This window comes from Dipodomys spectabilis, unplaced genomic scaffold, assembly GCF_019054845.1.
Source record: "Dipodomys spectabilis isolate Male_0828 unplaced genomic scaffold, ASM1905484v1 ptg000046l, whole genome shotgun sequence".
Classification (NCBI taxonomy): domain Eukaryota; kingdom Metazoa; phylum Chordata; class Mammalia; order Rodentia; family Heteromyidae; genus Dipodomys; species Dipodomys spectabilis.
In genome coordinates, this window is record NW_024870723.1 from 6,691,171 (window position 1) to 6,948,807 (window position 257,637).

At 51.0% G+C, this 257,637-nt stretch overlaps 1 protein-coding gene across 11 annotated transcripts; it reads left to right on the plus strand.

Annotated features, from left to right (window-relative positions):
• The first annotated feature begins 62,009 nt into the window (after nucleotides 1-62,009).
• On the plus strand, nucleotides 62,010-240,270 carry LOC122107048 (DAB2 interacting protein). Of its 11 annotated transcripts, none has more exons than XM_042678625.1 (17): nucleotides 62,010-62,162; nucleotides 148,850-148,953; nucleotides 167,448-167,596; nucleotides 215,741-215,894; nucleotides 217,518-217,616; nucleotides 218,456-219,010; nucleotides 221,414-221,558; nucleotides 221,645-221,789; nucleotides 224,216-224,452; nucleotides 225,967-226,168; nucleotides 228,052-228,230; nucleotides 230,004-230,892; nucleotides 231,557-231,709; nucleotides 233,095-233,288; nucleotides 236,525-236,612; nucleotides 237,301-237,371; nucleotides 238,419-240,270. In XM_042678625.1, the coding sequence occupies exons 1-17, from the start codon at nucleotides 62,129-62,131 to the stop codon at nucleotides 238,426-238,428; spliced, it is 3,408 nt and encodes a 1,135-aa protein (XP_042534559.1). In that variant the 5' UTR covers nucleotides 62,010-62,128; the 3' UTR covers nucleotides 238,429-240,270. The 11 variants fall into 11 exon arrangements, with proteins under 11 accessions (XP_042534559.1, XP_042534557.1, XP_042534565.1 ...); XM_042678622.1 differs by lacking the exon at nucleotides 62,010-62,162 and adding an exon at nucleotides 125,757-125,973; XM_042678623.1 differs by having other exon boundaries at nucleotides 62,011-62,162; nucleotides 237,301-240,270.
• Nucleotides 240,271-257,637: the final 17,367 nt, after the last annotated feature.

Genomic DNA, 257,637 nt, shown 5'->3' on the forward strand with positions numbered 1-257,637 from the left:
TAAGTCCTTCCTTAGTGTCACACACTCTTACTAGCTTAGTCAAATGTGTGTGTGTGTGTGTGTGTGTGTGTGTGTGTGTGTGTGTGTGTGTGTGTGTGTGTGTGCTGATATTGAGGCTTGAACCTAGGACCTGGGCACTGTCCCTTAGCTTATTTGTTCAAAGCTGGTGCTCTATCACTTGAACCACAGCTCCAGTTCTGTCTCTTTTTTTGCTAGTTCATTGGGCTTTTTCTTGTTTAAGCTAACTTCAAACTGAGATCGTCAGATCTCAGCCTCCTGAGTAGCTAGGATTACAGAAGTGAGCCACCGCTACCTGACTTGCCTTTTCTGCTTGTTTGCTTGCTTGCTTGCTTGCTTGCTCATAGCTGGCTTGCTACCACTATATAATCATAGTCACCATCACTACCACCATCATCACCACCACCACCATCATCTCAGTCAGCACACCTCCTCTAGATCTTCCTATTCTTTGTTTTTTTGGTTGGTTGTGGGGCTTGAACTCTGGGCCTGGGGGCTGTCCCTGAGCTTTTCAGCTCAAGGCTAGTGCTCTACCACTTGAGCCACAACACCACTTCCAGTTTTTCTGAATGGTTTATTGGAGATAAGATCTCAGAGGCTTTCCTGCCCAGGTTGGCCTTGAACTATGATCCTCAGATCTCAACCTCCTGAGTAGGTAGGATTACAGGCGTGAGCCACCAGCACCCGGCTTCTTCTATTCTTTTTTTTTTTTTTTTGTCGGTCGTGGGGCTTGAACTCTGGGCCTGGGCGCTGTCCCTCAGCTCTTCAGCTCAAGGCGAGCGCTCTACCACTTGAGCTACAGCGCTACTTCCGGTTTTCTGGTGGTTTATTGGAGATAGGAGTCTCACGGTCTTTCTTGCCCGAGCTGGCTTTGAACCGCGATCCTCCGATCTCAGCCTCCTGAGTAGCTAGGATTACAGGCGTGAGCCACCAGCGCCCGGCAGCTTCTTCTATTCTTATAGGATAATTTTTTTTTTTTAAAGAGGAGGGGGAAGGGAAAGAGAAAAAAATGAGGGAAGGGATAATAAGTTAGACAAGAAATGTAATCTTATATAACTGTAACCGCTCTGTACATCATCTGGACAATTAAAAAAATTTAAAGGTAGAACAATGGAATTCTATGCCTCCATCAGAAAGAATGACATTGCCTCATTTGTTAGGAAATGGAAAGACTTGGAAAAAATTAAATTAAGTGAAGTAAGCCAGACCCAAAGAAACACAGGTCCCATGGTTTCCCTTATTTGCAACAACTAGTATATGTCTGAGACAAGCAGAAACGGTCAGATAAGTTGATGTTAGGTGAAATGAACCCTGAAATAAGGACTTAAATGGTTTTTATATTTTCTTATAAATATGTTTCTAACATATTTATAAGATATTTCTTTGCTTTGTATGCCCCTCCCCCACGGTATAACCCCTGCTTTCACTTTATTTGATATTGGTATAATTTGTGGAGGGGAAGGGAAAAAAACAAATAGTTTAAATAAGGATACAGGTGAACCCATTGCAACAATGAGATGTACGAGACATTACGTTGAAAATGAACTTTACAACTTTGGCGCGGGTGGGGGGCAAGGGATGGGAAGGGGAAACAAAGGAGGAGGCAACAATGCTTGATAAGAGATGTACTCATTACCTTGCCCATGTAATTGTAACCCCTCTGTATGGTATTTTCACACACACACACACATACACAGAGTAGAGACAGGAGCTTGCTGCTCTGATGTTCCAGTTTTTACATCCTATTTCTAATTTCCAAGTCTGGTCCTTTTAATATTCAGGATTTTTCGTTTCCCTGTCTCTTCATATATCCTACCTCATTGCCATCATTACCATCCTCATCATCTAGCCCCATTAAATTGTCAGTGGATGTGACTGATGTGAACATTCCCTAGAACAGGAGAGTGAACCTGGATATATGCCTTTCCTCCAGCATGTTTCTACCTCTTCCCTTAGCCTCCACCCTTTCTTCCTGAGATGAAAGGACTGAGGCTGATCATTGTGACAAGGAGCAAATCCCATGGCCAGAGGCTAGACCCTTTCCTGGGTACAGATGATACCTTCTGGCTCCAGCGGATTGATTGATTGATTAATTGATTGATTGATTGATTTCTTTCTTTCTTTCTTTTTCTCTCTCTCTCTCCCCCCCCCCCTTTTCCCAGGAACTCATTAGTGCCTGCTTCTGCCTTCCGTCAGAGGCAGCCAAATGATCTGAACAAAAGGAAAAAGGTTGAAATAAAGTAAACCAAGAAAGAAATCCAGGCCCACCAGAGTTCCATGTTGAATTTATTATAATAAATATAGCATAACATGGTAGCCACCCATCTCCTGAGACAGATCAGAGACAGACAGGAAAAAAAAGGGGAAAAAAGAGGAGGAGAGAGAAAGGAAGGAGAAAAATGGGGCAGTTAGAATAGAGAGGCAAGAAGAAGAGAGGAGGTTGTAGAAAGAGTCCTCTAAGGGAAAATCTCTGTGTGTATCTCTGTCTGTCTCTCTCTCTCTCTCTTTTTCTCTCATTGTCTGTCTGACTGTCTCTCCATTGCTTTGAGCATGCAAGGAAAGTGCTAAACCACTGTGCTACATTACCTGCATCCAAGACCCTCTAGAACAATGTTTCTCCATCACCTCTGATTCCTAAGAAATCACATTGGGTGTGTACCTGTCCCAGGAGGGCAGTCATCCTGCTTGCTGTCTATGTGTGAGTACATGTGACTGTTCATGTGCACTCAGGTCTGCCCCTGTGTGTATGCGTGTGGCTGCTTGGTGTGTCTCAGTGGGTTGGTGTGTCCGTGTGCTTTCACAGTGCCTCACATATATTAGGTAGTTAATGTTTAGTAACAGAATGGAAGTACACAGGCATGTACTACTGACTTGAGAGGATCTGCATAAGCACACATATGACGGTGTGTATTCCCCTATGTTCACCTGGATGTATCTGCTTGTGCCTTGTGGAAGTGAGGTTGGGCATGGACAGCTGTGTTATGTGTTGTGTATTTTAGGTGTCCTCAGCTATAGTTGGGATGGCAGCATGTTTGGGGATGTGCAGTTGCGTGGCTGAATGTGTGGGAATGGATGTTTTATGCAGTTGCAGGCTTGTCTGTAAACACAGCTAGCTCTGAGCTATCTTTCAGGGTTGTAACTGTAAGGTGTTTCCACACACATGTACTCTGAGGCCTTGTGAGAACCTGTGTGTGCAGAGCACCCACTGGCCCTGGGTTTTACTTCCCTGCCCCAAGTCAGGAAGGGCCTGTGGTTTGTATGATCCATCAGTTCCCCTTTCCTCCAGGGAGCTGCCCCTGGCAGCCTCATAGCTATTATTGCTGGCTTAATCATCTCCAATACCCTTGTGGGAACCAGAGGGACCCTGTCCAAAGAACCACCTGGAGCTTCTCCCAGGACCTTACACTATGCTGAGGCTCTGGAGTAAAGCCCATGGCTGTCACTCTAAGGAGGGAGGCCCAATTCTGTATCCTCTTGCCTCCACCCCAGCCAGGTGAGCAGTAGTACCTGCAGGAGGAATAGCTTGGGAGGGAGATTGTGAGGCAAACATCTGGATTCAGGTCCTGCTTCTTCAATGAACAAATGGGACCCCAGACATTCAAGTGGGTCCCTCTTGATTCCAGTTGAGCTGGAACCAAGTCCTTGAACATGTGCAGTAGGTGGAGGAGGCCCCGTTAAAGGTGACATCACAGACAGAGAAATACCAGGATCCAGACGGAATGGAAAATCAAGTTGAGGCTGCAGAATGGGCTAGATGTAAGACAAACGTGAAAACCAAGATCTCAAGCCAGTCTCATGCTGGTAAAGTTTAAAGCATGGTACAAGAAAGAGACAGCCAATCAATTGATTGTGTAACCAAATACATAAATTCCTCTCCTGACCCTGTCTGCATGCATGCATGCATGCATGTATGTCTCTTTGCTGGCTAACTGCCTGCTGTGTCTTTCTTATACTTGCATCCTAATAAACCTTCGTTTCTCCTATTCTTATGTGTTGGTAAGTTCTTTTACCAGCCTGAGACCACAAGCTCTAAATATCCATGACACGGTATTAGATGCTGAGGAAAGAGGGGACTTAGGTTTGTATCCAGTTGCCAGTGTCGGTGAGCTTGAGCATTGCTTTCTAAGGTCTCAGTTATTCTGCTCTTTTATCTTTTGTTGCTTCAAGGTTTTCTGTGCAGCCCAGTCTGGCCTTGAGTTCTCCTCCTCCTCCTTCTTTTTTTTGGTGCTGGTCCTGGGGCTTGAACTCAGAGGCTGGGCACTGTCCCTGAACTTTTGTGCTCCAGCCTAGAGCTTTTGTGCTCAACCACTTGAGCCACAGCTCCACTTCCAGCTTTTTTGGTGCTTACATGAAGATAAAGAGTTTCTCTGACTTCCCTACTCAAGCTGGCTTTGAAGCACAATCTTCAGATCTCAGCCTCCTGAGCAGCTAGGATTATAGGTGTGAGTCATCAATGCCCAGCTCTTGGCCTAGAATTCTCGACTCTTTTGCCTACCCTCCAAGTACAAGGATTACAGGCATGCACTCCAGCAATCTTCACCCTAAGGGGAAATGTTCTAACCAGACTGGAAGTTGCTTTGCCTGGAAGGACATATCTGCCTCCGGGGAACCCAGCAAAAGTCGATTGTCTTGGACTTTAGAAAGTTAGCCCTGTTTTCCCAAGATCAAAGAACTCAATTCATACTTTAGGACCCAATGGGGTCAGATTGGGTAGATACCAGCCACCACCAGACACTTCCCCAACTTTCTCTACACCAACCTTTACCCCTCTAACCACTGATCTGGAAAACAGGACAAGCCCCTAACAAGTTACTTTCACCCCCCACCAGCTCTCAAGTCCTGCCTCCAGGGCCCCAAGCCTTTGACTCCAGGAAGCACTTTCTAGCTTTGTCTCCATTTTTGACTCACAGAACTCCGGGAGCTGGAGTAGAAGTATCAGTTATGGCTCCATTTGATGCCAAGAAAATGAAAAGCTCCTCTCCACCTCTCTTTTTATTTTTTTCTTTGCCAGTCCTGAGGCTTGAACTTAGGGCCTGGGAACGGTCCCTGAGCTTCATTTGATCAGGGCTAGCACTCTACCACTTGAGCCACAGTACCACTTCCTGCTTTTTCTGTTTATGTGGTACTGAGGAATCAAACCCAGGGCTTTATGCATGCTAGGCAAGCACTCTACCACTAGGCCACATTCCCAGCCCTCTCCACCTCTTTTGATATTCTTTTCCCCGCCACCTTCCCCCCCCCCCCCCCCAGGATTCCCATGCTGGCCCAGGCAGGACCCTTGGCCAGCTCCACCCACCCATGACTCAAGAGTGCAGTCATTGAAAGATCCCTGGAGGTCACTGCTGCCTCCACAAACTGCGTCAATCCATAGGATCTCTTCCACAGCCGGAAGGTGAAGGCATGACCCAGGGCCCAGGGGACAAAGGCATAGCCCCCTATGGTCAGGAGAACCAATCTGAGAAGCCAGGTGTTCCCTGCTGTCCCAGGCCCTCCTCTACCTTCACATATGTGTCCACACATCAGACTCTGGTGAGTGGAAACAGACCAGCAGTGCGGCCTGCTCTGGGGTTTGGGGTTTCTCTGAGCAGAAGGAGGGGGAAGAGGATGCAGCTGCTGAGGCTAAGGGGGGAAGGAGGCTCTTTAGAGGCAAATAGGCCTGTGGAGAGATGGCCAGGCAAACCCCTGCTTCAGCAACACCTACCCTGCCTCCTCTCCACAACCCCCCACTTCCTGCCCTGGGCCCCTGAGCTCCCAGCATGCCTTGCAAGCAAACCTGCTGGACAATGAGATTTTGACTGATGATTCAGGCATGCTAACATAGTGAACTATAAGGTCTATTTCAAACACTTTGTGGACCCAAACACACACACACACAGACACCAGAGGTATTTGCATTTAAACAGACCGTACCATAAACACACTTGTGCACATATATATACTTTCTGTCTCTCTGACTCTCTTAGGATTTAGTTTGTATGATGCAAGCTTCTAGGCCAAAGATAGTAACCCATGTCTGCAGTGAGACTGGGGATCTATCTTGTGACAAGGTAGATTAATTGCACCCCAAAAGTGTCACATCATAATTCCCAGAAACTGTGAACATATCATGTTACATGCCAAAGAAGAACTGAAGTAATAGATGAAATTAAGATTGCAAAGTAGCTAACTTTAAGCCTCACACTAATGACTCATGCCTTTAATCCTAGCTACTCAGTAGTCTGAGATCTGAGGAACCTGGATTATAGTTTGAAGACAGCCCAGGCAGAAAGTCCTTATATAAAAATGATCCCAGAGAGCTGTCTCACTGGCTGTCCACCCTGTGAAACTACAAGAAGATGGCAGCAACCCAAAGAAGGATTCTCACAGAACCAACCCCATGGTACTCTGATCTTGGAATTCCAGCCTCCAGAACATGGAGGAATAATTTCTGCCATTTATAAGCATCTGCATTCTGTAGCACCTATTGTAGCATCCCAAATGGACCAAGATGCTGGGGCAAGCTCAAAACAAGAACCATTAGAAGCCAGACATAGATAATCCTAGCTCCTTAAGAGACTGAGATCTGAGGATTGTGGTTCAAAGCCAGCCTGTCTCACAGAAAAATCTGTGAGACTCATCTCCAATTAGTCAGCACAAAGCTGCCAAATGGAGCTGTGGCTCAACTGGTAGACCTTGAGAAGGAAGCAGGGATGGGAGGGAGGTAAAGCAAGGCCTCAGCCATAGGCTCTAAGGATGGAAGGAGACTGCAAGTCAGGGATGCCTGTGGGGAAAAAAAAAGTGAGGAGCTGTTTTCTCCCTTAAAGCCTCTGGAAGGAGCACACTCATACCAACATCCCAACATCTCAGAATGAGAAGAGAGAAAGCAGGTGTGTTTTGCATGACAGGTTTGGTGATTATTAAAGCCACAACAGGAAGCAAATATATAGGTGTAGTGGTCTAGGAACCACTGGGGGCCCCAGCTAGAAGATGAGCCTCTGGTTATGAGGACACCCCCAGGGGCCTATACCCCAAGGTATAGACACTTCCTGGGATTGCATCAGGCCTTCTATAGGGGCTGTCCACACCACTGATGCTGAAGATGCTAATTGCTGTGTAGCCCTAAAGTCTCCAGAGACACAGGACCAGCCAAGTCAGGACCCTGGCTTCTGAGTTTGTTATGGGCTGGAGAAGCAGTGGCTATGAGGACAAGTCGAGAATCTAAAGCCATCACAGCTCAGAATAATGAGGCCCTTATGGTGGAACATGAGCTGGTGACACTGGCTGCACAGGAAACCTTCCTGTTTTATCATGAGCCACATGGCCTGCTCCCAGGACGGGATGACCTGATCCCTGCGGCTATGTGAACCAAACAACTGCTTCCTTCCTGAGGCCCTTCTAGCCCTCTGTGGAAAACGGGTGCCTCCCTCTTGCAATTCTCCTTCATCTGCCAGGAAGCCCTTAAGACACAGGCAGCAGGTGAGCAAACTCACCTGTCTCTGAGCACCTACTACATGCTGGCCTTGACCAGAGTTGCTATGTGATACTTTCCAACGAGTCCTCAGAACACCCTAAAACCATTTAATGCAAGAAGCCAGACACAGGGGACAGATATTTTACAATTCCCCTCCTAGGAGGTGCCCAGAATAGCATACATAGACAGGAAGTAGTATGGTAGTTGTAGGGGGAGGGAAAGAGAATATAAGAAATTATTGAGGGATTTTGTTTGTTTTTATTAGTGGGGCTTGAACCTAGGGCCTGGGCATTGTCCCTGAGATCTTTCACTCAAGGTTAGAGCTCTACCACTTTGAGTCACTTCCGGTTTTCTGGTGATTAATTGGAGATGATAGTCTCTCGGACTTTCCTGCCCGGGCTGACTTTGAACTTCAATCCTCAGATCTCAGCCCCCTGAGTAGCTAGAATTACAGGCGTGAGCCACCAGGGCTTGGTGAAATTAATGTTGAATAGGTGCCAAGTTTCTTCTTGGGATGACAGAAAGTTCTGAAGATGAATGGTAGCGACCGTTTTGTGACAATGTGAATGTAGTCAATGCTGTTGAATTAGACACTGAAAACCAGCAAAAATGGAAAAGTATGTTAGGTATATTTTATTATAGGAAAACAAAACTATTTTTTCTCTATTCCTGTACTGGAGCTTTAACTCGGCCTGGGTGCTGACCCTTAGCTTTCCTCTTGAGGCTAGCACTCTACCATTTGAGCCATAGCTCCACTTCAGGCTTTTTGGCAATTAATTGGAGTTGAGTCTCGTGGGCTTTTTCTGCCCAAGCTGACTTCAAACCACATTTTCAAATCTCAGGCAGCTTAGTAGCTAGGATTATAAGTGTGACCCACTGGCACCCAGCAACAGAACAGATTCTAAGTATCTGAAAATCAGAAGTGTGCCAGCCCCTTTTACAGATGGGAAAACTGAGGCTCAGAGAAAGGAATCAATGTGACCAGTATCGTAGAGCAAAGAGTAGTAGAGTTAACATTTGAACTCAGGGTTGATTCTAAATCCAGGATCCTTTTCTCTCTGTCTTCCCTTCAGACACAGTGGAGGAAGTGACAAAGAAACGACAGGCAGGTGTCAGGAGAGCCCTTCTAAAAAGCTGTGAAATAGGCTTAGATGTCACAAACAGAGTCAGCGATGAACTGGTCATCTCACCCTCTACCCCCACAACTTGGCTGCTTCCCTCAGTTTCCCTTGACAGTCTGTGCTTTCCATGATGCCGTTGGAAGTAGCTGGCCTAGGAGACCAGCAGTCCAGGGAGAAGAAGCTGTAGACACTCATCTGCTCTCTGTTTATGGCAACGGTCACTAGAGAGATCTCTGGCATCCTGCTACCCAGAATGAGGAAGCACAAGAGAGGTCAATGACCACCCAAGGTTACCCAACAGACCTGCCACAGTTTGCAGAATTAGTGCCCTTGGGACCTACTTCTGCCTGGGCAGTCACCCTCTAGCCAGAAAGGATGTCCCAGAGTCAGAGGATGGCACAGAAAGAAGCCAAGCCAAGAGACCCTGGAGGAGAGACAAGTTCTGTCCCCATCTCAGAATGGTCCAGAAAAGAAGCCTAATGACCACAAATGAGGCCAGAAACAGAAGTCAGGGAGGATTCCGCCATTCTCTGAGTGTGTCAAGAGTCAGTAAAAGAAAGAACAAAGCAGTTCTATGAATAATCCGATGCTGTGTAACAAATTACTTCATAGCCAAATGGCTTGAAGCCACAAACATTCATGAGGTCAGAAAGCTGTTACAGCCTAGTGGGGACCTCTGCTCAAGGTCTTGGGAGGAGACTGGAACTGATTAGTTGGTGTCTCACTTGGTCTCACCTGGTTCCATATTTTAGGGCCTCCTCTTAGAACAGCTCTCAGTGAGGCCACTGGCAAGTGACAAGGTTTGAGGGTTGGGAGGTGGGGGTCTTTGTAACAGAATCTCAGAAGTAGCATTCGTCACTCTGCCCATATCCCATTCATTAGGAGCAAGTCGTTGGTTTCAATTCACTCTGAGGAAGAGAGATGATGTGAGAGGATAGGTAGTATAGGGGATAGTTGTAGGCCATCTTTCACAGCCATGCAATAGTTACTCCTGAAAGTCCTTCTGGATGGAGCTGGAACAGAGCTAGTGTTGACAGCAGCCTCTTAGTTCACTGGATGCTTGGAAGGGCACTGAAAGACCTAAGTAGAAAAATCTTTGTCACTGAATGAAGTCAGGAGGCATTACAACCCAATACCTTACACTCACCACCTCCTTTTGGTCCTGGAACATGATCAAGACAGTCAAAGCCACTGTTCATGCCCTGCACCCTGTTGCCTAGCTGCTTCCTGTAACCTGAGCATATTCTTGATTGGCATGGTTTTCTAAGGTTATTGTGCTACATACAGCAGTGAGAATCCCTGAACCCTGTTATTTGTTTCTGCTTAGTGCTGACACTTGTATACAAATAGTATGGTGTTGTAAATCCCCCCTGACCTATCTTTTCCCTTGGACATTGTGTTACTGAAGTTCTACTCTGTTCTTCCTTCTGATTTCAGTTCCTTTGTGTTCACTGTTGTATAGAAGTCATTTGTGTGAATCAGAACTGGGCTCATAAACCTTCAAAGTAGTCACTTGTTTTGTCTTTCTCTTCTTGGTAACAATTGACAAATACCTCTGGGGTTTTTCCTTTCTTGGGGAAGGGCAATGAGTTCACCATCTTTTGTTTGGTGTTAAACTTGTGTTTATATCCAGAATAACTTCTGTTTGTTTGTTTTCAGTCCCTGAAACTCCTGGTCTGCTGTCTTAACAATCATACAAGTTAGTCATTCTCATTTCCTCTAGCTGTCTTGCAGGGCCAGGTGCTCACAATTTCCTGGAAGGGGCTGGCTTCTAGAAAATTCTTCCTTTGAGTTGGTGGAGATAGTTTTCCTCTGGCTGTCTCCATAGGTCTGGACTTGTTCCTCCTGTGCTGAGGAATATGTCTGCAGCATGATGGCACTGGAGAAGAAAGCACTAGATCCTTTCTGTGCACCCAGCCCAGCCTCCTTGCCTCTACCCAGACCCTCATTAGGACACATTTGCAGTTCTCCAATGCAAGTGTCATGTTCCCACCAGTTCTGTCATCCTGAGGCATAACCAGCTGCCCCCATAGCAGGTCACTCTAGTGCTCCAAACTCAGCTCCACGAAAGCTTACACCCATTCACATGGGGACTCTGGTTCTTGTGAGAGTGACTGGTGAGCCATTCTTGGCTCATGTTCATGTGTCAGACACAATCAGGGCTTTCACAGAGAGGAAGTGACCAAGGTAAATGCTAACATTACTGCCAACCGAGCAGATGTATCATCTGATACACCATAATCAGTGGCCCTCTGAGGTTCTGCCATCTAGATTCTGTAAGGTCCGCTCCTGGATGGTGAGCAGACTCCACCCTCCTCGCAGCAAAGTCTCCACCCAGTACCTGCGTTACCTAGGCAACTGAGACACCTGGAAGAGGTCACATCTGCATCCGCTGAGGTCACATCTGAATTTGATGTGGCCACACCTTTCCCCGCCCATACCCTACATAAGGCCTAGCCCAGGCCCAGACTCTCTCTTTCTCTCTCTGTTCGTTTCTAGCTCTTGCTCTTGCTCTTCTTTTCTAGCTCTCTCTGCTCTCTCTCTGCTCTAGCTCTTTCCTCTCTCTTTCCCAGCCACGTGGAGTGCCAACCTTGCCTGGTCCCAGCAGGTCTACTGAATAAACCTACCCCTTACCTGAATACCACGTGAGTGCTACTGTTCTTACCCCTCTCTCTGCTCTTTTCTAGCTCTTTCCTCTCTTTCTCAGCTCTCTCTCTTTCCCAGGCCTTTCTCAGCCACGTGGAGTGCCAACCTTGCCTGATCCCAGCAGGTCTACTGAATAAACCTACCCCTTGCCTGAATACCACGTGCGTGCTGGTGCTGTTCTTACTCAGATACCTCTTTTTAAAAACCTAACAGATTCAGTCTGTGATACTGTCACCAGCACTCACAGACATCATGGTACTGGCCACAGCAGAAGCTACCTCTTCTTGGAGAATGCTGCTGTCTATCTCCTGAGCTCCAGAGCCAGACAAACCCCAACCAGTTAAGTCTAGGGAGATAGTTCCCACAGTTCCAACCAGGGCTCCAACAGCAGCCACCAGTCCTCTGGGCCTCCTGCAGCCAGTGGCTGGATCTGTTCTACCAAGCACAATTCTTGTCCCTCTAGAAGACAGACAACTGGTCTACCTTACTGGGCTATTTACAACTATATATATCAGAACTGTGATTGCAGACATGGGTCTCCCTCCAGCTAGCTCCTATTCCCAGGTGAATCTACAGGCACAGACAGCACTAACTGGACTTGTGACAAAGATGCTTGAATCCCAATTAGATTCACCAGGACCTCAGGATTCAGGGACAATGACTTCTTGGTTCATGGCTTCTGTTAATTCTCAAATCCACCTGTACCTATGCAATTGAAGAAAAGAAAAAGTGTTTTTGGAACCTCTGCCTGTTTCCTATCAGCCCTCAAAAGTTTTTATCCTCACCTGATGAAGGGGGTGGAATTTCCCCCTCAACGTGGGGAGTGCCTCTGTGTACTCAGCCTTGAGCGTGGACGTCCAGAAAAGTGATCATCTATCTAGCTGAGGAAATTCACTGTTCTGTGGCTGGGACCATTGTCAGCCTTGGTTTCTTTGTATAAGAGTCATAACTCCTATGCTCCTATGAGTCTCCTGGGGATAAAAATCCATACCTCAACTTTTTTTATATCTCTCCTGGAACCCAGTACAATGTACAGCTCATACCGAATGCATAGGAATCAAGACTATTGGAGAGAATGCAATATCTGGGACCTGACCACATCACTGCCCTACAACCAGAATTAACAACCATCAACAGCTCCCCCTTAACTACAGGATACATTGCAAGCCCCTTAGTGATTTATGAAGCCCAGCCCTAGCCTCATTCTCAATCCTCATTCCTATCCTGCTCTACCCTATCCCCATTGCTCCAGTTCACAGTTACATGGGATGCAGTATATAAGCCAGCTTCATCTGAAAAAGCAGAGCCATGATGAAGAATGGAGAATGCTCCTGGGATCAGACCTTACACAGCTGCATGCTCTGTTGTGTGTCACAACCTGCGGTGACTGGAGACAGGACAATAGCAGACACCAGACCATGGAATTGAGGTTTGTGGCGCCAGAGGCCTGAAGTCTTCCAATAGCTTCAGATGCCCCTGGTCCATTTTACAAGGTATTTATTAAGTATGATACAGAGGCATACGTCCTTGAAGTCACAAGCACCAATCATGTCGTATAATCTTACTCAAGTGATAAATAACTTCTTTATCTTAAGAAACAAGTGTAAGCCCTAAATGACTTATAGTTAGCTTAGAGTTTTATCTATCCCCAAGTTCCCAGAAAGTTTGGTGTAGATTTAGCCTACACCTAGGGTAGAAATCTGAATTCCCATCAAGCCAGGACTGATCGACGATTTCAGGAAACTCTCAGCGTTCTGAGAGTTCATGGTGGGAGGAGGCATTCCATTCTCCCAATCCTTTCTGGTCTCACCGCTTGGCTTTTGGGAGCTCTCAGAGTGGTGCACAGCTGTAGCTTCTGCATCTAGTCTTCCACCTGAAGCCATCAGGGTGGGAGAGCAAGGGCAAGCTGGAATCCACGAGAACTAGCTAGAACCTCACATGAGTCTCCCATTGTATCCAAGCCTGCAATTCCCATCCCAATTGCTCTTCAGAAGAAACTAAAGTTGTTGTCCAAGAGATTGATTGGCTCAGGCAATAAAGAAATTGAAGTAGCCAGTGAGGATGAAACAGATGCAGATGCTACACTATCCCCACACGTAACCCGTTAGATCATGACATGTGCAAACGGCCATGCAATTGCCTGTCTTAACTTCAGAATATAGATAGCTTGTGTTCGCTTCCCTTTTCTGAATCTCATGAAGATCTTTTTTTTTGGCCAATCCCACCCCAAAGGAAATTCCAGAAAACATAATTGCAGCTCAGCTAAATTTGACCAGACACATGCTTCCTCAGCCTGCTTCCTTTGCCTAGAATATTCTTCTCCATTCACCTCCTGCTCATCCAACAAGGCACCACCCACTAGCTCCTCACCCCTCTAGTCTCTCCTGTCCTGCCTGTGTTCCCAACATAGTCTGTCCTTATAGATATCTAACTAGTATCTGTCTCTCATTTTCAGATGTGGGGATTGAGGCTGAGTCTTCCTTCTGTCCTGAAGGGACTGAACATCTCAGACTTCACACTAACCCTTGGAGGCTCAGTGTTTTTAGTTTCCTCATTTTATGGCTTAAGAATCTAAGGAGGGAAGATAATTTACCTAATGCTGTTCAGCTTTTGTGTCCAGAGGCAGATTTCTAAACTCAGAATTTGAATTCAGGGCCTCACAATTTCTAGACTTCTGCTAACCTTAAGCCATGTCCCTAGTCCTTTTGTTTTGTAGTTTATCTTTCAGATAGGGTCTCGTGGTTTTGACCACACCATTCTTGGAACTAGGTCTTCCTAGCTTCACCTCCTAAGAAGCTTGGATTTTAGGCTTGTACCACCACACTCAGCTCCTATCCAGTAATTCTTTTTTTTTTTTTTTCTAGTCCTGGGGCTTGAACACAGGATCTGTGCACTCTCCCTGAGATTTTTTACTCAAGGCTAATATTCTACCCATTGAGCCATAATAATACTTCTAGCTTTTTCTGTTTATGTGGTACTGAGGAATCAAACCCAGGGCTTCATGCATGCTAGAAAAGCATTCTACCACTAAGCCACATTCCCAGCCCTTATCCAACAATTCTTAAGATAGAGAAAATGCTAAAAACAAACAAACAAAAAACATGGTGAAAGAAGATGAAACATCCTGGCTTACCTAGGACTGAGAATGTTCCTGGGAAAGGGAGCTTCCATTTTAAAATGGGGACAGTAACAGGCATCTTGGAACAAGTTGGACACCCCAAGAGAAAGGGCTCTGAAAGTTGACAGGTAGAAAGTTCTTGCAAGCGAGTAGAGCCTGGGGCCAAAGTGATCCTGAAGCATTCAACTTGTACCTGAGAGGAGTTGTATAATGGGCTTTGTTTTCTCATTTTCTTTTCTGTGAATGAGGCACCTTGCTCTGTTATTTAGAAAACAATTTTGAGCAATCACAGCTCCAGTTACTGGAGACTCTGCGGAAGGAAGATAGGGAGGAGAAAAGGCAGGGACTACAGGCTCCCTTCCTTCAAAGTCCACAAGGAGCCTGGGGACCAAGAGTCAAAGCCGAGACCCACAGATCCTACAGGGGAGAAGGGTCTTCTCCTAGCCCTGCCCCACACAGCAGGACCTTATTGTGAAAGCTTGGACAGGATCAATGGAAGTAGAATTCCAGCTTGGCCTGGTCAGTCCTAGAAAGGGACTTGTCCAAGGTCCCAAATGACAAAATGATGCTTTTTGTCTTCTCTAAGCAGATTCACAAGCCAAGTGATGATAAAAACCAGGCTCTGAACAGACAGAAGGCTGGCTGGGCAGAGGAGAGTGGCAGGCACACTGCCAACTTCGAGTAAACCTCCCTCTGTCTCTGATGTACACCATGCCCTAAAACGTTACCTTTGGGCAAAAATAAATGTGAAACTTTGGAAGCCAGCCAATCACACCTCGGAAGTCTCATGCCCTTCCCCCACTGCCAGGCCTCGTGTTTGACAGCTGTTTTATAGCCACAGTTCACTCATTCCTTCTCCCAGGGTCAGGTTTCTCCTGTGTAAAGTGCAGTATCAATGCCTTCCCCTGAGGCACCCCCAATGTGAACAAAGGAACAGATAAAGTCGGCTTAACAGTAGACACTTCCTATTTCAGCAGCTGGCAACTGCCTTATAAGATCAGAGCTTTAATAGGCTTCTTGGTGAGAACCCCCTTCCCAGGGGTGGATGGATGTGGTCTGGTGGACAAGCAGAAGGAAGGCTCTACTAGGGACCAGAGTCTAGGAAGAGAGTAGGAGATGAGGCAGGGGAGGCAAAAGAAGGGGCAGGCAGGAAAGCAAGAGGGAGCAAGAGAGAGGGAGGAAGGGGGAGGGAAGGGAGAGAAGGAGAGGCAGAGGGAGGAAACCTAGACTCTTCTAGAAGCTGTAGGTCAGGGAGGGAGGGGAGGGGAAAGAGGGAGAAGAGGGATGAGGAGGGATGGGGAGGGGAGGGGAGGAGCACTAAGGAGAAAAGAAAACCAGACTCCCCTAAAAGCTGTAGTTTAACTGAAGGAAAGTTCTAGAAAAAAAAAAAGTCTTCCCCAGTTGTTTGTGACAGTGCCTCTGTTCCTTATTTACTCACAAATCACCATTTATTGAGTGACATCTGCTATTTTGTACAAGGAAGGGCGGGGAGGGAAGGGAATGAGAACTGTTTCCTATTTTGAGACTGGGGACTGTTTTCTATTTGAGCAGGGCAGTATGAACCAGAGACCACTCATAAGAAGGAAAAGCCCAGGAACTTGAGAAAGCTTATTTTGGCACAGCACTTGGCATATGTGGCAATCCAATCTCTCTCTCTTCCTGGGCCCCTAGCCTGTTCCACACCCCAAAATGGCCCTTGCAGGGTGATGCAGCCAAGTGACAGGGTTGGTGCCAGCAGGACCTGCATGGACATGATGCGTGCCACTCTGGGGCCCAGAAGCCTCCCAGCAGCCCCTCCCTGCACCTGGTATAGCCTTGAGAGCCAAGTGCTGATGGCAGCAGATCTACTACCACCACCCCTCCCCATCACCCTGGAATCCCTGCACCAGAGGAAAACAAGGCTCTCACGTTAAAGAAGCATAGCTATACAAACAATAAACTTAGGGAGGGCTTGAACTTGAAATCGGGGCGGGGGGGGAGCATGGACCCCATCAGCAGATCTGCGGGGCCAGGAGTGCCATCTGACGTTGGGGTCACACCTGTGAAGCTTTGTGTGGGCATTCAGCAAGCAATAGTCATCCTGATTATGATGTTCAGTACAGAAGAGCCTGCTGGCCTCTAAAAGGGATTCACAAACTCTTTACACCCCAACTCTCTTGGGATGGTGAGGACCGGACTTGCTGGGGGCGTTGTCATCAGGGTGAGGAGCCAGCCTTGCAGACCTCACCGTGAATGTGATTTTCTTGCCATTGGGAAAGAAGCTGCCATCGCTGAGCTGGGCTGGGCTGGGCTGGGTTGGGCTGAGCTGACTCAGGAAGGAACAAAAGGCATCACCAGTCTCAGGGAGGCCAGGACATTTGCCCTACCAAGAATAGAATACAAGCGCTTTGTATTCCTAAGTTCCTGTTCTTCCTGAAATAACCCTAAAGCCCACATCAGAAAAAGTGGCACCACATGGACACATCTACCAAAGAGGAAAATGTCCTCTCATTGGGGGCTCCTGGGGCTGGGGAATGGCCATGGGGTAGGACATAAGAAGCTTAGAAGCCCTCCCCCATTGATACCTTTTGGGCTATGGGCGTTGTAAGGTCCTGGGACACTCGTAACTGAGTTTGGCACAGCGAGGAGGAAAATGCCAGCAGAGTCTCCCTCCTAGGAAGGGTCACAGTGACCTGAACCAGAAACTGGGCATCATGGATCAGCTACAGCGGAGAATGATCACCTACGTAAGCAGGATCACACAGCAGAAAGCAGTAATGGCAACTGGGGTGAGAAGCCTGTACCCCTCAGAGCCTCCTGCTCCCAAACTCCCTTAAAGGACTTGCTGCTACCGGTACACATATAGCTTGAAGGCTAGAGCTGGGATAGGATTGGTTGTCCGAAATGCAAGAGTCCCTGTATGTCCCAGAGCTTCCTGATGGATGCTTCAGTGATCAGGAGCCAGCCATGTCTGCTAACCGGGCACTCAAGCCTCATTGCCAGTACACTTCCACAAGCCTTTCCAAGAGCCCACCAGACCCAGATGAATGGAAATCCTCCATGAAGCCTCAGTCCCGCCCCCGCCAAGCCCCTGCCCTGCCTGTGAAGCTACCTTGTCAGAAGGGGGAGAGAAGGATGAGCCCCAGCAGCACGTGTTTGCAAAGCCTCAGAATGATTTGTTCAGAGAGTTAGTGGGACAAGGGAGATTAAAAAAAAGAGAGAGAGGAGCTCATTGCCCAAAGTACTAGAAACTCAGGTGCCCATCAATTCTACCTATCTTTTTATTTTTATTTTTTTAAGTTATTTTGATCGGTTGTGGGCCTGCACTCTGGGCCTGGGCGCTGTCCCTCAGCTCTTCAGCTCAAGGCTAGCGCTCTCCCAATTGAGCCACAGTGCCACTTCCAGCTTTTTCTGCTTATGTGGTGCTGAGGAATTGAACCCAGGGCCTCATGCATGCCAGGCAAGCACTCTACCACTGAGCTACCTTCCCAGCCCCCAATTCTACCGATCTTGTAGACAAGCTCACATGGAAGAGGAGAAACAGCAAAGGGAGGATGTGAGCAGGCCCACCAGAGTCTGCACAGAGCAACTTGGAGTGGAAAGTTGCACCTGTGGGTTTATGGTCTCCAAACTTTCAGAAGTCACAGCTTACACTAGAGATCTCAGCTCTCAGGTCTTCTCATTATTAGAAGATCATGGAGGCTGGGGACTATTAGTCAGGGTTTACATCATTTACTAGCACCACTTTAACAAATCACTTTAGATGTCACACCTAGATTTCCTCATCTGGGCAGGATTGGGAGCAATTGAAAGTAATAAAACCTGAAATCAACTTGTCATAATCTTCCTCTCTAGCTTAATTGAGTAGGTGTTGGCTTTGTGTTGATCCTTTTCCTGCATAAGCTTCCTCAGTCCTCACTGGAGTACCTGGCAGAAGGTTTGCTCAGCATTTAAGTGACGGAACCCTTCCCGAACGGCCAACAGACAGATCCCAGTATCCAGATAAGGGGCCCCCATTCCTGTGCTTCCCATCAGAAGCAGGCTGCCCTGGGCAGTCTAGGTAAATACAGTCTAGGTAGAAATGCACAGACCCAAAGTGTTGTTCTAGGACAGGTTTCCAGATGGGGACAGAGTTTGACCTGAAATTTTCCAAGGAAAAGCAAATTGTTGGGGCTGGAAGGTGGCTTAATGGTAGAGTGCTTGCCTTGCATGCATGCAGCCCTGGGCTTGATTCTTCAGCACCACATAAGCCAGAAGTGGTGCTGTGGCTCAAGTGGTAGAGCACTAGCCTTGAGCCAAAGAGCTGAGGGACAGCACCCAGGCGCAGTGTTCAGGCCCCATAACTGACAAAAAAAGAAAGAAAAAAAAAAAGAAAAGCAAACTGTCATCAGGAAGGAATGGGCTGAAAGGGAGATGGGAAGGCCTGGCCAAGCAGCAGCTGTAGACCTAGCAAGATGGGGAAGTGGAGACAGGAGAAGCAGGTGGAGAGCTGAGCATCAGGTGAGCCAGGTGGGTGTCACTAACATTTCTAGGGCAGACGTCTGAGAGGAGCTTCATAGCTGGAGCTATTTGCTGACAAAAAGGAGCCTCCCCATTGCTTAACAACTCAGTCTATGCAAGTCCATGGGGGCAAGGAGCAGGAGGGCTCTCTGCTGCCACCTAAGTGTCAGCTTACATCATGGGAGATGTAGGCATGAATGGAAGCCGGGGGGTACCATTTCTCATCCATCTCTTTTTGGTTTGGTTTGGTTTGGTTTTGTGCTGGTACTACAGCTTGCATTCAGGGCCTTCAGCTCTTGCTAGGCTTCTTTGCTCAAGATTGGCAGACTATCACTTGAGCCCCATCCCCATTTCTGGCTTTTTGGTGGTTAATTGGAGATGAGAGTCTTCCGGACTTTTCTACCTGGGCTGACTTTTAATCACAATCCCTAGTAAGCCTCCTGAGTAGTTAGGATACCTGGTATCTCTCTCTATTCTCTCTCTCTCTCTCTCTCTCTCTCTCTCTCTCTCTCTCTCTCTCTCTCTCTCTCTCTCTCTCTCTCCCTCTCCCTCTCCCTCGCCCTCTCCCTCTCAGCAGTTTATACCTTGCTGTATTATCACACAACCTCCTTTCTCCTCCAAGTGGGGAAGACTGATGGTGTTGGAGGCAAGGGTTATGGAAGAAACTCAGCCTTCCTATAGGCATCTATCTTAGGCTACAGACTACTGGGGTGAGAGGCCCTGGCCTTTTCTTCCCTACATCTGTGCTCTGGGTTGCTGCAGGGAGACAATTCTTCAAAGGTACTCCAAGTCTTGCAAGCAGAGCCATTGACTGCCCTGTGAACATTTTTTTCCAGGACACTTGTATAGCAAACATCCTTGGAAAGTAAACTAGTCTCTCTCTTTCTCTCTCTTTCTCTCTCTCTCTCTCTCACACATACACACACACACACACACACACACACACACACACACACACACACACAAAGGATAGGCATTGTGATGCACATCTTCAATCCCAGCACCTGGGATTGGCTGAGATGGGAGAGTCATTTGAGTTCAGGAGTCCAATAAGCAGCCTAGCAGGATTCCATTTTTTAAAAAATAAAATAAATGGAACCAGGCATCAGTGACTCACACCTATAATAATAGCTATTCAGGAGGCTAAGATCTGAGGATCATGGTTAGAAGCCAATCTGAGAGCCTCTTATCTCCAATTAAGCAGCAAAAAGTGAGGAGTCGAGGTGTGGCTCAAGTGGTAGAGTACTAGCCTTGAGCAAAAAGCTAAGGGAATTAGCCCTGCATTCAAGCCCCAATATAATCATCATCATAATAATAATAATCTCAAAGCTGAAAGTTCATTTCCTATAATACAACCCACTACTTGTACAGTCATATGCCTGGACCAATAAATGTCACCCCTGTGCAGTTGTATTTTCTGTTAAAATACAAGATTCCCAGTTAAATTTGAATTTCAGATAAACAATAAAAATGGTTTAGCATATGGATATATTATGCAATATTCACTGTTACCGAGAGACTCAAATTCAACTAGGGACCCTATATTTTTGTTTTATTAATCTGGCAATCCATATCTCTCTGGGATCTGAGGATAAGAAGAACCTGAGCAAAGATGCTAATAATAATAAAGCCCTTTATCTCTGACCCAGGAGGCTTGTGTCTTCTGCCAGCATCTTCATTTCTAAGTAGGATAAAACTTCATACCTATTGCAATTTTTTATGAGTATACCCAGCCTAAGCTTGGAACTTGGCATAGACCTGGCAGCCACTGATATCTGTGGGATGAATGGTTGTCAATCTGTAGGAACTTCTGCCAAGAACACAGGATTCCTGGGGGAATTTGAATGTGCTACTGGTGGTTAGCACTTTTCCATCTCCCTACCACCTCCCTGTTACCATGGTTACTGTAACTGCATGGGGTTCCAGAGCTTCTATCCAAAGCCTTTTTGGGGGCATTATTTCATTCAGTGTTCTGATGACTTGCTGAACTACAGATGATTATTCTTACTTTAAGAATTAAAACTGAAGTTCAGGGTTAAGAATTGCTTCACACAAGGATATCCAGCCAGTTAAGTGTCCCAGCAGGGAGCCACTTAACCACAGGGTACTTACTGAGATTGGTAGTGTGCCTAGAGATGGGTAAGCACCTCATATCCTTCATCTAGTAAAAGTCTTAAAACTTCTTTATGATATGGGCACAATCAGTCCCAGAGGGATATAACACACCCCGTCACAAAGCTCTTGAATGTAGCAGAATCAGAAGGAGAATTCGCTTACTTTTGCTGTCAGAGACTGAACAAAAATGGTAAGAGATGAGGAAGGGTCCAATAGAAGCAGTATTCTGGTCAGCCTTTATAACTATTCCTCAGCCAATAGACTGGAAAACAAGGGAATGTGCAAGTCCCCAAAGCCATCACAACAGACCCTAAACTGACCAAATAGGCCCAAGGTCGACCAGATGTCCTGCCCCAGAGCTGGAGATTGCAGCTTGGGTGAGGTTACATGGGTAGTTTGGCCCTATAGATTAGATTGGCTCAGCAATCCTGAGTCCTAGGACTTCAGCACAAACTATAGTTCATTCCAGGCCCACTGGATGTTGGCTGAGCTGCCCCAGGGTCCCAACAATCTCAGGAATGGAACATTGGCTTCCATCAGGAGGAACAGAAGGAGAATCACGATGTTTTTCTATATATCCTTGGAGAAAGTTGACTATATTGGGAAAATACTCTTTTATGCCAGAGTTTCCCAAAGTAAGTTCCCTGAAATGTTCATTACAAAAGGGGAGAAGAAATTTTAGAGTCTAATAAGTTTGAGAAGTTCAGTTGCTCATCTTTGCCTTAGATTTAGCCTTCCATATATTAAAAATTCTGACAAGTCCTGTAGCAAAGTGACCTGTTGAACTTTATTTAATCTGAAACTTCTGTGTGTCTGTGTATGTCTGTGCACATGCACCAGTACTGAGAATTGAACTCAGGACCTTACTTTCTAGCTTAGCTTTTGCTCTGTAACTTGAGCCATACCTCCATTTCTGGCTTTTTGCTGGTTAGTTAGAGATAACAGTCTCATGGACTTTTCTCCCCTCAACTGGCTTTGAACCCTGATCCTCAGATCTTACCCTCCTAACTATCTAGGATTATAGGCATGAGCCCCCAGCTCCACGCTAACTTGGAATTTCTTTCTTTTTTTTTTTTTTTTTGCCAGTCCTAGGGCCTGAATTCAGGGCCTGGGCACTGTCCCTGAGTTTCTTTTGCTCAAGACTAACACTCTACCACTTTAGCCACACACTTCCACCTTAACCTGGAAGTTCTTGAAGGTATCTGACCAATAGCCTTCTCTCAATGATTTTATTTTGTTTCATACAACATTCTAGAAAATGATGGAATTACAGGAATTTAGAGGCATACTGTTTCTTGACTTTCTCTTTTCCTTCTTTGCAGCAGATTGAAGCTTGATTTGGAGCTCAGGATACTCACTTTTAGAGGCCACCACTAACAGGGACCTGGTAGAACCCCAATTCTAGTATTCTGTGAACTCCGTAAGAATGATGCTGTCCAGGTCACCCTGAGCAATGATCTTCACCCAAAACAGCTGTTCTGTTCCAGGAAAGCCTGCTGCCTCTCGGCCCTTTTGCCTATTTCCCAGTTGAAAGTTACTAATGGTAGGCAACAGAAAAAGTGATATTTCTTTATCACTTGTCTTAAAAGTGGGAGGAAAGGGAGCTGAGGCAAGCCCGGCCTCACCCCCATGAAAAAGGACAAAGAGCATCATCTTTCTTCTAGAACTATCCTGAAGAAACTAAGGAAGCTGACCAAGTTTGACATGCAGGGGGCCAGGCTGGCTGTGATGTTCAGACCTATCCTCTTACCAGTTCTCTGGGGTGTGTGTCAGCCTGAGGAGGGGTTTCTAGGCTGGAAACTCTCTCAGAAAATAACACATTCCAAAGAAAGATAGTCTTGGATCATATGGTTCCTAAAAAACCCAAGGGTGACATTAGTTTAAGGCATAGCAAAAAAAAAAATGCATGGGATGTTAGCAAATGTAAGCTAAATCAAGTCTGTGCTCATGTAAGTTTAGGCAGCTCTGCATCCTGCAGGTCTCTGTGGAGAATCACAGGACTGAGCGAAGGAAACACATCCTGAGGGATAGAGGCTTTGACTTGTTCAAGCAAAGAACAGCTATTTATATCCATCAGGCATGGGAAATGCTAGCCATGAGAGACTTTCCAACAACCCCCTAAGAACCAGGCTTGCAGAAATGGCACATGGGGCAGGGAAAATGATGGGCAAAGAATGTAACTATGAGGACTCAGGAGTCAGACAATCTTGAGTCCAAGTCTTTTTTATTTCTTTTTGTGTCAGTCCTGGGGCTTGACCTCAAGGCCTGGGTGCTGTTCCTGAGCTTTTTCACTCAAGGCTGGCACACTACCATTTGAGCCACACCTCCACTTCGGGCTGTTTGCTGATTAATTGGAGATAAAAGTCTCCTAGATTTTCATACCTAGGTTGGCTTCAAACCATGATCCCTAGGTCTCAGCTTCCTGAGCAGATGGGATTACAGGTGTGAGCTACCAGTCCCCAGCTGAGTTGTCACCATGATTTAGAAGAAGGACAAGTTACTAAATCTCCCTGACTTCAAATCTACCATCTGTAAAAGAAGAATGACAACAGTTCCCACCATGTGGTTTTGGTAAGGACTAAAATGAGATAATGCACTTGGAAAACATTCAGTAACCCAGCCAGCTCTCTGTGTCTGTGAGCTCTGCATCCATGGTTTCTATATCCATGGATTCAGCCAACCTTGGGTCATAAATATGAGGGGGGAAAATTACATTGTAGCTGGCCTGTGCTGTGTAGTTACTCGAAGATGGTTGCATCTGTACTGGGCCTATATAGACCTTTTCTCATCATTTTTTCCCAAAGTCATACAGTTAACAAGTATTTAAAGCTGGGCTCAGGTGGCAGACAAGACCAAAGAGACTATTATCTCCAATCGACTAGCAAAAAGCCAGGAGTGGAGGCATGTCTCAAGAGGAAAAACTCCAACCTGGAGCAAAAAAAGCTAAGCAAGAAGGCGAGGCTGAGTTCAAGCCTCAATATTGGCCCAGGAAACCAAAACTAAAGAACTATTTGCTTAGCATGCACACTATTAGCTATTATAAAAGCCAATTGAAAGTATATGGGAGGATGACTAAGTTATATGCAAATATGCATTTTATGCAAGGGATCTGAACACCCACCAAAGACCCCGAATCAATCCCCCTGGGATACCAAGGGATGACTATAGTTGAACTTGTTGATGCTCTTGTTTTTTTTTAATTATTATTATTTTAAGGTTGATTTTGGAGAAGGCTTATAGCTAAGAAAAGGAGGAATGGTGAAGAAGCAGGAGAGTACAGGTCAAGCACCCTACTCTTGGGGTTGAGGACTGTTTCCCTGCTATGATGCTGCAACACTGATGTCCTGATAGATGAAGAACCATTTCCCACACCCCACTGCGACTCAGTCTCAAGGTGAGAATTTATTCATTCATCCACCCCCATTTCCTGAGCACCCACTCCGTGATGTGGAAGCAAGTTGCACAACCCGAGAAACATATCCAGCCTGCAGCAGATAGCTCATTCCCAGAACTGACCTCACAGAAACTCTTACAAGAAAGGTTTCACTATGACTGCATTCCTTAAAGGGGCACAAGAAAATGCACCTGAGCAGAAGTAACACAGGAAGGATAAACCAGAACCAAAGTAGATCTGTTATCTACTGTTAGGTGAGAGGGAGGCTGAAGAAGAGGCTGGAGAAGTAAAGGAGAAGAGATAGAAGGGGTGGCATTTATACTTTTGGGATTTCGGGGGGGAGGAGGTGTTTGTTTTGCTGGTTCTGGGGCTTGAACTCAGGACCTTACCTTCTTGCTTGGCTTTTTCACTTAAGGCTTGTACTCTACCACCTGAGCCATACTTCTACTTCTGGAGTTTTGCTGGCTAATTGGTGATTACGAGTTTCTCAGATTTGTCTGCCTGGGCTGGCTTCAAACCATGATCCTCAAAGCTCAGCCTCCTGAGTAGCTAGGATTATAGATGTGAGCCACCACTGCCCAGCTTTCTGAGTATGCTTTTTGTACAGCTCTAATTCTTTAAGCATGATAGCTTTCATGTATCCCTAGAATGGGAGAATGAATTAATGAGTAAATGAATGAAACAAGTCAGACATTCTGCCAATCAATGGGCTAAGTTATAGAAGAGACCCAAAACGAGATTAGCTGAATGAACCTAATAGTATTACAAATGAACATCACCACACTAAAGATATCCAGAAAGAAAATAACAACTTTAAACAAAGTTCTTTTGACTGCGTATTGCTTTATTTTTTAGTTCTTGGTTTATCCTTATTGTATCAACACCTTTTTCTTTTCTTTTTTTTTTTGCTGCTGGGATTATAGTAACTTTCTTCCTCTCCTTCTAGACAGTAAGTGCTACAAAAGCAGGAATCCGTCATTACAAATAGCAGCCACCAAAAGTGTTTCTCTATCAGGATGACCTAGCCATTAACTGCAAATTTAGTGCAGCTAATGAACCTCATTTTTGTTTCTAGCCTGAGGGTTCAGGCATGACAAGTGATAGGCACGTCTATTAGGAAAGAAAAGAGATTTTTATGTGGCCTGATGCTTCCAGAAGACAGACAATAGTCAGTTCCTCTTCAGCTATATTTGAATACAGACATGAGCATTAGGTTTGAATAGAGAAAGAATTAGGGGCAGGAAGCAAAGATACGTAGGATTTAGGAGTCCCGAGTCACAGGTGTGGTCTGACTGATCTCAGTTCTGGCTCTGCTTCTGGAGAAATTATCATTGTCATCACTGTGGGGAGCAATCTGGTTTTCCAACTCCAGGGTGCAACCTGATCATCACTGATAATTATTTTCATTTGGGGATGATCGTCCTGTAAGGCCTTGCTGTTTCTTAGGCATGTTTTAGTACTCTGTCATAAAGATGTTATCTTGACTTGCCTGGAACACAAGGTGACTGTGAAATGATTGTGGAGAGAACGGCTTTAGAACAATCAGACACAAAACGGCAGCACAGACGCCAGACTTTTCTCCTGATGTTCATTAATTGATGGCAGCAAAAACAGTGTAAGTGATATACACTTCCAATAGGCAAAAAGTGCAATATGGCCAGGATGAGATCTTCAGCATGGCTTTTAGGGGCTGGGTAGTAGACATTGCCTGTGAGTTTGATCCACAAGGCTGGCATCGCCTATGAATGGGGGGAGACTTTCTTTCTTCATTTCTTTGTTTTTTGCTGTTGTTGAGGTACTTGGCTTTTTAGCTCATGGCTGGTGCTCTATTACTTGAGCTATACCTCTAGTCCCAGGGTTTTTTTGCTGGTTAATTGGAGAAGAGTCTCTCAGATTTGTCTATCCAGTCTGACTCTGAACGTCAATTCTCAGATCTCAGCTTCCTGAGTAGTTAGGATTATAGGCATTAGGGGAATCGTTTCTGTCAAAGTTGTTGCTTGATATAAACACCATTCTTTTAAGGGTAGCTGCCATCTTACAAGAGACTATTTTAGACAATCCACATACTGTTATTTTTTTTAACCAGATGCCAGTGGCTCATGCTTATAATCCAGGAGATTGAGATCTAAATATTGCAGTTCAAAACCAACCCTAGAAGGAAAGTCTATGAAACTCGTATCTCCAGTTAACTATTAAGCAGCAAGTGGAGCTGTGGCTCAAGTGGTAGATTGCTAGCCTACGAGAGAAAAAAGTTAAGGGACAGGGTCCAGGCCCTGGGTTCAAAGCCACACACGCATGCATGCATGCACGCATGCATGCTTACATGTACACACAGCATTGTTTTTGTAGGAACCGAAGGCATGGCTCAAGTGTAGAGTGTCAGCTGAATAAGAATTGTTTTTTGACAAGTTCCTGCTTTGGCCAGGTGGCTTGGCCACAGTAGTACTTTAATTAAGATATCTTGTTACCAGTTCCTGTTACATTTTAATTAAGCAACATCTTGTCAAACTAGTCAAGCAAGCAAGATGGTGAACAAAAAGCAATACTGCTAGGAATAAAGTCTGAACAGACTTCTTGCCCAGACCACTTGCTTGTTTGTCTTCATTTTAGTAGCATGCCCTCTTGCAGAAGTGAAATCTTGCCTTGCTGAGTTCCTTTCAAGTTGATGTCCTTATTCCTGGCTCATTTTTTAGGACATTTGCTCTACCACTTGAGCTACATCCCCAACACTATTTTTTTCTTTAGTTATGTTCAAAAATTGGGTCTCATTATATCCAGGCTATCCTGGACCCCAATCCTATTTACACTCCCCTAGAGCTACAATGAGAGCTACATGCAAAGGCGCCCAGCTTTTAACTGATTGAGAGAGTCTCGTGAGTTTTTATACCTAGACTGGCCTGGATCTGCATTCTTCCCTATCTCTAACTCCACGTAGCTAGAATAGAAACCAGAGTGTTTGATCCCAGGCCCCAATCCTAGGAGCCTCACACATCAAGCCTAGCCACTCACCCCTATATGCCGAAGAAAGAGACATGAAGAAGATAGAGCGATATATTACATGGCCGCCACAGGAAGAGAGCACTTCTGTGTATCTCTCAGCCATCTTCCGGTGTCTCTAGGGGCACAGATGTTTGTCCTAGGTTGAATGAAAAGAATTGGGAGTCGAGAGTGAGAAAGATATGTGCTGTGATTAAACATTCCCCGTTGCGGTTGTGGCCTGGATGGCCGTCATTTCAGTCTTGTCTCTGGAGGGGCTCTACAGAAGTTGTTATCACTTCAGTTGTTTTCACTTTTGCCTTGGTTATTGGTGTCTGGTGAGTGATCCGTCCTGAGTTTCTGGCTGCTCTCTTCCTTTGGAGCAGTTTCATCTTTTGCCTCAAGATGGTAAGGCCTTGCCTGCCTGACGGCCAGTTTACCTTGTGTCATAAGAAGCTTATGGGTAAATTCTACTTGCTTGCTTTCTTTCTTTTTTTTTTTTTTTTTGGTCTGTGGGGCCTGGACTCTGGGTCTGGGCGCTGTCCCTCAGCAATTCAGCTCAAGGCTAGCGCTCTACCACTTGAGCCACAGCGCCACTCCCAGCTTTTTCTGCTTATGTGGTGCTGAGGAATCGAATCCAGGGCCTCATGCATGCAAGGCAAGCGCTCTACCACTGAGCCACCTTCGCCTAAAGTGATTTGCAAAATCACGTTAGGGAGAATGGCTCAGATCTCAGGATACAGCTGCAAAGTTATGGGGTGGGAGGTCTGGATGCCTAGTTTTTATCCAGCTTATAGTTAACTCATGGGCCCAGCAGAGCAGTTTTTAACTTACCTGTTAAGGATTACAGGTGTAATTCATTACACTCAGCTCCTTCTTCTCCTCTTCCTCTTTCTCCTCCTCCTTCCTATTATTATTATTATTACCATTGTGTGTGTGTGTGTGTGTGTGTGTGTGTGTGCTAATACTGGGCTTGATAGGGCTGGGAAGATGGCTCAGTGGTAAAGCACTTGCCTTGCATGCCTGAGGCCCTGGGTTCAATTCCTCAGCACCACATAAGCAAAAAGAAAAAAAAGCCAGAAGTGGCACTGTGGCTCAAGTGGTAGAGCGCTAGCCTTGAGCTGAAGAGCTGAGGGACAGCGCCCAGGCCCAGAGTTCAGGCCCCACGACCAGACCCAAAAATAAAAAAGTAATAATAATACTGGGCTTGAATTTGGTGCCAAGGGCACTCTCCCTTAGCTTTTTTGTTCAAGAATTGTGTTCTACCACTTGAACCATGGCTTCACTTCCAGCTTTTTGTTGGTTGATTGGAGTGTCACAGACTTTTCTGCGGAGGCTGGTTTCAAACTTTGATCTTCAGATCTCACCCTCCCGAGTAGCTAAGATTACAGGTGTGAGCCATTGGTGCCTGGCTTAGGTTTGTTGTTTTTTGTTTTTCATTTCTGTTTTTGTCCTGCTTGGTGTCTCTGTGGACCTGTGGTTTTGGTGTCAGCCATGAATTTTGTGGACATTCTCTGCCATTATTTCTTTTTCCTCACTTTTTTCACCTTGGCTACTCTCATAATAGAGATAACACATAATACTCACATAATATATCTTTTGCAAATTGCCCTACAGGTTTTCTACATTCTGTTCTTTTTTTCCCCCCGTCAGTCACGTGGGGCCTGAACTGTGGGCTTGGACACTGTCCCTCAGCTCTTCAGCTCAAGGCTAGTGCTCTACCACTTGAGCCACAGCACTACTTCTGGCTTTTTCTGCTTATGTAGAGCTGAGGAATCGAACGCAGAGCCTCATGCATTCAAGGCAAGTACACTACTACTGAGCCACCTTCCCAGCCTTCTATATTCTGTTCTTAAAAAAACAAAACAAAACAGACAATGTTCCTTTTTCCCTTTGCATTTCAATTTGGGATTTATTTTATTTTTTGTCAGTCATGAGGCTTGAACTCTGGGCCTGGCGCTGTTCCTGAGCTCTTCAGCTAGTGCTCTGCCACTTGAGCCACAGCATCACTTTGGTTTTCTGGTGGTTAATTGGAGATAAAGAGCCTCAAGGATGTTCCTGCCTGGGCTGGTTTTGAACCAGGCTGGCTGAACTCAGCCTCCTAAATAACTAAGATTACAGGTAAGAGCCACCGGTGCCCACCTGGGATTTTTTTAATAGACTCATTGATTTTATCTTCAGCCATGTCTAGTCTACTAGCAAGCCCTTCAAAGACATTCTTCATTTCTATTATGATGCTTTTTATTCCCAGCATGTCTTTTTTATTTGGTTCTAGAGTTCTCGTCTCTGCATAATCCATAGGTTCTTACATGTTCTCTACTATTTCAAACCCTAAATACTGCTAAAGAAAGAAAACATTTATCCAATCACTTTTTTAAGATGATGAGGTCATGAAACAGTAACATCACCTTTATAATAACAATAAAAAAATTTAAACATGGTAAGGTAAGGGCTGGTATTACAGCTTATAGTAGAGTACTTGCCTTGCATGTTATACAAGGTCCTGGGTTTGATTCCTAATACCATACACACACACACACACACACACACACACACACACACACACACACTATGATAAGGTGAGCCAAGCACTAGTAGCTCATGACTGTAATCCTAACTATCAGGAGGCTAAGATCTGAAGCTTGTGGTTCAAAGCCGGCCTAGGCAGGAAAGTTTTTAAGATTCTTTTCTCCAATTAACCACCAAAAAACTGGAAATACAGCGTTGGCTCAGAGGGATAGAGCACTAGCCTTGAGCAAAAATCTGCTCAGAGATAGCACCTCAGCCCTGAGTTGAAGGCCCTCCCCCAACCAAAGAAAAGTTAAGGTATATTTTGGTCAAGGGTTACCATGGACATACATGTGGGAAAATAGTGTAATAGGGTATTACAGTGGGAGAGAGATTAAACTCCAACAAGAACAAGGGAAAATTTATACCATGTAACAAAAGGGCAGAAGAAGCCAGTGAGTAGAAAATTGAGCAGAACCCTCAAAAACAAGGGTTTATAGGTCAAGGTTGCTTGATGGGGTGATGGTTGGAGGCAAGCCAGGGTGAGAAGCTATTGACGATGGGCAGATCCCAGGGGTAAGGAATTGCCATTCAGCATGGTTTTCTTGCCTAAATTGGAATCTATAAAATCAGAAGGGGATACCCACGGCCATACGTGAGCAACCAAATGGACGGAGGACTCTGATTAAAATTTTGGCCCAAGGAGAGACTCTGTCCATATATTCATCTTCTTAGGTCAGATCAGCTCTAGTTCCTAGGCTTGCTTTCTCTCTTCACATTGTATTCTATCACAACTTCTCATAGGTCAGATCAGCTTCTTATTAGGTCAGATCAGCTCTAGTTCCTAGGCTTGCTTTCTCTCTTCACATTGTATTCTATCACGACTTCTCATAGGTCAGATCAGCTTCTTATTAGGTCAGATCAGCTCTAGTTCCTAGGCTTGCTTTCTCTCTTCACATTGTATTCTATCACAACTTCTCATAGGTCAGATCAGCTTCTTATTAGGTCAGATCAGCTCTAGTTCCTAGGCTTGCTTTCTCTCTTCACATTGTATTCTATCACGACTTCTCATACATTTTGTATGGTTTTGTTAAAAGTCATCTGTGACATATCTGATACTAGGAATGGCATCCAGCAACTAGTGTGAGGTGTTTGTGTTTATTTGGGTGGGACACTGGCTGCCTTTACTACTTTTTGTAGTTTTAAACATCAAACAAACTCCTACCGTGCCTATGGTGGTTGGGCTTTGTTTTCTTTCTTTCTTTTTGGTCAGTTGTAGGGCTTGAACTCTGGGCCTGGGTGTTGTCCCTGAGCTCTTCAGCTCAAGGCAAGCTTGAGCCACAGAGCCACGTCTGGTTTTCTAGTGGTTAATTGGAGATAAGAGTTTCACCGACTTTCCTGTCCTGGCTGGCTTTGAACCACAATTGCAGATCTCAGCCTCCTGAGTAGCTAGGATTACAGGTGTGAGATACCACCAGCACCCAGCTTATTTTCTTTTTTTGTTTTTTTGATTTTTTTTTTTTTTGGCTTTTTTTCCCCCTGTTCCTTTTGGTTTTCCCAAGACTTCTAAAATAAAGTCTTTGTTTTGCAGTTTTCTAAGTTACAGTCTATCTGTTGATGTGGTGGTCAAGATTTAGGGAGAGATAACTTTCTATTATCTTATGACTCAATCCTATTTATTTATTTATAACTTTTTGTGTGCCAGTCATGGGGCTCATACTCAGGGCCTGAGCACTGTCTTTGAATTTTGTGATCAAGGCCCTAGTGAGCTCTTCCCCTTGAGACACAGCTCTACTTCCCATTTTTTGGTGTTTGAGATGAGTCTCACAGACGTTCTTGCTCGGTCTGGATTTGAGCCTCAATTCTCAGATCTCAGCCTCTTGAGTAGCTAGTATTACAGGAGTGAGCTACTGGTGCCTGGCTGATTATTTGCTTTTAATATGTTAATTGTAAAAGTTAGCAGGTTTTATTGTAACATCTTCATACATATGTAGACTATCCTTTGACCAATTTTTTTTCATTAGACTGGAGTCCCTGAGCTGTGACCTTTAGAAGCATTTCTTAGCTTTTTTTAATTGTCCCCTCTTTCCTCAGAGGAGACAGGAAGGCTAAAAGAGGTAGGGTTGTCTGGTGACCCTTTCCCCAGATCAGATAAGACTCTAGCAAAGTAGCTTTCCCCCAGAGCAGACCTTTGTTAAGGATGAGATTTTCCAGGGTTTCAGATGGCCATTTACTCTGCCCTCCAGGACCACAAGGGTATAGCATTTTTCACCACTTCTGTAGGGAGGTAGGCTTACTCTTAGAGATAAAATCCACCAAATTATGGGGGCTGCATACAGTTCTAATTCTCAACCTGTAAGAAGTGCTTACACTATTTCAGATGGAAGAATGACTCCTTACCTGGGCCCATACATTCACTAGGAGCAGGAGAAAAGCTAGGTACCCAGACCCCTTCACTTTGCTTCTGTGTCCTGAGAGCTGAGCCATTCTCTTCTCTGGTCCTTTTGCAAATCACCTTAAGCTCTAGAAAGCAGAACTTGCTGATATGAGTCTTGTGACCCAAGGCAGGATACTCCTTAGACAGGCAATGACTCCTTCTTATCATCTTGAAGCAAAAGGTGAAATGACGCCAAAGAAAGAGAAAGCCATAGCTCAGGACAGAACATTCACCAGACCACAGTGAGCAGGCACTAGTGACTGGCCTGTCCCCATGAAGTGATAATGAGGCCATGCCTGTGACTGGGGGTCTATTCAGTCATTATGCATATTAATATCTCCTTCCTCACCAATTTTTTTTTGTCTTTAATACTTAAACTTACTGTATCCCTGCATCCCTCCCAGGTCTTTGTCTATGAAACCTAAACCTCAGATTTCTACCCTTGATGATAGCTCAAGATAGATGACATTAATAAATCTCCTTGTCTGTCCTTTATCGTGTGTGTGTGCACGCGCGCACGCGGGCTACTAGTAGAGCTAGAATTCAGGTCCTCTCACTCATACCCAGCTTTTCTGTTCATGGACGGTGCTGTACCCCCTAAGCCACACCTCTTGTTCTGGCTTTTTCTGCTGATCAACTGGAGATAAGAGTCTCAAGGATTTTTTTTTTTTTTTTTTGGCCTAGGGTTGGCTTCAAACTGTGGTCCTCAGATTTCAGCCTCCTAATTAGCTAGGATTACAGGCATGAACACCAGTACTAGGTAGCCATAGCTCTTTATTTGGCGTATATGGGTAAGTGGCCGGATTTGCTATGTGAAGCTCATGGAATTTGGGCCTGGGTCTCACACTCCAGTTTCATAATACCATTTACGTACTATAATAAGGATTCCTTGCATATATGTTGTATTAAGCATTATAAGTAATCTAGAGAGGGTTTACAGTACACAGGAAGACAAACATAGACAGTCTGCAAATTCTCTACCATTTTATACAAAGCTATAGCTAGGGTCAGAAGATTTTAGCCTCTGCATAGAGGCGAGGCCTGGACCACTCCCCAGAGATTGTGGGATGACAGTCTATGTACAGATAAGTTTTGGGGCTTTTATTTGGCTTTTATTTGTAAATTCTGCCCTTGAGATACCTGTAACTTTTCAGGGATTTTTTGTTGTTGTTGTTATTGTTGTTGTGCCAGAACTGGGGCTTGAACTTGAGTCTTCTATGCACTTGTCTGGCTTTTTCACTCATGGCTGATGCCCTGCCACATGAGCCATACTTCTACTTCTGGCTTTTTACTGGTTAATTGGAGATAAGTGTCTTATGAAAGGGCTGGGAAGGTGGTTCAGTGGTAGAGTGCTTGCCTCACATGCATAAAGCCCTGGGTTCAATTCCTCAGCACCACATAAGCAGAAAAAGCCAGAAGTGGTGCTATGGCTCAGGTGGTAGAGCGTTAGCCTTGAGCTGAAGAGCTGAGGGACAGTGCCCAAGACCAGAGTTCAGGCCCCATGACCGACAGGGAGGGGGGGGGGAAGGGGGGAGGGGGGAGAGTCTCATGAATTTTCCAACCTTGGAACTTCAATCCTGAGTAGCTAGGATTACAGGACACTGCTGCCTAGCAAAGTATCTATAGTTTAAAGGGCAAAATAAAGAATTAGATAATGTTGGGGCCAATAGATAAATGTTATCAATGGAGAGAAGACTAACAGGGATTACAAGAGGAGCCACAAGTGTTGGCCATGGGGTCTTTAGGGAGCTCAGGCAGAGAAGAAGGGAGGAAGGAGACAACTTTGGGAAGCAGGAGGACCCCAGCTTTTCCAACTCCAATCCCAAACATCCCCCCTCTTTGTTTCCTTCCTTTTCAGTCATTCTCCCCCTTGATTGACAGCTCTGTGTCTACCTGGACAGTGAATGTGAAGACTATTTTCCCCACACAGGTGCTGTGTGCAGCCGGAGGCTTCACTGGTTACATCTGGGAGAGGAACCCCACGGGAGAGCTCTGGTGCTGGGGGACCTGCTACCACCAGCTTTGGAAGGGTACGTGAAGGTCACAGTGAACCACCAGTGACTTTGTGTCCCTTGGTAAGTGAAAGGGATTCACCTTTGACAGCACACTCTGTGTGCTGAAGCTCAAAGGGAAGGATGCTTATTTGCCTGGTACAGGGCAGGGCTGGGGTTCAAGCCCATGCCCTAATTTTAGGTCCCAGCTCCGTCTCATCAATGCTCAGGTTGACCCAGCATGACAAAGCGATGTTCTCCATGGCCTCAGCTGTCGGTGCCTATCTCCAGATGTACAAACAGATGCTGTGGGAGATTTGGCAGCAGGCCTACTGGGAAGTTGGCTGGGAGCCTCCATTGTCTCAGCATTCTGTAATCTGGTCCTGGGTAGGGGGCTGGGGTGGAGGCTGCTTTTCATGGGAACTCAGGCGAGAGGGGAGTGTGAACCCTCAGACTGGGACCTAGGCCAGGAAAGTAAGAAGACAGCTGGGGCTTGGCCAAGACACTGGGCCTTTGGGAGCACCCAGCTGCATGGGGCCCTGCAGGCTGGGCCCCATGCAGGACTGGGGAGTGAGAGAACAGAGTTAACTGGTAATGCGTGATCTGTGGGAGACAGAAAGACAAGGTTAAAAAAAAAAAAGCCATGACAAATCTGGAGGGTGAAACGCTGCCCACCAGCCATACTGGGGAGTCTCTGGTCACCCAGGAAAGGCATGGATCCACCACAAAAAAAGCAGAGGGGCTTCTGGAAGGAAATAATCCAGAAATGGGTCAGGGCAAGGAGGGGGACTCGCCTTGGAAGTTGAGAAGAGAGAAGCTAAGAAGGGCATGTGGATGAGGACATGTCTGGCCCACTGCGGGGAGATTCAAGCAATTCAGTGTCTGCCCCACTTTTCCAATATGAAATCCAGCATAACAAGAAATGAAGTTGGGGATATGGGAAGTATCCAGACCCCTGAGGATCCTGATTTCAGACACTGCTCATGCTTCCAAAAAAATCATTGTTTATTGAAATTCAAACATAACGGGACATCCTGCACTTTTATTTGCTAAATCTGGCAAGTAAATAACTCCAGCCTTGGGGGCAATTGAGATTCAGCTGTACCAAAGGCCATTAGGTGGAGCACAGGGACAGAGGACAGTAGTTCTGGACCAAAGGCAAGTGTTAGCTGGAAGACTGAAGCTAGAGTAGGAACGATGAATGGATGGACATGTGGGAATTTATCAGCAGAAGTCAAATCAGTGGACCTTGGCCATTAATTGAGTATGGAAATGAATAAAGTAAGGCAGTCAAGGATGACATCCTAATTTCTGGGCAGCTAGATATATGGTAGTGACCTTTTCTGAGCTAGAGAATGAAGGAGAAAGGCAGGTGTAGAGGAGGGAGAAGCAGAGGCCAGCTTTTGGCATGATAGAGCCCAGTAATTAAACCCCAGCCAAGGAGAGATGTAGGAGACAGCTGGAGATGTGGGCCTGGAATACAGGCTCCAGGCCAGCACTGGAGGGTGACATTTAGAATGGATCAGCCTTCTGAGCAAAATGGAAACCATGGAAATGGATGGGCTCTGCATGAAGAACATGCATTGCGAGAAAGGCAGGGACTAAGAATGCACTCCTGAGAAGTAAGTATAGCCTTGTGAAAGTGGACAAATAGAAACTAGCAAATCCAACCCACAGGCAGAAACCAGAGGTGCAGGAGAAATATGTGGAAGGACTTGTATGACAGGCTCCCCCTGGAAGATAAAATAGGAGGCTGGGAAGGAAAGTGAGTTTGACAGTGTCAAGGCTACCAAGACATGAATAAATACAAAGACGTTGGGTGACAGTTGTTCATACCAATGATCTTAGCTACTTAGGAGGCTGACATCTGAGAATCACAGTTCAAAGCTAGACCAGCTGGGGCAGACAAATCCCAGAGACTCTTACTTCCAATTAACTGAATAACCTTGAGTGAAAGAGCTAAGGAACAGTGCCCCAGTACTAGCACAAGCAAACAAGCAAACAAGGCAGGAAGGCAAGAAGGCAGGAAGGCAGGCAGGAAGGCAGGAAGGCAGGAAGGCAGGAAGGAAGGAAGGAAGGAAGGAAGGAAGGAAGGAAGGAAGGAAGGAAGGAAGGAAGGAAGGAAGGGGAGAGAGAAAGAAGGAAGGAAGGAAATAAAGAGGAAGGAAAAGAAAGGAAAGGAGTACAAAAATAAGGCTATGTATGGTTGTACATGTCTTTAATCTCTGCTACTTGGGAGAAGTCGGTAAGAGGATCACCTTCCCAGACCCCTCACTAAACTGGAAGAAAGAAAAAAAGGAGATAGAAACCAACCCATAATTAACAGCTCAGAAGCTAGGAGAGAACACATCATTTGAAAAAGGTTTCAACAAACCCTGGGCGATGGGATGCTAACACAGAAATCAAGCTAGAGAGAAGAAATGGATACCAAGATATCCTGAAATTTTTCTTAGAGGGCCAGGTGCTGGAGGAGGGACCAGGTGTGGTTAGAAGTGACTCTGGACCTTCTCCAGCTCCTGTGATGCCAGCTGACTACACACACAGACCTAAGAACATTGAGTTCTGAAACCTCAGGCTGCACTGACAGAGACAAGAACTGTCCACAAGGTTGAAGTAGTAAGCATCTTAAATGACAGGATTTCTGGCCCTCTTTCCCTGTCTTGCTTCCAGAATGCACACAACCAGAAGTACAACTTCTAAACCATCCCCACACAAGAGGTTGGAGAACTAAGTCCCAAAGACTGGGCCTCACAGCTACTGTTGCTTTTGGCTGCTGCTGCGGATGATGATGATGATGATGATGATGATGATTCTGCTCACCTTTTCAATCTCCCTTCTCTGGAGCTCAAACATTAGCATCCTGCTTCCAGCCACCTTTAAATGGTTCACATTCAGCCATGTTGTAAGGAAGCTCAATTAGCTATGAGGAAACAGCCCATCTCAGATTCCAGACACTAACCAGGAATGCCTCCTCACTCTCCCACCCTCAGCCCCAAACATGGAAATGAGTGGTTGAGATGATTCCATGAATTTTCCTCAGTCTCTGCATCTTCCTCCGAGGAAAGGATGAGAAAAGCATCAGCAGAGACAAGAAGAGAAAAGTATCAGTAGAGATGAGGATTAGAAAGAATAAGAGCTGCTCAAGCAAATACTGCATGATGGCACTTATTTGAAGCTGCTCAACTCTCAGAAACAAAGAAGAGAAGAGATTGCCAGAGGCAGAGGGCAAGGAAGGGGGAGGCCAGAGGAAACAGGTGAGGAGACAGAGGATGATGGGTCAGAGCCAGCTCAGCTTCAGAGAAGAGGTGGATTCTGATTACATCTGTGAAGAGATGGGGTGATGGATGATTTTGTGGGTTGTGAGTGTGGGGTGGGGGTATGGGACATCTCTCAACACAAGAAGCATATGCAGTGGGAAGAAAGCACAGAGAGCTGCCCAGGGAAGGGTCTCCAGTAACAGAGTGCTCCTTCTAAGTTCTAGGGAAGAAGAAACCAGGGATGGAGATGAGCTGTGACAAAGGTTCCCTGGAAGAGATGATCTGGACTGAGAAGTGAACCTGAGGTTGGCTGAGGAAGAGCGGAAAGAAGGGAGGGAAGTACGGAGGGAGGAAGGGAGGGAAGGAGGGAGAGAGAGGGTCCAGAGCTGCAGCAAAGGTAGGAAGGGGATATGGTAGCAGAAACTAAGGACCCTGCCATTGGCCAGGGTCAGCTCGGAAAGTGATCGTGCCTGAATCTGGCAGCCTCTGTGACCAATGGCTTGAACCCACCCTAATTTAAGCCAAGGGGACTCACAAAATGGAGAGATCTGGTCTCAGACATAAATGGATTATGACCACAAAACAATGACACCAGGGTTGCTGGCGCTGCCTACTGCACCTAGTTGGCTCCATCCTCTCTCTCCCTGGGCAGACCCTCAGCAGCCCTCACAAGCACTGAGTATGGTGGAAAGGTTAGTGCTCTTCCCCCATGCCTTAAGCCAGAATCCTGGGATGGAGACTTATTGGGCCTGATGAGTCTGACTTGGCTCACATGCCCGTTCTTGAATGGATCACTATGGCTAGAATGATGAAAGCTCTGCTTGGTTTAACCTGATCTAGTGCTCCATCCTGATGGTGGGAGATGCAGTTTGTTACTTCAGAGACACATGGACTAGAGCAGGAGCAGGGTACCCTTGCCCCAAGAAGAGTCATAAAAGCAACAAATGTCTGTAACTGTCACCAGGTCCTGATCTGGGATCTCTGGTTCTGGTGTTTAACATATGTTTGTGGGATGGATGGATTGATTGATGATAGGTGGATGGTCAGGTGGTTGGGGTAGATAGGTGGTGGATGGATGGATACATTTATGGATAGATGGATGGATAGACGGATGGATGGACAGGTGAATAGGTGGGTGGATAGATGGATAGATGGGTAAACAGATGAATAAGTGTGTGGATGAATGGTGGCTGCATGAATGAGTGGACAGATGGACAGACAGATGAATAGGTGGATGGATGGAGAGATGATGGATGGACATCAAATGGATGGACATTTGTAGCTCCTGGGAGAATAAAATTCTTTCCTGCTGTCTGTCCTCCTGTATTTACTCTAACACTAAATTAGCACAGAATCAGAGCTTTGGCCCAGCACCCAGCACCGAGCCTGGTATAGACGAACGCTCTGAGAACATCTAAACGGACAAATCAACTCATCTAAAGGCAGAGCTCCAAGTTGGCCCCTTGCCCCTGAGCCTGTTTGCCCATCTGTGCCTCGGAGTTGCAGATGTGATACAACCTGCTGTGGATGTGCGTGCGGCGTGGACACACCTCCAGTCCCAGCAGAAGCAGCCTCCAGCACTGACCTCCACCTACACAGCAAAACCCAGGGCTGGGATGGAAGTAGTTAACGGCCCTGGTAAATTAAGAGGACTTCAGCTGCACCCTTCCCTCTTGACTGCTTGCCAGATCCAGAATCTAATTTTGCAAAGGCCACAGGATTCATCCATCTAGCCGAGGCTCCTTTTCATGCAGAGGGAAGTGGGGGAGTTAGCAGTGGCTCCGGGGATATAAAAGGCTGGAAGATATTCAACTCCCAGATGGAAAACTACTGAAAGATGTGTCTTGGCCTCACCTAAAGAAGGGCATTGGCTGGGCACTGTAATACCTGTAATCCTAGCTAACTTAGGTGGCTGAGATCTGAGAATCGTGGTTCAAAGCCAGCCTGGCAGGAAGGTCTGTGAGATTCTTATCTCCAACTAACCACCAGAAAACCAGAGTGTTGCTGTGTCGCAAAGTGGTAGAGTGCTAAACTTGAATGAAAAAGCTCAGGGAGAACATTCAGGCCTTGAATTCAACCCCCATGACCAACAAAAACCAGGGAGGGGAGATTGTTGGATGTGGTGGAGCAGTACATGTCTGTAATCCTGGCATGGGGAGACATAGTAGAAGGATCGTGTCCAGGCCATCCCCAGGCAAAAAATAAAGTATCGGGGCTGGGAAGGTGGCTCAGTGGTAGAGCGCTTGCCTTGCATGCCTGAGGCCCTGGGTTCAATTCCTCAGCACCACATAAGCAAAAAGAAAAAAGCCGGAAGTGGCGCTGTGGCTCAAGTGGTAGAGCGCTAGCCTTGAGCTGAAGAGCTGAGGGACAGTGCCCAGGCCCAGAGTTCAGGTCCCACGACTGGACCAAAAATAAATAAATAAATAAAGTACCTTTTGGAAAAATAAAGCAACAGGGGCTAAAAGTACTGTTCCAGTGGTAGAGTACCTGCCTAGAAAGCCAAGATCCTAAATTCAGCCCCTAGTACTAAACAAGAAGAAAAGATGGAGGAGGTAGAAGAGGAATAGAAGGAGGAAGAGGAAGAGGAGAAGGAAGAAGAGGAGGAGGAAGAAGGGGGAGAGGAAAGGAAGAAAATGAGAAGAAGAAGAGGAGAAAGAAAAGGAAGAGGAAAAGGAAGAAGAGGAGGAGGAAGAGAAGGAAGAAGATGGGGGAGAGGAGGGCATAGCTTCATGGAGGGCAGATAAGAATGGAAGGGACTCTTGGGGGTGGTAAGCCCCCTCTGTGCACACCCCTAGGAAGACTGTCATATAAAGGGTTGGTCCAAGAGCCACACCCAGCGGCTCTACCAGACCAACTCACTTGCCTTCCTCTGCCACAACTGTAGTGACGGATGGCCCTGACCCCAGATGCAGCCCCGTGCCAGACCTAACACCTTATTCATGTTCATTCATGGCCTCCTTGCCACTATTCCCAAGCACATATCACTTTTCTCATGATGCAGACGAGGAAACTGGGACTTGGAGAGATTAAGTAGTTTGCCCACAGTAAGAAAGGCAGTAAGCAGCGGTGTCCAGTTGTGCTGACGCTGACGCAGTCTGTCATTCTTTTTTTTTTTTTGTCAGTCATGGGACCTGAACTCTGGGCCTGGTGCTGTCCCTCAGCTCTTCAGCTCAAGGCTAGCGCTCTACCACTTGAGCCGCAGTGCCACTTCCGGCTTTTTCTGCTTATGTGGTGCTGAGGAATCAAACCCAGGGACTCTACCACTGAGCCACCTTCTCAGCCCATGCTGATGCAGCCTGATGTCTGCATGACACTAAAGTCGAGGCTTTTAACCGGAGCAGCAGACTCAGGGATTCAGGTTCTATCTGCTGTTCTTGCCACTGAGGCTCACTGTGGGGTCAGTGCAGCCCCTGGCAGGGAGCCCTCCCAACTGGCTTCCTTTCTGGGAAGAAGAGCCAGAAGGACAAGAGGAAGCAGGCCCTGCTTCAGCTATTCCTACCATCTCTTCCCAGGCCCTAACTTTCATCATTTGCAGAAGCAGCAGCAATGAGGAATGAGTGGCCTGTCCAGTACAGGTTCATCCCTGATCTCTGTCCTCAGAGACAGGCTCAGCACACCAAGGGAGAGAAGCCATGGATCTTGGAAGAGGCATTGCCACCCACCCAAGGTAGGAGGGTCCCAACGTGGGCCAATATGTTAGACACTGAGCACATTAGATCTAATCTCCCACTCATGTCTGACTTACCAAGTTCACTTGTGAATGAGCACCAGAGGCCTGAGGTCAGCTCCAGCCAGCAGGTGGCGCTGTTTCTCACTTTCCACCCCTGCCCCTCTCCACAGTTCCCAGGTCTTTCTGCAGGGCCGTTCCCACTCCATCACTGAAGTCTTCGTGGCCGTGGTACATTTGGGAGCTGCTCTAGTGCCACCATATGGCCATTTCTAGAAGAACAAAGGCCCAAGTCATGGTCTCAGCATGCCTGACCCAGGCCAGAGAGTCCAGCAACTCAGTTGTAGGTTGTTTGGCTGGTTGGTTTACTCACTGCCCCCTGGCAGAAGGGTTTCCCCAGGATGTATAATGTACTCCTGAGAGAGAGTAAGGAAAAAGAGAGGGGTGCGCACGACGGGCCTGCAAAGGAGCCAGGACTAATGTTAAAATACAATGGGGGAGATGAAACCATAGATCAGAAATATTTCAAAGAGGACTTTTCCCATCGACCCAATGAACAGAGGAATAAGCAGAGCACCCGCCAGCAGTGCAAGATGATAACTCTTCTTTGTTCTCACCGCCTCTGTTCTACAGGCTCACCTTCAACTGTGATTCTGCACACGAGGACGGACTGTTTTCCATTGCTATGATGAACTACTGTGGCTGGTGATTTTATGAAGCAAAGAATGCTATTTGGACTACTGGTTCTGGAACTGCAAAGTTGAGATTCTTTTACTGACAGACTCTCAAGGCAGTACCACATGGAGAGAGATGAGAGGCACAGATATATGTCCCTAAATGTTCAGGTCTCCCTCCCTCCTCCTATAAAGTCCCCAGTCTTGCATTTCCTTTTGTTATGGAGTCTCCACCTTGATGACCTTATCTAACTGCAATCAGCTCCCAAAGACCCCACTATATATATATATACATATATATACACACACATATATATTTGTAATTATTAAAGTGTTGTATAGAAAGGTTACCATTTCATAAGTCAGGTAATGAATGTCTCTTTTTGGACAACATTATCCCTTCCTCCACTTTCCCCCAGTTTCTCCCCACATCCCTACCCACCAGTTACATACGTCATTTTCCACACTGTAGGTCCCACTTCTAACCATCACAGTTAGATTGAGTTTCCACCCTCTTCGTACCTCACGATGAAGACTGATTTGCAGCACACCAACACCCTCAAACGACATCCAGATCACAGCATGCAGTAAACAAGGTGAGTTCGTGTGAAGAAAATAAAGTTCAAATGCACATCTGAAAAGACAGCATTCTTTCCAAGTAACAAAGGGTACAGAACATTTGGAAGGAGTAACACGCTACAGGACTTTCTGTTGAGTTGGTAACTGTTGGAATTTGTGACCCAAAGTTCTTTTGATGCGAGGGGCTGGCTCTCCTTCTCATTATACCTTGCCCATGGAGGCCACACATGGCTCTGGACTTCCTAGCAGGTGGCACACAAAAATACATAAGCCATAGCCACGGACATAATCCTCTGGCTATGAATGAGGACAGGCCAACTGCTCCATGGAAGCCGGGCTTTGATACCACTCCCAGGATGAGCAGAGGTTGGCAGGGGGACAAATCCAACATGGGGGAAGATGGATGAGGCTCTCAGTACAAGCTCCTGTGAAAACTTTATGGACATCTTGTTGACCCAAAGACAGATCTCCTGATGGGGTTCAGATCCTACAGACTACCCACTCTCTGCTGGCCTGGCTGTGCTGTGGAGAGGTTGAGTCTACGGTGGAGGTTGGCGCCTCACGGTGGGGTTTGATTTACATTGCAGAGGATGGTGAAAGAAGGGCGCTGTGCATCCTGTGGATGCCTGGTACCTCCCCAGGTCCTCCCCTCCCTTCAACGCCTGCTCTTCTAAGCTCTGACTTGCTGGGAATGGCAGTCTCACTCAGCTGATGCCAGGGCTCCTCCCTGCAAGATGACACTGGGAGCCTGCCCGGACACACAGTGGACCATTTCTCCTGAGGGGCCTCAGCCCTCCAGCACGGACTCCCTGTCTCAGGTCTTGGCTTCCTTCCCGAGGATACTCCCTCTGCTCTGGGCTGGCTGAACTGGTTAGATGAGGAGAGCCCTGCTCATACCACTCCCAAAGAAGGGCATGGTGAAATCCCAGGGAGACGCCTAGACGTTCAGACTCTCTAGACAGCCAAGGTTCTCCAACGAGCACTCCTTGCTATGAAAATGGAAAAAGAAAAAGAAAAAGAAATCCCCAAGTTCGTTTCAGCAAGAAGAAGGAAGATGAGAAGGTCTTGGCTCCGTGCTGGCTTCAGAAACATCTGGATCTAGAGACACAAACACTGCCACAAGTACCCAATCTTGCATGCCATCTGCTTCCCTCATCTGTTTCCTCTTGCTTGCTCAGCCCTCAGGCAGAGCCCTATGAGGGAACCAGACGCAGGCCAGCACCCCTGGCTCAATCCCAAACTCTCCCCTGTACCAGGAAAGAAGAGCAGCTCCCATCCATTCCCCACGAAGGTTCCCCACCAAGCTCGACTCCCATTGGGCCAGCTTAGGTCACATGATTAGTTCTCAGCACCAATCACGGTGGTCAAGAAAAAAAAATTACACTGATTGGCTAGGGCTGGATTTCAATGCCATTCTAGACAACCCAGTCATCTAAACTGAGGTTTCCACCAGTCTTTAAGGAAACTAGTGTGTGGCTGGTAAAGAAAGTGCCAGGCAGAGAGAGGCACGTCCCCTCTAACCAGGAAGAGTCATATGCTGGCCTCACAGGGAGCTCTGGCTGGAGATGGGGGGCCCTATGCCCCGCGATATTATCTCTTGCCTTTCTTTGGTAATGCTTCAACTTTCTTCTCCTAGTTCCTGTCCCCTCACAGCCTTGGTCGGCAGCTGTGGATCATCCCAGATCAAGTATCCTGGGCTCATGGAGCTGGTCCATGTGGGTTTGAATATGGACCCTAAGTTTATTAGCTAAGAGATGCTCAACACTTCACTTTCTGAATCACACACTGTTCTCCCAGAAAGCAGGGCCAGTCAGTGGCAGGGCCTTGCCTCCTGGGTGGCGTAGGCTGCCAGTGGCACGAGATAAGGCATTGAGAATGCTCAGCACAAGTCACTGTGGAAAACAGCTTGGCAGCTCCTCAGAAAGTCAAACACAGAATTATCACAGGAGCCAGCCATTCCACTACAGGTGCTTTCTCAAAACAACTGGCTGGAATTCTCTAGATATCCGTCCACCTGTGTTCACAGACAAAAGGTGGGAAAGGCTGGAGTACCCTTCACAGATAAGCAAGCAAACACAATGTCCTCCGCGCTGCTGGGCCTGCCACCCCAAGGACGGCTCTATGAATATTTTAAGCTGGAAGGACTTGAGAACTAGCAGGAAGGACTTTCATACCTTCCACGAAGCAGGTCACACAACCCTCATGTGCCAGAAGCTGGTGGCTCACACCTGTAATCTCAGCTACTCAGGAGGCTGAGCTCTGAGGATCATGGTTCAAAATCAACTTGGGCAGAAGAGTCCATGAGCCTTTTCTCTCTGTGATTAGCCAGCAAAAAGCCAAAAGTAGAGATGTGGCTCAAGTGGTAGAGTGCCAGCTTTGAGTGGGAAAAGCTAAGGAACAGTACCCAGGCTCTGAGTTCAAGCATCAGTACGGGCATGTGCACACACACACACATTTACACACACACATTTGCACACACAAAAACTACCCTCATATGAGAGACATTCTCCCTGTTCCTGGAGGAATTGAGCCTTGTTATCTTGAAAAACAAAGGGACATTGAGAAGAACCTAAATAGATTCTCTGGCCCTGTTCATGACACTTGGCTCTTCCCCCTCTCTGTCCCTTCCTTCCACTTACAGTAAGCCTGGCACAAAACCACTCAGGAGGGACTGCCCCTTCCGGCTTTTATTCCTTATAAAGGCTCCCATGCCACATAGAATTGAATGAAGTAAGGGTTCATGTCTTCTGGGGTTTGGGGGCAGGGGGGTGGGGGGAGGGAGTATGTCCAGATTGAGAGCTTAGAAGGTTAAAACAAAATGTACTTGAATATATTTTTCTTTCCCTGCAACATACACATTGAAATATTATTCAGATGCAGGCTTATTAAGTGTGGATGAGCCTTGAGAATAAGCCAGACACAAACAGACAACTAATACGTAATTCCTTTTCTGTGAAGTACCAAGAGTAGTTGCATTTTTAAGAAGATAGAAAGGATAAGTAAAAACCATCGTGTTTGTGTGTGCACATGGGCATGCGTCTATGAGTGCTGGCACTGGGGCTTGAACTCCGGGTCTCTCGTTCTCATTTGACTTTTTTTAAAATCAAGGCTGCGCTGTACCACTTGATCCATACATCTATTTCTAGATTTATTTTTCCTGGTTAATTAGAGATAAGAGTCTCACAGACGTTTCTGTGAGATCTTTAGATCTCAGCCTCCTGAATAGCCAAGATTATAGGCATGAGCCACCAACCCCCACCCAAGTAAATATAATCTTAGAAAATGCTTAGCACAAAGCTGGGCGGGCAGAGCCCATGGCTTCATACAGCTGCTGGGATCAGCGGTCAAAGCTAGGCTGGGACAATGGACCACTCAGCTGTACCTGCCTCTGGGCATTTCTGCAGCTTTGCCTCAGCCCTCCACCACCAAGAGCCTTCTGCAGAGTGGGAGGGTGGAGGCTGTGGAGGTTTCCACAGGGGGCTGGGCTGAGGCTAGGGATGTGAGTGCCATTATCCCTCTCCATCTCTCAGGAGAAATGGAGACTCAGAGGTGGTCACCGATCTGGGAGAATCAATGAGAACCCAAGCCAGCATGCTCCAAGGCAAGGCTAAGAACCCCACCACCCTGACCCCCCGCTTTGCTTATCCTGTGCTGCTCTTCTCCCTCCCCCACTTTCATGCTCCCCAATGTCCTCCACCCTCTGCCCCATTCCTTAATGTTAAACCGGCAGACCCTGTCTCTCTTCCTTGGCCAGACTCAGGCCAGGGCGCCTCCTCCTGCTCCCACCAGGGGGCGCGCAAGACCCTTGCAAAGACGTCGGGAGGCTGGGCGAGGAGGGTGTAGAAACAGAGACCCGGCCACATGAACTCCAATTTATGGAAACAAGAGGTTCTCATTAGACCCTGTGTGTAGTTTGATTTTTTTTACTTCTTTTTTTTTTCGTTCTTCGTTTCTTAGTCTTTGGTACCACGTGTTTTGCATAATAGACAATGCAATCGGAGGAAGGGACAGGGTATCACAGAAACAGGAGGACAACGGATGGACCAAGCAACATGGATACTCACTTGATACTATGTTGGCTGTGAACCTTACAACTTGGGGGTGGGAGGGGGATAGGGAGGGGGAGGTGGGAGATAATGAGGGATGGGGCAGCAATGATTAAAAACAAATGTACTCATTGCCTTACTAATGTAACTGTAACCCCCTGCTCATCACCGTTTCAATAAAATATATCTTAAATTAAAAAGAATATGGTCTGGGGGTGGGGGGCCAGTGGTCGTGGAGGAACGGGAGCCTGAGCCTGGGAGGAAGCCACTTGGTCTGGTATCTCGGTCCTACCTTGCAAAGGCCCCTCCCCTGGGAAGGCCTCGGTTTCCTTATCTATGAAATTGGGAGCAGAGCCTCTCCCCGGAATCTTCTGGAGCTGCCCCAAGTCTCCTGCCAGCTCTGAGGTGCTGGCTCTGGGATTTTCCCGAGGGATCTGCCAGCCCTGACAGAATTGGGATTTCTAGGCCTGGGCGCTGTCCCTCAGCTTTTCAGCTCAAGGCGAGTGCTCTACCACTTGAGCCACAGCACCACTTCTGGTTTTCTGGTGGTTCATTGGAGATAAGAGTCTCACAGGCTTTTCTGCCCAGGCCGGCTTTGAACCGCGATCCTCAGATCTCAGCCTTCTGAGTAGCTAGGATGACAGACGTGAGCCACTGGTGCCAGGCTAGAATTGGGATTTCTGAGTGGAGTAAAGCAAGCTAGAGAATTCCCCAGACCTGCAGACATAAGTAGTGACCCCCTCATTCCTTCTTTCATGGACAGGAGAGCCAGGAAAGCCCCCTCAAAAAAGAGACTTCCCCACCCAGCCCTGAGGGCAAGGTGAGCTGGGGGTGGAGTGCATGGCTGCCCTTCCCCCCCCTTCCCCCCCCCCAGAAGAGGTGAGGGAGCTAGGCCAGGGAGGGAGCACAATTTTGCAGTGAGAGGGGCCATCAATACATACCACCCCCGCGAGAGCAGAGGTGGACAGGAGGCAGGAACCCCAAACCTGTGCTTTCCCCTCCTTTGCCACTCACTGCCCATCACAACCTTGGAAGGCCGACCTGGCTATGGAAGCACCTGAAGCTTAGATGGACATTTGCACAGGCCCCACGGAATGCCACGCCCCACTGAATGTGGCCACATCCGGCCACTTGGGGTGGGAGGGGCCCTGGGCTAAGCTAGGCCCCAGGCAGACTTCCAGTCCTCCATCTTTTTCCTGGACTTAGCTGAACCAGGTTGCTACCTGGAGACACGGGAGGCACACCCCATTTTCCTCCCAGGAACCACTGCAGGACTAAGGAAAAAGTCTCTCTTTGCAGGAGACCCTTCCTCGCTTCAGTCTGGGGGTAGCAATGGGCTCCCTCGGTCCCCGGCCCACCGGGGAGATGGGCTGGAGAAGAACGCGGGGCAGGGAGCCTGCTGTGTGGCTTGAGTTCCACTGAGCATTTTCAGTGCTTCCTTCCCTTTCTTGTGTCCTTCCCCCCAGCAGTAGGAGGGAAGGGGTGGCCATCTCCAGTTGGCATGGCAGGGCTGTGTTCTCATTTCCTAGCCTTTATTTATTTATTTAGTCTGTCATGGGGCTTGAACTCAGGGCCAAGCATTGGCCCTAAGCTTTATCACCCAAGGCTAACTCTCTACCACTTTGAGCCACAGCTCCGTTTTTGGTTTGCTGGTGGTTAATTGGAGATAAAGAGTCACACAGACTTTCCTGCCCAGGCTGGCTTTGAACCTCAGTAGCAGTACACACACACACACACACACACACACACACACACACACACACACACACACACGTCTAAAGGGAACACAGCAGGGCTACATGGTCATTGTTCTGGGCGCCCTCCAAGATTGTCTCTTTCCTGGTTCCTGGCACGTGTGCCCTTGTGCCGTGCCTACCCCCGTGTGGGACACTAGACCAGATCTGAGAAGGCCCGGAGGGCCTCCCCACGCACTGTCTCTGGGAAGGCGGGCTGGCTCTCCTGCCAGCCTCCTACACAAACTGGAGCTCTCGTGAATGTCTGCCGGCTGTTCTATCCATTACTAAAAACAGCCCTGTGGGGTGCGGGAGCTTGTTTGGAAGCAAATCCTCCACTCAGATGACCACGGCCTGGCAGACACTGGATGGCAAACACATGGCTGATGAGATCTCAGGCCAGAATCCCTCAACGAAGACGCTCCCACATTCCCGATCCCCAGAAAGAGAATGGGCCTTTAGTTGCTGTTATTGTTTTTGGTTGTTTGAAACCAGAATGCTGGGAGTCATTTGTTAGGAAATCTAGTGACACAAGGATTATGGAAACACACAAGGAAAAAGAAAGATATTTTAAAATAAATAATACGCTGGGCACTGTTGGCTCAAGCTTGTCATCCTAGCTACTCAGGAGGTTGAGATCTGAGGATCATGGTTCAAAGCCAGCCCAGGCAGGAAAGTCCCTAAGACTCTTAAATCCAATTAACCATCAGAAAACCAGAAGTGGTGCTGTGGCTCAAGTGGTAGAGCACTCGCCTTGAGCTGAAGAGCTGAGGGGACAGCGCCCAGGCCCAGAGTTCAAGCCCCACAACCGACAATAAATAAATAAATAAGTGAGTCAGTAACCAGGGCATGGTGGTTCATGGATGCAAAACTAGCCACGATGGATAGTTTAAATAAGAGGATCATGGTTCAGGCTAGCTAGGCTTAAAAGCAATATTGTATCTCAAAAATAATCAGAGCAGGAGTGCTAAAAGTGTGGCTTAAGTGATGGAATATCCACTAGGCAAGTATAAATCCCTGAGTTCAAACCCCAGTAGTGAAAAAAGAAAAAAATGGGTATGAGGAATGTGGCACCTGCCTGTCTTCTCAGCAGAGGTAATAGGAGGAGGATCTTGAGCCTGAGGCCAGGCTGGGGTACAGAGCAAAGTCCCCAACTCAAAAACAAGCAAATCACAACAAAACTAAGAATAATAATTAACAATAATAACCGGGACTACTTAGGGAAACGGCTGTTTCCGGGGGCAGAACAATGCAAGAGGAGCCCCGAACCTGTTGTGTTGTGCTAGGTGTTGCGGAAGTATACAAAGGAGGCAGATCAAAAGGAGTTGGAGGAATCTGGAGACACTTGAACAACAAAACTATGCTTCCCTAATATGGATAATCCCCTGCAGGGGGCGGGGAAAGGCAAATACTGTAACAAAATACAAACCAGAAGCCAGAATGTAGCATACTTCTGTGGTGCCTCTACAGACAGATGAACTTCTGTTAACTCTTTAGTCTGCTTGTCCTAAAGGTTACAGAAAGGATTGTGTACTCGCTCCAGGCATGGTCAGTATCCTACACCTGTAATCCTAGCTCCTCTGAAGGTGGAGATCGGGGACTATGGTTCTAAGCTAGCCTGAGCAGAAGAGTTTGTGAGACTTCATTTAACTGATAAAGCCGGGTATGGTGATGTGTACCTGTCATCCCAGCAACAGCAGAAGGTATAAATCGGAGGACTGCAATCCAGGGTAGCCCAGTGATAAGGCGTGACCTTAATTCAAAAATAGCTAGAGCAAGCCTGGCGCTGGTGGCTCACGCCTGTAATCCTAGCTACTCAGGAGGCTGAGATCTGAGGATCGCGGTTCAAAGCCAGCCCGGGCAGGAGAGACCGTGAGACTCCTATCTCCAATAAACCACCAGAAAACTGGAAGTGGCGCTGTAGCTCAAGTGGTAGAGCGCTTGCCTTGAGCTGAAGAGCTGAGGGACAGAGCCCAGGCCCAGAGTTCAAGCCCCACGACCGACCAAAAAAAAAAAAAAAATAGCTAGAGCAGTAGTGCTTAAGCCTGTAAGGTTATTTAGGAGGCATAGTTCAGGGGATTGTGGCACAAGGTCAGTCCCTGGGCAGAAAAGTTTATGAGACCCCATCTCAACTCATGGCTGAACACAGTGGCACATACCCTTCCATCCCAAGCTGCAGGGGAAGCACAGTGACCGGGTACGGTGGCATATGCCTGTCATCCCAGTGACTGACAAAAGCACAATAGGAGGATCGTAGTCTAGGCCAGTCCTGGCATCAAGAAAGACCCTATATAATAAATAACCAACATAGCCAGGCTCTTCCCATGATTCACACCTGTAAAAGCAGCTACTCAGGGGCTGAGCTCTGAGAACAGAAGTCTGAGGGTCTGAAAGACTCTCAGCTCCAATGCACTAGCAAAGAAAAAAAAATGGAAGTGGAGCTTGTATGCTTGGCTTCAATCTCTTATTGTACTATTTGCTTTGTATTTCTCCTATTGGGTCTCTTTTTTTTTCTCCTTTCTTGCCTTGTCCCACCCACCTGCAATTGTCCACACAGCAGAAAATGACCCTCAGAAATGAAGATGAAATGAAGACATTGTCCACAAAGAAAAACTGAACAACGCATGCACCAGCAGCACAGGCCTGGGGAACAGACTAGCAGGGGGTGATTTTTTTTTCAGGCAGGATAAAATGAATCCCAGATGGAAACCTGGAAATGCAGAGGCAAGGAAGGCCAGTGCGGAGAAAATATTTACCTAATCTAAACAAATATCGCCTGTGCCAAACAATAATAATAATGTCTCACGGAGTTTGAAATAGAGAAAGGACTCAAATGCCAGATGGTACCAGATGACAACGCAGATAAGTCAGGAGGGGGTAAATGGACTTCTCTTCTTCTTGTTGTTGTTTTCATTTATTGTTTATTAAGTAGTTGTACAAAGGAGTTTCAAAACTCCACGAGTCAGGTTCTGAGTACAGTGCCCCTTGATCGGTGTCCACCCCTTCCATTGTTCCCCCTCTACCCCATTTTCCCCATCTCATCTCTACTCTCAAGTAGGTTTTTGTTTGTGTTTGTTCGTTTGTTTTTGTGTCAGTTGTGGGGCTTGAATTCGGCCTGGGCGCTGTCCCCGAGCTCTTCATCTCAAGGCTAGCGCTCTACCACTTGAGCTACAGCGCCACTTCTGGCTCAAACAAGGAACTTTCCTGCTCCTCTATTTCCCACCTCCACTTTGAACTTGGGTTCTCAGGTCTGTCTCCTGAGTTAGCTAGGAATACAGGCATAAGCCACCAGCATGGGGTGTAAATGGAGTTTTAAGTGGCTTAAGATGCTTGTATTTTTGCTAGAATGATGAACAGATTCATTCACATCAGGTTTTAATAAGTCCAGGATGCACATTAGCCTATTCAAGATAACCACTAGGAGAAGGGAAACTAGCAAATTAGCAAGAGGGTGGTGTGGATTAATAAATATGCCAAATTAATCCCAAAGAAGGCAAGAAAGGGGGCGGGGGGATAAATCTGACCTCTTTCAGCTTTGATGATCATTGCTTGAATTGTGAAGTCTGCCTTACATATAGCAAATGTCCTTCGGTCTCTAATCCACAGATAATAAAAAAATAAACCTAAAAATCAAAGCCAACTGCAGGGCATTAGGCACACATAGTGTATGTGTGTGCGTGCACGTACACACACACACACACACACACACACACACACACACACACACACACTCGAGCCCTTTCTGTAGAAAAAAAAAAAAAGAATCTGAAGCCTATTTGCCAAAATTCTGTCAATGTCTGTCCTGCCTGGTGGGGGTAGCGAGGAAGATAAGGGAGTGGGAATCCTAGAGAAAACTGCCAATTTCTGCCTTGCGTACAGTCTATGAAATTTGAGCATTTTTCCATTAAATATGCATGACTTAATAATTGCACTTCGCCAGCAAGCCAAAAATCGATTTCCGTGTCGAACAATAAGTGAAAAACGACACCGCGAAGATCTGGGATGGGGTCGTCCTTGCCGTGCCCCGCTGTGGCCGCACGGGGGCGCTGCGGGGCAGCCCGGCCGCGGGGGGCGGGGGAGGGAAGCTAGGTGCGTCCTCAGGCAAAGATTGATTTCCGCGGCGCCCGGCTTGCATCCTTTCCAGGTGGCACCAAGTCAATCGTTCCCTGGTGTGTGTGTTGGGGGGGGGGGGGGGGAGAAGCCTCCGAGCCTACCCACGCGGTGGCGCTGCTGGCGGGGTCCGGGTGCGTCCCTGGAGGGTGCTTCTGTGGCTTGCTCCAGCCATCTCGCAAGGTCTGGAGTTCCCCGGCGGGTCCCCGTGGTCCCCTTGAGCTGTCAGGAGGCGGGTCGGCGGAGCATCTCGCCCGGCCGGAGCGGGACCGGGGGCCTGGCCTGGGCGAGGTGAGCCTTGGGCCCTCGGCTAACTCGGATTCCTCCTTCCGATCCTAGAGTTTGAATCCCGCTTCGGTGCGGAGCCTCTCCGTAGCTCCGAAGGCGCCCCCGGGCGTCCCGCTCCCAGCGCCACCCCGCCACCGGGTTGGGCGTTTGGCAGGGCTGGCACGGAAGCCGGGGCCTGCGTGCCGGGGCCCGGGCACCGCGCAGGTGCGGCACAGTCGCTGGGCCCGGCAGACCCCCTGCAGGGAGGGGGCCTTTGCTTTCGGGGAGCACGAGAGGATGAAAAGGCACTGCTGCGGGTGGGGTGCGGGCGGGAGAGCTGGGACCAAGGGCGCCCGCCAGGAGGCAGCCCGGGACCTGCCTGGCCCTGCCACAGGGACAGATCCTCTGGCATGGCTGCTGACTGCCGGGGACCTCCGTACACCGTAGTAGGAGCCGCAGGTCAGCTCACCCACAGTGCTCAGCCTCTTCCCTACACACATGGTCGCCTTCGGGCCCTCAGTGTCCAGCCCATGTGCCCAACTAATTGGGGACATCCCCCAACCAGTGCCCTCCCCACATCTGTCGTCTCCACTAGCGGCTACTTCATGTCCATCTCATGATAACCCTGCAACCAGTTTACAGTCTAACCCAGGCCACGCCCACCACAGCCTGCTGCCCCTCTAATCCAGGCCCCGCCCACCACAGCCTGCTGCCCCTCTAATCCAGGCCCCACCCACCACAGCCTGCTGCCCCTCTAATCCAGGCCCCACCCACCACAGCCTGCTGCCTGTCTAACCCAGGCCACGCCCACCACAGCCTGCTGCCTGTCTAATCCAGGCCCCACCCACCACAGCCTGCTGCCTGTCTAATCCAGGCCCCGCCCACCACAGCCTGCTGCCCGTCTAACCCAGGCCACGCCCACCACAGCCTGCTGCCCCTCTAATCCAGGCCACGCCCACCACAGCCTGCTGCCAGTCTAATCCAGGCCCCGCCCACCACAGCCTGCTGCCGGTCTAATCCAGGCCCCGCCCACCACAGCCTGCTGCCTGTCTAATCCAGGCCCCGCCCACCACAGCCTGCTGCCCCTCTAATCCAGGCCCCGCCCACCACAGCCTGCTGCCCCTCTAATCCAGGCCCCGCCCACCACAGCCTGCTGCCCGTCTAACCCAGGCTACTTCCACCACTTCTTTTGCTGACCTCCATGGTCTTGCAGCCCTCCATGTTTCCCTGCCCTTCCTTGGGACTCCCAGGGCCCCACTGGGCGCTTGCCTCTGTCCCTGCCATTGTTTTGATTTGTCTTCTCATTGCAAACCCAGGGGTCAGGGTGAGACCAGTCCTGACCCTGCACACCTCCTGGAAGGACTTCCTCCGGGTTGGTGTCCCCTGAGCTCCTCGAGCCCTTGCCCAGCTGTCTTGGCCAGTCTTCCCGCTTCCCATGCTTCCCGCTCCAATGCCCTTGCACCAGCCCGGCCTCAATCCCCCATCCCTGCCTCAGAATACCCACCCCCATCCCTCTGTCCTTCAGCGCTGGCCTCACCCCAGGGGCGGGCTGGAAGCCTAAGTTCCTGCCCCCAGCATCAACCTGTCCTCCCCTCCCCCTTTCAGGCCCCGCTCCAGCCTCTTTCTACTTCTGCCAGCTGTGCGCCTCCAACCTGCCCTCTCCAACCTGGCACCCAACCTGCACCACCCCCCAGCCCACTCCTCTTCTCTACACCTCCTCCCTGCATCTCCTGTGGGGTCCTCCTTCCTATCCCCAGCACCAGCCCTAGCCCCCTGCAGTCTATTCCCCATCTAGAAGCCAATCTGTGAGTCCTGGGCCTCAGCTACCCCAGACTTTCCAACTGTCTGCCTCCCCACAAGAGTACAGCTAAGCTATGCCCTTCCCGCCCCACTCCCCCAGGACCCTCTGGTGGGGCTGACTTGCTCGTCCCCTCTGTATGGATGACCTCAGGGCCTTTGCACTGGCTGTTCCCTCTGCCTCTGATTCTCCCCCTCACCCCACAGCCTCCCAATTCCTTCAGCCACATAGTTTCTTCCTCCCTGCTCTCAGAGCTCTGCTCACCGTGGCCTCCCCTGAGTCAGCTCAGCGAATCCCCACCACGCCTCCTTTCCCTTGCTAGCTCATTGATCACCGGTGACACACGGCAATTTGTTTATGTGTTCACGATCTGTCTCCTGGGCTAGGATGCCAGGGAGGGCTGGGATCGTCCTTTCTCTGCTGTAGCCTAGGTGGCTGGAGGAGCATCTGGCCTGTAGTAGCCACTCAGCAAACAATGGCCCGATAAAGGGGCGTGAAGCTGCCTACTGCTATGGCCCCGGGCTGGAGCCACAATGGGAGATCAATAAATATCTATTAGGTGCATGGCTGGATAAACAGACCCAGACAGGGTCTATCCCCAAGGGCAGGGTGGGCTGCACCTGCAGGAAGAAGTAGATCTGTTCTCAGGGAGATGCCAGAGTCCCCCCCCCACCTCCACCCTCCAGGACAGCTGGGACTTCTCCAGGCTCTGGAAATTTCTCGATGCTTCTTCCTAGCAGCATGAGAAAGCTTGCTCTGCCATCGATCCAGAGTCTTGTTCTCACGACCTCTGACACAAGGAATCTGCTTCTCCCAGAACAGAGATGGATGGGGGGGAGGGGAGAGGTGGTCACGTGATCAGGGCCAAAGTAGGGGTGCCAGACCAAGGAGGAGCAGGCTGGGCTGGGCTGTGGGGTATGGGGAGAACCACAGAGCTTCTGCACCTCTGTGTGCACTGGGAGGGGTCAGGACTCGGCGCCCCTCATCTTGGTCACCCTGGAATGCGGACTCAAATTTGGACAGGCTCCACTGAGCTGGGCATGGTGGTCCATGCCTATAATCCTAATTAATCAGGAGGCTGAGATCTGAGGATATTGGTTCAAAGCCAGCCCAGGCAGGAAAGTCCACGTGACTCTTATCTCCAATTAATCAATAAAAATCTGGAAGTGGAGGCGTGGCTCAAGTCATAGAGCACCAGCCTTGAGCAAAAAAGCCCAGCAAGAGCAATGACCTGAATTCAAGCACTAGTACCAGCACAAAAAAAAGAAAAAGAAAAGGGCTCCATGGATTCCTCTATACACTTTTTTGACTTAACAATACACTCATAGGCCTCTCTAAGTTCTGTGTCTAGCCACCCATATTTCTTTTCTTTTGTTGGCCATAGGGCTTGAACTCTGGGCCTGGGCACTGTCGCTGAACAATTCAGCTCAAGGCTAGCACTCTACCACTTGAGCTGTAGTGCCACTTCCGGATTTTTCTGTTTATGTGGTGTTGAGGAATCGAACCCAGGGCCTCGTGTGTGTGAGGCAAGCACTCTACCACGGAGCCACCTTCCCAGCCCACCACCCATATTTCTTCTTGGCAGCACTGGGATTTTGAACTAAGAGCTGCCCTCCCACTTAAGCCACGCCCCTTGCCCTTTTTGCTTTAGTTATTTTTTTTCAGATAGGGTCTCCTGCTTTTATTTTCCCTGAGCCAGCCTGGACCATGATCACCTATCTCTACCTCCTGAGTAACTAGGATTACAAAGGATACCCTTCTATGCCTGGTTCTTTGAGAGAGGGATCTTGCTCACTTTTTTCCTGCCAGGGCTGACCTTGAACTTCAAACCTCCTATCTTCCACCTCCTGTGTATCTGGGATTACAGGCATGAACCACCAGCACCTGGCCGGACTCACATTTTTAAAGAGCGCTTGATCTCAGCACACATTTTTCTAGTTGCTTCATTGTAGGCAGTGGTTTGATGAGAGGCTGGTGGGAAGAGGGGCGGGTAGATAGCTCTAGAACCAATTCAGCAGGAAATCAGTTGCCAGCCTCTGACTGTATCACCTAGAAAGCTTTGCCAGGACCCTGGGGTCCCTTTCCTGCCTGGCCTCAGTTGGGCTTCAAGCACCCCATCTCACAGGAAGTAGGGATCGGCAAACCCCACCACCACCTGTTTTCATGCAGCCTGTGGGGTAAGAATTGTTTGTTTGTTCGTTTTTTATAATTTCAAATGGTTGGGGGCAGGGGGAATCAAAAGACAATACTATTTCAGAAAACAGTAGGAAAGGCTGATCAGGGTCTCAGCACAACCAGGGGTTTTTGTTGTTGTTTGTTTTTAAATTTTTTTTGTTTGTCATGGGGCTTGAACTCAGGGCCCTGTGCACTGTCTCTGAGCTCTTTTACTCAAGGCTAACACTCTGCTTGAGCCACTGCGCCACTTTTGGGTTTCTGGTGGTCAATTGGCGATGAAGAGTCTCTCAGAATTTCCTGTCCGGGCTGGCTTCGAACGGCAATCCTCCAATCTCAGCCTCCTGGGCAGCTAGGATTACAGACGTGAACCACTGGAGCCCAGCTAAAACCATGTTTTACTGGAACCCAGCCACACTTGTTCGTTTATGTGAGCCACAGACTCAGACAGCCTAAAATAGTTACTGTCTGGAAGCTTCCAGAAAGTTTCCAACCCTGATCTGTAGCACGATTGACCCAGCACACGGGGCAGCTCTGTGGTCCAGCTGCCTGGGCCACCATCCCACATGCCACAGGTACCCTCCGTCAGCTGATCATCCCCCTCACCTCTCTCACTTCCCTCCCTCCCTCCCTCCCTCCTTCCTTCCACCAGGGCTTAAACTCAGAGCCTCATGCTCACTCAGCTCTGTTGCTCCTGGCTGGCACTCTTCCACTTGAGCCATGCCTCCGGCCAGGCTTTTTGCCAGTTCATTGGAGATGGAATCCCTCACAGACTTCTCTACCTAGGCTGACCTCCAACTGCAGCTCTCCAGGTTTCTGCCTCTAGAGCAGATAGGATTACAGGCAAGCGCTGGCACGGGCTTCAAAGCTTTTCTTGTTTCTGCTGAGCTGAGCCTTCTGCCCTCACCCTCCCCTTCCACCCTGTACTTACCGGCTCTGTTCGGGGTCTGCCTCCCTCTGCTTGGCCCAGCCTAGAGCTAGGCAGAGGCAGAGCACTTAGGAGCTGGCCAGCTGGCTGTGTCCTGCCTGGCGGGAAGTCCAGGAGCAAGCTGACCATCAGGAAAAAGCCGGCTCCTGTCCCCTCCACCATCCTAGCGGCTGTCTCCTCCGCTCAGCCAGATGTGGGGCTGGCTGCTTGGCTTCCCTTCTGCATGGGGAAGGACAGCGCCCCCTGGAGGCCAGGCTGGGTGACTGGTGCTGTGCTCTCTGCGGGTCTGAGGCCGCAGCTGGCGCTGTCTCTTGATGTCCTCATTGTCTACTTCACCAAAGCAGCCCCAGGAGAGCTCCCCCTGCTTCAACTTTCCAGCTGCTCTCAGCTCTGCCAGCAGTCTGATAGCCCAGGCCCAAAGCCTCCGGGCCAAACTCTACTTACCTCTTCTTCTCTGTCTCACCATTCAGCAGCACCTAGGACCAAATCTGTGTGTTCCTCCCCACCACCACCACCACCACATACACACCCCTTCCACGACCACTTCCTGGCACAGGTCTTTGCATCCTTCACTTCTAAAGGCCGCCGCAGTGTTCCACCTGGCCTTCCCCCTCTCAGGCCACTTTCTACACAGCCGCCACAGAGCTACTTGAGTCACTTTCCTGCTCCCACCTTGGGTCCCCCACTCCCTCTGGTTGGCTCACGAGGCCCTCTGTGATGTGGCCTCTGAAACCTCTTGGTCCTCTTTGTCTTCTCTTGGTCCGTTCTTCTGCCCATCCACCCATCTAGCCATACTGGCCCTCCGGCTGACTCTCCTGCCCACCGGGCTCATTCCTACACAGCCTGTCCAGGCTCAGTCTACTCCTGGATGCTCAGCCCCTGGTCTTGGCCCAGAAGTCTCCACTTTCTGGTCGCGTCACTGCTCAAAAGCAAATTTGTAATCCAGGCGCGGGTGGCTCACACCTGTAATCCTAGCTACTCAGGAGGCTGAGATCTGAGGATCACGATTCAAAACCAGCCCAGGCAGGAAAGTCTGTGAGACTCTTACTCCGGTTAACCACCAGAAAACCAGAAGTAGTGCTGTGGCTCCAGTGGTAGAGCATTAGCCTTCAGCCAAAAAGCTCAGGGACAGTGCCCAGGCCCTGAGTTCAAGCCCCACAACTGACCACACACACACACACACACACACACACACACAATAAAACTAAATTGGACCCTGATATAAGGCTCTGAATGCCCCCCCCCCCTTTCCCACTGACAGCCTATGAGATCTTAGATGACAGGAATATTAGCCACTCCAGGTCCTAGAAGGGGCAGACGGAAAATCAGCACTGGAGAGTTGTTTCTGGGAGGTGTGGAAGAGTCAGGTGGGGCGTGCCTCCCTTTGTGCCAGGCTGGGAAGGTAGAAACGCAGCAACTACCTAGACCTCAGGATCTGTAGCAGAGCTACAGACAGTACTGGACAGATGTGCGCATGATCTTCCCGGAAGCCACGTTGGCCTTCATGAACAGCTAGTGGTAACCTAGTGGGGACGGTCGTGCGGCCACTGTGAGGCCACCCTGCGGCTACATCAGGAGCCTGGCGACCATGTAGATGTGGGCGAACCCAGGAGGGGAGGGAAGCGCGCTGCTGGAATAGCTAAATATAGCTCATTCATAAAATGAGGGCCCAGTGTGGGAAGGCTGCCAGCTTAACCCGACTCCCTTCCCAGTAGACACCCCCCCACACACACACACACAGGCCACACCCCTGCCTCTGGGTACCACCCTGTCTCCCTGTCTCCCTCCTAACCCTTCTTTCCTGCTCTGGGGTGGGGGGACTGGAGTGAGGGGTGCACCCTGAGAGGCTAAAATCAAGTCTCTTCTTTTGAGCCTCAGCTTGGTCCAATGTAAACCGAGCCTGGGGTCGCTCCCATTCTCCTTACCAGGCTGAAGCAAACTAGGGTTTCTGTCTGAATGACTCTGATGTCCAAGGTCAGTGGCTCACGCCTGTAATCCTAGCTACTCAGGAGATCTCAGGATCACAGTTCAAAGCCAGCCAGGAGAGGAAAGGCCAGGAGAGCCTTAGCTCTAGTGAACCACCAAAAACCCAGAATTAGGGCTGTGACTCAGGTGGTAGAGCGCCAGCCTTGAGTGGTAAAGCTCAAGGACAGCATCCGGGCCCCGAGGTCAAGCCCTGCTACTGACTGGCACAGACAACACAAGCAGACTCCATGCGTCTGTGTACAAATAGACCCTGGTGCTCTCTTCACCCGGTGGGGGGCGGGATCAACCTATTGAACTTGCCTATTGGCTGGGGCATCCTTGTCCACCCCCACACAGCCTGCCCCTGGATTAGGCAGGAGGAGTTGGGACCTGCAGCTGGCCTGGGTGGGCCTGATCTGCCTGTAATTAAGACAGCCGATGGTGAGAGCTGTCATCCAAGATGGACAGGAAGGGGGAGGGGACAGGAGGAGCGGCCATGGCCTGGCCGGCCACGTCAGCAATCACTGGTTCTCTGTGAACAGCTGTCCAGCAGCGGACAGCTGGCAGGACCCTGCCACCCATGGCTTGGCCCCTCGCCTGGCCCCTCCTGCCTCCATCCCTGCCTCCGGGCTCCTCCACCCCCTTTCCTGAGCCATCTCTCCCAAAAGCAGGTCACTGAGGCCGGGCTTCTGGTGTTGGGGGGTGGGGGAGCAGCGGGGTTTCTCCAGTGCCCAGCGCAGGGACATCCGGGCGGGAACTGAAAGGAGGTCATCTCTGCCTGATGCCTCTGGGCTGTACACGTGCCCTTCCACCTCGAGCAAGGCCCCCTCCCACCCCCCAGGCTGGTGGGCAGCCCTCCCTGGCCCTGGCCCCTGACCCCTGACCCTTGACCCTTTCTACCAGATAGGCCTCAGGCCCCAGTTTCCACCAGCCCCCTGCCCTGATGCCTTCTATTGTCCTGGCAGTCCATCCACATCCGTCCTCTCTCTCTGCCAGGTCAGACGCTGTCTCTTCCAGGCGGCCCTCCTGCCCCCACCAGCCCATGAGGCTGGGCAGGAAGGAGTGAATCTTTGTCCCTCCCTCATCCATCCCTGACTCTCTCCCTCCCCTGGACAAGCCATTCACCTGTCCAAAGAGCACTGTCTCCACCTTTAACCTGGGTGAGCTGATTCTACTGGAAAAGGCTGTCCTGAGCCTCGAGGGGGGCCTGGGGGGTAAACGCCCCCAACCTGTGCCCCCTTTCGCTGCGTGACTTGAGTGTGGCTGGCGTTTGCTGTTCTTTCAGATGGTCATTGTTTCTGTGGCCTCCAAGTTAAGATCTTCCTACCTTAGACTCCGAAGTGCTGGGATTACAGGCATCACCACCAAGCCCAGTGCCATAGTTTTTTTTGTTTTTGCTTTTGCTAGTTCTGGGGCTTAAACTCAGGGCCTTGCTCCTCTTGCTTAGTTTTTTTGTTGTTGTTGTTCACTGTAGGCTGGTGTTCTACCACTTGAACCACACCTCTACTTCAGGCCTTTTTGCTGGTGTATTGGAGAGAAGAGTCTTGAATTTGTCTGCCTGGGCTGGCTTCCAATTGAGCTCTTCAGATCTCAGTCTCCTGAGTGGCTGGGATGACAGGCGTGAGCCACTGGCACCTGGTTCCCTTAATTATTCTTGTTTGGACTGTAGACACCTGGTCCAGCCCTGCCCTGTGACCCATCGTCTCTTAAACAGTGAGCAGTGAGGCCATGCTCAGGACAGCTAGGATTCCCTGGACCAACTGAGGCCTGCGCCCACAGGCACAACCGGGCCCATCCCTGCCTCTGTCCACCCTCCCCCACCCACCTGGATGTATCTGGAGGGGGGGGGGGGCGGGGGGGGGGGTGCGGGCAGCCAATGTCTCCTGCATTCTTTAGCTACTGCACTCTCAATCCTCCTCCTTTACTGGGTTAACTCCTAGACAAGCTCAAAGCCTCAGTGCAGGTGCCCCTTCTTCCGGGAAGCCTGCCCTGACCACCTCCCCAGGTCCACACGAGACCCTTCCCTGTGCCCGGCGCACATTGCAATGCCCTGCTTACCTGTCAGCTGCTTCCCCTGGAGGTAGAGATGCTCCCCCTCCAAAAGAAAAAAGAAAAAGCCACTAACTGAATGGATGGATGAGTCAATCTCTGCACCCCTCCTCCCCCCCCCCCCTGCAGGAAATGTCTGGGAACAGATTTGAGTGGGAGGTTCCAGCAGGGCCTGGGAGAAGTCCCTGTGGGCTTAGACACCTAACACAGCCCCCCACCCCCTCCTACAAGTGGGTCAGCCTCCTCCTCTTCCCACAGCCACCCCCCACCCCCCAGCCAGCCTCCAGATGTGGTCTTGTCTCTCTGTCTTCTTCCCATCTGCACAGGCTGGCCGGCTCCCCCAGCATCGCGGGCAGCCGGGGCCCAGCGTCTTCCTATTTTAGACATCTCGCCGCCTCGGTCCCTTCTAATGTTTCCAGCCCAGGCTGCGGGGGGAGAGGAGAAAGAGGTGACTGCTACTTTAAATGTGCTGGATGCAGGGGGGGGCGGAGAGCGGCCTGCGCCCAGCAAGACCCAGTCATCTAGTTGGAAAAGCCGCCAGATGGAATACAAAAGCAGAAAGGCCGGCGCTCATGGAGACGGCCTCAGTTCATAAATCAGGCGGGGCCACGGCCCAGGGGCCCGCGCACCATGGACTCCCTCCTGGACCCAGGCGGCTCTTACGGTAGGTGGTGGAGTTGGGCATTTCAGCTGCGGCAGACTTTGCTCTGCTTCAGGAATTGAAGTCAACAGCCGGGCAACTGCGTGTCTCAGGACTCTGGGGGTGCATGGGGGCCCAGATCACCAGGCAAAGGGGGGAATGGTGGGCAGGGGAGGCTGGGGGGGGTCCCCTGTGGGCCTCGGGCACTGGGCTAGGGGCTGGGGAAGGGAGAGGGTTTCTTGGTTTGTTTGTGTTTGGCTCTTGGCTAAGAAGAGAGGGAAGGAAGTTTGCAGGTCCCCGGCTGTCCCTCAGACTCACCGGCTAATTCAATGAGTGTGACATCTTCCCGTACTGTGCGCAGACACAGAGCCCGCAGCCGGGCTGTCTTATGACTAAAAGGCAGGACTCGGCTCCAAGTGCTCCTCCACAGAGTGAGTCCTGGGCGAAGTTGTCTGGGACAGAGGCCGAGGCCCCTCTAGGGGGGAGTTTCTGCTAGCTTGGGGTTCCCTAGGGACCAGCATGGGGCTCTTGGCACTGCCCCATGGGGTCGGGCTGTTGGCCACACGGTGCCCATCTCTGGGTAGCACGGGGCAGGGGTGGGGGGAGGGAAGAGCAGGTTGGGAGGGGCTCGTGGGGGGGGGAAGGCGCTGTTCACCTCAAAGATGAGGTGTGAAGAGGCAGCCTTTTAGGGGTTCCATTTCCTCTTAGGACCATGGTCTCCACTAAAAATAGAACCTCAGCTCTCCTCCCCCCAACCCCAGCCTGGTCCAGTGTCAAAACCTCATTCCTGGACCTAACCCTCCCTCTCCCTCCTCCCCCCCTCCCCCGTGGCCAGTGCCTTGGGGACACGGCTGTGCCACGTTTGGAGCTGCGGGCCCCAGGGGAGTGTGGCCAGGCCCAGCCGAGGTCTTGGCACGTTGGCCATCGATCAGGCGGCCTGTGGCTGACCTTGGAGTGCGGGGTGCCAGGCTGGATGTGAGGGCTGGGGGTATTTCATCCTAAGAGAAAAGATGGGGTTTAGTGGCTGGCGGAGTGGGGAGGGGGGGAGGGGGGCAAGGGAGAGAGAGGGGGGAGGGAATCAAGGAGAAAGAACAGCTTCTGGTCTGGAAGAGCTCCTCCCTTCACCCCAACCTACCAGGGTGGGGAGAGGGGGTTCTGGCGCCTCCCTGGAGAGCGGGAGGGGCAGCCATGGCCAAGCTGGAAACTGAGGCTTGTTTTCCCCTCCCTGTAGGGCACTGGGCACACTGGGCCCCCTTGACTCGGCCCGTTGGGGAGCCTGCTGCTGGTGTCCGTAGGTGTGCCTCGGGCAGAGAGGGGTCTGGGACCCGAGGAAGAGGCACAGAGGCAGAGGAAGGCCTGGCAAGGAGGCAGGCCGGGCGGGAGGTCCCAGGCGTAGCTGGTGGAGGCTGGCCTCACAGCCCGGGCCTCCCACACAGCGAGCCTCCGAGATGCAAAGCTAAAGGGACCATGTTGGGCCAGAGCAGCGAGGGAAGCAAGTCCCTCCTTCTGTCTGGACTCTGGTCTACATTCATTTATTCATTCATTCACTCAACATTCATTTCAAGTCTTGGGCTGGGCTGTGGGGTCTAAAAATAAGCCTTCATGACACCCCCAGGTTAGTCTGGGAGACACATGTACTCTGAGCTGAGTAAGCCAAGGCTGTAACCCCACACTTGCAGTCTTAGAAGGCTGCCTGGAGGAGGCGACTCCTCCCCTGAGTAAATCAAGGACTGTCAGCTGATTGTGGTGTTGATGTATTAGAGACAGGGAGGCTTACACGATGGAAGTTTCAGGAACAACAACAGTTCCATGTTCTGGAAGTGAGGTGTTCCAAGGCCCACAGTCCAGCGGGTTGAGACCGAGTGTCCGTGGAGGTTGCTTCCCGGCTTGTAGGTGGCTACCTTCAGCTCAGTCTTCCCATGGCTCTCGGGAGCAAGTGTGCAAGTGGAAAGGGCTAACAAGAGGCACGCTGCTGTGTTCCCATGGGGACACTAATCCTCTGGGCTCAGGGAACCTCTATCCAAATGCAGCCTTGCAGGCCGCTGGTTACAGCTCCTCCATGTAAGTCTGGTTGAGGACCCAGAAACCTTCCCCCTCCCTGACCTTCTCCTCCTCCCACCTCACCCTCTTTTCAAAACCCTTTCTTCACCTGGCACCATTGGTTTTTCCTTTTCTCTCCCTGCTTCTGCCATAATCATAGGCCTCCAAGTCCATCTCACCCCAGGGCCTTTGCACATGCTGTTTTCCTCTGCTTGGGGCGGGGTGGGGCGTGGGGAGGGAGAGGATTGTCCTCTCAGTCTACACTAAACCAACTCCTTTTTTTCCTCATTCCCCAAATCCACTGAAAAATCACCTCCTCAAAAAGCCTCCCCCTAGGCCATGTATTACCCTGTCCCCAAGCCATGAAATTATGAAGTTTAGACCCAACTCTCATGGTCTCTCTTGTCCTCAGAGAGATTTTGTTTGCACGGCTTTGTCACGTGTTTAATCTGGGTCCCCCCCCCCCATCTGCCAACTCCCAGTCTGGCCTGCCTCTGGCTGTCTCCTGGCATGCAGTAAGCACCCAGCAAATACTTGATGGATGAGGGAGGAAGGGAGGGAAGGGATCCCTAATAGAGGTGCAGCAGGTGGGGAGGGGGGAGAATGGCACAGATGAAGGGTTTGGCAGGATCTAGAAGCTTCTCTGGTGCTGACAGGTATGGGGTACTTTCGGTTGGGGGCTGGCAGACTGAGGTTCTTGGTGGGGTCTGAGCGGGCGAGCGTCGGGTGTGGTGGAGCTGGGGTGAGCTCTGGGCTGCGTCCCTTGATTCACACCTGTCCTGAGCTCACTCTTCCCCAGGATGCAGGGGCTGGGCCTGTGGGGTGCATGGGGGGGGCAGCCACCGGTACTGCAATACAGACAGGCCCCCCCCCCCCCGGCCCCGCCCCGCAGAGGACCAGAAGTGGCCTAGAGGTGAGAAGCCCTGCGACTCAGGTCGCAGCCACAGGGGGAGCTCCAAGCCAATGTGGGAAGATGCGCAGGAGAGAGCGGAGAGGCTGCAGAGCTCCTCATGGGCAGGCCTCAGTTTCCCTATACAGACATGATGTGAGGGTCAGACGAGATCTGTTCCTTTACTAGGCATGGTGATGCATGCCTGTAATCCCAGCACTCAAGAGGCTGAGGCAAGCCGGGCGCCGGTGGCTCATGACTGTTATCCTAGCTGCTCAGGAGGCTGAGATCTGAGGATCGTGGTTCAAAGCCAGCCCAGGCAGGAAACTCCATGAGACTCTTATCTCCAGTTAACCACCAGAAAACCAGAAGTGGAGCAGTGGCTCAAGTGGTAGAGCGCTAGCCTTGAGCTGAAGAGCTGAGGGACAGCGCCCAGGCCCAGAGTTCAAGCCCCAAGACTGACCAAAAAAAAAAAAAAAAAAAAGAGGCTGAGGAGGAAGAGCTCAAGCGTGAGGCCATCCTGGGCTAGGGATGTGAAATCCGGTCTCAAATCCAGTGCCTCCCTCACCCCCCCACCCCCCCACCCCCCCACCTGCAAAAAAAATCTGTCCTTCAGAAAAGCACATTCTTCCCATCTGTCTTAAGATTGCAGAGAAGGGGGAAGAAAGAGGGCCTGACAGCAGGCCAGCCCTAATGGAAGACCCCACTCTGCCAAATGCTCTCTCTCCAGTGCTCATGAGGCCTGTGGTTTTAGTTGCCACACTCCCAGCATACAGGTTGACGCTCTCGCCTGACTGATGCTTAAGAGTAAGGATGTTGGGGGGAGGGGGAGGCAGGGCTGTGTCTTTACTACCACTGTATCCTCAGGACCTCACACCACGCCTGGGCCTGAGGAGGGGCTGCACACAGCCATTGAGTGAATGGGTGAGTGAACAAGTGAACGAATGAATGAATGAGTTGAAAGAGTAGTGAATGAATGAATGGGCAAGTGACTGAGTGAATGGACCAGTGAACGAATGAGTGAATGGGTGGTTGAGTGACTCAGTGAATGAGTGAATGATGAGTAAATGTGTGAATAAGTAAAAGAGTGAATAAATAAATGGATTAGTGAGTAGACGTTGGGAGGGAGTGAATGAATGAAGGAGTGAGTGGGTGGGTGCATGAGTAATTGAGTGCTTGAGTTAAAAGAGTAGCAAATGAATGAGTGGGTGAGTGAATGAACGAATGAGTAAATGAGTGAAGGAAAGAATGAATGAAGAGTTAAAGGCAGAGTGGCTGAGTGAGTACTGAGTGGAGGAGTGAATGGGACCACCCACCCTTCAGTTGCCCCTCCCCCCCCTTCCTGGAATAAGAGCTACAAAAAAAAGTGGCTGGCAGCCGGGCACCAGTGGCTCACGCCTGTCATCCTAGCTGCTCAGGAGGCTGAGATCTGAGGATCGTGGTTCAAAGCCAGCCCAGGCAGGAAACTCCATGAGACTCTGATCTCCAATAAACCACCAGAAAACTGGAAGTGGAGCAGTGGCTCAAGTGGTAGAGTGCTTTGCCTGGAACTGAAGAGCTGAGGGACAGCGCCCAGGCTCAGAGTTCTGGCCCTACGACAGACCCTCCTCCAAAAAAGTGACTGTCATTTCGGGGCGCTGGACTCTTTGTCTGGAATGTTCCAGTGCTGGCCATTTCAGCTCCCAAGCCTCAGCCCCTAGCACTGGTCTCCCCTGTGGCCTGCGCCTCACCCCCCCCTCCCACCCCCCATCCCTCCCACCAACCCCTGTGTTGCTGGGTGGCCTGGAGCGGGTCCCTGCTCATTCCCCAGACTCAGCCACCCCTCTGATGAGTGGGCCCACCCAGGCCTGCCCAGCCTGCAGTGCCCTGCTCCCTATACCCCAGGGGAGCCGGGGTCATGCACTGGACTCTGGCTGGGGGTCAGACAGACTGGGGGAGGACCTGGAAGGGGCCAGTGGGGATTGGAAATCCTGCGAATGTGGCGCTCAGGAGCTCAGTGCCTTGGCTCTTCCTGACCCTTACCAGCAAGGACATCTGTCCCCAGGGCCAGGTGGAGACCGGGCCACTGGCAGGCCCATAGATGGGTGCCATTTTATTGCCCGTACACTGACCTGAGCAGCTGCCCTGTGCCAGGCTGCAGGCACCTCTCTGGTGCATTGTGGGTTGTCTACTCGGGTCCTCACAGCCAGGCTGGGCCTTTGCATGAGGAAACCTGAGGAGGACACTGAGGCTCAGGGAGCTGAATGATTGGCCGAGAGCCACAGCCATGATCCGAGCCCAGACCGCCGGGCTGCAACGCGTGAGATTTGGGTTCTGAGGCACTGGCTCTGAGTCATTAGTGTCAGAGCTGACACGGGTGCAGGCTCCCTGAGCTGGCTGATGGAAAATTCTACCTTTTTCAGAGAATGTGAGGAAAGCAGTTCAATGAAGAGCGGACTACTGGCAGGACAGGAACCCCAGGGGCTCAGCGGGGGACAGCCAAAGGCAGAAGCAGCTGTAATGGATGGGCTTGGTCTAATGAAAGAGCTATTTCAGGCTGGAAGCCCTCAGGGGGCTGATGTCTCCAGCTGTGGCCCTTCCCAGAAGAGGAGAAGGCCAACATGCCATCTAGGGGCTTTGACTCCTCTGGGATGGTGACATGCCAGCTACCAACCTCATTCTGTCACCTTCCCACAGACCCAATGAGCTCTGTGAAGCTCAGAGAGGCAGAATGACTAAATTAAGCCACACAGCCAGGGATGGTGTCTAAGGAACATGCCCCCTGGCTGTATCTCAGGCCTCCTTCTGGCCCTACTAACTCAACAGGTCCTGGCCAAAGACCTGGGACTCCCAAGCCTCAGATTCCCCCTCTGTGAAATGATACTAGCCTGGCCTACTTGGGGTGAAGAAGGGATGGGAGAGTCTAAATCCATCTTGCTCTGGGGCCCTCTCTGGCTCAGGCTGGTAGGGGCTTCATAGGAATTGAAGTTAGAGAAGCCTTCTTCCACCTTAAGCCCTTCCCTGGGGGGAGATGAGGCCCAGCTGGGGTCCTTTTTATTGAGCACTTACAATGTGATCAACTCTATGCTGAATGCTTTCTTTTGTTGTTACTGCTTTTAGTGTTTGTTTTGCTTTGTGTGCTGGTAATTAGGGCCTGGGTGCTGTCCCTTAGCTTTTTTTGCTCAAGGCTGGTGCTCTACCACTTGAACCACAGCTCGCTCTCTGGTAAATTGGAGTGTGTGTTCTGGTAAATTGGAGATGAGTCTGATAGACTTTCCTGCCTGGTTGGATTGCCTGGTCAATCCTCAGATCTCAGCCTCCTGAGTCACTAGGATTACAGGTGTGAAACATATGCACCCAAAGTTCTACATGAATGGGATCATTACAGTCCTTGCAAGAAAAAAAAAAAAAAGAGCTCCTTTGCTTAGCTGAGCCCACCAAGGCTCGGGAGGGCCCTAGGCCACTACGCCAGTGAGGAAGACACGTGTAGTTTGAACTCAGGACTCCCAGAAGCTGTTTTCTTCCACACTGTGCTCCCGCCTGGCCCCTGGTACAAGGGGCTTTCTTGTGCCTCAGATCTGCTGGCTGGATGATGCCTGGGCCTCTGGACATCCTAGCAGGTGGAGAAGTGGGGGAACTTAGGGAAGAGGCTAAAATCAGGAAGAATGGCCAGTAAGAAACAATGAAGCCAGAAAGGGAGGGGCTTGAATCAGTGATGCACCTGAGCCTGGGGCCACTGGCTGCAAAGGAAAACCGGGGCTGAAGGCCAGGGGTGAGGGAGGAGGGAAGGGCATTGTGTCTGGGCCTGGCAGGGCTGGGCCAGGACAAAGCTTTGCTGAGAGCAGTTTCTGCCTCATGGCACCTCCACATGGAATTGGCCTTGATCTGAAGCCAGCCAGGGACTTTCTCCTTGGGAACAAGGGGGGGAGTAGGGAAGGGGTAAAAGGGGACAGATAAATGGTGTCTTCTATTGACCTGGCCAGCAGCTGCCTCCTTGTGAGGCCTGGTGAAGATCTTTGCTAAACCCATCTGCAGCTCTCCCCCACCATGGCTTTCCTGGCACCTCATTAAATTCCCACTTTGTAGATGAGCACTGGCCACTGTCTTTCCTGTAATGATGGGGACCTGACACCCAGGTTGCCGGACCAATGGATGCCCCAAGTCTAGCCTTCATCCCACAAGTGGGGACCATTGCCTTAGCTATGCTGTGGGCTGCTGACCCCATCCGAGGCCTTCTGAACTCTGGAAAGCCTCCCCCAAAAGTCAGCTCCTGGAGCCCAGCAAAGCTGGAGTGAGTAGGAAACAGCCCAAGGCATATGGACACCAAGGGGGAAAGGTCCACTGGAATCTTCCTGCAAGATGGAGGCCAAAGGAAGAACCAGATGCACCCAAGGTCCATTCTGCCTCCTAAAACATCCACATCCACCAGTGTATCAAAAACTGAACTCACAGCCAGGCGGCGGTGGCTCTAATCCTAGCTACTCAGGAGGCTGAGATCCGAGGATCACAGTTCAAAGCCAGCCTAGAAAGGAAGATCCATGAGACTCTTATCTCCAATTAACCACTAAGAAACCAGAAGTGGCGCTGTGGTTCAAGGCAGTAGAGCGCTAGCCTTGAGCAAAAGAGCTCAGGGACAGTGCTCAGGCCCTGAGTGCGAGCCCCGTGACCAAAACCAAAACAAAACAAAAAACTGAACTCACTGACAGGGCTCAAGGCAAGCCACAGTCTGACCGCTCAGACACCCTGCCCTGGTCTCTCTGCCACAACCTTCTCCATCTTTCCCACCATCCTGAATTAATCTCCGCTGGCACATGCCATGCTTTGTCTTTTCTGTCACCTTTGCCCTTGAGGATCGCCCTGCCTGGACTGCTCTCCTGCCTCGTCTCAGCTTTGCCTGCTGACCCTGAGGCCAAGGCGCCACTCACCTCCTCCAGGAAGCCCTCTTGCTTTCCACTTGCCCTCCTTGTGTGTGTGTGATTCCTGCTGAACCAGACTGAGAACTGGAGAGGCTGAGCTAGATAGGGTGAAGAAAGGGGCAGGATGACCCCTGGTCTCCAGACCACCAGGCAGAATGACAAAAGAGGTGGGCATCTGGACTGAGAGGGAGACATCGGTGGCAGAGAAGATTCTGGATGGGAGAGATGAAGATGGTTTCCTGGCTTGTGGAGCTATGTGAGGGCTTTCTGTAGTCTGTGATAGTGCTTCTAGATGTGACAGGGAGAGAGGCCTCAGGTCCATGTCTGAGGCGACTGCTTGTTCACCCAGTCATTCAGGTTTGTCTGCCTCCCCCAGGAAGCCCTCCTAGACAAGTCGCCCGAGGCCATTCTCTCTTCTCCTTGCCCATACCTGCTGCTATTCCTCCCCTCTGTGTCCTGGCCTAGACCTTTGAATGCTTCAGTGGGGAAGGAGCCACGTTGTCCAGCAGAAGGGCAAACATACAGAAGAGGCCGGTCCTCTGGCCAGAACAGAGTGGCCTGGGTCAGTAGCAGAGGTGGTGGGGGAGGGTAAGTTCCCCTCCAATCAGAAGCACGCACCCAGGTGACTGCATTCCTCCAGGTAGAGGAGTGTGTGGACAGGGAGCCTGGGGGAGGGTCAGGCTCCATGTGAGGCTGGAATTTCAAAAGAGCCAGAGCTTGGGGACTGTGGTTCCTAGGTGGGGGGTGTTCACTTCCTCACCTTACTTCCTGTCCAGCACCTTTTCCCCACTTGACTAATGGTGGAAGGCTGGGCCCTGAGAACAGAGGATAGAGCCATTGGCCAGGGCAGTGGAAGGCTATTCTAGAAGGAAACTAGAGAGATGGAGAGGGAGGCAGGGCCTGGCCCAGAAGCAGAGGGATTCCTTTCCTTCCCATGAGGCCTTGAACTTTGGGCAGGTGCCAGGGCCCATGTTGAACGTTGGCCACCTTAGCTACTTTAACTCCTCCACAATGACTCCTGCTGGTTGCTAGAGACCCAGGCAGGCACTGGGCTGGGGCTGGGCCTCCGGGAGGAATTCAGATCCCAGAGAGGTGAGCAGGATCTAGTGATAGGCCTTGCCTGCCAGACCCAGACTGTGAACTTTCTCCTGCCCCTTGAAATGCACGCAGCATAGTTCCGACCAAGAGAGGGATTTGCTTGTGCTGAGTTTCCCCCAGAACTCCCAAGAGCTCTAAACTTGTGATTCACCCCAAATAGAGCACCCAGCTCCCCACCTGAGCTAGCTTTCCACCTGTGGGAGGTCCCAGTCCCCGCAGGAAGGAAGAGTCCAAGCAGGCTGGAGCCCAGGTCAGCTGTCACATTGCTAGGAAGAGACAATGTCGGGATTTGAACCTTGGCACTCCTGCTTCTGAAGCTTACGTGCTACCCACCGGGTGCTGGTTGTTCAAAGTCCTCATGGAGGGCCCTGTTCCTTGGCCTGTTACAGGGAGAGGCAGGAGGGACTATGTCAGAGCCATAAGGGGCCAGAGATCTCCAGTGACCTCTGCCATTCCTTGTATAGAAAGTCAACAGTGCCGGTGGCTCCTGTCTGTCTATTTAGGAGACTGAGATCTGATGATGGAGGTTTGAAGCCTGCCTGGGCAGGAAAGTGTGTGACTCTTATCGCCAACTAACCACCAAAAAATGCTGGGAGGCCAGACACTGGTGGCTCACACCTGTAATCCTAGCTGAGATCTGAGGATTGCAGTTCAAAGCCAGCCAGAGAAGGAAAGTCCAGGAGACTCTTATCTCCAATTAACCCTCAGAAAACCAGAAGTGGCGCTGTGGCTCCAGCTAGCCAGAGCACCAGCCTTGAGCAGCAAAGCCCAGGCCCTGAGTTCAAGCCCCAAGACCTATCCCCCCCAAAAAATATGTGTTGGGGAGCAGGCAGGAGCTGCAGAGGGGGATGGGTTCAAGCTGTAGCAGGAGCCTGCTGAGCTCCAGTGTCTCTGCTGTGGATGGCAGTGCCTCCTTCCTCAGCTGACCTGGGATCCCTAAATTTGAGGAGAATCCCAGCACTCAGGCCAAGCTGCTGGAGAACAAGAGTGCTTGTGTTTGAGGAGAAGAACTCCCCCCTCCCTCCTCTCCCCCCTTCTCACCCCATAGCTGGAGAGCTATGTGGGACCCATGGAGGGGGCAGTAGGGGTGTGCAGGGCTGGGGGGGGGGACACAGGCTGGGGAAGGGGCTTGTGAGATGGAAAGGGCTGGAAGGGCGTTGGGAGCTGCCCTCTGCCTATGCATCTGTCCACAAACAGGCCCTTTGCCTGCGGAGGGCCCTGAAACTCATCCAAGGGCAGGATCAGAGGTCAGGGGTCAGTCTTTCAGGCAAAGGCCAGCACAGGGGGGTTGGACAGCAGGCAATCCTCCCTCCCTCCCCACATATACTTTCTTCTCTGGAAGCCCAGAGCATCTTGAACAGGCTCCCAAAAGCCTCTGACATGCTACAGAGCTCCCCTTGATCTCCAATGGCTGCTAATGCCCAGCCATGCCTGGCAGAGAGGTGCAGCCCCTCAAATACCCAGACTCATTAATCCTTTGTCCTCTCCTGGGCCCCCAGTGCCTGCCTCTTCCCCACTTGCAGTCCCCCCTCTTCCCTAATTTGCCAACTCCTACTTATACTGGTGCCTTTGGTCCTACTGCCTCCAGGAAGCCTTCTGTGATTTAGCAACAGTGACAATGCCAGGAATGTGCACCATAACAGGCTGCTGTGTAGGCCCTGACCTGAGGCACACCGGGTCTGTCTGGTCTCTCCAGCCACAGGCTTCCCAACTAGTGACCTGAGTGCTGGTTGAGGAGGGAGAGCGGGAAGATGAAAACGTGCTTTTAAAAAGGGAAGAAAGCAGACATGGAAGTGTGGGCGGGCCCTGTCCTGGCCACTAGGAAACATGCCAGGGCTGAACATGGACACAAGACACAGTGTCTACAGGACCCAGTCCCCTGCAATGACAGCATGCTGACAGAATCCTCTAAGCTGGGGCCCTGATGCCATCAACATCAGTGACACAGGGGACGCCGCCAGTGGTTCACACCTATAATCTTAGCTTACTCAGGAGGCTGAGATCCGAGCATCGTGGCTCAAAGCCAGCCCAGGCAGGAAAGTTCACGAGACTCTTTTCTCTAATTAACCACCAGAAAGCCAGAAGTGGTGCTGTGGCTCAAGTGGTAGAGCGCTCACCTTGAGCTGAAGAGCTGAGGGACAGCATCCAGGCCCAGAGTTCAAGCCTCATGACTGACCAAAAAAAAAAAAAAGAGAGATTGGGGGGAGCTGGGTAGGAGAACCCCTTCCTTTCCCTAAACTGACTCTAATGGGAACAGCTTACTTCTACTTGACAGTTTCTGCCCTTTGAAACAAGGAGCTTGTGGCTCCCTTGGTTGAAGGAGCACTGGTCCTAGCCCCTCCCTTCTTGTACAGACGGGTAGAAAAGGCCTAGAGAGGCCCAAGGGTGCCCACCCATGTCCCGGGAGGATGGGACCCGCCTACCTCCTCGCCCTTCCTGCCCAGCCAGGCCGCTCTCTTTTGAAAGCATAAACATATGAGTGCATGAATAGGAATCTGAAAGTAGGTTTTGTTTGGTAACACGAAATGACAACAAAGGACACTTGGTTTCTGGGGCAAAGGGTGGGGGCTGGGGGAAAGGCTCTAGCCCGAAGCTGGGAACAGAGAACACGGCTGAGCGGTCACCGTGCACTTCGTTAATTACTTTGTTCCCAGCTTCTGCCAAAGCTGGCTAAACACTTTTCCCAGATTCCCCAACTTTGGCCAAGGCAGCACCAAGCTTGAGAATCAGGATCTGGGAGATTATAGTCTTGACTCCTTCTCCCTTTACTTCGTTGACATTGGCTAAATATTGATCTTGGGGACTCTGTTTCTTAGTTAATAAAATTTAGCAAACATCACCCCTATCTTGTGGTGAAAGGGACAAATAGGTCAGAGAGAAAGAGCTGGACTCTTCCTGGTAGGGCAGATTTTTTTTTTCTAACAGCTCAGTGCTGGTGGTTCACGCCTATAATCCTAGCTATTCAAAAGGCTGAGATCTGAGGATCATAGTTTGAAGCCAGCCTGGGCAGGAAAGTCTGTGAGATTCTTCTTTCCAAGTGACCACCACAAGGCTAGAAGTAGAGCTGTGGCTGAAATGGAAGACTGCCAATCTTGAGCAAAAACGCTGAGACAGTGCCCTGAATTCAAGCCCTAGTATCAATATGTGCATGTGTGCATATGCACACACGCATGCATGCATGCGTGCACACACACACACACAGAATGAGCGAGATAATGGATAAATTTAAGAAAAATTAGGGATGCTTGGAAGGAATGTTTGATGGACTGAAGTTGACCTGGTCCTTTCCCTGGGCTTGGAGCCTGCCCTGGTTCCCACTGTGGGCCCACTGTGCTGGGCTTCTCTGTGCATTTGTTATAAACATGCAGAGGTGGGATCCATTTCGCCCCTAGATGATTTGGGGTGATAAAGAAGTAACTTTAGCTGCTTTGAATTGAATCTGCTCTCCAGAATGTGTAACAAACCTGGAAATTAGAATTGCCCCGAAGCTGATTATTCGGAGAAGGTACCTCCTGGCATTAAAACTAAATTAGATCAAGGTACCTGTGTTATTAGCAAAATAATTCCCTATGATTACAGAAGGCAGCCGTGAATCCTGATGGCAGATTGAACTTCAGGTGACTTACCTGAGACAAATAACTGTGCAGAAATCACAGGCTCATTTAATCGTTTCGCTATAGCATTGTATTTAGGTAATTATGCTAATGGCTCTAAGAAATCACCTTTTGTAGTGTGGGAGGGGGAGGGCTTGAAACAGAGAGAGATCAAGAGGCTGGGAGCCATGCTGGACTCCAAAGGAGACCTTCTGGAGGGTGCTGGTATGGCCCGTTGTCAATTAGGAAGAAATCCTTAAGCAATCAGAACTACTGTGATAGACATCATTCTTCAGATCATCCTAGTAGGGGAAATTGAATTTGTCAAAGTTCCTTGAGTTCTGCGAAGTAAGTTAAACTGTAGAAGCGCTGTATCTTTGGGTCTATCAATTGAGCAAGCATCTGTGAGTGTGTCCTGTGTGTGCTGGGCAGGGCTATGGCCACCGGCAGGGTGAGCACCAACATTTAAGAGTGTGTCTGAACCAGGTGTGGGGTGTGGTTGTGCATGCCTGTAATCCCAGCACTTAGTAGGCTGAGGAAGAGGAAGAATATATGCTTTCTGGATATTGTCTAGATCCAATGAGGCAGAGGCAGAATTGTGTCCGTTTTGGTGACAGGGAAATGGATTCTCAGAGAAGTGAAAGGATTTGCCCTGGGACTTGGTGAGACTGTGATGGACGTGGCCACTTCTGCCCAGCCAGTGGGAAAGGGGTCAGAGCCAATAGCTTCTACAGATGGGGAGGGCCAGGTTGACAGGGAGGCTGAAGATCAGAAAACCGAAGGCCTCAGGAAGACCTGAGGGTTGGACAATGGTGGGAAGGAGCGAGTCGGCCGGACGGGAGGAAGGAAACAGCTTTTTAGCATAAGTATATCCCAAATATTGCATTAGACGTACTACAATACAAGTTATTCATTGTTATATAAATACATGTATATTTCTCCTCCTCCTTCTACTTCCTCTCCTTTCTCATCTTTCCCTTCCTCCGGCTTCTTTCTCTTGGTTTTTTGTTTGTTTGTTTATTCATTAAAAAAAAGAATAACAGCCAGGTGCCAGTGGCTCTTGTCTGTAATCCTAGCTACTCAGGAGGCTGAGATCTGAGGATCGTGGTTCAAAGCCAGCCTGGGCAGGAAAATCCATGAGACTCTTATCTACAATTAACCACCTAAAAGCCAGAAGTGGTGCTGTGGCTCACGTGCGTGGTTCAGGGACAGTGACCAGCCCAGAGTCCAAGCCCCACGACAGACAAAAACAAACAAACAAAACAACAACAACAAAATAACAACAAGGTCTCACTGTGTAGCCCTGCCCAGCCCCAAAATTGAGATCCTCCTTCCTGGGCCTCCTGGTGGCTGTGACTGCAGGTGTGAACTACCACACCCTGCATTTTTTTTGTTGGTTGTGGGGCCTGGGTGCCATCCCTTAGCTCTTTAGCTCAAGGATAGCACTCTACCACTTGAGCTACAGCACCACTTCTGGCTTTTTCTGTTTATGTGGTGCTGAGGAATGGAACCCAGGGCCTCATGCATGCAAGGCAAGCACTCTACCACTGAGCCAACTTCCCAGCCCTGCATATTTTCTTTTTCTCTTTTTTTGCCAGTCATGGGGCCTGAACTCTGGGCCTGGGCACTGTCCCTCAGCTCTTCAGCTCTAGGCTAGCACTCTAGCACTTGAGCCACAGCGCCACTTCTGGCTTTTTCTGTTTATGTGGTGCTGAGGAATCGAACCCAGGGCTTCATGCATGCAAGGCAAGCACTCTACCACTGAGCCACCTCCCCAGCCCCTGCATATTTTCTTATACAACCATTTTACTACTTACCCTTATTTTTTGTTGTTTCTGAAGACAATCTTCCTTCTGGCTGCAGAAGGGAAGATACATTAAGACCTCTACTCCCTCTACTTCCTGATCCCATCTGAACCTCAAATGGGCTCCAGTATCTGCTTTGTCTTAGCCTGTGCCAGCCTCTCTGCCTCTCCTGGGACCTGGCTTGTCCCCTTGAGGATGACTTAGCCTCGGTCACTGTTGGTTTCAATGTCACCGACTCCTTGGGGACATGTATGCAGGCCAGGGTACCTAGCAAGTGCGTGGGGTCCTTCTGGTGCCCTGTGGGGCTGCAGGAGGAGGCTCTACATGCGAAGTTCCTGGGGAGATTTACTGGGCTCAGCGTCTGATGGCTGACCTGTCCTGCCGTCTCATCACCAGGCACCAAAGGTGGCCTAGGGAAGACCCTTCAGAGTTATCCAGAATATTCTTTTCCTGGGTTGACCAGCCACTGGATGTAGGACATTCCAGAAAAGGGACTGTCACCTCTGATGAGGTGACTGCCACAGAGCAATCCCAAATCACTGACACTGAAGGGTGCCACCCAGCAGCCTTCCACCGGAAGAGGAAGTTCTTTATTCTAGAAGTTGTCTGTCATAGCATCTTCCAGCCCCAGACACCACCTTCCCAGGCTTCCCAGCTCTCTGTGTGTTGTGGCCACCTTCTGAAACGCGATCCTGTTCATCTCTAATGGGCTTCTAATCTGGTACCTGTAACTCTACGCCCCTCCTCCAGATTCAGAGGTCTGAATAAAATCTGACGACTACTTAGGAGGCTAAGATCCAAGGATCACAGTTCAAAGCCAGCCGACGCAGGAAAGTCTGCGAGACTCTTATCTCCAATAAACCACCAAAAACAAAAACAAAAACCCACACAAAAAATGCTGAGCATGGCTCCAAGTAGTAGAGTGCTAGCCTTGAACACAAAAGCTCAGAGATAGTACCCAGGACCTGATTTCAAGCCCCAGGACTGACACACACACACACACACACACACACACACACACACACACACACACACACACACACACACACACACACACACACACACACACACACACACACACACTTGACAAGTTACTCTGTTTCCCTGCCTAGAATCTCTCAGACTAACTTCTCCAAAGTCTTAGCTCCTGGGCCTGGAACTTAGGGCCCTGGTAACCTGGCCCTGCTTTTTGTAACTGCTATGCCCCCCCCCCCCCCCCCCCGCCCAGTTTTCTCATGGCTGCCCTTTAACTTAAGCCTAGTGACCATTGTTTGTAATTCCCAGAGCACACTGGACCATTCTGTTTGTTTGGTGTTTGTGTGTGTGTGTGTGTGTATGTGTGTGTGTGTGTGTGTGTGTGTGCCAGTTCTGGGGCTTGAACTCAGGGCCTTAGATGTCTCTTAGCTTTTCTGTTCAAGGGTTCAAGGCTAAGGCTTTACCACTCGAGCCATAGCTCCACTTCCGGCTTTTTTTTTTTCTGGTTAATTGGAGATAAGAGTCTCACAGACTTTCCTGCCAGGACTGGCTTTGAACCTTGATCCTCAGATTTCGGCCTGCTGAATAACTATAATTACAGGCGTGAGCCACTCGCACCTGGCTATTACATGGTTGGGTTTTTTTTTTTTGCAATTTCCTCTTTGCCTAGCTGTCTTTTCTCCCCCCCCCCCCCCCCCCACTCCTCCTTTAAGACCACACCAAGTCATCTCCTTGGAAACCTTTCTTGGAGCCCCTTCTCCCTCCCAGGCTGGCTACACCTCTGTCCTAGCCATCATCAGCTTATGTTTGGCAGCTAGTAGGATCATTTCCCATGCAGGCCATTTGGTCAGCACCCAGGATTGCTCCAGGTACCCTGGTGGTACGGTGGCCTGTGTCTTTCCCTTGTGCCTGCTCTAGTTACCTGTGACCCCAGCCCAGGCCATTGACTTAGGCGGTTAGAGAATCCATAAACAGCAGGGGTAGGTGTGGGAGAAATTGCAGAGGCAGAACAAAGCTCCGGGCCTGGTTAGACTCCAACAGGGCTGCACCCCTCTGTGCAGGCCCGCCCTGGGAACGGAAACCATTCTCCTGTTGAGTAGCACCTCATCCTTCCCACACACCTAGTGGCCCATTCCAGCCTCATGCTGTCAGGTACTTCCTTACTCTCAAGCTTCTCAGAGCAGAAGCAGGGTTTGCACCTCACTTCCATCATGAAGGAAAGGCTCACCAGCCTGGTGAGAGATGAGGTTACTGGTTAGTTTATGTACTATGTTAAATATTTTTTTTTAGAGATAAGCTATGAATTTTATTTATTTTTTATTATTTGGGTTCGGTTGTCGGGCCTGAACTCTGGGCCTGGGCGCTGTCCCTCAGCTCTTCAGCTCAAGGCTGGTGCTCTACCACTTGAGCCACAGCGCCACTTCCAGCTTTTTTCTTTTTGCTTATGTGGTGCTGAGGAATAGAACTCAGGGCCTCATGCATGCAAGACAAGTGCTCTACCACTGAGCCACCTTCCCAGCCCAGTTTATGTACTATGATAACACACCAGAAGCACAACTAGGGTAGTGCAAAGCCCAGAATCAAACAGACCTGGGTTTGAGGACAGGCTCTGCCATTGACATGCTGTGTAAACTCCTGCACGTTGCTTGCACTCTCGGAGCCTCTGTTTCTTCCAGTGGAAAGAGCTAGGACGAAAACCTACTTAGAGGTAGCTGGGAGAAATGAAGAGAGAGTACATCCAAGTCATTTGGCAAAGCACACAAACTGGCTTGTCCATATCCTCAGACATAAAGAAACTTCCGCGACTTACAGCCTCAGGGGAGTAAGATAAGGTTAGCTAAGGGGAAGAAGTGACCAGAGGACTTGTAGAGAGCCTGAGGGATGGGAAGGGGAGATGCTAGGAGCAGAAGTTTCCATGAGGGAAGGGTTATCCAGAGCCACGGATGAGAGGGAAGAATATCCCTGCTACTGACAGGAAGCCATTGGTGTTCCTGAAAGTCATGAAGAAAGATGGCAGACTGGGTGGGTTTCTAGCCCGGCATGACCATCTGCAGGGGTGGCTCAGATGTCATCAGGATCATACTCTACTTCAAAGGGGATTGTCTCATTAGCTCAGAATGTGCTATCAGGACCTTGGAGGCACGAGAAAACCACACAGCCCCGTCCACCTTGTGGGTTTATTTGAACATGCCACAGGTGTCACATCAGCTAGTCTGGGCCACCCATCGGCAGGCCCGGGGCCGGGGCACTGTCTCAGTGGGAGCTGCCCACAAGTGAACACATACATAGGTGTGTGTGTGCTATTATTATTATCATATGCATGTACCAGCTGCACAGACACAGCGCAGCCAGTGCATTTGGCAAATCCCTGGGGAAAATGCCACCGGCTCTGTCACCCCTACAGATGGCAGCTGGCAAGGAAAAAGACAGACCCAGATTGGGGTCCCTGGGATATGTGTGAGAACAGATTGGGCTGTGGGGAGACAGAGTGGGAGCAGGGAGAGGGGAGAGGGGGAAGGACCCTAGGAGACTGACTTGGAGCATGCCTCTTACCCTCCCAGCTTCCAGCCAGCCTCTGGGCCACTTGCCTTGGTTCAGAACTGGTAAACACCCTTGTATTTCCCTATTAGCCTTCCGCATACACAATAACCCAACTGGGTTCCTTTGACCCTTTCCTGCAGCGATCTTCCTCTTGGCTAATGTTTACATAACTGCCCCCTGGCTGAGAACAGGGCCTGCATTCTGTATCTGTGATCAGGTTGACTCCCCATCCTAACTTCCTTGCCCTAAATCCTAGTCCCTTTCTGGTTGTTTCAAACTCTGGTACCTAGGCTCAGTTACATGTCATGGTGCCTTAGGTTACACAGTTGGCCAGTGGCTCAACCTAGGTGTGGCACAACTCTCTCCCACCTCCAAGCTGAGAACATTCCATGAACACTGGTAGAGGGCTGGCTCTCCTTCGGCTAGTTTGGCATGAGCCCTTTCGGTTCCTGGGTACAGAAGCACTCAACTCTTCCATTTGTTTAACAAACCCGCTGAAGTCCAGGCCCTGTGCAGGGGCTCACACAAGGTTTGTGACCTGGAATAACTCAGTGCACTCCAAGACACAGCCCCACAATCAAGGGTGGAGGTATTCTGCCCGGAGAGAGGGTGGAAAGTGCCAGAGGGCTCTCCTGGGCTGGAATGTCTGCTAGGCAGCCCTAGGAGACCGAGGGGAGAGTTTGTGCAAGAGAGAGCTGGGGGCTTGGAGGCCTGGCTGTGTGGGAGCAGGCATCAGCCAGGTGCAACTAGGGTGTGCAAAACCCCAGTGGAGTCTGGGGAGGGAGCTATTCATGTTCTTCAGAATTACTTGCACTCCACCCCCAGCCAGGCTTTGCGTGGAGCAGTTAGACATGATGAATGTTATTAAAATAAGGCAAGTGAAGTTTGGAGCAGGGTTGGACTTTAGGTGGGCCCACATCAGATTTGCTCTGTGCCTTGTAATAAAGCTTTGGAAACTTGGAGGCTGGTGGTATAACTTAGTGGCACAGTGCTCTGTGTGTGTGTATGTGTTTGTGTGTGTGTAAAAGGGTGAAAGCCCTTTCCTTCTCTTGTGTGTGTGCTCTCATTTCTGGCTTTTAAAAAACTTTTGGTGGCTAACTGGAGAGAAAGTGTCTCATGAACTTTCCTGCCTGGGATGGCTTCAAACCCTGATCCTCAGATCTCAGCCTCTCATGTAGCTAGGATTACAGGCCTGAGCCACTGGTGCTGGGCGGGCTACTACTGTTTCTTTTGAATACTGATTTGTAAAAGGTCTTTGTGTCTTTGACTATTGCTTTGCCCAGATCTTCTTTTGCTAACAGGAGTTTTGCATTTCAGTTAAACTCCTGTCTTTTTCTTGATGGATTGCACTGAGGCTTCTTCCAGAAATCCTCCCTCTTATAATTTATTTTTGGTGTTTTAAGTTGTCAATACGTCTGAAATTGATCTTCTGCACATGGTGTGAGGTGCGAATTCCATCTCATCTTTTTTTTTTTTCCTAGCACGGATATCCAATTGCTCCAAAGCCATTTATAGATGAGTCCCCCCTTTCCCCCACTGACCTACAAGTGCAACCTCTGTCAAATATTGTTTCCATACATGTGTGGGTCTATCTTTAACACATCTATTTTAGTCTACTAACCTTGGTCCAACACCTCACGTTCCCACTGTACCTTCTTAGGCTCCTCTCTTAATTCAAAAGAGCCAGGGACTTCCTGGGAGTCAGTCACATCTTAATTCTCCTTTGCATGTTCATTCATTCCTGGAATGTGGGTGTAGTGCTTTGGTTTACAAAGGGGTCTCTTCACTATTCCTTCTTGGGGGTGGGGGTGGGGGTGGGTGGTCTGATGCTTCATTTTGTAGAAAGGGTGAAAAGGTTTGCCAAGGGCCAGAGAGCGCTGGCTTTAGGGTTCTTCCAGACTGCAAAAGGTACTCGCTGTAGTGTCCAAATCCTGAAGGTGTTTATTGCTCCCCTGATCTTTTCTCAAAACCGCTGCTCCGCCACTTTCGTGTCCGGGCTGGAGGGCTCAGGTCCCAGGTCGGGAAGTGCTGGAGACCCGTAAGAAGTGGCGGTGCTCCGTGTTCTAGGGCACTGTCAGAGGCTCGAGGTCAGCGAGAGGAATCGGAGCCGGTTTCAAGGGGGCGTCCCCGGGCCCGCACTTGGGCCCAGGCGCTGGCCCCCCGAGGACGCCGGCTTCCCCCCGGAATCAGAGGCGGTCTCCCGGGCGCCCGCCCTCCCGCCTCGCCCGGCAGGAATGCGAAGGATCAGCTTTCAGCCGAGCCGCGGCCGCCTTTCCGGGGAGCTCTCCTGCCAGGCCAGGCCCTGCCCAAGTGGCCGAATTAACTGGTTCTGTCTGTCCGACTGGGAGAGCAGCTCTTCGCTAAAAATAGCGCCCTGCCCTGGGCGACCCGAGCCCGCCGGAGCCCCGGAGCCCCGGAGCCGGGGCAGGCAGACACCCGTGGGAGTCCGAGCCCGGGACGGCCCGAGGATCCCAGGAGGGCCCGGCACACCACGCCCGCCCCGGGCCCGGCTGGGGATCGACACCCCCTCAAACTCCCTCCCCACTCCCCCCTACAAGGCCGGGGTCCCCCTTCCCCCCGAGAACAAGCACTGGCCCCGCAGGTGCCGCGGAGGGTGGAAGGCCCGCGAGCCGAGGCCCGGCCCGGGCCGGCCGGGATGGGAGCCGGCGGCGGCGCGGCCTCCCGCGCCCTGGCCTGGGCCTCGCTGCCCCTGCTGGGGCCTCCGGCCGGCGCGCTCTGCCGAGGTAAGCGGGGCGCACGGCGGGCGTGCCCGCGCCCCTTCCCCGCGCCCCGGAGGAGTGGGGGGGGGCGGAGAGGGTGGGCTCGTGTTCCCTCCCGATCCTCCTTCCTCTCCTCTCCCCTCCACTCCGGGACTCGGGAGGGGGCCCGAGGGAGCCCGGGCTGCAGGGACCGAGGCGCCTGGCGAACGTAGCAAATGAAGAAGTTTGGGAAGATCGCTATCCTCTCCCACCAGGTACCCCCCGCTTCCCCCCCTGCGCCCCAAAGCGGTCTCCACTCCCCGCGCCCTTTGTGGCCTCAGTGTGCCTGTCTGGAGAATGGGACCATAAAGTGGGAAAGCTTTAGCATTTGCAGAGAAGTGGGGAGGGGGGACCTACTGGGGCGCACCGCTGCGCGGGGGGCGAGTCCGCGGGGGCTTCCCGTGGGTGGGGTGCAGGGGTACCTTCCTCTTCCCGAGTTTCTGGAGTCTGGTGGGCGACCGAGGCTGGACGCACGGGGAAGTTGAGGAGGGGCGCCGCGGGGCGGTGGGGTGACCGCGGGGTGAGGAGCGCGGCCGTCTCCGCGCGATCCCGGGGTGAGGCGTGTGTGTGTGTGTGTGTGTGTGTGTGTGACTTTATCTTTGACCTTCTGGGACGGGCGGAGGTGGGGGGGGCCGTGTGCGGCCCGGCCTGGATCGCCGTGGGAGGGTGGGGGGGGTGGAGATGGGGGCCGATTGACCCAACAGGTGCGCCCCGCCCCTGCCCTCCTCTCCCCCTCCGCCCCCACCGGGCCGGGGCCGGGCTGGGGCCGCGGGGCGGCGGGCGGAGCCGCGGGGCGGCAGGGGCCTGCGATTGGCGGGGCTGGGCTGGCCGAGCGGGCCGGGGGAGCCGGGAGCCCGGGGGAGGCCGGGGGACGGCCGCGGAAGGCGCGGAGCCCCGCCGGAGCGTGCGCGCTCCTGCCCGGCCTCCCCGCTCCGCTCACACCACGGCCGGCGCCACGGAAACTTTCCCGCCGCCGCCGCCCTGGGGGCCCGGGACCCCGAGACACGGCGACTCGCAGACCTGGCGACCCTGGCCTGGGGACGCCGGGGCGCCTTTGGGATGGCAGAGCCCCGCGGCCAGGCCGGCGCGTAAAGGTAAAAATAAATGAAAAAACCGGATTCAAAAAGAAAACAGTGATCTCTGGCCAGGTTGAGGCGTGCCCTGGCAGTTTGCGGGGATCCCGGGGCTCGAACGGATCTGGGGTTCTGATGCGAAGTACTGGGGAGCGGGGTGGGGGACAGGACTGGGTCGGGGCTCCCCCCCTCCCGTCCTGCGCCGTGCGTTGACCCTTTAAACTTTGCTGTGCCTTTGGCCTCTGTCCCTGGCCACACCGGACAGAGCTGGGGCGGTAGCTGGCAGGAGTTGGTGTGTGTGTGTGTGTGTGTGTGTGTGTGTGTGTGTGTGTGTGTGTGTGTGTGTGTGTGTGTGTGTGTGTGTGTGTGTGGTGGGGTTTGTCTCCAGTGAGCTCCTACAACCCCCAAGTTGTTGCCTAGGGCCCGGCGCCCTCCGTTATTCGGAAGGCAGGTGACTGACGTCTGTTTTTTTTTCCCCCCTCATTCTTGGCCTACTGGAGGCCCCACCCGCCAGGAGAACCCCCTGAACTATAGAGAAGAGGCTCTGAGCACCCGCCCCCCCCCCCCCCCAGCTTCCAGTTCCCAGTCTGATGGGCATGATTGGGAGATTTTTCTGGTTTCTACTCTTCTGAGTTCTCTGGGCAGTGCCTGACACTCCTCTGCCGCCCTCCCTCCCTCCCCCCCTACCTCAAGCTCCTGGATTTTATTTATGGGTGGGTTTATTTATGGTGGGGGGGGATACCTGCTAGGAGAAGATTGAGATCGTTCCAAACTTCTTAGTTTGCTCGCCACTAGAAAGGGTTGTAAGTAACCTTTAACAAGATTCACTCCTTTCTTTTTCTTTCTTTCTTCTTTTTAACCTAAGACCATCCATTTGAGGATTAAAAAGCAAACACCTAGTTCTGGGGCCCAGAGAATCTGAGTTCATCCCCCAACACACACCTCTGTTCACTAGCTGTGTGCCCTAGGGCAACTTTTCTAACTTCTCTGGGCTCTGTAGAAAGAAAGAAAGAAAGAAAGAAAGAAAGAAAGAAAGAAAGAAAGAAAGAAAGAAAGAAAGAAAGAAAGAAAGAAAGAAAGAAAAAAAAAACAGCAGGGGGATTGAATAAGGCTTACAAGCCACAGTTCGTTGCCCACACCTGTGGGGGACATGTGCCTTTAGTGGGTTTGCAGGCCTCTGATTTAACATGGTTTCACCCATTCCCTTCTCAAAGGAACGAATTAACCGGCATGATGAGGAGAGGAGAGGGAATCGTCTAGCCCTCGCTCCGGCTGCATCTCCTAGTCATTCTGGCTAGAATCTTCTTGTGACAGTGAACTGCATAGAGCTGCTACTTTCATGATTGGGCATCTCCAGTTGGTTTTTTAAAAAGCATTCTTCCTGTTGAAAGCAGAAATCTGTATCCCTGTTACATCTACCCAAGGATCCTAGCACAACCCTCCAGGCATCTCTTTCTGGCTCAGGTATTCACTGTGGTCCCCAGGGGCCTGGCATTCTGTTCCTTCCCTCAGGCATCCAACACACACACACGTGCACACACACAGAAACTGAGTTTGGCAATGATCAGAGCACCACTTACTGAGTTTATGCTGTGTCCTGTGCTGGGGTTTCCTGAAGACAACCCCATGAGGTCAACCCTTTTCTTATCTTCATGTGGCATCTAAAGAAACAGGTTTGCAAACTGGAGGTGTGGCTCAAGTGGCAGAATGCTGAGTTTACTCTCCAGTATCACAAAGAGGAAAGAGAGAGGAAGGGAAAGGAAAAAAAAGGAATAAAGAAAACTAGGAGGAGATGGATCATGATTCCAGGTCAGCTTGGGCGTAAAAGTTGGTGAGATTTCATTTTAACTCGTGTGCGGCATGGTGGCATTCACCTGTTACTCTGGTTAGGAGGGAAGCGCCGTGGCTGGGTACAGTGGCAGGAGATGGCTTCTCCAGTGACACAGGGAAGCAAAAGTGAGAGGATCACAGCACAGTCTTGCCTTGGGCATAAATGAGACTCTGGAAGTAATCAATGAAAGTAATCAATGCACTGGAGGCGTGGCTCATGTGGTAGAGTGCCTGCTCAGTAAGCTTGAGGCCCTGAATTCAATCTCTTGTATAGAAAGGAAGGAAGAAAATAGAACAACAGGTTTAGATATACCCAATTTCCTATAGCTAGAGGCTGGGGTGTACCCCAAGCCCAGGATCTGTATGTAAAGCCCTAACCATCACTTTTGGTTTGCCTTTTGGTGGTACTGGGTTTTGAACTCGGGGTTTACTCAGGCCCTCTTACCTCCAGCACTGTTTTTCATTCATAGTATTTTGAGATCCAGTCTCACTTCTTGCCTGGGCAAGTCTGAGCATGATCTACTTATGTTAAGCTTTTCATTGTAGCTGGGACAACAGGGCTGTACCACAGACCCCAGCTCTGGGTTGAGAAAGGGCACTTGTGAACTTTTTTTTTCTGGCCTGGCCTGACCTCCAATCTTGATCCTCCCCATTCTCAGCCTCCCAAGTAGCTTAGATTAGAGGTGTGAGCCGTGGACACCCAGCTTCTAATTGTTACTCTTGCCCCATGCTTGCTTGCGTGTTCCCCGACGTGGGGTGAGGGTGTGCAAGCATGCACATGCTGGAGTGCTGAGCCTGTGGTATGTTCTGGGATGCTTTTATCATAAGCCCCTGGGCACCTGCTAAAATGCAAGATCCTCCTGGCTTCTACTCCAGACCTAGTGAAGTGGATTTGAAAAATCTCCTGCCAGAGACAGAATGAGAGCGGTAGTCCTAAGGTACTCTCAGGAAGAAATCTAGAATCAGCTTCCCAAAAGGTCGGAATTTGACTTTTGGCTTTACTTCTGAACTAGATGTCTTTTTCTTCCTGGGCCTTCCTCCCAGCTGTAAAATGGGCCTAGTATGTACCCACCGATAGGGGCCACAACTGCCTGTGGCTGCTCTGTAGGAGTGCCCTTTCGGTAGGTGTTGGATAGGCCGTGGGGAACAGAGGAGCCTGGTGAAGAGATCACACGTAGATGCGAATGTGGTGGAGCATGGTGCCTCCCACGGCTCTGGCCTCTGCTTTCTACAAGGTCTGGTGCACCTTGGCTGAGGCTTGGGTTTCTCCAGAGTGGAGATTCTAGAGAGATGGGTACCAGCTCCCTCCGTCTCCCATCCCATCCTGGTGGCCTCTGACCTTCCTAGCCGGAGATATGCTGGGTCCACGTCTCTGGAGGAAGGTGTAGGGTGGATTAGCTGTCCACCACTGTGCCTTAATCTCCTAGAAGTCCCTCCATCCTCCCCATTCCACTGGAGGGCAGCTCTGAGGGGGCCACCCGGCTGGGTGGAGCTGGGCTGGAGGGCTGTGGGGTGAATGACTCCCCTTCATGCGTCTCAAGCTTCTCGACTCTGCTGCTGACTCTGAGGGCATTTACCTCCTTTGATCCCAAGGAAGGGACAGAATCATTAAATATTCCTTTTCTGGCACAGGCCACTGGCGTCTGGAAAGCTGCAGGGACATGCCCAAAGCCCTAAATGTACCTGTGGGAAGGTGTGGGGTTGTGCTTGAACCCTGATCCCCTGACAATATGCACAGGCCTTCTGGGCGTTGTGCCTCAAACTCAGTTGACTTTCTGTTCACCTGGTACTGGCTTTAGCAGGACCTTCAACTGGAAGCGGGAGGAGCTGGACTGAGAGGAGGTCAGGGGCCTCCAGGGTGACTGCCTCTTTGAACCCCAGGCTTCCTCAGCCTTCCCTAACTCTGGCCTCCCATCTGGTGGTAGCATCTCCTTCCCTCCCTGAGAAGGTTTTCTGATTCCCACCCACAGACTTCCTGTGGATTACTTCCAGTGAATTGTTCTTGATCTGATTTTGGTGGTGGTGTTTCTGTTTTGTTTGTTGTTTTGTTGGTGCTGGGGTTTGGACTCAGGGTCATGAGCTCAATCTGCTTGTTTATGTGACTGGTGATCTACCACGTGAGGCACGCTGCCAGCCCTGATTTGTGTTGGTGATTTTGGAGACAGTGTCTCACAGACTTTTCTGCCTAGTCTGGGCTTGAACTAATGTCCTCTGTATCTCAGCCTTCTGAGTAGCTAAGATTACAGATGTGTCACCCACTATTTGTTTTTGACCGTGCTGGGGCTCAAACCCAGGTGGTTGTGTATGCTGGGCAAACATTCCACCTGCGACTGGGAAACTGAGTTCAGTTCTGCTTCTTCTTAAAAAAAAAAAAAAAAAAAAAACTCTCCTGGCTTTATGATGTTAAGGATGGACAGGTCTAGAAGCCGATGAAAGAGGCAAACTACCTTGTCAGCCTTTCTTACCACCTGAACTCCACATCTCAAACCTTGCCCAGATCTTGAATTCTAGACCTCACCAGGTGTAGAATTCATGACTCATGAGAACATTTGGGAGGTGCTCAAGGAGGGTCAGCAGAGGCTGATTCAATTGTGCTGGAACTCACAGATGGGACTCTGGAGTACTGTGGGGTCACATGGCTCTTCTAGGCTCCATGAGAAGGGGGAGCCACAGGACCAAAGCCCCCAAATGAAGATAAACTAGTTCCTCTCTCAGTCTCCCTGTGATCTGTGCTCAGCAAACTGAGGCTCTGGGACATAGAGAACACTTGAACCGAGCCGAGAGAGAGAGAGAGAGAGAGAGAGAGAGAGAGAGAGAGAGAGAGGCTGCTGGAGATTGCCTCAGCTGCCTTCTCTGGGGTGCTCCTGGCAGATGGCAGAATGCCAGATCATGGTAGTACCAGTTCTGGGGGTGTGGAGAGGAGAGGGAGCTTTTCCCCTTGAGTCCCTAGTGTCAGGGTCATCTTCCTGACTTCTGTCTTTTGATGAGCGTGAACTTCTTACAGGAGGGCTGCCGTATGAGGAGGGAGGCAGTGGTAATGAGGTCGCTATGACTGAATTCAGGACTGGGGGTGTGGCTCAGGGGTAGAGCGCTGGCTTGGCATCTGTGAGGCCTTGGATTTGACCCCCAGCATCACCAAGTATCTGATACATATCAGTAACTAAAAAGAGAGAAGAGTGTAGTGATCAACCTGTCCAGGTGGGCGAGATAAGCAGTTAGATGTCTGGTCTTTCATAGGAAGCTCCCATCTCCTTGTTGGTCATGAAATCTAGGGCCCAGGAAGACCCATCATAGACTCATGGTGTGAGGGATTCTGGGTAAGAGCGGAGAGATGATGATGGCTTGGTGTCCAGATTCCCCCCTACCCCAGTTCTTGGCTCAAATGGGGGTCTTCCTGTCCTTATGATGTCCCTGAACATTGTCTTGTCAACTTACGGAGCATCCAAAATGCACAGGTGGCACATGGTTGAACCCTCTAGGTGACCCTGGAACAGCACCCTTCTTATGAGAGGAGGGGAGGGAGAGGAGATGGCCAGTGGTGAATGACAAAAGGACTGTGATCTTTCTCAACATCTGTTGTGACCCTGGCTTGTTGTCCCAGGCTGGGAAAGGAGGTGACAACTGAGTCCCTCAAGAAAGGCCATTCCTTGGAGGGTAGTGAGAACCCAGCCAGACCTAGCCAGACCCTGGCCTAGGGGAGCAGGGACCTAGGAGGGGGAGGGAGGGAGGCGGCTTTCCCGGCAAAGAGGGACAGGGGGACAGGCCGGCAAAGCTTCCCGGAGGAGAGAATTCCCCAAAGGATGCCCCCCTCCCCCAGGCCTCTGATAGGGTGTGTGATTTTTTTTTTTTGGCCAGGATGTGAGAAGTTAAAAATAGCCTTCGTAATCCCTTGGGTTCAAGTCACACTGGATGTTGTGTGGAGTCATTGGGCTCCATTATCTCACTTGAGTGGCTTGGCTGCCATGGGCCTTGGAAGTCGGGCTGCCCACATCTAAAACTGAATATAGGGAGGCATGTAGCCAGGCCCTTGCTGATTTAGTGACAGGACCCAGTCCCCCCAGCCATGGGCATCTGGGTTCTTTACTCTTAGGAAGAGCTCAATTGGAGTTCCCAGGCTGTTGGCATGGACTTTTAAGCAAAGCATCCCAGATGGCTACAAGGCCAAGGATGGCTCCAGGAAGAATTGATCATGGTGGGGTAGGGAGCCTCAGAAGGCTGCAACCAGTCGTAGCAGGGAGGGGGGGAAGGTTAGTAATGAGAGTGGATCAGAAAAGGACCATTGGGGTCCAAAATTGAGGAGCCACACATTCTGCAACAAGGATGGGGGACGTGATGCTATGGGTAATGTGGCAAAGTGTGGCACAGCTTTCGTGCAGGTATTTCTGTTTGCTCTTTGGTAGACTCTTTGGTGCACGCGCGCGCACACACATACACACACACACACACATGCCCACTGGGGCTTGAACCTGTCCCTTAACTTATTATTTATTAATTTATTTATTTATGATCGGTCATGGGGCCTGAACTCTGGGCCTGGGCGTTGTCCCTCAGCTCTTCAGCTCAAGGCTAGCGCTCTACCACTTGAGTTACAGGGCCACTTCCGGCTTTTTCTGCTGTAGTGCTGAGGCATCGAACCCAGGGCCTCGTGCATGCAAGGCAAGCATTCTACCACTGAGCCACCTTGCCAGCCTCCCTTGACTTATTTTTGCTCAAGCCTGGCACTATAGCACTTGAGCCACACAGTTCCACTTCTGACTTTTTGGTGGTTAATTGGCCAAAAAAAAACAAAAACAAAAACTCATGGACTTTCCTGCTTGGGCTGGCTTTGAACCGCAGTCCTCAGAATCGCCTCCTGAGTAGCTAGGATTACAGTCATGAGCCACCAGCACCCGGCCCGCTTGTAGCTTTGTGACAGGTTCATGGCACAGTTTTTTTTTTTAAACCTGGACCTCCAGTCTCCTCCTTATCTTGGGCTGCAACATTCCCCCCCCATGCTTTGAAGAGCCACTTTGCTTCTTGGCACCCCCAAAGATGGGGATCCCCAGCTCTGTGAGAACCGAGTGGTTTTGGACATGGCTCTTCCCTGGGCTGGGAGCCAACAGCACCAAGCCTAAGGGCTCACAGCGCGGACTCACGGCGTCAGCCCTGGCTTAGTCACCGCGGTGAGGTCACTGCTCACCTCTGGATGGGTGAAGATGCCAAGGTTTGGGAACTTTCCCTCAGAGCCACTTGTTGATCTGTGAGTGTGTATATGTAAGAAAAACAAATCTGTGGGCTGGGACTTTGTACTTGGCCATGAACTGCAGGCCCGGGGAAGCTACTGGGGTATGATAAGCACGTGGGCTTTGCCCGCTCAGAGCTTCTCAGGAGGGAGAGGGGTCCATGTCAAGAAAGAGCTTGGATGTGGGCCAGAACCTGATGTCAGCCTTTGCCATACCTCACGCTGCCTGTGTGAGCCTGAGCAAAACACATAACCTCTCCAGGCTGTCACCAAAATACTAGCGGCTCATGCAAAGCTCCCGTGGTTCATGCCTGTATTCCTAGCTACTCAGGAGGCTGAGAGTTGAGGATTATGGTTCAAAACCAAGCTGGGAAGGAAAGCCTATGAGACTCTTATCTTCAGTGAACCACCAAAAAAGTTGGAAGTGGAGCTGTGGCTCAAGTGATAGAGTGCCCACCTTGAGGAAATAAATTTGCTAAGGGACTGTGCTCAGGCCCTGAGTTCAAGCCCCAGTACCAGCACAGACACATACGAAAATACGAGTGGCTCATACTTTCTAAGTGAGCCAGAGTTTGAGTGTCAAGTTTGAAGATGAGATCAGGCAACTCTGTTGTTCTGTATCTTCCCTGCCCCCAACTTGCTCCATTCTTCCCTGGGGATATGAAGAGCTCAATATAGACAAACCAGGTGTGACCAAGCAGGCTAGGGTGGGAAAAGGATGAATGAGAGGCCCTTTTCTACACCCCAACAATGTTCTTGAGCAGCTAGAGATGAGGGAAAGAAGAGTCCAGGTTCAGTGGTATCCAGGCACACATGAAAACAGGGTTTCACAGTCTGTCTTGATCTCGTCACTTTTCCCTTTAGCTTTGTTGGAGTTTTCAGTGTGGATATTAATACCTTTCCCATCCTTCTCCAGCAGGTACCTTTAAGGTGTGTGTGTGTGTGTGTGTGTGTGTGTGTGTGTGTGTGTGTTGCATTTACCTTGAGAGGAACAGTGACTGGTGGTAATGAGTTGATTTAGATTTAGTATTTCTTGGTAGTCACTGAATTCTAAGTTTGGCATGGGGGATAGGAAAAATAAGTAGCCTATTTCTGCTGCGAAGAGGCCTGAAGAGCAGAGAGGTCAGTGTGTGTATGTGTATGTGTGCGCACACTTGTGTGCCTGTGTGCCCATCTGTGGTCCATCCCACACCCCTGGACTTGAGCCCTGACTGCTGCACCTGCCAGGTGATCATAGGTACAGGCCTCATTTCTGAGCTTCAGTGTTCTCATCTGTAATTTGGAGATAACCATTCCTACCCCATAGGGAGTCTGTTCGTTTAAAATTAAACCTGGAGAGAGCTCCATTCGGGACTGCACATTAGGGACATGTACTAGCTGCCAGCACTTTGTCCTTACGTAGGATGTGTACTCCGCTTTCCAGGGCCTTTAGGAAGATCATTTGGCAGTGGTCTTCTCTGGCCAAAGTTTCTTTTCCTAGAAATTTCTACCTCCAATGAAGGTACTTCTGGGGAGGAAAAGGTCTGATTTAAGTGGTCTAAGAATTGACATACTTTTCTTGCAAAACTACACAGGGACCCCAAATCTTCCATACAAGAAGTGGTCTAGGGGTTGGAGGCACAACTGTTGGTAGAACACTAGCCAATGAGCGAAAGCGGCAGGTACCAAGTTTGAGATCCTATCTTGGACCTAAAAAATGAATAAGTAAAGAAGGTATCCAAATGTGGGTTTTTGAAAAATCAGTATGTGTCCTTTTTGTATGCATCTTGCCATTTTATTCTCTCTCTCTCCCTCTCCCTCGCTTCTTGGTGCTGGCCCTGGGGCTTGAACTCAGGGCCTGAGTGCTGTCCCCGAGCTTTGGTGCTCTAGGTTAGTGCTCTACCATTTTGAGCCCCAGTGCCATTTCTAGCTTTTTGGTTGTTAATCAGAGATTAAGAGTCTCACAGACTTTCCTTCGTGGGCTGGCTTTGAACTGTGATCCTAAGGTCTCAGCCTGCTGAGTAGCTAGGATTAGAGGTGTGAGCCACTGGTACCTGGCTTCTTCTTCGTCTTTTTTTTAAATATAATTTTGTTGTTATTATTAAGGTATTGTACAGAGGTTACTGTTTCATAAGCCAGGTAACGAGTAGATTCTTTTCTTGGACAATGTTACCCCTTCCTTTTGCTCTGCCTGCTTCCCCTTTCCATCCCTGCCCACAACCTACATAGTTCATTTTCTACAAAGTATATACTAAATACCATGCCTGTATTTGTTCACCCTCCTTCCATTTCTACACTCCCCTTTACCCCCCCCAAAAAAAAAAACCCAAAGCAAAAACAAACACCACCACTAACAATAACAACAACAACAAAAACCCCGTGTTCCCATTTCCTGGAATGCTTTTGGATAAACGTTCAGAGAAGTTATGCCTTTAAAGTGGGCTCTTAGTGGAGTGACTATGATGGGTGGATACAGGACTTGGTAGAGACAAAGATTCCTAAGTGTGTCTTCACCAGGCCTTGTCTACCTTCCTCCTTCCTGAGGAGCTAGTTGCTGGGGTGTCATGGGTGAGTGTGTGCTGAGATCATGCTAGGGGAGGTGATTGGATGGAAATCTGCTCCACCCACCCTTTTTTCCCTGAGCCGGGGAGGTGATTGGATGAGGTTCTGCTCCTCCCACCCTTCCCCCCCCCCCCCCCCCAGGGTCCACCCAAGCTCTTAGCCCTTGGACAGGCTGCATTGGTTTACACAGCATGAGGAGGGGGCACAGGTCAAGTGGGGCTTCCCAGAGGAAGTGGAGCTAGAGTCTGCTCCAGGACAGCTGCCCAGGTTGCTAACAATAGAATGGTAAAAAGACTTTTCCCCACCAAAGGCAAACAGCCAAGCCTGCCAAGTGCCCCCCGGGCCTGGCAGGCAAGACACTGGAAGATGCAGGATGCCAGTCCTCTCTTCTTTTTCCGTTTGGCCCAGCTGATCTTTGAGCCCCTTATATCTATCTATCTGGGGCATGCTTTTTTTTTTTTTTTTTCCAGGGGGAGAAACTGAGGGACTCAGGCTGGAATTGTCATTCCTGCTGTGTTCCCTCAGGCAGGTAATTTCACTACCTGGCCTCAGTTTCCATCCAGTGGAGATAATCGTGCCATCTCTATCAGCGAGTTGTTTTGAGCCTGATGTGAGGTAATGCTTGCAAAGTGCTTATCACCCAGCTGGCACAGGGTAATTATAAACCACCCTGGCTCAGAGACACACCTCCCTGCCCCTGCCTCCCCCACCCTCCCCCTCCACCTGAGTTCCTGTTTATGGCTGACATCCTCTTTTAAGTATTTATATCCTTGCTGGAATTTCTCCTCAGATTGTCTAGTTCATTACCTAATTGAAGTAAGGCAAACAAGTTCACTTCCTTTCCAGCCTGGGGACAGGAAGGTGACTGGGGCCTTCTTCATTGGGATGGAGATGGGTATTGACATATTTGGTGATGACAAAGGGACCTCCTTCTCCTGAGAGGTGCTTTTCCTGGAACAATCCTGCTCCCTTTATCCCCCCCCCCCCCCCCCCAATCAATCAAGCATGCTTGGTAGCCTATGCTTGCAAACAGTATTGATGGCTTTGACCACCTGTCTCTTCCAGGGCCAATTTGCTGTTTGGGCATCTTCTTGCCCACTCATGAATGGACTTTGAAATATTTAACAAGAATCATCCATGTACATATTTGGAAAGTGTGCTGTCCAGTAGAATATAAATTAAAAATCAAGGTGCGGGGAGAAAGCTTTGATGGTGTGGGTGACTCTAGGGTAGCCTGGTGGCGCAGAGCATGGGTCTGAAATGGATGTGCCAGGCCTGTCTATGCCTGCCCTGCTACCAAGTATCAGAGTGAATTGAAACAGCCACTTAGCGTGGCTCCCAAGCCAAGGACCCCAGAGAAGCTGCTTCCTGGGTGCTGGGGGGCAGGGGAGGAGGGCGTGATGGTGGTGGTTAGGAACTTTACTTCCCACAATGCCTGGTACCCGGTTTACTAACAGTAATAAGTAAGCTGTTCTGTTTAACATCCCAAGGATGTTAAAAAGTCCTCCTCATATTCTTGACTCCAAGACCCTCCCCATCCTGTCTTTCCAGCCCCCTCCTCCTTCTCAAAAGATGACTGCAGCACCCACGATGCCCAGGCTCTCCTACTTCTGCATTCCTGTTGGGCAGTGACTGCTACTTAGAATGTCCCCTACCCTGTCTCTGCCCACAGAGTGCCTCCTCCTCCTCCTCTCAGCACATAGCCCAGGCACTGTGTCCTCTGTAAAAATTTCCTCTTGCCTTTCAACCCAACTCCCCTTAGATTCCTTACCCCCGTCCCTTGGTATGCTCAATAGCCACAACCTTTGTCAGCCCAGGTGTGTCCCACGGATGGAAGGCTGGAAAGTGCTTTGTAGAAAAGAGGCTGGGAAGAGACCACATACTTTACTTGTTGACTCTGTTTTAGAATACCCACCCACATTAGAGATTGTGGGTGTGCTGATCCTGAGGCTTGAATTCAGGGCCTACGCGCTGTCCTTGAGCTCTTCAGCTCAAGGTGAGCCCTCTACCACTTGAGCCACAGCACCACTTCTGGTTTTCTGGTGGTTTATTGGAGATAAGAGTCTCAGGGATGGGGCTGGGAAGGTGGCTCAGTGCTAGAGTGCTTCCCTTGCATGCATGAGGACCTAGGTTCGATTCCACATAAGCAGAAAAAAGCCGGAAGTGGTGCTGTGGCTCAAGTGGTAGGGCACTAGCCTTGAGCTGAAGAGCTGAGGGACAGCGCCCAGGCCCAGAGTTCATTCCCCATGACCAACCAAAAAAAAAAAAGAGTCTCAGGGATTTTCCTGCCCAGGCTAGCTTTGAACCATGATCCTCACATCTCAGCCTTCTGAGTAACTAGGATTACAAGCGTGAGCCACTGTGCCCAGCATTTTTTTTTTTTAAGAGTCTCAATGACTTTCCTGCCTGGGCTGCCTTTGAATCTTTTTTTTTTTGAATTGTATTTTGTTGTAAAGATGCTATACAGAGGGGTTACAGTTATGTGAGTAAGGAATACATTTCTTTTTTTTTTTAATTGGGTGTTTTGTTTTGTTTTTTAATTTTTATTTATTTTTTATTGTGAAAATACTGTACAGAGGGGTTACAATTACATGGGCAAGATAATGAGTACATTTCTTATCAAGCATTGTAGCCTCCTCCTTTGTTTCCCCTTACCATCCCAAGGAATACATTTCTTGTTGAACACTGTTACCCCCTCCTTTGTTTTTTTCCTACTATCCCTTCCCTCCCCACTCCCCTGCCTTTCAATCTTGATACTCAGATCTTAGCCTCCTGAGTAGCTAGGATTATAGACATGAACCACCAGTGTCCAGCTTCACATTAGAGATGTTAAAGTCTCTGAGAAGTCCTGCTGTAAAGAAATTTTCTTTTTTTTTTGGGGGGGGGTGGGTGGGGGGCTGGGAAGGTGGCTCAGTGGTAGAGTGCTTACCTTGCATGCCTGAGGCCCTGGGTTTGATTTCTCAGCACCACATAAGCAAAAAAAGCTGGAAGTGGCGCTGTGGCTCAAGTGGTAAAGCACGGGCCTTGAGCTGAAGATCTAAGGGACAGCACCCAGGCCCAGAGTTTGGGCCCAAGACCGACCAAAAAAAAAAAAAGAAATTTGCTTTTTGTTTACCCTAGAACTCTAAACCTTTGTCTATAAGTTGTCTATAAGGACATTTTCCTTTTCTTCCTCCTCCTCCTCCTCCTCCTCCTCCTCCTCCTCCTCCTCCTCCTCCTCCTCTTCCTCCTCCTCCTCCTCCTCCTCCTCCTCCTCCCTCCTCCGTCTTCTTCCCAGTCCTGGGGCTAAATCTCTGGGCCTAGGTGCTGTCTCTAAGCCTTTTTGTGCTCAAGGCTAGTGCTCTACCACTTGAGCCTCAGTGTCACTTCCTGAGTAGTTTATTGGAGATAAGAGTCTCAAGGACTTTTCTGCCTGTGCTGGCTTCAAAATGTGATCCTCGTATCTCAGCCTCCTGAATAGGATCACAGGCATGTGCCACCAGCACCTGGATGAACACTTTCTTCTTGGTGACAGGCTCAGGCATACTCTTGCAGATATGGTATTTATTATAGAACACTTGTATCTATGTAAAAAGTGATGTCATCTCGCCATGTTACAATTAAAGAGGCCAAGGCCTGGAGGCCTTTGAAATGGCTCCAGATGCACCAGTGACTTGTGTGTCCGCATGAAGGCAGGGCCTTCATTCATGGGTGTAGCCAGGGTGAGGTGGCCAGGAGACAGCCCTCCCACTTTGGAGGAAATTGGGGTTTGTGGAGGGATGGGAAGCACACCTGGAACGCAAGTGTCCAGACCTTGAGCAACAGGAGCCCCGAGGCCCTGTTCTATCTCTGTGAGATTCAGACTGGACCCAGCCTGAGGCCCCAGGGATTCCTGTGGTCCCACTGGAAGCTGGGAGGGGGCCTAGACTTCCCTTGTTGATCCATGTATATTCTTCCTCCCACCTTTCAGGGGGGGGGGGGGGCGGAGAGATGCCTTCTTTTGGATTCCTGTTTTATTATCTGAAATCCTCAGGGGAGCAATTACCTGCCGCAGGGAATTAGCTGCCTCTTTACTCCAGTGCCTGTCTGAGTTTCTCCTTGGAGTAATTGATTTTGGTAATTCAGAGTCACATGAATGTCGTCTTAGGAGAGGGTGCTGGCACTGAGGCAGGGGGGTACCCACCAAGGCGTGGGCAGCTGGCGGTGAGTGCTGCCTGTCGGTGATGATTGGTGATGGGCGGTAGGGGCTGGCGGTGACTGTAGATAATGCATCATTTTGCTGGGGATTTTTCTCTCTTGCATGAATGTGCGTGGGTTGCACGGCACTCTCCTGCCTGGAGCTGGGGGCAGGTTTGCTATAGGGACACCAAGAGAGGAAAGCCAGGTTGTCTGTTATTGACAGGTCCTGTCTCAGGCATTGGTTTGGGCCTGACCCTGGCCTTGACCCTCATGCTATCTCCCAGGACTGGGAACAGAAGCTTCTGGGAGAGCTTTAAGAGGAGCAGCTGCTTTAAGTCAGCCTGGTGTTTTCATCTGGGCAGGCTCAAGGGCTGGCTTTGGGCCTGTCACCCAGGGCACTGCTATCCCCTGGGAATGGAGAAGCCATGAAGGGTGGGTGGGGGGGTGGTCACCTGTGACTGCAGAGCATGGTGGCTCAGGCCTGCAATCCTAGCTACTCAGGAGGCTGAGATCTGAGGATTGCAGTTCATAGCCAGCCTGGGCAAGAAAGTCCTTGAGACTCTTATCTCCAATAAACCACCAGAAAACCAGAAGTGGCATTGTGGTTCAAGTGGTAGAGTGCTTGCCTTGAGCTGAAGAGCTGAGGGATAGAGCCTAGGCCCAGAGTTCAAGCCCACAACTGATCTGCCCCCCCCAAAAAAGCCAGGTATGTGTGTGTGTGTGTTCATGTGCGTGCACCCATGTGCACACCCTGTCTAGAAACTGTCTCCTAGCCAATGACCCCAGTATCAAACAATGAGAGCTCTGGCCTAGAAGCCCTTTCGTCCTCCATCTTGGTAGGGGGTGGCTGTGGGGGAGTGGCTTCCACCGGAGTCCCTCTCCCTTCTCCCCCTACTCTTCCTTGCCAAGGGAAAAGAACCTCCAGGCCCATAGGGCACCAGAGGTGTCCTGCTCATTGTCACACGACTGCCTTCTCAGAGGCCTGGCCCTTGTGGCTCTCTTCCATGTCTTTCGGCCTGGGCATCAGGTGGCATGCCCATCCCCATTTTAGTAATGAGGAGCCCCGTGACCGTTCTGGCAGGGAGCGTGTGGTGAGCCAGCTCTCTGCTCTGATGACAGAGTGGGTGTTGGGGGCTTCTCAGATGTGTTCGTGGGGAGCACTCAGGTGAAGGAGCCGGCTCCCTGCTCCCATTGGCTGCTCTCAGCTGGAGTTGGGCCTGTAACAGACAGGCCTCTCCTCAGGGCGTGAGGGGAGGCAGGAAGAATTTAAAGCCAGGACCAGAATAAGATACAGGGCTGCTGGAAGTTGAAGTTTTCACGTCCTCTGTCCAGTACCTACCCCACCCTGAGTGCTAAACTTAGCATCAGTGAAAATTTGTATTCATGCAATCTCTTTTGCTTGTCATTGTTTTCCAAGTTTGGATCCTAAAGGCAGAATGAGAACTAAAGGTCCTTCCTGGCTTTGACCCCCTGCTGCAGCCTTCTAGATCCTTCCGCCCAAATGGGCGGCTCCTACTCCTGTTGCATGGGCCAGCTGCTACAGGAAGTGGCCTCGAGCGTGGCTAGACTCCCTTCCCTCCCGCCCTTCCTTCTGGAGGTGTAGTTAGAGGTCTCTACCTGGTGGTCTCAGGCTCCTAGGAACCCTTCCCCACTAAAAAATGGCAACTAAGCCAGGCGTGGGTGGCTCACACCTAATCCCAGCTACTCAGGAGGTGAGACTTGAGGATTGAGGTTGGAAGTCAGCCCAGACAGGAAAGTCTGTGAGACTATTATCTCAGTTAACCCCCCAAAAGTTGGCTTAAAGTGATAGAGCACTGGCCTTGAGCAGAAAAGCTCAGGGGTGGTGCCCAGGCCCTGAGTTCAAGCCCTACAAGTGACCAAAAAAAAAGTCAGCTGCTGACTGGCTGGTGTTAGCCAGCCTGTGTTTCATGGTGGGTCTCACAATTAGGTTTGACCAGATGACTAAACTTGTTTTTGCTGACTTTCCCATCTGGAAAAATGGGAGTAGTACCAACCCCAGAGGGTAGATAGATGACCAAAACACATCAGATCCCTAGTTCAAGCCCTAGCACACGGAGGAGCTCAAGACACCATGACATCATTGTTCAGGCCTAGCCAACCTCCCCAGGCCCCTGCTTGCCTTCCCAGCCACTGCTCCCACTGGGCCTCCAATGCATCTGTCTGTGTGTCCTGACTCTGGGGTCCCATCCCTGGCTACTCCCAGTCTTTTTTTTTTGGTCGGTCGTGGGGCTTGAACTCTGGGCCTGGGCGCTGTCCCTCAGCTATTCAGCTCAAGGCAAACGCTCTACCACTTGAGCTACAGCGCCACTTCCATACTCCCAGTCTTATCATGCTTACCCTGACTGACCCCCTCTGTTCCCATTCCCCTCCGCAGTTCTCCCATTGGTTGAGATACCCGCCCCTGCCCCGCCCCCTCCCCCCCCCCCCCCTGTTCAAGGAGGTCACTCTGATGTCTCAGCCCCACAGTCAGGTGCTTCTGATCACAGCTCCTTCCAGTGGACACAGAAGCCCCTGGGCCTTGGAGCCCAGCTGCACCTGTCACTGTCTCCTGGCCCTGTCCTTGTTCTCAGGGTCCCCGCCAGCCTTCACCAAGCCAGCAGGGCTGTGGACCCCCATGCTGTGGAGCCCCTGTCTGTAAAACACCTTTCCCTCATCACCCTCTTTTCCACAGAAGCCATCTGCTTCTATCTTCAGTGATTAAGGTTCAGCCTGCAGGTTTCTGAACCTTGCAGATGAAGGGCCAGGTCTAATCAGGTGCAGAGTGTGTGGATTCACAAGTGTGGAGCCTGAGGGGTGCTAGGAGGGGGACCCCTCACTCCTGGCGAAGGGGTGAATTCTGTTCCTCAATGCTCACCATGTGGAAATGGTGTCAGGGAGTCTGGGCTTCATGCCTGCCTGCACACAGGGTTTGCTCTGGGCCAGATCACCTCTGTCCCTGGAGGAATATTTCGTGTGTGTGTGTGTGTGTGTGTGTGTGTGGTGTGTGTGTGTGTGTGTGTGTGTGTGTGTGTGTGTGTGTGTGTGTGTGTGTGTGTGTGTGTGTGGAGGGGTGGGGGTGGGAATTGAGCAATGGGACGGGGAAAAGCAAAACAGAAATGGTCAAATAATGATTAACAGATGTCAATTGTTAATGGCTTAGAAATACCAGTGCCACCGCCCTGCCCCCCCCCCCCCCATCCTCCTCTCCCCCAGGAGGGAAGAAGCTAAATGGTCACTTGTGACTCCTTGAGAAAGATCATTTCACGGCCCTTTTGGGAGTTGTTTGTTGTGTGGAGGTCAGCTCCAGATTTCCAAGCCAGGGCTTTGCTGTGACACTGCATAGCCAGTCTCACCTGGAGCTGAGTGACAGGCTGCCCTCTAGCCTTGTCATCTGGGATGGCATTGGCAGGCCAAGGAGAGCTTCCTTCGCGTCTAGAAGCCGCTCCTTGAGGTCTGAGGCACCCCAAGTATAGATTTGAAGCCTTGAGCCTTTGTGTTACCTTCACATTCCGTGTGTGTGTGTGTGTGTGTGTGTGTGTGTGTGTGTGTGTGCGTGCGCGCGTGCGGGCGTGGAGTGGGGGGGGGGTGGAGGGGAGAGGGTTATGGGGCTTGAACTCAGGGCCTGGATGCTGTCCTTGAGCTCTTTTGCTCAAGGTTAATGCTCTACCACTTTGAGTCAAAACATCACTTCTGGTTTTCTGGTGATTAATAATTGGAGATAAGAGTTACACGGACTTTATTCTTGGGCTGGCTTTTAACTGAGATCCTTAGATCTCAGCCTCCTGAATAGCTAGGATTACAGGCCTGAGCCATCATAACTGGGGCTCATTTTTTTTCTTTTCTTTTGTTTGTTTGTTGATCCTGGGTGCTGTCCCTTAGCTCTACCACTTGAGCCACAGCACTACTTCCTGTTTTCTGGACTTTCCTTCCTGGGATGGCTTTGAACCATGATCCTCAGATCTCAGCCTCCTGAATAGCTAGGATTACAGGTGGCTTCACTTTACAAAACAAAAAAACAAAGCCTCCACATCTATGGATGTATCACCCAGGCTGGTCTTGAACTTGTGATCTTTCTACCTTAACCTTCTTAGTGCTGGGATTACAGGCATATACCTACATCCTTGCCCAGCTGTGTGTTTAGTCATATGAATTTATTTATGTTTATTTTTCGCCCATCCTGAGGCTTGAACTCAGGGCCCAGGAACTGTCCCTGACCTTTTGCTTAAGGCTAGCACTCTACCACTTGAACGAACCACAGCACCACTTCTGGCTTTTTCTGTGTAATGTGGTACTGAGGAATTGAACCCAGGGCTTCATGCATGCTAGTCAAGCACTCTAACACGAAGCCACATTTCTAGCCCATATGAATGCATTTATTACCTACACGGGACAGATAGGAGACTTTGATATTAAAATCTGGTAGTCCTAATGGCTGTCAGTGGAACTATAGTGGGCTGGGCCTGCATACTTCATGGTTTTGCCCTGATCTGGCCTGCTTCTCATTTCTACCCCTTCCTGGCTCACATAGGCATATCTGCCTCTGTGGTCCTGGAGCTGTATGAGCTGCTACACTATAGGCACACTTCAGGATGTGGATACTGGGAGCACCTGCCGAGGAGCGGATGCTGTTCACAAAGACAGGTGGATTAGATTATAATTCAGGGCCAGGTGAGTGGCCCCAGAGAGATATCTAGATGGTGCCTCAGGCTTTTTGAAACACTCACGTGATCTGAAGGGCAGCCATTGGCTCCACACATGGTAATGAGCCTTTTGTCTCTGCCAAGCACTGGCCAACCCTGGAGGCGAGAAAGAGAGCCATAAGTAGGACACAGATTTGTCCTTGAAAGCTGGACTTTATGGGCGTGGCTTTCTGGAATAAATAAATGGACGTTGCAAGGGACATTATTTGAAGGTTCTAGCTTGGTGTGTGTATGTGGCGGTGGGGCAGGGGAGGGGGGTTGGTGGTGGTGGTGGGTAGCTTTGCCTTCCTGCTCCTCCCACAGGAGCCAGATGGAATTGAGGATTTTACCCAAGAATATAGAAGGTCTGAGGACATAGATGTGTAGGAATGTGGATTGCTGAGGGATGGGGTTGGGCTTGCATTTGTTTGTTGGTTTATTCTAAAGCTCTTTCAGACTTCTTTTGAGTGTATGCTACCTCTGGGACTTGAACTCTGGGCCTGAGTGCAGACCAGCTTTCTTATTCAGGGCTACCACTTGAGCCACAGTTCCACTTTAGCTTTTTAGTGGTTAATAAGAATCTCACAGCATTTCCTGCCTGGGTTGGCTTTGAACCTCAATCCTCAGATAAGAATCTCACAGCATTTCCTACCTGGGTTGGCTTTGAACCACAATCCTCAGATATGAGTCTCCTGAGTGGCTAGGATGACAGGCATGAGCCACTGGCACCCAGCTTGTATTTTATTTTTACTTTTAATAGTCTTCACTCTTTTAGAGAACACGTTTTAGGTTCCCAGGAAAGCTGAGGAGAATGTACAGACAGTTCCTATATATTCCCTTCCTCCGACAGCCTTCCCCACTATCAGCAGCCTACATTACAATCTGGTATTTAAATACATAAATATAGTGCATTCTATGGTTTGTTTACTTAAAATAAAATCAGACATTACAGATTGGGACTGGGGATGTGGCTCCGTGGCATGTACAAAAAATAAGCATTACAGACTGAAAACTGAAAAACGAAGTTGCCCCTCCCCCTTCTCTCTCTCTCTCTCTCTTTCTTTAGTTTTTTGTGGATCTGGGATTTGAACTCAGAGTCTCATGGTTGCTAGACAATGCACAATGTACCACTTGATCCATACATCCAAGCCCTTTTGTTCTTATTCTGTTTTTGAGATAAGGTCTCCCTAATTTTTCCTAGGTTGGTGTCCAATAGGAAATCTTCCAACTGAGTAGCTGGGACTACAGGTGTGTGTCACTATGCTCAGTTTAGTCTGTCTCCATTTCTTCTCACCTTTTCCTGAGACAGGTGAGCAGCCCATTCATCCTAGAATAACCACATGTATTTTCACCTCCAGGTGCACCAGGATCCTGTGCTTAAACCTCACACTTCAGAATAGCCAGACAGACTGGGTCTTAATTTATTCAATCAGCATCCTGTTCAGGCATGTGGCTTTTGTTCAGATTTTCCCCTTGCTAAACACAGGGGTATAAAAATATCCTGGTATATCTATTCCTACAGGCTTGTGAGTTTGACTGAGGGATAGCACTTACAAGGAGATGTTATGAATTTAAAGTGGACATTTTTATGGATTTTTAACTTTTGATAGGTTGCCTTCTTGTTTTTCACAAGGGCTGTAAGAGCTAGCGATCCACTGTCTCCTCTGGTTTAAGCACTGTTTGATAGAAGGCCAGGTGGGTGTTGAATTAGTCTCTAGAGCAAGACCAGGGGGGCAGGGAGGCATTTCCAGGGTGCTTTTACTTAGTGCCATCTTGAGATTTCATATGCACATTCTGACCCATGGATTATATATGAGTCTGTTTAAAATGCTTTTCAACATTATTTATCCTAGACAGGTGCTGGTGGCTCATATCTATAATCCTAGCTACTCAGGAGGCTGAGATCTACGATCACGGTTCAAAGCCAGCCCAAGCAGGAAAGTCCTTGAGACCCTTATCCCAATTAGCAGCCAGAAAACCAGAAGTGGTGCTGTGGTTCAAGTGGTAGAGTGCTAGCCTTGATAACAAAAGCTTAGGGATAGTGCCTAGGCCCTGAGTTCAAGCCCTGTGACTGGCAAAAATTAAATTTATCCTTCTGCAGCTTCCTTGTTTTTTTTTTTGGGTCCGGTCATGGGGCCTGAACTCTGGGCCTGGGCGCTGTCCCTCAGCTCTTCAGCTCAAGGCTAGCACTCTACCACTTGAGCCACAGAGCTACTTCTGGCTTTTTTCTTTTTGCTTATGTGTGCTGAGGAATCGAACCCAGGGCCTCATGCATGCAAGGCAAGCGCTCTATCACTGAGCCACCTTCCCAGCCCCTGCAGCTTCTTTCTTTCCGTCAGTGAAATGGCTTGGAGATCTTTTCCTAGATAGACATGGAATTCTATCTCACTCGTTGTTATTGTTATTATTGTTATCTTTTGCCAGTCTGGGGCTTGAACTCTGGGCCTGGTTGCTGTCCATGAGCTGTTTTGCTCAAGGCTAGATAGCAGTTTACCATTTGAGCCACAGCTCCACTTCTGGCTCTTTCTTTCTTTCTCTTTCTTTCTTTCTTTCTTTCTTTCTTTCTTTCTTTCTTTCTTTCTTTCTTTCTTTCTTTCTTTCTTTCTTTCTTTCTTTCTTTCTCTCTTTCTCTCTTTCTCTCTTTCTCTCTTTCTTTTACCTACTTACTGGAGATAAGAGTCTCACAAATATTTCGGACTTGCTGGGCTGGCTTTGAACTGTGATCCTCAGATCCCTAATTCCAGCTGGGATTACAGGCATGAGCCACCAGCATGCGTCTTTACCTCACTTTTTTTATCTCTGCTGAGAGCCATCCATAGTTTAGGGTTCATCTAGGTGGTGTTCTGAAGCCCCGGTGCCAGCCTCGCTGGGCTCCCCTGCCAGTGCCCTCTGCCTGGTAGAGGCCTGTTCTTAAGGAAAAGGTCATTGCTGGGTACAAGGCTACAATTATCCCTGGAGTGTAGCTGTAGAAGTGGGGCCTGGGCCTTGAACTCGAGTCTGGCCCTCCTCTGTGCTCTTCTCTGGCTGAGTGGAGATGCTTAGATGGCTCTTGGTTCCTCCTGGCTCAGTGAGTGGCTACAATGCCATTCTCTCTCTCTCTCTCTCTCTCTCTCTCTCTCTCGTCAGTCATGGGGCTTGAACTCTGGGCCTGGGCGCTGTCCCTCAGCTCTTCAGCTTAAGGCAAGCACTCTACCACTTGAGCCACAGCGCCACTTCCAGTTTTCTGGTGGTTAATTGGAGATATGAGGCTCATGGATGTTCCTACCCAGCTAGCTTTGAACTGCGATCTTCAGATCTCAGCCTCCTGAGTAGCTAGGATTATAGGCGTGAACCACCAGCTCCCAGCTTGCAATGTCATTCTTAACCCTGCCAGCCACTCCACTCCTGTGGTCCAGATGGATTTCCAGATGTGTCGGTCTTTGGCAGAAGGTGGAGGCTGTTGTTGAACAGTTCACCTGTTTACCTGACAGCAAGAGCTCCTATAGGGTGTTAGGACGCAGCTGGCTGAGGATATGTGCATATTCCTCAAGAAGTGCTAGCATCCAGTCTGCTTCTCCAAAGGCTAGAGTCATGGAAGACCTTTAACTTTTCAGCGATTAGGGAGACCGGGCAGCCATGCTCCCTCGAGGAGGTGGGCTAGGGACTGCAGGGGGTTTAGTGATGAAGAGATGGGTTGTCTCTAAACTCTGAGGGAACCCCCCGAAGCAGGACTGGGAGAAGGAAAGGGGCCACCAAATAGAGAGGGCTCTCACAAAGTTCTTTAGAGAGTTGCTTGTCATGTGTGGCAGGCTGGCGACTCAGAACCGAGACGATTCGGACTGGGCTCAAACCCTGACTCTCAGGCTAGTCTAAGCCCCTCTTACCTTGTCAATAAGATGTGATAAAATAGTTCCGCCCTCTCAGGGCTGGTAGGAGGGTTGCTTGGGCGCCCACTTGGACTGGGCTTAGGACAGATCTGTGAAAGGAAGTTGGGTTGGGCATGATGGTTCATTCCTGTAACCCCAGCTACTTGGAGGCAAAGGCAGGAGCAGGGTAGGTTTGAGACCACCCGGGGCAAAGTTTAGTGAGACCCTATCTCAAAAACAAAGTACAAATGAAAGGGCTTAGGATCAATTCCCAGGACTGAACACTAAAATGGAGGGGTGGGGGCAGACATCCCAAGTGAAGCGCTTAGAATTCAGCCACAGACTAAGACAAGCAGAGGCTCTCCTTCCTCTTGGAGGCTCCCCACTGTCTTCCCCCAAGGAATCACCTGATGCTCTCCCTGCACCGGGTTCAAAGGTGACCCAGGGGTAGAAGAGGAAAGCCTGCAGGCTAACCACAGGGAGGCAGGCTTGAACAGCCAGGCAGAGAATCTAAACGTGCCCAGGGCGCATCTCCCGGTGCAGCTCAGTCTCGTCCTCCTGGCGCCCTTTCTTCCCGGGTAATTGATGATGTCTCTTCTCTCCAGAGGAGGGGTGGGAGGTGGCTTTGGGGACAGTGAGGTGGCTGGGCAGGCGCCTGGCAGACAGCCACAGCCCATTCCAGCCTTCCTGGACAATTTATCCTCTGTCAACCCTGCTCTTTCAGGACATAATATAAGTTTCTCTAGGCGCAGTAGCTCCAAGGTCTACGGGCACGGGCGTGGTTCATGGTGCTGAGACCCAGGCCTGCCGTACAGATAAGCTTTCAGGATAAGCACACAGCCAGCACACAGGAGCTGAGTTCTAGCACAAGCCCTGCATCATCACCCCTCAAAGTTTCTCACCTGTCAGACAGGTGTCCCCAGGACTCATCCACACCATCTCTGCTCTGATCCCTTTGCGTGGCGTGCTGGGTCCCACGCCATCCTTTGAAATTCTTAAGGTCCAAACCCAATGCCACCTCCTCCATGAAGACTTCCCAGGATCATCCATCAGGTGGCTGCAATGTAAGGGACCTCCCTGCCCTGAATCCCAGCAGTAGCTCTGCACAGATCCACTTCTGCTCACCTGGCCGCTTGTTCCTGTCTGTGTGTCCAGTCCGTGAGAGCCTCTCCCTGAGCCCTGGAGAAACTCCTCTACCATTCTTCACGCCAAGTACCATTTTTCAGAATAACTCTCCCCCAAAAGCCTCCCCCCCCCACAAACTACTTAAATGCATAAAATAAAATGCCAGGGATCACGAAGGAAACCAATTACAGTGAAATATGGTAACCAAGATACTTTAAAAAAAATGATCTAGCGATGTGTGTGCTTCTTTATTAGAGCCTTAAATAACAATATCTCGATCTAATAACTACTGTCATTTTGAAGTTTGACAAATGAAAGCATTATTTCAAGATACCCACAACTAGCCAGGCACTGGTGGCTCACCCTTGTAAATCCTAGCTACTTAGGAGGCTGAGATCTGAGGATTGCAGGTTTTTGTTTTTTGTCAGTCTTGGGGCTTGAACTCTGGGCCCTCAGTTCTTCAGCTCAAGGCAAGTGCTCTACCACTTGAGCCACAACGCCACTTCCTGTTTTCTACTGGTTTATTGGAGATAAGAGTCTCACTGACTTTCCTGCCTGCACTGGCTTTGAACTGCGATCCTTAGAGTGGCTACAATTATAGGCGTGAGCCACTGGCACCCAGAAAACTTTTTGTTTTTTGTTTTTTGTCTATTGTGGGGCTTGAACTCTGGGCCTGGGAGCTGTCTCTTAGCTCTTCAGCTCAAGGCAAGCACTCTACCACTTGAGCCCCAGTGCTACTTCCTAAGGATCGCAATTTGAAACCAGCCCAGACAGGAAAAGTTGGTGAGACTCTTACCTCCAATCAATCACAAAAAACGGGAAGTGCTATGGCTCAAGTGGTAGAACACTAGCCTTGAACAAGAAGAAGTTCAGGGACAGTGCTCAGGTGCTGAGTTCAAGCCCCAAGACTGCTAAGAAATAAAAAAGGCAGAGAGAGAGAGAGAGAGAGCGAGAGAGAGAGAGAGAAAGAGAGAGAGAGGGAGGGAGAGAGAGAGAGGGAGAGAGAGAGAGAGAGGGGAGAGGGGCATTGGATCTGGAGGCTGGTGGCCAGCAGTGACTTGAACCCAAATTGAGGGTATTTTGTAAGGTCAGATGAGGGGGCAGTTCTAGCCAAGGGATGAAATGGAAGACCAGGAGACCCTGACCTCAAGTTCTGGGCTGGACTGTGTGGGTCTGAATCATGGCCCTGCTGTTTCTAGCTTCATGGCTTTAGGCATATTGATTCTTTGCCTAAGGTTTCATTTCCTCATCTGAGACACCCATGGCAGCTCTGGGCCTGCAGGGATGTGCACATGAGCTAAGACTTGATATTTAGAACCCAGCCTGATGCAGTGGAAGTTCACAGTGGTGTGTGTGTGTGTGTGTGTGTGTGTGTGTGTGTGTGCGCGCGTATGTGTGTGCGTGTGTGTGTGCGCGCGCGCGCGCGTGCGAGAGGGCTTGTTATCTAGGATAAAACAGACAGGTGGAGCCCAGTGGCTTATGGATCCTGAGCAGGGAATGCAGGGAGAAGAGAGGCCGAATGGGAGCTGTCAGATCAGCACCCAGGCAGGGGCCTCTGGAGCTGTCCTCTATCTGAGGACAAATCAGGTGTTTAGAAACTGACCCCAGTGGTTAGGGCCTGGCTACCCCATCTTAACTCCTCTACCCAGCTAGGCTTCAGAAAGGTCTGCTCTAGTATCCCCCACCCCAGCCAGGCTGAAACAAATGCATTGAAACACATTATTCCCTGCTTAATATCACTTGGTGCTTGTGTACTCTGGGCAGGGGGAGACTGATGGTGGAGAATGAATTTGCCACGGGCTATAGAGCAGGTAGGAGCGTATTTGAGAGGGATTGGGGGGGGGGGTTGGAGGGCGTTAATCTTCTTAATAAATTGTTCTCAGATTGTGTACGATTAAAGCCCCAGAAAATTCATGAGCATGCGGGGAATAGAGACCTCACTGAGAGGCTTTGACATAAGCAACACAATAAACGCACAGCTTCTAAATTGGGTCAGGGAAACCTCCCAGGCCCAGGGAGAGAGGCCATTCCCCTAGCCCTCCCCAGGCCTATAAATTAATCACGCATACAAAGAGGGCCTTGTCTGTTCTTGTCAGTGCCCGGGTTGTGTCTTTGCCGACTGCTTCCTCCCCTCCTCCCCCACCCGCACCTCGGCTATAAACAAGTGGCCCGGAGAGGCATTTCAGCTCCTGTGCTTTCTTGTTCCTGTATTTCCAAAGCAAGGTGGGTGTACATTTCAGCAAGAGAGATGTAGGTTAGATAGGGGGAAGAACTTCCTGGCTGACCACGGGACTGTGTGAAAGCCTGGAATGGGAGGCTCAGGGAACTCTTTATTTATTTATTTTGGGGAGGGGGGTTGGTCATGGGGCTTGAACTCTGGGCCTAGGCACTGTCCCTGAGCTTTTCAGCTCAAGACGAGCGCTTACTACTTAAGCCACAGCGCCACTTCCAGTTTTCTGGTGGTTAATTGGCGATAAGAATCTCATGGACTTTCCTGCCTGGGCTGGCTTTGAACCCTGATCCTCAGATCTCAGCCTCCTGAGTAGCTAGGATGACAGGCGTGAGCCATCAGCGCCCAGCAGGAACTCTTTTAGCTGTTCAAGACTAGGTGGGCACTAACAATCCCCTCTCTGTTCTTGCTGCACTCTTGTTACACCCTGCCTGTGACAGGAATGACCAGAACAGATGTGACCCCAGGATCCGACCTCAGGAACTGGCCTGGAAAGTGCTTCAATTTGCATCATTCTAGAAGATTCTATTCTATGGGTAGAAGTGGACAGTATCCTCCAGGTCCAGACCCTTACCATGGTCCAGTCACATGGCTCAGGCTGCTGCCTCATACCTCATACCACTGGCCTGTCAGAATCGTAGTTAGAGTCCTGGCCCAGGTGCCACCTCCTCTGGGAAGCCTTCCTTGATTTCTCTTGGCCCTGTCAGTGCCACTCCTATGCTTTTTCTGTGTTGGACACTTGTTTCAGCCTCTCTGTGGGAGCCTGTATGCCCTACTTCACTGTCCATCCTCTGGGGACAGGGACCATGTTGGCATTCTCAGGTACACCTATCCAGACCAGGACTCGCGTGGGGTTTCCTGTAAGGGTTCCCCATGTCTCCCAGAGTGGGCCTCGCTTCTGGGGTGACAACTGGAATCCTGGGTTCTTGAAACAGGAGCGGAGCAGGGATGGAAGGAGAAGTCTCCGGGCAGAAGCATCCTGTCTCTGTTCTAATAGTTCACATCTTCACTCTGGACCTGCCAACGCTGTTAGATTCTACCAGTCTATGGAAGGGGGAGAGAGAGATGGTCCTTGTGTATGCATGGGGGGGGCCTTCAGGCATTCCCTAGGTGTGGAGACCCGCCGAATCCTAGCACAGGCCTGGGCAAGCAGAGCCTGGGTGAGCCATTTGCAAGGTCTGCGCCTGGGCCTGCTGTGGGCCTGCGTGGGGCCTGCGGGCAGGAAGCTCCTGGCTCCTGGTCAGCACTGATGAGGAAAGGAAGAAAGCCCTGACCTTCTGAGACCACCCAGAGCCCAAGAGCAGGGTCCAGGCAGGCGTCCGGGGAAGTGAATGATGCTTCTAGCCCCAGGTTCTGTCTGCCCAGCCCCGGCGAGGCTGGGAAGGCACAGCTCCTCTGCTGCTACCTCACCCCAGGCCTGGTTTGTTCTCTGTGGAGCCTTTGAGGTGTCCTTGCTCCTTCCTTCAAGACAGGCCATGTCTGGTGCCAGCAGAGCCATGGGACCTTGTGTGTCTGTGGCTGTGTGTGTGAGCCTGCAGATGCATGTGTGTGCGTGCATGCATGCATGCCTGCATGTGCATGCAAGGGGAAGCAGAGGATGGTGATTGGTTGGAAAGAGTTGAGAGGCAAGCCTGGCTGTGGAGCTGGCGGATGCAGGCAGTCAGCAGGTGGAGAGTCTCAACCTGTGGGTCACAGCGGCCCTTGGGCTGGTCACTGGATGGCGCTAATTCAAGGCCTAAAAATAATCCTTGGCTGGGTACAACACCTTAGAAGTTTCTAAGCTCTCTCAGACTCACTTTTGTCTACAGTGGTCTCTGAAGAAGTGATTTCTGTCATTATTTCACCACCAGAAACTCTTGAGTTCTAGAGTGAATGTGGAGTTGGTACCAGTGGCTCATACCTTTAATCCTAGCTACTTAGGAGGCTGAGATCTGAGGATCTTAGTTAAAAGCCAGCCTGGGCAGGAAAATCTATGTGGCTCTTAACTCCAATTAGCCAGCAAAAAAATGCCAGAAGTGGAGGTGTGGCTCAAGTGGTAGAGTGCCAGCCTTGAGTGGAAAAGCTCAGGGATGGTGCCCAGGCCCTGAGTTTAAGCCCCAGAACTGGTATGCGTGTGCATGCACATGTGCGCGCGTGCACACACAGACACAAACAGAGTAAATCAGTAAATGTGGGAAACCTTGGAGGTTAGCTAGTGGTAGAACCTAGACTGGAGCCCTAGACTGGCCATCTTGGGACCACCTCCTGTGGACCTACTGTGTTCCAGCCCTGGGCATATAGAAATGAATATGGGGGCATTGGCTTTGCCTATAGGGAGGAAGAGGGCTGCTAAGAGCAGTCAGGACCAGGAGAGGCAGAAATACTGGTTGCAATCTCAGAGGAGAGGATGGGGATGGCAGCGGGGACTTGCTGTGGGGGGGACTTTGGAGCCATGCCTTGGGAAGAGAAGGATGTAGAGTGCCAGGTGTCCTATGGGCAAGGACAAGTTAGTGGGAAGCTGTTATAGGCCCAGCCAGGTTGCAAAGCCAGGCCTGCCCAGCCATGGTCATCCCTGCAGCCCTCTCAAAGACAGTCCCTGGTCCTGATCTTTGAGGGGTGCTGACTGGAGCTGCACCTATGTCCTGACTGCACCCCGAGCCTTGTTCCTCACTCTTCTCTTTCTCCAGACCAGATGTCCCTCTTCACCCACTCTTATCCTTCCGGTAGCTTAAGATGGCAAAGTGACTGAGAAGAAAACAAGGGAAGGAGGAGAGGTGGTTGCCATGGAAACGAGAAAGTGGAAGCAGAAACTTTCAGGAGCAGGATGGGGGAGGAGAGTGGACTTGGAAGACAAGGGGAGACCTGGCTCAGGACACCTCAAGTATCTCTAGGCTCTGGGGATGGGGGGAGGGGGAGAGGGGGAGGGTGGGTGGGAATGGTAGTAGGGGAGGTGGCATCTGACTTCTCCATAGTCATTTGTGATTTGAGGAGGGGCCTCATCTTCTGCCCGGTGTCCCTGCATGGCTCCGACCCTGGGGTCTCTTGTTCCACCTCTACTGGGAGCAGCCAGGACTTCTCTGCAGGTCTTTGCACGTTGCTGTCTTGATTACACAGCTGTAACCTGCAAAAATGATGCATCCCTGGACTGGAGAGTTTACAAGGCAGCTTCTCACAGCCTCATTCAAATCACATGATAGTCCTGGGGAGAAGGGATCACAGTTGGTTCAGGCTTAGTGAGATTGGGAGACTTGCCCTATCTCCCAGGGGTGGGGTCGGTCCAGCCCTTACTCTCTGACCTCTCCCCTTCAAGGCCTTGTTCCCCAGTATGACTTCCCCTAAGGGACGGCCATTTCCTTCCTATACAAACTCTAGCAAGCTGCTTCTCCCAGACTTGATTTTCCCATCTGCAAAACGGGCGCAAACAGTACCTTTAGCCTCTAAGGTTGTCGTAAAGATACACTGAGACAAGCCAAATCCAGCACTGGGCATAAGGCCTGGCTCAGGATGACTGTAGCTGAAATTAGCAAGCACCCCTGGGGTACACAGGGCTGGGTGGAACCCCAATGGGAAGAAGAACTAGTAGAGTCTCCACCCCTGATCTGAAATTGGCCACAAGGGTACCTGGGCACTCAGCCTGTGTCCTCTGCTGCAGGAGCAGCCTGAGGCTCCGGCCTGGCTCAAGGTTTGGGCTGAAAGGAGCTCCTCACTTCCCCATCGGCTTGTGGCCTGCTTGGCATCCGAGCCAAACCTGAGATTTCTCCTGGGCAAAGGCCTCGTGAGCCAAATGCTTTATTAAATGGCAGAAAGGAAGCATGCTGCCTGAGAAAGATAATGAGGAAAATGTATTTATTGGGCTTATAACTCATTGAGAAGCAGTAGACCCTGTGAGAAGGGCATGAGGGGGTCCCCAGCAATGACTAGCTGGGAGGAAGGGGAGAGCCTCTGGCTGCCCCCTCCCTTCCCCCCTTATGCTGATACTGCAGGACTTGTGTGCTGCCTGGTACTGAAAGGCTGAGAATCTCAACGTTCATCAGCCTACAAACTGCACACTCCTGTGTACTCAACCCAGACACCCACCCTCCTCTGATTGGCCAATGCCATGTGACTGGGGCGGGGCTACAGGGATGAGCCCCCAGGGAGGACAGGGACTGACCTGCCTGGGAGAGGAGAGTGCCTGGAGAGACAGACTGCAGAGCATTGCACTTGAATGCGCTCTCCAGAGAAATAGCAGCGCAGGGAACCTGGAGAAAAAAAGATGCGGGAGGAGGGAGGTGGGAAGGTTCAGCTGTTTTAGAAAGGAAGAAGGGAGTCTGAAGGAGAGGTGAGCCAGAAAAGCCGGCAAGCCCCCAGATTGTGGAGAGGGTTGGGACATTTTCCCATGTCCACTCTGGTCGACATGAATGGAGAATGGAGTAGACAGGGGGAGAGAACATGAAGTACACAGCATTGGGAGTCCCCAAAGCTAAGAGATGGGGGATACCTGTAAAGAGACCTGGAAGTCCAGGGTGTCTGCCCCAGGTCTTATACTGGGAGAGAGGCCTGTGGAGAGACATGGGGAGGGGGAGGGCTGGAAAGGGGTGGGTAGGGAGTGGAGAGGGGTGAGGTAGGACTGGGTAACCCCCACTGACCACTAGAAACAGAAGCCAGGGCCCTCAGCCTTGCGTATACAGGATGCCTTCCTACCAGTGGTTCTGTGTTCTGCGCCTCCATTTGGGGCAGCACAGGTACCAGCGGGAGCCAGTGGGATCTGAGTCTCTGCCACCCAGCAATCCCTTGGGCCTATCATAAACAGGGAGAGTCCTGGTGTCTAGTCTGAGGTCGTTATAAGGACACACTGAATTAATACTGCCTGGCACAGTCTGAGCATCATATTGGGTTAAAAATATTGGGATTGTGGATGACCTTGAATGACTGACTGGGTGACCTTCTGGGCTTTGCTTTCTCAAGGCTTTGGTTTCTGTGTCTGAACCCTGCAAGTGAAGATTGGCTAACCTCCCTTGTGCCAGCAGTATTCCGCTCCTGAGGGTGGCTGAGCCGGCAGTGCGCTTCAGATCCTACTGTGTCCCTCTCAGTCCTGTAAGGGGACACCATTCCTATCAGAGCTGTAAGGGGATATTTTAATCGGCTGGCAAAGTCAGAGGGCACAGAGATCAGAACAAAAGCTGCCCAAGGACTGTGGCCTGGCCTGGGCTGACCCACTGGGTCCCAGACTCTAGACCACATGTAGGGAAACTGAGGGCTTCTCTGTGGCTTAGGAACTGGGCAAACTGCATCGTGGGCCTCAGTTTGCCTTTTTGTGCTGTAGGATTATTTTCCACCCTGCCTGTCTGAGGCACACAGGATTTAGGACAGCGCTTCAGAGAGCAACAGGTAGGCCAGGAAGGCTGGTGTGGCACATAGATGGCTTGTGTCAGAATCAATTGTGGGTCCATATCTTGCTGTATAAAAATGCAGATTCTTGGGCTCTGGCAAGCATGATGTGTGTGTGTGTGTGTGCATGCATACGTAGAAAGGCACAAAGGCTTAAACTCAGGGCCTGGGTGCTGTCCTTAAGCTCCTTTTTTGCTCAAGGCTAGCATTCTGTCACTTGAGCTACAGCACTACTTCCAGCTTTTTCTGTGATTAATTGTTGATTGAGTCTCACAGACTTTCCTGCGTGGGGGGGGCCTCAAACCATCCTCAGATCGCAGCCTCCTGAGTAGCTAGGATTGTAGGCATGAGCCACCAGTGCCAGGCTTGCTTTTGGCTCTTTGATGATTGGAGATAAGCACCTCAGAGGCTTTCTTGTCTAAGCTGGCTTTGAACTGTGATCTTCGGATCTCAGCCCCCTGAGTAACTAGGATTACAATTGTGAGCCCCTGGCAGCTGGCTGAGCATCTAATTTTAACCGACTCGTGAAGTGTCTGGAGTCTGAGGACAGAGGTTCTGGGCTGTCATCTTTGGATCAGTGGAGCAGGGGCCCACATTGGGTGGGTTGAGTGGGTGTTTATCCAAGTCACTTACCAGACTGGGACATTGTACCATGCCACCCACGGGGCTTTCTTGGGAGACCTGTGAGTTCTGGGTTGGGGCTCTGGCCTGATGGGTGATGGCTGGGGCAAGGACTCAGTGCCTGGCAGGGGTGCACACCTGCTGAGAGTTCCAGGCTGGGTATGGAACAAACCCACCATTGGGAAGTGGCAGTATGGGTCTGAGTGGGAAGACAGGCTTGCTTTTGCATGGAAGCCTATGGAAGAGGGCAAGTCTAGAAAGTTCTCAAAGTATCTTCCAGCTTCCTGGGATGGGAAGCAAGAGAAAGTTGTGGAGTCCAGGAGGCTGGACCCCAGGCTGCCTCTCCTGGGTTTGTAGGGGCTCCTCAGCCTTGCCTGTCAGAACCTTTGCCTATGTCTTCTGAACTATGGGCAAGTTCCAAGCGCCCTGAGACCCCGGTTCAAGGTCTTGGGGCAGACCCCTAGATGGCTCAAGGCCTACTGCAATTCCTAGGTATGAAACCAAACTCCACTTTCAGACTTTTCCAAGGGGCAGGGGCTAGTTGGTGGTGTAGTGAGGTCCCTAGCATCAAAGGTATGCCAGGGGAGGGCTTCCTGGTATGTCTTTATCAGTGGTTTGGCCCTCCTCTGCTCCCCTTCAGATAGTGAGTAAGTCTGTAGCCATGGGACTGCAGATTTCCAGGATGACCTTGTACTTGTTTTCCTTGGCCCCAAATGTTCAGGCTACTTCCTGTTTGAGCAGGCACAGCAACTCTTGGGGCCCAGCCCTTCTTCCTCCCTCTGGTTGAATTTCCAGACAAAATGTCTTGAGTGTGTGTGTGTGTGTGTGTGTGTGTGTGTGTGTGTGTGTGTGTGTGTGTGTGTGTGTGTGTGTGTGTTGGGGGGTGGGCAGGGCTGTGTTCTTCTCTTTTCCCAGAGGAGGAGGAGGCAGAAGCTACATTTAACATCCTTAGTGCATTAGGTGGGATGACCCGGGATATCCATCAATTGTGGCCCTAACACCTTCTGTGGCTTCTGCTTACATTTTGGACTTAGCCCAGAAGTTCTGAATGTCAGAGTTTAGGACTCTGGAAGAGTTACTCACACCAACTTCATTTTTCTTTCTTTCTTTCTTTTTTTCCTTTGTCAGTTGTGGGGCCTGAACTCTGGGCCTGGGTGCTGTCCCTCAGCTCTTCAGCTCAAGGCTAGCGCTCTACCACTTGAGCCACAGTGCCACTTCCAGCTTTTTTTCTGCTTATGTGGTGCTGAGGAATCGAACCTAGGGCCTCATGCATGCAAGGCAAGCACCCTATCATTGAGCCACCTTCCCAGGGAGGAGGAGGAAGTCAGGGCTACAAAGGGGAGGTGATTTTGTTTCAGGGCAAGCAGCAATGTAGAACACATTCATTCATTCACTCATTTATTCACGGAGTGCCAACTGTGGACTAGTTCCTGCATAGAGTCAGGCATGCACCCTTTGGCATCCTGACCAGCCCAGGCTGGCACTCAAACCCTTGACCCACCACCCACATGAGGGGGTTGTTGTTTGGGCGTACTGGGGTTTGAACTCAGGTACTCAGGCTTGCTTGGCAGGTGCTCTGCTGTTAAGCCATGCCCACCTACCTCCCACTCATCTGTGGACCTGGGAAGGAAACCCAGGTCCACAGATGTAAAGATGTAAAGTCACCTGCTCTTGGCTCTACAGAAATTTCTAACCCCCTCAATTTCTACCCCATAAGTTTTTGTTGTGATTTGGTAATTTGCCTCGTTAGCCTTTTAAAATATAAACATTTTCCTTTCAACATTTCTCCTTCACTGAAAAGATTGTATATTAGCATGAATGAATTGTACAAAAGGATCTCATTGTGCTATTTACAACTTCCATTTAATGTACTTTGATCAAATTCAACCTCTCTTTATTACTCTTTATTAATTCTCTCTCCTTCTCCTCTTCCTTCTCCTTCTCCTTTGTAAGTTTTTGGTGGATTTCATTATACTATTTAGTCACTGTGCCTGGCAAAAAGCATGGAATTTCTCCCATCACACATAGCAGACATTTATAGAGACATTATTATCTTTGCTGTGGAGATTGGGCTGCCAAAGTCCTAAAAGCTCCCCATCTTCCTTAACACTGGAGGAAGAGAATCAGGGAATATCAGAATATACAGATAAGATCATTTCAGGAAGCATGATAAGTTAAAGAATGAAAACAAAGCCAAGTGATGGGAGGGGGAGGAGGAATCAGACAGAGGTAGCTGAGAGGTGGTCAGAAAAGGCCTATGAGTACATGACATTTGAGTGACAGGAACCTGTTGACCAGCTGCACCTGTAAGGTTAGTGTGAAGGAGGTGCAAAGGCCCTGGGGTGGTCAGAGATTGAAAAGGTATTTAGCTGAGTCTAGAGCTATTTTAGCTCCTGCCACCCCCCCCCCCCCCAACCAAAACCAAAACAAAGAAACAATAAAAAAAATCCTGCTAGCTAGGTCATTTAAGAAACTTTATTTCTTGGACCTACCTCCCGAGATCTGGGATTCAGGGTGTAGTGAGTGGGACCCTGGAATCTCCTTCTGAAACTCTGTACCGTTCATGTGCACCCAACTCAACGCCCCACCTGCAGGTGGGTCTCATAGAACTTGTCTTTTCAAAGTTGCCGAGTGAAGGTCGGAGAGGAATTGTGGCCTAGTCAAAGTTACCCAGCTACACAGTGATAGAGCTAAGCTGCAAACCCAGATCTGACACCTCAGTCCCAGGAGGGGCTGCCTGGGCCTCGCTTTCATTTAGGTGTGTCTCCCCATTTCTTCTCCCATCCCTCATATACCCCTTGCAGCCTGTCGCCCCTCCAAGTCCCCCCCATCCCTTGGTCTGGTCTCAGCACTATCCATTGTCCCAAACATGCATCATGGCACCCACCCCTGTCTAAGAATATCCTCCTCTGGTCTCTTCTTCTACTGATTGGGATCACACAACTAAGTACTGGCTTCTCCCTACAAATCCCTCCTCCTTTCAGCTCCCTACCTTAATGGAGCTTCCTAGGGCCTGACTACCAGGCCTGTTCAGCCATGTTCCCTATGGGCCGCGCAGGGATGGAGCAAAGCCCCTCCCCCATGGAACCCGGGCCAAAGCCAGTCACGACCTGGCGCTCAGATAACCAGGCGAGCCTCCCACGGAAGGGAAGGGGTCTCTCTGACCTCATACTGGGACCATATGCCACTCCCTCTGGCTGCCCAGTGGGTGTGGCACCATCTGTGCCCATCCCTGGACAGAGAGGAAGAAGCTGAGACCTTGAGCTTCAACTCCAGGCCAGGCTGTGGGGAGAAGGGAGGGGTTGGCATCCTGGCTGGGGGCCCTGGCCCACCTGGAGCTTGGCAGTGTTTCTGGGTCAGGACAGGGGGAGGAAGTACAGGCTGAAAGTAGCTCCAGGCCTGGCCATCTGGGCTGACAGGCAGACTGCTAGGGGAGGGGAGTAGGGAGCAAGGAGGTAGGGACAGGGCCTGGAGAATGGATCCTAGTCTCCCCTGGGCCACAGGATTGGAGCCTTGAGCTTTACGAAAGGGGGTGGGAGGGGAGAGTGGGGCAGTGTGGAGTGAGCACTGTGGTGTGCATCTTCAGGTATGTGAGAGGGCAGGTGCAAGCCATGGAAAGGAGAGGCAGCCTGGGTAGTTCTAGGGTCCTCAGGTGGAGCCCCAGCCTAGCCTTCAACCCCATGCGTGACCTTGAGTAGTGGGCCATGGCCTCTGTTGGCCTTAGCTTCGTCATCTTCAGGGGATGGGGCCATTCAGTGCCTGGCCAAAGGGCCCTGGAGCTCCTTGAAGACCAGAATTGCTACAGGATCCCTGACTGCTGCTTGCTGCAAGACATTGGCCTATCTGCTCACCTCCTTTCAAGGGTCCTTCTCCCTTGGATGCTCCTGGGTTGTGTGAAAGTCTGCACGTACCTTCGAGGGAGTTGTATCCTCCTCTGGGCTCCTAGAGGATAGGAGGGGACATGTGGATGATGGTTTGGGGGCGTACAGGAAAGTTCCAGATGCAGATGGGCAGTCAGGGAGGGGAGGGGGGCCAGGCAGTGCTGTCTCACTTCCATTTGGCATGTGGAAGTCTGTGGAAGCATTATGCACACCTTTGGTCCTCAGCGCTACCTAGACCTGAGCTCCTCCCAGCCCTGGAGTTCCCACCATACAGCTGGCCCCTCCCTCTCTCCCCCCAGACCCACCTGAGCTCCCACCTACCTCACTTCCTGCCCCCAGATCATCCTGCTACCCGGATAGGGACAAGTGTCAAGTGCTCCCTCTGGGGGGCGGGGCGGGGGGGGGGGGATATGGCTCCTTTAGTAAACTTTGTAATAATCTTTCTCCTGTGCCTGTTTGCCTCCGGATGGTCCCCTGGGATGGATGTGAAGGATTCTCTTCAGTCTGAGGCCCAGAGATATCACAAAATGTCTCCATGGCATCCCAGCCACTGATTCACCTTCTACCCTTGCGAGACCCCTGGCTCCTCTCCAGGCTCCACCCCAGCCCAGTGCCATTCATTGATTTGTTTAAAAAAACAACAAACCCTAAACAAACGGCATCCACATTCCCCGAGGCTCTGTCTGTGTGTGTTCCAGCCCAGGCTTGACTGGTCCCCCAGCTCTTGGCTGTGTTGAAAGGGTCAGAGCCAGGCACGTCCAAGGTTACCCTGGCCCTGCCTGAGATGTCATGCAATTTGTCAGAGGCTTTGGCAGGATGGAGATAGAGGCAGCGGTTGCCTAGCTGACCTCTGGGCCTTGGGTGTGACCTGAGAAGGCTTGTCTGGGTTTCCCTCTATGCTTTGTGGGGTAAGCCAGGCTCCAGCCTCCAGCCTTCCCCCACTGTGAAGATTCAGCTCCTGGTCCAGCTTCATTCCCGGATGACCCGCGGTGGATTCAGGAAGTTGCCATTGCCTGCCAGACAGGCTGCTTCCTAGGGCAGAGGCCGTGACCTCAACCATGAGTGTGCTTCCCAGCCCCCATCAACCCAGGGCTCTGCAGACTTGAGGTGTAGGCTCAGCCTGGGAGGCGGATGTGTACAGGGCTGTGGGCCTGGAACTTCCCCTGGACACTGTGGCCCACCCTGGTCCAGACAGGAAGCCTGACAGGTCTTAATCCTCCCCTCCAGACATCCATTGTGTAGGCCCTTCATGGTCTCTGTTTGCTTTGCCAGGAGTCCCTCCACCCCCATAGTCGTCTTCTGTCCCTTTACAAAGCTGGCTCTTAGGGGAAGTTCTAGATTCTTTTGTTCCCTCCCCCCCCACCAAAAAAAAAAATCTGGACATTAAGTCTTACTCAACTTTAAGACTTTTGTGTTTTCCAGTGCCCTGGGTTCAAATGCTGACTCCTAGTCCAAGCCCTGTGACCTTAGAAACCTGTCCTATCTCCATTGAAGATCTCCATCCCTCCCTCCCTCTCCCCCATTCTCTGTTCTTTTGAGGGTCATCATGAAGTTAGATGAGATAATGTACATGGAATGCTGGGGGCAGGGCTGGCATATGGTGTGGGTGAAATGCAGTTCTGTTCCTGTTATTGGCATCAGGTCCACTCCCCCCCCCCCGCATGGTCCTTTGACGTCAAGTTGTGCCCCTGCTCTGTTGGGAAGTCCTGGTTTCTGGGTTCCCTCCACTCTTGCTTGAGCACTTCTCTTCCCTCTCATGGAGGCCAGGCCCTTCTGCCTTGCACTCAGCGGAAGAAGAAGGTGATCTGTCTTAACACCTGCAAAAACTGTGCTATATGGACATTGCAGGCTTTTCAAAGGCAATTTTGGCTCTGTGTGCTGGGGCTCAAACTTAGGGCCTAGGCACTGTCCTTTCACTCTCGCTGCTCAAGACTAGAGCTCTACCACGTGAGCCATAGCTCATAGACTTTGGAGATAAAGAGTCTCACAGGACAGGTGCCGGTGGCTCACGCCGGTCATCCTGTCATCCTAGCTACCCAGGAGGCTGAGATCTGAGGATCGCGGTTCAAAGCCAGCCCGGGCAAGAAAGTCCGGGAAACTCTTATCTCCAATAAACCACCAGAAAACTGGAAGTGGCGCTGTAGCTCAAGTGGTAGAATGCTAGCCTTGAGCTGAAGAGCTGAGGATCAGCACTCAGGCCCAGAGTTCAGGCCCCACGACAGACCAAAAAAAAAAAGAGTCTCACCGAATTTCCTGTGTAGGCTAGCTTTGAACTGGGATCCTCAGATCTCAGCATCCAGAGTAGCTAGGATAATAGGTTTGAGCCACAGGGCGTGGCTGTGGGCTTCTCCTTCTCCTCCTCCTCCTCCTCTGCTTTCTCTCCCTCCCTCCCTCCCTCCCTTCCTCCCTCCCTCCTCCCTTCCTTCCTTCCTTCCTTCCTTTTCTCTGCTTCTTCTCCCTCTTCCTCCTTTTCCTCCTCCTCTTCCTCTTCCTCCTCTTCCTCCTTTTCTCTTCCACAGAAACCTACCACAGTAGGTTTCTGGACTGCCCAGGACTGAGGCCCCTCCTGACCTGGCTGTGAACATTACCCCAGCTCTAATGCCACCCACCACCTCCGTCCCATTGGTGTAGAATTCTACTTTCTGTTGTTTTCTGTCCATAGGGAAATTCTTTGGGTCCATGAGTCCTTGGTATTTCCAAGAGCTTGGTGGTTGCCATTCTACCAGCAGGGCAAAGCCAAAATGAAAAAGAGCCTCAGAAGGTCAGATTCAGGGGGAGCCAGTGGGGGAGGGAGGCTTAACAAGGGGGTGTGTGGGGGGGTACTGCTTGGTGGTAGAGTTTGGTCCTCTGGGAGGCTTTTGAAGGAGGGGGTGAAGGTGATGGTGGGTTGGGCAAGCCCCCTTCTCTGCTTGGTACTTCCTAAAGTTACACCTTTCCAGGCCCCTTCCTAACCCAATAGAATCAAGCATAGGGAGGAAACCCCAGAAATATGTCAACTGGAGGAGCTGGGTAGCTTCTGGGGGCTGCGTGTTGGCATCTGTGCAAAGTTGTTCGTGGGAGGTGGTGATTTGGCCTTCACAGGAGCCCTCTGGAAAAGAGACAGGGTAGGAGGCTAACACCAGACTTCTAGCCCCTTACGCCTGAAGGAAGGTTCCTGGATCAGATCAGCAGGGCCTGGGAAAGCCTCTCTTGTAGGAAGGAGTCCATCATGGAGGGCTTCCTGGCGTGTGAGGCATCCTCAGTGGATTATTTTTGGGGTCAGCCCCAGAAAGCAGTGGTAACAGTGGGGGTGCTGGAGGCATTTTCAGGGCCCCTCCCACCTCAGCCTAGGCTCTGGAGGATGAAGGCCTCTTCAGCTCAGAGGAGGGGGAGGCCTCAAGGGTCCCTCTTCACAGGGAGGAGGTGGGGGTGGCGCCAGTTCCAAGGCAGGATTGATTCCAGATGCTCTGCTGTGGCTCTGGGAACAGCCTTTGTCTGCTGCCTGCCTGCTGTCTGCCCAGGGGTCTGGGGAAGGTGGGGGCTGGCTCCCTGCTTTCTCTTCTCTCTTAGGGAATGTCTGGCCTCCTTTGTTCTCAGCACCCCAACCTCCAAATCTACCTGGTATCCCACCAGGCTTGCAGAAATGCTGTGTTTGGGGGAGAGGTGGTGGTAGTGGGGTCTTTAGTGCTACTGCCATCCTAAGGCCAGGAATGAAGACTGATCACCCTTTAGTACGGCAGGTAGATCAGGCACCCAGACTCTCCCCTTGGAGGTTGGGATACTAAGGCACGGAGGAGGACTTGAAAAGTTGAAGCAGAGACCAGGCCAGATCTTTGGAGTCCGGCTGTTTACAGATGAGGTCCTGAGTTCTCAGCTCTTTCTCCACATAAACTTAAAGCTGTTGGGGGACCAGGCCAGAACATTATCCCCACCTCTTCCCCCAAGTTAGCTAGCTGGGAGCTTGCCTTCCTTCCTTGGCTGAGCTGGGAGTACCTTCTTTGGGAAGAAAACTGGATCACATGAAGTCTAATAGCCTCCTTGGAGTTGGATTTTTTGTTCTCACTCTGTGAGGTACTCTCTTAATTGGCAGGCCTGGCCGAATAAGTTGTAGCTGGGTGGCTCTGAGCTCCACATTGGCGGGTGTTGCTCTGGTGGGTTCTAGTGGCTTGGCTGGAAGAACAAGCCAGCTCTGAGTGGGTTCACCGCTGGTTTGTGCAAGCTCTTTCCCCCAGGGTCTCCCAATAGGCCCCGGGGTCACTTCTGCAGTAGGAAAGGAGGACTTAATCCACAGGAGGTTTGTGATATCCTGGTGGGGATAGTGGTTTTCCATCTTCCTGTGGGATTGGCCATGTTCTGGAAAGAGGGGCAAGGGCAGTGGATGGCTTTGGACTCCACAGCTGGGTTTGGGGGAGCAATACCCTCCAGAGCCATCCTGCCTCCCTCCCTCCCCCCCCCCCCCCCCCCCCCAGCTTGGTCCCGGGTTGGTGCCTGGCTTCCAGCTGTGATCCTGGCTCCTCCTGACCAAGAGGCCCTCCCTCCTGACTGAGAGCTCAGGAGGGGGCTTCCCCTGTGAAGAGTAAAACATGGCCTGGATTCCTGCCCAGACTCTCCACCCCCGCCCCCCTGCCAGGCCCCACCTTCCCAATTGCTCTGAAAGAAGACACAGAGACTGCCTCAGTTACTACCTCCATTATCCCAAGTTGCTTGTGGATAGCCCCAGACTCAACCACTATCTTGCGGTGGAGGCAAGTCAGATCTCCTTCAGGGCCTCAGTTTCCCCTTCTGTACTTGAGGTCAGATAAGGGATTGTCTTAACAATTTCAATTGTGGGTGGTGTATGGTGAGGGCCAGGACAAGGGAGAAAAGGGAAGGCAGGTCGTCCCTCAGCTGAGAACAGTGAGAAATCGGAGGAGCAGGGGAGATGCAGGGGGGATGGATGGGTTGGCTGGGCTTAGATTATGGAAGCTTCAGTCACCAAAGAATGGTTGGGTTTGCTTCCCTTGTGCCCTGGGGGAGCCATGAAGTAGGGTTCCTGAAGTAGGGGAGTAAGTAACTTGGAGAAACATTTTCTGTGAATGCATCAGAGGCAAGTTCCTTTCCCTCCAGCCTGTTTCTTGCCTCCATTTGCAGTCCCAGTTTCTAGGGTTAGGCATTGTTTTTGTCTCCCAGAGTAGCTGCACCATTCCCACATCTGCAGTGGTTTTTTCGGAGGGAGTAGGTCCCCATCCAAAGGGGGCAAAATGGTTGGGTTGGATACGCAGGTGTGAACTATATTCCTGGGTTGTTTTTTTTTCCCCCTTGAAAGAAGTACCATAATCTTCACTATAAAAATACAACTTGTCCAGTTCATTTCCAACATAGTGAGTATCAAGTGAGTTTAAAAACAATTTGCCTCGTGAAAGTTAAAATGTGTTTGTGACTTTAAGTATCACTATTCCACAATACTGTGAAATATGTGAAATTTATGTAATTACCTAATCTCAATTAAAAAAAAGTGAGAGAAGGGATGGGTTTGGAGGGATGGGTGACAATGTTATCAGACACTTTGTATGCATATACAGTTTTGTAGAATGGGAACTTCTTTGTACAAGACTTAAAAGATAATAAAAAATTCAAAAGAATCCCCCCAAACCCCAATAAATAAAAGCTAATAAAATGGTGAGACAAAGGACAAAGGTTGAACCAATGCAGCAGTGAAACTCACAAGACCATATGTTGGAAATGAACTTTACAACTTGGGGAGGTTGAGGATTGGGGTAGAGGGAAAGTGGGAAAAAAATAAGGGAGGGTAACAATGTTTGACAATATACTCACTACTCTAGCTATGTAACTGTAACCCTTCTGTACATCACTTTGAAAATAAAACTAAATTAAAATGTACTCATCACCTTAGGTAACAGTAAACCCTGTCACAACCCCTCTCACCATCTTTTCAATAAAGATTTAAAAAAAAATCCAATTTGTATCAGATGGGACAATCTGTAAAAGGGCAACTTTAGGCAAGTATCCTGGCGCGAGAGAATGCTTGCCTGGCCAGCCGGGTGTTTGCGTTGTCAGCTTGAGAAAGGTAGAAAGGTCCAGGGTAGCAGCCTCTTTCCTGACCCTGTTTGGAAGTAACTGTTTCCTGGCTTGGTGTCCACCTGGCTTCAGGGCGTGCGCCCAGGGCGCACCATCCACCACCTGCAGGCGAGATGAGGGTCCCTGGCCGCCTCCAGCCAGGCACCGGGAGCCATGGGCCGCGACCCTCTTGGGGTCCCGCCGGGGAAAGGAGGTGGGGGGGTCCGGGCCGCCTCTCCTCGCCGACTCCAGGCCGGGATTTCTCCCGCACTGACTTTCCGGGGGCCGGTGCCAGCCCGGCCCTCCCGGTCCAGGGCCCCAGCCGAGGAGCCGGCTGCTCGGCTCGGGGGCGGGGACGGAGCGGGGAGGCGGAGTTTGAGCGACTTTGTGGGGCAGTGTGCATCTCAGCGGCGGCTGCCCCGGAGCGCGGGGACGGAATCGGGGTGCCCCCCGCCGGGTCGTCCGGAGCGGCCGATGGGGCCCGAGTGAGCGCCCAGGCCCGGCCCCGGTGCCCGGCGGGCGGCAGCATGTCCGCGGGCGGCAGCGCCAGGAAGAGCATCGGGAGGTCCTCCTACTACTATCGACTGCTGAGGCGACCTCGGCTACAGCGACAGAGGAGCCGCTCCCGCAGCCGGACCCGGCCTGCCAGGGGTAGGCACCACCTCCTGACCTCCGGCACCCTGGGCCCACCCTGGGTACCAGGGGTCCAGGAGCCTCCATCTGTTGGACACCCCACCCCAATTGCCCCAGATGCTCCCCCAGACCCCTTTCCTCCTGCCAGGCAAGAGGGAATCCGGGTTCTCTGATTTCGATCCTCGTGCCTCAGTTTACCCAGTGTCCTGGTTATAAAATAGTCTAAGTGGAACCTGGGTTTGTCTTAACCTTGTCTTTCTCTGTCCTGGCTACTACTGTTTGGCTACCTCCCCAACACATTTTCCCCTTTCAGGGACATCAGCTCCTCTCCCCTGCCCCCCCAACCTCTTGGGTAGAGGGGATAGATGGGTGGACTTGCAAGAGGCGAGCAGGGTTTGCAGCCCAGGATAGATATCCAGGCCCACAGCTCTAGTGGTTTTGGGGAAAGAGTTTCTGCCCCTCCAGAGCAGGAGACTGGGCTCATTGAAGGGAGTAACAGAACCCTCCAGTAAAAGAACCCTCATCTGGAAACTCCTTGATGCCTGGGATTGCCTTGGGGGTGGGGGTGGGGGGTGAGGATGAGGGCCAGGACTTCCTTCCCTGGCTGGTGGAAGGCAGGCACCCCAGGAAGCCTGCCTTAGGTTGGGCCAGGGCCCTGGGGAAGCTTGTGTCACCCACTGAGGATACCTGGTAGGGTGGGAGGAAAGAGGGTGCTGTAGGGCTCCGTGGGGAACCAGGGGTCCCCACCCCCCTTTTACAGGATCAGGTTATCTTGGAAGCTCAAAGGCTGGCTCTGTGCCAAGACTGACCACAGAGAGATTTGAGCAAACGCCATGAATGGAATCCAAGCAGGTCCCAAGGGGTCAAATTCTCACCCTTCAGGGTGCTGGTGTGTATTACCCCTAAATGTCACTGCTCTTGTCAGCAAGGGCCAACAAGGGAGGCAGGCCATTTTGGCTAGCATTCCCCCAGAATGAGGAAGACTTTTTCCCACAATCCAGAGGCTGAGCCTCAATGTCCAGGGCTTCCTCAGGAAGTTGAGAGTTCCTGGTGTGCAGAAATGTAGGCACAGGAGTTCAAGTAGACTCAGGACATGTGTGTGCACAGGGGTGTGTGTGTGTGTGTGTGTGTGTGTGTGTGTGTGTGTAGCTGAGTCCCAGAGGGTCTGTGATTTCTCTATTCCTCTGCCTTTCCTGAAATGGCCTCTCTAGCATTTTCCACGTTTGGCCTACCAGATCAGAGATTGGAGTACAAGTCTTGTGACTTTGAACAAATCATCCCCCCCTCCCCTTTGAACCTCTTGTTTTCTTAGTTGTCAATAGTAATTGCTGAAAATGAAGGGTTCATTGAAGAGACAGATCGCTGGGTGAGAAATGGGAGGGAGTTGGACAAATGCCCAATCATGTTCTAGCCCTCGGGGGGCCTCTCTTGATCATCTCCACCCGCCCCCCCCCCCCCCATACCCTATATGACCTTCTTCTCTTTCTGCCTCTTGCAAATCCAGTCCCAAGTGTAGAGGCCCAGGGAGGACAGGAACTCGCCCTCCTGCTCAGCTGACTGGCCGGGCACCATCAATGTGTCAGGCGGACACTGAGTTTGAACTTGCAACTCCCACCTTGTGAGGCTGTGAGGAGTCCTGCTTTGTGTCTCAGTCTTGAAAGAACTCACTGGGGGAGGGCAGGGAAGGGGAGATGGTGTGGGGTGTTGTGTTGTGTGTGTGTGTGTGGGGGGGGAGACTAGCTCAGTAGAAGAATTTCTATCTAGGACCAGGTGCTGGTGGCCAGAGCCTATAACCCTAGCTACACATAGGAAGCTGAGATCTGAGGACTGAAGCTCCAAGCCAACTGGAGCAGGAAATTCCACGAGTTCATCTGAGGAGGGGAGGGCAGGGAACAGCCATTGAGGCCTGACGATGGGGGTAGCCCCCTCATGGATGAAGTCAGGTGGGCTCAGAGCCTTAGGGCTGAGGAGGTGGAGATTCCCTCCCTTGGTGGGAGGTGGCTGGCTTAGTTATAGATATCCACTATCCCTGAAGCTTGACTCCGCCCCTTCCCTGCCCCCTCCAGCTGGGGAAAGCCACTTTCTGGTCTTCAGCCATTTCCTCCTAGCAGTTGGGTGTCATTTTCCCCATGATCAGAGGGGCTGGTTCCCCTGGTGGAGGCAGCAGACCCTCGAGGATTTCTGGCCACTGCCACACTAGCAAGGAAGGCAAAAATGAGCTGGTACCATGGCTTTGTGTGTATTCAGAGATGAGAAAGTGCGGATGAGGGTTAGCTGAGTCCTTGGTTTGTGTGTTATCAGTACCAGGGCTTGAACTCGGAGCCTGAGCCCTGACCCTTAGTTTTTTCACTCAGGGTTGGCAGTTTACCACCCGAGCCACAGCTCTACGTTTGGCATTTTGGTAGTGAAGTGGAGATAAGCATCTCAGCCCAGCCTGGCGCTTTGAACCACAATCTGAGATCTCAGCCTCCTGAGTAGCTAGGATTACAGGCGTGAGCCACTGGTGCCAGGCTTGGTTGGGTTGGCACATTGTCTCTTATCTGGGAGTAATGGTTGCCAAGGGCTGGAGTCACTCCCCTCCCTGGGCCTCATAGAAGCTCCTGAGGTTACCTCTCTCTTTTCCACTGTTCCTGCTGAGCTATGATTGCCCCCTCTGTCTTCTGACCTTCCTGATTCTTCCATACTGTAGGCACTCACTCTTTTTATCAGGTGTAGTAAGGGTAAAAATGATACCTGTTTATTTTGGCTTCTGTTTGTTGAGTGGCTGCTTGGCTCTGAACCGTGGCTTTTAACTCTGAACTTGCCTTATCTCATTTAATGCTCAGGCCAGTGCTGTGAGGCGGGTTCTGTGATTCATCTCATGTTACAGGTGTGAAAACTGTAGCCCCCAATGGGAGAGTCTCACCCCCAAGTTCGCACAGCTCAGAAATGGTAGCGCCTGGACTTTCTTGGTTTTGTTTTGTTGTGTCTTGTGTTTCTTTCTGGTAGTACTAGGACCTCATACTTCCTGCTTTTTTTGTCTTTTTTGCTTATGTGGTGCTGAGGAATCGAACCCAGGGCCTCTGGCATGCAAGGCAAGTGCTCTACCACTGAGCCACCTTCCCAGCCCATGGACCTCATACTTCCTAAGTAGTGCTCTTACTACTGAGCCATACCACTCGTCCTGATGTTTACTAGTTAATTTTCAGATAAGTTCTTACTTCCTGCCCAGGGGTGATGGGATCCTCCTATATTAGGCTTCATGGTAGCTAGGATAACAGGTGCATGCCTTTGAATCCAGCTCTTCTAGTCTTGAGGAAATTTATTTTTCTGCCCGGGCTATCCTTGACCAATCAGTCTCCCAGATTATAGGTGTGAATCACTGATGCTAAACTCGGCCTTTTTCTTTCCTTTTTTTTTTTTTTCTTTTCTGCTATTGGTGATTGAACTCAAGGCCTCATGCTCTCCCTTAGCTTTTTTTTTAACTCAAGGCTGGTGCTCTGCTATTTGAACCACACCTCCATTTCTGTTTTCTTGGGGGGGGGAAGGTTAATTGGAGATAAGAGTCTCATGGACTTTTCTGCCTGGGCTGGCTTTGAACCATGATCCTCAGATCTCAGCCTCCAAGTAACTAGGATTACAGGTATGGGCCACTAGAGCCCAGCTGGCCTTGTTTTTAATAAGGCTTCCTTCAATCTGATTTGTACAGTGACCCCATGAAGAGTTCGTGGACATCCTCACTGACAGTACTGGCTAAAATGGGGAAGGAAGCAGAGTAATATCCTGGCATCTGTAGGAAATGGTTCTTTCTGGTTGGCTCCTCTGCCTGCCTGGATTAGCTCAGATGAGACCCCCTGTCCCAAGTATGGCCCCATTTCCCATCTCTTCCTCCTGGACCTTGCTGTCTTGTATTCTGCCAACCATACTCTTCTCCTGGGCAGGTCACAGGACTCAAGGCTTTAGCCTCTGTTTTTCCTCCAGGTCCCTTGGTGTAAAGGGTTCTGATGCTCCACTCTCCAGCCCACAGTCTCCAGCCTGCACTCTCTGGGTTCTTGAGGCCAGAGGTGCTAATGAATCGGCTGCATGCCAGTCCCTCAGCCTCCTTTGCTTTCCTAACTGGTCCTGGTCACCTTTACTAATAAGATAATTGCTTCATTCATGTGGGCCTATGTTGAGGTCCTCACCTGACTATTTCAGCTCTAATTCCAATTATCCCTGAAGATAAAGACCATTGTCATCTTCATCATCATCATCAGCAGCAGCATGTACCTTGGTAGCTGGGGAAACTGAGCTGAACAGTGAGCTGAACAGTGCAAAGTTAGAGTTGAGGCCACAGTGCTTGGAAGTTGCCTTCCTTTGATTGTGAAACTCAGAGCACTGGATGCCTCCACCCTTGACCTCAGAGGGTCAGGTTTAGACTTCTGATACCTGGTGGCTCAGAGCTGGAAGGAGATCTTGGTTTGTTCAGCCACTGCTGGGAGGAGGGAGCGTCTCCTACTTGGGGACTCTTATAGCTCCAAGGCTAGGAGGCAACTGTTTCCATTGACAGCTGGGGAAACTGAGGCCACGGAGCCTAAGGTTACCGAAAGAAGCTAATGAGAGATACAGTCTAGAACCCAGAATCTTATCTATCCCATTTCCAAGTTTGCTTTTCAGAACATTAGCTCTGAAACCAGGCATTTGTGGATCATGCCTGTAATCCTAGCTACTCATGAGACTGAGATCTGAGGATGGTGGTTCAAAGCTAGCTCAGGTAGCAAAGTTTATGAGGCTCTTATATCTAAGAGAAAAGCCAAAAGTGGAGCTGTGGCTCAAGTGGTAGAACAGCAATCTTGAGCAAAAAAGCAAAGGAACAAGCTGGGCACCGGTGGCTCACGCCTGTAATCCTAGCTACTCAGGAGGCTGAGATCTGAGGATCGTGGTTTAAAGCCAGCCTAGGCAGGAAAGTCCGTGAGGCTCTTATCTCCAATAAAAACCACTAGAAGAACTGGAAATGGCGCTATGGCTCATTAGGTAGAGCACTCGCCTTGAGCTGAGGAGCGCAGGGACAGCGCCCAAGCCCAGAGTTCAAGCCCCATGACTGACCAAAAAAAGCGAAGGAACAACACAGAGGCCCTGAGTTCAAGCCCTAGTTCCTCTCTCTATCTCTCTGTCTCTGTCTCTCTCTCACACACACACACAAATGCTCACATCCTGAACTGTATACATATTTTGCTTTAGACATGACATGAAGCCTTTTGACTATTTTTAAAAGAAAAGTAACTGTGATATTTCCCCCAGCACCTTCCTCTCGGGGCCACTTGGTTAAATGTCAGGAAAGGGAGAGTATTTCCTGGTCAGGAACATTCAGAGCTGTAGTTTTGTTTTCCGTGAGGTAGGTATTTGTGTGTGTGTGGGGGGAGGGGAACTGCCTTCCCCCCCCTTCCTGTGAAGCAGTGTGGAGTGTGAGGGGGTGCTTTGAGAATGAGCAGCCGATGCCCCTGTGTCGGTGCCTGCTCTACGAGTAGCGGGTGGTTATTTTTAGCCAGCCCCATCCAGTAGAGGCATTTGAGCATTTGTTCAATATTTAATTATCCATCTGAAATTGGCCCACGTGGCCTTGAGTTTGGAAGCGGTTCTCTGTGCTGTGATTTCCTCTGATTGCATAAATAAGGAATCTCAATAGCTCTCTGAATAATAATAATGGAAATAGAATAAGTAGGCTTGGTACTTGGAACAGGCAGGCTTGGTTCCTAGGTCTAGACAAGTGCAAACAAAGATGCCGTGGCTCCCTGCAGCCGGCCTCCGTCTGTGCTCTTCCCACTTCACAGCTTCTGGGCCTTTCGTTGAAGATGGGGTCGCTCCACCCTGCATCTCCCCTCTCCACTCCTGCTTCTCCCAGGTCCTGTGTTGGCTTTGACAAGCTGCTGGGTATTGAGCAGTGGTTTGGGAATTTGGCTTTCGGAAGTCTTGTTAGCTTGTATTTCCCTCTTCTGTGCTCCTGACAGATGGGACAGGGCTGTCGGAGGGGACAGAGACACAGATGTGAAACGAGAAAGGCGGAGCACAGACTAGCAGATGGGGGTGTGAGGCTCTGTGCCCCTCCCTGAAGCCTCTGGCTTGAGAGGAGGAACACACAGGGCACAGGCACCCTGGCAGTCCGATGCCTTCTGTCCAGCTTGGTGTAGAGTGCTATTTGGGGGATACTGTATCCAAAATGGCAATTCCTGTCTGGGCCATAAATGCTATGTGACCTTAGAAAAGTCACTGCTGATCTCTGGTAGGCTTAACAAATAGATTGGATGCCAAGTAGGATATACTGAGCTGGGTGAACTGTCACTGACCCATCCCAAGCCTGAGGGGCTTAATCCACTATCTGTGAAGGCTAATGGAGGAGTTGTAGATCTCTGTGAGGTCTAGAACCATCTAGAAGTGGCTACAAGTATAAATGGTACTGTTTAGAGCAGTGTACAAGCTCTAGGCTCAGGATCTGCCCTCTGGGGGAAGAAGGGGGGGAGGGGGGGTGAGGGCTGAGTGGAAAGGAAGGCCCGATGTGCAGCTTAGTGGATGCTGTGGCTGGACAGGTGGGCAGGACTTTGAAGGGTAAGCCAGTAAGTATGTTCCTACTCTCTTCACCTAGTAAAATATGGAATCAGAGGTAGAATTTTGATGGCGACCCTAATTTCCTGAGCACTTACACAGTGCCAGGTGTCCTGGGGCTTTCACCTGCACCAAACACTTATTCTCACGGATGATGATCAGTCTCAGTTTGTAGATGAGAAAATAGATTCAGCCAGGTACTGATGGCTCATGCCTGTAATCCTAGCTATGCAGAAGGCTGAGATCTGGGGATCTTGGGACAGGGCAGGAAGTCTGTGAGACTCTTATCTCCAATGAAGCAGCTGAGATTCAGGCCAATCCAACAGGCTCGCCTCCCCACTGCCCAGTGATAGACCAGAATGGACAAACTTTCCCTGTGCTAACCAAAGCTGTGACTTAGAACAGTGACTTGGCAGCCACAAGCTAGACTGTTGTGCAGCAGAGGGAATGGTGGGAGTTGCTTCTCAGTGATCACAGGCACCCCTGAGGGCTGTCTTAGGTGTCAGAGGCCCTGGGTTTGAGTGGATGCAGGGGGAGAAGGATGGGAGCAGTTTGGGGAGTAGGGCAGCCGCTGGCCTCTGCAGGGGGATTGTGGAGGTGGGCTTGGAGGCTAAGCAGGAGTCCTCAAGGATTCTGGGAGGCGGGGGTGGGGAGGCAGTGGGCACAATGGGAGAAGGGACACAGAAAAGAGGCCATCTGAACCTCAGCTCACCAAGGCTGGCTTTCTGCTGTCTGTGTCCCGGAATGTTTGTTTAGTCCCCTGCCTGGTGCCTACGTGCATTGAGAGGGAGTGTTAGGGAACTGTTGCAAGTTTCCCATGACATCCCTTTAATTTCAATAATGCTTTCTCTCTTTCTTTCTTTGTTTCTTTGTTTGTTTGTTTCTTTCTTTCTTTCTTTCTTTCCTCCCTCTCTCCCTCTCTTCCTCCCTCTCTTCCTCTCTCTTCCTCTCTCTTTTTCTTTCTCTTTCTTTCTCTCTTTCTTTCTTTCTCTCTCTCTCTCTCTTTCTTTCTCTCTTTCTTTCTTTCTCTCTCTCTCTCTTTCTTTCTTTCTCTCTCTTTCTTTCTTCCTTTCTTTCTATCTATTGGCAGTAGTGAGGTTTGAACTCAGGGTCTCATGCACCATACTGCCATACCATGCCTCAGCCTTCATTAATGCTTTTCAAAGTTCTGTCTTTGGGGCTGGGAAGGTGGCTCAGTTGTAGAGCGCTTGCCTTGCATGCATGAGGCCCTGGATTCGATTCCTCAGCACCACATAAGCAAAAAGAAAAAAGCTGGAAGTGGTGCTGTGGCTCAAGTGGTAGAGCGCTAGCCTTGAGCTGAAGAGCTGAGGGACAGCACCCAGGCCCAGAGTTCAGGCCCCATGACTGGACCCCCCCCCCCAAAAAAAAAAATCAAAGTCCTCTCTTTTATTCTACGCTGGTGTCTTAGACTCCTTTTGGGGGTTTAGCACATTTACGAACTAGGAGATGGTGATCTGTTATTTTAGCTCTGGAATTTGGCAAGACAAGATATCAGGGCCCAATGTTGCCCACCCCTGTGTTTTGCTACCCCTTAGTTTTTTGTTTTTGTTTTATTTAGAAATGTTGAACAAGATTCCTAAACTTCTCAAAGGTTAGGAGCCTGCCACTCAGAATGAGCCCTGGATTTGCCCTAACAGAGGGACCAGGTCCTTGGAAGTAACAGGACTGTGGGCGGCAGGGGCAGTGAGGGTTGGGTTGGGGGGCCTAGCGGCAGTTGTAGGCTGGGTGTGGATGCTGCAAGGGGTGGCATGTGCAAGGTGTTCCTTGGGGACAGGAGAGAATGCGCGGGTGCTGGGGTCTGCAGGGGCTTCAGTCCTCAGGGGAGCAGTGACATGCAAAACTGGGCAGTCCTAGACAAGCTTGGCAGGGATGGAGACAGGGAGAAGCTTGGGTCTCCCCAAAGCTGTCTGTGAGCTGAGTCAGGGTTCCACGTGGAACGAGATCCTGCTCTCAGAGCCGTGGGTTCAGTGCATGCTGGGCAGGGTCCCTGTGCTTCCTAGCTCTTCTAGGATCCAGACCTGGAGAGTCCAAGCTGCCAATCACTGCCACCTGCCCCACCCCCACAGGCAGTGATGCCTGAAAGGAGAAGGGGGGAAGCATTGCTCTGTGGTTGGTGGGGGAGGCAGGGGGAGGGACCACATTTAGGGGACCTTCCCCAGGAGACAGACCACCATATGTGCCTGCTTGCCCATGTGCCTGTGTGTGCGTGTGTGCGTGTGCGCATGAGTGCGCGCGCATGTGCGCTCGTATTGGGGCTTGAAGAGCTCTCACTTGGTGTTTTACTCGTTAATCAGAGATAAGAATTTCTTGGTCTTTCTACCTTAGCTGGTTCTAAACCACAATTCTCAGAGCTCAGCTTTGTAAATAGCTAGGATTATAGGCATGAGCCAATGGTGGCTGACTTCCTCCTCCTCCTCCTCCTCCTCCTCCTCCTCTTCCTCCTCCTCCTCCTCTTCTTCTTCTTCCTCCTCCTCCTCTTCCTCCTCCTCTTCTTCTTCTTCCTCCTCCTCCTCCTCTTCTTCCTCCCCTCCTCCTCCTCCTCCTCCTCCTCTTCCTCCTCCTCTTCTTCTTCTTCCTCCTCCTCCTCCTCCTCCTCCTCCTCCTCTTCTTCTTCCTCCTCCTCCTCCTCTTCTTCCTCCTTCTCCTTCTTCTCCTTTTCCACCGCTTCCTCCTTTTCCTCCTCCTCCTTCTGCTCAAGCTAGCCTCAAACTCATAATCCTCTTGCCTCAGCCTTCCAAATGCTGGGATTAGAGTTGTATACCACTAGGTCTGGATCAAAATATTTTTAGCATGTAAAAATGATATACAACTTAAATTCCAGTGTCTACAATTAAAGCTTGATTAAAACCAGGCTGATTCCTTTACGAATTGTCCATAACTGCTTTTCCTGTTGCAAAGCAGACTTGGATGGTTTAGCCAGGCCATATGGTCTGATAAGCCTCAAATATTTGGTGCTGGCCCTTTATGGAAAAAAAAAAATTACTAACTCCTAAGATACAGCCATGCTTGCTTATTCTCTTTAGGGAAAAATGGCCACATAAGGTGATGTATATCCTGCAGATTGCACTTTATGCTTTTCCTACATATGCATATGCTTTAAAATATGTGCATTATGTGTTTTAAAAATGGGCTTTGAAAAACCAAACACAACAGAGAGACGCAAATGTGTATTTAAAGGACCCCTTATGTCCCCAGTCCCAGCAACACAGAGTGAATGACAGCTCTCTTCTGGCCTCAAATACACCCTGAAGCTATAAAGAAAAGTGTTGGAGAAAATTCAGGAATGAAATGAGAGGGTGGCTGTGCAGGAACGCCTAGTAGTCTTCTGACAGAGAGGAAGTAAGTTAATCCTCCAGTGGCTAGGAAGTCCTGGGTTTTCTGGAAGACTGGGAATTCTCTGGAAGTCGATGTGTCTCAGGATAAGGAGTAGGAATCCTGGGGTTGTCAGAAAGCTGTTGTCAAGTTGCTTGCGAGGAGGGATGTACACAGCTGGCTGGTGATAAAGTATGTGGAGGCTGAGATGTTTGTAGGACTGATACTGGGTTATCTGTGATGCCAACCAGATGTCAGGGATGGCATGGACCCTTGCCCTGCCTTTTTTTGGGGGGGGGGGCAGAGAGGAGGTTGGTTGTGGGGAAAGAACTGGACCTGGGTGCTGTCCCTGAGCTGTTTCACTCAAGGCTAGTGCTCTACCACTTTGAACCATAGCACCACTTCCGATTTCCTGGTGGTTCATTGGAGATAAGAGTCTCCCAGACTTTTCCTGCCTGGGCTGGCTTTGAACCTTGATCCTCAGATCTCAGCTTCCTGAGTAGTTAGGATTACAGGCAGGAGCCACCAGCACCTGGCTTGCCCTACCTTTTAGGAGCAGCCCTACACAGGATTCTGGGCTGGCAGTGGGAAGACAAAGTCTGTTTAGCTCCTCTTTAGTATCAGCCCTGCGCCTGACTCCTCTGTTCTCTTGGAAGAGAACACGTGTTCTGTGTTGAAGGTCCTGGGGCTGCTTTGAACCCTGAGCTCTGCACCTCATCCTCATGTTGCTCGCCCAGCAGACTCTATACCTCCCCCCTTCACTGCCCACCCCCAGCAGTCCTGGACAATATCCTCTGACTCTGAACGCCCTTCTGAACTTGATGGCAGCTTGAACTATGACCTCATACCCGTTCCAGAGACAAATCACAGTTCTGTGGCCTCATAGTCCCTGCTGACCCCCAACCCATGGTGTAAAAACAAAAATGTGACCTCCAAGGAGATATCCCTCGTCTTCACTTGAGGCTGGGACAGCCTGGGAATGTGGGGAGGAGCTTGGGGCAGGGAGGGGACTTGGCATCCCGAGAAACTCCAGATCTGCCCTCTCATCCATCTCTGCACCGTAGCTTCTTTCTTCAATTGAGACATCCCTCAGATTCAGGGACCCCTGGGCTTTGAACCCTGTCCTCTGTCTCCTGTAGCCATATGGACTTGAGCAAAGCTTCAGTTTCTTCCTATTAAAGTTGGAGCTAAAATTTCCTACTCCTGAGTACGTTTTTAGATAGAACTATATAGCACTATCTTTAGATCTGTTTTTCTTTCTCCCTCCTTCCTCCCCTCCTCTCCCCTCCAATACTGAGGGATGAACTCAGGGCCTTTTCTGAGCACTTTATCACTTGAGCAATTCCCTTAGCCCTGTTTTCTTTAGTTACTTAGGGGATATTTATACCCAGGCTGTCCCCAACCTTGACCCTCCTGTTCATGCTTTCTGCATAACTGGGATGACAGACATGTGTCCTCATGCTTAGACTTTGCTTGAGATGCAGACTTGCCAGCTTTCCTTCTCATCTGGTCTCAACCCATGACCTTTCCCATCTTTGCCACCTGAGTAGCTGGGATTATGGATACTCATCACTTAGACTTGCCTTAGATCTGCACATTTAGTACACACAGATAGCCAGTTGTTTTAGTACTACTATTTGTTGAAATAAAAACAACAAATATAACTTGTTCCCCATTAATGTGCTTTGGCCTTTTTTTTTCCCCTAAAAGTGCCATATGTGTGTGGGCCTGTTTCTGGACTTATATTCTGCTCGATTGATCTGTGCATCTTATGCGAATACTACATTTCCTTGTTTATATTTGTTGGAATTTGAGATGGTAAAGTATGTCTTGAAATTACTTAACATAATGAATACCCCAACCTTTTTCTTCCTCCTCAAGCTTGACTGGCTTTTCTAAGCTCTTTGCTTTGCTGTTGTAAAATTCAGCTTGTTTAGTGCCTTTGAAAAGTTTGCAAGGGTTTTGATTGGTATTGCGTTGCATGTGTACGTCCATTTGAGAGAGGTGCTCATCTTGTATGTGTTACACGTGTGTTAAGAGTTTTGTCATTGTCTTTGCAAATCATGATGAAGAGCCTGAGGCTTTACCATACTTCCAGACTAACAAGTTGGCCTGAGAGATTAATGGGAGTTGGCAGAAGGCACAGGACTTGTGGGTCAGAGACAAGGGACCAATGACTTATGTCCTGACGGGCTGTTTGAGTTTCGCCTTTGCTTTGATCTCCCTTCCCCGGTACCTAGGGCTATTCTAGAGCATAAAATGTTGTCTTCTAGAACATAAAATGGTGATATATTACAGAATAAACTCACATGCTTGGCTCTTTCCCAATACAACTTCAGGTACCTTACGAAACCCAATCCACGAGTCAACTGGTCCTTAGACTAAAAATTACCCACAGAACTGAACCCCAGCTTTGCTTCAGTGTTAGTTACATCACTGAGTCAGAAGTTTGGGGAGTCATTTAAAATTAAATTCCAAGTTGTCATTTCTAGAAAATAAAGAAAGTTGAAAAATTATATCTCAAGATAAATAGAAGCTTAAAAACTATGCCTAAGTTTGCTAGAAAAGATAAGCTGCTTGTATCATATAACCAACCACATGGATCTAATTTAATAAGACAATTTTAAAACAAAAGCATAGAACATTTAAAGTGTCGAGGAAGAATTTTTTGGGGGAGGGGTGGGGAGAGAACGAGTTTATAATGAATGGAAATGAACAGGAAAACGAATATAGTAATGAGTCTGAATATTCAGGGTTATTTTTATAACCTGGGCTCATCCTGGAGTGCTGTAATAGAATTTCCATGCCCTCAAGAAGTATTACTGAAAGCCAGGCGCTGGTGGCTCACACCTATAATCCTAGTTTCTCCTGTGGCTAAGATCTGAGGACTGTGATTCAAATCCAGTCTGGGCAGAAGGGTCAGTGAGATTCTTATTCCCAATTAACCACCAAACAACTGGAAGTGGAGTTGTGGCTCACAGTGCTAGCCTTGAGCATAGAAGCTCAGGGACAGTCCCTAAGCCCTGAGTTCAAGTCCTATGACCAACTGGAAAAAAAATTATTACTGAGGCTGGGCTGTGGTGGAACCACTAGCTTCTCAGGAGGCTGAGCATCTGAAGATTATGGTTTGAGACCAGCCTGGGCAGGGAAGTCCTGCTCTAAAGTTGCATTTATGACTCATGACAGTGAGGGAGAGTGCACCCAAGGAGCCTGATGAGCTTCTTAGTAATAGCACGTGTGTGTGTGTAAGATCTGGTAGGATGATTTGGGGGAGATCTGAGGCAGCCCCCATGAGAAAGTGGGAGTCCGATCATCACATACTGGATCTCGTCTCTAGGGAGAGGAGGCTCTCACTGCTTAATGTGGTCACTAAAGTTGACAGCAACTGCTCCTGAGAGAAGGATTGGTGTTTGTGGATGGCATGGTGACCTTGTATTTGTGGGTTGCTCAGACAGAGTAAGGAAATGGCCTTATTTGGTCTTGTTTATCACTGTCTCTGAGTCACCTTGTCTGAGGTTGATGATGGCCTGTGAGATGGTTTATATCCAAAAGGAGAATAACATGAATGCTGGGCTGGCCTCCAAATGTCAGGGGCACCCTCTCTGGTCCTCATCTTTTCTGCTTGAGGGGACAGTGCTCTCTGCCTCTTGATTCATCACCTATATAGATTCCCACAGGAGCCTCTGCAAAATGGAGCTAGCCAGTCAGGCACATGCCTATAACCCCAGCTATTCAGAAGGCTGAGAGTGGAGGATCATAGTTAGAAGCCAGCCTGGGAAGACAGATCTAAGAGACCTTTAATGTGTGTTTTTTTTTTTTTTTTTTTGTTGTTTATTTTTGCTCTTGGGATTTTCTTTGTTATTGGCGTTGCTTTTTGTCTTTTGAGGGGGGATAGGGAGGTGTAGAAATGGAGGGAGGGAGGATGAACAAATGCAGCCATGGTACTCAGTGGACACTATGTGGAAACTGAACTATGCAATTTGTAGGTGGGGATGGGGGGAAGAAACAGGGAAAGCAAAGAAAGGGGTGATGGTGTCCGAAAAATAAGTGTGTGCTCATGATGTGGTTTGTGAAATGGCGACCAACTCCTCTGTACAATACTTCAATGATAACAATAAAATTATACTAAGAAAAAAAATCCAGAAGTGGAGGTGTGGCTTAAACGGTAGAACACTAGTCTTGAGTGAAAAAGCCAAGCAGGAACACAGGCTTTGAGTTTAAACTCCAGTACTGTTAGGTTTTTAAAAAGAGGTAGCCCAGTAAGAACAGCACCACGCATGTGGTATTCAGATAAGGGGTATGTTTATTCAGTAGACCTGGCTGGCACCAGGCTATCTTGGCCCTCCACGCAGTGGGGAAAAGCCTGGGAAAGAGAGCTGGGAGAGCTGGGAAAGAGAGAGAGAGAGAGAGAGCTGAGAAAGAGCTAGAAAAGAGCTAGAAAAGAGGGCCTCTGAGCCTGGGCTAGGCCTTATCTAGGGCATGGGCGGAGAAAGGTGTGGCCACATCAAATTCAGATGTGACCTCAGTGGAGGCAGATGTGACCTCTTCCAGGTGTGCCAGTTGCCTAGGTAACGCAGGTACTGGGCGGAGACTTTGCTGCAAGGAGGATGGAGTCTGCTTGCCATCCAGGAGCGGACCTTACAAGTACCAGTACACACACACACACACACACACACACACACACACACACACACACACACACACACACACACACACACACACACACACACACACACACACACACACACACACACACACACACACACACACACACACACACACACACACACACGATGCTCCTGTAACTGCTGAGACCTTTGTATCTTATGCTTCCCCTGATGGCTACTCTCTCCTGCCTGCCCCCACTTTCTGTATTCTCTGTCTAACCCTCTCTATTCATTTTCTCTCTCTGTTGCCTTACCACTTTGAGAATGCCACACAAGCAGGGTCGTACACTATGAGAATGTTGTGAAGGGCTTTTCTTTTTTTTCATTCAAGATGCTGCTGCTAGGATCTTTCCAAGTATTATGCATTCAGCTTTTTGTTGTTATTGTTTTTTTTTTTTCCTGTGTGTGTGTGTGTGTGTGTGTGTGTGTGTGTGTGTGTGTGTGTGTCCGTCCATACTGGAACTTGAACTCAAGGTCTGGGCACTGGCCCTGAGCTTTTTCATTCAAGGTGAATACTCTGCCACTTGAGCCACAGCTCCACTTTGGACTTTTTGGTGGTTAATTGGAGATTAGTCTCATGGACTTTTTCTGCCTGGGCTGGCTTTTGAACTGTGATCCTTAGATCTCAGCCTCCTGAGTAGCTAGATTTATAGGAATGAACCACTAGCTTTTTAATTATTAAATTTTTATTTTTAAATTTCAGATTGGTCTTAAACCTATCCAAAAGGTGTGTGATGGCCTCTGGTAGTTTGGGTTTGGGTTTTCCCGGTTGCTGTGAGGTCCCTTCCCCTTTCCCGGCCCAGCACTTGCTCCTTCTGCATCCTTGCCGGTCTGCATCTGAGGTCACTGCCCTCCCTCCTCCTTCAAACAGTAAGAACTGGGCAGTGCAACCCGACAACTGAAATTTGGTGTCTTGTCTGAAATTACAGGATGTTCCTCAGGCCCACCGTGTTTCCATGGGAACAAGTAACAGTCATCCTTCATGATTAGGTGGTATCCCTGGCAACCAAGCCAGCAGCATTTGAATGAAACGGATTTTTTTTAATTTTTTTTTATTTATTTTGCAAACATATGAAGGTTCAAATGCATTTCTCTGGTGGTGGCTTCTGAGAATAAGGAAGACAGGCTGGTCTTACTGGTACAATGGAGATTCTTCCCATCTCCTGGTGGAAAGAACTGACCCCAGGGTGTGGTTTTGTTAGCGTCGGGGAGATATCTCATAATGGGGGTGAGCCCAAACCTTGCTTTTAGGTCTAGGGGAGACTCATATAGGGTCATTGAGTCTCCCTTCCCCTGGAACTTTCTAGAGATGCCATTTTCACTCTGTGCGATCTTGGTAGATTCACTCAACCTCTCTAGTACCTCTGCTGGTGACATTTGTGTGGCTCAAACCTCTCAGGGTCTCCCTGTCTGACTGGGCAAAAGCTATTCTATTAGGTCCAAGGCTTGGGTTCAGGGCACTGAGTTACTCCCCAGAGTCAGAGGAAGGGTTAGGATGGCTGGTAGGAGATTGAGGCAGTAGCTCCCTGCTTCTTTTTACTGGGCAAAATATAGATGTTTATTTTTATTTACATACTTATTATATTTTTTGAGGGAGAAGTCAAGTGCGGAGATATCATATTCCCTGACTCACTGGTTTGATGATTGATCAGTCGGGAGCCCAGAGACTGACAGGCGTTGCCCTGGAGTTACATAGCAGAGTCAGGTTTAAATCTAGTCTCCATCTTCATGTTCTTCATTCTCAGTGGGGGCCATATTGCCCCTAGTTGGCCAAAAGTTTGATTTCAGGAATAGGGCTTGGAAAAAACTATTACTTTATTTTTTGCATAACACCCAATTTATGAGTAGTCTATAAAAGATTGTGTGTATTAAAATTTTATGAGGAGTTCCAGGACAGAAAAGAATCTAAGAAGATTCCTGTCAGGAAAAAAGATTGATAAATGAGATTCTCCCCATTGTATAGCTAATATGTGCTTAAAAAAAAAGAAGATCGGAGACATTAGTCCAGAACCCGAAAATCAGTTATTAGTATGGATAGAGCTTGTAGCAAGCCATCAATTCCTTGGGGAGCCTTTTGATGTGACCATTCATGTTACCCCTGTTAGTGGTGTCACCAGGAGCAGAGATCTGTCTTGCTGGGACATACTGGGGTCCCGCTGGGAGCAGACATTGCCCAGAACAGGCTGATTTGAGTCACAGAAGGACTATGGACAAAGTTATAGAAGGTGCTGGGCAGCACAGGCAGTGGGCACAGTCAGGGCTCTTCTGTAGAGGCCCTTAAGAGGAGCAAAGAAGCCAGGCACTGGTGGCTCATGTCTCTAACCCTGTCTACTCAGGAGGCTGAGATCTGAAGATCATGGGTCAAAGCCAGCCTGGGCAGAAAAGTCTATGAGACTCTTTTCTCCAGCTAATCACCAGAAAACCAGAAGTGGCCCTGTGCCTGCAAGTGGTAGAGCACTAGCCTTGAGCAAAAGAGCTTGGATACAGCACCCAAGAAAAAGAGAGACCAAGAAAAGAGAGAGGGGGGAGGGAGGGAGGGAGGACAGGGGAGGGAGAGGTGAGAGCAAAGGACTGTGGTACTGCCAAGGAGAAGGCCCCGGAGGCTGGCCCCTTCCGTGGAGAAAGACAGTCAGCCCCAGCACCTCTCCTTCCTCTCCTGCCAGGGCCTATCCATGGCTAAGCCCCAGGACAGCGCAGAATCCAGAAGCTTGGTTGGTACTGGTCCACAAAGGCAATGGGCTTTGACCTGGGCCTGAGCTGTGAGGCTGTGTTTCACAGCAGAGTGTCTATGATCCCACCTGTCCTGCAGCTTCCTTGCTGGCTGCCCACATTCCAGAGGCTTCTTTCTTTGTGAGGCAGGTCTTAGACTGTTGGCTGAGGCTCGCTCAGAACTCTTGAGCTCTTCCTAGCTCAGACTCCTGAAATTGGACCACAGCTTCTGAATACAAGTTGAACATGATCTGGAAGCCCCAAGAAACACTTGGCTGCTGACCTGTTGGCTTGCAGGGGATTGGATAAGCTCTCTTTTTCTCTGGCCTCAGTTATATATATATTAATTATCTTTAAGAAATGGTACAAAAGGGTTTTAATCCAACAAACCAGTTGATTTGTACAATGTGGCTTTTTTCTTTTTTTAATTGTTTTAAAGGTGATGTTCAAAGGGGTTACAGTTATATAAGTCAGGTAAAGAGTATATTTCTCTCTTTTTAAAATGTTATTATTATTATTATTATCATTATTATTATTATTATTTTGTTGTTGTTGGTCGTAGGGACTGAACTCTGGGCCTGGGTGCTGTCCCTCAGCTCTTCAGCTCAAGGCTAGTGCTCTACCACTTGAACCACAGTGCCACATCCGGCTTTTTCTGCTTGTGTGAGGCTGGGAACTGAACCCAGGGCCTCATGCATGCAAGGCAAGCACTCTACCACTGAGCCACCTTTCCAGCTCTCTCTCTCTCTCTCTCTCTCTCTCTCTCTCTCTCTGTTTTGTCAGTCATGGGGCTTGAACTCTGGGCTTGAAAGCTCTTCAGTTCAAGGTGAGTGCTCTACCACTTGAGCCACAGCGCCACATCTGGTTTTCTAGTGCTTTATTGGAGATAAGAGTCTCAAGGAGTTTCCTGCCTGGGCTGGCTTTGACCCATGATCCTCAGATCTCAGCCTCCTGAGTAGCTAGGATTACAGGTGTGAGCCACCACACCCAGCCTTTATTTCTTCTTTTTTTGACAGTGTCATTGCTTCCCTCCTTCTCTCCCAGTTTTTCCCTCCCATCCCTACCCACAAGGTGTATAGTTCATTTTTCAATATTGTGCCTAGTGAGCACCATTACACCCTATGTTCACCCTTTGTCCCTCCATTTCTGTGTCCCTTCTTGCCCCCATGCCCACATGATCAATAAATGAACAAAGAAGACATAAAGAAAACAAAAACAATAATAAAGAAAAAAACTTATTCCCATGTCCCAGAGTTCATTTTGATCACTATTATTTTGCATGATCAGAGGCATGTTGCCCACAATGCTTCTTGATCAGTGTCAGATCATGTCAGTTGTTTGGCCTCAGTTTTATCATCTGTAAAATAGTAGATGGACCTCCTGGCTGAGACCTAGGAGGCAGGATTCTGAGCAGTTCCTGGAGATTGTCAGTCTTTGGGGGGGAGGGTGTCATGCAGCCTCCCTGGGGACCTGTGTCCAGCCATGTCACTACACATGTCTGTTGCCTGGAGCCGTGAGAAGCCACCTGTGTAGTAGGGGAGGTAAAACTGTGGCTCTGTGTGTGTGTGTGTGTGTGTGTGTGTGTGCGCGCGCGCGCGCGTGCGTGCAGGTGTGCTCATGCACATCTTGAGATGAGGGGAGATGGTGCCTTGGAGTTTGTCAGCAGCCCCTGTTGTCCTGGAAATCCCAGGAGCTCCATTGGAGGCCCGATTCTGCTGATCAGCTTCCACAGCTGCAGCGTTAGTGGAATTGGTGGATGCTCAGTGTATCAAACCTTGACCCGGCCCTGTTGGGTGCCTGGCTCAGGATGGGGATGTGGAGCAGACATTCACCTTCCTGTCACGAGGCAGGAACCCACAGTGCCCCAGGGCTAGGAAGAGTGGTCTGCTGAGGGGTGGTGGTGGGGGGAGCTGGGAGCTGGTGGCTCTCGTCTGTAAACCTAGGTACTCAGAAGGTTGAAATCTGAGGATTAAGGTTTAAAGCCAGCCTGGGCAGAAAAATCCATGAGGCTCTTATCTCTAGTTAATCAGCAAAAAGCCAGAAATAGAGCTCTGGCCCAAGTGGTAAAATGACAGCCTGGAGTAAAAACAGTGAAACAAGAGTGAGAGGTCCTGAGTTCAAGTCACAGTACTGGTGTGCATGCACACATACACGCACACATACACACAATAAGGTGGGGCATCCTGCCTTGTGGCGGGCACCGTGGAATTGATTGGCTAAGGGAAGCAGACTGAGGGAAGCAGTCCTAGACTGGGTGCCATTGTGAGGCCTGCATCTAAGGGTCCCAGTGGGCTTAGAGGTGGGCTAGCTTGTGACTATGCTTGATGCTATGTGGCTCCCCCTTTGTCCCCTTCCCCAGCCCTATTATATACCTGAGAGAATACTTGAATACTTGGTGGGCATCAGGACCCAGGGGAGCCAAGGATTCTGTATCCCAACGCAATCTGGTCCTCCAATCCTTTGCCACCACTCACTCTCTGTGTGTCTTTGAGCTAGTGACTGCTACCCCAGCTTCAGTTTCTACCTGGTAAAATAGGTTTACCAACACCCACTGGGCTGGGTACAGGGCTGTGCACACAGGCAGGACCCAGAGGTGGGCATGATGTGTGCTGTCACAGAGCAGGTGGAGGTGACATGCAGGGAGCGCAGTGGATGCTGGGGGGTGTGGGGAGAGAGATGACAGCAGCTAGGGAAGTGTGGGAAGAGATTTCCTAGGGAAACCTCCCCACACAGTGGGTGTCTGCAGAGACGGTGGGGGAGGGGAGGGAAAGTTCCAAGCAGAAATCTGGCAAGGGAGCAAGCCAGGCCTTCACAGGTGACTGATGGGTACCAGTGGCTCATGCCTGTAATCCTAGCTCCTCCGGAAGCTGGGATCTGAGAATCGCAGTTCAAAGTCAGCCCTGGGAAAGCAAAGACCATGAGTCTTTTATCTCCAATTAACCACCAAAAGGCTGGAAATGGAGCTCTGGCTAAAGTAACAGAGCACTAGCCTTGAGCCATCAAAGCTAAGGGATAGTTGGGCACCGGTAGCTTATGCCTATAATCCTAACTGCTTAGGAGGCTAAGATCTGAGGATCCTGGTTCAAAGCCAGCCCAGGCAGGAAAGTCCATGAGACTCTTATCTCCAATAAACCACTAGAAAACTGGAAGTGGCGCTGTGGCTCAAGTGGTAGAGCGCTGGCCTTGAGCTGAAGAGCACAGGGACAGCGCCCAAGCCGAGTTCAAGCCCCATGACCGACAAAAACCCCCCCAAGCCCCCAAAAACCCAACACCTACAAAAAACAAAAGCTAAGGGATAGAGCCCTTGGGTTCAAGCCCCAGTACTGGGGCATGCACGCACACACACATGCACACACACGCAATTGGTAGTTGTTACTGGGTGAGGGGAGTGTCTGGTTAGAGGTTTTTGTGGAGGAGGGGGGCCAGAATTGAATAGGTGACTTTGCCTGCCTGGCCCTCAGCCAAGGCTCAGGATTGGAGCCTGTCCTGGTTGGGAGAGGGGCTCAGCTCTGCTCTTTCATGTTTCTGGGAACCCTCTCTCCCCTCCTGTCCAACTGGCCATATGGCCCTAGGTACCTGTCCTGCCTTCTGCGAATCTGCTCCTGTGAGCAGCCATGTCTGTTTTCCTGTGGTTATGCTTATATTTCCATGCTGCATGCACACTGTAGCATCTGCCTGGAGGTGAATGTGTGCAGTGCCTACTCGGCTCTGGTGTGGGTGTCAGGAGTTCTGCAGTCTTCCTCCTCTCTCTCTCTCTCTGAGAGTTTGGGGGAGGAGGCAGCCAGTAAGTGTCTCCTTCAGAGCATGTTGTTGATCAGGTTAGTGGGTGTCCTTGAAGAAGGACTACCTCCCCCCCCCCCCCCCCAGCAGGAAAAGAGGCAGCAGAGTGGCCTAGGGTGACCAGCACAGAGGCTGAGCTGGGCTGAGCTGGGCTGAGCTGGGCTGAGCTGGACTGACTCAAGTCTTAAGTAGGTATCCACAGACCTGGCTGTTTCATAGAAGCTGTCATCATTTATGAATCTGAATATTTCCTATTTTAAACACTTGTGGGAAGCCAGGGCCCAGTGGCTCACACCTGTAATCCTAGCTATTCAGGAGGCTGAGATCTGATGATCTCCCTTCCATCCAGTCTGGGCAGAAAAGTCTCCATGAGACTCTCATCTCCAACCAACCACTCAAAAACTGGAAGTAGAACTGTGGCTCAAAGTGGTAGAGTGCTAGCCTTGAGCAAAAGAGCTCAGGGCTAGTGCCCAGGCCCTGAGTTCAAGCCTCATGACTAACAACAAACAAACAAATAAATAAAAAACTCCTGGGAAGCTATGGCTGCTCTCCCCTCCCCCACCTCTGTTACCAACCAGAGCTATGTCTGTTTGTTTCCCAGGCTTAAAAGCCTTTGGACAACTTGGTATGGATTAAAAGTCAGTGGTCCAGTGCTCATGCCTAGCTACTTATTCCTAGCTACTTAGGCAACTGAGATGGAGGAGCACGGTTCAAATCCAACCTGGGGAAAAAATCCATTGAGACACTTCTTTTTTGCTGGTCCTGGGGCTTGAACTCAGGGCCTGGGTGCTATCTTTGAGCTTCTTCTGCTCAAGGCTAGCACTCTATCCACTTGAGCCACAGCACCACTTCCAGCCTTTTCTGAGTAGTTTATGGGAGATGAGAATCTCACTGACTTTCCTTCCCTGGGCTGGCTTTGAACCATCATGATCCTCAGATCTCAGCCTTTTGAGTAGCTAGAATTACAGGCATGAGCCACCAGCGCTTGGCTTGTTCTAGATATTTCTTATAGGTGGACTGTTAGAATAGTTTCCCTTCTGTGTTGAGTTTATGTCACTTTATTGAGATTGAGCCTCACTTTTTTTTTTTTTTTTGGTGCCAGTCCTGGGGATTTGAACCCAGGGCATGGGTGCTGTCATTGAGGTTTTTTTGGTCAAGACTAGCACTCTACCACTTGACCTATAGCTCTACTTCCAGCTTTTTTTTGTGGTAAATTGGAGATAAGTGTCTCATGTACTGGCTACTTATCTGTGGCTCATGCCTGTAATCCTAGATACTCAGGGGGCTGGGATCTGAGGATTGTGGTTTCAAGCCATCCTGGGCAGGAAAGTTTGTGAGACTTATCTCCAAAAAAAGCTGGAAGTGGAGCTGTAGCTCAAAGTGGTAAAACAATAGCCTTGAGCACAAAAACTGAGGGAAAGTACTCAGGACTGGCACTCAATGAATGGATGGATGAATGAATGAATATAGAAGAAAAAAAGAGTTTCATGGACTTTCCTGCCTGGCTTTGAACCCCGATCCTCAGATCTCTGACTCCTGAATAGCTGGAATTACAGGTGTGAGCTACTGGCGCCCAGCAAGGCTTTATTTTTTTTCTTCCACGTGTACACCTGCACCTCAACCTTCCTGTTTATTGCTTCCTGTAGTCTCTGGGATGTCAGGCACGTGCCACCACATGCAGCTTTTTCTGTAGAGACGGAGTCTTGCTAACTGGTTTGATCCTCTTGATCAGCTTCTGAATAGTTAGGCATACAAGTGTGGATGAGGGGTGAAGATAAGTGAAGATAAGGGTTCCTCTATCAGAGCGATTGAATTTGCTCACCCTCTTTTTGTCCTTCTTTTGACAGAGTCACCCCAAGAAAGACCAGGCTCCCGGCGCAGCCTGCCCGGCAGCCTCTCAGAGAAGAGCCCCAGCATGGAGCCCTCGGCTGCTACCCCGTTCCGGGTCACGGTAACTATCTCTGCGTCACCATCGCCACCATCACTCGGCCCGGGGTGCTGCTCTGTGACCCCGCGGCCCCCCTTCCTGGAGCCTCACCGACCGGGAGAGCGCCCAGCCAGCCTCTCTTACTCTAGGTATCAGACCCCTTAGCTGTGCCCACTGTTTTCTGGGGCTCAGCCCCACCCCCGGGTCCACAAGAGGGGCCCGTCCTTTGAGGGAGGGGGTGGGGAACAGATGGAGGACAGCCCTGAGAGCTGCCAGGCCTGGGAAGAGAAGAGGCTAGGTCAGTCTGGTGCACTTCCCTGTGTGTGTGTGTGTATGTGCGCGCACATGCGCACACACCCTGCGCTTTATCCACCCTTCTACTCAGCTTTTGTTTCTGTATATCCACATCTTGAACAGCCCCCGGCGTGTCCTAATTTAATTCTGTCTTGGTTGGGAAATTGGAAAAAGAAAATAATTCTGTATTCTCCGACTGAACAACGCCTTCGAATTGACAAAACAGCATATATGTTGTAGCTATTAAATTTGGGCAACTCATGCACATATTATTTTTAAAAATTTTATTACAAATCTACATACTTTATGGAAACAGAACCTAGTAACCAAGAATGTCTGCCTCTCTTTCTCTCCCTCTCTCTCCTTCGGCAAATAATACTGTGTCTTCCTCCATCCAGGGCTGTCGCGGGCCCTTCCCATAGATGATCATTTGACCAGCCTTTCATTCACTCAGGAAGTTCACCGCAAGCCTACTGCATGCCTGGCACCGTTCTAGGCATGGGCTGAGTGGAAGGAGCTGGCAGAGAGAGCCCAGTGTGGACAAGGCCCTTACAAGTTCAAGGAAACCCCTATGAGCTCCCTTTATGTTGGTGCAAAGGGCTGCTATGATGGAAAAATCCAGGAGGGCTTCTCCGAGGTGGTGTGGCCTGGCAGCGATGTATGTCGAGTGAGAACTGACACCTAAGCGATGAGGAGCCAGCCCTGTGGCGGGCTGAGGCCATCTACAGGGTAGAGGAGATGGAGAGCTCAGGTCTGGGTGCTGCGGCTCGCAAGACTCAGGGGTTTCTGGGGAGCTGGGAGTGACTTCCCCAATGAGTGAGAGAGGGGCCTTGAACCCCACAGGGCCAGTGGAAGTAGGCAGGGGTGGGGGGGTGCAGGTAGGAGAGCTGTGGTTGCCCAGGTGTGGCTACACACTTGGCATTGGGGTGTATGAGCTGTGCAGGTGCAGTCTGAACCTGGCGCCAGGGGTCTGGAGGCTGGGGTAGGTGGTGAGCCTGGGTTGGGTGGGGCCTCAGGCATCAGGCTAAGGGTTCAGGGCTTCCCTTACCAGGGATGCGCATCGTCCTCTTTAGCGTAAATGAGGTCTGGAACTCTGTCAGGCAGAGCCTGAACCTCTGCATTTTTCTTTTCTTTTTTGTGCAGTCCTGGGGCTTGAACTCAAGGCCCATGTGCTGTCTCTACACTTTTGTGCTCAAGGCTAATGCTCTACCACTTGAGCCATGGTGACGCTTCTGGCTTTTTAGTGGTCAATCGGAGATTAGAGTCCCCTGGACTTTCCTGCCTAGGTTGGCTTTGAGCCATGATCTTCCAATCTCAGCATCCTGAGAAGCTAGGATTGCAGGCGTGAACCTGCTTGCCTCTGCACGTGCCATCAGGGTTAACCCATTCCTGTCTCATGGAGCAGAAGCTACTTCTTGTCTTCTCTGGGCTCCAGGACTACTTCAGGCAGGGTCAGTGTTCCGGGCCCCAGGGAAGGATGACAAGATAAATCATGTAGCAGGGTGGGGGATGCATTCACCCAAGCTGCACTGCGTGGTGGGGCTATGCTTGGGACCTGAGGGTGCCGGGGGTGGCGGGGTGTATCTCAGACCCCAGGCAGAATCGCAGCTTCCTGAGGGCTTGGGGAGAGGGGCGTCTCCAGCAGCGTCCCTTCCTCTACTGGCTTCTTTCCATGCCGCTCTAAGGCGAGTGCCATCACACCTCGAAAACTGCTGCAATTCGCAGCTTGGTAATTGTCAGCGGGGTTTGGCATCTTTCCTGTCAGGCTGTCTTCGTTCTGTTTTCCTGGGGCAGAAGCCACCTGTGGATCAGAGTCATCCTCCAGCCTCAGCACCTGGGGTCCAACTCAGGCCTACCTGTCTGGATAGAATCTGTAGGGAAGCGAGCCTGTTCACAGGGGGTACTACTGCTGGGGGGCTGGGGGGAACTATGACGATGATGAGGGAGTCTCCCCACTCTTCATGGCCACCTTGAGGTGCTTCCATTTCACAGCTGAGGAAACCGAGGTTCAGACCAGAGAAGGAAAGCCATTTTCCTAGTGTCACATAGACAGGACATTCAGCTATGATCAGTTTTTTTGTCTTTCTCTGGGAACTTTGGTCCTTTCTCTGTGTGTAGTTGTTAAGGAAATGAAATGAGTAAAGGGTCTATCCCGGTCTTCACTCAGTTGTGGGAGCTGGGTTCAACTCCTGGTTCTTTCATGAGCTGCATGGCTGTGTTAGTCACTCAGCCTCTCTGGGTCTCGTTCCCAGAGTAGGCACTTAACAGATAAAATTCACTACAATTGTCTGTGTCCTGGTTTTGGGGTGGGGGGTGCTTTATGTTGATATTTTGGTGTCAGTACTGGGGCTTGAACTCAGGACCTAGGTGCTGATCCTTTTTCTCACAAGGCTGGCACTCTACTACTTGAGGCAGTGTTTCACTTCTGGCTTTTTTGCTGGTTAATTGGAGATAAGAGCCTTGTGGATTTTCCTGCCTGTGCTGGCTTGGAACCACGATCCTCAGATCTCAGCCTCCTGAGTAGCTAGGATTATAGGCGTGAGCCACCAATGCCTGGCTTTGGGTTCTATTTTCTGGTTCCAGCCCAGTAAAGATCTGAGGAGAGATGAGTGTAGATCAGAGGACATAATGTTTTTGGGGAAAGTCAAGCGTGCCTGGTTCGGCGCACAGACCCTGTACAGGGCTCAAAGCCTCTCTCCCCACACCGGGCCCTGCCCAGCCCACAGCCGACTCTGAGCTGTGGCAGCCCTATGCTTGTGCTCACATTCTTGTTCTCAGCTGATGGCTGCTTCCTCGGTGTAGACCTGGAGGGGGCCCGGGGAACTTGGTTTTGCCTGGGGGAGGCAGAAAAGACAGCACAGGAAATTGAGAATACTTACCACTGTTTCCGCCATTGCGTTCCCAGGTAACAGGGATGTCACCACTGCTCACGCAGACGCCCCACAGGCAACTGTATGTCATGGCCTGAGGTCTCCTTCTGTTTTCCAGCTCCATGGAAACTGAGGCTGGAGTGGGGAGAGGGACTGGGCGGGCAGAGGCCACATCCAGCTGGAGGTAATTACCGGGCCTGTGTTGTCTGCACCCTAGGGCCCTCAGCTCTGCTGTGTTGGTTTCAACCTAGGCCAGACCATAGGGCAGCTGTGATTTAAGGCTGGCCCCATGTCTGCCTTTTGATGCCCATGAGATAGGCCTCAGTTTGTCTTTTTGGAAAAGTCCTAGCTACTCAAGAGTCTGAGATCTAAGGATCCCACTTCAAAGCCAGCCTAGGCAGGAAAGTCTGAGACTCTTGTCTCCAGTTAACCGCTGGAAAACCTGGAAGTGAAGCTGTGGTTCCAAGTGGTAGAGTGCTAGCCTTGAGCAAAAGAACTCAAGGACACAGCCCATCCCTAAGTTCAAGCCCCATGACTGACCAAAAAGAGAAAAAAGAAAACAAGAAAACCAAGGGAATGAGCCTTGTAAGGCAACATACGGTTTGGGTATTCAGCAGGTGATTAAATGTCTGCTTTGGAAGCTAAGAGAAAGAGTTTCCAGGTCAAGCAACAGCACTGAAGCCTTGCAGGGTTTCATACCAGGGTGGGAGGGAGGCCTTGGTTTCCCTAGGACCAACAACAGTGCCAGAGACTGGCATGTACCCCTAAAGGCAGTAGGGGTTCCTGGGATGAGGGGCTGGGAGCTTACTTTCTCAGCTCTTAGACTTCAGGATTCACATCCAGGTCTGTGTTCTCAGACCTGGTGTCTCCTAGGAGGAGGGGGCAGCAGGTGGGGCTTCAGACTATTTGCTAGACCACGCCCACCCCTCTCCAAGCAGTTAGTCTGTGGGAAGATGTTCGCTCTACCAGGCCTCCTTGCCCAGCCTCTCTGGGATGGGCTCAGTCTGTCTGTTTCCCTTCCTTTGCCCCCATTGACCTTGAAGAGCCCTGGCAGAATGCTGGCAGGGCCAGGGGTTCAGGAGATGGGCAAAGGCGCTGTGAAACTTGACAGCCGATTGATTCTTCCTCAGAAAGCTGAAAGGGGAGAGTGGTGTTTGAAGGTTTAGCAGAAATTAGGTCTCAGGGCTATTTTTTGCAAGATGGAGAAGGAGAGGTATCAAAGGGGAAGGCTCAGGGGGCTGGCAAAAGCTGCGGATAAACTCAGCACCAGGTTGATTGCAGATACTTCTAGAAGTGGGTCTTGGCTTCTTTCTGACAGCTCAGTTCTGGGTGCTTGGTTGGGCACATCCTATGTGGTTCTCCTGAGCCAGTACACAGGCCCTGGGTCCACTGACAACCCTAAACTGAGATCACTAGTTGAGGAGGATGGAGGAGAACTTCTTCTACAGGTGAGACCTTTGGGACCAGACTTTTTTTTTTTTGGTCATGGGGCTTGAACTCAGGGTCTGAGCGCTGTCCCTGAGCTCTTTTGCTCAAGGCTAGCACTCTACCACATTGAGTCACAGTGCCCCTTCTGGTTTTCTGGTAGCTAATTGGAGATAAGAGTCTCATGGATTTTCCTGCCCAGGTTGGCTTTGAACTGTGATCCTCAGATCTCAGCTTGCTGAGTAGCTAGGAGGGGTCCAAGCTTAGAGGAATGCATCTGGGTGTTTTTTTTTTCCAGGAACAAAAGGAGAAGAATATTTTAATGATAGGAGAACCCCAATGAATAGGAATCAGCTAATGATCCAGTGTGAATGGAGTTTAGATGGATTGGGGGCATGCAGGAGAAAAAAATTGATAACATTTTTTTTTGCAGGGGGCGGGTAGTCGCGGGGGCGGGGAGGGTATGGGACTCTAAAGCCTTGAATTTTCTCCTGTGGGATGTAGAAGCCCCAAGGGGTGGCAGGTAAGGAGGCCTTTTGGGGTATAGACTGGGAATTTCCAGCTGCTCAGCCCTCTCTTGACTCCTGCCCCCTCCCATGTTTAAGCTGTCTTTCTTCCACACCAACCCAAACACAGGTACATGAGCACAGATGGCCTGCCCCACCTTCTTACTACATGCTATCTGTTCTGGGTCCTGGGGAGGGGTGGGACACCATGCTGGCTCTTCCCAGAAATCTACGTGCGAAGGAGCCAGACTTGAGTCTTGGCCACTGCTTCCTTCTCACTCAAGTTTCTTTGCCGTGAACCTCCCTTTCTCCATCTGTAAATGGCCTAGGACAGCGGTGGGGGGCTCAATACCCGCCACACCCCTGCCCCCTTCCCTTCATTCTCGTACTGGGGGCACTCCCTCCCTACACTTTGTCTCAAGCCCCAGGTAATGGAATAAACCCCTCTTCTCTGCACACTACACCCAGAGCAGCATCACCCCTGGACGAGGCTCAGCTCTGGCTCCAGGAGGTAGAGAGGGACTTGGCCGCACCGTACAGATGAACAGAGATCGAGGTGTCTGTGCAGCATGGCTTCCCACCAGTTGGGGGCAGCAGAGGGCAGCGAGTGGACTCCCGGGTGGCTACTCCTGGGGAGAGGGAGGTCCAGGGGTTTGTGTGCCATAGGAAACCTGCTGAACTAAACAAGCCTGGAGCCTGCCACTGGGCAGTGACAACTGCCCAGATCAGCGAGCATCTGGAAGCTGGTGACAGCTGGGCCCAGCATGGATGGCTGAGCTGGCTGGGCTGGGCTTGACCAGAGAGCTATACCTCTTAAAGGGGACACTTATAGGAGGAATTAGAGGTCTGGGGCCAGGACAGACTCCATCAGGAAGAGGGGCAAAGGGTGGGGACTGGCAAGTGAGCTACCAGGCAGGGTTGCTGCACTGGGGTCATCAAACTGGGGCCAACGCACACTCGATCACTGTCATCTTTGATGGCCTACAGGTCCCTTGTTGTAGCCCCCAAGTGGATGAGGAAGTCCCCACAGAGTCTGGCCCTTTGCACACAGCCAGTCTCATCTAGACAGCATTGTTTTTTCCTTAAAAAGAAGAGCATTGAGCCCCTAGAAAAGGGAGGTGGAGAGCTTGGAAGGGTCACACAGCCAGTAGAGGCCACGGCTGCCACGTGCCCCTGGGCTTCCCTCTTTCTGCCTTCTCTTCTGTAGCCCCTTTTTTCTAGTCCCGAGTGTCAAGTGTCTGCACGGCATCCAGACTAGGAGAGGACTCCTCCCTCTTCCCACTTCGCATCGTGGCCTGTGGCCAGTGTAGTCCCTCCCCTCTTTAGGGGGACCAGGAGCCTGGATGTGGGGAGCAAGGTGCACATGCTTTTGTTTTCCCTCTTTCTTTTGCTTTTCTTTTCTTTCTCTCTTTCTTTCTCTCTTTCTTTCTAAAATTTAATGTCAGTTGTGGGGCTTGATCTCAGGGCCTGGGTGCTATCTTTGAGCTCTTCTGCTCAAGGATAGTGCTGTGCCACTTTGAGCCACAGCTCTCCTTGTGGTTTTCTGGTGGTTGATTGGAGATAAGAGTCTCAGGGCTGCTGCCTGGGCTGGCTTTGAACCGTGATCCTCAGATCTCAGCCTCGTGAGTAGCTAGGCTATAGGCATGCGCTACCAACCCCAGGCCCCACTTTCTTACGCTGTGGAAACCATGTGATTAGTGGCCTTGGGGTTGGCTTGCAGACTTGATATGGGAGTTCTGGGATGAGAATTGTTTCCAGGGTGGGAGGGCCTCTGTGGAGGGGGAGGCAGTGCCACCTGCTTCTCACACAAGTCTCTACATTGCCCATGGGTAACTTTTCCTGAGAGTAACTTTTCCTGTGGAAGGACTTCAAGGGCATCTCCAGTGAACTAGGATTGTTATTCTCCTACCCCCCAGGGCCTTAGATGGTCCTACTGGGCTGGAGACTGGGTAACCCAGCCCCGAAGCTTTGGGAGAGGTTGGTCCTTCTCACAGAATTCCCCGTGTGTATGCCTCTGCAACTTTTTGCTGTCATCCTGGGATTCCTCCCTCTCTCAGGAAGCCCCCTGGCAGGCTTCTCCTCCCCAGGGCACAGAATGCCTGTGTGCATGTCCTTTCCCAAAGACACTGCCCTTAATGCTCTCACCAGCCCATGGTGACCTATCCAGGGGCAAGAGCTATTTGTTTGTTTTTGCCTTCAGTGGAAGACTATCTATCTATCTATCTATCTATCTATCTATCTATCTATCTATCTATCTATCTATCTATCTATCTATCTATCTATCTATCTACCCATCTATCTACCCATCTATCTATCTATCTATCTACCCATCTATCTATCTATCTATCTATCTATCTATCTATCTATCTATCTATCTATCTATCTATCTATCTATCTATCTATCTATCTATCTATCTATCTTTCTTTCTTTCTTTCTTTCTGTCTGTCTGTCTGTCTGTCTGTCTAGTTATAGCAAGGGGTTTCCAATGCAACAGGCTGGTTTATGAATGCAGTGCATCTTCAGCATTCTCCTCCATCTCTCCCCCACTCTACCCATACCCTCAAAGAGCCTCTGATCCCCACCCCCCTCCTAAAAACCCCCAGCAATGACACCAGAGTCAGGGATGTTAACTTTGACTCTGCTCCATGGGCCGTCTGAACCTGACTCCAGGACTCCTGGGTGAATCTGGCCTGCACACACTCAATGGCCTGGGAGGAGCTTAGTGTATAAAGTCTTCCCTAACTGTGTTTTTGCATAGTGAAGACTGTGTTTAACAACGCTACTCACTCAGGGATTTATAGAGTGGCATCACCCCCTCTTCCTATACAGATTTACTCATCCTCAGGTGGGGGCTCCCTGGCATCCTGGTGTTCCCTGATGGTTCTTGATCCAGAGAAAACAGGATAATACCTCTTTCCTGCCTTGGTCCTCTGGGGCTGGTCCTGTGTGCTGGGCTGCCTGGAAGGTCCCTCTGCATTCTTGTCACCGGCTAATGAATCACTGGGAAGGCATGCCCAAGCTGGGAAGGATTTGGAGATGAGCCAGGTAGATCATTTCCTCATTGTGCAGATGAGGAAACTGAGTCAAGAGAGGCCTAAGTGCTTGCTCAGTGCTTCCTTACCCAGTGGTAGAATTAGGTAAGAGCTATAGCTTCAACCTCCCTGGGTTGAAGTCTGCTATGCTACTTCTGGGCTCTGTGGCCCCATGGAAGTTGTTTGCCCTGTCTGAGCCTCTTCTGTCCCTGGTTATACAATGAATAAGCTCTGGAAATCTCTAATATGGTGTGGGCTGTGCAGCTGCAGCAAGACGCTTGGAGCACAAGATGGGGAAATTTCAATGGGGAGGAAGAAGTGAAGTCAGAGTCGCCCAGGGAGACTGGCCAGATAGTTGGACCTCATCTCAGGGCCTGGAGGGCTGCAGAGGGAGGAAGAAGAGATTCCTTCCACCAGGAAGCCTGATGGAATAGTTTCCCTAAAGTTACACCACCCCCAGCCCTCGGCCAGCCTGGAACCAGAAGAGCCAGGGTGCTGTTTGTGGTCTCCAAGCCTCTGGGCCAGTGTTGCTAGCCTGCATTGAGTCACACCCTGCCTGCTCTGGGTTGTCATTTCCAGGCTGAGGCCTTAAGAGTGCACATCCTGGGCTGGGATTGTGGCTCAGTGGTAGGGTGCTTGCCTAGCATGCATAAAGCCCTAGGTTCGATTCCTCAGTAAAAGCTGGACGTAGTGCTGTGGCTCAAGTGGTAAAGTGTTAGCCTTGAGCAAAAGAAGCTCAGGGACAGTGCAAGCCAAGGGTTCAAGCCCCAGGACTGGCAAAAACAGAAAAGAAAAAAGCAAAAAAGAATGCACAGTGGATTCTCTGTGGATCCCTGCTCAGTCCTGGACATTGACAAGTACGAGAGGCCCTTGTTGATATTCTCACCCTTTTCCCTTTATTCCTCCTCTTGCCTTCCTCCTGTAGAGTCACAGGGCTCCCGGAGGGCCTCTTGCCTATATGCCCTCATCCTGGAGAGAGGGGTCATGGGGAACCCAAGGGTCCTCCCATAACTCCCAGATTGGAGGGTTCACCAGCACCCTATGCCAAACCTTTGTCTGGGCTGTGAGTGATCTTGGATTGTTCTTTGCGATTGCTCTACCCTGCTCATCTCAGCAAGCTCATCTTCTTTCTGTTTCACTGGTCATTGTTTCTGAAAGATGCCCCCGGTGACCATTTCCCCCAGCAAGCCCACCCAGACTGTGTGCCACTGTAGTCTTTTAGAAAGCCACACCAAAGCTGGACTCTGGTGGTTCACGCTAGCTACTAAGGAGGATGAGATCTGAGGATCGTGGTTTAAAACCAGCCCACGTAGGGAAGTTTGTAACTTTTTTTTTTTCTTGGTCGGTAATGGGGCTTGAACTCTGGTCACTTCTGGTTTTTGGATGATTAATTGGAAATAAGAGTCTCCAGACCTTCCTGCCCAGGCTGGCTTTGAATAGTAATCCTCAGATCCTCCCGAGTAGCTAGGATTACAGGTGTGAACCACTGGTGCCTGGATGTAGCATTCTTATCTCCACTAAACTACCAAAAAAAAAAGCTGAAAATGGACCTGTGGCTCAAGTGATAGAGCACTAGCCTTGAGCAAAAGAAGCTCAGGGCCCTGAGTTAGAGCGCTAGGACCAGCTCCAAACAAAAAACAAGCCAAATAAGCCACCCCAAACATTTTCTTTTTCTTTTATATCACCAATATTTATTAATTCTTAGAGGAACTATTTACAGAAAACATTCCAGGCTGCCATTTCCCCTTTCCTGGAGCATTACAGTCTACTGTAGGTAGGTGTAAACAAATTTGTTATGTCTAGCTTTATCTGAGAGCATCGTGGAGGCTCTGCCTATGAGGGGAGGACCTGGAGGATGAGCAGGGTTCCTGGGCCACAGGGGACTTCCCTTCTGACTAATAATGGCCAGGCCAGTCTCGGGTGATCAAAGGGAGCAAGGCAAACATTGACAAACCAGCCACTAGTGGCTCATGACTGTAATCTTGGCTACTTAGAAGGTTGAGATCTGAAGTTCAAGGTTCAAAGCCAGCCAGGGAAGACAAACCCAAAGAGAAATCTTATCTCCAATTAACAGCAAAAAGCTGGGTGTAGAGGTGTGGCTCAAGTGGTAGAGACTCAAGTTGGTAGAGCACCAACCCTGAGTGAAAAAGCTAAGGGAGAATGTCAAGGCCCTGAGTTCAAGCACTGGTACTGGTAAGACAGAGAGGCGGGGGGGGGGGGGGGGGCGGGGAGGAGGGAGGGAGGGAGGGAGGAAATATTGACAAATGTCAAATGTAACGATAGCAGGTGATTATTCACCTGCAAGGAAGGGCACGGATTATACTGCCGTTGCAAGCACCCATCCCATTTGATAGGAGAAGAAACTATCAGACATTTGATCACTGGCGTGGTGGCGGCGGCTGCTCTGCTCTGCTCTTGTAGAGAAGAGAGATTCATACTCTCCTGGGGTGTCTGCGGAGGCTGCTGACTTTCGAGGTGGGAGCTGTGTGTTGGGAACAGAGGTCTCCCACCTGAAAGCCACGCTTTCACGGACCCCTAAAGCTTTCAGTGTGTGAGCAAAGCAAACAGGGTGTCCTCAGAGGCACCCCAAAGTGAGCCCCTCATGTGTTGGCAGCAGCATTGAAAGATTTGCTCTACTTGGACCTCTTGCTCTAGGGCCCTGGCTTTCTCTTTCAGCTTCTGGGCCGTTTTTCCTTCCTGCTCTGGTGTGGCTGGCCTGAGTGATTCATGGGTGCCTGCTGAGAGACAGCTGTGTGCTTATTTCAATGTAATTGGTTAATTAGTGTGTATGTGTGCGTATCAATGTGTACATGTGCATGTGTTACACATCTATTGGTGTGCATACATTATGCATGTATCAATTCACATGTGTGCTTGTGTATACACATGTGTCACACGTGCATATTGGTGTGTGTACGCATGTTACATATACATACTGGGTATTGTGTATCAATGTGCACGTATGTACATATGTATCAATGGACATGTTTCCATGTGTGGTACATGCATGTACTGATAGGTATGTGGGAGTGGTGGTGTTGGGGAGATGTGTATGCTTTGCTTGTAGGTCTTTATTTGTGGGCATACCCTTTTTTTTGTCACTGTGGACCTGGACTCTGGGCCTGGATGCTGTCCCTCAGCTCTTCAGCTCACGGTGAGCACTCTACCACTTGAGCCACAGCGCCACTTCCAGCTTGCGCTATTTCCGGCTTTTTCTGCTTATGTGGTGCTGAGGAATCCAACCCAGGGCCTCATGCATACAAAGCAAGCACTCTACCACTGAGCCACCTTCCCAGCCCATGGGCATACCCTTTTATTTGTATGCTTGCCAGTCCTTGATCTCCCCTGTTTCTGGTCCTGTGGGTTTTTCCTTGTATAGATGTGGGATTCTGGGTAGTATTTTAGGGCAGGGCCACCCTTGAGTGTCCCAGCCCCTTCCTGGATCCTCATGGCTTAGGAACTGGGTCTCTATGTGACTCAAATGCTAGCTACCTCTTCCTGGCCCAGAGAGATGTTGAGGTCTTCTAAGTTCAACAGAAACTGGCATGGGATTGGGAAGGGGGTCTGTGGACTTAGAGTGGCTTGTGAGTGGGTGCTTACCAGAAAGGCACCAATGGTATCCTGGCTTTGAGTGCTTTCCCCGCCCCTCCCCTGGCATAGTGCCTGCATCCCACCAGGAGTGCATAAACTTCAGCTACTGCCTTTGATGGTTCCGACCGCCCAGGGCAGATGGACAGGCAGGAAAGACAGGCAGCTTGCTGAAGGTGGAGCCCCAGGAACTGAGAAGGAAGGCAAAAGGAATGCACATATGAAGGATGTGTAAAGCCAGAGTGCCAATTACTTGGCACTGGGAAAGCCAGGCAGCCTGGGCCAGGCAACTGCTCCAACATTATGGATTCATCAAGGAGCAGTGTGCAAAGAGCTTGCCTCTCTCCCCAGCTCAGCTCCTCCCATCATAGACTGATAAGACATGTTGGGAGCCTAGGAGACTTATCTGGGTGTTATCCTTTAGCTTTTTTGCTCTGGGCTGGTGCTCTACCACTTGAGCCACTCTGGGCTTTAATTGGAGATAAGAGTGTCACAGACTTTCCTGCCTTCCTTAGACCTCAACCTCCTAAGTCACTAGAATTACAGGCATGAGCCCACTGGTGTGGTGAACCTGAGAGATTCCAGAAGCATGGGTGCTGGAGCTGCAAGGCACAGGGATGCTCACTCCTATCTCTGCTCTGTTTGGTTGCTCTGGGAAAGTCCAGCTGCCCAGCCTGCTTTCCAGGCCTCATTTGTACCATGTAGGCACTGGCCTAGCTTCTCTGTGAGCCCTTGTAACTCTCACTCTGTGACCCAGGAGACAACAACTCCTGCTTCCTGCCCCCTTCCCCTATCCCTGCCAGCCTGGCAGCCTGTGTGCCCAGCATCTCCTCTAGGAGACTGAGAGGTGGCAATATCTAGCTACTGGGATCATCCCCCTTGGCTTTCCTGTTTATTTAGCTGCTCTCTTGGCATTTGGACAAAGCCCCAGAAAGATATTAAGAAAGACGTCTGTCAAAACAGCCTCCTTCTTCGCAGGTTCTCTGTTTGGGTTTAGACTTTGGAAACCACCACGGGAGGAGCTGGTCCTGGGCTGGAGGAGGGCTCTTGGGGTTCTGCCTTCATCCTCAGCACTTCTTGGGGATCCCAGGGTGGGGAACTGACGACCTAAGGAGAGATAGAAGGATGCCACGCCCACCTACCCCCCACCCCGAGTGCCGCAGGTACAGTGGTAGGAGGGCAGAATACCATAAGGGTAGGGCTGGAAGGAAAGCACACAGCTGTACAGGTGGGAGCTGGGGTTGAGGAAGGAACTTGCCCTTGACGGAGGCCCTGCTATGTGCCAGGCATGGCTTCCATGCTTCACACTGAGGGAGAAACAGGAGCTCTGAGGACTTGGGTAACAAAGGTCTCCCACAGTGCTGCCCGAATGCAAGCTTGGGGCTCTGTAGTGATTCCCCTTAGTTCCCTGGGTCCACAGCTAGCTGCTCATGGGGACAGGTCTTTCACTGAAGGAAAGAGTGTGTCTTCTCTTCTGCCTGGGTTCTGTGTGGGAAAGAGCTGTCAGTTTGATATATGGCCGGGGTGGGGGGGTCCCTAGCCTGCCCAGGCAGCCTCCTGAGTACCAGGCACTGTGTCCCAGTGCCTTAATTTCTCTGAGCCTCTACTTCCTGCCCTGAAATATTCTGAAGCTGAAGCCCTTGTCCTTCCAACAAGGACTCACCAGACCTCCTGGCCCAGCTTCCTTCCTGGGGTGGGAGGTATACAGTGAGCATGCACAGATCTAGTGACTTGGTAGAACAGGAGCTCAATAGCTGGTCATTTATCATCATCATCACGGCTTGGAATTGATCGGAATGGGTGAGTGAAGGAATAGCATGTCTGGAATTCTGAGAGGCCTCTGAGTGTATCTGTATCTGAGAGAACCCCTCTGGAGAAGGAGCTGGAGGGAAGGATGGCAGATGTGGCTGGAACTCAGTGTGGGGAGGGGGAGAATGACCAAGGGGCTGCTTGAGGACTTAATCCAGACCCCACAGGCCTCTGTCCTCCCGTGGGGTCTGCCCTGTGCTCTGGTCAGTGATAGACATGCTCAGAGGGTCTGTAGCCATCTGGGAGGGGCAGGGTCTATACAGCTACACAGCTGCCACACCCAGCTGTCAGGAAAGCCCTGAGTCCTTCAGTGAACCCAGCTGGCACAGCTGCCTGCTGTGTTCCTGGAGGCTGAGTGCCTCTCTGGGGAGGGAGCGGGCTGGGTCCTGGGGACTCCGAGGCAGCTAGCTGTGCTTTAGACTTCAGTCCCTGCTTCCATGGATGAAATGAAAGCGGAGGCCTCACCTGACCAGCCCTGCCCGCCCCTGCTCGGTGCACACAGGGAGTCTCTGTGAGCTTGCTTTAGAAGAAAGTGCTTGTTAGAAAGAGTTCAGAACTTCCCATCTGGATGTCACACTGCGCCTCTAAGGGGTCATTTGGCACGCATGCTCATTCATGTCTTGGCCTCACTCCCAGGCCGCCTTCAGGCACCTTGGAGAGCCCGCCAGAGAGATGGACTCCTGCCTGTGGTGCTCACGTATCCCTTGGGACCAAAAAGAGGTGACTGTCCGAGAGCCAGCTTGTCACCGTGACAGGGAAAAACTAGCAAGTACTGTGTGTGGGTGCTGAAATATTTATGGGTTACCCATGATCCCTGTAGTTTTCTCTCTCTCTCTTTTTTTTTTGGGTCCGGGCGTGGGGCTGAACTCTGGGCCTGGGCGCTGTCCCTCAGCTCTTCAGCTCAAGGCTAGCGCTCTACCACTTGAGCCACAGTGCCAATTCCGGCTTTTTTCTTTTTGCTTATATGGTGCTGAGGAATTGAACCCAGGGCCTCATGCATGCAAGGCAAGAGCTCTACCACTGAGCCACCTTCCCAGCCCAATCTGTAGCCTGTTTTATAGATGGGGTTATGGAGGCTTGGAGAGAGGTCTTACAATTTTGCCCACAGATTGAGTTAAAATGTGAACCCAGGAAGTTGGGCTGAGTGGAGTACACCTGTAATTCCAGCACTCATAAGGCTGAGGGAGGAAGATCTTGACTTTGGGGCCAGACTGCTATATAATAAGTGTTGAAAAAAACAAAAAAAGAAGGAATTGAGCCCAGGAGCTGTGAGAGAGGTTGAGCTTCTCCAGGGGTTGGTTTTGAGGCTAGCTTCTGCACTAGTGGATGGGGTGGGAGAAAGCCAGTGGGAGGGGGTGTGGCCAAGGGAGGGCTATCAGAGCCTGGGGTAGGCAGGGGAATAATTGTAGAAAGTCTGTTATCTTACCCCTCACATGTGAGCTGGCCCCAAGATATGTAATTGTAAACTCAATGGTTTTCTGTGCCAGTACTGGAACTTGAACTCAGGGCCTGGGTGCTGTCTTCTGAGCTTTTGTGCACAAGGCTGGTGGTCTCCCTCCCATTTGAGCCACAGCTCCACTTCTGGCCTTTTGGTGGTTAATTGGAGTTAAAAGTCTCATGGGTTTTCTGCCTGGGCTGACTTTGAACTGTGATCCTCAGATCTCAGCCTCCTAGGTAGCTAGGATTGAGAGTGAAAAGCACTGACACTCAGCAACCTGAATGTTTATTTTTCAACAAGCCTGGGTATTGGTGTAGAAACTGGGAGTGAGAACTAATTTTTGTTGAGCAGTTACTATGTGATATACTCTAAGCTTAGAGCTAGAGCTGCTTTATCTGTTCAGCCTAATCCTCAACCATTTCATAGAGGATTGAGGAGACCATGCAGCTGGTCCAGGCAGCTGGGTGAGAGCCCTGCAAGCCTGCCTCTGCACCCCGGGCTCAGCACCTCCAGAAAGAGGCTGTCCTGAAAGAACGGATGCCACTCATTTACAGCCCCCTCCCCCCAATCCCTAGCTGGAGATCGAACCCAGGACCTCACGTGTGCTAAGAAAGCACTCTATCACTAAACCCGCACCCCTAGCCCGTGACTTGGGTCTAGAATAAGATTTACTGGTTACTTTTTTTCCAAGGTCAGGGCTGTAGCTGCTGACTGCAAAGGGACAAGAGGAAAAGCTTGTCTTCCTTCATCCTGTGCTGGGTTAGGACCCCCCCCCCCCCCCCAGGCTTTCCTGCTCATTAAAGGAAAATAATGGTGATGTTGGGCAGTTCAGGATCTTTGATGAAGTTGGCTGTGTGACCTTAGGGAAGACCCCTCCCTTCTCTGAGCCTGAGTTGCTCTCAATACCTCAATAAGGTAGCTGTGTGTGTGTGTGTGTGTGTGTGTGTGTGTGTGTGTGTGTGTGTGTGTGTGTGTGTGTGTGTGTGTGTGTGTGTGTGTGTGTGTGTGTGTGTGTGTGCTGTCCTTGGACTTCTGCTCAAGCCTAGCACTCTACCACTTGAACCAGAGCACCACTTCAATACCTCAATAAGGTAGCTGTGTGTGTGTGTGTGTGTGTGTGTGTGTGTGTGTGTGTGTGTGTGTGTGTCCTAGGGCTTGAATTCAAGGCCTGGGTGCTGTCCTTGGGCTTCTGCTCAAGCCTAGCACTCTACCACTTGAACCAGAGCACCACTTCTAGCTTTTATTTATTTATTTTTTGGTAGTTTATCTGAGATAAGAATCTCATGGACTTTCCTGCCCAGACTGGCTTTGAACTAGGACCCTCTGATCTCAGCCTCTTGAGTAGCTAGGATTACAGGTGTGAGCCACCTGAGCCTTGTTGACTTTGGTTTAAACCTCATAAACAGGATCAGGCTGTCATTGTTGTTACCGAGTAAGCTTTGTAAACTTTGTGGTTCTTTGTTCTCTGAGTGTAAAAATGGTGAATTGTCATCAGTAAAGAAATGGAAAATCAAGACAAATTATGTTTGGTGGGGGGGGCAGGGGTTGGGTACTTGCTTATTTAGCACTGTGTGGATCTCCCACATATCTGAGGGGAGCCCAGAGTTTACATGGAAAATGAAGGCCCTGCTTGCACTCTGTATCCTGAAAGCTTGGGATTTCCTCAGTCTGCATTGCAACGTCACTGGGTCAGCCCTCCGAGGAGGCTTGCACCTGTCACCTTCTAATGCCCAGAGATAATTGTTGAACTGCAGAGAACTTGGCTTTGCTCTTGACCGGTCCTATGGGCCGTGGAGGTGAGATGCATTTGGACATTCGGAAAGCCTTTGGGTATGGATGAGATGACATTTCAGGTGGGCCTTGGACACCATGCAGAATGCTGACAAGTAACCACAGAGTAGACCCTCTATGGAGGTGTCAAGTAGAGGAGGAGGAAAGGTATAGAGAAAAAGAGAAGAGGGTTGAAGACAAGACTCAAACTCCAGTACTGCCGAAAGAGAAAGTGGGGGGTGGGGGAGGAGGTGGTTTTGAAGAAGGAGACAGTCCAGTGGGAAAATCTCTAGCATTAGGCCATCCTGGAAACTGGGTGTCCTCTAGCAAGTCTTACTACCTCTGAGCAAGGCTTCTTCATTTGCAAATAAAGTTTTTCTGTTATTTTCTGTTTGTGTGGATGATAAGTAATTCTTCCTATGGCCATTGTTTGACCTTGTCATGTCTAGGGCACCGGGGCCACAGGGGTGGACATGTCCAGCATAGGGGATAGATGTGTCCAGCATAGGGGATAGATGCAGCAGGTGTCCACCCCTTCCCCTGAACACAAAGAGGAAGACCAAGCCCATCTTCTATTGTGCCCATCTTTACATTATGTCCAACACTAACTTCAAAATTAGTTAATATCCCCTTTTCTTCTGTTCTTGGGCCACTTGGACTTGAGGCTAGGGAATCCCTCCCAGAGTCGTCCATTTTCCTCCTCAGGCTGCCTGTGAGGTTCTAAACTCAGCAGGACCCAGTTGTGATCCCTTGGGCCTCTATGTCTGGTGCTGTAGGCATTGACCCCGTCTCCTCCAGTTCCACCTGCAGCTCTCATGGTGGGGGTGGGGTGGGGTTTTTAGGCCTGAGCCTCACAGTCCAGTGCAGCTTGTGAATCTATGAATGGCCAGATTGGGGGTGCCTCAAATTTCCAATGAGGACACTCGGCAAACCCTTCAGCTCCAACCCCTCCCCCTCAGGGTGGTGGGCACGTTAGTGCCTTAGGTGATGAGAATCATCATGGTCTATGCTGGCGTGCAGCAGTTTCAAAGTCCACCCTGACAGTCGCGGGTGGTCAGCGTGTACCACCGGCTGGGCCCGTGTGAGGAACACGCGCCTGCTCTCCAAGCTTTAGTTCCCCCAATCTGTGCATTGGCAGGCTGAGCGGAGGGAGGTGCCCCAAAAAGCCCGGACGGGGCCGGGGCGCTGATTCCTCGGATACGTGTGCGCGCGTGCGTGTGTGTGTGTGTGTGTGTGTGCGTGTGCGTGTGTGTGTGTGTGCGTGTGTGTGTGTGCGTGTGTGTGTGTGCGTGTGTGTGTGCGTGTGTGTGTGTGTGTGTGTGTGTGTGGCGGGGGAGGGGAGCGGAGGGGGGTGGAAAGAACTGGCCGGGAGGTTAGGGCAGAGGGCGGACCGGCCTCCCGGGTCCCCGCCCCTTTAAGCCCTCGCCTCGAGGCCACGCCCCCAGCCCCGCCCTCCAGGCGCTCGGGCGGCCTCGGCCGCGGTCGGCCCGGCTCGGTGTTGCCCTGGCAACAGCGGCTTAGGGGGCGGGGGCGACGTGTGGGGGGGGGAGTGGGCCGGGCCGGGCCGGCGGGCGGGCGGGCGGGCGGCGCGGGGTGGGCCGGGCCGTCGGCGCTCGGTCGGCGGGCGGGCGGGCTGCGAGCTGCTGGGGCCGAGCCGGAGCCCGAGCCCGGCCCGCCCTCGGCCGCGCGGCCGCCCAGCGAGGGTGCGGGTCCGGCGCGGGTCCCGGGCCGCCGCCGGCGCGCTAACCCCGCCTCCCCTTCCCCCTCTTGTCGCCCCGCGCGCAGGGCTTCCTCAGCCGCCGCCTCAAGGGCTCCATCAAGCGCACCAAGAGCCAGCCCAAGCTGGACCGCAACCACAGCTTCCGCCACATCCTGCCGGGGTTCCGGAACGCAGCCGCCGCCACCGCCGCCGCCTCCGCCGCGGACAATGAGAGGTGAGCCCGCCGCCGCCGCCGCGCCCCGAGGGCGCGGGACAAAGCCGGCCCGGGCGCGCCCTCCCCCGGGAGGGGCCCACGCCGCCCTCGGGGCTGCACGCGGGGCCGCCCGGGGCCGCGGTCCCGAGGGGAGGACCGGGCCGCCCCCCCACGCCCCCTGGGGTGCGGGGAGGAGGGTGCCCGGGCCGCGCGTGGCCGGGCAGGAAGTCCTCCCTCCCTCCGTCCCTCCCTCCCTCCCTCCGTCCCTCCCCTCGTCCAAGAGTCCTGCCTGGCCTGGCCGAGGTGGGTATTGTTTCCCGGGCTGTGCCGTGCCCGGAGGTGGGGACGGGAGGTGGCGCCTCCACCCCCCACCCCCCACCCCCCCAGGATCGGGGCCTCGGGAGTCCCTGGGATGTCCCATACAAAAGGCGTTCTCCGTGGTCGGTCGGGCATTGCCAGCAGTGCCCCCCGCGGGGAGGACGGGGGTGGACATCTGGAGGGGAGGAGCAGGGGGCCGGGCCGCCTCGGGGGCACATCTGCTCTAAGTAGGGCACGTGCTCCGCGGAGGGGCCGGGGCCCGGCCGAGTGCCCCCCGTGCCCACCCCCCACCCCCCAGCGGAAGGGCCTGGGCAGCTGCTGCCCTTCCCTCATCTCTGGCTTCCCAGGGGTGTCCCGTGCCCTCCGTTCCCTCTCCTGGGCCAGCCGGGAGCAGGTGTGGAAATTCCAGGGGGAGGCGGCTTGTGGAGCAGAGGAGGAGAGGGAGGAGGTGGTTCAGCCTGCCAGGGAGTCACCGGCAAAGAGCGAGCAGGCTTCAGCTCGCAAGGGCAAGCCATCCTGTCCGTGCGGGGGCACGGGGCGGGCGCAGCCTCTGGGGGCCCAGGTTCTCTCTCCCTGACTGGTGCCAGCCATAAGCACCTTCCTACTTAGGCAGAGGCCCAGTGATGTATGCCTGTGCCAGTCAGAACGTGTCGTGGAGGTGAAAGAACGGGCAGGCACTAAAGAACCTTTTCCAGAATTCAATCCCAGTACCTCAGGCCACTGGCATCTGCTTGCCTTTCTTCCCAGGGCTGTGTCCCCAAGTTGGATTGGTGGGTTTGGTACTCCCTGGAGAGGTGGCATAAGGTAGAACCACAATGCCCCTCCCTCCTCCCTCAGGAAAGGCATACAAGTTCTAAGCCTAACTCCTGCCCAAGGTGGAGTGACTGTTTAACTGACCCCTAGCATCTTCCCCCAGAGTGCCCCTCCCACATCCCCGTGGAATTGCTAGACCTTCATTCTCCTCAGCCCAGCCATGCTCTCCCCAGCCGATCCTCACCACTGGCTGCAGCTGGCTTCCTGCCCCAGCTGCTAAGCCCAGCCCTAGGCAGGACCCTTTCTCTGATGGCCACGGTGCCCCAGGAGACCAGGCGTGCCCTGGCAGGAAGATGCAGCCAGGCCAGAGCTCAGTGCTGGGTGCAGCCAACTGCGTCTTTGAAAAATCTCTCTTCCCATCTTTGTTATTGTCTGGGCGGCAGGCCACCCGCTTTGCTGCCTTCTTCCCTCCGCCCGGCCCCCACCTCCGGCTCTCTCCCCCAGGAACATGCCCTTCTCCGCGCTTTCCTTGGTGGGGGTCCGGTCCCTCTGCACCCGCATGCGGGGGCTTGTGTACGTACCCCATTTTGTGTGCATGTGGTGGTTGTCCGGGGTCAAGAGAGACAGCAGGAGGTCTGGCCTCTGAGTGTGTCTGCCCTCCCGGGAAGCAGGCAGCATGCATGTCATGTTTACCTCCCTCCGGCATGAGAAGCCAGGCACCGGGAAGCCAGCAAGGGCTAGGCTGGCGATCCTTGCCGGAGGTCTAGGCATGGCCAAGGGGACCTCTTAACAGGTCCTCTCCAGCCTGGCCTCAGGTCAGCCTTGCTACATCCTGGGGGGGGGGGCGCAGCGGGGGGGGGGGGGGGTGGGTGGGGGGTGCAGCATGGGGGTTGGGAGTGAAACTGCAAGACTGTTTTTGGAAACGTGGTAAACGGTGTAACAGAGTCACTGGCAACGGTGTGGAATTGTCTTGTTAATTTTCTGTAAACAAAATCTGGATTGATGGCTTCTCTGGCACCAGAAGGGAGGCCAGATTTCCTATGGATAGGCAGTGAGACTGGGTTTGAAATCCTTCTACCCAGGCTTGAAGTTGAAATAGGCTTTGCCAGGATCGGAGGTCTCCTGATTCGTTGCATGGCTCAGGAGTAGATTCACCGGCTGCTGTTGAATGGATGGGCAGGTATTTCTCTGGGGCAGCCCTTGGGGGCATCGTGTTTGGAGCTAAGTGAGTGACATCAATTATGTTGACCCCTACATCAAGCTCATGGTCAGACCTGGGTGAGTGGGAGACGTACCTTCTAATCTCGTGGGTGGTTGTGCTGCTGATGGTCCTGGTGGAGGGAATGAGCTGCCTCCGGCTTTGCTTCGGAACAAGGAGGGGTTGGTTGTTGACTTGGCTTCTCTCCCCTGCCCTCTCCCCTGCCCCACTGATTGCCATGACTTTCTGGAGCTTAAGTGCAGAGACACGAGCCTCAATGAGCAGATTGAAACTGATAGATAGGACAAGGGCTAGGACCTTTCTAGGGTATTAAGTGTGAGCCCTGGCTCCTTTGGCTCTGCTGTGTAGACGATTAGCCCACTTGAGTGTGGCTTTGGGTGAGTTTGTCTGGCTTAAATGGCTGCTGGTGGGGCTTTGTTGCATGCTATCTGTGTGCTCTGCAAACTGCTGTGTTGAGGAGGATCTTTGCCTTTCTTTTTTTGGGGGGTTGGAATTCTTTCATCAGGAAATTGGAAACTGGTTGATTATATGCTGGGATCCTTCAGCTCCCTGGGAAAGAGGGCTGTCTGCTGACTAGTTGTGGGGCCGGGGTCAATCCAGCCCAGGTCTGGTGGGCTCCAGGGCTCCAGGACAGGTTTGAGCCTTTGTACTTATTCTGGAAATGGCTTTGGGGGAGGTTCCCAGCTGGTCTCCACAATCTCTGGGCCCCTCGTTTCTCCTTTAGCATCTTTGTCAATAAGCACCAAGGACAGGTAATCATTTCTCCTGGGTAGCAGAAGTGAATGCTGCCCACAGCGTAGTCCAGGTGAAAGGTGTGCTGGCAAAAGCATGTTTGTTTTGCAGGCTGGAAATGTTGCCGCTTCATGTGCAGGGCTGTTTTAACGTTGGTAAGAGGAATACAGGATGCGGTGTTTCTGCCTTCTTCCCAGAAGATAATTTCCAAGTCACTTATTTATTGATGTTACTGATGAACTAGGAGGTCAGCCGGCAATGTTATGCTTTCCTCATCTCCCTTTGCCTTTTTTTCCCCCACCAGATCCTGATTGTGGGTGACACAACGTGGTAAGAGTATGTCTCCTGGTCTCTGCTGCTCTAGTGCAGTACCTCCTTCCCCCTGGTCTGGTTATAAAGCTTAGCTTGTACATGCAGGCTACCAGGAACATGTAGGCAAGTCTGGTATGTGTGGAGTATGAGATGCATCACCCCTTTGAGAGAATGTGTGTGTTGTTAAAAGTTAGTAATGGAAGCAATCTAGGGAAGGAATGGGGGCTAATATGGGGAAATACTTAGAAGCTGGCTGTGGAGGATTCCAGTATCTGTATTCCTACTAGGTGGGAGTTCATTCTTTCCCTTGGGGTGAGGCAGTCCTTGGAGGAAGGAAAGAGAGGAAGCTTGGTGAAGAACAGGGGAAATAGAAGGTAGAGCTCTTGTCCTATTTGGGTTGCTTTGGTGGGTGTAGGAGACATAGGCATCCAGGCTAGGGTTTCTGCTCTCTTTCCTTGCTTACTATAGAAAGACCTCTTCCTTGCCTTCCTTGGAGAAAGGCCTGTGAAGTGTGGTGATGGCAAGATGGCGGTACAGTTTAGACAATCACCAGGAATAATGGGAGTATGCGATCTTTGACTTTGAAGTCGTTCCTGGAGCAAGTTACTTTAGCTTCCTGAGCCTCAGTTTGTAATCTGCACAATGGGCGTGGTGATAATGATGTGGTTGGAGATATTCCTGCTAATGCATTCATATTTAACCCTGAATTGTACACGTTTCTTCAATGTTTCCAAGATTAATTTTAGACTAGACGAATAGATAAGATTTCAGTAAATGTTGGTATTGGTAGGAACAAGTCAGTTCTTCATCTTTGCAAGCCTCAGTTTTCCCATCTGCAGTATGGACATCACAACAATGAATCCTGTGACATCATTCTATAGCTCAGGAGAGATATAGATATTGCTACTCCTGGTAAGGAAAATCAAATCATAAAGAAGATCATTATTAAACTTGAACACAAGAAATAGCTGCACCAAATGATCCTTGTTCCTGTCTACACTTGGGAAGCCAATCTCACTTCTACATTAAAAAAAAAATACATATACATATATATATATATATATATGATTCATTGTTCCAGCTTATGTTTGGGCCAGCCTTAGTTTTGCTCATTTAAATGTTTAGGGTATGTCTACTTTTTATTAGAAATAATATAGGGATTTAAATCCTTGAATATTCATCTCTATCTACATCTCTGATTTTCCCATAGGATAGATAATGTGTTAGGAATGGAATTATTAATTCAGAGAATATGAAGTGTTTGAGATTCTTGACAAAAATATCCATTACCTAAAGCCTCAATAATCATTGAAGGGAGTATTGGGAGTGCCTGCTTGCTTCCTTGCATCCTTGCATCCTTGAAAACATGAATGTCATCATTAAAACTGTTTCTGGCCAGGTGTTGGTGGCTCATACCTATAATCCTAACTAGTCAGGGAGCTGAGTTCTGAGGATCATGGTTCAAACAGTCTGGGCAGGAATGTTCATGAGACTCTTATCTCCAATTAGCCATCAAAAAGCCAGAAGTGGAGGTGTGGCTCAAATGGCAGTGCACCAGCCTTGAGCAGAAAGGCTCTCACAAACACACAGTCTCTCTCTCTCTCTCTTTCTCTGTCTCTCTCTGTCTGTCTCTCTTTCTCTCTCTCTCTGTTCCTTGGTGTTTCTTTGTTATTTGCTTGTTAGTGACTATATACTGCTTTCTTTAGTTTAGTGGCTGCTGGTGGTGTTTCTTTTTAGACTTGTCCTGTCCTTTGCCTCCTAAATTTTCTGACAAATGCTTTGCAGGACCCTTGGTTGCTCTGTCTGGCCTTCTACAGCATCAGGAGGCTGCCATGTAGGTGGATCCTATATGTTAACTTAGGCCTCTGTCTTCATGAAATATCTCAAGGAATTTAATTATTGGCAAGGAAGGCTCACCTGGCTCTTCCATCTTTTCCTCCCCTCTGTAAGGAAATCAAATTTAATTCTTAATCCAACAATTATTATAAGGAGAGCCTATATTCACATAGCATTTTCAAAGACCTTCCTTTCACCTTATAAAATAGGTAGGCAGTCATATGGCTGTGAGATCCAGGGAAACTGAGGCATGGGGTTGTAGGCATGAAGGTATCCTCTCACCTCTCAATTACAGCCTCATGAGTATCCTTGGTTGGGGGTAGCAGGGCTGACCATGATTCTGAGCCTCATCTCTGAAGAGGGAGGGCGGGGGGAAGCCACAGAACATGACCTGGGCGCACTGAAGAGCCAATTTATTTTTGCTTTCTCATTTTTATTGCCCTCCTTTTATATCTGCGGCTCCCTCGTGTACCTTCCAGAGATCTGAGCTGGGCAATATTTTTAGGAACGGTGGAAATTAGCTAGTGAGAATGTGATCATCTCTAAGCTGGGGTTTCAAAGGCTGGAGAAGCCTTTCTTTGAACAAGCATATGTGCATCTGTATACATGCTTTTGTATGTTTTACAAGTAGGCCTGCCTTTGTGGGTGTATGTGGCATGTAAATGTCCTTGCATATGTTTATCAATTGATTGATTGATTGATTGATTGATTGATTGCCAGTACTGGGGCTTGAACTCAGAGACTGGACACTGCTCCTTGCCTTTTTTTTCTCAAGGCTGGCACTCTGTCATGTAAACCACAGCTCCACTTCTGGCTCTTTGATGGTTAATTGGAGATAAAAGTCTCATGGACTTTTCCTGCCTGGGCTGGCTTCAAACCTTAATCCTCAGATCTGTCTCCTGATTAGCTAGGATTATAGGCATGAACCACTAGTACTTGGTTTGTCTGTCCATTTTAGATGTTAGTATATGAAAAACATTTGGAACAGACCAATAGGACCTCATGTTGGGTTGATTGGACCATATGAAGTAGTTATTTCTGTAAGGTCAAATATAAGCAAATGAGTAAATTTAAATACTCAGAAGTTGAATACCGTTACTATTCTTCTGTTTTCTTTGTGTACATATGTGTGTGTTTACATGTGGCCTGTGGTGCTGGGTGTATAGTGTGTTCTATACTTGGGTGCCCACATGCATATCTGAGTGTACATGTGCACTTTCTGTCTGGGTATGTGGAATACTGAGCTGGCTGGTCTTGTGAATAAGCAGCCCATTTGGAGAGACTTTCCCAGGTAGCAGCTCTCTGACCCAGCCCCTCATTTCAGACCTTCCTACTCTCCCCTGGTGGCCCTGCCTATTTCCTGGTCCCATATCTGAGGATATGCAAATCAGCTCTGTAATGGAATTCCTTTGCAAAATATTATTTGAACCAGAAAGTTAATTACCAGACTTTAATTAACGGCTATTTTAGAAGGCCACAGAAGAAAACTAGAGATCATAGGGATACCAAAAAGACAAGAAGGAAAGATACACAGCTCCCCCAGCTGGCTTGGTGCCTCCTTCTTAAAGTGCGGCATGTGCTTAGCTTGTCCCTGCTCTGAGCTGTCAGCCCACTCCCTTGTGGGTTTAGCTGTGGGTAAAGGGGTAGCCTCTGTGCAGAGAAGCTCTGGTAGTCTAGTCTGTCTGTCTCTAGGAGGAGGGCCAGGACAACTCAGGCTAGGGTGGGGTGTATGTGTGGAGTAGATTTGGACAGCTGTCCGGGACTGAGCTGAGGCTGGTCCTTAACTCTCTCTCTGGCCACTTGGCTTTGAAATTAAGTCCTCTCCTACCCTTCCAGTTTTGGGAATACTCTCTTTTCCCCATGAGCAGAGGTTATGAAGCTGCCAGTGCCAAGCCTTCACCAAGGTCTAGCTCTCTGCTCTCCTATCCTCTCAGTGCTCAGAGACTCAGATCATGCTCTCCCATTCTGTGTGACCAGGCAAGTCATACTTTATCTCTGCACCCCTTCTTTCCCATCACTGTTCTGCATGCCACCTACCTCAGACATTTGCTAAAGGCTCAGAGGAGACTGTTGTGATGCTGATGCTGATTCCTCTCCCTGCTAGTGGGCCTGCCTTACCATCCTCTCCTGAATCAGAGGTGTCTGTCATTCATGTCCACCTTGTTTGCACAGTCCACACCACATGCCACTGTGCATGCTCACAGGACATGGTTTCCTGGCATTTGGAAAACAAGTCTTTGTGGAAGCTACCACTTGTGCACCAGATATTCCATCTGTGCCAGGAAGAGGTGAGTGAGGAGACAGGGTCCAGCCATGCCAAGAGGGTTCCTGGCCCTGTGCCTGAGACTTCTGGACATGATAGAGGGGGATGGTAGGACCTGAATGGAGGCTAGGTCTGATCCTGGGGGCATGGCAAGAATTGGGCCTTTTGATCAAGCTATGCACACAGCCAAGATGCCCTAGAACTGATAAATAAATCAAGAAAATGTCATACCACACACACACACACACACACACACACAACACCACGCATGCATATAATTCAGCCATAAAAAAGAATAAAAATGAAATTATTTCATTTGCAGAGAAATGACTAGATCTGTAATTCATCATCTTAAACTAAGCCAGGTTCAGAAAGACAGATGTTGCATGTTTTCTCTCATGTGGAAGCTAGATCTACAAGATAAATACATAGATACACACATAAAGGATCATGTATGTAATATATATACAATATACATACAATACTTGGTGTGCTCATTGCACAGAAGAGAGGTTGTCAGGGTTTGCGACTGAATAACTAGATGCATCTATGTTTCCTGAGAGGGATGGGCCAATGGGCAGCCTCAAGGCCCTGTTCTTCTACATTCCTCCAAAGGTAGCCAGAGTAGGCCTTTGCCACTCCTTCTGTTGCCCCTCCTAAGCACTTTGAATGCCAAGGCTAGCCTGGGACAGGGGAGGGTGCAGGAATTACAGGCCTGGCTCCACAGCCAGCTGAGTATTAGAAAAGTCACCAGAGCCGCGTTCATCTTTCCAATCTCTCAGGGCCAGAAATGACAGGAATGGGCCTATCCCTGCCTCCCAGACTCTGCAGGTTGAGCACTGTGACCTCCTACTTTTCCTTTCCAGTGGGCAGCCACCCCTGTCCCCGATGGCTCTGGCCTCCCCCTTAACAGCCCCAATTGCACCGGATGCACTTCTGTCTATTGCCCTGACCTTTCTTGAACAAGCAAAACCCTTGTTCCTAAGATGAGCCTGATTATAAGAGGACATATTGGGCAGATATAGATGACATCAGGGTAGCATTGGCTTTAATTTGATATGACATCGTCATGGGGAGTTTTCATACAGAGGACAATGAATTAGTGTAACATCTCCTTGTGCCCACTGACTAAAGGGAAGTTAATTTCATGCCTTGTCTTTTTGAGCACTATATTGCAGCTCTAGATGGTTAGCACATGAAGAATGTATGAACCTCAACAATTATTGTTTCTGGTTGGGGAGGAGATTGATTAATAGATTATTTGCAGCCCTGCCTCCTGCTGTTGATTTGCTTTTTGCCTTCTTTCCAAACTTCTCAGAATGCATAGGGGAAACAGCCCAAGAATTGTCTATGACAGACACCTATTCTTGTCTTAGAAGCCCAGGGTACAGGATGACCTTCACAGGAAGTGTTTCCCAAGATACATAATAAAATGTAAGCTCTGCTGGGCACTGGTGGCTCACGCCTGTAATTCTAGCTACTCAGGAGGCTGAGATCTGAGGATTGCAGTTCAAAGCCAGCCTGGGCAGTAAACTATGTGAGATATCTCCAATTAATCAGCCAAAGAAAAGCTCAAAGTGGAGCTGTGGCTCAAGTGGTAGAGTGCTAGCCTTGAGCCAAAAAGCTTAGGAATAGCATCCATGCCCTGAATTCAAGTCCCAGGACCAGCTTGGGCGTGTGTACGCATATGCACATGTCTGAACACACCCATGCGTTTCCAGAGTAGAAATGAAGTGGTTGTAGAATCTCTCCACCTTGTCTGCTCAGTTGTGCTATTGCCTCCCCTGTCAAGGGACCAAGCTGTGGGGGAGAAGCTGTCAGAGAAGGAGAGTCTCAGAAACTTGTATCCTACAATGCCTGTTCGAGCCCTCCAGGCTGTATGCTGGTTCAGAAGGAGGCTCCCCTGGCCTCGGAACCAGCCTCCCACAGAGGCTCACTTCTCTTCTGTAAGACATGAAGTCCAGAGGGACGGAGACAGGCGACGATGGTCTAGGTGGGCCAGGAAGAGCAGAGAGCTTTCTTGTTCCTTAATGTCATCATCATAACATTATTTATTTAAATGTAGTTATTTTGGAGCTTAATTTTTTTAAGAGATGGGGGAAAACTCTTTTCCTGGTGGAATGAAATGGCTCAGAATGGTATATTTAGGCAATTTTAAAACATTATTTACATAAACACCAAATACAGCAACAACAAAAAACCCAAAATGAGTTCTTGGGCCCCATCCCAGATCTTCCAAATTAACACTGCATTTCCCCAGAGTTTGAGAACCATCACAGGGGCAGAACTTGTGTTGTAGATGTGCGCCAGTGACTTCACTAAGTACCTCCCATGCTGGATTTGTGATTCTGTGGATATAACATGAGGACCTTTTTTTTTTTTTTCCCTGGTATTGTGGCTTGAACTCTGGGCCTGGGCACTGTCCCTCAGTTCTTCAGCTCAAGGCGAGTGCTCTACCACTTGAGCTACAGCGCCATTTCTGGTTTCCTAGTGGTTCATTGGAGATAAGAGTCTCAGAGACTTTCCTGCCAGGCTGGCTTTGAACTGTGATCCTCAAATCGCAGCCTCCTGAGTAGCTAGGATGATAGGTGTGAGCCATTGGTGCCCGGCAGCGTGAACAATTTTTTTTGTTTGTTTCCCATCTCACAGATGTAATAATTAAAATCTAATATGTAAATGGCCCCAAGTTACCCTTTTGGAGATCCCTTGTCTGGCCTCCAGTTCTCCAGCTGGAGTCTGAGGTCCTGTCATTCACCACGCATGCCCTTAGCTTTAAGGTTGCACTGCCCCTTTTGCAGGGGAGAGTCTAGAGCCTCTCAGGTGCTTGCACAAGACTTTGCACACCGTGTTGTAAAGTATTCTGAGGGTGTTTGAGGCTGGCAGAGCATTAAGACTCTTCTGCCCAGATGGGTGTGACTTAGAGGCAGAGACGAATTTGGATCTTGTCTTTTAACTCCAGGACCACGGCCTACTCCTCTTGCTGACTCCTGGTTATAGGTGGATAGACTTTGAAAGAGGCAAGGTCACTTACCCAGGATCAACTAAGTGGAAGAAATGTGATTCAAGCCCAGTCCATGAGTCAAAGCCTCTAGGATAGAACAAGCCAGTGTTTCAGGGTTAGAGCAGGTGTCGTTGGCTCTTACCTGGTGGAGATTTTTTAGCATAGCCTGGATGGCCCATATCATGGAGGAGAGTGGCTCTCTGTAGAGAGGGCAGGCCAGATGAGATGTGCTGTGTTCTCAATGAGGAGGCCAGACACCTGCTGGGGTGGGCAGAGGATAGGAGGGGTGGGGGGGACCTGGCTGTATGGACCTGTCACCAACTGCATCTCCCTGAGCCTCAGATTTTCTGCTTTTCCTGACGGGAAAGCAGGCTGGCACAGGGTGGCATGTGAAGTCTTACCTGGGCTGTGGTTCAGTGCATTCTGACCATGAAGCTCTCCCCGACACCCCAGCTGTTGGAGAGTGGACCACTGTAGCGGAGTGGGACAAAGATGTCTTCCATCTTGCTGTCTTCATGGCAAGCTTCTCTTGGTGCTGCAGTGACACCACCCACTGCCCTCTAGTGGCCACAGAGAACGGGTAAGGCTCTGTGCCAGGTGTGCATTTCCTCGTTTGTTCTTTATGAGGCACTGTGGGCAGGTGCAGTGACTATCCCCACTCTACAGAGGAGAAAATGGAGTCTGGCAGCTCCTAAGTGGTAGAGCTAAGATTGAAACACTGGCTGTCTAGCTTTGTCTGTGAGGTCCCTGCCATCAGCCACTCTGCTCTGTGGTCTTTGCTCATTGCTGTTCCACATGTCCCGTGTTTTGCCAATAATAACGTCCATAAACTGCCTACCACTGTGAAGCACCTGTGTACCAGGCATTATGTGATATACACACATTATTCTGATCCCCTGCCCTGCCTTTGCTTTATCTTCCCCTGTATGACAGATGTGACAGGTGAGGAGATTTAGAATTTAGTTCTCTTTGGATTCAAAGCCGGGGCCCTCTAGTGTAATAGCTCACACAGTTGGGCACATCCTATGGCTGGCTCCTCCCTGAGCATTTGGCTCACATGACCTCATTTCACTCCCATGACAGCCCATGCTGTGCATGCGAGTGCTGCTGGAGGAGCAGCTGAACTCCAGAAGTTCAGCTCCCATGCCTGTGCTTCAGCCTCTATATAGTGCTTGCCCCGTTACAGTGATCCCTCACCTATAGCGGGAGTTATGCTCCAGAGACCCCCGAGATAGGTAAAAATCCACCAAGTAGCATTATATAGTTAAAAAGTCATCCCTTGTTATATCACGGTTCACTTACTGCTACTTGGCAGCTTTGCGCCGAGTCTAGGAGAAGGTATGTAAGTCTGGCATTGAGACATCTAGTCATCCAGGGCTGAGGAGGTAGTTAGCTGGGCCACGGGTCATGCTTATGAGATGACTAGATATGGTCTGGACAATGACAGTACCACAGCCAGGTGTCCTGACAAAGCCCAATACAGCCTGCCTGCCTGAGGTGGTCTTGTCCGCTTGCCCTAGGCTCCTGAAGTGGTTTTAATGATGCTTGTTTAGGAGGGTAGCCAAAACTTACTCCAAGGAATTTCAGAGTCGAGGGCTAACTGCGAGCAGAGAAGTTGGTGTCGCGTAGAGTCTGCCTAATCTAGGGCTGCCTTGCTCTGCCTCCAGTACTTTTACAGAGACTCCCAAACTTGAGTTCCACGGAGTACTATGTTCTTACAGATGTGAACGAGGGATTTCCATGGCCCAGATAGGCCAGGGAAGCATTCTATCCAGAGATTCTCAAAATGAGAATCCAAAGCTTCCTAGAGGTGAGACTAGAGGGACACTCCAAAGGGGTTGAGTGCTCAGTTAACATTGTGCAGCCTGGCTCCAGGAGGGAGGGGGACAGCCTGAGAGGCCCTGTGGTAAAGCAGCCAGCTTTGCTGTCTAACCCAGGGTTTCCTGTCCCTGAGCCAGGAGCAGGAATATTGTGCAGAGCATCACTTGATAAGCATTAGAGTGAGTTGTTCTTCCCAGAAGCAGGTTTTCAAGAGAGAACTTTGGGATGAAGCCTTGAATAATGGCATTGCTGGCTTAGGTAGCAAGGGTATGCTTTTTTGGAAAGAGGTATCCCAGGACTTCAAGAATCATTCCTCAGAGCTGCTTTCAGTTGTCCTGTGTATGGACGGACTCAGGCTCTGGTGAGAGCCCTCCGTGGGGAGGTAGTCTTGTGGGGACCCACCATTGAACAGGGGCTTTACTGCCCCTTTTGCAGGCTGGATGTCTCTTACACCCAACAGCTTGGGCTCTGGGCCTTCCCATCCCCCCTAGGCTCCCTCTGCAGAAGGCAGAGGCTACCCACAGATTTACATAATTGCACCATCCTCTGAATAATTAATAAAGCTCTGTCCTTGCTGGGAGCAACGTCTGCACCATTATGGATGGCTCTGCCATACGTAGATGGGCTTACCAGAGCCTTTTGTGGGAGCCAGTAGCTCCCAGAGGGTAGAGGAGAGGCAAGGACACTGGGACATGAAGTGGGAGGGACTAGTATGTCCCCGTGGCTCTGGTAGTGTGATGATGGTCTGGACTGGTGGTCCTGTTCCTTTCTTCCAGGATCCACAGATGGGGTCTTTAGTTCATAGATGGGTTGGGATTCTGTGTCCTCCCTGCTTTTTGTGCTCTTAAAAACTCTTCTCTGATGTGTGGTCAAATGCTGTGGGGAATTAGCCTCCTTCTCTGATAGCCCAAAGCAAAGGACCATGCTTACTTGGGAATAGAAGCAGTGAAGGTGAAATTTCAGGCAAAGCAGAGGAGGGGAGGTGTATTGCTTTGAGCCCTTCTTTGTATCCAGTCCCTCCAGGTTTCTGGGCTTTGAAGCTCAGGTAGCTTGGGAGTGACTCCTGTTGGAGATTCCCACATTCCTTTCTTATGCTGTTTTGTTGAAGTGAATATTTTCCCTGGTACATGGTGTTGCCCCTCTCATGCTAGAAAGGGAGGTTGAGAAATGGGTCTTCCCCTGACATTCAGTTGATTTTGTAGAAAGTCCTTTGGTTTCTCCAACCTGGAGTAAGGGAGGCTGCCTTTGAAAGTTCTTGCTCTTCCCTACACCCTCCATGCTGTGCAAAACTCCCATAGGAGTTTCTCTCAATCTGGGTTCCATGAACTCACTACATTCTCACTACATTCTTACAGATGTTAAATGGGTGCTTGGAATGAAGGAATTCTGTCCTCCTGACAGGTCAGGGCATCTTATGAATCAAAGGAAGTTTCTTCCTTGGAGGCTTTTGGTATGCAAATATCTGAGTCTGAGAAAGAGGGGATGCAGGATGCTCTGCTTCCTGCCCACCCTAACTGTGTACACAGTCTGCACATCTCCAGGGGAGGGGAACTCGCTTTCCTGGAGCAGCCCATAGGACCGGCCTATGCTGACACTGGATGTGCCAGCTCTCGCTTAGCTGCTGCTGCTTCTTCTTTTTTTTTTTGTTGGTCATGGGGCTTGAACTCTGGGCCTGGGTGCTGTCCCTCAGCTCTTCAGCTCAAGGCGAGGGTTCTACCACTTGAGTGCCACTTCCGGTTTTCTGGTGGTTTATTGGAGGTAGGAGTCTCACAGTCTTTCCTGCCGGGCTGGCTTTGAACCGCGATCCTCAGATCTCAGCCTCCTGAGTAGCTAGGATTACAGGTGTGAACCAACAGCGCCCAGCTCGCTTAGCTTCTGTAGCATGCATATGACACGGGATCACTCCACTCTGCTCGCACATCAGCCAGAGCCACGACAGGACATGGATTATCCTATTTTACAGATGAGCTAACTAAAGCTCACTGAAAGGCACAGTCTGAACCCATGTCGGTCAGTAGGGCCTTTAACTGTTTCCTCTTGGCCACCAAGAAACTATTTGTCCTTGGAAAATGTCAGTGTGTTGCTAGCATGGAGTTCTGGGGACCTGTTACTGCGACTCCCTTCCCCTGTGTCTGGGGGGACAGGGGAGATAAGCAGAAGGCCTGTTGACTAGTTTTCCCTATAGGTTGGCTTTGGTGCTGTAAGTCCTTTGGTACTGTACATCCTTCTGGACATAAAACAACCAGGTGTCCTGCTGTCAAATCATTCCGAACTCTCTCATACCCTTTTCCTTCTTCGTCATTTCTTTTTGTAGGGTGCACATGTTTGAAGTATCCAGGAGTTAGCTGGCACTGATCTTGGTGGTGGTGGTCATGTGGGGAGGGGCAGAGAGTAATGGATGATAGGATATCCAGCTGGCTTGTCTTTCTCCAGGCCCTTCTAAGACTCAGCTGTAAGTAGGGGTTGGTGGGTCAGCCTGACATGAGCATATTCTTAGCTTGGCTTGGGAGCTGTATTGAGGCTGATGAAATTTGACTGTAGGACTCGGGCCAGCTACATGCCACGAAAGGGACTTCATTGACCATTGGGATTGCATTTCCATCCTGGTCCCATCCAGAGCAAGCCACACCAGGCTCCCTGATGAGCAGAACTCCACTCTGCTGAGACATGGACCTGCATCTGTACCTGAAGCCCCAAGAGGTTTGAGACAAGTCATCTGATCTCTGAACCTGCTTCATGATCTTGGAGCCTATCACTTGGGTCAACATGGGATTGTGTGTTGTATGTGTCATGTGATAATTCTATCATTTTTACATCACAAATTCACATACACTATGCTCTGAGTTTCTGTTTGAAACTTCAGAATCCTGACAGCAAATCCAGTCCAGTCTTCACAAAGTCCACGCCATACTGTAGCAAGAGGTGGCTCACGACAAACATGAAGTGATGTTTGTGCTGACACTTCTCCCACTTAGAAAATCAATATTCTGTGGTCTGCCTAATTGCTGTGTTGCTGCTAAATGAGTCACTATGGAAGGAAAATAGCAAAAGCATTGTGAGATTAATGGGAGAAAATAGTTGGCAAATGACTTTGGTTTGCTTCCGAAACTCTGAAAAGGTGTTACTATGAGAAATCTGGAGAGTCATGCAAGGCTGAGTCCCAGGAAGTTATTGGGTGGTGAGGGTCTGGAAGTGCCAGCAGGTCTGAGAGTCTATTAGGGCAGGATACTGATTTGACTCTTTACAGGGGCTGGAACCATGAGTTACTAGGTTGTCACATGAGGTGCCAGGGCTGTGACAGGAGCTCCGATGGCCTGGTGTCCAGGGGAATTCATCACTTGTCAGAGACTGCCATGGGGTGGAGTCAGCCCATGTTTTCTGTGCGCACTAGAAGGGAAACATGGGGGCATCAGATGTCACCCCACCTTGCTTTCTGGAGATAGCTAAGTATGTTAGGTCCTGGGGAACCAGTTGAAAAGATTGGAGCTTCACCAGAAGTGATAGATTTGAAAGTCTAAGGTTGGCCCTTGAATCTATAGTCCTGACGAGCCCCAGAGGATCTTGACGTCCTCAAACATTGATACCCCAGCTGGTACTCTGCATTCTTCCCTCCCAGGAAGTGGTAATGGTGGAGGGCTTTCTAATCTCCCTGGGCTGCTGGGTGACAGGCTGCAGAGTAACCTTGGGGCTGGATGTACCAGTACCTACTTGTGGCTTGGGAGCCAAGCCCCACTGTGATCCCCTGTGGACACTGGTAGGGCAGTACCAGCTGGACTACAGGGCCCCAAACGAGGTAGGACCTCTGCCTGGGTGTCTTTGCTGCTGCTGCTGGCTGAAAGCTGAGTTTAAGCCCAAACTTAGGTCTGATTGGCTCTCTTCTGCCCTTTGCCAAACGTAAACTACAGCCTCCCTCAGTAGAGGTTAAGTGTTTACTACAGGGTCTGGCTGAAGAACCTTGCCAGGTTCTTTTTGTCCTGTTCAGATTCTGTTTCCAAAAGAATAGAATACTTAGTTCTGTAAATACTCAGCAGGGCATTTCCTGTGGGCTTCTAGGCAAGCCTGGGCCTGCCCCTGAGGACACAGATGTGACCCAGCCCTGGCCCAGCACCCCAGTGTGCTACCAGAGGAAGACGCAGTGGCGGCTGCTCATGCTACTGCCAAGTTTGAGCCAAACCTCTTCATCAGAGAGAATTTCAGGCTGGCCCCTTATGGTGGTATTTCAGGGTCACTGTGGTAGCTGTTAGGCCTCTGGGTACCCAGTCCTGAATTTCCTTGAGGCTCGTGGCCCTCTCTGGTAACAAACTTGGGACAACCTGAGCCCAGGCAGTTGTGAAGTGGAAGGCTGCATCAAGGCCTGCCCACATGCTTTTCTTCTCCGGAGCCTATGGAGAGACTGTGCTTATTTGTATAGGGGCCTAGTTCTTTCCAAACAGATAGTAGGCTGTCCTTCCCACCTCCCCCTTCATTTTTTTTGGTATGTGTGCCAGTACTGGTGCTTGAACACAGGACCTGGGTGTTATCCTAGTTTTTTTTCCTCAAGGGTGGTACTCTACCACTTGAACCATACCTTCCTTCCAGCCTTTGGCTGGTTAGTCGGATAAAAGTTTCATGGAAGACTTTGCTTCTTGGACTGGCTTCCAATAGTTATCCTCACACCTCAGCCTCCTGGGTAGCTGGGATTACAGACATAAGCCACAAGTGGCTGACTTGTCAGTGGCCTGTGGAAGCTTATGTTCATGGTGCCCATTTGGGTAATAGGTTCCTCCACCACTCACTCCTGAACCACTCAACAACAGGTGTGGTGACTTATCATCCCTACAATCTCGGTCCTAAGTCAAGATGGCCACTTAGCTATTCTTTACTAAATCTTCGTAGCCTGTAATGACAAACAGTGGGTAGTAACTCACCCTGCTCTGCCTCCAGTGACCTCCATGATGACTGTTTCAGTGACGGCATCTCACGCAGCATATATGTTGTAGTGCGCACTCTTTAACAGGCTTAGGGGTCTGCAGGAGGCAGGAAGCTCTCTGCTTTGTTCTCCTGCCCTTTGAGAAGCACCTTGTGCCAGGTCACTTCTGGCATGCCACAGTGTTTTAATGACAGGACCTTTGAGCTTCCTCTCAGCCTCAGGGGCCCAAGGGGCTTCTGATAAGTGATGGGATTCTGGGTCAAACAGCATTCTGGACCACGAGCAGCATCCAAAGAGTTGGCCTGCTGAGCTAGCCTGAACCTTAGAGTTTGGACAGCATTCATTCTTGGAAACACTCCTCTAAACGTGAAACGAAGCACTGCATCCTGTCTGGTATAGTTTTAGAGAAAACCATGGGCCTCTTGTAGCTGCCTCTGGCCCTGGGTTCTGACTAGGAGTCTGTGGATTTACTGCCCCTTGGGTAGGTTCCTTTTGGGTTCATGCACGTTTTGACACAGTTTTGAATCACCTTCCTGTGTCAGTTTGGACTTTGTACTCCTTAGCAGTACTCTGTGCATTTATACCAGAAGCACCCCTGCCTCTTGCAGGGGTGGCCAGGGCCAGTCTGACCTGGCAGGGTGGAGAGTTGGGACCTGCCTTCCTCCTCCCATTCTTGAGACTCTCAGTTCCATCTCCCCGCATCCCTGAACTGCTGCTGGCTTCCCCAGTCCCTCCCTTGGCAGAGAGTGGTGGGCATCTGGTGAGATGAGCCTGGGTTATTGGAACTCTTAGCCCAGAAGTCTCAAGCCCTCCCTTGGGGTCTCTATTTGGGATCTGTTGTGACACAGGGCTGTTTCCAGTGTGTTGGGTCAGTGCCAGGACCTTCTGTCTTCAAGGCTTTGTTGCCGCCGACTCCCCTGTGCAGCCCCTGGCAGTGTGTGTTCCAGGTTTCTAAGGGAGAGGCACTCAGTGGGCAAGCAAGGCAGCCGTCCTGGGGGCCCAGAGAAAGCACTTCGCTGTGAAGGCAGACTCCAGCCGCCCTGGCAACAGCTCCGCGTCAGCCTGTGGTGTGGCCGCTGACAGCGCAGCTCCTGACTGGCTGCATTCCGGCTGCGTGGAGAGTGCTCCTCGCTTCCCACTTGCTCCTTAGCAGCGGCTCCTGCATTCTTCCAGCAGAGGATGGAAGCAGGGGCAGGGCTGGGGTGCTCAGACTCTGTGTCTGCCTGCACGCCCCCGGCTGTGATGAGCGACCCTCGGGGATGAGTTTCATCTAGGTTTCATCTGCATGCGCTAGCTGGGTCGGTGCTTTTCCAGAGCTGTCTGTGGGGACACAGAGCCCACTTACTAGGTCTTAACAAGTCTCTGAGGAGCCTCCAGCTCTCTTCCTGCTGTGTCCCTCCTCCCTGGAGCCCGGTGTCCCACTCCCCTGAGTCCCATGCTGTGTCTCTCTTCTTTGTTTACTCACAGTCACTGCAGACCTGTGCCTGGTGTCAAACTTCAGCCCTGTGGCTGGGGTGTGACTGGGGTGCTTGCTTACCTGTGAAATCATGCGTGGAAAGGAATAAGTGAGATTTCAACAAAGCACACAGAGTGCCTGGTCCATACAGACACATGAAGCCTGTGCAGCCGTGTGTTCCCTGCTCTGTGCTTCCCCGCCTGGGGTGCTTCCTGCTCCTCCCCTGCCCTTCCTCCCAGTTGCTTCTGAAGCTATCCGTACCCCCCTGTCCAGTCCCAGAGCACAGCTCTTCACTTTGCTGCTTTCTCTGCCTGTTTTTTGGGCTTCATTAGAGGTCTGCTCTCCTCAATAGGGCTTTCTAGAACACTATCCGGGGTATCTTAAACCAGAGTCCAGCTCCTTCCCAGCTCTGCAAACAGCTGTCTACCGAAACCTGGTTATAATCTCCCTTCCCCCAAGCAGAGCGCATGGCCAAGTTCATTCATAGAGATCCTGCGGAGAGGCAAACTGGGGCCGAGTGAGGAGAGATTGTAGCCAAGGCACAGATGGGTTGCAAGCCTGGCCTGCTGCTTTCTGCACCTCTCAGCTGGGGCAGGAACTGGCCAGCTCTCAAGGACAGAGGCTATACAGAAGAAAGGCCCATAGTCCAGGCTTGAAGGAGGTTGAGCTTACCAGGACCCAAAGGAGGAGAAAGCTAGTAGGCAGAGGGAGACCCATGGCTGGGTACTGAGGGCTCAGTATGAGAACCTTCCTGCCTATTGTGGGAGGTGAGAAGGTGTAGAGCCTTGGGAGAACAGGAAGGCATTCCAAACAACAGAATCAGCAGGAGTAAAGAGAGACAGAGGTTGGCAGCAGCAGAGGATGGGTCCAGGGATGAAGTACCCTCTGCCAGGGGTGTTGTCTTATAGTTCTCACAGTCACCTAAGGGCTGGGCTTGAGGCAGAGCTGGGGAAAGTAGGTAAAGTGGGTAAAGAGATTTGGTGACTGTGACAAGGCCTCTTAGGGAACTAAGGGGAAGAGTCAGATGAGCTATGGAAAGCACAACTCTCTAGCCTGCCTGTGGCTGTAGCCTGTTCAGAACAGGTGGACACTTTCTCTTGGAGGAGGGCCCTGTCATCCATTCTCCAGACAGCATGAGGTCCCTAAGAGATTGTCCATAAAAGGCGTGGTACAGTGTCTGGTGTGCACAAGTGTCATGGTATTGTTGGGTCCTTGCGCACATGCCCAGGTACACATAGCATAGACATTCATGTGCACACCTGGCTGCTCCCTAACCAGGCCAGTTGGAAACAGCCAGAAGGCCCCTCCTCTGAGTCTCACAACATTTTGGTCCTAACTTTCTTGCCATGCTCTTGGTATAAGAGTTGTCTGTGGGCTGGGAAGGTGGCTCAGTGGTAGAGCGCTTGCCTTGCATGCATGAGGCCCTGGGTTTGATTCCTCAGCACCACATAAGCAAAAAGAAAAAAGCTGGAAGTGGCGCTGTGGCTCAAGTGGTAGAGCACTAGCCTTGAGCTGAAGAGCTGAGGGACAGTGCCCAGGCCCAGAGTTCAGGCCCCACAATCGGACCCCCCCCAAAAAAAAAAAAGCGTTGTCTGTGTGCCCTCCGGCCTCTGCTGGCCTCTGGTACCAAGCATACAACCTCATACGGTGCAGGTACCCCATAAATTTTCACAATGTGAGTGATACACCGAGCACCTACTGCATGCCATGTGCCTTGCCAGGCATGGAATAATTAACGTTGGCATGGCACTTTCTGATTCTCACTGCTCCTCTGAGTCTCATTAGGAGAATGATTTTCTAGGATCAGGTATTTATTTCCCCATTTTCCAAATGAGGAAACAGAAACACAGAGGAGATGACTGGCCTAAGGTCAAGTGGCTCCTCAGCCAGCAGAGGAGCAAGCTGGTCCTTAGAGCAGTGCCTCTACCCTGGCTGTGGGCATACATGGTGTGTGTGGGGGAGGGCTGATGGCCATTTCTAACCCAAACCTCTCACTGACATGGAGCTCCAAGGCCACAGGGAAGCCAGGCCAACAGAGAATTGTATCCAGGGAAACTGGTCTCCTGGGGGTGGGTGGGGGGGTGGGCACAGGAAGCACCTGCCTGGCACTCTGCTCCACCCTAGCCGAACCAGGTTGTCTGTTGGGACAATTGTCTGTGTTTGGGCTAAGTCCGAGGCTGAAGAACAAAGAGAACCCTTCCTGCCTATGTGACTCTGACCTTGAAAACCCGGTGGGGTTTCATTTACTGGAAAGAAGGAGGGAAGAGTTGGTTACCAGCTTCAAAGAAGGGCAGGCCTCCCGCACGCATCAAGGGAGCCTTGGCTTTGTGAGTTCTTGCTGCTCAATTTCTCCTTTTCAGTTGAACAAAAGTCCCAGGGAATCTCTGTCTGGGCTGACCAGGAATCCTGCCACCTCTTTTAGGAGGCATGGAAATGCCAGGATCACTATTCTTACTTGGGGCACTAAAAGACCTATCTTTGAAGCAAAGATGAAACAGCATTTGGAGAGATCTGGACACAGCCTGAAGGCTTACTTCTCTATGTATCCTGCTGTGAGGGTGCCTAGCCACGGGAGGAGCACCCCAAGAGGGAAGAGGATTAGTCTGACCCTGAGTGAGATTAGTCTTGCAAGGAAACGGTATAGCAGTCAGGAAGTGATTGGCACAATGAAGTGTTGTGTATATACACAAACATGAAGCAATCTCTAATGTGTGCCAGGAGCCGGGCATGACCTGGGAGGAGGTTTGATGTGTCGTGAGTCCCGCCAATACTTTGTCACAGGAACCCTGGCTGTGGCACTTCACAGCTATGGTGACAACTGTGGCTCTCTGGAGGAGTTTGTCCTGCAAGGGGCAGGACAGCCAGTGGGCTTGGTGGCAGGCCTTTGGGTTTAGAAGAGAAGCAGAACTGTAGAGTTGTTTTTGTGACATTTGAAAATTTCACATCTTTAAATGTTGGCAATTGATTCAAAACTTAAAAATGTCAAATGCTGTGTTGGCTAAACAAAACATGAATGTTGACCAAACACAGACCATATTCCTAAAGTAATGTTAGAGAAAGCCCAGCTGTCCAGAGAGGAGGAAGCAGGGCCTTTGTGGGAAGGGCACCCAGGGCAGAGGTGTGATGGTAAGCACCTGTGGGAGCACTGTTGGGACCACAGAGGCTAGGAGTAGAGGGAAGAGCGGGGCAGGACCCATGGCTACTATGCCCATTTGTGAACAGCCTGCTTACCTGGCTGAGCGCTGGTGGCCTGGTCTAAATTGGTGTGCTGTCTTGGGCAAGCAGCTGAGCTGCAGCTACCCTGCAAGCTACTCTGAGAGTCTTAGGCTGTCTCCATGCCGAGTGCTTTTCTTTCACATTGGCATATAAACAGGAGACTTTAGCCAGCCCAGATCTCAGGGAGGAAAGGTGGCAAGTGTTTAAACGCGTAGTAGCATCCCTGGTGGCACCTTGATCCTGGTCTTTAGTCAGGGGAGACTGCGCAGCTATGGGGTGGGACTGTCCGTCCTTGTTTATGTCCACACTTGCCCATGCCCTCCCCTGTCAGCCAGTCTAGAGCTGCTGGGGACAGCATTACAGGGCTCTACACCTCCCTCTCCTTGGTCTTGTCCTTCAGGGTCCGGTGTTCTCAGAGGGTTTGGATGGCTTCAGTCTGGGCCTAAGCCTGTCTGATGTCTTCATGTTCAGGCCTGCAGTCATAAAATTTCCCTTTTCTCTCAGTTCTCTTTCCCAGCTGCCACTCCCTCCATAATCTGTATTTGACTTTCTCTCTATATGATCATTTGACACCTGGTCTTTCATACTGTCCTGGAGGTTTGTCTAAGAAATTTTCCTTGTGTCCCTGCTGTAGGCAGAGCCTTGAGTCCAGAGTTAAGAGCGGTGACTGAAGCCCAAGCCACCCACAAACTGATGGAGTAGACAACCAGGGGATCCAGCCTCAGTGTCTGCATCAGAGAGTGAGACAGAGGGGGGTGTGAGTGGCCTCTGACTGGGCTGTGGGGGCTCCTGATGGCAGCCTCCCAGCGCTGCTCTCTCTCCACCTTTGTTGTGTCCTTGTGTATAGACAGGGTGGCTAGTGGCCGCTGGCCCAAGTCTGGCAGCACTGGCCCAGGATCATGGGAGTGACAGCAGGCAACTCTTAACCACATTCTTCGTCACTACCTTCTCACTGTTTATCTTTCACATAAGTCTTCTTTCAGAGTAAATACAAGTTCAGAGTGCCAGATTCTAGTCTGTGTGAAGCAAAAGGAGAATCAACTTTCATAACCCTACTACTGCCACCATCCCAATTAGGGGGACTGTGGCTCTGGGTAGGGCTTTCTCCTCCACCTGGGGTGGGGGTTTGCATACCTTCTGGCTTCTGCTCCTGCCTGCAGCCTAGGGCTGGGGTGGTTGGCGAGATGGTCATGCCTGCGGGGGGGTGGCGGAGGTAGAGGGGAGCAACTGTGTTACCTGGCAGCTTCACACCACCACAGAAGCACCAAAGTACCCCAGCCTGTCTCCGGAGGAGGGGTTAAGCTGGCTGTCTCAGTTTCTGGCATAGACAGAGCTCCCCCATGGGACTCTTGGGACCGAGTTATTTCTGTTCTTACTCACCTGTGCCTGCCCCAGGGACAGGGGTCAGCTGTGGTCCCTTGCCTGCATGGCAGCAGCCTGCAGTCTGGGGTGAGAGGCGGTGCCTGCTGCCCTGGCCAGTGCTGGGCATGGTGGCCGTTGGAGGAAGAAGGTCCTAAGTTGAGATTCCCACACCTCCCCTTCCCCATTTCACCTTCTTCTCAACAGAAAAGAAAGTGCCTGGCTAGCAACTCTGAAACCTGTGAGATGCTGGCACTCTGAAGACAGTAGGACTCTCAGTGGAGGGGATAGAGGCAAGCCTTGGACTGGTGGGGGTGGGGTCCATAGGAAGACCTGTTAGCTTGGGCTCAGTGGCCTGGGTCGGGCAGAGTGCTAGCCAGGCACCGTGCCACAGCTTGAGCAAGGTGCCTTGTGTCTTCGGTAAAGTAGATCTCTGCCAGGATAGGCCTGACAGACTCAGCTTTGGGACTAGAGGAGCCAGGGCCAGTGTGGCGTGACAGGGGTGAGGATGGCAACAAGGACGGCCACAGGGACAGTGGGAAGGAAGCTTTATGGAGGATTCACATTGTACCCGGCACTGTGTCAGAGCCCTGTGTTCTGCATTTCCTACCTGCACCCTGCATCTTGAGCTTTGTGAGAGTAGAACTTTTATGTCCTGATCCCCTCGTGGGTCTCCATTACCTAGAATAGAGCCTGGCACAGATCGGAGAATGAGTACATGGCCATAGTTCACTAATTTTTCCTTATGAGGTAGGCACATTGCGGCCTGCATTTTACAGGTCAAGACACTAATCAGAAACCAGTCTCAGAGAAGTGGATTGACTAGCGCAGGGTCACACCGTTTCAACAGTACAGAAAAGGATTTGAACCTGGTTTCTGCCCGTCTCCTTTCCCAAGCTAGTCAGGCCTGCCTCGCAGAAAGAATAGGAGCGTGAGGGTGCCTCATGGGATAGGTGAGGTTTCACCAAGGGAGAGATGAAGTGTAGGGCCAAGGAGGAAGTAAGAACAGAAGCCTGTAGGTCAGAGGGCCGGGGCGTAGGTTGGGGATGCGAGGACTAGAGCGAGGCGGTCCTGTGCAGTGGTCTCTGAAGGTACCTGGGTGTATCTTCAGTTGTATCTCTTGCCTCCAGGCTGCTTTTGCCATCTCTGGTTCCTGGCATCATCTCTGGTTCCCAGGCTTGGGAAGCACATGGTGAGCGAGTGAGTGAGTGTGTGTGTGTGTCCAGCTTTGCTGTTTGCCTTATCTGAACATCTTCTTACTCAGCCTATTTCTGGGAGCGATGACTTCATCTCCTGTGATTCTCAACACAGCCCTTGTCATACATCTGTGGATAGATGGAGCCTGGCTCCATCCACATTCCCCTAATGAGCCAGGCTGGGACAGCCAGTTGGCTGCCTTAGTCTGACCCGTCTTGGGTTTACAATAAACTCTCCCTTCACAAGGTAGAGACACCCTTAGATCTGGCCTCATTGGCCCGAGGAGCCCAGTGCAGCCAGCAGGTTCAGCCAGGGTTTCTGGTGGGCCTGTGGTGTGCAGTCTGCCAGGGGAAGCAGGAAGTCAGGCCGCCTCTACTCTGTTGTCAAGAGCTTGTACTGTCTGGAGGAGGCAGGTGGTCCTCGAGCCCTAAATGAGATGGTCTGTCACATGCTCTCTCAGAGCTCAGAGCTCAGAGCTTAGGAAGATTGGAGAGATTGGAGATGGGCCCAGGGTAAAGATGAAGAGGTAACAAGTTCTCCCCCTCCCTCTCCCTTCTCTCTCCTTTTGTCCCTTTTTCTCCCCTTCTCCCTCTCTCACCTTCCCTTTCCCCTGCCTTCTCTCTCCCTCTTGTTTGATGCAATACTGGGGCTTGAGTTCCAGGCCTGGGTGCTATCTCCTAGCTTTTTTACTCAGGGTTAGTGGTCTACCACTTGAGCCCAGCTTGTCTTCTGGCTTGTTGTAGTTGATTGGAGATAGGAGTCTTATGAACTTTCTAGCCCTGGCTGGCTTCAAACCAGGATCCACAGATTTTAGCCTCCTGAGTAGCTAGAATTACAGGCACGAGCCACAGGCACCCAGCTCTTGTAACTCTTGTAACTGACCTTATAACTTCTCTTGTAACTGAACTTCAGGAGCAGATAATATGTCCATCTCAGCTCAGTCAATTGCTGGAGCTCCAGTCTGTGTACCTGAGAAGCTGGTGGACTGGTGATAGGAGGTGGTGGGGATTTAGGGTTTCTAAAAATACTTTGTGAGGCTTGGCAGCTCTGAAGGCCAGGGAGCCTCCATCCCAGAATACACATCCTCTTCTCCCATTTATCTACGACTTTGGCCCAGAGATGGTCGTTAGTGTGTCTTGATCTTGGCCAGACACTTCATTTCCCCACCCAGCCCTGTCAGGGATTCCCTGGACCCACTGGAGTGTAGCCAGTTGGACAGTTGCATTGCCTGAGTCCCAGCACCACCACCTTTCAGTACCTGGCCGTGGGTAGTTCAGGTGTCTGTCTGGGTTTGTATCCCTCTCTGGAATGAGTACAGTGATTGTACCTGCTGCCTAGGATATTTGTGGGGATTTTTTTTTTAAAGGGGTATTTGGCAGAGTGACTCTCATGGTAGGGGTGGGCAAGAGTGCTGGCGAATTATCCAGGCTGCCAAGTAGGGTGGGGAGCACAGATGTCTGGGTTCTAGTCTCTATTCTTCTAGTCTGGATGAGTTTCTTATCCCTTGGAGCCTCAATTTTGGGCTTGAGAATCAGTGACCTACCTCCCCTTGGGCAGCTCTCCAGCAGAGAAGTGCTTTGAAAGGCTCTCCCCAAACCAGGCTCCCTCACTTTCTGTCACCCTTGTCCCCTCTCCCTAAGCCACACCACCTGTCCTGGTATTCATGCCTTCATACTAGCACTGTTCAGCATTGTCTGCAGTGGTAAGAGAACAGATGAGATCAGCAAATATTCCTTCTTGCCTGGGTCTGTGCTAGACACCAAGGGACACAGGGCCAGGGGAAGACCTGTCCAGCTGTCTAGGGAAAGGAAGATCTGAATTGTTTTAAAGATCTAAATGTGAAGGCAGGGTCTCAGGGTGCGAGCTCTGGGGTTCTAGGTTGCTGTTTTTCTCCTTCTACCTGTGGAACTGTGACAAATTGTAGGGTCTCTCCGAGCCTCAATTTCTTCAGCTCTAAAGACAAGTCAGTCTGATACTAACCAATTCTAACTCTTATCTGGCCATCAAGTTGATGGGCCAGGAGAGCAGATTCCAGAAACAGGACACGGTGGCCCAAGTTTGAAACTGGCCCCATTGCAGCTTAATAGTTATATGACTTTGGGTCTGTTACCTTTTTTTTTTTTTTTTGGGTCAGTTGTGGGGCTTGAACTCTGGGCTTGGGCGCTGTCCCTGCGCTCTTCAGCTCAAGGCAAGCGCTCTACCACTTGAGCCACAGTGCCACTTCTAGTTTTCTAGTGGTTTATTGGAGATAAGTGTCTCACAGACTTTCCTGCCCGAGCTGGCTTTGAACCACGATCCTCAGATCTCAGCCTCTTGAGTAGCTAGGATTACAGGCGTGAGCCACCGGCTCTGTTACATTCTTAAGCCCCTTAAGACTGTGTTTTCCTTGTAAAGGAGGAGCACAGTTGGCAGAGGTCACCTGCATACCTGCTGTGAGGGAGGGGTTGGGTGGCAGTAACTGCTAGCCAAACTGGGGCTGGCCAAGGAACCCCAAAACTAGCTTCATTAACAACTCCAGGTCGTGTGGGAGGGGACTTATTTTCTGCTGTGTAGGGCATAGAACCCAGGGCCTTGCTTGAACTTGCTAGGGAAGCACTCTACCACAGAGCCACACCCCAGCACTTCAAACCTATGTGATTTCAAATGCACCAGTGTGGAGTACTGCCTTGCTTTATAAAGAAAACGTTTGCTAATAGTTGAAATTAATAGTGTAAACAGGATCTGAAAAGGGTGGGTAGCCAGGGGAAAGGGGTTATTTAAACACTTCAAAGAACACCCTTCTGCAGCATCTAAGCAGCATGATTTGCATATGTAATAACTTTGCTAATTATAGGTGGCCTCATCTGTTAACAAGTTTGCCTGGTTGTGCTGCGTTATTGTAGTCACCCACTCAGAATTCTCTGGCATGCTTTCCACCAAAGATAACAATGGTAATAATACCTATCCGGTGTGACCCACACTGTGTGCCAGGCATCCCCCCTGATACCTAGCAGTCACTATCCATGTCCCTTCCCAACAGCTGTGTGTCCCAGGGTCTCCGGGATGAGGCTGGAGGCTCAGAGGTTAGGTTAGGTGGCTCCTCTGGGCTCACACAGCTAAGGGTCCACAGGTTCGCTGGCACCTTCTGCTTCGTGCACTATTTCTTGGGGACACTTGGTACATATTCTCATATTCTCATTTGACAAGTCTCACAAGACCTCCCCATTTTACTGAAGAAGAAGCTAAGACCCCAGGAAGGAGTAAGATCTGGATAGGAGGTGAGCCCAGATTCCCTCCCTTCTGGCTTGTCATACTCCCATCTTTCCTGCAGTAGTGGTGGGGGCAGCAGCTCCCCTGAAGTCTTACAGGAATCCACCTTGAGAGGCATGAGTGGTTGCCTCTTCTCCAAACACGCCATGCCTGGCCTCTCAGCCAAAGAAAATTGTAAGGCAATAAACAAGTGGGAGGACACTAGCACACCATAATAATTAATCTACATATTGTACCATAAATCGGGGGTTGCCCACAGTGGCTCGTGGCCAGATGTAGCCCATGGACAGGTTGTGTTTATCTGACAGGGTGGAAAGATTTTTGTTTTTAATTTATCTTGTGTTTTTTGTTTTTTTTTTGTTTTTACACTGGTCACCACCACTTAAACATCCCTGAACGTATACCTAAAGCATAAAAAGGGCTGTATTCTCTCAGTAACTTTGAGACTCTATTCCTGTGCTGCCTCCAGTTCACTCTAGATTCCTCTGGGGGAAGGTGTTGTAGAAACCTTTTCTTAGCTGCTGCTGGAACCTAGGAGGTGTGGAGTTTGTAGTGTTCCCATTCTACAGATAAGGAGCCTGGGGCCCTGAGGGAACGGGCTGGGTCACTCCGCCAAGGTGGACTAAACTTCCATCCTTATCATCCATGGTGCCTGGCGCCACTGCCTCCCAACCATGTCCCACCTCCTCTGGCTTGCCATGCAGAGACACCTTTCCTAGGCCTCATGACTCAAAAATAAACCAGAAGAATCATCCCAGCCTCTCTTCTCCCTTCCACCCCTCCCGAGGCCGGAGGGGACATGGGAAGCCTATTCATTTAAACTCAATTATTTTCTTGAAGACAGAATGGAACTGAATTGGGTCAGCGGCTATATTTGCTGTACTCAGCTGTTTTCTCTGCTACACCATCACCCACCGGGTCTGTTGCTGGCTCTGTGCCACCAAGCTCACCAATTACAACTCCTTATCTGTGGCCTTTTCTCGTCCCTATTGCGAGAGAGAGGAGCTAGGAGTGAAACCTGTCACTTCCAACAAGCTGTAGGACCTGGCCTCTGGGGCTTGGGCACCCTTGGTCACCACTTCCCAGGCCAGGCTTTAGGTTTGAGGCGGCAGTCTGCAGGCATGGTGCTTCTGGCAGTCTCTGCAGATGGACGAAGGCTCAGAGAAATTGAGTGCTTGCTGGAGTTCGAGGCTTGGAGTCAGGCACAGCGTCTTTACTAGCTATGTGGCTTGCAGTAGAGAGTCTCACTGTTCAGCACAACTGGCTGCACATGTGTAAAGGGCACATAGCTAGCCATGCTAGGCTGCCTGGTGTAAATGAGATACGGGACCTCAGTGGCTAGCCTCGGGTTAACTCCGTGATGGTGACCAGGATCTTGAGTGTCAAGCACAGAGTTTGGTGGGGGATACAGGTCTCAGAAAAAAAGATGCTCTCCTCTGTGAAACCATGTTGTGCCTCCAGGCCTCCCCGGCACCAGACACTTGAGCAGCTTCCTGAGGGCCCACAGTTACATATATTTTCATTTAGTCCTGATGCTGGGGTGGTCTCCCCTCTCCACTAAACTGTCAGCTTCCTGAGGGAGGGCAAAGACCAGTGTCAGGCTCTGCTATTTGGAGCCTGGTGGCTCTGCCTTCCTGATGGGTAGCCTTGTACTGGCTATTTGGTCCTCATCTGGGAGGGAGGGGCAGTTACCCATTCCTTCCATCTGACCTACTAGGCAGGGAGGCCAGGCGCGTCTTCTGTGGCAGCCTAGTGTAACATGCCTGCGTGGAATGGATTGGGGAAACGAAGAGAGATCAAGTCAGAGGCTGCCTCTCCACCTCCTGAAGCAGGAATGTCCAAGGGAGGTGAGACACTGGCGAGTCGGGGAGGGGCTGTGCATGATATGACGTCCTTGTCCGCAGTTCCTCCCTGCCCACGTGCCCTGTGAGGTTGGAGCAGGGACTGCTTTGGCCTTGGCTATGTGACTGTCCAAGACCGAGGCAGGGCCGATGTGGGCACTCACTAGCAACTGCTGACCTCCGGGCATCTAGGTAATAGTGTCTGGTATTAGCTCACTTCTTGTGGTAGGACCTCTGGGAGTAGAGCGAGACCTCCCATGCCACCCCCATGATATTGCCAGGGTTGGAGGTAAGAGCGCAGTTTGGAGAGGTTTGAACTTCCTGGGCCTTTGAGGAAGCCTGTGTGTGAACTCTGGCATGGGGCTGATGTACACATAGGCCATACAGTGGTGGCGTGGGGACAGGACTCGGAGACTGGGCAGTGGCCTAGCTCAAGACAGGGAAACAAGGCTGTCTCTGGAGGGCAGACCTCAGGGAGGGGGCACTGGACACAGGTGGACCCCAGTGTGGAGTACACTCGAGCCAGCAGTCACAGAGGTGGGTGGCCACTCCCCCTCCTCCCCCCCCCCCATGCCTCTTGATAATACCAGGCCCTGCCACCTTGTACATTGCTGCCCAGTAATACCCAATGAAGATGCTGACCCCGTCAGGAGTGTTTTCTTCAGAAGCAACATCACGTGGTGGGAATTGACTCCCGCTAGATGCTTTGATGGAAACATGACATTTTGGAAGCCAACATGTGTCAACATCACTATAGGGGAAAGGTTCCAGGCTCTTCTGTCAGCTGAGGTCATCACCAGACACTGGCTGGAGGCCTGGTTGATCGGGGTGCCACAGCCAAGCTGGTAGCGGGGCATGGGGCAGAGGAAGTCAGAGGGCTGGGAGCCTGGCTGGCCTATCAGGAGGAGGGGGGAGGAAGGGAGGGGAGGGGGGGAGGACATACATCCCCACCAAGTTCCACCAGGTGGTGGGGGTGCAAAGGCAGGATCCGATAGCAGGGGCTCTTGGATGAGAGAGGCAGACTGGACCAGGTTGTAGAGGGCCCTGGGACCAGGAACTAGCTGTGTGACGGTGGGCGGCTTTCCCACCCTCTGCTTCACTTGATTTTCAGCCTGATGTAGTGCGACTACCCTTGCTGTTGCTGGGGGCTTAAGGAGACACAGTGCATGTAAAGTACCTCACATGGAGCCTGGCACAGAGCAGGCACCAGGATGAGTTTGTTGTTGGTTAGTAGTGATAAAGCCACACGAAAGTTAACAGCAAATGGCAGGGCAAGAAGTCCTGTCATTTTGTTATAATAAGGTATTAGAACTGGTAGGAGCCAGTTGTGATAGTGCATGCTTGTAACCCCAGCACCCAAGGCAGGAAAATCTCCCCCCCCCCCCTCTTTCTCTCTCCCTCCCCCCCTCTTTCTCAAATAAAATCAACTTACAAGATGGTTTCCCGCCTAGAGGAAATCTAGGAAGGCTTCCAGAAGGAAGGAGTATTTGAACTGGGGAATGAGACAAGAGGCCCAGACACTGGGTAGAGACTTATCTGGGGTGAAGCACATGTACTTCAGAATGTAATGTCCATCTGTGGAGCTTCTGTCTAGGCCCAAGTCCAGCCTAGCATCCCCTCCACCCTTCTGCTTGTGACTGATAGGCAAACCCAGGCCTTATCTGGATTTTGATTTGTGTTGCTTTTTTTTTTTTAATTGCTATTAGAATACAGAGTTAAGGAAGTACAAAGCGGGATTTCACTGACATTTACACACATGTATACAACAGATTCTGGTCAAACCCCCTTCTCCATCTACCCCCTTGCTCCTGTTGCATTTTAAAAGTGTTTGAATGGAACTGGGGGCAGGGACTTTAGCTCTGGCAGGTCTTCTAGATGTGCTCCTTTGATCCTGGAGATCCAGGAGCCCAGCCAGAGAGCTATGGGAGCAGCTTTTGGGGTAGGAAAGGGGGTTGCAAGGCCAGACCCAAGTCCCTTTTATCAGTGTCATACCAGGCATTTTCTCTCCTTATTACCGTGTCCCACCCTCCCACCCCACCCCATACCCAGAATGCCCTGGAGCTGGGACAGGTCTTGAGTGGGAAGTGATTGCAGCTGGAGACAGCTGGCCCTGGAATGTCACTGGCCACCAAGCCTGGGAAGGGAAGGGCCCATTGCTGCAGGATGGGCGGGACTTGAATGGGTCAGGAGGGCCTAGCAGGACAGGGGCGGAGCTGGAGGACAGTTCTGCTTAGGTTCAGGGTGTGGCAAGCCAAAGGAAGTCTGGAATGTCTGGTGAGTGTGCTGGGGTGCGTGGTCTTTGGTTACCCTAGCTCCCTTTAGTTTCTTTTTACTTTCTTGTGGTTCTGGGATTGAACCCAGGCCTTTGCTCATGTGAGAACTCTGCTGCTGAGCTGTGTCCCCTGTCAGCTCCTTTTTAACATGACTCTGGCTGACCTGGCTCAGACCAGCTAGGAAAATACATTTATTCTTCCTATACATCTGTTAGTATCCACTTTGTGCGGGAACTGGTTCAAGGTACGCTGGGTGTGACAGGGTGAACCAGCATGATTCTGTTGGTGGGGAAAAGGGGACAGACAAGTCAGATGACCTCAGGTCGGTGCTATGAAGAAAATGCAGCAGGCTGATAAGCATGGGTAGGACTTTAGCTGTGTTAGCACAGGAGCGGCTTTTCTAAGCTAGGTCTTTTGATCCAACACCAGAACAAGAAGAAGCCAGCTTTGCTTTGCGTTAATTAGAGGCCTGGTTGGGGAATAGCAAGTGCAAAGGCCCAGAGGCAGAACCTCAGGGGGCAGGAGCTGGCCCTGGGCGGAGCCAGCCTCATGTGGGACTGCCGCTCCTCCAGCTTCTGCTGTGCCTGCACTCTGCCAAGCGGAGAGGCCCTGGGAGTGAAACTTGCCCATGGCTAGGAGCAGTTTTTTTACTTTCCAGAGCTGGCCTGTGCTTTTTAGACCTGGAGGTTCTGATTTGTGGTTGGTTACCTGTACAGAAGACTGTAATTTTCCACTTGTTCCCTGAAGTACCCGGAAATCTCTGGATGTTGTCACCACGGTGTTTTTTTCAAGTTCTTTGGGGAATTTCAACTTGGAGACAGACTCTGCGTGCTTTGTACAGGGAGGCCTTCGGGGCACACCTCGTCCATGAAGGCCCTGGCTGAGAGGTCCCCTCATCTGGCCTGGAGAGTCAGCTGGACGTGTGCCACCCTTGGGAATGGGCCTTTGTGGACTGGGACTTCTCGGTGACAACTTTGGCAAGATCCTCGGCCGGGCTGGAGGGGCTGCTCTGTGGAAACCCGGCCAGCATCGGGAGCCTGGCCTGGCTGCCGGGCCTCGGCTGCCTGCATGCAGGTCAGCAGAGGGGCCTGTGCTCCAGCCACTGCCCAGGTCTGTGGAGGGCTCTGTGGGATGGAGACAAGGGGCAGGGGAGACTTCCTCCCCTCCCTGCCTCCCGAGTCTCCAACCTGGGGTGGAGCGGCCCAGGCCTCTGATTGGAGTGGGGTGGACTGGACAGTGAGGGGCTGGCCAGCTCTAGAGGGCAAAGGTGGCCAGTGCCTGCCTCCACCGGCCATCTGATCACCCAGATCCCTCCTCAGACCCCTCCCCCCCCAGGTGTGTGAGGAAGAGTGAAGTTGTGGGGGGGGGGGCAGAGGGGGGTTGCTGGCCTGTGTCCTGACCCACAGAGCTAAACATTCCCCTTCCTGTCCTCTGAGGGACTAGGGAGCAGCCCTAGAACACAGCACAGAGGAAGTGGGAATCCCTATAAAGTGGGTCTCCTAGGAGTCGCTGTTAACTTTACTTACTTTACTTCTGGGCTGGGAAGGTGGGCACGCTTGCTGAGCTAAGGTTACCCCAAGTCCTGCACTCTTATCCTGGGGCACCTTGCCCAGGAAAGGACAGAGGTAAAGCCGCCGGCTGCCCTGGCGCCCTCCGTCTTTGCCCGCCACTGCCTCTCCCAGACAGATTTAATAATCTGAGTCTGTCTCTTGCAGTTAGTATTGAAGAAGAGAAGCTTTACTCTTAAAACTTTTATTGATCCAGACACTAATAAAAAGTAAAGGGTTTTTGGAGCAGATCTTTCTTTCCTGCTTGAGCAAAGAACATCCGAGCTCTAAAATACGTTTGTTTTCCTCCTCCTCTGAGGTGTGGGGAGGGGACAAGGGTTGGCCTTGCTGAGACCTCGCCTCTTTCAGAAAGCGCTGTCTCTACTGCTCAGACCTGTGTCATATATCTGTCTCCTAAGAGGGACTGGGCTGCCATGGGGGCATATCACTTCCTTCTCACCAGAGGCCCTGGTGGGAGCCATGGAGCTGTGATTCTTGATTTTTTTGTGTGTCTTTCTGATGTTGGTACCTTGGCTGGGAACCAAGTGAAGGCCGTAGTCCTTGTTTTTGCTTATACAGTTTGTAAATATTAAGTTTATGCCATGCTGTACTCTCTCTAAAGACATACACAACAGCCACACAGATCTTACCTTGTGGTGGGGGAAACAGTGATTCCCATTGGGTGAAGTTCCCCTGCCTAAAATAGTGCCTGGCACATAGTTTGCACTTAATGTTTGCTGGCTGAATGAGCTCCATGCTATGAAGGTAACAAGCCACATGTTTCCCTGAGGAGTAATGGGGGTGGGGCAGGGCTTGTTGTGGAGCTGGCTGTGGGGGAAGGAGGAATTCCAGGAGATAGATGCCCAGCTATTCAGAGAAGGGAGTAGAGTAGAACTAGCCCAGGAAGCAAGTGTGACCTCCCTCAGGAGAGGCAGGTGGGGACCTCAGTAGGTTTTGCTGGATAAAGTCAGAGGGAAAGCAGGCCACTCCTGCCAAGCAGGGGGCGTCACTGAAGGTTTACTCTAGGGGCCGAACAGTGTGCTTTGTGTTTCTCAAGGGTCCTCTTGACTTCCTGGTAGAATACAGTGTCCAGGGGCAGAGCTGCCAGGGCCTGGTGGTTTTAGAGCACTAGCAGTAGGATGTGCTAATAATGGATGGGACTCTGAAGGTGAGGGCAAAGAGGGCATGTTCTTGTCCTGAGACTCCTGGCCCGCTTATGAGACAGGCTCCATGTAAGACTTTTCAGGCCTGAGGATCCATGAGCTGTGGGTCGGCAGTTAGGAGTCTGAAACTGAGAGGCAGGGAGGCTAGTGATACAAATTGAGGAGTTGTGGGAACTCAGGGAGGGGAGATATTTAAAGCTATAGGATGAGATCACCAGAGGGAAGTGTGTGGCTGAAAAAGATGAGAATCCCCCATACTTGGAGGAAGGAAAGCCGGTGAGGCCAGCCTCAAAGGAGCAAGCTGGCCTGTGCAGTACGAAGGCAGGACAGTGGGTCGTAACAATCAAGAGGAGTTGGGGGCAGCAGTGGGAGGGAGGGAAGGGCAGTGGGAAGCTGGGAGGGGGAGGCCAAGCGAGGGTCTCAAGTGTTCCCGGTCAGTGATCTTTGGTGACCATGGTTTACCCTGTGGATATTAACCTTGGACCTACATTAAAATTCTCTTATCAGAATTCCCATAGATGCTAATTCAAGGACACATGTTTCTACCCTCCCCCCCCCCCCCCCATGGGCTCACTAATTGCTTTGTGTTTATCTCACTCTTGTACTCATGCTGAGACTGCTGACTGTCTTGTCCCTTCTATCCTCTTTCCTTGCCCAATCTCTCTCTCTCTCTCTCTCTCTCTGGGTCCTAGGCCCTTTATCTATGCCAAGGATCTTTCTTAGAGTACAGGTAGACTTCTTTACACTGGAAGGTTTCTTTGTGTGCTTCAGGAGATGTTTGGAGACTTTCATAGAATATTTTAGTGGTGGCTAGGACCTTACCTCCCCCCAGGCTTGGATGGTTCTTGTGAGAGTTGAGAGTACGTTTAATTTGCTGTGAGGAGTGGGGATGACCTAAAGTCTGATGGATCCCTGGTGTGTTCCCACTGATTGTTGAGTGACTGGAGATTTTGAGTCTTCAGGGTTCTTGGTTTGTTTATAAAGTGTTTTTTCTGCATCTGGTTAACCAGTATTTTTACATATGCTATCTGCAGAGGACATTATGTGACTTCATTTTATACATGAGGAAACTGAGGTTCAGGAAAGTGAAAGCACTTGTCCAATTTGCTGCAGTTGCTAGGTACCACAATCAAAGCATGCGCATTCCCCAAACCAGACCTCTCCTTCCTGCTTAACCACATAAATCAAGATGGGCTTTAAGATACCCAGACTCCTACCACATTTTAGGGATTGCAGTCATATCTGCCAGGGCTTACCTGGCAGTCCCCCCTGTCCCTGACCACCCTGATGTTTAACACCCCTTCTGTACATAGGCATCAGATGCATCTGGTTCAGAGAGGATGAGCCAAGGTAGGCCTTGAACCTTGTCCAGCCTTGGGGTGCTTATGGTAAAGGGGGCCCCAGCTTCGGGGTTGCTGTTTGTGCTACAGCTGTGGGGGCTTGTATTTTTATGGCTGATGTAGCACTTCTGGGCAGAGATAGCTGCCTTGGGACATGTGCCACGGAAGACCCTCAGAGTAGGAGACAGACCCAAAGAACGCCAGGGTAGGGGCCTCTACCCTGGGAGGAAAAGCCTTCTACTGCCTTCTAGCAAGCTCATGGGGCTTTGGATCTCCTTCTTCCCACTTACCCCATAGACCTTCATTAGTCAAGGCAGGAAACAGAGGCAGGCTCTTTGCAGCTTCAGAGGATTTGTCCACAGGTCAGCCTTAGTCTTCCTGTCTCCTGGGAAAGGGTAGCCATCTGGGGCGTGGCAGAGAGTGGTCCTGCCAGAAAACCTGTGAGGGTTCTTTCCCAGAGAAAATGTGGCATTTCTCCCTCCCTCCCTCCCTCCCTCCCTCCCTCCCTCCCTCCTTCCCAGAACATCCTGGGCCAGCTCCCTCAGTCTAGCCTGGAAACTGACCTTTGCTGAGTGCTCCCTGAGAGCCAGGCTTTGTTCTGTAGCTTCCCAGCAATACCATGACACAAGCTCATCTGACCACACTGGTGGGATGCAGCAGAGCCCAGATTCAAGCTCAGATAGTCTGGCTTCAGGACTACATATCCTCAAGCTCATTTGACTTCCAGGCTCTGTGAAAACACAGTGAAGGTGCCCAATCCTTGACTGGTTGGATCTGAACTGCCATCTGACCTGGAACTCTTCTTTTTTTAGTTTTTTGGGTCCGGTTATAGGGCCTGAACTCTGGGCCTGGGCGCTGTCCCTCAGCTCTTCAGCTCAAGGCTAGCGCTCTACCACTTGAGCCACAGCGCCACTTCCGGCTTTTTTCTGTTTGCTTATGTGGTGCTGAGGAATCGAACCCAGGGCCTCATGCATGCAAGGCAAGCGCTCTACCACTGAGCCACCTTCCCAGCCCCTGACCTGAAACTCTTCTATACCCACTAACACCCACTGAGTCCACCCACTCCAGCGCCAGAGAGTCCTCTTCCTGTCCTCCTTCTTGGTCCTCATACTAAGGCCCAGCCAGTCAAATCTCTGCTGTTTCCTCTCCCTTGTCCACCCTCTGCTAGGAGAGCCTCCATTCTCCAATGTCTGCCCCTCCATTCCTGTGAACTGGCTCCTTAGGTGTCAGCCATGGGTTTGGAAGGATATTTTCCTTTACCTGCTGCCCATGGGGGCCTGGATGTTAAGTGCCCCTACTCCTGCAAGATGGAAAATCTGTATTTTTTTCCTCTTCTCCTCCTGCCTTCACCTTCTTATGACATTTATGTCTCATTTCCTGCTGTCACAGATCATGTTTCCCAGTTTTCTCATCTGGAAGATGGAGAAAATGGCAGAATGGACTCACAGGGTTTGGAGGCTCAGCCCGAAAGCCCAGCAGTTGGGAAATGTAACAAATGATCTCACTGCCTTCTTTTCTCCTTGGAGAAAGATGCTGAAGGATGGGAGCAGGTGGGACGTAGGCCAGACCTGTTCGAGAGGGGTAAGCATCGTCTCCTGGGAAGAACAGGGAGGAAGAGCGCACCTTTGGCTGACTTTCAGGGTGGAATCTAGGCAAAGCCTTCCACGGATTTCAACTTGCCCCTCTGGAAGATTGGGGGGACGTTGCTGCTTGACTGGGGAGTTGTGAGGAATAAAAGAGATAGTGCTAGAGCTGCTGAACACTGCGTCCAGTCCGCAGTGTGTTTAGAAATGGCCAGTTCTACTCTCTGTCTATTTTGGGGGCCACTGAGGTTTGAACTTTGGGCCTCCTGCTTGTTCAGCTGGCACTCTTACCACTTGAGCCATACCTCCAACCCTGTGTTTTGTTGATTAATTGGAGATGTAGTCTCCTGGACTTTTCCTGCCCCTCTGACATCAAGCTGTGATCCCGTCTGAGTGGCTAGGATTGCAAGCGTGAGCTACTGGCACTGGATTCCCACCGTTACTCTTGAGTTAGTCTTGTCTTTTGTTTGTTTTTGTTCTTTGGGACCTTTGAGTAAAAGTTGGATTTTTACTTTTGTTCCTTGTACTTGAAAGCTCCCTTTGGAGTCCAAGACATGTAACCTGATCATAATCATGACTCTTGAGGTGTTGTTTCATTTTCCTGCTTCCTGTAAAGAAAAGGGTGATCTGTACTTTTAAGTTCTCTGAAGGCCCAAGTGGGACACTGGCCCTTTAAAACACATTACAGAGTTGGACCATGGCCTTTGTTTAACTAACCATGATTGGTCCCAGCAGACCAGGCTGGACAGGGCTGGAATGCTTGTGTTTAGGACCAGGGCGGGGTTGGACTGGCTGTGGCCGGTGAGAAAGAGCCAGCTGTTAGGCCGCTGGCCTGGCCTCACTGTCCCCAGCCTGATGGCCGTGCTGAGGGATGGTAAGTTGTCTGAGTGGAGGTGGCAATCAGGAAGGCTGGGAAGGAGCGAGGCTGCCAGCCTCAAGCAGCTGAATGGGCCATGGGTACGAGTAGTTGTCACAGGTGTCCAGTCTGAGGAGACACTCTGAAGTTGCCAGTGACGGTGTCTGCCTCGGTCAGCACAGAACATGGGTTTGTCCGGAAATGGGAATCCAAAAAGCCTACTGCCGCTGATTCCCATTCTAGAATCACCGCTGTTCCGCCAGCGGGGACCCTAGGAAAAATGCTGAGAAATGCCAGCAACTGCTTGGAGTCTTCTAAGCTGAGGAGCTTGGCCTTTTGCTCGGCGCCCTCTAGCCTCTGCTGGGTGGGGCTGCACTGGGCCTTGGGGGTGCTGTCATCTCTACTCAAGAGTCCCAGTGGACTCCGTCCTACTGTCTCCCTTCTATGTCTATGTCTGCTCCCCGATCCATCCAGCCCAGGCCTGCTAGGTGGGCTGGCGCAGGTGGCAGGCTGAGAAGGTTGTGTGTAGGCCTGACATGTGTTGTGACTTCAGCTTAGGTGTTTGGAACAGTTGACAGAGTCAGGTGGCTGTGGTAGGGGAGCCTTCATTGGGAAGTACCTCACTTGTGGAAAGTCAGAGAAGTTTGGCTTATTTCAGCCAAGTGCCTAACCACCCTCACTCATTACCATGCTGGGGGCTGGTAGACTACCCACAGAGATGTTCTTCTCACCATTTTTCACCAAGAAGTGACAAAGCAGAACCTCCAACCCAGAGTTCCTATGGTAAGTTGGAAGTTGGCACGTTTTATCATTTGAGTGTAGTTGGAGTGTAGTTGAAGCATTCATAGAGAGGAGTTTAGAGTGGAGCCTAGGTTCGGGTCTCTTGCCCTGCCCTGGTGAACGCGCCTGGGGACGCTGAGCCTCACTTCCTTGTGGTGGTTTTTTGTTTTGTTTTGAGATAAGACCGCACTATAAAACCCAGGCTGGGCCTGAAATCTGCCATCCTCCAGTCCCCTAAGTGCTGGGATTACTGGGGTCCCATTATGCCTGATGGGTGGTGCTCTGTACATCAGGCACAGATAGAGGGGAGGGGGTTGGTTGGTGAGCAAAGGCAGCCTGCAGGGCCTGCACAGCAGACTTAGGGACGTACCTTAGAAGCTATACTTCACAATATTTAAAGGATTGCCTACAATCTCTTGGGCCTTGTGACAAATGGCAGATAATACTATCTTAGTCTGGAGTCAGCCGTAGGGGACCGTGAGAAACCAGAGAGGACTGAAGGCTGTCTCCAAGCCTCAGGTCCCTTAACAGTAGTTACAGCTGCATCAGAGCTAGAGGTTTGGGGCTCACCAAAACATGGAGCCACTAGGCATGTTGGCTGGCAGAAGTATGTAAGAGTACCCCTCCGCTCCCTTGGTTTTTAGGGTTTTTGTTTTGTTTTGCTTATTGGCCATGGTTTTTTTTTTTTTCTGAGTTTTTGCCCTTGCCGGTGGCCCAGAAGGCTCTGGCCTACCAGTAACTGCCCTCTGTCTGCACTGCTGCCTCCAGGGTCACAGTATGAGAGACAGACATTCTCTTGCCTGGCAATCCTGTTACTTCATAGACTGATGGCTGGGATAGCCCTGCCCAGGAGGGGTGCAGGTGTTAACCCAGTGAATCTTTAGCTATCTCTGCTTCCTTGGCTCACACTTTCCCCTTGTGTATTTTGGGGTTTTTTTGGGGGGGGGGGTGGAAATATTTTCATTGTCTTTAAGTAGTTGTACACAGTAGTTGTCAATCAACAAAACACTTGGTGAACTTGGTGCATCTTGATCAATGTCACCCCTTCCGACATCTCACTTATCCCTCCCGACCTACCCTTTCCCTCACTTTTTAAATTTTGTAGGATATGTATTGATCTTTTTTGGCCATTTAGCAGTTTATGTACACAGTGCATCTTGATCTGTCACCTTTTGCCTTTTCACCCCCCCCCCCCCATCCTTTCCCTTATTTTTTAAATTTTGTGGTATATACAATGAATTATTAACTGCACTCTCCTCCTCCCCCTTCCATTCATCTACTCCTCTCCCCTTGGCCCCTACCCCCCTCTGGCAAGTACTCACTTCCTGGTACTTACTTTGTTGGGCTTTGACTTAGTCTTTCTAAAGAATTATGGCGTTTGAGCTCTCCATTGTAACTGCTTGTGTTTTTGATGCCTCTGAGGTAGGCTGCTAAGGAGGAGGGGGCCCTGCGGCCACCAAGTGCCTCCATGCCCAGTGGTGGCTGAGGTTGAAGAGATAGTCACCCCACCTGAGGATATGCATTGTGTCAGAGCTTATTCTCAGATGAGCCCCTCCTTAAATGGGGTCCTTCCCCAAATGGCCTGGCCTTTGGCACCTGCTCTTAGCTGGGGAGTGGAGCAGGTGAGGATGTCTGGTGTAAGTTGGCCAAGAAGCTTTTTGAGAGCCTAGCTGTGGGGATAGGACAGGCAGGAGGATCTGCTGGCTGGGGAGAGTGAGAGAGGCATCCTGAAGCTGCTACAGAGGGGAAGAAGCCAGGATCATCAGAATTGTGATGCTGGAGGGGAAGAGAATGCCCAGCCCAGCCTGTGCAGGGCATGGGAGCCAGCAAGGGGTTCGTTTATAGGAGCTGTGTATCAAGAAATCAGTCCATGTCACGCAACTCCTCCACAACAGCTATGGAGCTGTTATTTCCATTCTTCAGATGAGAAAACTGAGAATTAATTTAACCAAAGTCCCACAGCTTAGTTTTTGTGTATTTTTAAAAGGAAGTCTCTCCATGTAGAACCAGTAATCAAAGAGTATAGTGCCAAAACTGGTTGGCAAGTAGCTCATCCTTGGTTGAGCAGAAACCTGGTTCTCTGGGGTGGGGGAAGAGGCTCGTCCTTGGGCTACCCATCACTCTAATGTGAACAGCCTGCATGTGTCTGGCTCTTGTGGAGATGAGATGGGAGAAGATGCTGTGCCTACGTCTAGAGGGCCAGCATAGGCCAAGGAAGGCTTCAGGAGGTGGAGAGCTGGGAGGGATTAGAGGAGGCAGAGGGGAAACTGCCTCCTGGGGGTTGGAGGCATTTACATTTTAGCTCATTTCTTATTTTATCATCATTCCCCACATGGGTTCTTCTTCAAGGCCCCAAGAGTGCTCTTGGAGGTGATTATGGTCCCAGGTGGGGTTGGGGAGACAGAAACCAGCCCCATGCTCAATGGTATGATCTGTCAGACCAGGCAAGTGCCTGGGTGTGTTCTGGACCCTGACCGACTGAACTTGCCTGCAAGGAGGAAGCATCGGAATATCTAGACAACCCACGTGGGGAAGGCTGAGCAGTGTGGCAAGTGGGACTGGGGTCAGAACTCTGAGTGCTTTTCCGGGTAGGTGAGCTCCTTCCCCCCGGGCAACTGAGACAGTGCCTAGGGATGTCTCATTCCCTGGAATTTCTCCTGGGGTTCAGGGAGGGGTGAGAGCTGTCAGTAGGAGGGGCCTTTGGCCAATAGCTTACTTTCCATTTGCCCAAACCTCATCCCATTCTACGAGTGTTCTTGGTTTCTCTTCTCTTAAAATTCAGGACACTTCACTGTTCTACTGAGGTTTATGAATGTTTAAAAACTGCTTTGCGGTCCCCAAAGTAATTTGACAAGTCTGACAGCTATTGATTAAAAACCGAAATTATTCAGGCTGCAGGGTGACTTGGGGGATTAGATGGAAAGTTTTTTTTTTGTTTCTTCTCTCTTTGCCCCCCTAAAAAGGAAATGAGATGTGGAAAGGTAAATGTGGTCCCAGATGTCGTTTGCAAACTCCATTAGGCCTGCCTGATTATACTGCACTGGTGGGATGGGGTTTGGACGGGGTGCTGACTGCTGCCTCTCCCGTTCAGGCACTAAATGACAAGCATCCCTCACACGCCGGCCCCACGCCTGCAGCTCAGGTCACCACCAGGTAGCAGTGAGGCATTGCTTTTGCATTGTTGCAGGTGGTAACAGCACAGTATGCTTGTTATAGGGATTGACTCCGGCTTGGTGGTTCTCTGAAGGGCTTCAGCAGGTGAGGAAACAGCAGCCTAGAGACAGTGGGGAACTTGTTCAGAGTTTATGAAGCCAAGGGAAAGGGAGGCCAAAGGAACAGGAACCCAGGACCTCCTGGCCAGCTTCTCCCCACTTCCCCGTAGGTGAGAAGGCTAGACAGGGTCTTGCTGGGACACTAAGCCTGGAGGTCGGGTCGTCTCTGTGATCCATCAGGCCACTCTCTCCCTCTGAGCCTCAAGTTTCCTCTTCAGCAAAGTAGGCATGTCCTAAATCTTCTTTATGGAACCCTTTGGATTCACTTGGGAGGGGGTTAGGGGTGACAGTTGCCCCTGAGTCAGACTCACTAAGCCTAGTTTGAGGTTTCGCTCTTTTGTTTACTAGTGTGATGCCACCTTTTTGTACTTGAGGTAAGAACACTTGTCACACAGCTGGCCATGTAGTAGGTGCTCAGTAAACAGCTGTTAGGTCTAGGCTGCCACAGTGTCATCTCTGACACAACTGGTACCAGGCCTCAGGCTGCATTTTATGTCAGGCCCTGAGCCTCCCTATTCTGTTTTGGTTGCCAGGGTGTGGCTGTCCTTCACCATTGGTCCGAATGTGCACACCATCACATTGGTTCCCAGTGATTCTGCCAGGACCGAGCCTCCAGGCCTGACATACCAGGAAGCTTCCCAAGCTAAGCATCCAGCCTCCCTGCCTTTTTAGGACAGGCTCTGTCTTCCTAAGGCTCTAGTGACTGCATTCCGCTCCCCCTTCCCGTCCCCCCCCCCCCTTCCCCCTCCCCCCCCCCCCCCCCCCCAGCTGGGTCAGGAGTCAGCACCAGCCTTCTTAGCCAGTTCCCAGGCCTGTGTGACAAGTATGAACTGGGGAGATGGCTGTGCTGGATGATCCCAGTGGGGCCTGGCCCTTTTTACATTCTGGGCTGGATTGCCCTAATCCTGACATGTTCCAGGACTGTGACCAGATGAGCTCTCCTTCCATCGTGGGCAGAGAATTCCAGCACTGCTGCGTGGGCCTGCCTGTGCACAGGGAGGAGCCTGGTGAGCGTGTCTGGGCCTGATGGGGCTTAGAGAGTTTGCTGGTTTCTGACTCCAAAATCAGCAAGTTCCCCAACCTTGGGGTGGACACTGACTGTGGACTCACCACTTGTCCAGGTGTCTCTCTGTTCAGGACAAGGTAATGGCATGGGAGCATCGTGCAGGCTGAGGGGCCACTCCCAGTCATACTCTCTTTCCCTTGTATTTCACTGCAGGGTGCTTTTTTTTTTTTTAAGGAAGGTATTTGAGGTTGGTTCTTATTTTGCAGGTGGTAGAAATAAGGAATTTAAGTGCATGGGGAAGGAATAAGAATAGGCTAGGAAGTCCTTTTCCTGTTTCTCTAGTGTCAGACATAACCTCTCCTAGGAACTTGATGAACCATGTGTTCATTGCTCATTGTTTCTCAGAGCTGTCTGAGCTCCTGAGCCACCAGTGTATGGCCATGAGGAGAGGGAAAAGAGGGGCCACAGTTACGAGTGACCAGTGGCAGTCTCTGGCTCGACCCTTGTCCTCCGGAGCTCACTGCCTTCTGGGCCTCTGTATAGCAACTCTGTAAAGATTGTGTCATTACCCCACTTACAAGAATCAGAGTTGTATGTTTTATCAGGAAGAGATTGGATTTGCTTCTACCACTTCTTACCCCTGGGCCCTAGGCCCTTGCCTTTTTGCAGTGTGCTCTTGCATGCAGGTGTATGTGTGTCTTGCATGCAGGTGTATGTGTGTGTGTTTGTGTATGCACACGTGCGTGCTTGTGAGTATGTGTGTACACAGTACATGTGCTCTGAGTCTCACCTCTGCTGCCTGTTCTGCCTGCCCTGTTGTCATTGCTGCCCCCAGCAAGGCAAATATCTTAACAGGCTCTCCCAGCTTCTGCTTGTGTACTTCAAGAAACAGGACACCCACTCCCTCTAAAATATAACAAGCCTGGCCCTTCGGAGAGGGGGAAGGACTCTGAGCTGGAATTGGCCGATACTGGTCTCTGCTCTGCCTTCAGGCAGCTCCTTTCTCCCTTTGAGATTCTTGGGCCTCTTATTTCCAGAGGAGGCAATCTTACCCTCAATTCTTACCTACAGCTTAAAGCATGCTTACTTTTCTTTCTTCCCCTTTTTTTTTTTTCCTCTCTTTTGATTGACACTGGGACTTGAGCTGGGTACCTGATGCTTTCACTCATTGGCTGGTGCTCTCCCATCTGAGCCCTGGCTCCTATTCCTGGGCACTCTCACTTTAAGAAGAGCTTTTTAATTTAACGAGTTTGGAGTTTTTATTCCCCTTTTCCTTGAAAGAATGGAGAGTTTGCTGAGCTGTCTCTAACCTTTTAGGAGAAAAAAAAAGGTTCAGAGTTGAAAACCAGCTTGTGGGCTGGAAGGCTATCAGATAAGTCTGTGCTCCTGGGGACAATGTCCTGTTGTTCCTGCTGCCCCACCCTCACAATAAACTGCTGTCGCCTGGCCCAACTCCTAGCAGCAGCTCCCCCTTGCTTGTGTCCACATTTCCTGGCCTAGCCAGCAGGCAGCCTGACTCCCCTTCCCCCCACTGCCTGTGGCCACTGCGTGATGGAAAGATTCAGGCTGTGGCTGGTGCTGTTATAGCCAGCCTTGGCCCCCACCGAGTCAAATACCACATAGTCACTTGCTCCCATGAGATCCTGAGCAAGTTCACTTCGCCTTTCTGGGTTGGAGTATGTCAGTCTGGACATGATGGGAATTAAAGTGAGGGGACAGGCAGGCTGTGTGGTATGAGGTAGTGCAGGTGGCATGGGCATAAGTTGTTAGGAAAGAACAGGGACAGCATCATAGTGGCCCCAGGTTGGACCTTGAGATGGGAAAGATTTGGGAGGCTGAAGAAAAAGCATGGGCCAAATCCCCCAGAGGGCAGTTTGTGTCTAGATCCTAGCAGGGTACTGGGCTTGAAGCCTCTGGGACTCAGTTTTCTTACAAGTTGGGAGGGGACAGAGGAGGAGAGGAGTGAGGTATGGGGCATAGAGGGACACATCTGTTGGGGAAGATGCTGCTGCTGTGGTTCTGTAGTCTAGACTGGGAAGCCAGCAGAACACTCCTCTATTGACTAGCCTGAGAGTGACCTGGAAATCCTCATGCTACCCCTCCCCAGGAGGTACAAGCTTCCATGCAGAGGAGGAGATAGAGACAGGGCCTCAGATCTCTGGAGGGTGGACTGTCGTGGGGCCTAGAAGACCTACCACATGGGGGAAGATCTTGGAGAGGGCTGGAGGGACCATGGTATTACCACAGAAGCGAAGTCCCTCAAGACTTCTTCACAGAGATTCTGGGATGAACATTGAGGGGTTGTTTTTGGAGCAACTGGAGCAGAAAATGCCCTGATAACCACCCCCATGCCTTCTTTCTCCTTTGTCCCAGGAAACAGCTACATTTACAGAGCCTGGGCTCAGGGAGTTCTGTCCTGTCCCAGCCTACCTCCTCTCCAGGGAGCCAGCCAGCTAACTTGGGCTGTAAGAGTAGTGGGACTTTGATTCCCAAACTTTGAGGCTCTAAAACTCAAAGCTAAGCCAGGCCCAGCCTTACAGGGAGCCTTACAGGGAGGAGTCCCCTGCTTGGGAAGGGGGGCAACTAACAAGACTTTCCTGGCACAGGCTGGTAAATGAGCATTGTTGGCTGCCCCAGGGGTCCAGGAAGGCTTCATGAAAGACGGGCACTGGTGCTGGGTGCAGACTGCCTCCCTGAGCCCAGTTGGTGTAGTTGTTTCCTGGGAGAAAGGACAGAGCAGATGCGAGGGTGGGTTATCAGGGCACTTCCTGCTCAAGGCCAACATGGGAGCTTGCTCTGTGTGTGTGTGTGTGTGTGTGTGTGTGTGTGTGTGTGTGTGTCAGGGCCAGAAGAGGGGGTGGCTGGCAGAGAATCCAGGTTGAGCAGGAAGGAGCTACAGATACACGTGTGTGTGTGTGTGTGTGTGTGTGTGTGTGTGTGTGTGTGTGTGTGTGTGTGTGTGTGTGTGTGTGTGTGTGTGTGTGTGTGTGTGTGTGTGTGTGTCAGGGCCAGAAGAGGGGGTGGCTGGCAGAGAATCCAGGTTGAGCAGGAAGGAGCTACAGATACACAAGCCCTGCTACCAGCTAGTGCTCTGTGCCTGGAATTCCCATTTTCCTTCCAATGAGCTCAGGCTGTTAGACTGATGCACCTTCGCCCCACCTTCTCTCTGCTCCAGTCCCTTCCTCCAGTAACCCTGGGGAGGTAGGAGAGTCAAGGCTGCCCAGCTCTTGTAGCCAGTTGGGCTGGGTGAGTCCAGGATATCTTAAGGGCCCTGAGCTTCCCTTGGCCCTCCCTATTGCCTGGGACCTCCCCCACTTCTTTGTGGGACAACATGGTAAAGATGGAAGGGGGGCTTTCTACCACCACAGGCTTTGGGCCTGTGGGTTTGGAAGTTCGGCTTACACCTACTGGGCTCCTGGGACTTCAGGGCTAGGACCCTTTTGTGTCTTTGGGTCTTTTTAGACATGGCCAGGGCACTGAAGCTGCTGCCAATCCTCTCCTGGATCTTGAAGCAGGAGTTGGCCCCTGTTCGCCAGCCCCACCCCTTGCACTTCTGGGCCTGTACCTGCCCTAACTCCTAGGATCCAAATGGTAGTTTTCCAGGCTGAGCCAGAAAGTAGCTGATTTTGGCTGGCAACAAACTGTTTTTAAATCTGACTGCCAGGTGTCGGGGGCTGAGGTCTTTGCTTTGCCTAGAGGAAGTCACTTCTTGAACACCCCAGTCAGGGTGTCTTCTCCATTGCTGTATGCTACTCCAGCTGGCAGGAAGGTAGGCTGCCTTGCCTAGGATCCTAGCCAAGGGAAAGGAAGATTCTCCCTCCCACCCCACCCCCCCAATCCATAGTGTTAGTACCAAGGCAGTGAGGGGGCCAGGCTACTGGAGCAGGGATTAATGTCGAGTGGGGAAAAAACCTGTCTGAACACCCTAGGGATGATATGCTGTATGAGGTAGGCCACAGTGCACCTGTGGGATCTAGGCATCTAGAAAGGTCCTGGAGGAGTAGAGACACAGCTGTGTATGTGTGCCAGTGAGTGGAGCCATAGTGGAGTCATGTGGCTCCAAGCTGGGCCTACGCCACAGGCCTCTTCTGGTTGAACCTGTTTCCTCAGAGTTCTCAGAGGCCAGCTTCAGACTGGGCATGCCAAGGCCAAGGAAAAGGCTGACTGGTCTCCTGGGTGTTGGGGGTGGGCAGTGTGAGATGTCCGTGTGATGCACAGAGGAACTGAGGTGCAGATGGGTATAATGTGCCTAACACTGTACAGCAGGTGAGCAGCAGGCCCACGTCCAAGGCTGAGTGTATTAAGAGCCAGTGCATGTCTGGGCTCTTATTTGGTTAACAAGTGGCAGCTTAGTGCTTCAGCCCAGGCCTGGGTCTGATCCACTGACCCAGGAGGAGTTCCAGGTGGTGGACCCTCACAGTATTGGTGTTTGGAGTACTGTGCAAAAATTGCCACGCTCCTTCTACTCTGAGTCTCCTTGTTCTTGTTTGTCAAATAGAGGGACTCTTCTGCCTTATGTGGGACTGTGGAGTGGAACAGTCATAACTAAGGGCTCTGCTAGCTGTAGCAGTCTGGACAATTGTTAGGACAGGGTGACTAACACTAGTCTTAGATAGGGACCAAGGCAGAGGCCAGGGAAGGTTAGAAAGATCCAGAAGACTCCTTGGGACAGGGTCTTTGGGGCTGTTGGAGAATCAAGGCAGACCCTGGCTCACAAACTCTAATGGATCTGATACCCTTACCCAAACTTTTCCAAAGACAAACACAAAGGAGTGTGGGGTAGGGAGGAGGGGAGTTGGCCAACTGGTACCAGCTTGGTCCAGACACTGGAAGGCCCTCCTGACACTCTGCCTGCCTCCCCAGGTCCCATCTGATGCCAAGACTGAAGGAGTCTCGCTCCCACGAGTCCCTGCTCAGCCCCAGCAGCGCAGTGGAGGCGCTGGACCTCAGCATGGAGGAGGAGGTGGTCATCAAGCCTGTGCACAGCAGCATCCTGGGCCAGGACTACTGCTTCGAGGTAGGTTCTACCACAGTCTCTGGCCAGGTGGATCTACTCCAGACCCCTAGGAGTGCTTGGTGACCTCAGCTGGGGACAAGGAACAGTGGCCAGAATCTGCTCATAGCTTTTGGCTTTGATGGGAGGCAAGGTGGAGGTGGGAGTAGGGATAGCCTTCATACCTGTTCTCTGTGCTAGTATGTGAAGTTGCTGGGCCTCTAGTGGACAAAATGATTTAAACTCCAGAGCCTGTGCTCTGGGCCGGCTCACCTCCAGTGCAAGCTAGGGAACTGGAGAAAGTTCCCCTTTTCTGGGCCTATTTCTCTGTCTGCAGAGAGTCTAAACCTTCCTGCTCTGCATTCTGTGAGCCCAGGTTTGAGAGCACAGGGCCAGCAGCCCAGCCTAGGGGGTTATTACCTGGTATTACCTATGCAGTCCCTCATGGAAGATGATGGAGAATCTGTGGCCCAGAGAAGTCAAGGTGTCAGAGGTCATGACAACTAGGCCGAGACAAGCCAGCCCCGGGGTCACAAGTGCTGCAGATAGTCCTGAGAGGTGCTGCTTGCTTTTCTATTGTTCATATGTCTTTGTGTCTCTGCTTCTGGGGAACTTCCTACCTTACCCAAACAGCAATACATAATCAGAAGAATGAGCCACCATTTGGGGTCTTCTGACATCTTCCACACCCTGTGCCCAGTCTGTGCTGTCTCTGGTCAAGACTCCTGGCTGGGCTGTGAAGGTGGCTCAGTGGTAGAGCGCTTGCCTTGCATGCTTGAGGCCCTGGGTTCGATTCCTCAGCACCACATAAGCTGGAAGTGGCACTGTGGCTCAAGTGGTAGAGCGCTAGCCTTGGTCTGAAGAACTGAGGGATAGCACCCAGGCCCAGAGTTCAGGCCCCACAATCGGATGCGCTCCCCCGCCCCCCCCCCCACAAAAAAAAAAAAAAAAGACTCCTGGCTGAGTGGGCTGGATTTGAACTGGGACATGTTTGGGATGTCCTGGGATGGGCTGAGACAGTCAGTGCCTGATGGCTTTTTCACAGCAGGGGCAACTGTTCAGTGTGCGGGCTGCGGTATGGGGTCTGGCTTCCCTATAAAGCCTTGGGTGTCAGGGGCAGCATGGACAGAGTGGGAGCAGCTTGGGCCAGGTTTCTTTCTGGAGGAGATGTCCAAGTGGCAACCAGAGGGTGAGCAGGAATCAGGCAAAACAGGAGGGTAAAGATTATAGCCAGAGGACCCTAAGGCCTGGCATACCGTTAGGCTTCTATAACTATCATCATCACTGTTGTTGGGCAAAAGAATCCTCAGGAAGTAATCAGCTAAGGACCGAGGTGCTTATTCTCCTTTGGCATCCTATTCTGTTTCTCCTCCAGTTTCAGGTCAGAGTCAGAAAGATGTTCTCCTACGAGGACAAGAGTGCCATGGGGCGGGAGGTTGGGGGGGGGGGAGGTAGGGGGTGGGACGACTTGTTCCTGCTGCTGGCCTGCTCTGGGACAGCGGAATGCCACCTGACACAGGAGATGTCAGGGTGATTGTGAGCCTTGTCCGCCTCCTTGCAGTGGGCAGACCTGGTCCTCAGAGGTCTTCCATTGCTGTCCACCCTGTGGTCCCTGCTTCTGTAGCACTGTCCTGCCTGCCCCGACAGGTGACAACATCTTCCGGAAGTAAGTGCTTTTCCTGCCGGTCCGCAGCTGAGCGCGATAAGTGGATGGAGAACCTGCGACGGGCTGTGCACCCCAATAAGGTAGGCCTGCACCCTCTCCCACTGGAGCATGAGAGATGGAGTGGGACGTGAGGAAATGGGAAGAATGACCCCTGGGTGTAGGCAGGGCCCAAACAAACTCTGTGAAAGTTTGAGTTGGTCATGCTGGGATGCCTGAGCTACCTGGAACCTGTTCCCAAAGCTATGTATTGAGGCTGGGCCACAGAGATGGGTATTAATTGGGCCTGTGGGCCCCTGTGTCCTTTTGTCTGGAACTCCTGTAACCCACATTAATCATAGTTTACTGGCTCATCTATCATGTTCTAACTTAGACGTCTGCCCCTTCCTTCAGGCAGGCAACCTCTTGCCCAGCTTGGTGCCCAGTTGGGTTTCTACTGTCCCAGGGCTCTCCTATCTGGTTAGGACCCTGACTGTAATCCCTGCTCCTGTGTCTGTCTCCCTAGGTGACTTGTGGGTCTGGGCTAGGGAGAGTCTTGGTTACCATGACATCACTAAGGAAAAGACCTTAGCGGTAGTGATGTTTTAAGTTACCATATAGACCAGCAAACTGAGGCACAAGACATCAGTACCTTGTGATGGGGCAGGCATTGTGCTGACCTTCTTCCTCAGTTTCCCTCTCTGAAGCAGTTTATAGAAAAGCAAAGTGAGATCCAGGTTAGGACACTTGCCCAGTTCAGTGAGCTAGCTCATAGTCAGCAAAGGACCCCATATCCAGCCATGTTCACCAGACTCGTCCCATGTCAGGACCTGAGCCTTCCCTGGGTCTCAAGGCATCCCTTCCAGATGCTGTGGATTCCTGTAATGGCTAGGGAGTGGGTACCAGTCAGAGGTGACCATCCTGGGCCCCTGTGCTTATACAGGACAACAGCCGGCGTGTAGAACATATCCTGAAGCTTTGGGTGATCGAGGCCAAGGACCTACCAGCCAAGAAGAAGTACCTGTGTGAGCTGTGCCTGGATGATGTGCTCTATGCCCGCACCACAGGCAAGCTCAAGACGGACAATGTCTTCTGGGGTGAGCACTTTGAGTTCCACAACCTGCCTCCTCTGCGCACAGTCACTGTCCACCTATACCGGGAGACTGACAAAAAGAAGAAGAAGGAGCGCAACAGCTACCTGGGCCTGGTGAGCCTGCCTGCCGCTTCAGTGGCTGGCCGGCAGTTTGTGGAGAAATGGTACCCAGTGGTGACGCCCAACCCCAAGGGTGGCAAAGGCCCTGGGCCTATGATCCGCATCAAGGCACGCTACCAGACTATCACCATCCTGCCCATGGAGATGTACAAGGAGTTTGCCGAGCATATTACCAACCACTACCTGGGGCTGTGTGCAGCCCTCGAGCCCATCCTCAGTGCCAAGACCAAGGAGGAGATGGCATCTGCCTTGGTGCACATCCTGCAGAGCACAGGCAAAGTTAAGGTACGTGTAGCCCGCCACTAGTGGAAGGCCTGGTAACAGGGACTGGGCTCCCAGCTCTGGCTGCGTGCCTCTCACATAGCGCTGGTGGAGGTGGCATGGATCAGAGACAGATGCTCTCACTAAGCAGGGGCTGTCATGAGGAGAAGGGCTTCCTACTAGGGCTGATTCTCAAGGCACATGTGAAGCCCTAGTAGTGGGGGTGGGGTTGGGTTGCCTTCAAGTGCCTCCCCTACTGTCCTCAGACTTGCCTGAGCAGCAGACACGGAGCTGAGCCCTCCTAATGTACATGGGCCCCCAACCTACCCACCACAGCCACCTAAACTCACATTGCCGCTGGCATGTTGGGTTCAACCAGTATTCCCAACAGGTGAACCACCATCACAGCCCTAGCCTCACCTATATCCTCACACCAGACACAGAGATTTCACCTGCACACACAAAGACACATGCATGCATGTACAGTCAGCTGGCCCCAGCATCAAAACCCGAGAGAAATGGAGATTAGAAAGCCATGTAGGTAGGTCCCATATTGGATAGATCTAGCTATCCTACCTTTTATATCCTGGCACTCCCCAAAAAGGGGCCTAGCAAGTTACCCCAAGACTCATCTTCATTCCCTGGCTTTGGAGGTGACTAGACTTTTGGTCTGGGGTAGCCCTAGGAAGTAGACCATATCCTATCTATCCAGCTCAGTGGAACATGGCTTTGGAACCTCCTCTTTACCATACCTCTCCTCTTGGAGGAGCTGCCCGAAGCAGGTGGAAGGAAGAAGCCCTGGCCTGGGCTAGGCTGGCCTTTTGCAACATGGATAGGCCCCAAGGTGTGGTCTATCTGAGGAGCTTGGCATTGGCCCAATGGTTTGAGAACCAGTGGCTTATGTGATAAGAGCTGGGGGATGGTTGGTGTCAAGGTCCTGAGTCCTCAGCTAGATTCAAGGAAGCCCAGGTGAGGGAATGAGGCAGGCAGAGTGCAGTGGTGCAGGACTCCATGGATGCCCCTTGCGTTCTTCCCAGAGGTCCTATCAGGGAGGCAGGGTTGCAAACCACTTGGCCTCTGCAGCCCCCAGCACCTCTGCTGTGTGGCACTGTGCCACAGGACAGCCCTTGGGAGAGGGACTCCCTCACATGATCATTGCGGGGGGCATGCCTTCCTCTGTACTTGGGTTACTGGTCCCTGCCTTCAGATGTGCTGGCTGCAGGTGCCACCTGGGACCCCTCTGGCCACATTGCTGATGTACTGTCAGTGATGGGCCAGGGTGCTGACAAACAGCAAATGGGCAAAGCTGTGACCTAGAAAGGGTGTGGGGAAGTAGCAGAGGCTTGAGCCTGCTCCGATACTGGATAGAAGCCACAGTGGAGCTCTTACCTTTGCTTAGAAGATTTCAAGGATGACCTTCGAGGTAATGTAAAAGTCAGGAAGAGATCCTGGGGTTGCACAAACCCAGTGAAGCCAACCAGTTTTCCCTAGGTCCATCCTTGTGTTGCGCAGTCTGCTCTCCTGAGTTTGGGTCTTGATTCTGTATTTCTAAGAGCCCCAAAGTTGGTACGTTAGAATGAGAAACCCTGGCTCATGCTGGACATGTTGCAGGCTCTGTGTTGGTTAGCCCTCTTCCACCCCCCCAACCCCCTGCCCCGAGTCTCTGCCTACCTGCCTGCCTCTTCTCCCTGCTCCAGGACACAGGTAGGCTGGGGGACTCGAAGCATCAGGTCTCCGGGTGAGGCAGCTGCTCTCTGGGCAGTGCCATAGTTAGGGACAGCGAGCTCCTCTACTTGCCTCTTCCCACAATACTGGGTAGGAACCTGGTGTGTAAGCAATTCACCAATTTGCTTTTGAGACAGTCTAGGGCCCACAGCCCTGAGGGGCCCCAGCCAGAGCCCTGCAAGGTAGACATCAGTCTTGTTTGCATGAGCTTGAGGCTTGCTGGCAGCTCTGGCAGCTCTGTCACCTCTGACCTCCCCTCCTTTTCTGTGGGGCTGCAGAGAACAAGTCTGTTAGGTGGAAAGCCCCCAGCAGACTTAAGGTGGTCCTGGTGGCCGTACCCTGACACAGTGGACCTGTCTATCCTCTTCAGAGGATCACGCTTCTCTGTGGCTGCCTATCAGACCCAGTAGGACTGAACAAGGGTTGAGTTCAGCCAGTCTGAGCATGATGGTACAAGGCGGTGGCCCCCTGTAACACACTCATGTCTAGTCCTACCTCCTCGTCCTCACACCCACCGCTGATGTCACCACCTCGAGGCTCCTCCATCACCAGTCTTGCTGTGCTCCCACTAGTGGCCAGAGTGGGTCCTCAGCAGTATGGTGAGGGAGCCTCCTTGAGAAGCTGGGGCATCTCCTCTGGAGTCCTCTGGTCCTGCCAGCAGGCCAGCTCGGATCCCACTCTGCTCACCTCCCGCTTCCACAGGACTTTCTCACAGACCTGATGATGTCAGAGGTGGACCGCTGCGGGGACAACGAGCACCTCATCTTCCGGGAGAACACGCTGGCCACCAAGGCCATCGAGGAGTACCTCAAGCTGGTGGGCCAGAAGTACCTGCAGGATGCCCTAGGTAGGGGAAGTGTAGGCTGGCGGTGGGCAGAGGGCTGAGTGCTACCCGCCTGCTGCTCACTCCCTGCCCTGCTCACCTGGCCACAGGGGAGTTCATCAAGGCGCTATATGAGTCGGACGAGAACTGTGAGGTGGACCCAAGCAAGTGCTCTGCTGCTGACCTCCCTGAGCACCAGGGCAACCTCAAGATGTGCTGTGAACTGGCCTTCTGCAAGATCATCAACTCCTACTGGTCAGTGCAAGCCCAGGGCCTCTGGGGAACCATGTGGTATACTTGGGAGTCAGGCGGTCCTGCACTGTTGACGTACCCGTCCATCTGTTCTCTATCAGTGTGTAACAGCATGCCACGCACTGGGCTCAGAATCTACCCACTGCCAGGCCCTGCTGAGTGAATGGATTGCCAGGCTTCTGTTCTGGTCCTTTGGGGGCTCTTGAATATTGGAGACTGCCCTAGAATGTTTTCAGGGCAGTTTTAATGGTGTTACTTAGAAAGAAGCAGACATGGCAGTGTGTCTGCATGTGACTGGTGAGTGCTGTGTGCATGTGGAAGGAGGCTGGTGCAGCACTGAGCGGGACTGATGGGGCCCTCAAGGGCTCTTACTCCCAAGATTCTTCACTGTTAGTTCCTGGGACTCATGGAACTCCCAGCCCAGTCCCAGCATGTGTGAATGCATAAACAGGACTCCTTTAAGCCATGAGAACAAGGAAGAAAAGAGTGCCTTTAAACAGAGCAAGACCTGTAGGAGTGGAATGCTCATATGGACCATGAGCAGGGCAGGACTCATTCCCTGGAGAAGTTCCAGTAAGGCTTGCCTCCAGGCACCTGCTTATTAACTCCCGAAGTATGTGTGTGATGCCCAGCCAACTTGGTGCCTAGTTGATCTGCCCTCTTTGAAGAAGGGCTTTGTGATTAAGAGGGCCTTGTTGGTGCCCCAACTGGGTTTATTTTCACACTGGGGGAACTAGCCAGACTTCAGCCGGTGTGTCTGCTCCACTCGGGTGCTCAAGCATCTTCATAGCCATATGTCCTGACTTTGATTATTTCTTTCATTCACCCTCCTTGACCCCCATGTGTTCCTATCCTCAGTCTGCCATCTGCTCCTCTGGCCCTTCATCTTTCCAAATGTGCTTTGCGCAGCCATCTAGAGTTGTGTTCCATTAGAGTGGGATTGGGTCTGAGTGGGATGGCATCTACATCTGAAAGTTTCTTTCCTCTACATATACTGCAGTGCCCTAGGGGCTGGCAGCTCTCAACTCCGCCAGCTCTTGGCTGGGCATGCAGGAGAGCCCAGGAAGTGTTTATTGCTCTCAAGGGACAAGCAGAGGCAGTCTTGATAGACGGAATGTCCAGATGCGGGAGAGTGTGCCCACCTGCCCAGGTCCCTTGGGTTGTGACACAGGTGCTCTCCTAGGGCAGCTCAGAGCTGAGCCAGATATGCACACCTTCCCACTTTCTTAGGCCCTGGGGGAGCAGTCAGAAAACCTTGAACTCTGTGTGAGTGCTCTCCCTTCCCACCCCCACTAGGCTGGGCTTTCACCAACTCTGCCCCCCGTTCCAAGGCGGATGGGTGTGGGACACAGGGAAAACACTGTGGACAAGAATTTTCCATTTCCTTTTTCTGGCATATATCAGAAGCTTTTCGCTTATACCATTGGTAGATAATCACCACTCAGTGCCTGTCCCTGCCCAGTTTTGTGCTGGGCGCCATGAGGTCCAGGGCTGAGGGCCACTTCCCTCCCTTCCTTCCTCTTTTGGCAGTACCATTGGTCCAGCCACAGTCACTTCGGTAGAGCCTGTTGGGCTGGCTGTGGAGTTTATACAGATCAAGACCTCTTAGGGCCTTGTCACCTCAGCCTGAAGTTGGCTCTGTGAGCCTGGCAGGGCAGACCTTGCTCTCAGATTAAAGGATTAGCCAGGCATGAACTGGGAGCACTGGGACCTGGTTTGCCCAGGATGGGTATGCATACTAAGGTGTAAGTCAACAGAGCCACTTCAAAGTGGGCCGGGTAAGGCCTACGGAGCAGGTCAGGATGGCCAGTGGAGCCTTGAACCCTGGCTCCTAGTGTCTTCTTCCTCGTGTAGAACACGAGGAGCTGTGTTTTTAGTCTGTGAATAAGGTTACTTCCCTCTTCTTGATCACTCAGTTAGTCTGAAAACCTCAAACCCCCATGAGATATTTCAGGCAAAATAAGTGAGTGTACAGGCAGTGATGGCAGCCCAGGGACAGTTGATCTGTGCCTGCATTTTCTTCTCTTTCTTCCCCAGACCCAAGTGCCTGCTGTTGGGTAGGAAGATGTGCTGTCCCTGGGCAGGTAGAAAGGAGGTTCAGGACTACTTTGGCTGTTGTTCCATTAGGATGCTGAGCCAGCTCTCCAGGCCTTGTCTCCTGGCCTACTCATTTCCATGCTCTGATTTGAGCCTCAGTCTCCTGCTGGCTGAGCACTCTGTCTGCCAGCCCTGTGCTGGGCACTCTCCCACTGTACTGTCTGAGCTCTCCAGCAGCACTACCCACCCAGTGGGCAGCCCTCACCAATGTATGGCTAACAGGCTGAGTCATGGATACAAGGAGCTCAGTCTTCACACCAGATTCTGCCCTGAACCCCCCTGTCTTGGGCCCCTGCTGACCACCAGGGCTATCCTCGTCTGTCTCTACACAGCGTCTTCCCAAGGGAGCTGAAAGAGGTGTTTGCCTCGTGGCGGCAGGAGTGCAGCAGCCGTGGCCGGCCAGACATCAGCGAGCGGCTCATCAGTGCCTCCCTCTTCCTGCGCTTCCTCTGCCCAGCCATCATGTCCCCCTCGCTCTTCAACCTGCTGCAGGAGTACCCCGATGACCGCACCGCCCGCACCCTCACCCTCATAGCCAAGGTTACTCAGAACCTGGCCAACTTTGCCAAGTAAGTGTCACATTCCCTGACAGACAGAGAACTACAAGCTGGAGTGCACAGGGATAGGCCCCTGGGGTGCTTTGACCCTGAGTTGGGCGAGGCCAGAGCCCTGCTTTCATCCCTGTCATTCTTATTAGTTCCTCCCTGCCCTCTATTTCCAAATAGAACCTCCTCCACACCCCATTCTCCTAGTAAAGTACTTGCCATTTTGGTATGTTTCCTTTAGTTCCAAAGTCAAGAAGACAAGATTGTTTTTTCCCCTTTTGCCTTTTTGAATTAACATTATCAGAAGGACTCCCCTGTCCCTTAACATTCCTAAGCTCTATTTTGAAACCAATGACTAATATGCTGTGTTTCCTTAACCATTCCCTGTGTGGGTTCAGACTGCCCTGGGTTAATGTTGTCAAGATAGCTTTGCTTATAAAAAACACTTCTAAGTGTTTTCACTGCATTCTTAAAGTATGTAGGTATAAGTTGCAAGGCTGGGTCCTCTTGTTCATTCACAAAGTGTGAATTGTGGCCTGTACCAGGACTATCTCTGTGCTGGGCCCTGACACCGGGTCAGCTCTGGGCCCTCAAAAGCTTAGCTCACTGACAGGGTGATACACAGTAAACAGTGTAGCAGGGCAGTGACCAAGGCACACATCAGAGTCTCTGGAGGACCTGAGGTTGCAGGAAGAGAAAACTAAGAGCCCATTCATCTGATGCCTGGAAGGATATCAGGCTTAGAGGCTGGTGTGCCATGGAGGAGGGCAGTAGTACTGCTAAAAAAAAAAAGTCTGGAGCATCAAGTGCTAGGGCCAGGAGAAGCCAGAGATAAGGCCAAAGGCACAGCAGGGACCAGAAGGCCACATAAGGCGTGGGGAGTCACCGAGAGGTTTAAAGAAGTGGGAGGCTGGCCCTTCTCTCTTCAGATCCTGAAAAGATCACCCAATCAGCAGTGCAGTGTGAATGGCAGCCAAGAGACCCAAGAGGAGAGCATAGCTCTATGTGTCTAGCAAAAATGTCAAAAAGCCTGGAGAGGAAGAGCAGTGTAGGATGTGGTCAGGTGATGAAGTCAGCAGGCCTTGCCAGTTGGAGATGTAGAAGAGGGAAGACTAGGCTACTGCCAAGCTTCTGGCTCGGGCATCTAGATGGATGTTGTTCTCTTCACTTAGGAGAGGGAGCTTGAGAGGAGGCATGATTTGCGTGTGATGACTTCAGGCTGAGTAGGAGTTGCTCCCAGGGGAGGTGAGAAAACTGAGCAGGGAGACCTGGGCCCAGTATGGACCTGAGAGTCATCTGCGCCGGGCACTGACACTTGGAGGAAGAGACCATAACAAAGTCCTGTGGGAGTTGTGGGATTAAAGGTCCCTAAATGGGCTGTTAGGCTTGGGTTTGCGGAAGGGAGGCCATGGTGTTGTGGGTCACAGTAGATTCCATTGGCTTGGGATGCTGTGGTGGAAGCTAGTAAGGGGATGAGAACTTAGAGACAGTAATGGCTCAGGGAAGGTTTGCTCACTCCTGCTGCTGCCTCTTTCCAGGTTTGGTAGCAAGGAAGAGTACATGTCATTCATGAACCAGTTCCTGGAGCATGAGTGGACCAACATGCAGCGCTTTCTGCTGGAGATCTCCAATCCTGAGACCATCTCCAACACAGCAGGCTTCGAGGGTTACATCGACCTAGGCCGTGAGCTCTCCAGTCTGCACTCACTGCTCTGGGAGGCCGTCAGCCAGTTGGAGCAGGTGCCTGTGGCTGTGGCTCAGAGGGTGGGGCCAGCAGTCACTACAGAGATTCTTGTGTTCTTCCTTCCAGGGTAGCCTTGAGGTCAGAGGGTCTGCCTGTGTCGCCTGGGTCAGCCCCCAGGTGCCTGCAGCTCTGGCTCGTAGCTCAGCTCCTGTAGAACACACCAGGGGTCTCTGGGCTCCATTCTCTTTGTGGATGATGAGTGCAGTGTTCACCATCCAGCACCAGTCACAGCAGCTTGGAGTCCTGGGGCCTGGGGCTGTGCCTCAGGCCCTGCACACGTGGTGGCCGAGTTCCATATAGGAAGGCTCACCTTCCTAAGTGATGTGAAAAATGAGATTTGCCTTAAGAACTTCACCAAAGCTGTCCTGGCTCTGGGTTTTGAGGCCACTTAGCATGGAAAGATAGATGACGCTAGAGATGTGTCACTCTTACGTAGTGTGCACATGGTTCCACATTTGATCCTCAGAACCACAAAGCAACATTCAAGACAAAACAAAACAAAAAAACCTCTTTCTATCATTGCCTTCAGCCATCAGTTGACAAGGTGATTGCTTAAACATTGGCTGCCTTAGTGACTTCCACGGAGCTGTCCCCAGCCTGGTGTTCCACAGACTCCCTCACCCACCTAAGCCACCACAGGCTGTTGATGTTACAGTCCAGACCTGCCAAGAACCATGTCTTGAATACCTTGCTTTCCAGGGTTCTGGAGGTCCCCTGCATAAAGACAAATCCCGCTGCCATTGGTTCTGTCCCTAGAGGTGACCCCTCCAAGCATTCCAACATGCAGACTTGTGCACACAGGCACAGGCACGAAAAGTTCCCTTTCGTAGTTTGTTTTCAAGTGAGAACTTTCCACGTGCACTGCCATGTGTGTTTTTGCCGTCTTTCCAGGCGTCTTCCCGTATCACTGCGCCCTGTGCTGCTGCTGAGGTTTCTTAGCAGCCGCTCACCATCGTGTCACGAGAATGTGGTTTATTTCACCCATCCTCTAGTGATGGGCACTTGGGTTAGTCGCAGCTTTTTGCTGAAACTGCTGCTGTTGCCCTTGCAGCCAAGTCATTTTGCGCGTGGTTATCTACTTACCTTTGGCTGTGAGAGACCCAGGAGTCAGGTGTGGAAAGGAAGGCCAGGCCCTTCACTCTGGTCCTGAGCCTGCACTGCTAGGCACTGTCCCACAGATTTCACACCTGGACAGGAAGTGTGGAAGGTGATTGGCATGACAGATAGGGTGTAACAAGGATTCAGACTGAAACTGTTTGCTTCCACACATCTGTGTTAATGGTACAGGTTTTCATATTTCACTTTCACCCACTAACACATGGACTTCCACTGTACCAAAGCAGTGTTGCCATCTGTAAGTTCAGTCCTCTGTCCAGAACCCTCTCTACTGTGTCTAAGCTGTGGCAGCGAGGGTCAGATGGACTCAAGTTCTGCCCTCTGTCTGGCCAGCATCCTATGATGCCTCCTCTGTGCCTGAACCATTTCCTTGAGCTCAGGGGTCAAAATAGTATGACCTTGCCCGCCTTGTGGTTTAGGGAGCAGGAAGGGGCTGCCACAGAAATCCTTAGATGAGGAGATGTAGACATGGGGAATTGTGGCTTCCCTATGGACTTTCCTCTCTGAACGGGGCATCAGGGCAGGGAGAGCTATCATATTAGTGGGTCTCCTGTCCCAGGAATATCTGTCCACAAAGGAAGACTTAGAAATTGTTGGACTTGTTCCTTCCCAGACCCACTGACCAGTGGGGATGGGGATCAGCATTTTTGATGGATTCCCTGGGGGCTTTGAACCACTGAGTAAGTCCTGCAGCTGTACAGGACTCATAGCTCCCCAGAGTGTCCCCAGTAGATGACATCTGTCTTTTGCTATATCTCTGTAGAGCATTGTGTCCAAACTGGGCCCCTTGCCTCGGATTCTGAGGGATGTCCACACAGCACTGAGCACCCCAGGCAGCGGGCAGCTCCCTGGGACCAATGACCTGGCCTCCACGCCAGGCTCGGGCAGCAGCAGCATCTCAGCGGGGCTGCAGAAGATGGTGATTGAAAATGATCTCTCTGGGTAAGAGCTGCCAGGTGTGCTGAGTGAAGTGGAGCATGCGTGCAGACTAGTTATAGACCATCAGTGGTCTCAGATGTGGGGAGAGGACCCCCACACAAGTACAAGCCTGAAACAAGCCTGAAGAGACTCAGTATGTTTGGCAGGCCTAAGTTACAAGCCTGTTTAGAGAAAAATCAGGGAAGTTTTCCTGGAGGAGGCCGAGCCTTTTGGGAAAAGTAATATTTCCACTGGTAGACATGGCATTTTAGATCAAAGGCCTAGAGAAAGGCAACCTGTGCTCAGGAACCATTACTGGTCCCAAATATCTCTAGACTTTGAGATTTCCTGCACTTCAACACACCCCTCAGTATTTTCCAGGCCTTCAATAGTCAGGGGTGACCTGTCAAATTAAGGCTGGGAGCTCAGAGAACACAGCGGTCCTGAGCCCAGCGTCACTGAGCCTGCAGCACAGGTCACAGCCTGTCAACCCTGGAGGAGTTGGGACAGGTGCGTTGGTATTTGCATCAAAATAGGGGCCCTTCCTGAGAAGCCTAGTGTTCAAGCTTCTCTGGTGCACTCGGTTGCTTTTCCCAGCCCCTCATCTCTTAGGCCCACTTGTGAGGGTGAGACCAGGGCAGCAGCGTGTGCTCGCTCCAAAGTGGCAGCAGCGCAGGCCTTGAAGCAGGCAGGGGTGTTGAGCCAGGCCTGGGAGGGAGACTACCCGGAGGAGGCTGCCATGCCAGTCCCCAGCTCCTCTGAGCATTGGCTTGGGGGTCTGTTCACTTAACTTGCTAAGGGGGCGCAGAGCAATCACCAGCAAGAGTTCAGGTGGGGTCACCTGAGGGGCTGTGAGGCAGCCAGGCCCATGTGTGCTGAGATCTAATCTGTGTGTTACAGCATGGCACCCCAGGCCTCCAGCTGGTCATGGTTTAATTCCCACTCTGTCTCTTGCCCTTGTTCATTAAGCGCGGTGACCCCAAGTGGCTAGCTGCCTGTCTTGGGGCTTAGTTGTCTGTTCCCTTGGAGGTCCTGTTGATCAGCCCCCCATCATGAGCCTGTGTCAAGATGCTGAGGTCTTTGCTGCTGCTTATCCACTCAAAGCCTTGCCACCCCACATTCTTCCCCCATGGCCAACCTGGGTCCACCACAGCAGTACTGGCCTCCAGGGAGGTCCAGAGAAAGGTTTCAGCCAGGTGTTGAATAAGAAGGAAGCCAAGGGTGTGGCCAGCCAAGGTGGGGCAGAGCCTACAGCACAGGTTCAGACCCCCTCCCCGCCTCGCTCCTGCACTCTGATTCTGTTTTTATCAGAAATGCCAGCCTCCGCTTGCCACTCACAGAGTGGCAGTAGGAGGCTGGGTAGAGGGAGGTTTCACCAAGCTGATGAGGAACAAGAGAGGAAAGGCAGAAGGAGACACTGGGACTTGGAAACCACTATGAAATGCAGGGCCCAGGAGTGGCAGAGAGAGAGAGCCATGGAGCCGAGGGCCTGGGTTGACTTGGGGTTTCCCAGAGCACACCAGGTACCATTGCCTGATGTCCCAGGATGCAGCGCAGCAGGGAAAGGGCCTTTAGGGCAGCTAGCAGGGCTGGTCCCTAGAGCAGAGGTTCTGTGTGGGGAGCTCTTGCCACCAGTCCTGGGACTCATCCCTCTGCCACCCAACTATCCCCCTCCAAAGCCCTGGCTTGGCTTCAGGACCCCGGCAGGTTGGCAGTGCTGTTGTTTTGGACCCATGTGGCTGTACTTACAGTTCTTCTCTTCCCCTTCTTTCCCTGTGTGTGCTTGTCTCCCTGCAGTCTGATAGATTTCACCCGGTTACCATCTCCAACCCCCGAAAACAAGGACTTGTTTTTTGTCACAAGGTCCTCCGGGGTCCAGCCCTCACCTGCCCGTAGCTCAAGCTACTCAGAAGCCAACGAGCCCGACCTCCAGATGGCCAATGGTGGCAAGAGCCTGTCTATGGTGGATCTCCAAGATGCCCGCACGCTGGATGGGGAGGCGGGCTCCCCAGCGGGCCCTGATGTCCTTCCTGCTGACGGGCAGGCTTGTGCAACTCAGTTGGTGGCCGGGTGGCCAGCCCGGGCAGCCCCCGTGAGCCTGGCAGGGCTAGCCACAGTGCGGAGGGCGGGCCAGACACCCACAACACCAGGCACCTCTGAGGGTGCGCCAGGCCGGCCCCAGCTGTTGGCACCACTCTCCTTCCAGAACCCTGTGTACCAGATGGCAGCCGGCCTGCCACTGTCCCCTCGCGGCCTTGGTGACTCGGGCTCTGAGGGCCACAGCTCGCTGAGCTCCCACAGCAACAGTGAAGAGCTAGCTGCCGCAGCCAAGTTGGGAAGTTTCAGCGCTGCCACAGAGGAGCTGGCCCGGCGGCCTGGCGAGCTGGCCCGGCGGCAGATGTCACTAACTGAGAAGGGTGGGCAGCCTGCGGTGCCAAGACAGAATAGTGCCGGTCCCCAGCGAAGGATCGACCAGCCACCACCCCCTCCACCACCACCACCTCCTGCCCCCCGAGGCCGGACACCCCCCAACCTCTTAAGCACCCTGCAGTACCCACGGCCCTCGAGTGGAACCCTGGCGTCCGCCTCGCCTGACTGGGCTGGCCCTGGTGCTCGGCTGCGGCAGCAGTCCTCCTCTTCCAAAGGAGACAGCCCAGAGCTGAAGCCACGCGCCATGCACAAGCAGGTCAGCACTGGGGGGCGGGGGGCTCTCAGCCGTCCCACATGGCACCCACAGCATGCTCCTCAGTCATTCCACCTCACTGCACCCAGCTACCATCCCATGCAGAGCGGTGCCATGGCTTGCCCATCCACCAGCCTGGGAACCGGGGCTGCCACAGCCTTAAGGAGCTCCAGGTTTCTGTACCAGTTCTCACAAGGTCAGGCTGGGGTCTGGGAACAAGAAAGAGGGACCTGTTCATCTCCAGGCCCATGCCCGTGAAAGCCCTGGCCCTAAGCCCAGGTCTCCCTGCCTTGCTCGGGCTCTCACACTTCCTTCCTCCCCAGAGCATTCCCATAGGCCGAGCTGGCCCCTGGCCACAGCTGCCAGGAGCTTGGACAGTCTCCATCACCCAAGGGCTTTGGCAGGACACGGATAGACGGGCTGCAGGTGGCACACCCAGCCCGGTGCTGACCAAGCCTGGTGTAGGCACCCCTATGGCAGCTGTGTGGTGCTGGGGTCTGGCTCAGGCTGCCGGCTAGAAGACAGACAGCCCTTGCTGAGGCACTCATGCACTGGAGACCACTTCCGGCCTCTGAAGCACTTGTCCAGTAGCTCACTCAGTGTCGGTCCCTGCCCCACCCACTCCCTGCGCCTCCCCGCAGCCCTTCACAGCTGTGTTTCATTGTAGGGCCCTTCACCCGTGAGCCCCAATGCCCTGGACCGCACGGCTGCTTGGCTCTTGACCATGAACGCGCAGTTGTTAGAAGACGAGGGCCTGGGCCCAGATCCCCCCCACAGGGATAGGCTCAGGAGTAAGGAGGAGCTCAGCCAAGCAGAAAAGGTAACGCCGGACCCGGGCTGGGCGGGCAGGGCGGGCTGCAGGAGTCTCTCCTGAGAGCCCTCGGTGAGGTGGCTCTGCCTGCTCTGCCATGCAGTCCCCTCGAGAAACTTGAAGGAAAGCAGCCAGCGGGGCCTAGCATAGACCTGAGGTCTCTAGACAGCCTGCACAGTGGACACCTGGGACCAGGGCAGTGCCAGAGCGGCACCTTCATACCCTTGTAGGGAGTCTCATGCACAAGGAAGCAGACGGGGCTCCCTGAGATGGTGGGAAAGCCCGTGAGTGCCAGCCACCTGAGCTCTATGCCTCACCGAGGCCTGGCCCTTCCCAGTTACGAGGACTAGGGGGATGCGATGATTGTGAAAAATCCAGTTCTCCTCCTTCCTCACCTCTAGCATTGGTGGGGCCGTGGGGGGCTTCATCCCTGCCCACTCGCAGGTTGCCCAGTTGTTGGGACAGTTGCCCTGGATCTGTGGCTACTCCTTCCCGGGATGGTCAGAGGTCAAGTAGGTGGGTGAATTGGGACCAGGCCCCCAGGAAAGCAGCCTCCTCTCAGTCTCGTGCCCCAGAAATCCTGATCTCTCCTCCTGAGAGAATCTGGGGTCAGGGTGGCTGTGTTCCCCACTCCATCACCTTAGGAGAGGTCCATCACCATGCTGCATTTGCTGCCCTCTCCATGCCCTCAGTCCACTGCTTCTGCTTGCTTTCACAGAACTTGACACAATGCTCCAAGAGCCCAGGGGTTGGGGGGAAGGCGGGAGATGACTCTCTGCTTCCATTAGTCCTGCATCCTTGAGTCTGGCCCCTCTGACTTCCAGGGCTGCCCCCACCCCTCCTGTGAGGAGGCCACTGCCTCCTCTTGTCCCCTCAACCTCCCTTCTCCTCCCAAGAGGCTTAGAAGAATCTGAGAGCCAGAAGCACCCTGCCTTTGTCTCCTTCCTGTCCTCTCCTATGTTCCACACACCTGCTTCCATAACGTTAGGGTCAGGCTGGGAGACTCACACCTCGCCTGCTTGTCAGCCACTGTCCACGGGACTTGGTTACCTGTCTGGGCCTTAGTTTTCCTCCCTCAGAGCCCCAGTGTCCTTTATATATCCTAGGGTTTTTAGACCTTTGTTTATTAAGGAAAGCTTGAGGTGGGCTGGGGATGTGACTCAGGTGGTAGAGTGCCTGCCTTGCAAGAGTACAGCCTTGAGTTCAAATTAACTCTTCACAACTGTCCAGGTCAGGCTGCAAGAGATCCCTAGGTGCTGTGCAAGCTTGAGTCTCATCACAGCCATGGGCCATTCCCTGCCGGGGTCCCTCCCTGCCTCACCCCTACCCAGGCTGACCAAGTTATATTCTCTTGTCCCGGGTGCTGTGCTCGTGGCACGCTGCCCTACTGGCAGGACCTGGCAGTACTACAGGACAAGCTGCGGATCTCCACCAAGAAGCTAGAGGAGTATGAGACCCTGTTCAAATGCCAGGAAGAGACAACTCAGAAGCTGGTGCTAGAGTACCAGGCACGGTTGGAGGAGGGCGAGGAGCGGCTTCGGCGGCAGCAGGAGGACAAGGACATCCAGATGAAGGGCATCATCAGCAGGTGAGGGCAGCTGGTCCATTGCCCTCAGGAGGCGAGGCCGTGGGCCTGTGACAAGCCTTGGCCTCTCCCAGGGGAGTTGCTGGTCTGCAGAGACAAGAGAAGTTGAAGCACAGAATCAGAGGGAGGCTGGACCAGCCAAGACCAGCCTCCAGAGGGCCAGCCTCCAGAGGACCAGCCTCCAGAGGCCGAGCAGAAGGCAGAGCTCTCAGGGGAGTTTGGAAGCTGAATTTGAGGTGCCACTGAGGCCCCCATTCATTGGGGCGGGGAGGGGGGCGGTCAGTTCTGCTCAGGTGGGAAGTGAGAGGGAGGGGAGACAGGATAACCTCAGATTTCTTGGAAGAGCGTCTGGCTGTCAGGGCACCTGCTGCCCATGAGGAGCTGTTTGAGCAGGGAGCGAGGGTGACAGTGCTCGTTGGAGATCTGTTGAGTTTCAAGGTGCCTTGGTTATCTGGAGAGGGTTTTGGAGTTAGGTGGTTTTGATTGTTTTGATGTGGCTAAAGACCGTCGGGTCCCGTGTCGACCCATGGGTTGGGTGGGCATACGTCCCTTAGTGTTTGCCATAGGACGTGCCGTCTAGGTGCAGTGTCTCCACCAGCCCCTTACAGCAGGAACAGCAGGCGTAGCTGGAGAAAGGGGTGGGCTTGTTTGTTTTGTGTCATCTGGCTCTGGACAGACGGAGCAGATGTGCAGAGCCCAGGGAATCCTCCCCGGCTCATGCCTTGTCCTCCACTGGTTTGTCATTTACCTTCCATTTTATTCATTATAAATGATGACTAGAAGCAGAGCAGAGGTGAGTAGCAAGCATGTGTGAGTCTAGGGATGGAAACATTTTCAGCCTGACCACCTCATCTTCCCCACGTGTCCTCTGAGGCCCCTGCTCTTCTGCATTCAGAGACAGGCCTCGTGTCTGCTAACCAATCCTGGCACTTTTCTCCCCTAATAGGATCTGGTCAGTCTGGTGGACAGTCAGGTCTTCTGTATAGAAGAGTCTCATGGATTTATCTGCATGGGTTGGCTTTGGACCATGATTCTCAGATGCTCAGCCTCCTGAGTAGCTTGACATCTCTTCTTAAGTGTGTCTGTGTTGAGGGTTATTATATATTGTGTGAGTAGAATTGACCTCTTTATAAAGTCATTATTACCTGATAATGTTTTTTGCTTTGAAATATGCCCTGTCTATTGTAACTGTAGCCACCCCAACTAATTATACTAACTTCCCTCCCCTTCCTTCTTTCCTCTAGAATTTCATTTTAGTAATAGTTGCTTGAATGTACCTACTATTCTATCTGTAACTTTTTGGTCTGTATTACTTACTCTTCTGGTCTGAGCAAGTTACCTGAGTGAAACAAGGAAAGAAAGTCCCAGACTTTTCGGTCCATGTTTCTTGGCCATGGGCTTGGGCAGCCATGGCTGTGGGAGCACGTGTCAGGGGAGATTGGAACTCTTGTTTTGACAGGAAGGAGAGAGAACCACGGAAAGGAGCCAGGGACAGTTTACTCCCAAGGACTTGTCCCAGCGACCGACCCCCTCCTTCTTGGTTTTGTCTCCTGGAATAGTGGCTTCAGCTGGGGACCAAGTTCAACACCTAAGGCTGCCGGGGACATTCTAAGCAAACCATAACAGAGTTCTTGTTCATTATTCTCGCAGGTTTAGGTTTTATTATCCTTCTTCTCAGCACACTTGGTACTTCTGGCTGGCTAGCCAACACTGACTCTTAGAGTTAGGTGTCCAGATTCCTCATGTTGTTGAAATGCCTCGGGGATGTGCTCAGGACTCGCTGAGGCTGCTTGGAGTCAGCTCAGTCCTTCGAGGTTCACTTTGGGTTCTCTAGGATGAGGCTGCAGGGCCATAAGGCCACATCTAGCCATGCCGACCAGGTGGTTTTCTGGGGTCCTTGGGGCTCCGTGTGAGTACATCTTTCCAGTCTAGCTGCTGGAAGTGCAGATGGCTCCTGGGATTATTCTGGGTCCTTTTCAGTGCCTCCTGGCCTGCCTGCTGATTTGCTCCATGCGTGCGGATCGGTATTCAGGATTCATGCACAGACTCGAGGGACATGAGTGGAGTTTATCTCTGCCTGCCACTGTGCCCTGTACAGCCTACACTTTGACCTTCCAGAATCCCCCGTGTCTCCTCAGCTCAGGGAAGGTGCCCGCACCCTCCACTTTCTCCACTCCCTCTACTTGAAGGCCACGAGTTGGGCCCTGGGCTGGTGTGTTGATTTCTGTTCCCACAGGGCCTGTTCTGTGTCTCATGACCTTTGTTTTACACACGATCCAGCCTTCAGCTTTGTTTTTAAGGCAAGAGTGTATATCCAGCCTCCTTTTTAATGTAGTTTCCCTTACTTGGCACTGTGTAAGCCTTGCCCACCCTTGACAGGCTTTCCTCAGTGTGTCATTTTTCTGGAAGCAAGGAGCTCACCTTGGAGTGCTCCCTTACTCCTTCTAGTCAGCGCTCTGCTCCAGGGCCTACTCAGCACTGTGCATGGAGAAAGGCGTGTGTCCAGCAGGCAGATGGAGGCTGACTCCAGAGCCCATGGAGCCCTGGTGCCTGGGGCAGGTGGAACTAGACATCTCCAGAGCAGTGGCCTGGGAGACAGGGAGCCCTGTGACTGTATGCCTGGGGGCCAGGGCAGGAGGGCCTGGTACTGAAGGCACCTCAGAGAGGAAGATGAGACCAGAGAGCTCCATGGAAAGAGCAAGTAGTGCCACATCAGTGTCCCTGTCTGTGTGTCTGTCCCTCGGGGGCTGACCTGAGGACATGGCCTCCTCATGCTCCTCTCTGGACCTGTACTCCCCTAGCCCTGCAGCCCTGCAGTGCAGTCGCTCAGCTCACCTGCCCACGGCGGCCCTGCTGCCTTGAGTTCCAGGAGGAAAAGGGCTGGATTTTCCTCCCCTAGAGCTGGCACAGGGCTACTGCCTTGGTGAACATGGAGCGTGTTCAGCTTCTGCCCTGTGCTGGGGTCTGTGAAGATCCCACCTTCATTCCTGGAGGAATGGAGGAAAGGCACAGCCCCAGGGGCTTCTGGGAAGTGCTGGGCAGAGAAGGGAGGGAATCATGGGCCAGGCCCAGACTGGTCAGTTGCTGGGGGACAGCCTCACCGATGTGTGGGAGGAAGGCCCAAGGAGGGGCTGTCCGCGTGTGCCCCTCTGCCCACGTGATGGGCTTTCCTAAAGGCCTCTCCCCCTCCTCAGCTCACTGTCCAGGGATGTTCTGACTGTCCATGTCTCCGCTTGCAGGTTAATGTCCGTGGAGGAGGAGCTGAAGAAGGACCATGCTGAGATGCAAGCAGCTGTCGATTCCAAACAGAAGATCATTGATGCCCAGGTGGGGGCTCTGGGGCTTTGGCCCGCTGTGTGAAGAACCCGAGCTGAGGCGGGGATGACTCTGGCTTCTCAGTCATACCTCACGGGGCAGAAGCTGAGGGACAGGAGACGAGGAGCTCTGCTCTGGGATGTCAGTCTCGTGGTCTCCACAGGCCACATCTGACCAGGGCGGGCTGTGAGGGAAGGGCGGCCGCCCTGCTGTGGGGCGCTTGGTGGATATTTGTCACATGGATGCTGGGTGGGGCGTGGAAGCTACCGTGAGGGGAGGGAAATAGGCGGAGCTGCAGATGGACAAACCCGTTGGGCAGAGGGAGCATTGGGGCTGATGTTCAGAGCTGTGGCTTCCAGACTTGGAGAGGTGCAGGAGCAGGGGACTCAGCCCCGTCCCTTCACGCAGGCTCAGGAATTAGCAGTGTCCCGTGTGTACATGGGTCCAGGGATGCGCGCCCTCGCGCTCTAAGGCAGCCGCCAGCAGCAGCTATGAGAGCTGCTCTGTCTGAGATGAGACGGCACAGAGCCTCCTCCCGTGGTGCCAGCTGCCCAAGTCTTGGGCCTTTCCCACACAGTTTTCGCGCATGCCCCTGGTCTTCCTGCTCTGCAGCGCTTTCATAGCGGCCCCTCGCCCAGCATGATCTGTCCTGCAGCCCAGAGACCATTCTGCGCCCCACTAACGCCCTTCTTGCCCACAGGAGAAGCGCATCGCCTCCCTGGACGCTGCCAACGCCCGTCTCATGAGCGCCCTGACGCAGCTGAAAGAGAGGTACAGCATGCAAGCCCGTAACGGCGTCTCCCCCACCAATCCCACCAAATTGCAGATTACCGAGAACGGCGAGTTCAGAAACAGCAGCAATTGTTAACCAGCCCGAGGAGGGAGGACCCTCCCCGAGGAGAGGGGACTGTGGTGGCCCAGGGCAGGGTCTCGGCCAGGAGCACCCACAGTCACAGCCCCTCGTGGTTGGCGGAGGCTGAGGCGCCCCCTCCCCTCGCCCACTGTCCAGGAGGCGGCACGGAGGGAGCCAGAGACTGACGCAGCGTGACGAGGAAGTGGGTCTGGGCGCGGGCACGAGAGACTGCACGCTGGGGAGGGGGCAGGGGCAGGGGCCTGCCAAACACATGTCCGTTGCTTGTCGAATTCGGTGTATGTCACCTTTTCCTCCATGACTAGCCAAGTGCATGTACCCCACACCCTCCTCAGGTAGGGAACTGCCTGGAGAAGGGCCAAGTTAAGGGCTAGGGACCACCCCCTTGCAGCTTCCCGCGGCCTGGCCGTCAGACCTCTGCCCTGGGGGGCTGGGACCTCACGGGTGGGTGCAGACAGGGAGATGGTGGCTGGACAGAGGAGGGATCCTGTGGCCCCCCTGAGCAAGTGGCACAGCATGCAGCCCACGGGTTGCCGTGAGGAACCCAGGGTTCGCCCTGCCCCCACCCATCCCATAGTCACTTCCCCTACCTCCTCCCTTCCTTAGACGCATCGCCAAATAGATCAGTGAGAATCCTGGCTTTTTCTTCTGGGCCCTCATACTAGTGGGGCGTCTACAGAGCCCGCCATACCTACTGTGTGGGGCTGGGCTGATGCTCTGGGGCTCCCAGAAGCCAGAGAGGTGGGCAGAGCTGGCCGCAGGGCACAGTGCACTGTAGCCGCCTTCTCCAGAGGCCTGGGGCACCTGGGGTACAGTGGCCCCCTGCAATGTAGCCAGTTGGTGCTCTCCCAGAAAAGGTGATCTTTCCTCTGATGGCTGAAAAGAAAAAGTCTGAGGCCTGCAGGCCCTGAGAAGGTGGATAACTGTGATTCTTTTTCCTTTCACAGTATGCATTAGAAACAAAAGCCCGCTTGCTCGCTTGCTGGAACACAGGGGCCTTTTAAATTGAGCGTGCGCACTGCATGGGAAATAGCGGCCCCGGAGGATGTTAGACTTGCTCCCTCACCAAGACAGCAGCCGCCTGCACCAGGCCCCGTGTGTGCGGCCGCCTCTTCCTCACCCTTCCCAGCCCCATCCACGGACTCTGGCACTGCAGCCAGGGGAGGGCACACCCCACTGCTGGGGCTGGTTTTCCTCAGCTCTAGGCTGTTCTGTGGCATATCTGCCTCTCCCCACTGTGCGGGACAGACACGGGCAGGAGCTCCACTCTGCCTCTGCCCATTTGTTCCCACGCCCTGTCGAGTCCAAGCTCTGACCCTTAGGCAGGAGTGTGGACCTCTGCCCAGGCAGCAGAGCCAGGGCCGGGCAAGCTGTCTGCGGGGCAGCAGTGTGCCAGAGTCCCCACCAGGAAGGGTGGAAGTCTAGCCAGAGCCACACAGCACGGCATTCAGGCCTGTGGACAGGTATCTGTCTGCTCCAGGCAGGGCTTTTAGATGGCACTCCAGCGCCATTAGCTAGAGACGTGCCGGGCCTCAAGTCAGAGACCTCAGGAAGGAAGGAGATGGGGGCTGAGGTCGTGCTGCACCCTCTGTCCTGCCCCTCCTGCCCAGACCCTTGGCTCGTATGTCAGCCAGGGTGGCCTCGGGCAGAGCCAGGTCCCAGTGCTGTCCTCTTCCTCCGTCCACGGGCCCTGCTCCCCCCCCCCCACCAGGCCCTCACCCGTGCCTCCTAACGTGGCCTCGGACTCAGCACCTCCTAGCAATATGGGGGTCCCCAGGGCTGGACAGGAGGGCGCTAGGGCCAGCCGCCATGGGCGCCGTGGCTGCCCTTGCAGGGGTCGAGGGCTCTCAGGCCGAGAGCCTTATTTACCTAGTGCAAAAACTGTAAAAGTGTACAGACTCCTCACAGATTTTTATCTTATTGCAAGTCTGACAATTTTTGTAAATGTGCTTGGTGTTTGACTGTAATGTAACTATTTCACCCACGGGTTGTACATAGTCCTCTAGTCCTGGTGCTGTGGGGGCTGGCCGGGACCACCGCTCCTCTTGTACCTTGGCACCTGGTGGACAGCGCTGGGCAAGGCGAAGAGCCCTGGGGTCTGGCTGTCCGCCCACCCACCATCGATTGGCTGGCTTTGCCCCGTGCCACCTGGGTGGACCTGCTGGGGACCACGGCCTGGTGGGGCTGGTAAAGGGGTCTCCTGCCCAAGGCCACAGAAAACCCATGTCCTGGGTTTCACCCAGGCCTGGGGGTGCCAGAGGTCCCCCAGGGAAGGGCAGTCTCTGATCCAGGATGGGCCTCCAGGCCACTGAGCCTCAGGTCTGCTGGCCAAAAGACCCCAATCTCCACCCCCAGCACAGAACCTTGACCTTTATTTGCTCAGCTCCTGTGTTCAGGGTGAAGAAACTGCCAAACTTCCCACGAATGAAGACTCCCTGACTGCCCAGGAGGGAGTGGGGCCAGGGTCAGGGCCCCCCAGCACCTCTGGGCGGGGGGAGGCGCTACTCCCTCACACCCATCCGTCAGGGAGCCAGACTGCCCAGGGAACCAGCCCCTCTTTTCTACACACTCGGCCACAGGCTGCCCCCAACCCCACCGCGTCCCAGCCCCCTCTTTTTGTAAGTATGTGAAAAGGAAAAAAATACAAATGTTGGAGTTTGGCTGGAGCTCTTCACTCCAGCCATGACTTTTAACCATGTAATAATGTACAGAGAAGTGTTGGTGTTCTAAGACTGTGTGGCTGTGCAATTTCTGTACATTTGCAATTAGAAATATTAAAGATTTATTTAGCTATTTTAAGCCTGGTTTGCCTCTCCATTCAGCTGTGCCATGGTAATTTTATAGGGGTGACTCTCAGTCCTGGTTCCTGTGGAGCCCCACACTTGGCTCCCTCTGGTAGATTCACGGGCAGTGTGGTCTCTGAGCTGCCACCCCTGGCTCCCAGGAGCTTAGACATGAGGTCTTGGCCCACCAAGTGAGATAAAATGGCCCCTGCACACATGACTGTGGCAGATGCCAGCTTGTGCCAGGCTCTGGGTGAAGGGGTCTGGTCCTGGGGGGGGGGCCTAGCATCACCAGTCATGTCTCAGCTCCACAGTGTTCTCAAGCTTTCAACACCTGGAAGAGTTGAAACTCCCTGCAGATGGAACCCAGGGGCCTAGCTGGAAGAAGCCAGCCCCGAGACCACTGGTGCTGTCCATGGGTGTGTGCGGGAAGGGATGGCAGCCCGGCCCTGCCCGCATCTCAGCCTTTCCCCCTCCAACCAAGGACGCAAGGGAGCACAACCACAGGCTGGACTGTGGCTGGCCAGACTACCGCTACTTGTGCCACCCCGGGCTCTCCAGTGAGGACCCTCTCTCCCTCTCCATGACAGCCAGCCTGGAATCCACTGTGGGCTGCTGTCACCTCCAGCCTTGAAAAGCATTATGCAAGTGTAGCTGCTTCTCCAGGCCCGTCCGTCCGTCCGTGTGTGTGTGTGTGTGTGTGTGTGTGTGTGTGTGTGTGTGTGTGTGTGTGTGTGTGTGTGTCGGCTTCATGATCTCATGCCTCTCTTGCTCATGGCTGGCACTCTACCACTTGAGCTATGCTTCTAGTCCAGCTTCTTGCTGATTAGAAATACAATCTCATAGGCTTTGCTATCTGGGTTGGCTGAATACCTTTATCCACTAAATCTCAGCCTCCTACATGTAGCTAGGATTACAGGAGTGAGACACCAACTCCTGGCCTGGGTTTTGTTTGTTCGTTAAGACAGTATCTCACTATGTAATTCCTGGAACTCAGGACCTTCTTCCCTCAATCTCCCAAGTGCTGGTTTGACAGGCCTGTACCATCACTGCTGGTGCTAAAATTAGATTTTTAAAAGAAATTAGTCTTTGAATTGAGCAGGGAATATTGATCACATGCATTATCTCCTTTCCTCTCTCAGAGACACTGTACTGACAGGAAAGGAATAAAAGGGTCATCGTGAATAAGGACAGAATTAATGTGGGAGGAGGTGAGAGCATTGGGAACATTGCCGGCTGGGAATCGATGAGGGGATGTAGAAGAAATTAAGAAACAGCAACTGGGGTGACTGGATGCGGGTGGGAGAGACCCCTCCCTCCCTCATGTACTTAGTAAGGCAGTGCCAGGGCACACCCCCTCCTCCGCTCTGCACAACCTGGAGACTACGCTTCCTCGTCTCCCAGCAGGGGGCTGGATAGTGTGTGGGAATAATCCAGTGTGCTCTCGATGAGGGCACACTGGATGGGGCAGGGGGCTCCGGGTGGCACTGGGCGGAAGCAGGCTGGAGAGGGGTAAGCAAGTCCCTGCCCTCGGTGGTGCTCCCTTTCCTCTCAAGAAAAGACCTTTGATGGCTAAAGTAATATTACTGTGTGGCCAGGCGCTGGTGGCTCATGGTAATTGTAGCAACTCATGAGGCTGAGCTCTGAGGATCCCCATTCAAAGCCAACCCAGGCAGCAAAGTCCAGGAGACTCATCTCCAATTAACCTCCAGAAAACTAAAGTGGTGTTGTGGCTTGAAGTGGAAGAGCACTAACCTTGAGGGAAAGAGCTCAGGGACAGCACCCAGGCCCTGAGTTCAAGCTCCAGGACTGACAAGAAATACTGCTGTGTGAAATGATTTATCCCAGTCAATGGCTTCAAGAAAGAAAAGTGGAAGTTTTTTGAGGTACTGCGATTGGAACTCGGGGCCTTGTACAGGCGTGTGCCAAGAGAGAAAAGGCCAGGCAAGATGGTGAGACCTGGAGTTCAAGTTCCAGTATGCACGTGTGTGTGCATGCTTGCACACACACACACAGCCATCCTGGTAAGAAATTTCAAAGGTCCACTGAGCACACTCAGGTGCTCATCTCTGGCCAGTCAACAGCAGTTAAAGCCCTGCAGGGCAGGAGAAGCCATCAGTCATGGCTGGGCATCTTTTCCAGGGTGTGGCGTGTAACTACCAATGGCAGGTCACATGACTGCATCTGGACAGTCCTCTAAACACTATTCAAGAAAGGTGCTGGGGTGAGAAGCTACTGACCTTTTGCCTTGGTCATGGGTAATTTTTCTGCCTATATTGTGATAGTTCTCCACCATCATAAAGCCCAAAGCCTTGGAGAGGGCAGGAAAGGAGTGACTTTCTCAGACACACTGCTGATGCCTGCACCCCAGTGCTGGACGCAGGGAGGAGCAGAGACAGGTGAGCAGGTGAACAGATGCCCTCATGACAGCAGCACCATCCTGTCAGACCATCCAGTCCAGGCCTGTGCCTGTCTGCCTGCTTCCTCTCCCTCCCTCCCTCCCTCCCTCCCTCCCTCCCTCCCTCCCTCCCTCCTTCCCTCCTTCCCTCCCTCCCTTCCTTCCTTCCTTCTTTCCTCTTTCTTTGTTCCAGTCTTGGGCCTTGAACTTAGGGTCTGCGTACTATTGCTTAGCTGTTTTGCTCAATGCTGGCACTCTACCTCTTGAATCACAGCTCCACTTTCAGCTGGATAATTGGAGATAAGGATCTCGACTTTCTAGCCTGGACTGGCTTTGAACCGTGATCTTCAGGTGTCAACCTCTAGAGTAGCTAGGATTACAGGCACCACTGGCACCTGGTTGATGCCTTTGTTCTATACCCAGCGCCATTGCTCCCGCGTTCCACATTCAGAGCCAAGTGGCCACTGGCCTTTGCCACCTGTGTATTTCCCAGGCATCAAACTGAGTGTCTGAAACAGACTTAACATTTCCGATCCCCCAAACTTGTCTTTCTTCTCATTTGCAATTCCAAAAACTCCCCCCCCTCAAACAGTTCTACCATTCCCCGCCCCCAGTTGCTCAAGCCAAGTGCTAAATGTGACTTCTGTATCCTTGTGCTTTAAAAGGGATGTACAGATTTAGAATGATGTTCTTGATACATTATGAGCAAAAGCCAGCAGTCAGTCAGGGTGCCCCCATTCCTTTGAAGAAGAATGAATAAATTCCATGGCACGCAATAAATTACACAGAACAGACATCGAATCAAACACATCCTACTGTGAATGGCAATTTCCCCTTGAGGGGGGAGGGCTCACAGGATGGGGGAGGCCAGCTTTCACTTTCTCTTTACGTTCTTAGGAGTTGCCTGAATATTTTACAACCAAGTTTTTATTTCTTGTGCTGAGACAGAGCCATTTAAGAATAAATAAAACATAACCACATAATGAAATGCGGCACAACCATTAAAATTGTAGAATAATAATAATAAATGGCATTCAAAAAAGATGTAAATAATAAATGTAAAAGTTGATAACTGAATTATATGTCCAAGGAGAGTTCCAGTTCAGTTTTAAAACTGTAGAAACAGAGGTGGATTATGATGGTAAGGGATTAGGTAGGAGCTTGGAGTTCAGATCCAAGAAGGACTCAGGGTTGATTCTGTCTCTGTTGATTGGCAGTATGATCTGAGAATTATGGGAAAGCCCTCATGTCTCAATTTCCTCAACTAGAGATTGAGGACAACAGTATTTGTACTATAGAGAACTCTTCTCTATGCATAGGTTTCCTGACATAGTACTTATCACTACTCTTCTTACCACAGCTACTAGCAAGCAAATAAATGTTACCTACTAATAATTTCCCAAGAAAATCTTCAGTAATCACTTGTGTTATATAGAACATATATCAGGGGGTTAATAAAACGTTGCCTTAGAAGTAATGAGGTAAGGGTTGGTTGCTCTCTTTGATTGTATTTTCTGTTTTTTAAAATGTACTTTGTAATCAAAAAGTCTTTGAAAATCCAACAGAATATGTAGAGCTGGGAAAGTGGTAGAGCTAGCAACAACAGATCTCTGGCCAATAGCCAGCATTGCCCTTAAGGGTGAAAAACTGGGAGAGAGCAAGGGAAGGGGTGACATTGTCCAAAAAGACATGTACTCCTTACCTGACTATGTAGCTGCCACCCCTCTATACAACACCTTTATAATAACAGTAAAAATCTTTTTTCAAGAGTGAAATGTAAGAAACTTTCCCAATGGGTGAGAAACAAGATTTAGTTGCAAGAATCTGTCCTGTGTCAACGCAACTGGGCAGGAGATTAATTACACTTACTAAGAAAAGAAAGACAAAAGATAGGATTATTTGCTGGGTGCCAGTGGCTCGTGCCTATAATCCTAGCTACTCATGAGGCTGAGATCTAAGGATCGCTGTTCAAAGCCAGCCCGGGCAGGAAAGTCTGTAAGACTCTCATCCCCAATAAACCAACAGAACCCAGAGGGGCGGTGTGGCTCAAGTGGTAGAGTGCTTGCCTTGAGCTAAAGAGCTGAGGGACAGAGTTTAAGCCTCATGACCAACCAAAAAAAAAAAGGATTATTTGCTTGGAATTTTCCATTGAAAACGTGATCCTGGTTTGGTAAAGTGGCTGAATACACAATAAAATAAAAAATGTAGGTTGCTAGGCCAAGTGCCAGAAACTTGCTCCTGTAATTCCCCTTGGGAGGCTGAGAGCTAAGGATAGTGGCTCAAAGCCAGTCTAGGTGGAGAAGCCTTATTTCTACTAATCAGCAAAAATTCAGAAGCGGAGGTGTGGCTCAAGCATGCTGGCCTGGAGCAAAAAAGCTAAGCAACAATGTGAGGTCCTGAGTTCAAGTCCCGGTACTGGCATGTGTGTGCACGCATGTGCATGTGCACACACAGGCACACACAATTGAGGTTGCTTTCCACACAGCAATCAATGGCCTGGACATCAGTTAGTGAGGTAATTATTGGTGGGGGGGGGGTGCTGCTACTGGGAGAGGCTGGTAAAAGGGGACCTGAGATCTTGGACAACCTGGTAAGGTACACTGTCTAGATGGTCACCCAGGCCGGCCAGGACAGATGGCCTGTCTTTGATACACCAGGATCCAGCACACCTCTGCCACCCTCTCACTGACTTTGTATGAAGACATGCATGCGTTCAACGTCAGTACAGTAGCTACAAGGAGCCTGTGTCCCCTCTCACCTAAGGGGCGAGGTTCCTGTAGCAGGCGGGGGCAGGGTTGCTCATGGGGACGTGGCAGAGGAAGGATGTAAACAATACATCCCGGAGAAGGGGGGCACCGTGGAAAGCTCATCGAGAAAGCCGCCATACAGTCTCAGAAATGTTTTTTTCTCTAAAGAAACGTTTATGGATTTTATCTTTAATGACAAAAAGTAACAGATGATCCTGTGAAAGATAGACTTTTTTTTTGACAAATGGTACTACCAAGACTCACACAGAAGTATAAAATGAACATATGTTTAGCATTTTTTTAACTCACTAATTAATGAGGAAACCAGTCAGTTGTCACAACCAATTCAAAAGAGACCTCAAAGAGCCACACAAAGAAGAAATCAGAAACACTGGGGAAAAAATATTACAAATGGATGCAAAATTAGACTCTCTGTAGAACAATAATCAAGTGCATTTCATCCAACACTAAGATCAACTTTCCTTCAGTTCTAAACTAGTTCAAGGCCAAGGAAAGGAAAATGATGAATTTAGCAGACCCAGAAATCCTTCTTGCTTATTTTGAAATCTTTCATTAGAAAAACCAGAAATGCGGAAGGTTATTAATAGGTTTTATTACCAACAAATCCCTTCTCTATAGATGCCTGTTGTCATAGTTTATCAAGGCTCTGACAGACTTTATTCTTGTACATACAAACTAAAATTTCAACATAATAGCCTATATTTTTAAGACAGAAATATAACCATGCTACATCAATAAGTTATGTTTTCTTGTTCTTGTTTGTCTGTTAATACTAGGATTTGAACTCAGAGCCTTATTCACGTTTGGCTTGCTTGGCTTGCTTGACCAGTACTCTCTCTGTGTGTGTGTGTGTGTGTGTGTGTGTGTGTGTGTGTGTGTGTGTTCAAGCTCTTCAACTCAAGGCACATGTTCTACCACTTAAGCCACAATGCCACTTCTGGTTTTCTGGTGGTTAATTGGACATAAGAGTTTCACAGATTTTCCTGCAAGGGCTGCTTTGAACTGTGAGTCTCTGATCTCAGCCTCCTGAGTAGCTAGGATTACAGGCATGAGCCAATGGCACCTTTGACCAGTACTCTTGAGCCACACCTTCAATCTAGCTTTTTGCTGCTTGTTTTTTGGAGATGGGTGTCTCACAGACTTTTTTGTCCAGGATGGCTTTGTACCCTGATCCCCTGGATTTCAGTCTCCTGAATAAGATTATAGATGTAAGCTACTGGTGCCCAGCTTGTTTTATGTTTTATGAAATGAGGTCTCACTGCATTGCCCAGGCCAGTGTTGAACTGAAGAGCCTCCTACCTCAGTCTCCCAAGTAGTTGACGTTCACAAATTTGCTCCACCAGGGCCAGCAAATAGTTTGCTTTTCTCCTTGGCAGTAATTGTGGGCATGAGTCACTACAGGGGTCATTCTTTTCGCTGTTCATTTGTTACTTTTCCTTTTAATGATTATACTTGTACATATAAAATTCTAAGTCCTGGGATCTGAATGAAATTAAAAGAAAACCAACTTTTAGAAATGATTTCAAACTTACAGCTAATTCACTAAAAGTAACAATAGAAGAAACACCATGCATATGTCTTTTACTGAGACCTCTTATCCCATTTTTAAATTGTTTTTTATCCCATTTCCTTTCCCACCTCCCTCCCTCCTTACACACGTACACACACATACACATGCACACAATTCTTGGAGACCAGTTATGTACATTATTGCTCTCTCCTCCTACATACTTCAGTCATGTTTGAGACTCGGGATGATTCATCGACTTAATGTTGCCACTTTTATCTACCCAACATTCATAGCTCACTTTTCTCAGATGACCCAGTGCTGTCCTTCCACAGTATTTTCTTCTCCTACGAGTAGAAAATTCCATCGAGGGTCAGGTTTGCATGTAGGGCTTCTTGGCTCGGGAAATTTCCACAGCCTTTCTGGTCCCTTTTTGGCATTGACATTTGGGAAGGAGACAACCAACGACACCCCTCCCTACCCCAGCTCCTTTTCCAAAATAGAACCTTCCATTTATCTGGTATTTCCTAGGGACTTGTTTCTGGCTATCTGTTCTTGGCCAAAAGCACCACACATCAAGTCTCCACCCAGGAACGCATTTAAAGGCATATGGCGCCCGCCTGTCATTTCTTGCTGACGGTCATTTTGCTCATCCGTTGCGTAATTATTGTTTTTGTTTTCCTTGCTGTCTGTGGGAGACCCTTTGAGACCATGAATTCCATGGGTTCCTCAGCAAAATCTGCCCCCTCCCCCATCTGACACCAGTGCTGATTCTTAATTGGTCTCATCTTTACTACAATGGCACCCAAGCACCACTGCCCAGCCTTCACCTCCCTCCACTTCCCCTCTGACGTAACTACTGTCAGCGCAGACCTCCTCCTGTGGGCTGATTTTCCTATTTGCTATCTGTGGAACTCAATCACTATTGGCAGCCAGGTGTGTTGGTGGCTCCTGCCTGTGATCCTAGGTACTCGGGAGGCTGAGATCTGAGGATGGTGATTTAATGCCAGCCCAGGCAGGAAAGTCAGTGAGACTCTTACCTCCAATTAACCACCAGAGAAGCGGAAGTGAAGCTGTGGCTCAAAGTGGTCCAGGTCCTGAGCTCAAGCCTCACAACTGATAATAAAATAAACTAAAATCACCACTGGCAAAGGCTTAGCTCATTACTTGATCGATTTTGGTACCCAACAGTCCCTGTTCTGTTGGGCTCTGGGAGCCCCTTTGGCTACCTGAGTCCCACTGACAGCTCCTGATGTTATTTGGGGGCAGTGCCTTATCCTAGACTCACTTTGAGCCTTCCTGCACCAGCTGCAGAATTAGGTTATTTTCCTGAAGCATCCTGAGGATCATTACCCGGGTTTAAAGCTCGGAGAGTATCTAGAATGTCTTTTCTTTTTGATCTTTTCAGCACATATATACGTGCACATGTGCATACACACTCTATAGTATGTGTATGTACATACACATGGGATATAGATGGCATTTATTCCCTAGCTCCGTGTGCTGAAAAGATCAAAAAGAAAAGACAGGTCAGCATGGATGCACACATGCTAGCGGTGGCGAGCACCTATGGCGTTGCCTCTGTCCCCATATGCTGGAGATCTAACAGACACCCCCAGACTCCCTCAGGCTCAGGAGGACAGCAATGTAGAAGACAAAGAGTAGTCTGCTCCCTGCCTCTATGTCCCCCATGGGAAGAGATGAATCCATCACCCTGCAAATGAAAATTTCCAGAGAAATCCCAGCGCCTCCACCTCACCAAACGCAGGGACGAGTCTTCCTTTGCTTCCATTGTGCGTGCAGTCACAGCGGGTGGGGTGGGTCCCCTCGTGGGGTTTTTTTTCCTTTGGTCTGTGTGGGGCTGAACTCTGGGTCTGGGCGCTGTCCCTCAGCTCTCCAGCTCAAGGCTAGCGCTCTACCACTTGAGCCATAGCTCCATTTCCAGGTTTTTCTGCTTATGTGGTGCTGAGGAATCGAACCCAGGGCTTCATGCATGCAAGGCAAAAGCACTCTACCACTGAGTCAGCTTCCCAGCCCTCCTCGTGGGTCTTGAATGAATGTTGGCATGGTTTGACTAGCCTTCCATGCAGAAAGCCCTGACAGGGGCAGCGACCGTGTGCAAACATCTCACATCACTGGTGGTGAAGAGCCACACGGGCAAAAGCAAAGTTGTGGGCCCATTCTAGAACAGCAGCTTCAAGAATTACCCAAGAATAAAGCAAATTACAGAGCATTAAAAAAAAAACCTAGACAATTATCTCAGCAGAAAAAGACTAATGATGTAAAAATGGTGAAAAAGAAGAAAGACAAAAACAATAAATAAGATTATGCTAATGATTCAAGAAAAGCAAATAAATGTAACAAATTCCTTCCTTCCTTTCTTCCTTCCTTTCTTTCTTTCCTTCTTTCTTTCCTTCTCTCTCTTTTTCCCTTCCTTCCTTCCTTTCTTTCTTTCTTTCTTTCTTTCTTTCTTTCTTTCTCTCTCTCTTTTTGGCCAGCAGTGTTTGCTCAATAGGAACAAAAAAGAAATTAATCTACCTAGAGCAAAACATATGTGATCCATTAAGGGAAATATATGGGTGCTGGTTTCTCTTGCTAACAAAGTCACAGCAGATCATGAGTGTTGATTTTTTTTCTCTTCTCTATTATGAGGCAGAGGGACCCAAGTTTATTCAGCATGGTGCACATAGCACCTCATTTGATGCTTCAGGCTCAGGGTAGGTTCAATAGAAAAGGCATATTTCATAACCACAGAGCTGTGCAATTAGGAATTGATAACTAAAGCTCACCCATCATTTATGTAGAAGTAGGTGGTGTGTGTGTGTGTGTGTGTGTGTGTGTGTGTGTTGGAAGAGGAAGAGTGTGTATGCTTGTGTAAGGATTGACTATTGAGTTAATCCTCTGTGTTTTCAGATTCTTTGTTCATAGATTCAATCATCAACCATCAAAAATATCTGAAAAACTTGCATCCACATGAAACATATACACTTTTCTTTTTTTTTTTTTTTTTTTTGGGTCCGGTCGTGGGGCCTGAACTCTGGGCCTGGGCGCTGTCCTTCAGCTCTTCAGCTCAAGGCTAGCGCTCTACCACTTGAGCCACAGCGCCACTTCCGGCTTTTTTCTTTTTGCTTATGTGGTGCTGAGGAATCGAACCCAGGGCCTCAGGCATGCAAGGCAAGCGCTCTACCACTGAGCCACCTTCCCAGCCCCGTACACTTTTCCTCTCTTGTTATCATTCCCCAACAGAGTAACAAGGATTTCCAGAGAATTTATGTTGTATCGGTGACTTTAAGCAATCTAGAGATTTCAGGTTTACAGGAGAATCACCTGAGTGACAAGCAGATACAAATTGTTCTATAAGGCGCTTGCATGTTCTTGGATTTGGGAATCTGCAGGACATGACCGTTGTAGTTTTGACAGACACACATCATGTGCTGGAATTTGGGCCTGCAAGTGAGCATCCCTGGGTGTGTTTTGCGTGTGTCTCTGACCAGGTGTGGTATATACACCAGCGTGGAACCCAAGGCAGGGGGACAAGAAGACAGAATGGAGAGCAGTAGGTGGGGGACAAGGGACAGGAGCAGAGGCCGAAGGATAATGCATTGGCCTGGAGACCGTCTGTGCCAGTCACACTGAAGCTCAGCCCCTGGTCCCAGTCTCTTCCAATCTCACCGTGGGCCCTCATCTCTCTGTTTAGAGCCTGAAGCAGGGCGTGAGGACAGTTCATAGAACTCCTGTTTCCCCTGGTGGATGTCTGCCGAAATGGTCCTGGCAAGAGGAGGGGCCATGTGCCCATGACAGGAAATAAACAGCACAATTGCATTCCAATAAATCAGCGCAGATTCCAGAGCAGCACGGGGTCTCACGGGCTCCGCGGGCCGTGGAATTCAATATGATATGCTTCAGCCTAATGGGCTGCTGCTGGATACCACGTGACCCAGCCTTCCTGGGGACGTGAAACGAGGCTGAAAAGTGGCCCTGATTTATTTATTGGGACAGCGTGTGTTCCTGCCTGTGGGGGTGGGGGCGGGGGCGGGGGTGACAAGTTATGAAAACAGGTATTTGTGAGTCAGGTGGGAAGAGACCAGGATTTCATGCTGCCCCAGGCAGGGGGGGGGAGGGTGGTGGAAGGGGGGGGGCTGTTTGAAGCCTCTGGCCTCTCCCCCTCCCCCCACCATCCTGTCCCACCATGAACTTCATCTGTAGAATCCATTCATGTGTTCATTGTTCCCTGTCTCACCGGCTTTCATTCACTCCCGGAACCCTCCACTTATGATGGGCTGCGGCCTGCTGTTGATGTCAAAAGTTCTGGAACAGACTAGCCTCTGAGTCACAGAGCTTCAGGCCAGAGGGTAGGCAACTGCCGAAAGTGTCTCTGTTTTCCTCTTAAAACCTATGGAGTCTTGCCCGTACTCCTAGCTACTCAGGAGACTGAGATTCTGAGGATCGTGGTTTGAATTCAGTCAGGGTGGGAAAGTCAGTGAGACTCTTCTCTTATTAAACCACCCAAAAGCCACAAAGTAAAGCTGTGGCTCAAGTGGTAGAGCACCAGCCATAAGAAAAAAAGTGAACGGGCAGCATAGTCAGGCCCTGAGTTCAAGCCCCAGAAGAAAATACCTGTAGAGTCTGTCTCTGCCCTTCAGCTCTGGGGCTACAGCCAGGTTAGAGCTGCATCGAAGCCAGGACCCTGGACCCTGTATGCCACACCCCTGTGCCCACTCTTACGCCACCCAAAATGTTAAGTTCCGTTCCCCCCGGAACCTTCCCTGTGCCAAGGAGGAAATCTGCCCTCAGGATTGGGAGGCCTGGCCTTTCTTTCCCCTGCAGCCCGCCCCAGTCCACGCATGCACCAATTTTCCTGAATGCACAAAGGTCTCACCAGGGCCTGGCTGTGGGCACGCGGCACACGGGGTGCTGCAGAGGTGCTGCTCTCTGCAGTTACTGAATGGAAAGTCGGCTGGGGAGCAAAAGGCCCCCAGTGGCAGAGCAGGGGAGAGCCAGGAGGGGGCGCTGTAGAGCCCTGGGGGAGGTGCTGGCCTAGACTTAGGCAGGGGCACAGACTCTACCCCAGAGCGAGGCTGGAGGGGCCAGCAGGGGCCAGGAGGGGACCTGGTCTTGCTCCCAAAGGGAAGCTACAGTCCTCCCTTTGAAAGGTCTTCCCACAGGAAGCCTGGAAGACACTCATCTGAGCTATACTTGTTTGTTGTTGTTGATCATGGGGCTTGATTGAACTCAGGGCCTCGACTCTGTCCCTGAGCTCTTTTTTTCTCAGGACTAGTACTCTACCACTTTAAGGCACCACAGCTACACTTCTGCTTTTCTAGTGGTCAAATGGAAATAAGAGTCTCATGAACTTTGCTGTTAGGGCTAGCTTTGAACCGCCATCCTCTGATCTTAGCCTCCTGAGTAGCTAAGATTACTGGCATGAACCACCAGCACCCGGCATGACTTACTTATGACCAGACTGTAGGGAGGGGACCCTGCTGCAGAGCCGGGAGGAGCAGCAGGAGGCCCTGAAGGTGCCCAGAGGCTGCTGGGGCCAGAAAGAAAGAGCACAGACACACCCTGTGTTTGGAGAGGTGGCTCGGGAGTGGCAGGCCTGCATTTGGGGAGAAGGAGTTGGTCTGCACACAGGCAAAGATCTCCGGGGTCTCTTCCAGGGACCTGTGTCCTTCGACGATGCCCAGGGGCTGGGAGGGCAGGGAAGCTTCTCTGAGACAAGGGCTCGGTGTACAGTCTGCCAAGTGCATGAGCCTTACTGCATCTGAACACTGTGGCCCAGCAGGGCACAATGCCATTACCTCGCAACACAAATCTGCTGCACTAAAAAAAAAAATTGCTTAGTGTTTAATGGATGTTTATATGAAAGAAGAGCTTTTTTGGGTTTTGTAGTCAGAAGGTACAGTCATCTGTTCATCCATTAACTCATTCTACACACAGTTCCTAGCATCTCCTCTGGGCTAGGGACTAGACACGAGGGTGCGGAGCACCGAGGAGGGACCGCATGTTGTAGGGAAAATCGTCGTGAAGTGGGTTGTACAGGGACTCACAGAGCGGTGGGCGCCCCAGGGTGGGTGGAGCCAGCCTGGAAGATTAGGATTGGCTTGCAGAGAAAGACACTGAACTGAGGGGCGTGGGGCATCCGGGACCTGAAGGAAGCAGCACATGGGCCCAGCGCTAGAGGGAGGGACACTAGGCTAGCAGAGAGTTGGGGGAGTCAGAGGTGGGAATTACAGGAGCTGAGCTGGGCTCTCCCTGGTGGTCACTGTTCCCTGGGGGAGGACTCGTGGTGGGGGCTGGGGAGAGCTGGGCTCCCAGTGGGAAAGAGTTGGGTTGGCCCCTGGCATTGTGGATCCAGTCGAGTGTCACCTGATTGGCTAGGCAGGTCAGGGAGGCTATGGAAGAGAATGGGTAGGCCACAGAGTTGGTTGGGAAAATGGCCTATTATAGAACACAGAGTTTTCAGAAGCCTGAAAGAAGGCCGATTCTTTCCAGCTGCAAAGAGATGGAGCCAATCAACAAGAAGATCAGTAGCAAAACAAGCAAAGTGCATGCGGCCAGTGCATAGAAAAGGAAACATTAATAGCTTTCAAATACACACAAGAGTCCCGGCCGCATGTAATGAGATGATGCAAGATTTTTTTTTTTCATCCATCATCTGGCAAAAAGTTAGTGTTCTGACAACTGGCTGTGTTGGGGAGGATGGGGGAGGGGGGCCTGGCCCTCTCACAAATTGCTGGTGGGGCTGAGCCCTAGTCCAACCTCCTTGGAGAGCAATTGAACTACATTAATTACAATTTAAAATACATGTGCCAAGTGGCAAAAAAATTTCCAATACATAACCTCAAATTAAGATAAATAAGGGAAGGGGTGGGTTGGGAGGGGTGGGTGAGACATTAATCAAGATATACAGTGTTCATAGACAGCTTCAGTGAATTGGGCAACTCTTCTGTACAACTACTTAAAGATAACAAAAATATTCCAAAAAATACACGTACCAGGGCTGGGAAGGTGGCTCAGTGGTAGAGTGGTTGCCTTCATGCAAGAGGCCCTGGGTTCGATTCCTCAGCACCACATAAGCAAAAAGAAAAAAAGCCGGAAGTGGTGCTATAGCTCAAGTGGTAGAGTGCTAGCTTTGAGCTGAAGAGCTGAGGGACAGCGCCCAGGCCCAGAGTTCAGGCCCCACGACCGGACCCCCCCCAAAAAAAAAATATGTGTACCCTTTGACCTTGTAATTTAATTCCCAGGACACACAGTCCATGTATATAAAAATATTCGCAGAGGTTGGGTGCCAGTGGCTTGAGCACACCTTTAATACTAGCTACTTGGGATGTGAGGACCAGGGTTTGAAGCCAGCCTGGACAGGAAAGTCTGTGAGGCCATCTTCAAAAAGGTAGAAGTGGAGGTGTTGCTCAAGTAGTAGAACTCCAGCTTTGAGTAAAAAAGCTCAAGGACACTATCCAGGCCCCCCAGGTCAAGCCATAGTAAACCCCCCCCCCCACACACACATTTGGAAGAATGATGATAGCTTTTGAGCATGTGACCCTAAAACACAATCCGATGCAGACATTACCAAGCAGTTGTAAGCTCTGTATGGAACCAGCATTAAAACTCCTGCACTAGAGCCCTCTGGGCCCTCTGTGGTGCGCATCTGACGAGGCGTTAGGCCTTCAGCCGGTGCTGGTTCCTGCCCCACTCTGCTGATGAAACGGAACAAAACAGATTGTCCTGTGTCCTAGCTTGCTGGACATAGGGTGCGAGTCTCCAGCTCTGTGTTTCCCTCGCCTCATTCATAAACGTGAAAGTTTATGAATGTAGCCGTGGGGAGAATTTCCAGCATAGTCTTTACCCGGGGGGAGGTAAAACTGGAGCTGCTTGGGTCACCATCCATTGCCTGAGGGTCCTGGGGGAAGCAGCTGGGGGTCCTACTGTACTCAACAGTCCCCATTCAACACTCCAAACATATATCCGGCCCAGATGCAGAAAGCTCACATGCCTGTGGCCTTCCCCAGCAGACAGTGGGGTGACAGCCACTACGGCACTGCGTGAGTGTGGCTGACACACAGCGCTAGGATCAAGGCCGGCACGGAGCAGACGCGTGAGCCAGGGAAGGGATCGGAATGTTTCACGAACTGGCAAAGGACCCAAGGAGCCGCCAGCAGGCACAGCCTACCTAAGTGGCAGTGGCTGTGTAAAGAAGAAAAAAAAAAAAGCAAATGCTTCTTCGATGCCACCAGAGGGTGAAGATTTCCAGGGAGCTGGGGGGTCTCACTTTATTTTTAACTCAAGGCCATCTGCTTTCCACTTTCCACCGGGTGGTCCGGAGTCTGGGAAATATTCAGAGCGAACATATGCCGCGCTCAGAGGGCCGAGGGCGGGGGAGGAGCAGGGGGAGGAGGTGAGGGCCTCTGTTTCCAGGGATACCAGAAGTGGTTTTGTGGGTGCAATTCCCAAAGTCTAGTTCTCTGGGAGGTGCCCTGCCTTTGGGCGGACCCATGAGGCTGAATCGTGTCGTGCGTGCACCTGCGTAGCCGAGCTGCGGGCAGGGACTACAGCACGGACCCAAGGCCCATCCCTTCTCCTGGGCAGGTGACACTCCCACAGAGTATCTGACCAGTGACCAAGGGACAGCCTACGTCCTCCATCCCCTCCCACCCCCCCACTGGCTCCAGCAGATGGAGGGCGGGGCTCCCCAAACTCCTCATTTGAACTCAGTAGTTAGCTCTGGAGGCAGGCATTATCCGCGGAGAAAGGATGAAATTAAAGTGCCCTGGCCTCACCAATGGACTCCAAATGAACAGGCATTGTTTACCTCGGTAGGTTTGCTGTCAAAAATGATCACGCAGAAGAGACTGTCAATATTCAGTAGTCGTTTATACAACAAGCCTGTGGTTAGTGCCACTTAGCTCGGTTTTATTGCCTTCTACAAAGTTACCAAGACAACTGAGGCCACGTAACAGAACCTCAACTTTATGTGCCATGAAAGTTTAATAAAGAGTTTTTAAAGGCTTTTAAGAGGCAGCACTGCAGCTTCTTAAAGACAGAGCTGGGCCAGGGAGAAGGGAGAGTTGAGCCCACGGGGGGTTTCACCAGACCTAGAGGAGCCCGACCTACCAGGGCTGATGGGCTGGCAGCCGGGCTCCAGGCAGAGCATATGGAGACCATGAGTTGTGTCCGCAGACATTTGCACAGACACTTCCCAAGCGCCTGCCCGGCTCTGCGCATCTATTATGACAAGATCTCTACTGTACAAAGAACAAGAGTCAAGTCAGGCACCGGTGGCTCACACCTGTAACGCTAGCTCCTCAGAAGGCTGAGATATGAGATGGAGGCTCAAAGCCAGCCTGGACAGAAAAGTCCATGAGACTCTTAACCAGCAAAAAGCCAGAAGTGGAGTTGTGGCTCAAATGATAGAGCACTAGCCTTGAGAAAAAAAAACAAAAAACCTTAAGGACAGCACCTAGGCCTTGAGTTCAAGCACTCTCCCTTCCCCCGCCCCAACACACAGAAAGCAAGAGTCAAGGAGAGGTCTGTGGCCACGTAGAGTATATCAGGTAAGGCAAAATCCAAAGCTCTCCGCCTTTCCAGAAAAGTTTTGGCCCCTTTGGGGTTCCCCATTCTGATGCCTGCAGCTGATTGGTGCCCTGGGGGCCATGGAGGCCGGGACTACAGCCCTGATTGGAGTCTTAGCAAACCCTTCATCCCCCACCTCCCTGCTTTGTGTGGAAGATAATGTTGCCCAGGAGCCTCCTGGTAGGCAGGTCAGGCTGTACTAGGGCTTTCAATAACCCACTTCTAGTTAGGTGCCATGGCTGTAATCCTAGCTACTGGGGGCTGAACTCTAAAATCATGGTCCAAAGCTAGCCCAGGCAGATAAATCCACAAGACTTACCTTCAATTAAATAGAAAGAAATAAAAAGAAAGAAAGAAAGAAAGAAAATAAAGAAAGAAAATAAAGAAAGTAAAGAAAAGCCAGAAGTGGAGGTGTGGCTCAAGTGGCAGAGTACCAGCCTTAAGCAAAAACAAACAAACAAAAAAACCCCAAAAAACAAAATAAGAAAGAGCATGAGGTCCTGAGTTCTGTCGTCGTCATCGTCTTCTTCTTCTTCTTCCTCCTCCTCTTCCTCCTCATCTTCCTACTCCTCCTCCTCCTCCTCCTCCTCTTCCTTCTCCTCCTCCTCCTTCTTCTTCTTTTGTTGTCGGTCATGGGGCTTGAACTCTGGGCTTGGCGCTGTCTCTGAACTCTTCAGCTCAAGGCAAGTGCTCTACCACTTGGGCCACAACACCACTTCTGGTTTTCTGGTGGTTTATTGGAGAAAAAAGTCTTACAGACTTTCCTGACTGGGCTGGCTTTGAACCGTGATCCTCAGATCTCAGCCTCCTTAGTAGCTAGGATTACAGGCATAAACCACTGGCACCCAGCTGAGTTCTGTCTTCTTACTGGCATGCATACACATGTGCACATGCGCACATACACAAACTCATTTCCCTCTGCTTGCTAAATCAAACTCAGAAGCAAATAACTAGAAATGAGAACAGCAGTGACCTATTTTATATCAAGGCTCAATACTAATCAGAATATGTGCTCCCCTTCCACCCGTGTGTGTGTGTGTGTGTGTGTGTGTGCGTGTGTGTGTGTGTGTGTGTGTGTGTGTGTGTGTGTGTGTGTGTATAAGCATGATTTTCTTAGCTGTAGAAAAAGCTAGACTT

Excerpts from the sequence above, each read along its gene's own strand:
- LOC122107048 (XM_042678620.1), top strand. The coding sequence starts at position 125,850 with ATGTCCGCGGGCGGCAGCGCCAGGAAGAGCATCGGGAGGTCCTCCTAC. Across the intron at positions 221,790-224,215 it reads AAGATCATCAACTCCTACTG|CGTCTTCCCAAGGGAGCTGA; the intron begins GTCAGTGCAAGC and ends GTCTCTACACAG. Across the intron at positions 230,893-231,556 it reads CACGCGCCATGCACAAGCAG|GGCCCTTCACCCGTGAGCCC; the intron begins GTCAGCACTGGG and ends GTTTCATTGTAG.